The sequence below is a fragment of the Agelaius tricolor genome, unplaced genomic scaffold (genome assembly GCF_023055355.1).
Source record: "Agelaius tricolor isolate 1412-34295 unplaced genomic scaffold, bAgeTri1.0.p SCAF_6, whole genome shotgun sequence".
NCBI lineage: Eukaryota > Metazoa > Chordata > Aves > Passeriformes > Icteridae > Agelaius > Agelaius tricolor.
In genome coordinates, this window is record NW_027269266.1 from 53,214,109 (window position 1) to 53,502,466 (window position 288,358).

The following is a 288,358-nucleotide window of genomic DNA, read 5'->3' on the forward strand; positions in this document are numbered from 1 at the left end:
TTTTATCCATATTGATTGCACAGTTATTAAATCCCTGTGAAAATCTTTCTATTAAATGTTATAAATCTTCCTGCTAATATGACATAAATGCCCTGCTGTTTTCACATGATGCACCAATAAACAAATAAATTCTTGCAGTTTGATCATACACTTAAGGCTGAATTTGCTGATAAAGTGACTTTCCCTTTTTATTTGATAGTGAGCATTGTGCCACTCAGACTTGACTGAAAAATTTTCACTTCTTCATAACCCTGGTCATAGTTAGATGAAGGAAGACTCACACTATTCCAACCTTTTCACAAGCCACCTTGAACAAGGACACTAAATAATTATACCACTAAGCTTCACATGGCCAATGTAAAACACCTTGGTGACTGGAAACATCCGTTCTTTTTTTTTTTTCACCACCAAATTCTGTAATTTTTACTTCTCTATTTAACCTGTCCCTGAAATTTTCTATGTTAATGTTTGCTTTTGTGGCATCACAGTCAACATCAAAAATGGCAATTTCTAAACAGCAACATGTACATGTGGCACAGAACACTTGCTCTGAGGGTGATGCTCAAAAGGAATGATTGCGATCAATCTTCTTCCTGGTGAGGATGTTCCCTTGCAGAAACAGGCTATGTATTTGAAAGAGCCACATGGATACTATGAAACAGCTAACCCCAGAATTCCCTCCTCACTGAAAAAAAAAATCCTGGTGCAAACCGTTTGCAGAAAAAGAATTACTCTTTCACCAAGAACTTCCTTCACTGAAAGAAGATTTGACTTGCAAGAGTGTTTTTCCATGACAGCTTTCCAAGAGCCTCAACATGCAGCACTCTTCCCTGGAGATCACTGGTGTCATCAGAAGCAAATTACACATTAACTCTTGTGTGCATATGCAAGAAGTACTGGATCTGGCTGCAAATCTCCAGTGACCTGCCACAAGTAGCAGTTCCTGTAGTATCAGAGTTCCTGGCATCTCTATTCTTGTGTTTCCCAGGACTTACTCTGCTTCTCCTGGTGCACCTTCTTATGTATGAGGGATGTACATGGAATTAAATGGTAAAAGCCAAGGCTAACAGAAACATATGAACGTCACAATTATCTGTGAGAAACTATTTATCCTCTGAGTTTCTGGGCTTGGTCCTCGGAAGGATCTAAACACATGAATTTTGAGTATAAAATATACTGCTTTTCACTTTAATAAAAGGATGGGCTTTGTGAGCCCAAGAGTTTTATAGCACCTAACTCCCCTCCCCTTTTCCCACAGAGTGATGATCACCCTTGTATTATCCTCTGGAGTAGACTTCCTGCCTTTGCTCTTGCTCATCTATTAGTGCATGTTTCACTGATTCTTTTTGCTCTCAGATTGTCAAACTTTTCAAGTATTAGAACAATTATTTTCAGCTTTTACTTAGCCACGAAGGTTGCTGCTTCTTTTTCAGACTTGAAGTACTTTTGCCAGAAAACACCGGCCTGATTTTTTTACCCGAAGTATTTTCATTTCTTCTGCCCTGAAAAAAGACACTGCCTCTCATCATGGCTTTCCTTTTCCCAAGAAAATCTCCCGTGCGTTTCGGCGTGATGCAAATCAGATCTTTCATCTGTCACTCACGAAGCATTCTTCTCCGCGTGCCAGATTCAAGCAGAGCTGATAGCCTCAAACTACTGGAAGTCAGGACTGATTCCTCCATGTCTTTCTGCCCTAGACTTTGTGATTTCCCTCTTCCCCCTCCAGGCGCCGACCGGGGGACGGGCTGTGTGAGAAGGGGAGTAGGTGGAAAAATGAAAGAAAGTCATAGCTGACAGGCAGTTTCGTGGAAGAGAGGGACACCGATGGGGAGGCTGTGGGGCCGCGCGGGACACGCGCGGGTGCCGTGGCGGGAGGAGCTGCGCGACAGAGCCAAGCACGGCGCGTTTCGGGGCCGACGGGCAGCGAGGTCGGGCGCGGCACGGCGCGGCACGGAGCGGCAGGGCACGGCACGGAGCGGCACGGCACGGTACGGCACGGCAGGGCACGGCACGGAGCGGCACGGCACGGTACGGCACGGCACGGTACGGCACGGCACGGCACGGCAGGGCACGGCACGGCAGGGCACGGCACGGCACGGCACGGCACGGCACGGCACGGCACGGAGCGGAGCGGCGCGGCACGGCACGGCGCGTCACGGCACGGCACGGCACGGCACGGAGCGGCAGGGCACGGCACGGCGCGGCATGGAGCGGCGCGGCACGGCACGGCACGGCGCGGCACGGAGCGGAGCGGAGCGGCAGGTACCGCCCAGGGCCGCCAGGGGGTGCCGGCGCCACGGCCGGCCAAGGCGGAGGGGCGCGCGGTGCCCGCGCGGCGCGGGGCGCGGCGGGGCCGGGCCGAGACGCGACGCGGGGCGGGCACAAAAGCGCCGCGCCCGGACACGCCACCTTGGAGTCGGCGCCGGGAGCAGGGTGGGGTCGGTGGGCCGGAGTTCAACACTTAGCGGCCCCGCTACGGGCGGCTGTCTCAGGACTCGCACGATGCCGGAGGCGCGGCAGCGCGGAGCGCGGGTTCTGTGGACGCTCCTGTGGGTGGCCCTGGTGCGCTCCTACAACGTAGATGTGGGTCGCCCCGTGATTTTCCGGGGTCCCAACGGCTCCTTCTTTGGGTACTCGGTGCTCCAGCACTACCATGATAGCACACGGTGGTGAGTAGCACGGCCCCTGCGTGCCCGGGATAGGCGAGGGCGCGGGTGGCGGAGGGGATGCGGCCCGGCGGTCGCTGCCGGGATATCCATCCCTCCTGGCAGCCGCATCTCCCGCAGCGGCGCGGCAGGACCCGAGGCCCCTCGCATGGGCCGCGAAGGGGCGCCTCCGCCCTGGACTGCGGGGTCTCTCCCCGCGCTCGGTCCGCCTCTTCGTGTGGGTACATTGGAGGCAGAGTTGTGGGCTCCGCGCCAGTTGTACACGAAGGATTTCTCTAATGTGAGCAGGGGGCCCCGCGCTGGGAGGCGTTTTAACACGGGGATGTCCTTTCTGGGCTGGCAGCCGGCGCTTGGCATTGTGACCTAATTGTCCTGAAGCGCCAGCCGGCCCGCGGCCGATGTCTCGACGCTGTACTCGATCCCCCTTCCTCGCGGGAAATATTTAGCAGCTCATCGTCCGGACTGCGTACGAAAAAGCTCACGGGGTACGAATGATGGTGGGTTTTGCCGTGTTAATGGGAAATGTTTCTAATACCGGTAACTTCCACCGAGAGCAGCACACTCAGCGTCCACGGAGCTAAACTACCCGCACTCTGCCTGGCGAGGGACAAAATTCCTTCGGAGGCTGAAGAGACGCTTCCAAATCGTAGAGGAAATGTCTGTGTAACTTAAAAAAAAACCAAAAAAAGGCCGAAGGAAGAAAGTTTATCCACATCCAAAAATTTGTGAAACTGGCGAGCTTCTTGTTTTCCTGTTGATTGAAAAGAGCATTGGAACAAAGTCTGTTTGTTGTCTAGGTTAGAGGCTCTTTGTTAGAATTAAAAGTGATTTCTCATAATTGGACCTAGCTAGTGTCATCTGGTGCCCTTCTAATGTGACTAGCAGCCACTGCTGCCAGTAAGCATCCACAAAGCATGTCTTTATCTTTTTATACTTAGATATTCAGCTATTGATGTTGGAACTTTGGTGCACTGTGGTTTAAATAAATTATTCATTCTGGCATACAGTTCTTTAAAAATGAATTTCTTTCACACCCTTTAGTTCACAATTAGTTCTATGCTCTGCCTTTCTCCATAGTGGCTTTCATGGAACATTCATTTTTAAGGACTTACAAGAAGATTTCATAGAGGAAAAGCACCCTGAGAGAAGAAAAGATCTCAGTTTAAGGCAGTGCTTAACTTAGGTCAGGAGTCAATGAAGGGTGCAAAGGCTGAAAGGAACTTCTATTCAACACAAATTGCTGGGGATTCACAAGGGTGTGAATGAAATGCTGATCTACTGCAGTGTGGTGGGGAAAAAGTGGTCGAATTTGTTGCTTCTTATGTAAGTATCTGTCATTCTGATTGATAAGATGAATTATCTTCATATAGCACCCGCTGGTGTAGTATTTTTGGAAGGGAAGGTGGACTAGGGAGGAGTCTTTGAGATAGCCCCTCTTTTAGAAACATGCTGGACTTTGTTGGTCATCTCTGTGAAGGCAGGGATCTGTTAGAAGTCTGGTGCTCAAATTAAAATCTCCAGTTATGTAAATTTCATTTTTTTTGGAAAATGGAGCTGATTCATGGTGCCTTTGCTGTGGCACCAGAAGAAAAAATACCAAACCAACCAGACATCTAAGATCATTAACTGTTTTAAAATAAAAAAGTTGTTACGCCTAACACCCAAAAGGGTTAAGGGCAGCTTAATATTCTAAGCATCAGCACAGTCAGAAATCATCAGGGTGGGATTGTCACCCCTTTTGGAATGCTCCTCTTTTCATTGTGAGACCAGGAAGTTTGTTTTCATGGATACTTCACAATCCTGCTCCCAAATGACACTGGGATAACAAGTTGGGAGATGAGTATTTTTATACTTCCCTTGATTCTAGTGTGCTATGTGCAGTTGTGCTTGCAATCTGTGTGTGCATCCTAAAGGTCATTAATGAATCTCTTAAAAGTATATGCAGCCTTCTTCCAGTTTTCTGAAGAAGCTCCTCTTAAGAGTCAGGGTTATTGTTTGTTTTTGTGTGTCAAGTTTTTTTCTTTCTTCTTGTGACTTTTATATACCCAAGGAAGAGCTATGATTTCAGTTTTTTCATGTCGGTTGAGTCTGTACACTGCAATGGGAAGTAGTTAAAATAATTTAACTGTAGACAATGATATTTTAGACAATGAAGACTTGCCCAGTGTGTTTAGCACTATATGAGTCTGCAAAAATGGGACTGATCAACTCTGAGGCTGATAAGGCTCCTGCCCATCTAAAATTGTTTAATATGTTAATATGCTCTCAAGAATTTGAAGGTATTCAGGGAACTCTTGCTCCTCATTGCTTGTGGGCCTGGTACTCACCTAATGTACTTCTGACTTGGGAGCTGTCTTGTTTTTCGTAGCCTTGTCTGTGTGCTGGAGTGTATGAACATATTTGTCTGTGTGTATGTATATATATCATGTTTCAACTCTTTGTTTTCCAAGACCACAAAGGCACCTGTCTGTATGTCCTACCTTATGCCTATAGGTTTCCAGTAAACTGGTTCAGAAAAAAAGGGAGGGGGGATATTTGATATGAAATCTTACATCAAATAAACGTGAATAGTCAGGCTGCTGCACACAGGAATTACAACTGGGAACTGGGTGTTCAGCTGCCACTACAGTAGTGGAGCCAGTCAGTGCCTTTGACATTTTTTGCAGTAGTTGATTGCAATGATGGTTCCATTGAGCTGTTTTTGCACATTTTCTTGTCTCAAGAAATGTTTCTCAACAGAGATGTGCTGAGATTATTGTATTTCTGAAAATGTCTGCTTTTCCTTCCTTAAGTGGGTTTTATGACTGTAAATCTTCACAGGTTTACTCAATGATGGGTACATCATTGCCATTTTCAGCAAGAAACCAAGTGGCTGGTTACATTTAGAGCAGGGACAAGCTGAAGTGCTTTTGCTCTCTGGATGCAATGATGAAACTTGGAGTAAGGACTCAAAAAACAACCAAGAAACGGCCCCAGACAGTTAAAAAAAAACAAACCAAAACCCCACATTTTTTCCCAAATAAAACGTGGTAATAATTTGAAATCTCTGATTCTTCTTTTTGAAAATGAATAAGATGTTACTTTAGTCTCTCCCCCTTTCCCTCCTTATGATCTCTTCTTGCTGACACCCTCAAATCTGTCAGCAAGTCCAGGATGACCATTTCATCTTCTCTGGCAAAATAATCTGGCATGGAAAAGTCAGTTTAGTTGCATGGTGTCTTGCTGTGAGTTTTACAATAAAGAAAGAGTCTGGTTTCTGTGTTGTTGCATCATTCCTTCAGCCCTGCTCTTCACCAGTTTGTACTGCTGCTGAAATAATGAAGGTTGATCTGCATCTTGGGCTGCTTGATATGTGTTGTAATGCATGTCATGTAAACTCATGGTCAACCAGAAGGAAGGCAGTCCAAAATTGGATGGAATAAACTTTCTAATACAATTTGAAACAATAGAAAGCAGGCATTCTTTATCTGCACAGGACATGCTGCTGATCTCTCCTTGTTCTGCATATGTTGTGAGACTTTACAACAAGGTGCTTATCATAATCATATAGATTTATTAAAACATGTTTCTTATCTAATAAATAAGCATCACTTTCCTAGAAATATTTTACATGCATCTGCCTCCTGAAAGTCCTTTTATGGTTCTGGAGGTTTATTGAGAGGGGTCTCTGTTGGTTGTATGCACTGAATACTTCAATATTAAAGGTGACCTTTCCTTGAACTTTTTCTTTGGGCATGTGCTATTGCTTCTTCTCACATAACTTGCCTGAACAAACACTGTAGGTCTCTTTATCTGTTTTTCCACTGGTTCCAGTCACGTTTATCATCCTATGTGTATACCTTTATATCCTTTCTTGGTTTTTTTGCCAGCTTAGTCTTTAAGCTCTATTCAGCAACTTCTGGGGAGCTGAAAATTTTTATTCTCTGTGTTATTTATCAAAGGTGTGGGAACAGATTGACCCAGTGGAGACTGGGTGTTGTGTGTATAATCTAAGCAGTGATGATGTAGATTCTGCCATGGAATTTTGAGGAACCCGAGCTTGCTGTCATTGGTCATGGATCATCCAGCCCTCCTGCTTCTTGCTCTGTGTGTCATGGATGAAACACAGGGTTTTATTTCAAGTAACTGGTTTGTGGTTTCTTTTTTTTTTGGAAGTAACAGAGACCTTTCTAAAGGGGAGAAACTTAACTGGGATATGATGGTAGGGTACCCTCCTTTGGTATGCTTTTGAAATGAACTGTAGTATGTGAGGATATTTAAAGATTTTTTTTCCCAACACGTACCATTGCAGTGAGGTGAGGTGCCTACAGTCCTCAGTCTTTAAATTGTGATTGTCTAATCACTGCTGATGTGCTGTAGGCTGATGCTTAATGTGTTTGGCATCTCTCCAGCCATTGATCAGCTCTGCACTTCTGTTCACTGTTCCTTTTGTTAAATGCAACACCTAATTTCCAAATCTGTACGTCCTGAGGGTCAGTCACCAGGGAAGTGATCATTACTGTTCTTCAGGAAGTAATTTTAAAGAGATGTGAATTTCTCTGTGGCAAAGAAAGATTCTTGTCCTCCAATAAAATTGGCTGCTGCAACTCCTTCAGTGGCATGGTTTCCAGCCATGCAGCTGCATAGTTTTCTCAATACAGATGAAAATGTTTGTCATTGATTGTGTGAGTATGAGTGCAAGAAGAGAAAGTTAAGTGTCCTTTCTGCTCCCTATTTTGGTTTAAACCCTAATACTTTTTTCACAGAGCCAGTGGGATGAGGCTGTTGCTCACAGATTTCTGTACACCTCAAGGAAAATGGCTGAAATGGCTCCAAACTCCCCTCCTCCTGTTCTTGGTTCTCTACTTTCTCCATAGAAAGTAACCTCTTTCTCTTAATGAGGTTTCCCCTTTAAGGTATCTTCATGCAGCTACTCATTAATATTCTAGGGGCTTCCCATAGAATAGTATGGTTGTGAGAACCTGCACTCATCAATAATCTCTGCAGACAGTATCACTCCCATAGTAAGCCTTTTGACAAAAGGCTGGAGAATTTGGTACCTGGTACCTCCTTGCTGACTGCCCAAGTAGTCATATAGTAGGATTGGAAATCTGTACGGCAAAAATCAGTCATTTTAAACAAATGCTGGTTAAAGTATTTGGAATCTATTGGAAAGTTGTACTTCTTCTATTTATATCTTCTGTGTTCATGCCAGGCAAGACTCCACAGCACTGAAATAAGAGAAGACTTTATTAGACTCTAAGACTTTATTTTGAAATGTATTTCTTATTTGATATGGTAGCAGAAAAAAACACTTGCTCTGATTGCAGTGCTGTTTCATAAACATTGCACAAGATTTCAAAGGTGATTTAAATAAGTAGAAGAGATACAAACAGGTGGTTTTTTTGCTCCAGGAGTCCCAAAGTATTTAGATGGAAATGAGTTGTCTATCCAGGTCTGCTGAAAAGTCTCATGGTAGTTAAATGGGTGACTTCCTTACAACACTTAAGGCATTACATACAGAAGCTAGTGAAAGAGTAAGGAAGTCTTTTTGTTGACAAAGGAAATATTCCAGTCTTGAACCTTTGAATAAAATTAAAGTAATTATTATGTAACAAATACTAACAAAAACCCATGTGAACAAACAGAAAACCTCCTGTTTCCCATCTTAGGGCATAAGTGAGCATGGATCATGCTAGATGAAGCAGTGGCTCTGCAAAGGCTTCAACTGCTGGGTTTTAGGTGCAAGAGTGAGAGAATGAGACAAAATCCTAAGATGACTTAGTATGTGCTGTTTGTGAAATATCAAATTTGAATGCATGGACATTCAAGACAATCCAAAATAAATTTGCCATTGGCACACATCACTGACTGCGTAATTTAGGCTGTTGTCTCTGTCTTTCATGTTGCAACCCAAGGTATCTTGTGCACTAGTTAGTAAATCATATTTATTTTTCTTAGGTTAGAACAGAACTTGTTTTAAACTGGAGTTCGGTGTGACCTGTGTTATCTTACTGTTATAACAGGTCATAGAAACATGGTGTTTCTTTTTGCACTTTGAACCTGTAAGTCTTTAAGATCATGTTAGATCTCATGACTCTCAATAAGTGAATGTTATGCATTCATTGCCTGTGTAAATGAAATAACTGGCACTTGATTTAATATCTGCTGCCTGCCTAGTAGGATTTCCATTTAGAGCTATTTTTCAAGCTTCTTTGCACTTGCTCCCCAAGTATGCAGCCTTTGCAGTTTTTAGCAATTTAAGTATTTTGGACATTAATTCTTCTCACTTGTGAAAGCATGGTATGTGTAACAGAGTGCAAGAGTGCAATTCCATTAGAATTCTCCAAATGAAACAGTTTAGCCTATAAAATCTCAGAGAAAGTGGTCACTTAACACAGGTGTTTCTCATATTTTTGTAAATGTATCAGTTTTTTTTACCACAGGACAGTTTTATTGCATCCAAGATCCAAAAAGTGTGTCAGGACTGGAGATAGGCCTCTGTTGTGTACAGATGAGGCTCTGATGCAGGAGAAGCTCTTTTGCATGACTCAGGTTGGCCCTGGACAAGTGCACACCTTGTGCCTTGGGTCTCCTTGTGTGTACTGGGATGGTGATGATGAGTGGTGATTGGTATGGAGCTTTAGGTTGGAGGGTGAGGGAAAAGTTATTAAGAACAGGGAAAGCATCAGTTTGGGGGTTGGTGCTGGGCTGTCCATCTGAGAGAGTTGTGTATGCAGGCTGACTTTGCACCAACAGCTCTTTAGTGGCTAAACCAAGAGCAGCGTCTCCTCGATTAGCTGCTGCTGCCTCCCAGGTAGCAGCCTGGGTCTGCACAGGGGACTTCTGGAGCCCTAGCCCTTTAGAGATCTTTGCTCTTAGTTCCAGCCCCAGGCTTAACTTTAGTGAGGATTTTTTTACATTCAGGAGATCTGTCATGCATGACAGTACAAGAGAATTGCAGAACTGTTACTTAGCTACTTGGTGCTCCCCACTGCTCTCCTTGGAGCTGCCCTCCACCTGCTTAACCTCCTTCTTCCTCCTCACCTGCCCAGGTCTGGGGTCACAACTGCTTGAGAAAAATTGTCCTTTTAATGAGGAGACAGTGAAATACTTGTGCATCAATACTTGTGCTTCCCCTGCAATCCTCCTCAAAAAGCATCCCTTAGGGCGTAAGAAGATAGAAGCCTGGTTGTTAAATAAGTTTAACTAGATCCTAGCACAAGTGATTAAAAAATGCTGACCATCTTTCTTTTGAGGGTAACCCTATGGTCAGAGCAGGCCATTGGTGCTTCCCAGAAACACTAGATCTCACTTGAGGTCCAGGTAAAGTCTTCACAGCCTTAATGATAAATGTTGGTTAATAGCAATATATTGTGGAAGAGATATGCTTGTATTGTTGGTTTGATTTCTTGCTGTTGTTTATTCAAGATGTAATTATATAAAATGTTCTGAGAATGGGGTGCCTCCACTTTCTGAACAAGCTTACAAATTTTGTGCTGCCTGGCAAGACTGCAGCCAGCAGGAGATTCAGATTTTATCTGCTGTGTGTGTATCAGTTCTGGGTTGATGTAGCTAAAACTGAGGAAAAATGGATGCAGATGCTGTTGTGCTCTTAATGCTATCTTAAAAGCTTTTGGAAGGTGTGTGGTGAGGGTGTGTCACTTTAAATGTGGTACAATCCGAATGGAAATTTTATTTGTTAAAAATATTTGAGCATTCACTGTGGAGAAGCACAGTGGTGTGAAGAAGCACAGCACTGCCTTTATTGTGTGTGGTGTTTTCAGTTCGTGAATCATTGTCATTGTTTTACAAGGTTGCTGAGAAAAGTGTTTTTGCTAGTGAAGCTCTAGCAATGTGAGCCTTGGTGGTGTTTGTGGATTTTTTTCCTTTCCTCCTGAAATTAATCACTTGTTGCTTTGTTTCTGGTTTCCAGGGTCTTGGTTGGTGCTCCCAAGGCAGAATCTAAATACAGCACCTCTGTTCAGTCCCCAGGAGCAGTGTTTAAATGTCGAGTTCATACCAACCCTGACAGAAGATGCACAGAACTGGATATGGGGAGAGGTGGGTAGTTATGATGTTGGGACAGTAGGAGGCAACCAAAAAAATCCAAACCACATGGCCAGCAGTCCTTCTTCCAACTTGAAATTGGCCCCAAAATATTGAGAGGCAGCCATCAGCCTTTCCTGATGGATTTTGAACACTTTAGCAAAAGTGTCGTATTCTCTTCAGCATTACAAAATAAGATCCCACTGGTGCTGATGTCCTCTCAATGACCTTGCTTGCTCAGGTAAATGTGGACTTTTCCCTGCTAAACCTGAGCTTCTGTCTTTTTTTCACCTGCTTCAGTGTGGCTTTTCAGCATGTTGGTGACTATGTACGTGTTTTAGAGTGCTACTGCCTGCTCCAGGCAGTGCTGAAGTCAGAGTGCATGAAGTGACCCCAGGCAATGCTGTGACAGGCTCACGATATGTGATGTTATTGGTAATGTGGTGATCTATGGGTTCCCTCATAATACAGCAAATAATTTCTTAAGTTTACTTTTTGTACTAAAGTGGTCTCAGTGAGACTGCTTGTATGCCATTGCATGGGATCAGGGTTGACTTCAGTTACTCTGATGAACTGTCTGAGGCAGGGGAAAGTGGAGGCCTAAAGTAAAATTATGATCTAAAACTTCCTGCTGGATAATGATGGTAAAGAATGAAGCATTTTAATATTTTGGTTTTCTTGGTGACATGTTGCTTTTTCTGCCTTTATACAATAAGGCATTGTTCATCTTGTACTTACACTAAGTAGAATTTCTGTTTATGAAGTTTAGATGTGTTAAGACAGCGTTTTGGCTAAGTGGTTTGTCCTCTACCAGATTGTAAGTTGTCATGGATTCATGAGTGCTGCCTGACAGGACTATAGATCTCAGCCTCATTTTTTTTTTTAAGTGCCCCTGATCTCATTTTCAAGATTGCATTCAGGAGGCAATCTGATACCTCTCCCATTGACTTAATGGTTTGATGGTTCATTTAAGTAGAGCTGTGAACATAGTGTGATAGCTGCTGGCTGCTGGGGACAGGGTCTGTCCTCAGCTGTTTATGTGTATGGTGCCACTTAGGAGTGAGAACATTGCCCCAGTTAATGCATTCAAGAACTAATAAAATAATCAGGATGCAGGAGGAAAGAAAAGCATTGTCAAATGTTTGATGGGAAATCTCATTTTTTGTCAGGATTCTTTGGTAGGCATTTAAAACTCATGTTCCTTGCCTTGCTGCCTTTCCCTTTTTTTCTATAGGCAATTCTCGGGGCATGCTCTGTGGAAAGACTTGTAAGGAAGACAGAGATGATGAATGGATGGGTGTGAGCCTAGCTAGACAGCCGAAGGCTGGTGGAAGTGTGCTGGTAAGTCCATACTATTCTTTGATCTCATTAAAAATGTAGCTGCTGCCTGACTAAGCACATCAGGATTGTGTTGGCAGTGACTGACAGAGTCCAGGCAGCAGATTTTGTAGTCCCTTTCTTCAAGCAGAAGTGAACCCCAGCCAGAGGACATGATTTATAGAGGGAGGATTCCAAGCCATCGCACCTGACTTGTGTCAGCCAAGGACTTCCTCCTAATCTGAGGATTTATATCTTTGAACTGAATAAATACAATTTGTCTGGGAGGTATTCTACTAATTTGTTCCTTTTTGTAGTTTTCCTGTGTTTATGTAGGAAATATGAAAGCATACATTTTCCTTGAGCATATCAGTTGCGTCTGAAAATTTACAAGGAAAAATGTAAATTGCTCTTTGTGGCCATATTTTTTATTTATCTATAATAATTTCTTATTGAGAAGGTAGAAGAGTTGCAGATAGAGATGTCTTAACTGTGTGTGGATTGACTTACTGTTTTCAGTGCGGTCACTATGCACAATAGACAGGACAAGGAGAGCAGATATGATCCTTAGGATGTGCAATATTTCTTTGTGAAACTTTTCCTGTGATAATGTAAAGAGTCCTGGGCAAAACCCTTTCTAGAATGCGTGGGTATTTTACATTGTGATTCTGCATTTATTGTCTGTACATACATCCATGGTTGGGTTCTGACTGTCTACCTGAGTGAGTGTGTCTGTAGGGAAGTTAACAGAAATAAAAAGAATTTTGCAGCAAAGTGTTGTGCATATTATATGTGGAAGGCAAATATCAAGGTTGTATCAGGGTAATCTTGACAGCAGTCTAATTCTAAACAGCACTGTTTGTGAATAGGAAACTTTCAGTTGGCCCCATCTTTCCAATGATATAGAGGACTGCCCTTGTATGGAACATCAAACTGTCAAAAAACTGCTAGTGAGAAAGATCTTGTGCAGTGATTACTGTACCAATCACCTGTAAAAGGCAAGAGGACAAACCTGCTTCCCTCAAAGACTTTTTTTAAAATATGTGCTTAGGGTACAGGTGCTTATGCCCGAAATCCTTGTGCACCAACTTCCCTGTGGGCAAACAGGTAGGTTTGATACCTTTCTGTCACAGTATTGTGATATTTTTTGCCTCATTTCTCTTGGTATATACCTTGTAAGTGTGATAGGGGCTACCTTTACTTTTCTTAGATGTTTTAAACATGTTCAGGACTAGAGGAGGAAGGGAGAAAGAGGGGCATAAATAAAATACACTGTAAATGTATACAACAGAGGATAAAATTAATTCAAGGCATTCATGCTAGTGTATGCAATTCATATTTTCAGGGTGTATCCTGTGCTGTATGTGCTCACTTCTGTGTGACAATTGAGGAGTAACTTGCATTTATCAGGATAACACTACCCTTGAGAGACTTCCTTTTCATTGTCCAGTTGTCAGGCTGACATTCATCCTAATTAATTTTTAGAAGGTTGTTAATACATTTTTAGGCAGCTCTTAATTTCTTGTCCAAACTATATTTTAAGAATAGCGGATTTTGTGTATTTTGGTTCAAAGGGAAACAAGTTGCAGCTGATCTTAGGGGTCGTCTCCCTGGAGAGAAGCAGTAATTGAAGGGAATGCTGGTGGGGCAAAAGGCCAAGCAACTGCCAAGGTGGGTGCTGCCTGGCTGAATGGAGGCTACAAGGGTGAGAGACATGGGCGGTCTTGCATTAGTCTGAGGGGGTAGAAATTTCACACATAAAGCAGGTTAAAAGTGAAATGTAGGTAAAGTAAAATACACAGCTGGTAGTATGCTTGTTTCAGTGCAGGTTAGGGTGGTAAAATGTCTCCACAAGTGACACTGATTTAAAAAAATCTTGATCCAGGGCTCTGACAAGATTATGCTGCCCCTCACCCCTCACCATGTCCAGATGCCGGAGAATATTTAATGATATAATTCTCATTATTATTTATCACCAAAGTCTTAAACTACTAATTATACATCTGTGCGCATCTGTGTGTAAACAGAGCCTGAATTGAATGCATACAGATTCCTTTGTGGAAGGAAATTACCTGGATGTTTCAGGCCACTGTTGCTCTCTGTTTTGAGAATTTTTACTGAAAAAGATTTGTGATTTTTCCACAGATGGTTTTCCATACATGTGCTCTTCTAATTTTAAGGATTAGCATTTCTTTAAAATGTAGCTTTTCTTTGAGGCCCATTTGAAAAACTGGTTTTCTGAGAAGATGTGTCTGAATATGTGTTCATAGCTGTATTTGCCAATTTTTTTTTTTTTTTAAATTGCTAGATAACATGAGTGTGTTTCTTTAGTTAGGAATGTGTAGAGTTTATATTGTCAGACATTGCAGCTATATTTACTGCATCCCCTCCAGGAATTCCTTTAAGCAGAGTAATATCTTTCTGGTCAGTAGCCCTGGGTGGATTGTTGGTTTTTTTTTCCATAAACAAATATAATTGCCTGTGTGAAATATTCATGCTCTTGGGATTCTGTGTTAAACTAGTCACACAGTTTAATTGTGGGTTGTATAAAGAAGTTGATGCTTTTTTTTTGTAGCTGCTTAGTGGCCTAAATGTTTTCTGATCAGCCTTCCCCAGTTGCCTGATAAGAGTACAAGCTACGATGGCAACAGGGCAGTAGGGAAGGTGAGGAGCATGCCAGAGGGCTTTAGTTGGTGTTTGGTAAAAGGTAGATTGTGTTTGAGCCCATATTGTGCCAGGATGTTTCTAAACCAGAATTTGGTGTTTGTGTGATGGATTAAATAGTAAAGCATCAAACAGCGAGGTTATAAACAAATGTAGGAGTAAGATTGAATGAGAGTTTCTTGTTCTTGGATACACTATCAGTCAGTCTGCATTAATCTCAGTACTGCAATAATACATCTGAGATTGCCTGCTCTTTCCAAACTGAAACAGCAAAATTCCTCCTTTTATGTCTGTTGGGAGAGGAACCAGGGGTGTTGCATTGTGACTGGGAGATAAGCCACATCCTTCAGTCTTGCTCTTCCTAAATACCTGCCAATTCTGTCATTCTGTTGCTCTTCCTGTGGAGCAAAGCTGGTGGCTGCAACAATATGCAAAAGAGCCAAGTGTCAGCAGTTCTGAAATGGCCTATTCATTATATTGCAGTACTGCAGTGTCGGCCATCAATAGATACCTCATCTTGCTTTGCTCAGAAGCATTTTATTTTGCTTCAAGCGTTTGCATCATTTCTCCCCTGTTCTGTGGTAGAGCTGGAACCTGTACCCAGCAGCAGCTGCTGAGCACCAAAGTATGCTGATGATTTCCTTATTGCACAGGGACTTACCTATAACTTGCATCAACTTACCTATAACTTGCATCTAAAAACAGGGTGCAGAGGTTGTCAGTTGTTTGCAATTGCCTCAAATTCAGGTGACTCACTTCTGTTCCAAAGACCTCTTGAGACATGTGCTGTTGCTGCCAGAGAAGGAAGCATGTAGCCACATCACCTTGCCTTGTCAACATTGAATGATACAGTGACAGTTGTTGTAATCAACTCTAAATGCTTTTGAGAAGACAGAAAAAAACAAAATCAGATATGTTGTGGTAGGGAGACAAATGTGCTGGTTGTCTGGCTACAGAGAAATGAGTTTTGAGGAGGAAGAGGAGCTGCTGGACTCCTGTCCATTGTAAAAATGTAAAATTCTGTAGCAGTGGCACAAGGAAGTCTGGGGAAGCACTAACTCAGGTAACCTAGGAAAGTTCATGCCTTGAAGGTTTGAAGATTAAGGCAGTCAGGGGTGAACTATAGTGTACCTGAATACACATCGTGATGAAGGTACAGAAAAGTGGTCATTAACTCAAGACTTAACAGATTGGTTTGTGTCCAGAATTGCTAGACTGAGCCCGTAGCCTCTAGTTGATTTTGAACATACCTCTTACCCAGCAGCAGCTTTTCCTCTCCTTATATTGTTTTATATTTCTTGGCTTCTGCACCTCAGTCCTGAGCAAAGCCACCTGCTTGTGATGAAATGCTGCTGTTCTCCCTGACTCCATTGTTTGTACTCTTCTGAGAGAGATTAATTAGTAGGTTAATTTATGTGAGTGTCTTGCAGTTTCTGAAATATAAAATATCAAGGAATTTATAATACTACAATCCTTTATATTTCCAAAATTTTAAAAAATACTTTTGGCCCGTTTCCATTTGAGTTTATATCCAGAGTTAGGATTGACGATTCTGTTGTGTAATGGTATGTGTATTTATGGCATTGTCTTTGCAAGGGTTGTGCCTGTTTGTGCTCACAGATCCATCAGGAGAGAAGCTATTTCCTGGTTTGCTGAAAATGAGTGTTTCACATGTTGGTTATCTGTTGCTGTTGAATTTTGAATGAGTAGTGTGTGGGGATGGAAATCATAACTGAGCCTCCTCAAAGTGCATCCAAGAGTCTCCAAAGCTGCTCCTTATTGTGCTTCTCACATGCATTTGTGAGCTGAGTCCCCTCAGAAGGATTCTTTGCATCACAGATGGCAGCCTGCAGCGTGCAGTGTGGTGCAAAACTTTCTGTAGCCCCCAGAGCCCCTCACTGTCCCTAGTGATAGCCATGTGTGGAAATATGTGCCTCTCTTTGGGTACAGGAAATTAGGAAAACAATAAATATCAAATGTAACACTGCTAACAGTAGAGCAGGCTTTGCACAATGGATTTTGCTCTTTGAGAGTAGTATTACCTATTTATATCTTTCTGGACATAAGTATATTGAAATCTGTTGGTGGCTGGATTGAATTTTGAGCTTCTCAGTGGCTGATACACTTCCCATGTCCTTTAGCGGAGAGGTGACACAGCTGTGCCTGCTTTGTGAGTGGATATAATTTTTAACAATGTTGAGATGCTCCTATGGGCAGCTCTGAGGTGCTGAAGCAGAAAAGTGGGATAGCACACAGAAATGAAAGACAGAGGGTATCTCATCTGGGGAGGATGGAGTCAAATATGGGATTTGTGAAGGGGATTGATGCAAAGTGTCCAAGAAAAGACAAAGGCATGTGGAGTAGATGATTTGTAGCATAGAGGCTTGGTCTGTTGGCATGGAGTTAAGCCTTAAATGATATAAATTGACACATCTACAGTGACTTAAGTGTAGACTCAGACCAGCTGGAGATATGGTCTGGCATGTGCTAAGTTCAAAGCCATTGTTGTTTCACATTTCCTTTTCTTTTATTCCAAATAAATCCTGAGCAGAAGCCAACTTGTGGTTTGGCTGGCAGCAATGCAGTGTTAGTTTTTGGAGCAAATGGGTTCTGAGAAGTTGTGAACCAGGCTCTACATTGCTTGCATGTGTGCCTGTGTGTGGCAGTTGTACTGAGCAAGTGTCTGGTGAGTCCTGTTTTTCAGGATGATCTCATTCTTCACGATAAAGCTCTGCAGCTTGTCTGCACCTTGGCTAAAGTTGCCACTCTTGTTGCTACAAAGTCCTTGGTATTTTCAATTAAATTCACTACCAGTAAGCAAGGCTCAGCACATCTGTCACCAGAGCACAGAGCTGCCTTTCCCAGTAGAAACCAACCTTTGACTCACAAATGCGTTATTTGGTGGTTTAACCTTCTGAGTATTCTCAGTGTCTTTATTCCTGTTTTTCATCTTTTGCTGGGTTCTGTTCATGCATCTTTAGTTAGAAAAGCTTTGCTGTCTGCAAGGATTCATGCACAGTCAGAGATTTTGAAATTTCCAGCATAGGCTCGGAGACTTCTTGTTTTCCTAGTTATACACATGTGAAGGCTGAGATCTGAGCTGCCAGGTCAGACAATGTCCTGAGCTGCAGAAGGTAACAATGAAAAGATACTTCAGAAACAGTGGAATGTAAGGAGAGTACAGTGGATTTCTGGGGTGAAGGTGATGCTGAGTGGTCCTATTCATGCATGCTTTGCCTTGGTCAGAGTGATCTCCTCTGACTCTGGGCCAGTAACCCATGTTATATGATCTGTTTAGGCATGTGCACACCGTTGGAAAAACATCTACTATGAGACAGAGTACATCTTGCCCCATGGCTTCTGCAACATCATTCCTCCTGACCTGCAGTCCAAAGGGAGGAAGCTCTTGCCCTGCTATGAAGGTAAGGAGTCAGGCCAGAAGTGGAGCTTATAATGTCCCTTGCTATGCTTCTAAGAATACAGTAACTTTCAGTACTGATTTTTTTTTCTTTTAAACCTGTGACTGCCTCGTGGCCCAGCTGTGGTGGTGGTTGGGTTTTGGATGAACTTGGCAGAATAGCACAATGACTGGATTCTGTGGCTGGTAAAGTGCATGGTTGCACTTTACTGGAGGAATAGAAAGTTTCTGAATTGTGTTTTGAGGCAGCAGCTCTCCCCTTAGGTAAATAATAAGAAGATACTGCTATGAGTTTGGCCTTTTGTGCTTCACTGTGACATGAAATAAAAATCCTCAATTATGTTGCAATCATGAACCAATTTGCCTATCTTATGGAAACACTTCCATTTTTATATTGTCATTTATCAGAAGATTGGGATGTGGGACAGGGAGGAGGGTTGCTTTCCTCACTTTGGGGTACTTTGCAACAATTTATATTAAATTGCTGCTGTGTTAAGGTCTGGGTTTGAGGTGGATACAGAGGGATGGCTTCAGCTCTGAGCCATGGATGGCTGTACCTTTTGGTTCTGCACCAAATCCCAAGTGCCATCATTTTAATTTCTCCTTCTCTAGTGCATGTGAAACTTTTACATCATGTTTCCATTTTTAAAAGACTTCAGAAGATAGAATCTCCTTGGCCAAAAGCAATTAACTGAATAAGAGGCACAAATGTACTGTTAGGTAGAAGATATGGTATCCTAAGATTCTTGGCCTTGAGAGGAATGTTTTGGGGAAAGCACCCTTGCTTCCTCCTTTCTTTCATTTCTTCATTCTAGGAGCCTGAGGAAGTGGGCGAGTTTGGAGGACAAAATACAGCAGGGTTTGTTGTGGGCAAGACCTCTGATTTTACTTCTTTGCTTTTAAGCGTTTGCCCTCCTGTCTGTAGCTGGCAGCAGCCAGCAGCAGGCTTGCTGCCGGCATTAGTAAATTGGAGAGGGATAAGGCAGTGAATGTCCTGGCAAGTTTCTCTGTTGCTATTGAGCGGCCAGGTCTGAGCTCGGTGGCCTGTAAAGCCAGGGCTGTGACAGAGGTGTGCCCATTTCATGCTCACTGTTCTGAGGTGGCTCCTCACCTTCCTCTGGGCTTTGCTTTGGAATCTGCCATTGCAAACCTACACACCTTTTGGAGATGGCATATACTTGTGCATTGATGTTTTCCTGCCCTGAAATTGGTCATTATTTGATATGTGAGAAGTTTTGAGGGACTTGTACCAGCCATGCTAGCTGTTGTGCAGCAGAGTACATAAAAGCTATGTAAGCCTTCCTGTAGTGGGTACTGTTCTACTATATTTGTCCTTCCTTGCCTTTCTGCCCTCCTTGTTAGTGTCAGCAAAATCAGGATAAGGCCTCTCACTGATGTTATACACTGCAAATCATCTGATATTAACTTTATGGACATTGTGCACATGCAGGAATGCCAATGGGGCTCCCTCTGAGCCTTTGTTACTGCTCCTGCACTGCCTGAAGCCATGGTGGGGATGTGGTTTCTGGAAGAGAAGAATCACTTGTGTTTATCTATGCGTCATGTTTTTGGAGTAAAACTGCTGTTAATCTGACAGGATATTTGCCAGGAATTGCTAAAAAATAGAAATGTGTGGGCCTAGTACACGTAGAGCAGCCAGTGGAAAGTTGGCAGGGTTGATGCAGTACTATGCTGGCTTAATTTCACTGCATAGTAAGGTGAAAATTGAAAGTTTGGGACTGATTTCCACAGCCCCCTGCCACATCAGACATGAAATCACAGTGTCACAAGGAATGGCTGCATTTGTTTACTCCCGATTCTTTAAATTTCAATAAAACAAGCTCCAAGAGAGATAGCTGTGGTATATCACACGGAGGAAGGAGTTCATTGTTTAAGGTTTGCTGTGAAATAAGTTTGCAGTCATCCTTGTAACTTTTTTTCCTTCACTTTCTGGAAGGAGCAGAATAATTTTCCTCCACTGACACTGATAAATGGCTACTGCAAGGCATCGAGTCTGAAGTGCTTTTGCACTGACAGCCTTTGTGGCCATTGCTGGGAGGCTGCCAGACCTGTGGCTGCAAACCCTGCCCTAGGACAGATGCCTTTGCCCGCCAAGATTCCAGTGTCTCAACCTTCTCTGGATCTCGCCATGTGCAAATAGGGGTAGACAGTAGTGTGCCTGCTTCCAGAAGCCTTGTTTTTAGTGCAGATAAGATGATAAGCCTCAACAGGTGAAGAGTGCAGGCCAGCTGAGTGCACATCAGTGTCCATCCACGGAGAAAATGGAAATTTCCTGACTAGATGGCACTGGTGCAACAGCATAGTAGTCTCAATCCATTTTATTCTTGCCTGTCTTCCCTGAAAGGGCTGACAGAAGTCTGGAATTGAGAGATAATTAGAACACAGCAACAAACTTAATAGTGAAATGCAATCTCTCTGAGTAGGAACTAATCTGGTTTAGATGGGCTGGATGTGGTATAGCTGCTTTATGGGGCCACAGTCTTTCAGGTAATACTTTCAGTTGATTATTTTTCCCATAGTTTAAATGGCTTTCCAAAGAAGGGAGCTGCCTCTTCATTCCCCCAATGCATTCAGTTTACAAAAAAGGATGGTTGTGTGTACTGTGAGAGGCAGTCCAGCTGATGAGGAGAGCTGGAATGGTTTCCTACTCCTCTGTGGTAGGAATTGATGGTGGAAGTGGGGAAGACTGATGATCCCTTTGGTTAGTAAGTAAGGGGAACAGCACATGCTCATATTCCTTGCATCCAAAACAAAAAGTAATTTTTCCCACGGGTCCAAACCACATTTGGTTTTCTGGGAGCCATCAAAACATTCCTGCTTTGTGGTGGCAACTCAGTATCACAATGCTAGGTCAGAAAGATTACTACTGTTTCTTCCTAGAGTAGTGAAACACTGTAATATAGGAAACAAAAAGCTTTCAGCGCATGTGATATTTTACATCTTTGAGGATGATAGATTATTTTATTGTACTCTGTAGCTTAGTTTATGTTATGGCATTCAATTTTGCTTAGAGACTGGCAGAGAGTTTTGTTCAAAGAAAAAGTTTGGGGGAATTTACCTTCAGAATTGTTGCACATCAAAGCTTATTCTTTTTCCTTATGTGTTGTTGTATGCAATTACTCCATCCTCCATCTCACTTTTCTTGTAACCTGAGATCATCCTGGCTGCAAACCAATGCCATCTTCTTCTCTTTTTCCCTGTATGTATTATTCATGGCACATCTTCGAAGTTGCACAGGTTGCAACCTCCTCCAGACTCAACCTTATCATGCTGCTTTGCTGTCAGCTGTTGCTGCAGCAGTTTCATGGCTTGCAGTCTCTGTAATCAGGAATGCACAGCAGTCGGCAGGGAGACAAGAAAGAATAAAGAAGTGTAGAAATAACAAATTTGCCCTTGATTGCAGTTATTGCCTGGAGCTATGTGAAAACAAATAAATTTAATGTCCTGCAAAGGTTGTTATTCAGGCATACAAAAACTGTGAGCTGATACAATAACTGCACAATTTCCATCTAGTTGGTTGCTTTACTTCATGGCTGGCTGGCTGGCTATGTTGTATGAGTGACATGTGTCGCTACCACGCACTGAAGTGGAGGTGAGGTAGAAGCAATCTTGGTTTCTTCTTGGTTTCATCCCTTTTTGAGCTCATCTATTGTTTGGGAGAGGCAGAGTGGCTCTAGGGAGCAGACAGAGGTCTATGATGCTGGGATGTGACCATCTAGGATGACTGGCACCCCTTGGCCATGGATACATGGATGGAAAGGATATTGCTTGGATGTGGAGTCAGGTGTACATCACTGCAGATGGGAGTTAGGGGAGCAGATAAGAAGGGGTAGTTTTGTGCTGAAAGGGTTAGGCAGAAATCCAGGAGCCCAGTGTCTGTCTGTACTGGGCTGCTGGCTTGTTGGGGAGGACTATATCTCTCTTGATTCTTCCCAAAATCGGTGTGCTGATCTCTTCTCTGTGTCACTAGAGCTTTAAATTCTCAAACAGCTCTGATGTCTGAGGTGTTTGGGCCTCCATGCTTACATTTGCACTTGTGAAATATCATGGCCTTGGCATTGAAGACTGAAGCAAATAGAGCCTGAAGACAGGAAGAAAGCAAATGTCACCCCAGACTTTTGGGTTGCCATTATGGGCAACCAAAGAAGCCATTCAATATTTCAGCCTTCTCTGCAATTTCTCTTGCAAGGGGTCCCTGTTTCCACTCAGCAGTGGAACCTACATTTTCTTTAGTACCCTTTTGTTGTTGATGTATCTGAAGAAGCCCTTCTTGTTACCTTTAATATCTTTCACCAGATTTAATTCTGAATGGGCTTTGACCTTCCTCATTGCATCATGCAAGGGTGGGGATCTTGCTGTAGTGAATGCATGGCTTTTAGGACATGCACAGAATTATTTTTCAGGAAATGCTGGTGGGAGAAATCTCTTCTCCTTGTCTCTTTTAATGAAAAAAATGTTCACATTGATAAAAAAATATTTTTCCCCAGGCAAGTACTGGAGAATCTGTATGTGGAGAGGTAGCAGTTCAGAACCCCAACACTCGCTGAATAGTTATGGGCTAATATGGGCTTCAGTTCTCAGTGAAATTGTCATTTCACATGGGTTATCATTAGGAGACCCAGCTGTGCTTCTGGTCTGCTGGGATGCACATCACATTGGCAGGACCCTACCTTGGCCAAGAGTGTTGGGCATTTGGACTGTAATTTGTGGATCAAGTCTCTATTCTGCATGGTGTCTCCAGCTGAACTTCTCCCTGTGCAACTGGTATGACCTCAGCAAATGTCTGAAATTCTGAAAATCTTTATGATGTTAGGAAGAGGCTCTCTGTAGTACAAAAGGGAGGATGGTGTGTGTGTGTGTGTACATATGTCTACATAAAATATTTTGCAAGAAGGCAGCATTTTTTATAATTAATTCCTTCTGATCTTCAATAAGACAAAATGCAACTCCAAAGGAACTTGCTTGGTTCCAGAGGCAGTTTGCTCATCAATTTCATTATAATTAATGAAGCTTAAAATAAAAAAAAAGTATAAAAAAGTTTCACAGTTATCAGGTTATGTGTTAAATTGTTTCTGAACATGAATTACTGCAATATACAGGAAGTAGTGATAGTATGGTAGATATTTGAAAATAATGCTCTGGAAAAAAACTGGAAAGGCTCTGGTCCAGCTGTAAGTTTCAAATACTTCCAAGATGAAAATATTTGAATTAGGGTGGGGTGGAAAGTGATTTTCTTTTTTTTCTCTTTTTCCTGCTCCTCACCGTGAACTTAATGTATTCCTAGAAATATTTATTTTCTCATCATCAAAAAGATAAAGTAAAAATGCCTCAGGTTTGAGACGGCAAATGATTGCTATGTAAAATCCATAAACAAAAGCTGTAGGGTGCTGGTTGGGTTCCCTGTGAACTGGGAGCTCTAAGCACATGGCCATGAAAAGCAGTATCCTGCAAAAGAGACTCTTGTCTGATCCAGTAGAAACACATGTCTTTTCCTCAGTCACTGTTTTCTTCCTGGAACTTGTGTCCTGAAGCATCCTCACCAGAAATGCTTCTGGGCACTTTGATGACTGTCATTTTAGGGGAATATCACTTTATTTCTCTGAGGTAATGGGCCTGAGAGTTAAACCTCCTAGAGCACAGTCTGTGGCACACAGGGATGTGCATCACTTTTTGCTCCTCCCTTCTGAGCTGTGGGGATCTGCTACAGATGGCCTCCTCTAATGCATCTTTACTGGAGTGATGCTGCTGGTCTTTTCATGCTGCTGTGGCACTGCTTGTTTAGCATCTCTGTAGGGGCATGCTGGCCTCCCTCCCCAGCTGGCTCCTTGCGATACTCCCTGATGTGGGTGGGTATGCTGCATGCTGCATCTTGGTGGCTGTTCCACTGAAAACCCAGGAGCCCTGCATGCTGGTGTCTCTCCAGGCTGTGTGAGTAGAAACATAGGTGGCTCAGCTGAAGAGTGTGTGCTGTGCCAGGGATGACCACAGTTTGTTTTCTTCCCTTCTTCCATCCAGAGTACAAGAAGAAGTATGGGGAGGAGCATGGTTCATGCCAGGCAGGGATCGCAGGCTTCTTCACCAAGGTGAGCCGTGCATGGAAAGCTTGGGGTGGGTAAGTGGCTCTCCTGTTGCATGTCCCAGGAGGAGATTCCCAAGTATGGCTTGGACAATGGGTTGAGTGCTGAGAATGGTCCCTTCCTGCCAGCAAACACTCCTTTGCCTTGTTTAGTTTCTCAGGTGTCTGTTTCTTGCACAGTGACTGTACAGTGGTTCATACATATGTGCATGTGTCTCTCAAGGTCTGTGGACAAGTATAAATGAATTGACTCTGGAAATGTCTTCAGGGAATATTCTTATTATGTATATCCCAAAACTTGCATAGAGGTATTTCTCTGTCTGTCATTAGCTCTTTACTGTAAGTGATGATGTAAAAGTCTTTTTTTAATAATTTTGTTTATGTATGTGTACATGTGCATGAATATGATGCACATACTTACAGAAGATAAACAGTTTTATTCAGTTCTGGTACAGTTCTTTGTAGCAGCAAGATGGAGAAAAAAATTGTGGTAGAATATACACACCACAGTTGTTCTAAATACTTGACAACGTTCTTTTCTGGACAGAAGTCTATCAGCCATGTTCCAGTTTTGTCAAGAATTAATTTGTTCCCTTATGCTTGGATTTTTTTCTTTTGTTAATGTTTCAGGGTTGTGCCTTTTTCACTTGTGTGTTTTGGTTTTATTTTAAATTTTTTAAGAACACATACCCTCTCCTAATTATATATAGGCACTGATCTACAGAATGTATTGTCCAGACTGATACGAACAGAATAAAGGTTTTCTCTTTCAGAAATTGCCTTTTGCCATTTTAGTAAACTGGGATGGCAGTCACTGTTGCCACAAGGGCACTGTCTGGTAACTGGATGTTAAGCCAGCAACAGCTGTTTCCTGACTTTTCTGCTCTCCCCAGCCTGATTCTGTTCCCAGGCTTAAATTTTCCTTTGCTACCCTAGTTCAAAAGATACCTTTGAACTTTTATCACATCAGTGTGATGGCAGCAGGAAATGCAGATAAATGGCCTTTTGGGTCAAACAGGAGATCCTCTATCCTGTATTCAGTGCTGTGGATGGTAGTTTTTCCTGTCAGTAAGTGATCTGACAGGTATGGCCCATTACAAGGAAAAAGCTATTTCTAAGCACATGCTGCTCTTTGGTTGGTTTTGTATTCCTGTTCCTGTAGTCGTATTAGGAGAATCCCTTGTTTTACATCTCCCCCTAGCTGGAACTGGTCACCTGAAGGGGACTCAGATATGATAGCAATTTCCTACAAGGATGGAGTCCACCCATGGCTTTGCATTGAATGGAGATGTGAGGAAAGCAGCTGTTCACATGTCTTCTTGGGGGATGGAGAACTTCCTGGGGTTAATGCTCTGCAGGCTTAATTTGGTCCCTTGCTGGAGGTATTTAAAACTACATCCAGGAGCAAGGTTTTTCTGCAAGGATGCTGGACGTTTTGGGACAACATTTTGTGAATTTCTCTTGAATGTAAATGTACTGTGGATTTTGACTCAAAAATACTATTCATGACCATCTACCTTTGAATGCTGGATGAAACTGTGCCTGATTTCTATGGTCTTTCAAAATGTTAAATCAGTCTGGTTGTCTAATGCTCCCAAGCCATTTTATGATGCTCTGATGACTCTTATATTCAGGTTGTCTCCCTGGGCAAAATGTTCCACCTAGGATATAACACACATCCTGCTTGTTTAGTGCATGGCAGCTGTTTAGCTTCACAGTTGTAAAATCAAAATCCTTTGAGCTGTTTCCATCATGTTTGGTTAGTATAGCATGTCAGCCAGTATCAGGGCATGATCTGTAGCTGAGTGATGGGCTCTGGGTGGGCTGAAGTACTTCTGGCTCTGGGTCTTCTGAAGGATGTTTGGGAAAGGCAGCAAGTAGAGAGATTTTTCAGAGAATTATCAGGGAGCAGGGATAAACTTGATGGTTAGTAAGGGATAAGCTTGATGGTTAGTAAGGTTGAGGAAAGTCTTCTGTTGCAGCAGAAGCGCTGAGCAGAAGTGGACTATAAAAAGGCAGTCTGTCACTAGGGTATATGCAGTGACCACCAGATTTGGGAAGAAGGAAGGATACTGTCCAAATGCACACAGAATGGAGGTTGTTACAGATAGACTTATTATTGGTGTTTTAAGTAAATATCCTGTCCCTTCTCTATTAATGTGTAAAGTTTTGATTGTTATTTTTTCCTCCTACCCTTTTCCTCACACACCTCCGTTTTTCCTGTTGTAGGAGCTGGTTATCATGGGGGCACCAGGATCTTATTATTGGACAGGAACTGTCAAAGTACTGAATCTCACTGACAACACATACTACAAGCTGAATGATGATGCTGTGATAGCCAGGAGGTACACATACCTTGGTAAGCAGCTCTCTAGTGCTCACTGTGAATAGGAAATTGTCCAACAATGTGTTTCAAGGCTTTGATGCTATAAAGTTGGTAGTGTTTGTTTCTATGCTGATGTATTTTTATAAAAAGTGTGAAAAGAAGAATATTTGAATTAAAATGATACTTGTCTGGAAGCAAAGAAACATTCAAAATACTCAGTTTTTCTCTCCTTGTTCTAGCACCCTCCTCCCACATTTTGTTGTAATTGTTTGGACTAATATAGAAAAGGCATTTTAACAGCACATTGGATTGTGGTGGGCTTCTTAACATTCTTGCCTTTGCCCTGTAACAGGCAAATTATTTGTTACTAGTTGAACTGCATGTCTGCTTACATGTGCCTTTAAAATGAGTGCAACAACTAATTACAGAATTTGTATTGCAGATGTATTTATTTCAACAAAAATAACACAATCTAAATGTGTTATTGGCAACTGAAGGAAGTTGAGAAAGGTTTGGATATAGGTACATCTTTAACTCAATTGGTTTTACTTGCTCTAAAACCAACTAATGTCCCTGAAATGCTTAATTTAAAGGCTTCCGCTTAATCTGAAGTGCCTATGACTGTTGAGACCTAGAAGGCATTTCAGCAGGTTAATACTGTTTGACTAAAGTCTTGCACTGACCTCTCATTGTCCCCTTAACCGTTAATATTTAAGAAACCATAATTTTGTAGATACTGCTTGGTGATAGCTAAATGAAGAGTTAATGTTTACCTGTTTGCAGACATAAATAGGTTTTGCCACTGATAGGCTTGAACTATAGGGTTTACTATGTTGATGAGAGCCTCATAATTTGTAGCAAAAGAGCAAGGCAAATACAAAAGAGCCTTAGAAGGAAAGCTACTCTACTCATTTTTATTTAATATATATTATATTAATATATGAAATAAAGCTGAATCTTTCATCCTTTTCTTTCAAATACACTTTTTTTTCTTTGAATAATGGTCCCATTTTTCTTCTTTCCTTGAAAAAATCTTTTTGAGCTATTGACTTCTCTTTGCCTAATGTCCTTTTCTGTTTCCCCCAACGAAAAAGGAACATGATTTTCTAAGCCTTCCTGGGCAGTGATTTTAGCCAAAGGAGGACACTCCTGTCTGATCCAAGTGGGACTGTTGCTCTTTGACATGATACTTTCTCCATGGTCATATGATTGCTTTTCTCTTTTTGTGTATGCCTTTCCCTGTTTTACTGCTTCCCTCTCTTGACTTGCAGTTGGAAAACTGCTCCCAATATGAGCTCCTTGTGTCCCTTGGTCATCTCCACACACATGGTTTTCTTGTCTCAGCTTTTGGAAGGGTACTGGAGGGTGCACTCTCATTTCCCTTCCCTTCCCCATGAACTTTTGAACAGAATATTGGTCCATCCTGAGCAGAAAGGTTGTTGAACTCTTAAGTACAGCCCTGGAGCAAGGAAGCTTGTAAGCCTGATCTGTGTGGTTGATGTGTTTTCCTGTCACAGTTATTTATTTATTTCATTTACTACTCAGGATATGCGGTGACAGCAGGTCATTTCTCTCAGCCGACTACGACTGACATTGTAGGAGGAGCTCCCCAGGATGGAGGCATCGGAAAGGTGTGGCTCTTTATCAAACAGTAATGTGGGTTGGATGCAACACTGCATGAAATGTAGTAATACTGATTCAGTAATGTAATACTGATTCAGTTCTAACGTGTATGAGAAGACAAGAATTTTTTGTCTGCAGGGTAGTTTTGAGCACTGAGCAAGGGAGAGATGAGGTAGTTTGGTGAAGCTGTCAGATTTTCTCAACCCGTCCTTCCTGATACATCGCATCCTTTGCCCTTCTTCCCTCTCTTTCCCACCCAGTCCTTACAATACTCATTTTAATGAGACACAGACAAGATCTCTTTCACACTGCTTTTGTTTAGGTTTAGGTATCACTTAAAACTTTCCTAGAAATGAAAATACTTTTAAAAGAGAATTTGTCTTCTGCTTCTTTTATTCACACATTTGACTATTTCAGTATTTACTTCAAGATAACATCTCTAGTAGAATGAGATTAGGTGATTTGTTGCCATTTTTAAGCTTCATAATACTTTGATGTTTAGTGCATTAAGTCTGGGTTTTTGCCAGCTATACTTAGAAATCTTGGTGATGGTCTCTTAAGAAGGAAGGAAACAAAAAAGATCTTCCTATGGGCATATATGGGTTCAATGTCTCAAAGATGTAAAGAAGTGAATGGCTAGATGGAAATGGCTAGTGAGTTAGGCAAGCCTGGTTCTCCTGTGCTGAGTATCCACGTGCTGTTGGAGAAGCTGGTTGAGGGTGAGCACTGTGGCCTCTTATACTCTTCTAAACGAAAGGTGGAAAAAGTGGGAGTGGGGAGAGGTAGACAAGGAATGTAAAGGATCTGCTTTTGTCTCTCTTTCTTCAAAATGCAATCCTTTTGGGGCATTCCTGTCACTACTTGCTTGAGCAGAAGATATCCTGCAGCCCCTTTCCATCTTCCTACCTTTGACTCTCATGCTCTTTAGTGACATGAGTCGTAGCTGAATCATGCTGTGAGAAGTCTTCACTACCAGGAACACTATCCTGTTCAGGCAGATTATTTTTGATAGTGACCATGTCCTGGGGGAGCAGTGCAAGGGGAGGAAATGGGATAAAAGTAGAAGGTTAACTTGGTACTTATGCCTGATCTGGCATGACTAGGGTGTACAGTATCACAGCAGCATCACAGTTGCTACTAAGAAGACATCTGCATGAGAAAGACATAGCTTCCTTATCCCAGGTGTTCTGTTATGGCTGCGACAGTGCACCTTCCTTCCAAGCTGCTTTTCTGTGGAACAAATTTAATTTCTCTACAAGGAGGAGGGTGTGGAAACACACCTGCTAACAAGAGAGCCACAAGAAAGAAGCTGGCCCTGTAGTTTAACGACTACTGCTCCAGTCTCTAAAGCTTACATTATTGTCCCTTGGCATGGGGTGTGGGTAGCAGGAACACATGGCAAAGTGTCGGTAAGAAGTGCTGATTACAGAACATTACAATGAGCAGTCCTGTTGTGCTTTCCAAGTACTCTAATAAGCTGATCTTTTCCACTTCTCTGATAGAAAGTGATTAGCATTGTCACACCTCTTCACTTAAATTAAAGCCAAGATTCTTAAAGAGACTGGGTAATTTCTCCAAAGTCACAAAGATTGTCATTATTTAAGATTGGGTTTGGAGTTGAGACACCTGGCAACATGCTGTTGGTGCTAAACATGCCACTGCATAAGCCAGGAAGTCCTGTTTGCCCAGTATAGAGCAATTGTCCACAGTAAACCTGTGCTGTGTTCTTGACTGAAAACAGCTTTGAACTCTGTCTCACCACCTGTTAATAACTCACCACATTCCAGTGTTTGGCTCTTCCACATGGCCTCAGAAGTAAGAGATCTTCTGTCCCACAAAGTGTGTGAGCACCTTCTAGGAGGGAGTCTGTCAAACGCCACAGGAGTCAAAGACTGACTGAACCAGCCTTTCTGTTGAAGGGAATCCCTTTCTACAAGCCATGTACTTCCCATCTGAAATTTTGGTACAAGACATGTTCTTGAACTTGAATCATCAATACTTTTATCCCTGAGGATTCCAGATCAACAGTTTCTCCTGTGGAAATGAGCAATGAATAGGCTGTATTTGAATAGTTTTCTGATTTAAAAATTGCTTCAGACAGAAACAGTGGAAATTTTTGTGGGTGGTCTGATTGGGATTTCTACACTCACTGTTGAAAGCATCATGCAGTTTGCAATGCAGTATGTGCAGGCACATTTTCTTGATAAGGGAACACTAGATAAGGGAAGGGGAGGAGCGTTATGCATTCTCAGTCTTTTGCCCTACTTATTTCCAGACAGTCTCCAGATGCCACTCATTTGAGAGTTGTAAAGTTGCCTGGCTAGGTGCTTTTAGGTGCACACATGTGCATATACATAAGTGAATCAAAAAAAGTAGGCAACAAGATAATATTCCAGTGTTTCTTATGACAAGCCTATGATTTTTCAGGACAGTGGAGAACTCTGTGTCATCTTTTAAAAGAAGACTGACCAGTAAAGTGGTCATGAAGTAGATCCTGGCAATAGTCATGATCATGATTTAGATATTATTTAGAAAGCACAAGTGCTTCATAGTTAGTATTGGTAAACTTTTTTTCTTTTTTCACCTTTCAGGTTTATATTTTCAGAACAGACAGACAATCAGGCTCTCTAATAAAGATTTTTCAGGCTTCAGGAAAAAAGGTGAGCATTTATATATGTGTGTTTTCTACTAGGAGGGGGGTAGAGGGGGTCAGAAATAATGGCAGAGTCATCCCGGAGCATCATTTTCATTCCACTCCTTTATAAGTTGTCCAGCAAACCCTCCCAGAAGAGCTAAACCTATTTTACAGATCAGCTGTATGCCATTTCTTCAGAAGCAGTCATGACTGCAATGTCTGCTCAATGTCCATGTGACTGAAATTGAAGGTCTTGCTGAAAATTGTAATAGTGGTTCTCTTTCATTTTATGTGACTGTAGCAGTACCTCTGAGATGTGGGAAATTTAGTGAATGTTAGTGGGATCTAGCTTCTCCACTGTGGTGCTGTGTTTGAATGGGGAACGGCTTGTGTTCTTCATTTGAGGGCTTACTGGAGCTGTATTGCAGGAAAAACAAAATGGGCAGTATGTCTAGCTATAGGTAACAACAAAAAATGCTTTATTTAGGAATAACTTATTGATTAAATGATACCTCTTATCTGGGGTCTCCTGTGTTCTTCTGGAAGGATAAGAAATACAAAAAAAAAAAATGTTTCTGGAGGCTTTTGGCTCTGGGAAGACCTGCTGCCCTCAGGAAGCGCTAAAGTGTTTACTTGTATCCTCAAGTTAGAGTGTTACTATAACTTGTTATTTTTTTCCCAGCAAGACACAGTTGCAGTATTTAAAAACGGGCCTGGAATAAGGGATGCTAATTTACTGAATTTAATTAAATAAATTTAATTAAACAAACCACAAGCATGTTTAGGTGCGTGGTGTGACTTGTATTTTAGGACCTCTCCAAAATTTTACTTTCTCTGCACTAGCAGAATTACAGACATCTTGAAAGGAAAAGACCTCCCAGTTCATCCAGGGCATCTCCTGTGTTTGATTGCTTCCTGTTAATTTCTTTCCCTGTTGAGTTTTAAATGTTTCTAAGGATGTGCTTCTGACTATTCATGAACCTAATAAACAGAGCCCTCAGAAAGCTTCCAGGTCTTAGCCAAAACTTTTTCCTTTTCAATTTATTTGCTTTACTCTTATACGTAACTTAACTAATCAAGTATTTACATCATTCGAGTACTTCTAGGGCTCTTTTTCATTAGCATCTTCTATAAATTCTCTAAAATCCAAATGAGAATTTTATTTTAAAAAGAAGGCTGTGCTAAATCACCTTTTTTGTTTGGTTGTTGTTTTTTTCTTTTGTTTTGTGGTAGAAGCAAAACCAGACCTGCTCAGCAATGAGCACTGCTTGGAGAGCTCACAGCAATGAGCTCTCATAAAATGCTACATCCTCCCCAGTGGTGTGAAAGTTCATTGCTCTGACATTCTTGGTAGGCAGATATGAACAGCAGGCCAGTTTCTTCCTTCTTTTTTTATTAATGGAGGCTGAACTAGGAAATCAAATGCAAACAAAAAAAGAAAAATCAGTACCTTGTTACAGATGTTAAGCTTGCAAACTTCAGTTTCTTACCTGAACTGTGAACACTGTGAACTCACCCATGCTGCAGACATACCATGTTACAGTTAAGTAAATAAGAGCTTTTTCCTGAAAACTGCCTGAATACATAATAAAATGCTTTTCATAACTTTTGTTCCTTACCCATGAGAAATCTACTCATGAGAAATTTCTTTTAAAACCTTTTTGGATTAAAAAAATAAATAAAAAATCCACAAGGGAACTTAAGTTACAAAATAACTGGAATGAAATAATATTTGAGGTCTGACTTTTAACCCACAGAAGCATAAAAATCTGCATTTACAAACTAAAATGCTATTCTTCAATCACCATTGCATTATATATTTAGCAACTTTTAAATCTTACAGACTTCATAGAATAGAGTTGCTGCTGCCCATCTTCTAACATGTCCAATAGTTGAGGTTCATGAATGTTAACTGAAAGGCATGGAGGTCAAGCATCTGCTATGAGGAATGCAAAAGCATTCAAGAATGTAAATAATTATTCCTTTAACCTCAGATTTTCCTACTTTGTAAAAAACAGCACTCAATTTCAAATATGAAGTGGCATCTTCCCCAGTTTCCTGCTGAAGCAGCTTTTAATTTTGGGGCTATAGTTTGTAGTTGGTTTCAAAGGGTATGGCTTATCTTACTTTAGCAGAAGTGAATGAAATAAGGGTGAAACATCATTCTTGCCTTTGGTCTCCTTCCTGTGTTTAAATGTGTTTTGAAATTTGTAATGTGGGTTCTGGCTGGGAGATAGTCATCAATGTTCACCCATATTAAAAAAAATCATGAAGTGAAATTAATGTATTTCTTTATTTTAAGCAATTAAGTTTATCAAACAATAAGTGGAAATTGAAAGTGGTTTACATTTGTTCTGTATCAACTGAAATGCTTTTATTGAAAGCCTTTGTTTCTATTTCAACTTACCTGCCTGTACATGAGAGGAAAGGCAATGATTGTGACCCACAACCAGTATGCCTTTTGACAGTGATTTATACAAATAAATACAAATAGAATAGGGAAGGATAGTCTGTAATCAAGAGGTAATTTTAGATACCAGTTTTCATGACCTCTTGCCTGTTCTTCTTTTTTTCTTTCATTATTTCTTTAAGTTATCCCCAGATCATGAGTGGTGCCCAACTTCAAGGAACTTTGGCACTAGGCATGAATAATCACTGTCCAGGTCTGGTTTGGAAAACTCATTTTACCCCTTCCTAGTTTTAAGCATTTGACAAGCAAAAGCTAGTCTAAGAAAGCTCTTTAATTGTCTCACTTAAGTATGTCCCAATGTATAACTTCTATTCTGTTGGTAAAACATCCAGGCTTGATGCACTGTTATAGGAAAGTGTTTTCATTTCTGCCAGAATTATTCCTAAAGCTTTCTCTTGGGAGTGATAAAGCTGCAAACCATCATGTGAAATTAAAAGAATAACCAAGTCAAACAAAAACCACGCCTATATGATTTCCTGCTGTGTGTGGGCAGATACTGAATGCTTTGTTGTGACTCAACTTGGTTACAGATGGGCTCTTACTTTGGCTCCTCCTTATGTGCAGTTGACCTGAATTCTGATGGTTTGTCAGACCTGCTGGTTGGAGCACCTTTGTTTTCTGAGATCAGAGATGAGGGTCAAGTCACAGTCTATATCAACAGAGGAAATGTGAGTATTTACAGGAGGTGATTTGGTAAGGGATGAGGGTGTGGGTCCCTGGCAAGGTAGCGCTTATGTCCTTCCAGCACTGCATGGTGAAACTTGATGTTTCAAATAAATGGGGCTCTGGATGTCTCTAGCAAACCATGAAGTCACAGGAAGACTCATCTGGTGTTGTAGTTTGCCAGATGCCAGCCCAAATTCATCGCAGACCTGTAAATCTTTCAAGGAGATCTGAGAAAGTCTCTGATTGTATGTTGAAACTTGGTGGCATTTGTGGCTTTATGTGGATTTGATGCCAAAGCCAAGTAAGAGTCAGCAGCTTTGACTGAGTTTCCTTTGTGTTTTGAGTGGTCACTAAAACCTGATACACAAATTGGAACACAAATATCTAGGATTGAGGAGAGAAAGCAGAGGTTGAATTCATGTTACTTTCACATTATGCCCCATATAGAGGTTTTAGGGGAGGTTCTTATCAGCTGTTATTGTTGGATTTCACATGACTTAACAACAGTCTTGGAAAAGTCTGAACTTTGTTGCATTGACTAACCAAGGCCATTCTTAAGTTTTATTTATAGGAAAACAGTGGTTGTTTACATACTATGAAATATTTAATATTCAGGTCCTAAAGCTGCTGTCTTAAAGGAAGAGTTGTTATGGACTAAAATTAAATAGGTTTATATTTAGTGAACTTTGAGTTTATTTATGCTAGACTTCAAATTCACCAGAAGTCCTAGCATTTAGGAGACTTGAGATGTGTTTTTACCATAATTTTTTTTATTACTCCTCCTTTAATTGAGTTCTTCTTTTTGAGCTTTATCCACAGGAGGTTCCACCTTTTATGTTGCAGTGTTGCTGTTGGGTTCTACTGATAGGGTCCAGAATGCCAAACAGATAGTCAACATTTCCTGCTCACAGTGAGAGTACACATGAGTTAATGTTTATCTTCTATAAAATAGTCAAGAAGCTAGTATGAGTTTCTTATACTCCTGCACCAGGTGTGTTAGAATTACTTGCACAAGCAATGGCTTGCAGGACTGTGGGCTTTATTTTAGCAGTGGACATTTTAAACTTTGTTTTGATGCCTTTTCCTTGGTCCTAAAAATTAAGAGCCAGACACAGTTAAGGGATAAAGGGTTTTTACCTTGGTATTTAATAAGGATCCTTATGGTGCCCCACTTTGCCAGGGTGGAATGTGCCAAAATGCACACACCTGATAGGTCATGTACAATTTTATAGACCTTACAAATTACCATATCTACCATATCTAACAAAGATGCCCCAATGAGAGGCTTGAATGAATTGCATGATATCTCCCCGTCTTGAAGAATTTCCCCCCTGGATGGGACTAATCTTAATTTACAGGATGTATTTTAAAGAGGACCTTGGTTTCTCAGCATAGCGTAGCATTATCTGGCCTCTGGCTGTGAGGTCTCTAGGATGTTTGGTCCTCTGGCCTAACAGAATACCAGGACTATGCTGAGTTATCTGATGTAAGGAATTACAATAGTGCATGCTAAGAGCACTGAGGTTACATAAAAGGTATATAAAAGGTATATAAAAAAAAGGCAAAAATCATAATGGCATCAGTTTCATTCTGCTAGCACCATTGCTTAAAAGGTTGATGCAGAGGATCAGAGAAAACTGTATTACAAAACAAGCACGCATAATGATGCTACATTTAAAATGCTTATATTTTGCCCTTTCCTGTGACAACTGCAAATAATTGAGTCACACATACAGGCCTGCCTGTCTTCTATCTGTTGCGTTTCAATTTCATTATCGGGGATTTTCTCAAAGTCAGCAACTCCTTATAGCTGAGTAAAAGATTTTAGTACATGTTCCAGAGAGTAGCTTATTCTCATTCACAAAGGAAGCAAAACCAAAACAACCCTGAGGTGGGTACAGACTTAGACTGTGTAACTAAATTTTTTTTTTTGTGAAAATGTTCATTTTCCCTGAAGAGAAGACAGTATGTGGAAATGTTCATTTTCCCTGAAGACAAGACAGTAAGAAAATAAATCTTACAAATCTGACCAGAAGGTGGGTGGACAGGAAATACCAGCGTCATATAAGGCTTCTTACAGCATAGTAGTAAAAAACTACCTAATTTTCAACTTTTCTCAGTCTCTTTATTTCATTAAATATATTTCCTTACTCTTAATTTAAGAAGGCTTTTGGAGGACTTTGCTTTAATCCTTCTGCCCTGTACTTATAATGTTTTCAAATCCAATTATTAAATGTTGTTTGCTTAGGAAAAAATACTCCTTAGCTTGCTAGAGTTTAGCTGAATAAACTAGGACTGGGGATTTTGGTCGTTCTATGTAATCTGTGAGAAGAACAAACTCTGGGCTGTTATGTTTTAGGCATCTGTAAGCTTTCATGATTCAGCAGTCCCTGTGACTGCATTTAGTTACACCTCTGGGTTACTGTTTAGTTAATGTAGTATTTTGATTAAGTCATGCACTCCTTTGTCTTCCCTTTCCCCTTTAAAACTAAAATTCAGAAGGTTTAAAACACAAGTAAATTTGATTTCTTGAGCCCAGGTAATCTCACTGCAAAGAGAGCAAGAGACAGGCTTCATCTTTGCCCCAGGTCATTCCCACATCATATGGGCAGCTTCCATGGGGAAGCCTTGCCTCATCCAGGGCTTTCACCATTTCCCTGACTTTTTTTTATTTCTTGCTTGCTAGGGAGTGCTGGAAGAGCAGCTCACCCTGGACGGTGACAGCGCCTATAATGCACACTTTGGGGAGAGCATGGCTGCCCTTGGCGATCTTGATGACGATGGCTTCCCAGGTCAGTGCAATTTCCTCCATGGCCGTTTCTCCATAAGTGTGAGCAACGCTGGTGACACTGTCAGTCTTGCATGGCATGCATTGCTTATCCAGACCTGACTAGCACCTGGGTTCAATCCAAAGATAAATCTGCTTGTGTAGGATTTGTGTGCTAAAGCGTTTTGTAGCTGACTGTCCTTGCTGTTGATTTAGTTTGTGTCTGTGCAGGTCACATTAACATTGCTTTGCTTTCCTTGCTGTTGTATTTTCTTATTTCCCATATGGCTTATAAAAGGCTGTAGATACCCTCACCCTGAACAAAACAGACACCTATGTCTGACTTCTCTCTTCTTGGCCATTTACTGATGTTTCCAAGTCTTTCTGGTTTTGTTGACATAATCTCATTTCTTATCAAGAAGTATAATTCAGAAGTAGCTTCTCACTCCTGATAACACCTAGTCTATTAAATTCTCTCTTTTGCTTTGTTCTCCCCCTGTTCCATTCTCAGGATGCTCAGTGTGAGACCCCATGCTGTGAGAGCAGTAGGTGAGAACAAAACGTTGGTGTTCCTTTTCTGCCCTAGTTTCTGGAAGTGCAGATTAAGGACTTCTAAACAAAGGCCAATTTAGCGTGTGCTTGGATTTATTTCTTCCAGGCCACTCAGGACACAGTATCCCATTAAGCCTAACCCAGCCTCACTGCAGGTTGCCCTCACAAATCATGAACATGCTTCTCCTCTGCATCTGGACATGTGCTTGTGTGTACTTGCTAATATTTATAGTCAGTCATGGTGATGTTGAGACTGGAGAGGGAGTTGGATCAGTCCATGGGTATGAAGCAATTGTGAAAAGCTTAATTTTAGCAGACAGCATAGTCACTAGATCCACGTAGGAGAGGAGAACGGGAGGTGGTATCATGCTCTCTGTAAGAGTTTGCAGTTAAGTTGGATCAATTGTAATTTGAAAAGTCACTCTCAGCAGTTGTTTTTAATTCTTGCCTATCCATTTAATATCCCCTGCCTCTTTGTGTAGGCTTGGATTTTCAACCAACCTTAAGGTACTGCTACAGTAAATATTTTGCTAGTCTTGTCTTGGTTCACAAAGCTGATTTTCTCATGGGTTGAAGATTTAGTTATGAAAGGATTCTAAATTCACTTTTTTGAATATGGTTGCTGGTTGATAGATACATTTTTGTAAGAGAACACGCGTCTAATTAGGCACAACATCTGATTATGTGAGACATACATATGTGTACAAATTCATATGCATTTGTGTATTTTTGAAGTTTATCTTAACATGAGCTCTTAATTAAATCAAATAAGTTCTTCTACCGAGGTTCATATAAGCTGATGATCACCTTTTCATGGGGAGCTGTTTTCCTATGGATAGCTGTATCCTAAAATTAGGGAAAAATTGGATTAATGGAATAGATTGTGAAATCTGCACTTTTTACAGATGTTGCCATTGGAGCGCCTAAGGAGGATAACTACATAGGAGCAGTGTACATTTACCACGGGGATGCCAATGGTATTATACCTCAGTACTCCATGGTATGTGACGCTATTGTTTATGATCCCAATCTGAAAGTCACTTTCCCAGGACCTGCAGAAATAAACACTACTTAAGGGTCCCTTAATACGTAACCTTGTCATAGCTCTATATCCTTTTCTCAGTCATGGTTTGAAGATAGCTTCTCCCAAAGTTTGTCTGTATCTATGCTGAAAGGTAAAATTATGTTAGTCAGGAGGTATTTTTTACTGTCTTTTGTTTCAGTTGTCAACTATATCTTCTTGAAGCAAGCAGAGTCTCGAAAGTTGAGTGTTAGTTTATAGGGATAATACTAATGCAGAGGAAAAATGAAAACCCTGGAAAGGGTTTGAGCATGCAAATTATGGAGAGGCCCGTGGGAAACTGGGAGGTTGCACTTTCTTCCTGTAGAAGCAGACTTTGTGAGAATGAAGAGTTACTAACTGTTCTTTTGTGTCTCTTTACCCACTTTATTGGCCTTCTTGCATTCTGACAATACGTCAGAAGGCCATTCTTAGGTGCCATCCCCCTTACCCACTTATGATGAAGTAAAACCTTGTTAGGGATGTGCTATGGTGTATTGTGCAGAGACAACAGAGTGCAATTTAGATGCTGTAGCCAGGAAGTAGAGAAGATAAATTTATGCTCATGCTGCCCAACATGTCTCATAGTCTCTGTCTAGCACATTTCATTGTTCTGAAAGCCTGACTCTTCCCTCTCTCTCTGTGTTTGATGTTCTGGTTGTTTTGTTTTGTTGCTGGGTGGGATCCTTCATAGTAAATCAGTTCACACAGAATTAAAGAGTTCAGTGGTTATATTGGCAACTCTTTCAACAGACTATAAAAGTTTAGTCCTTCCTTTACCATGTATATGGCATGCACTGCTTTTGAGAAAAAAGGAAGTTAAGTGACTCTTCAGTGCATTTTAGAAGTATTCATAATGTATGGCATGTGGAGGATTCTGCCTGATTTTTGCCAAGAGCCACTGGTTGGGAGGTTCTTCTCTGAAAACCCCAGAGCTTTCCAGTTCTTGCTGAAAAGGATCAGATTTTTTTTTTTGGTTTTTTTTTTTTTTGTTTTTTTTTTGTTTTTTTTTTTTGTTTTGGGTTTGTGTTTTTGTTTAGTATAGTTTAGTTTTTTGGTTTGGTTTGATTTTTAGTTGCACTTTTTTTTTTTGGTCATTCTTGGGAAAATTTCACATTTTTTAAGGACAGATCAGCAGGGTGGGAAGGAAGGCATCCTGTTTTAGATCTCTCCCTCCCCATTGGAGCAAGGCCAGCAGATACAGCATGTCTCTCTGTTTGGTCAGTGGGAAAACACTCAGCTCAAGAGTGTGGCAGGGTATGTGGTCATTGACTCTTGATAAACTGTTCCTATCATTGTCCCTTGTCCTGAGCAGCCAAGAGGGCACCACTTACAGGCATTGTCTCTCTGCCATTTCCCAGTGTCTGGTGCAGGGCACTAGACAGGTTGCTGGTTCAAGTCCTGTGTGCAACCAAAACTGTGTAACAGTTTCATCTTTTTACCCATCTGGCCTGGATTTTAACCTGGAGGTGGAAGACATTTTGTATCTTATTACTATATTCCTGATCCATTTTACTGCTGTGGAGTTCCTCTTTAAAATAAGCTGTGAGAGGTGGGGAGGGCGGGGGGAGGTGTCCAGCAGGATATATATTTTCACCCTTTTCAATTTGTTAGTTCCTCCTCCTCCTTCCTCCTGTTTCCATCATTTAAAGTGCTGCTAAGTGTCATTCTTTGATGTCTCTTCAGCGGCTTCAGTGGCAGCTATTAGCAGAAGCAGCTGACTTGGCTTTGTGTCCTGCTATTTTCATTTATGGTACTTAAAATCAGCATTATTCTTCTGTCTTGTAGGCTGAAAAAACCCACAGATGTCTTTTAGGTGTTTGCAGGTGGGATTTACCACCCTAACTGGGATCCCCAAAAATGGAATGTGAATGTAATGTGGGGATGAAGTTACTTCCAGTTGTCTTAAGCTCACCTGCCCACAAGTAGAAGTGACCTGTACTCAGAGGAGCACTGTTTTCCTGTAAACTAACTGTCAGGATATCTTTTCTACCTTCAACTAGTCTTTTTTTCCATTAATTTCCTGCCTGATCTTTTGTCCAATATTGCATTCTTTTATGGGAGGGCCAGGAAAAGTTGGTCACATGTCACAAACAGGGAAGCACCTCCAACAGACTTAAAATTACTTCATGGTTTCCTCAGTCTGTAACTTCTGCAGTCAGAAGTTGAGTTCAGGTCTTGCATTGGTAGCCCAGCAGAATGATTAAAAGCTGGCTGATTGCCTTCTCAGAAAAAGAGATTTTGATATGTTAATTTGCTTCAGACATTTTCATTTACAATGTAAATCATTTAGAGAAAGTTTTGTGTTAGTAATTAAAGGAAGAAAGAAACTATTTTAGAAGTCAATTAATCTTTGTGTGGGGGAGGCAAAAATGAAATACAACATCCAAACTGGCAGAAAATGCTCTGTAATAGATGATGGAAACCAAAATTTCCAAATGGGATGAGAATTAATCATTTTGACTTTGAGTATGCTGGCAGACTTGGTGAAAAGAAATGGTTATGCGTGATTTTCTGTTTTAACTAATCATTAATATTGTTAAGATTCTTCTTAAAACTTTTATTCACAGAAATTAGGTAATAAAAGAAAAAATCTCTTAGGCGCAATTATATTTTTTCCTCATGCAGAAATCTGTTTGATGTGTTCCTTATTTTGCTTAGGTCTACATGAGTATTGTAATGCAGGTGTGGGTTTTTAGTTCAAGTCAACACTGGTCTCCTACTAGCCGGGAGCAGAAGGGCAGTTGACAGCCTTCCTGTTAGGGCTGCAGGGGTGCAGTGCAAGACAGCAGATGTGTAGCATTTCCAGCCCACAGAAGGGAGACCCAGTGGCCATGGAAATCATGCTTAAATGTTTTGGGATTTTTTGTTTTGGTAATGGGTTTTTTTGGAGGATTTTTTGTGTTAATTACTAATTTCACTTGTGTGTTTTCTATGCAGAAGCTGTCTGGACAAACAATAAACCCAAAGCTGCGTATGTTTGGCCAGTCCATATCAGGGGGAGTTGATATGGATAGCAATGGTTACCCAGGTGTGTCAATTACTCTGGCAGTGAGAGCATCAGGAAAATACATCAGCAGGCTGAGAAAACAGCAGAGTTGGTTGTTTTCAGGCTTCTAGTTCCTGCCATTGCAGGTGGTCAGTGAAACTGAGCTGCTTTTTCCATTTCCCTTCTGCCACTCAAAACTCCTGATAAAAATTTTCAGTTAATTGCTTAATTAAAGTATTTGGACAGTTACAATGATTCAGTATCTGGCCAAGGTTTTAAGTTATTGGGAAGCTGCTCTGTCAGGAAGGCAATCTTAAAATAACCAAAAAAGTAGAAAATAATATAACTGTAGTAATAAAAATCAAACAACGAAGCAGAAGTGAACATCACAGAACTAATCCTTTAGTTACAAGCCTTATGACATAATGATATTTTATGGGACAAACTGGCGAAGTCAGAAAATGCTTTTTTTAGATTTATGCTCTGTGATTTAGCAACAGATTTGAGGGAACTGAATTTTATGCCTCCTTTGTAACTGCTCAATGTTAAAACTTTTCAGATATGACTGTTGGAGCCTTCCTGTCAGACAATGTAGTACTTCTGAGGTGAGATATCTTTTTCATTCACTGTTGTCTTCTTCTGTTTTCTGTTTATATCTTATGTGGTCTCAGTCCAGTTTACCCCCTAGTTTATTGTGGCCAGAGGAAGCTAGCTGGGTTACTTTTTAAGCAAAACCTTAGACATGAATGGTGTCAAAGAATGCAGTCTAAATTAAATAGAATAGTGGGGGGGTGATAATACCAGGATAATACCTGGTCTATAAAGAAAAAGGGTTAGAGCTGAAAGGAGATGTGTTGCATCTTAGTGCCTCTTTAGAAAGGTTGCTCCTGACTTGTGACAAGGCTTTTTTATTATTCTGATGTTTACCTAAAGTAAATCAATGGTGATTAAAGGGAATGCAGTTGAGCAAAAAAATGAGCTGTGTAGGATGTAGTTTTGCAGATATAGATGAATAGATAGATAGATAGACAGAAAGATAGATAGATAGATAGATAGATAGATAGATACACACTTTTGCATATATATAATTTTATAATGGGATGCAGAATGAAATAAGAGTGTTTAGGGAAATGAAATACGAATATGCTTTCAGTGCACACAGGAGCTGGGCTGCTGTTTTGAGTTTGTGAGTTAAGTGTAATTTCTTGTTCCATCTTACAGAGGTGGGACAGCTTGGTTCACCAAATTATGCAGGTGGAGAGTTAAAGTGACCTGGATAACAGAATGGAAAACTGAATTTTTGTCAGTAGCTCCTTTGTTAAACTTGTTAATATTAAATAAAAAAAAATCCTTTCAATACTTAGATATCTTTAGGAACACCTGTGTCTTAATGGAAGATATAGGGATGGTGTGACCCAGGTAAAAAAATGCTGGAGCTGCAGAACAGACGTGCCAACCTTCTTCCTGTTCAAGTCAGGAGAAACTTAGCTCTGTTTCCATTTGAATCAGTTACACTGAAGAAAAAGAAAAAGGAGAGGGAGGGAAGAAATACTCTTGATGATCAGCATGGCAAATGGTCAAGGCTTTTGAAGAGTTTTCTGTTTCTTCATCATATATACAGAGAACGCTAATAAACTGCTTCTGTGAAAAGGTATGCCATGCCCCAGATGGGAATTCACAGTCTCACATCTCTGAAGCTGCTAGAAAGAAAACTGCATTTTTCACCTACATTGATGTTACTTGCAGAGAGGGGAAGACAAACTGAAAGGCTTATTGTGATTAAAACCACATACATCACAACAGCATGATGACCTCTGTTCATGTGTTCAGTTATGCTTGTGCATTTCAGGGAAGATTAGTGCATTACTGACTAACTTTGTGAACAGCTTGATTAATTGCTGTTACTGCCAATTTACAGTGCGTCCCTCTTGCAGTTAGGATAAAGAGATAAACTTTTTCTCTCCTGTGCATCCCCTCACCCTTCCTGCTTTTGTGAAGTTCTTTAACCAAAACCAACAAATGTTTTGTTTTAAGTGATATTTAACGCCTTTGGTGGAAGCCTTTCTTGACTTGGGGCAGACGCATTCTGTTGATCATGTGTGTGTATGGCTCTTTGACAGATGCATTGGGTTGTTTTTCCCCAGTGAATGACCAAGTGACATAGCATTAAGGAAAAAATCACAGAGAAATACTTTTTTGAAGGAGAAATATTTTTCTAGATCAGTTATAGCATTTACTCTTTTATGTCTCTCTAACCATTCGGAAAGAGCAGGGTGTTTTGAAGGTGTGAAATGATCATAGGATGCTGACTTTTTTTCCTCCCTTTCCCCTGCTGTATATATTTCTAAGGCTAGAATTTCTTTTTATCCTCCATCTCAAAATGTGAACTTGCACTGTTACTTCAGGCTGTGGTAAAACAGTCTGAGCAGCTGTATTGCAGATTGATGTGAATCTTGTTCCAGTTCATATAAATTAGGTAACCACAATCCCTGCTCTCTTCTCCCTGTCCCCTAACTCTAAATGTAAGTGTCTTGTGGAGTGAGAGTCCTGAAGTGGTTTACAAGATCTGACCTTGCATGGCTGCTGGAACTACCTTAGAACTGAATCTACTGGTTGCTGCATGTTTTTTTTATTACTGTAGTTGATTTTGGAAGAACATGTTCATCTTGAATGTATACAGAATTGAAAACAGGAAGAATAACACCCATAGTTTTTGGGCTGAAGTCCTGCACTGGAGGTGGCTCAGGAGGGCCTGAGTTTCTGGGTTGCTTTTCCCAGTCAAGCTGCTGGAACTTCTGTGTTGTGTGAAGAAGGAAGCTGTTGAGGAATACATTCAGGGCAGGTGGCTTGGTGTGTGAACTGCAGATTGAGCTCTGGGTGGTGGGAGCCCAAAGCAAGGGGACACTTGGGGACACTGAGACAAAGCAGGAGCTGAGGACTCAGGAAGCATAGCAGAGGCTTTAATGTGCTTGGACTGTGATGCTATAAAAGCCCATGGGGTCCTTTATTTGGGGTTCCTCCTTGGAGGCACCACCTCCAGCTGTTTCCGTGTTACTGCGTTGCAAATAAAAGGCTTTATGAAACTATGGGAAACTTGGTCTGACTGTGTGGGTGTGGTGTGTGTAGGGAGTCAAAGTGGGCACCTGTCAGCTTACTGGAGCCACACACTGTAATGAGCTTTGGTCCCAGCAGTTAAAGTCTCTGTTGGTGGGAGTTTGACTGCCTGAGTACCTCCGGGATGGTCAGACAGAGAAATTTCCTTAGCAAGACACCTGTCCCTTAAGGCAGTCAGCTTGCTCTGTGATTCTGGCTGAGGTCTCCCTCAGCCAGGAGTACTGGTAGCAATAACCTGGTGCTGGAGTTGCAAGAGTAGAAAGCTTTTGTTCACAGTGCACTGGATAATTCCTGAAACACAGTTCAGCAGTGTGGTAAGAGTATTCAATCCTTATCACTTGCCAGGAGGGAATTAGCCAAACCTTTCCTCCATTCCACCATGGATGTGGTGTTTGTTGTCCCTCTTATGCTGTCAGAAAAATTATGTATGAATCCAGCTCCTGTGGAGGACCTCTGTGCTCTCTCCTTGACTTTGAGGTCACAAATTTTCCTATAGACCATTCTGTGGAAACCCACAGTCTCTCCCTACCTGTCCCTGTTCATCCAAGATGGTTAGCAACCAGTCTCATTTGCATGAATTTGTTCTTGTTTGCTGTTCTGGTAATTTTGTTATCCTCTTCAGTCATCAGGAAAGGTTATGCAATGTTTGCTGGAGATGATTATTCTTACTACATTTTATCAGTTTCCTCAGCTGCCTGCCTGCAGTCTGTATCTGAGCACTAAACTTCAAGCTGACATTACCACTTTTTTTTAAATTCTAGTAGCTCTTGCCAGCTAGATAAAATGCTAGTTTATCTTACAATTCAAATGTACTCTCTTATTTTTCCTGTCTGCTTGAAATTGGGCAGTTTACCAAATTTGCTGTTTTTTCCTTTTGTGGAGAATTTCCCTCTGAATGGTCACTCAGTTCTACTTCTCTGTTGATCTCCAGATCCAGGCCTGTCATTACCATGGATGTCGCCATTTTCCTGCCCATATCTATCAATATCACAGCTCCTCAGTGCCATGATGGTTTGCAGCCGGTGAACTGCCTCAATGTCACAGCATGCTTTCGTTTCAGTGGCAAGCATGTTCCTGGAGAAATAGGTAAGGTACTTGTGCCAGCCCTAGACAGGAGCACAGTAACTGGTTGACCCAGAGTCAAGGTCTCTCTTTGTACTTAGTAACAGAGCTTTTGTGTGAAATTAGTTTCAAGATTAACATGGGCCATACAATCCAGAAAGCTGGACGCTTGAGAACTTTCTTGGACGCGTTTTCACCTTCTGATGAGACTGACATAATAATGAGGCAGATTCTTCCTGTGTGAAATGAGGAAAATGTCTGCTTGGGCTTACTGCAAGGATAGAGAACACAGCCTTCTGAGTTCATATTCCTGTTTACCTCTTAATGATACATACCTGTATCCATATCCTCTATCAGTGTTATTAGAAGACAGGTATGATTTGCCCTGGATTAATAGTGTTGAAAGTCTGCAAGGAGCTCTTGAAACAGACATGAGAAAATCCTTTTCTGTGCATCAGTTTACCTGTTTGTAAATTGATTATAAATAGCCTAGTATTTTACTAATTGCAAGAATATCTTCCAGATTAAGTGAAACACTTAGATTTTCTCAGGTGAATGGAATTGTGTAACGTGCAATTGCCCTAGCCTTTACATCTTGGCTCTGTTGTAATACTACTTATGTCTTTTACATCTCAATGCTTACAAATCTTAGGTGTTTTATGGAGTGGTATTGGACAGATACAGCATTTCTAAATATTTAAGGCCTGGGTTAATTTTTTTCATGATATTTCACCTTTGTCATGCTTTAAGAATGGCAGAGGGCTTGTACTGTACAGTTCAGCAAAGATGCCTCAGCCTCACAGCATGCTGTGTCTTGACAGTGAGTCTGGTGAGGAGCTGGGGGAAGCACTGCCTCCTCTTGCTCTGTGCCCTAACCTTTTTGAGCAGCTAGTTGAGAAGGGTGAGTTCTGTGTATCCTCCCCTGAGCCTGCTGCAGTATTCTGTTTTTAATTAAATCAGAAAAGGAAAAGGCTTCTTGCTACTTTTTGCATTCACATGAAGTGAGAACTACAAGCAACTTGTCACTGTCACCTGAACAGCTCAAAACAATGGAGTTACTATATTTAAGATTCCTCTGTATTCTAACATATTGGTGCAACTGAAACTTCAGTTTCGGTTTTTACTTCCTCTAGATGTTGACTTTTTCCTTCCCTGTAGATGATGACTCTAAGTAGACAAATACATGCCTTGGTAAAGTACTTTTTTTACTACCTACTACTCTGTCATTAAGGAAATACATTTCTGAGCGTTCCTGAGGTGTTAATTCCTCTCTGAAAAATTACAAGTAGGTTTTTTGAATATCTAGGGGTTCTTACATTCCTGGGGTATTATTTAAAATGTTTCCTCTGCTTTAATTTAATCTCTTTGGATCTGTGGCTAAGAAGTAAACTGCCTTTTTTCTAATCTAAATATCACTTTCCCTTGTTTACAAAAGACCTGTCTTCCTGTTCATTCTGAATTCGCCTGTGTTGTCATACAAACTGTACTGCTCGTGATTTACTGGGTAAAAGCACATATGCATCTTTTTCCATGACTAACATCCATTGCATTACAAGGAACTTTTTTATTATTAGGTAAGTTATAAACTTCAACCATTGCTCTTTCATAGAATGCTTCTAACAAAGTGATTTTTCCTGAAAATATTACAGCCAGAGCTATCTGATTGTATAAAACCCATTCAGGATGTGATTTGGATAAAATATCTCAAATAATCTTTCAGCTAGTATTCTAGCAGTCAGGGCATTTAAATTATATTGTGGTTGAAGAATATTAATTTACAAAAGATGGAACAATTAATGGAAATATTGTAGTGGTTCCTTTCCTGCATGGTTAAATGTACGGGGGGAAAAAACCCTGTTAATGCATTGGTATGCAGTTCAGACTTTGAAAGGCTTACAGAGGTGTTAAAATGCTATGCCAGAATTTTGTGGCTGAAAGTGTTGGGATTTGTCTCACCCTCAGATGTCTGGGTGCATTTTGTTAAATCAGACTGCGAGAATGGAGTGCTCATCTAGAGTGGCACTTCCCTACGGCTTGTCAGCATGGATTCTCAAGATTGCTTCTTACTGGTGTAAACCTGAGCATTTCTCCTGCTTTTGTACAGCTGAGATTTGCCATTTACTACTACATAGTGTTCAGAAAATCAAGCTGAACATGCATGCAGCGTTCTCCTGTGGCAAATGTGTGTCTTCAATACTTATTTGAATGTGTGGTTATTTTGTTAGCAAGAATGTGAAGAAAACTCATCTTCATTTGCCTCACACTTGCATGTAAACATTACCTACCTTTTTTTTTTCCTTCTCCTTCTGTTGCAATTCTGAAATACAGCTATCTGAGGATCTGTGTTTATGGATACTTCTTAACACTGCAAATGACAGTACAATATCCATTAAGTTGTTTCTTGCAGACTATAGTTTTCAGAAGTATGAATTTATCGCTGAAATGTTTTTGTCTAAGCAAAGAGCACATTTTCATGTGCCATGGCAAAGTGAAAATGTGCTCTGCACTTTGTGCCACCCTCTGTCTGACTCTTCACTCTGCCTCGGTGTCAGGAGGCATAGAACTAGTGAACATCTAGTTGTATGCCTCCTGACAGAGACAGCTGCCAGTATGTGGACATATGAGAAGTACAGCATTTTAAGTTTTCACTCTGTAATCTCAGAATCTCTCTTAGACTGTTTCTCCCTTGCTTGAGGGGTCATTGCTCTGTGTCCTCTGGGGCCTCTGTATTGCCAGGAAAGCCAGAGATTAGAGAAAGGCCTTTCCTATCTTGGATGAAAAGGTTTCAGCCTGTTCAGACCGTTTAATTCTGTGTGACCAGGACAAGAAGGAGACTGCTGGCATCTCTGTGCATCAAGTGCTGCTTCTGCATTCATCCCTGAAGGAAAATGGAAGTAAACTTATGTAGTAAAATTGCTGGAATCTGGTTATTAAAGTTATTAGAAATGCCTCTGCCCAAATTAAGGTGCAAACAAGACCATATGCAAAAGTCAATAGTATGGATTTTATTTGATAGTAAATATGAGAGAGAGAGAAAGAATGAGAGAGAGAAAGAAAGAAAGAAAAGGAAGGAAGGAAGGAAGGAAGGAAGGAAGGAAGGAAGGAAGGAAGGAAGGAAGAAAGAAAGAAAGAAAGAAAGAAAGAAAGAAAGAAAGAAAGAAAGAAAGAAAGAAAGAAAGAAAGAAAGAAAGAAAGAAAGAAAGAAAGAAAGAAAGAAAGAAAGAAAGAAAGAAAGAAAGAAAGAAAGAAAGAAAAGGTGAGGGGATCAGAAAGAGAGTGACAGGGACAGAATAAAGAAAACACCACCATCTATGGATCCCACAATGTTCCATTGATCTTCTCCAGCTGATCTTCTTGGTAGCAATGGTCCCCCCGAATAGCATCTTTATGGAGGGGTGGGCTTTGATGACTCCTTTATACAGTTCTGCTATAATGAGCAAAATTTTATATCAATAGGCATGAAATATTTCAGTGTCTAACATCCACCCCTTGACTCAAAAATATAATAAATGTCTCTTTCCTTGCAATCTTCTTTAGTTTATGGGTTGTCCATGGAGGTGATAATAGAAAGATAATAGGAGTAAAGATAGAAGCAACAGAAACAATAACATGAGTAATCATACAGCATACAATAATCATCAACCCAATTCTCATTAGTCAGTGCTCCCACTCTGTGAAGCCCAGGAATCAGTGTTTTTTAATGGGTAGTGGGTATGAGGGATATCACAATATTGTATCTCTTAGGTGTTGGTTCAATATGTTTTGAAATTAGTTATAGAATTATACAGTGGGTCTTCATTTTCAAATTCTATAGAGGAGTATCCTCAACAGATACATGTATTAAAATGTGTCAATCAGCCAAGTTTCGAGAGGATTCCCGGCTCTTGTAGTATAATTGATTAACTTTGCATCCTGGAATAAAAGTAAATAGATTTTTTGAGGATGTGTATTTTCTTCTTGACTGCATTCATGTATAGTTGGAAGAATATTATACGTAATATTCTTAGTCCACTGGATAATTCTATATATTATGAAAACCGGTTTTTATAATACAAAATTACTACACAAAACATATTAATGCAAAAAATGTTCTCATGCAAACATGTTTTTACATCAGAGCAATGCTCTGTTTTCCAGAATATAGTTGTAATTTAATTGACACAGAATAGGAACTGTGGATTTATTATTGGTGGGATTAGAAATGAAATTAATTCTCTTTCAAATTTATTTGTATTATCCCAAGTGCTTTTTTCTTTTGAATTTCAGTGAGTAAATTGCCCTCATCACATTCTGCACCCACAACTGAGAAGCATGTGTATTGCAGAATGTGCCCTAGTCAGTACACTGATTAGCATGAATAGAAGTGAGGCAAAGTTAAAATACCTTCTTTGGACATATGGCAGGAAATATAACATACACTGGCTTGAGAGCTTGTAGAAGGCTTTTTTGTATTTTATTGACATCCTTTTTGCAGTCCATAGCTACCCCTCCAGGTTTAGGAAGTGGGATTCAATAATTTCTCAAGTGACATTTTTTTGTGTTTTAAGATTTTTTAAAATTCTCTACTTAGTAAATCAGAAAAATTTAGCCAAATCATAATAATTTTAAAGCCCTCTGAGGCATAACTGGGGTAGTTAATACATATTTGTGTGATTTCAAATATGTATAAGTTTTTATACCAACTCTCAGGATAAAATTGGTTGAGACAAATTATACATTCATAAGACCTTTTCCCATTCCATTTTTCAGCAAAAAGAAAACTAGTTAGACAAAAATCAAACTTATGTAGAATACTTTAACTAATATTTGATCTCCCAGCAAGCCACTTGCAATAAAAATATGAACAAAGTACAAACATTAACAAACTGAAAATGCAAACAATTATGGTGACACTTTAAATTTCATTGATTTTCATGCAGCTCCATTTCATGTGTTCGTAGGTTCCTATAAAAAGAAAGTGAATATGCTTGTTTGGAGTTTCTCTGCTCCCAGACTGTTTTTCTTATTTTCAATGTGGGGATGTTTGACCTTCCTAGTAAAAAAGAAAAGAAATAAACTTCCCTGGCAAAATATGCCAGGATTAAACAAGTTGCTGATTGCATTAACTTTTTTAGGTGAAGTTTTAGCTTTTATTCTATGAAGTGCTTGTTGCACCACTTCTGTTGTTTCCCACAGTTTTTCAGTGAGGTCTCCTCCAACTGATTTCATGGTCAGTGGAGGAGGTGAGACTGCTTTAATTGCAATCTGTGAATTGGGGAGTGGTTTTGGTGTCTGAGTTGCCTTTTTTTTTTCAGGGTATTAATAGGCTTCTGCTTTTTGCCTGGGAGCAGTCATCCTTATGAGTTAGCTGCTTTTATTCCAGTGATTTTCCTTTTGGTCATGATTGAATTTGGTGGTAAGCAATGCCACCACTGAAAGTCTTTTTTAATAACACATCATCTTTTTAGTAACCAATTGCTCCCTATCTCAATTTTTTTTTTGTTTTTTTTTTTTTTTTCCTCACTACGTCCACCCCAGGGCTGGAGAAGTGGCTAACAGATTAAATAAGGAAAGACAACAAAACATTTTCCCACAAAGTTTTCCTACCACCCCCACAGAGGAAGCTGCATGATAAATACCTAAACCTGCAAAGGGACTAAACCATCCTCCCAAGGCAGTAGCTGCAGGACTGGCCTCAGGATTAAAACCTGCCTGCTTCTAGTTCTCCATGACAAACCACAGACTTATGGGGGAGCGTTCTACACAAGATAGGAGCTGCAGAATTGGCTTCAAGGACTAGAACCTGTCAATTCTGGCTTTTCACAACAAAACACACAAAAAGTACAGGGGCATTAGTCCTCACCAAACAGCAACTTTCGGCTCCGCACAAAACACCATGCAGACAAGTCAGTTTACCGTAATTTCCACAATTCCTTCAGAGAAAGATACATTCAAATTTCTAAGCCTCCAGAAGAAACCACAGTCTCCACAAACCCTCAAAGGAAGTTGGTCCAAGTGCTAAGAATTCCTACGGATGGAATCCTAACAATCCTCACAGCTCCTTAAAAGAAGTAGTGTTTAGATTTCTAAGATTAACTACAGAAGGAAGTATATGAAATAATTTTGTGAGAGGAGACAATACTATTGTGAAAGACACTTTGGGTCGGAGAACATTAATCCTGCTGACTACGCTGACTAAATGTCAAGATCCAGTTATTAAAGTTATTAGAAATGCTCCTGCCCAAATTAAGGTACAAACAAGACTGTATGTCAAAGTCAATAGTATGGATTTTATTTGATAGTAAGTATGAGAGAGAGAGGGAAGGAAAGAAAGAAATGGAAAATAGGTGGGGGGAACAGAAAGAGAGCGACAGAGACAAAATAAAGAAAATATCACCATCTGTGGATCACAATTGTGAGAAATGATACTCACTTTCAAAAATTTAAAAAGGTTTTTTAAAACCTTGTCAAAAAAATACAACAGAAAACTGAACAGAGAAAATGATACAGTGCAGGGAGCAAAGGATTTTTTCCCCTTGTGTGCTTATCCACACAATGGATATTCCGCCTTTTAACCCTTTAGCCCCCTGTCCATCAACTCCTTCTTTGCTGTCCAGTGGTGGAGATCACTTTCTTAGATCTTAATTGGAGGGCAGGTGTTGCCATAGTAATAAGCTGACCCTCCCAAATGCTCCAACTACCCAGGCGATCCGGTGATAAGAATGCAAGGGGTGGGGGTGAAACTTAACTATAAATCTATAAAACTTCTCTTAATGTAAACATAGTATTTGCCCTTTAATTGTGAGACTCGAACATCACATTACTCATCTATCACACAACGATATTTCATTGATCCTCTCCAGCTGGTTTTGTTGGTGATGGTCCCCCTGAAAAGCATCTTTAGAGAAGGATGGGCTTGAATGGCTTCTCTATACAGTATTGCTATTATGAGCAAAATTTTATATCAGTGTTTGAGGCATGAACTATTTCAGTCTCTGACAACAGTCTAGATAATTTCCTCTACAATAATAACAACAGTAGTAATAGTCCCAGTCTGACCATTAGATGAATTTTAGTGGCTATGAAAATGAATGGTTTTGGTCATTTGACTAGAGTTAGGCAAATAGGTATTTTAGAAATTGCTCCAAATTTTCTCCTGTACTGTTCATTTCAGATGTACGTTGCTTGTGTGTTGATCCATATCTAGGGTAGTCCTCATGTCCCTAATACTATTGCCTGAAAGACTGACAAGATTTAGTGTAGGATAATAGGCTGTTCGGTATTTTCACTGTTTAAACATGTTCCTAGGACTGAAGAAACATCCCTTATTAAAAAGTTTTAAAAAGTAGACTCTCATCTTCTAACCTGTGTGCAGCTATAGTTTGATGCAGGGGTATTATTTCTGTCTGTCTCTCATTTTTCCAGTCTATTTGGAGGCAGGCATGAGTCAGTGCTACCCTCAGAATGCCTCAGAAGCAGATGTGCTGCAGGAATGTGTTGTTCAGTGTATGGAGCAGTGTGGATTGCTCCCTACTTAGACCCAGTGAAAACACTATGAGAGAGGATTCAAAACAAAGTGGGAAGTACTAGGAAGAAGAAAGCTTTTTGGAAGGGAATGGAGAGAATGTCCTGTATGTTCTCATTTGCTAGGGCTTTTTTTAATGCTTCAATTACATAAGAATTTTCTTTGCAAGCAAAGTTCATGAACCATTTTCTTCTCATAATTACTGTCGGAGACATCAAAGAAACACATTCATTTTCCAATGATTTTGTGTAATTATTTAGTTAGTTCTTCCTTGTTTTCCTGTGCTTCCTCCCACTTACCCCCTGGCAAATCAGTGCTATAGCTAGTAGTTTAGCAAGCATTTACAGATGTGCTTATTCCTGAGGAGCATTTGCCTCCTGCTGTTTGTGTGCTTTGTCATTATCTTAGTGGGGGAGGAAGGGATATTCCAAGTGGTTCAGAGTGTGCCACCCGTCCATTAACACAGCCAGCTGTGTTTCACGTTTTTTAGCTTGTGGCCATGGCCTGATCTCTTCTCACTCCTCACTGCTTCTGGGGTGCTTTCAGTCCTATGGGATGACTCTTGCATCATAACTATATATATGCTGTTTAGGATGAAAATCCATTATAAAATACCTGCTGCCATTTACTTGGTGCATCTCTTACTGGCTGGAATAGTTCACCTGGTCTGCTGGGTAGCAGCCATCTTGAAGATACAAGCAAAAATTTCTCAGAGGGAGCCATTATCAAAGCTCTTAGGCATTTAACTTAAGTTATGGAAAATAAATAGTCAGTAGAAGAATTGAGCCCTTCTTCTGAGCTCATCAAATTCATGCCAGAGTTTTATTTTCATTGTGTGAAGTTGGGCGGGTAGATCCTCAGTAGAAAGAGAGAAAACTCAGAGCTGCTAGGCAAATGTTTGAAGGCATTACTTGGAAGATTTAATTTGCTAGTGAAAACTTGTCTTACGATCTCCTACTGGAGTGAGCAGGAAGAACTTACGCAACCAGCATGATATCGCCCTAACCACCCACTGCTCCAGGTTGCTTTTTGGAAGCAACAAAGTTGTGGGGGGCTAAGTATATGGTATGAATGCTAAGATTCATTGCTAAGATGACTGCAAATAAAGAAAATAATTGTCAGGAAGTGCCACATCCTGGTTGACATTTGCATGATTTGTGCTGTTTCAGAAGGTTTGAGGTTGCTGCTGCTGTTTATGTTGGGTTTTTTTTGCTTTTTCTGTCAGAAACACAGTTTAAACATCTGGGGGTTTGTAGGGATCTTGTCTTTTGTTTGTTTGGTTTTTGGGGTTTCTTTTCTGTTAGGTATATGTTTCTAGATGCATTATTACACATAATTTCCTACGGAAAAGGATGGGCTGGGAATAATAGCTATATTGTTATAAATGATCAATCGAAAAGCCAAATTATCAAAATGCGAAAAGTTTTTATTTTTCCGCTACCAAAATACGGTCCTCAAAAACCCACAGCCAAAGAGACAACGTCAAGCCCGGGATCAGCGCTGGGTGAACCTGGATCTGACCTCTATCGCATCAGATATCCCTCTGTTCACCAGCGCTGCTTCTTGTGGGGCTGTTTTATACAGTTTTTTATGCCTGAGGCAGAGGTGCCCCAATTTCTTTTGTAACTCTGCATATGCATGGAAGTTTCTTTCACTGTGCAGAGCTGGATAATCACTGTTTCCTGAGCAGTGGCTGGTGTTGATCGTGTGGGGAAGTTGAGTACTTAGATGTATCTTTTTTGGCGACTTCGGCTATCTCGATCCATGGGATCAGTTGGGCGATGATTGTCCTTGGGCATCTTCGATCACTCAGGATAGTGGTAATCATCGCGCTGGGCACATCTAGTCATAAGTAAATGGTGTACTGTTCTCCTGCCTTCAGGAATTTTGAGATTCCAAAGAAGATATCTGCCTCTGGGCTGCTTGTGGTCAGAGACTCGTTTGGATTTTACAATCATATAAAATACATTCTCTCTTTAAGCATGAATTGTTTCATAACATATATTACAAATTAAACATGGGAGTATGTTTGTAATTGGATCTGATTTTCTGTAGCTGCAGTGAACTTAGTGATTGATTGAGGGCCCTCAAGGGTTGCACAGATGCCCTGGAGGCAACATGTTCCATTGATAGGTGGCTGGAAAATTACTATTGGTCACTGTCATCCTTTGTTTTCTTCTTCCTTTTTAAAACAGGTTTGAATTATAACTTGACTGCTGATGTGGCAAAGAAGGAAAAGAGCCAGCAACCCAGAGTTTATTTTGTGACTTCTGGAGAGACAACAGGACAGATAACAGAGAAGTTACAACTGTCATTCATGCAGGAAAAGTGCGAGCATTACCTAGCATATGTCAAGGTCAGTTTATTCATGTCCTTCCTTACTTCGGCTTTACTACATTCCACTCTTTTAAAAAAGTTATTCAACCAATCTAAGTGGTGCTGCTTTGGTTTCAGATGTTTGATTTCCTGATAGGTAGAAGTTCAGATCTTCTTGATTGGCATGATTCGTGTGTCTGAGTACCTTCAAGACCTGCTGCCAGGAAAATACATTTTTTTATGTTTGGTCAGGCAGGTCTTTCTCTCTTTCTCTCTTTTTCTCTTTCGCTCTCTCTCTCTCTATTTCTTTCTTTTCCTTCCTTCCTTCCTTCCTTCCTTCCTTCCTTCCTTCCTTCCTTCCTTCCTTCCTTCCTTCCTTCCTTCCTTCCTCTTTCTCTCTCTCTCTCTCTCTCTTTCTGTTTGTTGCTATAGGTATTATTCCCAAGGAGACCACATATTGTTTTATTAGGAACAGCAGGTTTAGTGTTTTGTTTTGTTTAAGGCCTGACTGCACAAAAGACTAGTAATACAATCTGCATGGGGATGGCAGGATAGCGATAGGCCTGCAATGAAATAATTGGGCTCTTGGATTTGAAGAATCCTGTGAATTTCATCTGGGCTTGAAAGCAGCAGTGGGATAGTTTAATTCCACATGCATCATAGTCCTAGGGATACAAAGAGTGCTTTCCAGGCTAAGACTTAGAAAGGGTCTGTTTTTCCTGTGACAAACTCTTTATCTAGAGCTTGCTAGGACTGTAGTTATCCTAATTTGGCAGGTGTTAAAGAAATGCCACCCAGGTGCTAATGTTTTCAGAATCAGCACAATTTTCTTCTACACTAAAAATGTATAGAATGGATTTTAAGATTACATAGGAAGGACATTTATCTTTTAAACCACATATGTCTTACAAACACTAATCTTTATCACCAGTCCTTACAGAAGGACTTCTTCCCATAGATGAGTTTGACCTAAATTTGATGGATAACACTTGGTACTCTCTTGTTTTAAGAATACAGCACATCCAGCTTTTTCTAAATGTATAAACTTTTCCAGGAAGCTTTTTTGTACCTAAAAACTCTGAGAATAGGAGATAAAATTCATCCTTTAACTCTATAAACATTTTGTGCATGACTGTTGAGAGAAAATAAAATAAATAAAGGCACCAAAAAGGAAATGCTGTGCTGTTAAATTGTGTGGATCTCTGTGAAGAAACTACATATCTTCCATATTTTTTTTTTTTTGTTTCTGGAACAACCATTGCTGTCTGCTGTAGAAAACCTATTAAAGAAAATGTAGGCCTATAAGATTACCTTTACTTACAAAATGTATCACTGAATTTAGTAATCCTGGTCTTTCTCCAATGAACACATCTGATTAGATTTCAATTTGTTGAGTTTGGATCAAAAGGAGCCATGTGCCTATCTTAACCCAATAATTATTTTTTTCATAATAGCTCTTGTAGTTTTTGGATACTACACGGAATTCATTAAAGAGCTACGTATGCCTAAGAAATTATTTAAATTATTGTGACATTTCTAGCTAATTTTGGAAATTCAAAGGTAAAAACTGTTCTTCTGAAAAATTCTTGGGAAATTGGATTTTTATAGTCAGGAGAAACATTTAAACATGTCTAAAAAATACCATCAACTTAGAGTAAAATTGCTGGTTAACAAACAAGGCTCCTGGTTTTCTATGTGATATAAGCAGCCATTTTTCACTGTTAGAAGAATAACAGGAAATCTTGTAAAGGAGAATGAAAAGTAGTGGAGGAAGATAATCCCTGTGCTTTTCTGAAAAATATGGTGTAATCCACAAGACTACATGATGTTAGAAGCCTCAAAGAGAGCCCTGCAAACTCTGAAGGAGTGAAAATGGGGTAATGATCACTGCTATCCTTAAGTAATAGCTAAGAAAATGTACCCCCTGAAAAACCAAACAAAAAAAAACCTCCACAAACTCCAACCAGAGCTCTCCTTAATTGCATATATTTGTGATGGAATGGGTGATTAAAAATATGTGGGCTTAAAATATACAAATATTTAATTTAGGCTTCCTGTTTTCCTTTTATTTACTGTATGTCTGATGAATTTTCTGGCGTGGCAAATTGAGATGTTTGTAGTTGCATCCTTAATACATTCCCTTTATTATTGTTTATTTGTGTCACTGGTCACAAAAGGATCTATGTAGCTTAACAATGTCAATTCTGAACTGCCTATAATGAAGGATAGAAAAGGTGTTTGGACTTGTGTGTCACCTCGTGCTAACTTGACTAACTCTGCTAGGTACACCGGGTCTCCAGTCCAAATGGAAATCTGTGGGTTAAGTTAGTTAAATGAAAGCCTGTTCCAGGCCTTGCTGGATGATACTGTTTTATCAACATGTAATTCTAGTATGCTGAAGGCACAAAATAGAAGGACTGAGAAAAGCCACTGAAAAAAACAGATCTCTACCAACTGCCTGCATTTTTTGATAGATTTGATCTCAAGAAACCCCAGCAAAACTGAGTGCTAAAAGAGTTGCACTTTGCAAATAAACTAACATTTAATTTTTTTACAATTGATAAGTGTTCATGTTTTGAGCATGACTCATTTCCTGTTTGTGATTCCCTTTCAGGCCAGTAGCTACTTTTCTTATTGCTGCTACTGAATTTGACTATTAAAGTCTGTATTTCCTCTTATCCGTGTGACTAAGTGGATTTCAGAATGTTTGTAGGATACATGTAGCTGGGATCTTCATCTTGTACAGGGCAGGGTATCAAATTACAGGTCAAGTTGCTAGAGCTGTGGTAGTTGATGAAAAAACACGGTTTCTGGTTGAGAACAGAGAATTAAATTGAAACACTTTAGGACTTCAAAATGCATTACATATGGTTTTGTAGTGGGCATAGAGTTGTTGAGGAGTGATATGGTTTTATGACTCTTTATACTTTTCTTTTATACTTTTTCCATCCTCAGTGGAACCTATTGATGATTACTAGTTAAGAAACTTTCTTTAGTATACATTGGTAATAAAACCAATACTGACAGAAACTCAGGTGTCATCTCCAAAAGCTGTATTGTTTAAATTTAAACAACTTTTGAAGGTTTGACTGATACATTGAGTAGAACATGGCTGTTAGTTGAGAAGTTCGGGAGCACCCCAAGCTTTCTTATGTCAATATATAACTGATCCCTTGTGGCTATTAGAAGGTGCCTCACTGCTGGACCATTCTTCTTTCAGCTCTCTGGGGATGATGGTGCTGCTGCTAAAGATCATCTCTCCTTCAATGGTGATAAAGAGCAGATGAGTGCCTCTTGTGAAAACTGTCTGTCAGTTTTGCTGGAGTACAGGGATGCAAAGTTTAAATCTGATTAGCTTTTTCCCCCTTTCTTTTGTAAAAGGATTTGAATTTTTTTGGTATAAGGAATGGTGGGAAAACGGAATGTGATACCAAGAGGAAAAGAAGCAGAGTTTGCAAAAGGGAATGGAATCAGAGAAGACTAAGAAAACAAATGGATTTGGAGGCTTTAGAAGTTTCTCCTTAATATCTGGGCGTGCAGCTGAAATGTAGAATTTTCTCATGGCAACTGCACTTATTTGATGGTGTTCAGAAGATTAGGGCAATGGGCTTAAGAGGTGCTGTGATTAAGGTAGTGACTCTGAGGAAACATTGTTTCCCTTTTCCAATAACTGCCTTGATTGTCTCCTGGTTATGTGGGCTCTCCTAATATTTAGGATAGCTGTATTAGTGTATAGGATGAGAATTTTACAGAGATACCAAAGGACATGGTGCCTGCAGATTTATGCAGGATCAAAACACATCTTCCTTGATTTATCACAAAGGTGTAATGGTGATCATGTTGAAAGCCCCTTCAAGAATTCCTGCGTTTATAAAGAAGTACCATCTGGTTTCTTACCCCACTGTAGGGAAGCCAGCTGGGCTGCTTATTGCTCCCAGTCACTGTTGTCTGTGTACAGAGTGTATGCTTTAATAGCTGCAGACACCATCAGCAGTACTGGCACACGATTAAACTAGACACAGCATTTATATTTCTCAGGGATCTTGTTCTTGGTTGCTTTAAGCAGTTTCATGTAAGTCATAATATTAATTCTCAATGGATCCAGACGTAGCTTATGGGAAGGGTGGGGCTGAGAAGTAACAGCCTTTGCATAATATTTGTGTAAGTGAAGAACTAATGTTTGTACGGACAGGTTTGGGAAAAAACACTTTTCAACAGAAATCACACAGTTGTGCTTTATTCATTGCTGAGTCCTGTAGCCAAAAATTTGCATTTTTATGGGTATGTTTCTGGTCTTTGTTTGCCATGCATCACTTGCTTTTAAAGATATTCTAGGCTGCTGACGTCACACAAACAATCTAGTGCTGCTCGTCTATTTCAGTCAAGGTCTGTGGCCATGTTTGATTCTCCCTCTACAGCTGTTTGATCTCATATGAGGGGGTTGCATGTATTGAAGTCTTTTCTTTTTGAATCATAGTACCCGAGCTTTTTTCTAGAGATTGGTGTAACAAAGCATTTTATCTCAGTAACATCGGATGTAGAGATTGACCTTGATGACCTTGATCATATGCTTTCTTCTGAGAGTTGTCTGCCTGTGAATTAATATCTCTATGTAAAGGTTTGGTTGGTAGCATTACAGGATAGAGATAACACTTGAAGCAGAGGCTGCTTTTCCAGCAACAACAACAATGAAAACTTGGTCATGATTATCTAGAATTTTACAGAGTTTGGACCACTTGGTAGACAAAGACAATACTGAACTGTTCCAGCTTGTAATAAAAAGTTTATCATCACTACAAGATAAAGCTGCTGTGTAGTTTTACTAGGAATGATGTGTGGTGAGATTCAGTACTAAGACTGAGACAGTACTCTACTGAGAGCAGAGTTGATGCCTTTGGGTTTGTTCATTTTGCTTGTTTTATGTAACTTTTGCAGAGCTAACTGGAGAAACTGCTAGGCCCAGCCAGATGCAATCATAACATGTGTGTAGCCTTAAAAGGCTGTGGGATAGGTGGGGTGATCATGAAACATGGACAGGGGTTTATTTACAAGAAGCATGCTTTCCAGAAGAGTTCTGTTTTCCAGAACTGTGCAAAGTCCACTGATAATCTATAAGGATAGCCTGCCTCCCCTCCAGCAGAGCAAAATAAATGTGAAATACAAATTAAAAAAAATTAAGTAGTGTTATTTTGTTGCCTTATTCTGTAAAGTGATCAGTCATCTCTTTTTGGATAAATTCTGTCTGGCACTGAGTAGAGCTGATGTCTCACCTTGAAAAATAAGCCAGGGAGAAGAGAAGCTGCATTTTTTCCTGCATAGCTTGTATGGACAAGAGAAGAACAGTGGTCAGCTGCATAACTGTTTTTATCACCTCTTAGTTAAATGGATTTAGGAGTACCAGAAGGAGTAAGTGACATCTTTGAGCTGAGCATTAACTGTATAAAGATTTAAATACTGTTAATGATCATGGAGTTATCTTCGGCTTTTTCAAAGATTTTTACAAGGCTCACCAAGAACAAGGAAGATTATCTTTCAGGGATCAGTTTATAGTCCAGTTAAAAACTGTCCTGCACAATAAGACCAAAATCAAGCTGCCAGATACGCTTCCCTTCCTTTCAGAAGGGGACCCATGCTGCAAGTAGTTAAGTGCTTTGAGATCTGTAAGGGCTAGTAGTGCAGCTAAGTGGGAAAATAAGTTGTATCAGATACTGTACTGTTAACTCTTTAGGAGCTTTTTAGTGGACAGTGTAGCTAGAGAGCTGTGTGGTAGCCCAAAAGTGCTTGTGTCTTGAGGCCATTGGGAGGTTTTCAGCTGTGAGCTGAAGGCAGAGGTTTTGTCTAGAAATCCTCCTCTGCCCATCCTCACAGGTTTTTAAATAAATTACTCTTTTCCCCCTCTTCTCACATTGTTAGGTGATATAATTGGGTGACTATCTTCTTCTTTATAGTTGGAGAGTTGTCTATGAATGCTTTCTGCTCTGTACAGAGCTTATCTGTCATAAAATCTATGAAAAAAATCCAATTTAAAGTCTTAACAAGGTAATTGATTTTATTGAAATTCACTGTGCCTCTTTGACTTTTACCCTTATGTATGAAAAAGGCCAAATATGTTGTTTATGGCCCAGGGAGAAATTTGGTTGCTGTGGTGAAGTAGCTGTCAAAGTGCCTGGCTAATCATATTTATGAATTCAAGCAGAGATTGTGGTCCCCAAATGAAATAAATGGCATTTTGAATGAGGCTCAGTTGGTAGACTTGTAGCACAGTAACTGATGAAATTCTGCCTTGCCTCCCTTTTTTAAAATGTAGTGTACCCTGCTGAACCCTAAAAGGGTGCAAATCTTTAATCTTGAGCCCTTTGATGTACTTGTCCCTTTGATATGTTTTGTAATGGCAAAGAAATATGATTTATTTATTTTTCAAGCAGAGTATCTCAAAAAATATTTCCCAAGTTTTGGCAGAGTTGAGAATTATTTTTACTGCATGCAGACTCTTAGTGGAGCATGACACTTCACTGCTGCTTTTAGATATTCAGTTGCAGACATATGCCTGGCTTTGCCGTCTGCCCACTGACATATTTCTGTCTTATACTGTAGTTTCTCAAAAAGAGATTTCATTTGCAGATAAAAGCTTTTGGAGATTGGGAGGCAGATTTAGGCCTCAACAGAGCATAGCACTTTTAGGGTGGAGGCTGGTCAGAGGGCTGGAGATCCTCTCCTGCAATGACAGGCTGAAAGGTTTGTGGTTTTTCACCCTGGAGAAGAGATGGCTTCAGGGAGACCTCATTGCAGCCTTCCAGGACTTGAAGGGGACTTATAAAAAAGAGTGACTTTTTTAAACTAACAGACAGTAGGTTTAGATTAGAGATTAGGAAGGTCTTTATTCAGAAGTTGGTGATGCACTGGAACAGGTTGGCCAAAAAAATTGTGGATGCCCTGTCCCTGGAAGTGTTCAAGGCCAGGCTGGATGGGGCCCTGAGCAACCTGGTCTAGTGAAAGGTGTCCCTGTCTGTGAGGTATGTGGGATTGGAATTAGATGATTTTTAATGTCCCTTCCATCCCAAGCCTTTCCATGATTCTTTGTTACCAGAGTCCACAGATTTGTGAGGCAGTCCATGGGACTTATATCTGAAAGAAGTGATGGCATTTCCCAGTCATGGCACTTTAGGAAGTGAATGAACAGAGATGAAAGCTTGCTTTGTGCTAGGAAAAAATAATTTTAAAAGGCAGGTAATGATGGATAGGAATATTTTTGCTTTCTCTGGAGCTCCTGGTTAGCTGAAGAGTTCTTCTCAGGTGGAAAGAAGTAGCAGAGAAGGCAACAGTACTGTTTTCGAAACTTTCTAACATGTTTTTTGTAGAGTTATATAAACTAAATACATGATGGCAAATTGTGCTGTGAAAGTTTATTATTTGCTTCTTTAGAACAAATTGACATTTAAGGGCAATACACTTAAGGGTAGAGTTTTGCTGCAGAAAACTGCAATAGAGAACAGCTTGTTTATCTTAGTGGTTTTCCTGTTTAGAATACATGGAAGAATATCAGAATGTGCGCTAATCTCAAACACACACACACACACATATACCAACAACACACACACATGCACATGGTCACCTTCTCCTGTCCAAATTGGGGAGTGCCTTAAATTATTACCCTTTTGTTTTGCTACCCTTAGAAAGGAATGACCAGGGCATCAGGAAACACTGAAAGCAAATTCCAATAGAAAACTCTAGGCTAAAGAGAAAAGAATAAATTTTGCTGGCTGTGGCTTCTGGGTATGTTCCAAACCTGTAACATCCCCTTAGTCAGACTAGAGTCTTCCTAGAAGACTCTTACTTGTGCTGTGTTTAGTTTGGGTGGCAACAACATAATGCTAATCCAGTGCCCTAGTTCATACCAGAAGTGCATGTCAATGTGTTTAAAGAAATGTGGGAATAATAGGTTGCGGCATAGAGCTTCTTTCGCACAAAATGCCTTTTCTCCCTTTCTCTCATAAGGAGATACTTACTACGTAACTTCATGTGTGGAATTCATTTAGTCTTGACCTCCTAGGGTCCAGAAACTGAGAAAAGGTGCATACTCTGTCAAGTTACCTTCACCCTCACATACCCACAGTACTTGCATAAGCAACAGGGTAGTTACAGTTGGTATGATTGTGCTGGTGATCAGAAGTTAAATCCCTAGTGATACACTTCTAGTTTGTTTTTTCTATTTGCCAATTCACCTTAGAGCTCTGTGGCTTCTCCTGGAATCCTAGTTACTTTAGGGAATGTTTAGTATTTTGTATTAATATTACAATAATGTGTAGTATTTTTTTCTGTATTAGCTGTTCTCCAGAGATTTGAAATGGATATTTATTCAGGAATTTAAATTATTTTCCCCTTGCCCACAATATCTTTGCCCTGATGGCATATGCTTAAGCTTGTTTCCTGACTTCATACTAGATGCTCTTATGCATTTGATGCATTAGACAAATTAGATTGTTTTGATTTTACAACAGCCTTTTCTACGTTATGTCACCAACTGACCACTATGCTCGCTTTCAGTAGTCACTTTTGCTTGGAAAAAATGGTCATAGTTGTACAAAGTGTACTTATGAAAGCTATCCTCAAAGCAGTGAGGTAGTCAAATGTTAGGAATATGTGCAATCTTAATTTGAGGGTTTATTGTCAAGTTATTAACCACATTTTCTGCCTAAGTTGCATGTGTTGGTGTTTGTGATTTCTCATGTGTAACATGGGACGTTTCTTGTAAAAAAGTCTTCCTTGAAAATATTTGTGAACATTAATCTCCTTTGTGAAAACCTAAAAAATACTTAACAATGAGTGACTTTTGCATGCTTTTTATAGAAGTTGGTTTATTTCCATCTTGCTGTTCTAGTTAGTTTTAATCTCCATTTATGAATGGACTTTAAGGCCCTGAATATGTCTTACTTTGAGTTATATGAACATGAGTAATACCATAAGGGTAGGACTGGGTGATAGCCTGACTGTAACAACAAAATACAACAACAAAAAGGGAGATAATCCTGTAGTAGTTTAGTAGTTTATATTGCCCCCCTTTTAATTTTTTTATTTTTTGGCCTGGGACAAGGCCCAGGTGTAGTGTTAAATTCTAGACTGAAATGTGAAAAGTTAGTGGAAAGTCTAAGGGAATCTAAATTGAGAGTAAATTAAATTTACTACTTCCTTCTTAGATAACAAAAGAAGTTGAAAATACAATGGGTTAAACTTGTCATGACTTGGTAACTTTCATCCTATGAGCAGACTTACAGCTGTTCATTTGGGAAGATTGACCAAAAGAGAGCAGACATTAATAACTTCAGTGAGAAGAAAAGAGTGTAAAAATTGAAACAAGTAACAAAGAATGTATGTAACAAAACAGGTTGGCATAAATTTATACCTTCTTTTGCATATTTTTGACCTACTAGAATATAGATAGTAGCAAGTGAAATGTACCATTAGCCATAAAAAGCAGTTTTAGTAAAGGCAAAGTGTATAGGGAAATGGTCTGAAAAAAAGGCTTTAAAATTCCTTTCTTTTAAGAAACTAAGCTCTATCGCTTGGCTTGCAAATCTGGCTTGTGTGCTCTTACTCAATGGGCTAGAAAGGATGCCAAAATTGAAAAGCCAAGGTTATTGTCATGTTAGGGAAAGTTTCCTCTGACCATCCAGGAGCCACTGGCAGTTACATTCCCACCACTCCAGACTTCTGCTGCAACCAAACCCCCCTCGTAGTGGGATGGCCTTGCTTGACTCCCCACACACACACCCCACTCTCATGCAATCAGACAGGTTTCCCTCACAGTCTTGACAGAAGGTATCCCACAGCCAAGTCTCAGATGTCGGGCTCCTTTAAGTAATTTAATCATGGTGCAGCAACATGATTACAGCTCATTTGGACTTCATCCAAAAAATCAGTGGGATTATTGAAGTGCAACAACTCATCTGGTTTTCATGTTGATATTTCCAAAGATCCTAATTGTCTCTTTAGTGAGTGATTGCATCAGTCCAGGATTTTGTGAGCTGTTGTGATCAGGAACCACCGCTGGTACGGTCCTTTGTATAAAGGAGTGCTTTATATAAACCACGGAAGTGCTCATGGCTTATAAAATGCCAGGGAAACACTCACCATGGTGGATGAGAAAATTGTAAGGTTTGAATGTTTGAAGGGTTGTTTTCTTATAATAGACATCCCCAGTATAATCCCCAGTATAATCTAAATCTAAATCGAAATCTTTTGAGAAAGCAAAGTTTAGACAGGACATCTTAAGAGAGGTTTTCCTCTCTTGTACCTCAGATTTCTGGCTTGTCTGCAGCTGCATTGTAGGAGCATTTCTGAGACTGTAGGCAGGTCCTATTAGTTCTAATCAGAACCAGGAAAAAAAAAAAGGTGAGAAATAATTCATATCTTATTAAGAAAAAGAGAAAAAGAAAAGTCCAATGCTTGAAAAGGCTTATGTAAATGTATATGCGCTAGAGTTTGGTACAGCTGCAGTGTTTGCCATCGGAGCAATGCCATGTTCTCAGCTGAGAAGCAGGAAATTAAATAAGTAGGTGTGAAGAAGAAATGAAGACCATCAATTTTGTGTATATATATGTGTCATATGCTTCTAACGTCAAGTTGCAAGGACTGTTTAAATGAATTTAGGATCTAATGATGTCTTTTTAATTGTCATATATGTCTCATCTTCCTTTATTTTCCTTTCCAGCTTGATTTTTTCCTACTTAGAGATGTGTTACATGTGTGCTATAGGGAAATGCAGTCAGCCAGATGTTTATGCTTTGTGATGTATTTTGGAAAGGACAAAATATGAAAGAATGATACCTGGGAGTCTTCACAGCAAAAGAGATGTAGTTTAGCATGTTGGTTTTTCTACTACTAAGTTGCTTCTTGTTCTGCTGCATTCCTTCCTCCAGTGTCAGGCTGGACAATCAGTGTAGGCCCTGGGACAAGTGTTGCCTAGCAGTTTGCCAACAGCTCAGCATTATCCAAAATGAGCTCAATTTGTGATCCTTGGAGAGGTTACCTTAGATTTCCAAGATCTGGCAAGCATACTGACAAACTTAAACTCTGCCTAGGAGCTCATTGGTTGATGCTGGACCTTCAGCTCACTCTAGGCTTTGGCATATGAATTTACCATACCTCTGTTGCAAAACACTTTTCTTTTAAAACCTGGACAAGTATCAAAACTCTGTCTGTAACTATAGGCGGCAGTGTTTTAAGTGAGTGTGCTAATTTCTCTCATAGGTACTTGGTAATAACATAGTTAAGGAGCAGTATGATCAGGTTTTGCTTGTTTGTGTACCACTTGCAATTTTTAACAGATGGAATATTCTTATTCAGTTTTGTCCTCACCATTGATCTATTCTCCACCCTCAGAAAAATTTTTCCTTTTGAGGTGTTGCAGGAGCTTACTTTTGTGGATGCATGTGGGTATGCAATACAAGACTACATCAAGCTGTGGGCAACAAATAATTACTTTATGTACACCATAAACAGAAATTATGGAAGTTTTGACTCATAAGACTGAAGCATTGGACAGATGTATGAAACTAACTCAAAATATGCAAGTTAGTTTCATGCTCGTGGGAAAGGACTTTTGGTCATTAAGTGTCTGTACAAACAAATCTTTACTTTTACTTTAGGATTATTTCCACTAATATACTTATATTTTTACTAATATTTACAAATTTTTAGTATGCATTTTCAGCTTATCCTTCATTTTATACAGACCACAGATTTCTAAGTAATGAGGGGGAATAAACTCAGTCACTTGTATAACTAAGCATTCTGCTTTCTCTTTTTCTCTCACTTTGGAGCAGATTTGTTCATACAAAGAGAGAGGGAATGATGCTGGGGCTCATGTTATTTTTCTATGTATATTAATGTACATGTACATTTAATCTGTAAATTTAAATAAATCATCCCTAATCAAAATTGCTTTGAAAAACAAAGCCTGTTTAAAAGGAATTTTTTAAGACATCATCTTTAGGAAAGGAGAAACAATACTGGTATAGTAGCATCTAAAAATGCCTAAGAAGACATGAACTTTTATGAATTTTTACTGTGCTCATCATGAACAAAAGGACATTTAGGAACAGGTCTTTACCCCTTGCATATGATAATCTCTCTGAACTGCTCTTGCTCTGCTTGCTTGAGAATAGCTGTTGGATAATCCAAGGAAGGAGAAGTCACTGAGGGAAATGAGGGATGGCTGCAGCTCTTGCATGCATCTTTCCTACTTATCTCAAATAGATCTCTTTCAAGCCTAGCTTTTAAAAACACAATTGAAATGGGTAATGGGATCCTTACTTATCCATGATTTTTGCCAATGTGATGGTTTTGGTCAGTTTGTCACCGGAAGTTTTCTACTGCTGCTTGGTTCAGGGAGGCAAGTCATTCCCCTGCTATGCTGTAGGGTCCCTTCCCACAGGAGACAGTTCCCCTTGATCTTCTCCAACCTGGTTCCAATCTCATGAGCAGCAGTCCTGCCAAAACTGCTGCAAGGTGAGTGCCTCCCTCAGGGAACAGTCCCCCCAAAACTGCTGCAGAATAGGTTGCTCTTCCACGGGGTACAGTCCTCCAAGGACAGGCTGCTCCAGCCTGGAAGCAGGGCCCCCTCTCTCCACAGTGTCTCCCACTGGATCACAGCCTCCTCCAGGCACCTGCTCCAGCATGAGCGCCTCCCCCATGGGCTGTGGGCGGATCTCTGCATCCCCCATGGACCCCCATGGGCTGCACGGCTGCTTCACCGTGGTCTTCACCATGGCCTGTAGAGGCATCTCAGCTATAGCGCCTGGACCACCTTTCTGCCCCTCCTTCTCCACTGACCTTGGTGTCTCCATGTTGTTTCCCTCACATGTTCTCACCTCTTCTCTGGCTAGAAAAAACAGTGCCCCACTTTGTTTTGATTTTCTTTTTAAATGTGTTATCACAGAAGCATTACCATCATCTGTCATTGGCCCAGCTTTGGCCAGCAGCATGTCCATCCTCAGAGCCACCAGGGATTGGCTCTGCTGGACATGGTGGAAGCTTCCAGTAGCTTCTCACAGAAGCCACCTCTGTTGCCCCCTGGTACCAGAAAGGGCTGAGCAAAACCAACACAACCAGCCAGTGGCTGTGTACTGTGGCACTAAACCAAACCCCCGGAAGTGTTTGCCACCATATACAAAAATATACCAGGCTCTTTCTTATGCAGGCAGTGGTGACCAAGAACATGCATTGGGGGGCGGGGGGGGGGCATTGGGACTCATCTCTGCCCATCAGTTAAAGGGCAAATGCAGTGTTTACCACACCACCTCTGCAGATAGATAATGGGTGGATGGATTTTGTGAGTTGTCTACACTAAAGGTAACTGAAACATTGGTATCTTGTCTATGTTTTTAGTTGTGACTTTTTTTATAAAAGGTGTATTGGTGTTTTAATGTTGTATTTGCAAATGGATCTTTTTAGTTGGCAGCCCTCAGGCTTTTGTCAAGCAGGTAGAATTTTCCATTTTAGCCTACAAGAAAGTGGTGTTTTTCCATGTAATCTCTTTCTCAAGTAGTGCAAAGAGAATAAGCTATGATGCTGAGCATGTTTCATTCCAGCTCAGTCAAGGAATGAGGCTCCAAGGCCTCATTCTACTTTAGGCCTTGGAAGAAACTCTTGATTCTACTTTCAAGGGGACATAGCATGACTTACTTAAGACATTAAGACATTTTCTGAGATTGTCAGGAATAAGATGCCAGCACTGGTCATCTGGGAGAAAAAGTGTCAGCTGTACTGTCATTAGGCTGATATGCATAATGGGTGATACTCATCTCATCATACATCTGTTACTTTTCACTTTGGTTGCCTTGAATTCGTGGCAAGAAATAAACATTTTTAGGGCATGACTCTCTTGGGCCACTCCATATGTGTGTTTTAGGGCAAGACAAGTAAGACTCCATTTGCTAGGTCTTTACTGACGCACAAAAAAGCCAAAAGCAACCTATTGGAGGTTGACATTGTATTACAGATGTATTGTATTGTATTACCATTGTATTACCTCCAACATGTAGCCAAAGCAATCCCACTCAATCCAGTCCATTGTTGTCTGATATTATTTACAAGTTAAGAAGGAAAAAATGCCCAGTTGGTAATAATACACTGATCTGTTTCCAATATTCTGTTTATTAAGTGAATCAGATTGAATATTAGCCAAAGGACTGGAATAGAGAATTGGTACAGTCAAAAAGCTGTTTTTCACTCGACCCCTATCCCTTGCAGCCAAATAACATGAAAGAAAATCCCATACTTTTTAGCTGTAAATCTGAACTCAGCTTGGGGACATATACAAGGTCTCATTGAGTGAAAAGAAATTAAAGTGAGCAGAGTGCAATTTTGTTACCATATGATAAATTTGTCTACACCTGGTGAGTTAACACAATGCTTCTTCTTAAAAAACCACTGGCCTATGGAACTGCACAATGCCCATGGTGTAAGAAATACAACTGGAAGTTCACCAGTCCCATTGCCCTGCTAATTTAGTAGATTGTCTGTAACACTGGGGTCCCTGATAACTAGGGACCGGACCATCAAAGAGACCCCCAGGACAGAAGAACTCATGCATAAAGGGGAGGGAAAATATGTTAATGATTTTGGGGAAAATATTATAATATATATGTTTAATCTGGGACATCAATGAATATGTATGTAAAATACAGTATATAAACAGAAACTTTCCTGTGCTCAGCATGTATGACTTTAGGAGGACCTATCCCCCTTGGGTATCTGGCCAAATAAAGAATGCTTGCTTTTCAATGTTACATTAGTATTAAGGAGTTTCTTTTTTACTGGATTTTTTGGTAACAGCTCTGTCCAGTGTTCCTGCTTTTTTTCTGTCTGCTAGTCATGGGATAAAAGATAGAAGAGTCTTTTATACATCTACATCCTAATTCTCTCCAGCTTTACTGAAATATGATCTGATGGATAGCCATAATTATCAAACTTCTGTTCGTTCCTGTGTTACAGCTGGGTATTCCACCCTGCTTTTTTAAGATGGCAACCAATCCACATGAGAGGTCATCATAGCCTTTCTATTGAGAGTTGTAGTAGTAACTGGATCAGAGTCCCAGCAAACAACTCAACAGCTGTGAAAGATGTTAGTTAAATGGTTTAAAATATTTATTTTACTTTCACTGAAGAGCTTAGTGGTAGCATTATTATGGTCTACTTCTTTTTCATGTTGAAACAACCATAAAATTTACCTTGTGTTTGGAGCCTATCATATTTTACACCTTATCTTTTGAAAATTGAGTGGGCATAGAGGTAAAACCTGTTTTATTGAAAATTATATGAACATGAATTCAAAAGTATAACTCCCTTGCCATTTTTGTCATTGTTTAACAATTTGGAGAGCAGTCAGTGGAGTGTAGAAGGCAAATGGCTGGGCATGGGAATGCTAGTGCAAGGGGATATCTGAGGTTTGTGTTTGGACTCTGTCAGAATTAAGTGCCATCACCTTTTTCTTCTTAGCAATGACCACAGCTATATTAAATACTTCAGTTTTGTTGAATTGTCATATATTTTGTTGAGCTGAAAGAACTAGCTGGTAAACATCTGCATAAGAGTAAAGCAGTAGTGGTTGTACATGTGAATGCTTGTCTCTTAGAAGCTTCTGTGGGGAGGTTGATTCAAAGTGTCAATGGAAAGAATTGTGCTAATCTGAAATGGCTTTTGCTGAGTACTGTGACAAAGTGGTTGGTGGGTAGGAATGTGTCATGAACAGTAAGGAAAAATAATTGCTGTTCCATAGCAAACAACATTTTTGATGCGAAATTGCATTCTTGCTGCAGCACATGTATTTCAGTCTCAGTGTTGTTTTCCTTTGTGAAAGACCAGGTTGCCTTTGCCATGGAAAGAGGAGAGTGCTGGACAATTTTTGTCTTGCTGTCAACAGACAAGCAAAATAATACATAAGCTGCAGCAGTGACTTCTGGTGTAGGCATATTTATTGCTACAGAGCTGCAGCAGCCTGGATTTCAGTGATCAGGAATACAAAGAGGGACCAATTTGTTGCCTTAGTGGTTACCAACCTGCCAGCACCATCTCTGCCCACCATCTCTAAGACCCACACACTTGCAGCACTGCATGGCTTGTGCACTCTCAAGCTCCTCTCCTCTTCCCAGGAGAGAGCATCCTCTACTGTTGGGGCCCATGTCAGAGGAGTCATGCAGTGCTCATGGATCATGGACCTGGCATTTCAAAGACAGGGTAGCAGATATAAAAATGACTACTGGAAAGGTAGGCCTTATTCCAGGGTTTCAATTCACACCTTGGAGATGTTTTGGGGATTTTCTTCCCTTTTTGAGATGTACCCATGAAAATATTTTGTTAGGTTGGTGTAATGGTTTTGGTTTGTCAATTTGAAATTTCACTAATTTTGAGATTTCTTGGCCTATGCACCAATGAGTATGGTGGGTTTTAGTGATGGTTAAACACCAATGTACTTACTTCTTGCTGTGAGATAGGATTAGGAGAAAGGTGAAGCAGGCTCAAAACCTTAGAAGGGTATAAAGAAATTTTTATTAACAGTAACTAAAAGAAAAAAGTAGTAAGAATCAAAATAAACCCTTTAGAACACTTCTCTTTCCCCCACAACCTTTTCTTTTCCACTGACAATGTAAAGAAACAAAACTTAAAATTTCCAGTCAGTTTACTACCTCTAAAATAGTCTTTCTTCACTTAAGGGAGAGAAGTCCTTCTTGTTAATGTTATGGAGACTTCTCCACAAGAGGAAAAGACCAGTTCTCTAGTAGTTCTTAATTTCCTCATGGATAACAGACGCCCCAGGGAATCCTGCCATGTGAAGTCCCTCCCATTTTCTCCAAGTCTCCCAGAGCTTGTTGATGGGCCATGTCAATTTATGGGGTATTGTTTTAAAGATGAGCTGTTAAAAGGCAGAAGTTCTCATTATCTATTTCTAAAATCATCTTCATCCCTGGGAACAGAGATCTCCTCCTGGGGGCACAGGATTACTCTTCTCTCTTCCTCTGTTCAAACTTTTTATGGGATCACAGCTATTTTAACATCTTATTTTAACATGGAGGCTTTTGCTCAATATAAATTTGAACCTTTTATCTCCTCATAGTTTCATGCGTTATAGGGAAAGAGGTTTTTTCCATAGTTTATAGGAGGATTTCAGTCCCAAGATCAAGGCATCTCCTCATCCCTCCTATCTGGGACTTGACTTCTACTTTACTAACCTCGATGTTTTCATGTTGTTTCTTTACATGCTTGCATCTTGTTCCTTTTTCTCACGCGGGGGTGGATTGAAGCACTGAAATGGTTAACATGTTGCCTGGGCTTCACAGGTGGTTACCTGACCCTGGTAAGTTGTGGCAGGAGCTGCTGCTCGGAAGTGTGGTAAGAATCTAGTCAGCCAGGCCAGAACTCAGCAGCAGCACACCGGGGGTGGGGCGTGGCTTCTCCTTCCCCCTGCACAGTGATTGTGGCAGCTTCCACGGGTAAAATTCCCGCGCCGACCTGGTGCTGCTCCCGGGCCCCAGAGGGCTCAGCAGGGCCCCCGGGTTGGGGGAGGGGTGTAGTAAGCAGCTAGATGTCCGCAAGGTCAGCTCCACCCAGCCCGCGGCACCCCCCTCTCCCTGCCCGGCCGTCGATGGGGGGGTGGTGCCGGCAGGCGGCCCAGGGAAGGGGCCCCCCCGCAGGCCCGCCCGGCCCAGCCCGGCCGAGACCGAGGCCGAGGCCGGGCCAGCTGATTTTACCTCGTTCCCGACTGGAAAAAACAGAGGAAGTTCCGGGATTTCTTTCTTTTTTATTTACATGTGTGTTTCACAGAAGCATGTGCGATTTTCACTGGTTGGAAGTTTTGCATCACTTCCCTAGATTTCCTCCTACTGAGGATGTGTACTGTAGTTTTGCAAGTTCTGAGTCAATATAGTCATACCTGGTAGCCATATTGTTGTATGGATTTATTTTTATCAGGGTTTCCAGTGCTTTTCTTGGCTGATGTGATTCACAGCCCTAAAAATTTATCCTTCTCTGACAAAGACTGTGTATCTAAGGATTATTGGCAAATTTAAAAGCTCTTGCATATGTATTTTGCCAAGTAGTACAGAAATTTGTAAGAATTGCATGAAATTAAGTGTGAACCTAAACTTCCCCTTGCACAGACGATTGAGGCAGGACTACTCTCTCTCTGTCCCAGAGCCAGATCCATTGCACACTCTTCACCAGTGAAGCCTTGGCTAACCCTTCAGCTAGAAGACTGTATTAACCAGATTTTAGAATAAAAATGTGGATTCATAGAGAGATCCATTACACGCTGAAGACCAGATTGGCTCACAAAAGATAAAAGAACCCGTTCTTTTAATATCTAACAGAATCTCAACATTTAATTCAAGTGTCTTTGTTTCAGGTTACTGCCTTACATACTGTGAGAGGTGGGTCTGCCTGAATTGTCCATAGTGCTGCCCTGTTCTTTGTCTTTCTTGAGTGGTACGCAATATAAATTAAATTATTTCTCTGAAGTATTATTATCCTAGCTTTATCAAAATTAAACTTCATGTGTCCCAACTATCTTTTCCTTTTTTATGTGTCTTTTCTAGTTTGGTCTAAACTTAATAAATTGACATCATTTGCCACTTCGGTGGCTTGTTCATTTTACTCAGTCATTTAAAATTGTATTAAATGGTGGTCTTCGCTCTTTGAATGCTAGACTGCACTCTTAACCTCTTGCAATGTCTCTACTGTAAATGGTTTAAGGTGATAAATATTCTGATGTGAATCATCTAGGGAAGGAGAACATTAATGTGAAAGACAATGACTGGAGTGTGATCTTGAGGTTCATAGAAATTAAAGCTTTTTGAAATAGTATCACTACAATACTGCCCTCATTAACCTCCCCACCCTGAAAGAAAACACAACCCCTTTCCCCCCTTACCCCCAAAAGGAAGTCAATAAAAACACAAGAGATGCAGGTAAATGCTCAGGTTTTAATATTGATTTATAATTTTTATTTTTTACACAATGAAGTTACCTTCTTACCAGGAAATGGTGAAATAATCATAATTTTCTCCTCTTAAACAGTTTCTATGTTGTATAGATTTTGGAAGCACTGAAATCTCATCATTGAATGTTTAAAGATAGGAAGTTACTGCTTAGGGTGAATTTAGGTCTGGTCTGATTCTTTGCTTGGTCTTCCTCACTATAAAAATAAACTCCAGAGTGTTCAGTGGTTCCTTCATGGGCCCACCATGAAAAAGAGTAATGTTCCAAGCAACCCCTGTTTAACAAATGCAGTACTAAACATGCCTGGGTAGTTACCATCTCCAGCAAAGAAATCCCAGTGTTTGATCTCCAAGGCAACCATACCGTCTGAACTGAAGGGATTGCTTTATTAGCTGCTACCATTAGCAGTCACCATCTCCTTTGTGAAGCAGCAAGCAACTAACCAGTTGTCCTGGTTTAGGGCAAATCTGGGAGAAAACCTCCAAAGGGGACCCCTCCAGAAAGCAAATCCACATGGCCCCTCTCCCTAATGGGTTCAGGAAGGATTCCTTGGAGAGAAGTGGAAAGAACCTGTTTATTTAACAGGCAAAAGCACACCCCAGCACACAAAATGAACAATACCAGATGACAACACTCTTTCACCTTTCTGAAAAGGATGACAAATTCAGAAAGTCTCTCCTGGGAGTGGTCACTCTGTTATCGGTCCCTCCAGCACTGGGAATGGCTGCTGCAGGCCACAAAGTGCAAACTCTTGGTGTTTCCCAGGTCCCAGTCTGGAGCATGCTCGAGTGGTTCCAAGAAAGAGAAATAGTCCAGGGAAAAATCGGACTGCTTAGTAAACTAACTAATGGGCAGAAGCAAAAGCAAGAGCAAAGCAGGAGCAGAGGAGAAGCAAGAGGAAGAGCAAAGTGAAAGCAAAGCAAAAAGCAAAAGCCGCACTATGTACTGCCCTGTCTCTGTGTCCCGCCAGCCGTGGGAGAGCAGGCTGATGACAAAATAGAACAAAATTTTGCTCTTCAGAGCCAGTCTTGAAGTTACAGAACATAATATCCAGCATAAACAGAACAACAACGGCGGATACAAGCATCATAATGTCACCCTAGGACACCAGTGTATGGCAGGCACTCCTGACCACCCAGTTTGTTGTTTAAATAATCCAGAGAATTGAAAAAACCTGTCCCATACACCACCACCAGCAAATTTGGCATGTCCTAGAGAGTTTTGCTTGAAATTGTTGTTGTTTCCCTAAGAGGATATGTATGTCTGAAGCCCTGGCCTGGGAGTTCAAAAATCTGAGCTGAATACTCAGCTGAAAAGCAGTAATCTGGTGTGAAGCTGGGATGGTACTTAACAATTTTTCTTCTGGTTTCTAATCTTTGTGTTTCTCTCCTGTCTTGCCTTTGGGTCATCACACCTGTTTGCTCCATAGGCTCTTTGCAGGACAGTCCGGACTTAGGGTTATAATTTGTTTTAGGTAGTTTTGTATTACTGTAACGTCAATCCTCTGAATCTGGCTCAAGAGTTTAGAGTCATTCTGCTGCAAATTCATTTGCAGTTTGGTTTTTTCTTTTTCCCCTTGCACTCTCTTTTTTCCTTTCTTTGGGTATTTGGGCAAAGGCAGAAACTGCCAAATCTTTCCACCACACATTATGGTATGGAAAGCTTGGGTGAAAATGTACAGATTGGTTACTCACAACTACAAATGGTGTAAGAGAGAGAGCACTCCAGAATCAAAGCCCAATGCACTTCATCACAGAAGTTGAATGTCGTAATTTTTAAGTTTGAAGCATTAATTTGTTTTCACATTTGAGTTGGCTTTAAAATTCTTCTCGTCTTCCACACATTTCACATATGTGCTGCTCTCTTCCAGCTGGGCTACATCAGCCTCATGCTGTAAATTTATTTTTCATTATGCTTTCAATCATGTTCTTTATTTAGAGCCTTCTGTTAGGCTTTTCCACTCAAATCTGAGTGCTTCGTACAGACACAGCTTAAACCTTGTAAGCCCCATTACAAATATCTAACAATGTAGATTTTTTTTCCTAAAAAAATCAGGATTAGCTGTTATTTGGCCACTTGATAGCAAAGAATTGAACTGAGGGGCTCAAAACTCCTAATACCTCAAGCTGTGACCTTGCTATATCTCATAATAAAAACAAGGCTTGGCAAGCTGGGGAAGTTTGAAGACCAAGAAGGTGTAGCAAAATGGGGCTTTGGGTTTTGGCCTTCATTCCTCCAACTTAGCAATGAACCAATTGTGTAACATACTGCCCTGCTATTGTAGGGGCTTTTATTTCAAATGGACTGAAAAATTTTAGGCTTAGGTTATCCTTTATTACTTAAGGCAGTTAACTGTTGTAAAGTGAGGGCTGCATTGCTGCAGACTAGCAGCTAAGCAAGACTGATAACTCCAGGAGTCAGGTGTCTTAGGTATTGGTTACCAGAGAAAGTGTGAAGGAGAAACACCTAAGCATCCAGTAATGAGTCTCAGATGAAGTGTTGATCTTGGGATATCTCAAACCTTCTCAGAAGATACCAACATCACAGATATTGGTTCAGCCAATATTTCATTTGCTTTTCCTTGCTTCCAGCAGCTGGTGCTAATTTAGCTTCAGAGAACAACCAAAGGAGGCAGAGATGAGGCTTCGGTTAAAAGATGAGCTGGGGAAGCGGGTGTCTCACAGCTTTTCCTCTGAATGACTCTAGGTAACCTGAGACTGTGTTTTGGGAAAATCTTAACTGAGTGTGGCAGGAGGCAGAAATTGAGTTCCTTTTGGATACTTAAAATGTACCTGGGTTTAAAAAGTGGTCACATGAATCCATGGCATACTTCAAAGATAAATGCAGAGATACAGCCCTGGACTCAGACAGCCTTTCCATATTGCTAGAAGCTGAGACAATGTGTGAGAGGGATATCGCTGTGTGATACCACTGTCACTTTGCTTATTCTTCATTGATAGGATTTGTCATTGGCTATGGTTAGGAATGGACACACACTGAGACAGCTCCCTGTTCTTAGCCGCTATTCTTACTCCATATTCTCACACTTCCGACTATTTTAAGTTAATTGTAGTTTAAACACCAAGGTCATAGGAGATCCTTAAAGAGAATTTTAATGAATTTAACATGTCTATTGGTGCTTCAGTTGACTAACAGACATTTTTCAGTAACTGGTTGCATGCAATGTATTTTACAGTAACAGGTAGAAAGATACAGAAGTGCTGTGCCTGTAGGTACATTGCAGGCAGGATGACCTGCAAGCAAGTAAACTGTGGCATCAGAAGGGACATGGTTCTTTCTTTTTCTGAGCTAAGAGGAGAGACTGATTCTTTGCTGTAACCTGAGGAACAAGATGTTTTAGAGCCAGAAAAGTAATCGTCAGTGGGATGTAAGACTCTTAAGATGAGTGAGTTAAAGCCAGAGGGTTCTTGGAAAGGACATTTCCTCTTACTGTAGTAGGTTGTCTCTCCCGGGTTTCCAAAACTTCTCATTTCATAAAAAGAAGACAGTGGCAAGCAATTCTGCTGTGTTCATTTGGAGGTGTATATTTGTTTCCAGAGACCACAAGGAAGGAGGGAAAGGTTCTAAATTAACCATACTGTTATTGAACAATCTTTTTTTTCCCACTGTTTACTTTCAAGAAACTAGCTCTGCACTGTTTCCATAACCAGCTGGAAATGTTCTTATTAACCAAGCAGGAAACAAGTTTTGTTGCAAGTGACATGAAAGTGAAGCTGTCTTGAAAACTCTGCTGCTTCTGCCACCTCTTGGAAAAGAAAGAAAATCATTTCAATGTCCCAGGATTAATATCTTGGCAACTGTCAAAAGAATGAAAAATATGTAAGCTGTACTCTTATTTTACTTTTGATTTTAAAAATAGTGGTTGTGGTTGTGTTTGTGTCTAGTCAACAGGTTCCTTGACAAGCCAAACAAAATCCTTTATGTTATTGGATCTAAAAGCAGTCCTGTGATTTAATAAAAGTGGTAAGGAATGGTTGCAAAGAGAAGTTGGAGCAATGTTGAAAACCTTTTCTGGGTTAGTATTTTGCTTTTTTTAAATAAGAGGAAAACTTGAACTCCAGAAGGGATGACTGGGCTGGGGAAGATTTTGTGATTTCAGATTATATCATTAAGCCCTGGCAGACGTCTTGTGTGATGTGTTGTATGATGGGTCAGGTGGCTGAGTAGTGCTCTAGAAAAAATTATTTTATAGGAGATAGCAAAGAGTAACTACAGCTTATGGCTATATTCACCTGATTCTCAGAAGGAAAAGAAACACAGTGACAGCTGGCAGGGCTGAAACAGCTGAGAATGTTTGGTTCCCTCTCCGATAATGCTTAGATTGTAATGTCCTTTCCTGGGTTACACAGAAGCACTGATGACTGTATCTTATGGATTCAGATTACTTTGATTGTTTTCACCTGTGGAACCCAAGAGCTTTTGTACAGGCTCATTGGCTTGTATAACTCGCAGCCCCATTCATATGAAATTCCGCAGGTCACTTTGACATAAGTCAAGGTGGACATATCTCTTCAACTCAGGGACAAGTGTGCCTCACAAGCAGATGAAGAACCCTGTTTTCATTCTGCTTAAATCTGTTTGAGGAGTAGGGCAAAGAGGAGCGATGAGTCTTACTGAGATTGTTTCAAGAAGTACAGTGCTGGAGGAGAGAAAGATCATGGGGTCGTAGTAGTTTTGCATCTTGGAGTTGTCATTGTTATATCCTTCCATGGTCCTGGAACTGCACATTCCGAAAAAAAAAGATGTCCTTGACGCATTGATGGTATCTACCAGTTCTGGGGTTTTACCTCCAATGGGACTGTAAACTGTTTATTTGTAACTGTGTAAAAAGTGTATGTACTGAAACAAGGGGCTACTCTGAAAAGAATCATCTAACATTTAGCGGCTGGAAGAGCAATGGCTGGGAGCAGAAAAGACACCAGAACAACACTGCAGAGAGGAAGACTTGCTGTATTTGTACAGCCCATGAGGGCCGATTCAGGAACAGAGAGAAGCATACTGTGGTGTCCTGAGTTGGCTATATGATGCTTGTATCCCCATTCATCTGTTTAATCCAGAAATAAGTTTTGCACCTTTAAGACTAGTTCCAAGAGTGAAGGGTGGGAGAGAAGAAGCGCGGAGTTTATTATCAGAAACCGCACTTCCTCCCCCGCATCCTACTCCTTGACTGTGTTGTCTGCAGCACGGACAGACAGCGAGACAGACCTCTCATTTTCTTTTTAGTTAGTTTTTAGCTAGCTGAGGCAGAGAAGTTCCCTGGACTGTAGTTTCTCTTTTTCTTAGAACTATTTAAACCTGCTCTAGATTAAAAACCCAGAAGTGCACCAGCAGCTCACAATTGTGGCCCACCGGGCCTCACCTGAGTTGTGACATTTCCAGCACTGGAAAGACTGATAACAAACTGAGTGAGCTAAGCTACAACCCACCAAGGGGACTTTCTGAGTTTGCCGTCAGTTCAGATTAGCAAGAGGTTTTACTGTTTAGTGTTATTAATTTTTTTATGCTAATAAATTATTTACTTATTAAATAAACAGTTTTTTTCCACTTTTCTTCCAAGGAAATCTTTTCCTGAACCAGTTGATGGAGGGACCACTTGAATTTGCTTTCTAAAAGAATCCCTTTAGAAGTTTTCTCCCAAATTTGCCCTAAACCAAGACATATGGCATTAATGAAGACTTTGGTTTTCTGATTCATTTGCAAAATAATGCTTACAGCATGATGTCATTTCCTTATCTCATGAGTATTAGTTAATTAGAGGTTATGTGGATGCTAAATGTGCTTTGGCTCAGGCCTACACTGGAAAAAGTGGGAGGTAAAGGAGAAAGAAAACAGAAGGGGAAATCAAAGGCTGGATTAAACAGAAGCATTTTTGACAAAACTGCCCATGAGAAAAAAAAAAAACCCACCAAAGAAACCCAGACATTTTCAAGTTAAGTATTTCATTCTGGTGAAAACAATGGTTCTTTCTTTTTCATTTTAGAAAAGGTTTTTACAAGAGAAGTACTAGAAACAAAGACTTCAAAAACATTTATAAATCCAGTGGAAACAGAGGCATGTTGGGCTGGATGTAACAGCTGCTAAGCAAGAGAGTGAATAGTTTCATATTAATCCTGGATATGAAAGGAATATTAGCTTCCCTCTGCATGAGGAGAGGAAGAAGCCTAGATTAGAACCCAAAAGATCTTTAGAATATCAGGTCCTGAAATGACGATTCACAGATAGCAAAATCATGACAGAAAAATCTCAGTTAATTCTTTTAATTGACATTTCTTCTCCAGATGTTTAGAAGGCTTACTGCATGGTGGGAGACAGATCAGGTGAGTTGTCTCCAGGCAAGTGGCAGCAAAGAGCTTTTGTGACTGGCTGATGCAATGAATAATTGTATATGCATTTTTCAGAACCAGCTGGTTTTCACCCAAAAGTTCTGAGGTAACTCAAATAGTAAATACTGAACTAACAATTCCAGTTCATAAGCTGCCTAATTTACTATTTGGTACCAAAGCAATGGCAAATGTCATACAAATGTAACAGAGGGTAAATACTGTTTGTTTTCCTTACATACCAAGGAAACTGATAGAAAGAATATAATTACTATGCCCATAAATCATATGATAGAATGAGGAAAAATCAATGTGATGATCTTAGGGGAAAATCTCTTTTTCACAAATCTATTTTCATTCATTAGAAAGAGTCAATAAAGATACTATTGTGGATTTTGTGTAAATGAATTTCTAGAAAGGTTTTTCAATCTCTTTCATTAAGTAACTGTGTTGAAATGAAGCCTTAAAGATGAAAGGTACTGTTAGGAAGTAGGAGCTGATTGAATAGTGGAAATATGTGCTGGTTTTGCATCGGTTGTTCTTTGGTGAGGAGGAAAAGAGCCACCTATGGAAGTGATTTTCTAAGAGAAGCTACTAAGAGCTTCCTCTGTGCCTAGCAAAACCAATCAGTGACTACTTTGAGGATTGTCACCCGGTTAAACCACTTAAAAATAGTTAAATAGGCCTCCTTTTCACACATTTTAAAGATGGGCAAGCCTGAGAAAAGCTCTCTTGCTCCCAGCCTCTGAAGAAAGATGTTCTCCACCCCCTCCTGCCATGGTAGCTGGACAGGGCAGGGGAGGCTGTGAATTCCTGGCTGAGGCCTGGCTGGACGACAGCTGCTGACATCTTGCCACTATAAAGCTTTGCCCTGCTGCTGGCCCAGGCTCAGCCGGGGTCTGCTGGGCTCTGGGAGCAGCCCTGGGCTGGGCTGTCTCAGTCAAGGTTCAGCCACCGTTGAGGTTCATCCACAACCACTGGGCAGGGGGAGAGGAAGCCATTGGCCCCTGGCATGTTGCTGCTGTGTTCTAGCCTGGCTACCGAGATCCTAGCCTCCCTCCCCACCTTCCCAGCATGGCTGCCAAAGAAATCCTCTACTGTAAACAGCTCCGCTGCCACCCAGCAGAAATCACATGATCATCTGCAGGCCTGGGTGAGATATTAACTCTTTTAATGCACAGATGAGCCTTGCAAACATCAATTCTCTTTTGAATGTAAGAAAAGGAAAGAGTGAAAATACATAGAAGAAACATTCCCCTCCAGATGGGAGGGGAATGAGGAAATGCCTTAGTCTTGGGCTGAAATTCTTTTTGTGAGGCCATGGTGGTGGACTGTGATACACTAGAATATCCTGGTGATTGATGAAAAAGCATGGGGGATGGAGCATTCAAACTGTAGACATGAGCAAAGTCATCCATGCTGAAGCAAGCAGATGTTGATATAGCTGTGATCCAAATGAGAAAGTTGAATACAGAGAGACAAAAGTGATGAAGACACTTTGCACCCAGGAAAGGAGAAGAAAACCTCTGTTCCCAGAGATGAAGATGATCTCAGAGGTAAATGAAGAGAATCTTTGCTTTTGAACAGCTCATCCTTAAAATGTATCCCATTAGCTAAAGACTGAGCCTTCAAAAACAGTTGTGAGGAAAGCTGTAAGTCAAGGGGAGGGACTTTTTACACAGTGATCAGATTTTCCTTTCCCAGGCAGCTGATTTGCTGTGATATTGAAGCCACAAGAGAACTGTTTCTTGTGGAGAAGTCTTCATGGCAGGTCAAGAGAGATTCCTCTCCCTTAGTGATTTCAAGAAACACTATTTTAGAGGTGGAAAACTGACTGAAAACCCCAGGTTTTGTCTCTGTACATTATCAATGAGAAAGACAAGAAAGTTGTGGGTGGAGGAGAAGTGTTATGAAGGTTTTATTCTGATTCTTACTATTTTTCTTGTAGTTCTGTTAATAAAGTTTTCTTTATACCCTTTTTAAATTTGAGCATGCTTTGCTCTTCTCCTAATCCTATCTCACAGCAGAAAATGTGTAAATAATTTTAGTGGGTGCATGGGCATTTGACAAGCCCTAAACCCAATACATAATTGGTGCATTGGCCAGGAAACTTAGATTGTCAAATCAAAACCACTACAAAATAATAGTCTGTTTTTGTAATTGATGATAACTGGGGTGTCACTGAGAACTCTGTTAGCCTGTTCTTCCCAAGCGGTACAGAAAAGGGATAAATGATGAAATGGCAAAGTGTGCTGATGATGCAGTAGAATTCACGGTAGGAAAAAAAAGTGCCATTGATATGGTAGTATTTAGGGTAGAAAAAACCAAAATATGTTATTCCAGCTTTACAGAAAGATTTTTCAGTGAATAGGTATTAAAATGGTGGATTAAATTCCACCATTGCCAGAAATATTCATGGCATAAGCCAACAGTATAGCTAAAATTATAAGGTTTAAACTGGTTAATAAAATTCAATATAGAAATGTTGAAATTATTATAGCTAGGTTTTTGAAAACATCAATTCAACCAAAATGTCAATTCTTAATCAGAATTAGGAGAGAAGTGCAGAACCAAGCTGAAAATTCATTTATGTTCAGGATATCTCTGTGGTATATGCGTATCCTGGGTACTGTCATCTTTCTTTGCTTTCAAAAAAGAGTATGACAAAGCTAGAAAAGTTATACAAAAATAAGGATAGTTAGATGAGATGACTTCAAAAGATGAGTAGGATGAATCAAGGAAGAAAAGCTATGAAGGATTATTAACAAACATTTTAGGTAAAACATCAAGTGTATGAACTTGAGAGTATGTAGCAGAAAAAGGGCTGTTCTCTTCTCTTGGCTCATGTAATTGCTCCCTCAAAGAATGTCCTTTATTGACCCATGTTGTATGTCATACTTAGTAGTCTGTTTAATGCCATATAGTCTGGGGTCCTAGTTGAAGCTGTATTTCTCACTGGCACTAGAATAACCCTCATCACTAGCTGTGTGTTTTGTTCTTGGCTTTCAGGTCTGCTGTGCTATTTCACTTCCCTGTCAAGTGTTGTAAACATGGGGAAGAAAAGTAAGATTTTGACTAAAACTTTTTTGTTAAATCATATCCTTGGTGATGTGTCCTGCATCAGGGTTAGAGTGGGTGTAAACTTTATTTGCTCAAGTCACTCTTGTCCTGCTTTAGAATTGTGAGTACTTTGTGGAAGAGAAGGATGGGGAAGCAGTTTTAAGATTTCCCTTAGCAGTTTTGACTGGAAAAGGTATTCTTGTTGTATTCATAGCAAGATGCTGTGAGTCCCTTTCATCTTTTTTTTACGGTAGAGTTTGTTCATTCTTCGGCAAATCCCAGCCTGAGGCAGAGGGCTTGTAGGCATTATCAGACTCCCTCATAGACAGTTATAAGGGACTGTGTATTTTGTGCAGGCAGAGCACTGTCACAGGAAAGGTTTAAGAAATAATGTCTCAGGACTAGCTGATCTCCAGGAGGCTACAGAGCACTGTGATGATGATTGTTTGGACAGGAACAAAGAATCTATGTAAATACTTGTGAGTCTTATGTGTTAGAGGGTAAGTAGCTATCACTTTTGATTGCAGGAAAGAAGTTCCATGTTGTAACTAAGAGTTCCTTGATTTTCAGAAGTTTTCATTCTTATTTGTTCATCAGGACTTCTCTGGTCATGCCTTTGAAAATCCTGACAAAAAATGCTAAGAAATTCAGGTATGTTTAGTCTTTTAAAGAAGAAAGGGGAAACAGAAAAAAAAAAAAAAAGAGAAAAGAAAAGCAAAAATCTGAACTTGTTCTTAAAGGTTTTAATTATGGATTCAAGATGAAACAATTAGCAAATTAAACTAAGATGTTTAGTTTTGATTAAAAATGACCCAACCAAGTGTTCATGTGAAAGGGAAAAATTAATATGAGTAAAGACCCCAAGACCTATTCCAATAGTCTCTTAAAATTGCAAGAAACATGGTTGTTTACTGTATTTGACAGGGGATTTTGGAGTAGATTTTTTGCTTTTTTCTGCAGGGGGTAGGAGGTGCTCAGGCACTTGCTTGAAGTAGTTCTAAATATTAACTTTGTTCTGCTTTGACTCAGGCTTCTTGTGTTAGGGTTACACTGCTACATCTGATTATGTCAGGAAAAGGCAATCTTAAGATTGAATTAAACCTATATATGTGGGCTTTCTCTGCTGGGTGTCTGAGAGGGACCAATTTAATTTTTATTTATGCCTCAACATACGTTATACAGCTGTGAGCCCTGTCCTCAGGGACGCTTTGCCTGACAGCAGATCAGGGCAGAGAAAGCTTCCACATCAGGCTGCAAGTGAGCTCCTACATGCTGGTGGGGCAGATGCCCAGGAAAAAATGCTGAGCTGATGGCAGCAGGGTGCCTGGGATACAGTGGTAATGATCTATCCCAGTATTCTCTTTCTATCTCTGTCTCTCTTTTCTTCTCTTTGCTCTCTTTTCTATACCACCCCCACCCCCCCCAACTTTGGTAGGAACACTTACCTTTCTTTATCAATAAAATGTTCTCAGATATAATATGGCCCCATTTGCACCTTATTTTCATCCAAGATATCTATCAAAAAGAATCCTCCTTGAATCCCCTTTTACAGCGGTATGGGACAATATCAAAATAGCTGATTTCATATTTGCTAATCTCCAGAGGCATAGAAATCAGGAGACTACTATGAAAGAGTGAGAATGCAGTGTGGTGATGGCTGCATTGCAAACAGACTTTGTGCTCCACTTCATACAGAGATGAACTGCAGAAGACAAGTGTCGGGGTAAAGAGAATCAGATATTTGCATTGTTATGAGATAACGTAATGGCTATGTACTGGAAGGAACAAAGTGGTAGTGGCTGAGCAAGTCCTCTGGCAGCAGCTTCATTTTCCATTCCAAACACTTTTCTCCCCTTCAGACTGTGAGGAAATCTTGCAACTCTACTTGTAAAAAGTAACACGGATGAGTTGACATTACTTTGGGGACTGGATGTCATGCCAGCTGCTTCTCAGCCAGTGCAACAGATGTTCCTTCCTAAAAAGGGTATGCTGTATTGTTTCTTGAGCATTTTGAGTGTCTCCAAAATACTGTATATTGTGTGTTGCAGCTTTTGTGCAGCGGACTTGGCATTAGATATTTATAGTTGCTCCTACATGGGATGACTCAGCCGCTCTTTTACACAAAAGAACATGGATGGTTAAAGCCTTCCAAAAAGCAGGGAAACTTTGCAATTGAAATAGGTTAGATGTCTGGAGTTTCTCCACTGTATAGTTTGATTTGCTAGTGAGGTTCTGTGGTGGTCTTGGTGCTTTGATTCTTTTCAATGGAAACAAACTAACTGGACAATTGTATATTCCCTTAATGTTTCTCCTAAAAAAAGCCACAGTTTGACCTGAGGATGCGCTAGGTTGATTTAGGCTGCTATTGATTAGTATTCACTGCTTTTTATGAAACACACTAAGTCCACTGCGAAAGGAAGTGTTGTAACTGTCGTCAAGAAAATGTGCTCCATTTAATTTGTTTTACATTCAAACTGACATTGTAGGCGTCCAGTCTCTTTTGTAGTGATTCCTGCTGTGTTACATGATGTGTTTTTGTCCAGTTGTTTTGATAACTAAGTGTCAACAAGTTGTTTAGACAAAAGTCCATTAGTTTGGTGTTCAGTACTGATTTGCCCAGCTACCAAGCAAGGTGGTGCTGGGAAACCACAAGGCTACTGAGCAGCTGTGAAAGTCTCATCTATATTGCTACTCCTACTCTTCCTCTGACACTTGGGATAGAACTTGCTGTTTACAATCCCAAGGGAATAACATCTAGCTATTAATACTTCAATTTACTGGAAGTTGGAGATAATAGAGAGCTAGTGTCTTCTTTTTGCCAGGAATCTAAAAATGTCACCTTTTTGGTTAAAAGACCCAGTCTTCAGATGGGGAGTTGATGGAGCAACTTCTGGATGCATTCTAAAATAAAACAAGTTATTTTCCACCTGCTAGTTCTGGAGTTAATATAATTACCTTTTTTCATCTCTCTCCTTTGTGTTTGTTTATTTTGTTTTGTTTCATTTATATTTTTAATTTACATAGTACTGCAAGGACTATGCAGTCCAGTCACAGCAGTCAGTCACTAATCTTATATCTTTCTCCATTTGTTTTTCTGAAACTATGCTCAGATGATAACTCTACAGAATGCAGATGTAACATGAGGCCCCTTTCTCTCCTGAGGTTCAGCTCAAGCACAGATTTTGTAACTCAAAAGACACTGTGAAATTAGCAAATTTAAGAGCTGCAGCAAGAGTGAAATGCTAAAAACGGAATAGTCCGTAGTCCCCAGTCATGTCAAGCAGGCTTCGCAACGTTCAGTCATTTTCTCTTTACTATAGGAAGTTCATAGAGCTCACTGGAGCTCCTTGATTTTCACATGGCTTAATGTTACACTGGGACAAATACAACTTCTGCTACTGTGCCTGTAACCATTCAGCTTTGTTCTTATTTAGGTGAAATAAACTGGAGAGGCAGGAGGAGAAGAATGACTTGTAGAATGACAAATATTGAATACAATAAAAAGAATAATTTTAGGGGCTTTTTGGACACACACACACACAAACAATGATGATAGCTACTGTACTACTTTAAAATGTCTGTTGACTGGATTGGCGGGACAAAGAGGTAACAGGAGAAAAGGTGTCAGAGATGGGTTTCTCATGAAACCTGTAATCTTTCCCGACTGTGTCTTTTTAATTTGAAATGTTTCTGGGGGTTTTTGGTATTAAAAAAAATCTCCCAAGAACAGGAGAAACCCCACAAGCCATTTAGTAACTATGCTGTTTCCATTCATGTTAGCAACAGTGCTGAACATCTGGTATAAGTCCTGTATTTCTTTCTGATCTAATGTCCCATTGCAACTCTAATTTTAAAATTGTTTGCCTTATTTAGTAACCACTCTAGTTTTCTTGCTGCTTATTATCTCAGTGATTTTTCTTGTGCTCTATGTTAGTGTTTATATCTTGTGCCAATTGCATCACCCATTATGCAGCTGAATCTGAAAGCAGCATCATCACACTTCTTGGTTTCTTTGTAATGGGAGCTGCAGTGGTTCTAAAAACTCTTGGTCAGGGAAATCTTGCAAGATTAAATTCTCCAGTACAGCACAAGCTGTGTAAATAGCTGTAAATCATGAATGCGCTTGAATTAACTTCCTCCCCTTCTTCATAGGGTTTATGTGAAATGACAACATACTGCACAGGGGGAGAAAAAACTCTGTATCATATTCCCCACTTCCAGAAACAGCCTGCACCTGGGTTTCAGTAAGTCAGTTGCACTGATGTCCATGCTGCTGGTACACAGGGATTTGGCTTCAGTCCAAGAATAGGACTATCTTTCTACTGGTCAGATGTAGCATGTGGGTTATTACAGCAGGGTTATGGATTATTCACCCAAATGCCTTGTTTCTGTTAGTGCAGTTTGTTCTGTGGTTTTATAGGTCTTTTTGGTGAAATATGATTTAAGTGATGTGCAATTATCCTGGAGACAATTTAGTATTTCTGTGAGCCTCGTGGGAAACAATAGCCTAGTGCCTTGGTTTTAGCTCAGAGATTTTCCTCTTGTTAATAAACAGGATAGCAACAGGAGCTTTATTTGAAAAATACTGTGCTTTACATTTTAAAATGTTTTGCTTCAGGGTGTATTTGAGACAATTATCAATCTCAAGAAGTTATTTTAAGATAGCTCAATAGCATTATCTCTGTTTTACAGATCAGAAAGTGAGGTAGTAAAACAAAACAGTTTGCTCAAAACTACAAAGGAAGTAAGCATCAAAATCCTGTGTAGCTTTCGCTCCTTTTCAGGTAGAATCCAAAGGAAGAAGTAGGGCCAGGTCAAGCAGTGCATATGGGGAACTTGGCCACATTGCACCTTATGCAAGCTGTACCTAAGCATTAGTATTGGGTTCATTGGAAGTAATTTGTGTGAGAATCTGTTATATTAATTTAGTTGAAAAGTTTGTGAATTGAATGTACTGGAATTTTTTGTTGTGGGAGTTTTCTGTTTAGCAGTTTAGATGTGATCAAGAGGTCACATCTGTATAACCCTCAGGAATCACTTAAGAAGTAATTTTTGACCTTTTTGACCTTTCTTCTCAGTTTTTTATGTTCTTCAATAGAATTCAGAAGATACTGGGTTTGAAAGAAAAACCAGTTGTGGAAAGAACGCAGCAAAATGTTTCACCCAGACTTGAAATCTTCCTATACCTGTGTTTCTCCTTGGTGTAGGCTGCCTTCCATCAGTAGATTTTTGTAGTTCTGATAGAGATATTTCTATTTCATGTGCATACCTTTGATATTTTGAAACTTGAATTTGTTTCAGATCTTCTTCTGTTATTGATTTTTCTTTAAAATATCTTTCAGACATCCAGCGTCATTCTCATGTGGCTTCTTTTAATCGAACATCATGTTAAAAAAAAAGCCATTATACTAATTTCTGCTGGTGTCTTAGTCCCAGAGGAGTCACCGTTGCAGTCTGTGGCACATTTCACCATGGGAACAGTTTTAGTAAGCACTCTGCCATGTTCATTTTTCTGTCAAACTCCCCTAAAATCAAATCTGCAGCTGTCTAGACTAGAGGGACATCTAGTCCCTCTAGAATCATGACATCATGATTCCCCAGTGGCAATTCAAAGATCTGCAGAAGTCCTGGGGAATGAACATTCTTAGTGCACCCTTGCAGTTAAACGGAGTGAGGAGAGTGAAACAGCAGAAACTGTGTGCATTGCCTGCAGCCAAATCCTGATGCCACAGTGGCACTGCAGCTTGTCCCACCTGGCCCCAAACCACATGCAGCCATGGTGTATGGAAAATTTGTAGATGGGTGCTTATCAGTGGAGGGTTTTGGATTAGCTTTGGCAGGTCTATAAAAGCACATATCCTGGCCAGGGTGGTTTGTGAGAGTGCCCATCTGAATCCATGGGGGGACCTGAAGACCCATGGCATCCCACACTGATTTTCCCTCCATGGTCTCTTCCACCAGTGTTGAGAAACCCTCTACCCCTTTCAGAGGAATTAATTTTCTGTGTCCAGCTGTGTTTGAGTCCTTTGTTTATAATATGGAGGATGATTGCTTAAGAAGCAGCATTATGCAAGGTGCGTCTCTCCATCCAGGGGAGGCTCTGTGGAACTACTTCACATCTCATGTGAAAGCCTTTTTTCTGTTTTAGTGAACCCATTTGCACAAGCAGTTGCACCCGGCCCTTGTCCTGGTGTATAAAGCTGCACTCAGAAGGGAGACACTGCATTGTCCAAGACAGAGCCCTGGTGGCGTTGAGCAACAGGGTCCTCTACATGTTGTTGTGGCACATGACAGCTCTCTGCTACACAGTTTCTGATAGCCACCCCTGAAGGTGGGGCTGCCTTTGGAGTTAATTCAAACCCCCAGTCAATTCATCAGGGTACATATATAGGTAGTGGCCACTTCCCACAGACTTGGCAGAGATTTGAGGTTAATGAAGTATAGATACCACCATTTATCCTTGGACAGGAAATGTGTCCGTGGGAATGGGTCTGGGCATTTGGAGGATTTCAGGATGGAAGAGTGCAATTTTATAGGGGAAAGACAGTTGTGGAAAGAGTGCTGTTACAAGCATGTCCCTGTAGCACAGTGTGTCTTTGATGAGGTGGGTTTAATGAGATAATATATGATACTTTCAGTCAATAAATCAAGATTTTTGCATCCCTTCCAGAAGCTGGAAGTGGCCAAGACTATATGCAAGATTGTGCTTAAAAAAAAAAAGAATGTAAACACATGAATTTCTTCTCTAGCTTCGCAGGCAGCTCTTTTCCACTCAAAAATATCCAGGGGTCCCTCAAATTGAAACACTTCAGCTACATAGTTATCAGCACCTCAGTCTAAAGCTAGTTTAGCTAACACTACATGATTATACTCTTGAGATGTAATACAGATAATTAGAAAATGATCTTTTCTAAATTCTGCAGATTATTCCCATTTATTTTATTCTAGATATTCTTTCCTTTATCTGCACATTTAAGGAACTCTACTTTTCTTACTTTAAAAGTGTGCCTTTCCCTGTCCACATTTTTTTATTATTTGTCTGCCCATTCAATTTGCAAATAATCTGTTTTTCTTAAAGTAATTTAAGAACCAATCAAGAAGTTTAAATCTCTCAGAATTATTTTTCATCTCCTGTGGTTTTCCTCATATGAATGTGATTCTTCTGAAATGCATTACTTGGAATAATTTAAAGACTTGTGTTTTCTTTAAAGTATAAAGGGAGCACTTCTTATGAATACCATGCCAAGGAAGGAGAAGATTCTTCATTATGATGATGCTCTTCATGGTTTCATATTAATAGGTTAAAGGGAACTTGACATGATGTAGCAACGTCTGACCCTGCCCGATTAAACCCTCAATACCCAAAACTGAAGCAATCTTTCCATAATGGCCCTGGAGGAATACTGAAACTATCTCAAACCCAAGCTGCTTTTGCCATTTGAACCAATCAACATTTGATGTTTAAGTGTCTTTTCAGTGGGATAAGATTGTGTTTTTAACAGAAGCTTTCATGGCAAATGTTATGACTTAGAAAAAAATAAAAGTGGTCTGCCATCATGGCCAGCTTGGCACAAACAGAAAAAAAACATGTTTTTTCTTACTCTGCTGTGTAAGATGCATTGCATGGCACTTGCTGCTTTTGGGACAAGAACAGTCAAATGTGTGTTGCAGACATTCACATGGCTTAAAATAAGAGGAATTTTTATAGTAATACTGGGATTTTTCTATGTAAGTGGATTTGCATGATAAAGAGATGTAAAGACACTCTGACTTACTTTGGGGAAAAATGGGCTTGGTTTGATATGAGAACAAATTGCAGTAATTGAAATATGCATTTTCTCTTGATTCAGACCCCTGGAAGGAGGAATCTTTTATGAAAAATACTTTCCTTAGGATTTTTCCTCCTGAGAAGCTGAGAGGCCTCAGGAACAAAATGTAAACATTGATTATCTGCTGCTGTGGAATGCAACAGGTGGATCTTTGATTGGTCCATGTTGGTTGTTTCTAATTAATGGCCAATCACAGCCCAGCTGGCTCGGACAAAGAGTCCAAGACAAAGCCTTTGTTATCATTCTCTCCTATTCTATTCTTAGCTAGCCTTCTGATGAAATCCTTTCTTCTATTCTTTTAGTATAGTTTTAATGTAATATATATCACAAAATAATAAATCAAGCCTTCTGAAACATGGAGTCAAATCCTCGTCTCTTCCCTCAACCTGAGACCCCTATGAACACCGTCACACTTTCCTATATCAATTCCTCTGTGAATTTGTAGAACTCTTGAAATACACTTTAAAAATGTACTTATTAATTATAACATTATCTTTAGGTTAGAATTTTTTCTGTGCTTATCAGAAATGGAATTTAGGTTGCCATACTGCCTGTGATGAGTGATGCTTTCAAGTGAGAGGAAAAGGGTAATGTGGGAAGGTTGAGGCATTATGCCTAAAAGGTACAGAGAATAAGGAGTGAGTGGGGTTTCCAGTAAAGAACAAATTATATGCAAACAATGACGTGGCCTTGAGAAAGTACAGTATGTACAAATGGAAAAGGTAGGCTTTTTATAAAGTGATGTAAATATCCAGAAGTTTGAAGATTAGAAGAAAACCAGTTTTTCAAACTTTGGACATTGTATACTACAACATTAGAAAGTATATATTTTTTCTGATGTATGCTTATGTGGGAAGAGGCAGTCTAGAACAAAAAGGCATCTTCCAGATGTGGTTTGTGTTTTTCTTCCATCACTTATGCTCAAATTTTTTTTCTCTTTGGGATAGTAGTTTCTATAGGAAATTATTGTGAATCATTCCCTCATTTTTATTTCCATGTTTTTTCTCTTCAAATTCATAATTAATTATTTCTAAACCTAATTTTAAAAAATTGTGAATACTTTCAGTCTTTCCCTTACAGTGTCACAGAGTTGTGAGAGGCCTTTTTGTCACTGAATGAAGTTGCAATTTTTCTCCTTCCGTTTTGCAGAAAATTTTCTGAACTTTGAATATAACACTGTTTACCTTTCTGTCACAGGAGAAGCAGTCTTGAGTCCTGCTTATCTGTAGTTACAAGCATAGTCAGTAGCCTTTTATCTCAAAGAAAGTAGGTTTATCTAGGTAAATGAGAAGCTATGAAAGAAAGGAATATAAATACTGCATTTAAGAAACTGGCTTCAGTAGTTTGGAAGAGGTCAACCATTTTTTTTCAGTAATACCGCAAAGATCAAGTAACCAAAAGTAGCATTGATTATTCCCTTGTAAATGGGGACAAAATAATTGCAGGTACTTTGCTGCTTTTTTAAAATGGATTCTTGACCATGGTACAGAGTGATTTATGGATATTTTTACAAAGGTTTGCTTGTTGGCTAAACTAGCAATTTATCTCAAATCCGGGAAAAATAAAACACATTCTCTTTTTATAGAATTTTTACAGTTTGCAAAAAAATCTAAACCTCATACCCTTTAACCAGCTGCAGAAGATACATGGAGAACAAATAAGGTAGTATATTCAAAATCTGTGTTTAGTTAAGTATGATTATGTTTAATATTTCCATATAATTGCCATTTTGAAAACTTCAGAGGTCATAAATTGAGCCAATGCTGTTAAAATTAAAAATGCTGCTTGATCAAGCAGGGGTGCTGAATTCTGCGCAAATAGTCAATCCCGCTTGCTTTAGCTGCAAACATTAACATGAGACTCTGAATTGTCTCCTTATGCTTCAGCTGAGCATATCCCATACCCTCAGCAAATAGTATGGGAGCTGAGATATCCCTTTTGAAACTGGGAAGTACAGATGTGGATTAAATATTCAAAGCAGAGATTCTTGCATTGATAGTGTATCCCCTCACCCTAAGGACTGGAACATCATCATCATCACTTCAGTTATCCTCAGAAAATTTTTGTCTCTATTTATTGTGTTGAAAAGCAAAAATAAAATCTTGACCAAAAAAAGCAGATCAATGTAAATTCTGGAGCCAAACAAAACCAAACCTGTTCTCCAATCCAAAGATTTGAGTTCTAGCTGCATTCCTGGTTTTCTCTAGACCATGGTGAGGTCTGAGAAGTTGAGGTTGGTTGTGTTTGTGCCTGCCTTTTTCATTGAGGACACCCCCTTACAACTTTGCTTTGCCTGACTGACTTGGATGGAGTTCTTGCTCCTGCTTCTTCTCTTCTTTTTCAACACTCTTTTCAACTACTATATGTAAATTATTAGTTACTCTGTGGCCATAGGAATTTAAGCCATTATGGAACCTATTGCAGGACTGCGACTTGAATTTCTTTTCCCCCCTTTTTTGGGTAATGTTCCAGATTATTTATGAATATAATTTGTGCTATGTTGCAAAAATATGGAGAAGCCTGGATCCCAGCAGAAAACAGTTGTACAGCTTTCATGACTCTTCATTACCCCAATCTTCACTACTTTGATTAAACACCAGGAAAGGTAAGAAGACCTCCCTCATAGCTTTCAAAAATTTGTAGTATTTTTGTTCCTTTCACTTTAGTTTAGCTTGCAAAAACTACAGCTTTGGCTTTACAGCAACTGAAGTAATTATGGCTGCAAAAGGATTTAAATTACAGCACCCTTTTTTCACACTATCGTACCTTTTTGGTAGGCTGCTGTTTGGGGAATGAAATTTTCTACGTGGTGTGGCTGTCAGATGTAGAGGAAATAAGACTTGTCTTTGGATTTGGGCAAGGTTGGAAAAGTATATTTTTGAACTGCTTTATTTTTTCATCTTTTTAACATCTACACAGACAGTTTGCATTCAACATAATGTGTAAATGCAACTAGTGAAGACAAAATTAGTTTTTCACAAGGAGTATATTTTAAAAGGAAAGACAAGCAGAACAAAAAGACTGAAAATATTGAAAAAAAAATACTTATTAGGTATCACAGCATACATATGGCTGTCTTGGTTTGAAAAGACAGGTGTCTGCTAAGGAAGGCAAGAGCCCCTCCTGAAATGGGAAATGTAAACCCACTCCCTCTGAATTGTTATAAATTTGAAATTAAGGGGGGCTCTTAGGCAAAGATGATGGAGCAGGAATAACAGTTTTTTATTAGGGAAGAGAATACAAATGAAATAAACAATGCAAAACAACACTGATAGAGTCAGAATATGACCTGGCACCCTGTGGGTCAGGGTATTGGTAGCAGTCCAATTGAAATGGTGGCTGCAGTCCTCCTGGAGTGACAGATGTGGTTCTGTTGAAGCAGTGATCCTGTAGAAGAGTGTAGTCTTCCTCTGAACATCCAGTGGAAGTGGGAGCTGCACCTCTGAGAATCCAGTGGAAAGGCTGTGCTGGTATCCCAAAAGTCTCAGCTTATATCCAGTTAGGAATGCTTGGCTCCTCCCTCTGGGCGGAGCATCTCACAATGGGATGATGTAATTTTTTTCAGTCATGTAGTGGCATTCAATAAGCCATTAACAACAGATGTCTCCCAAGGGAGGATTGGTTTGTGGAAGAGTTAAAGAAAACTGCCCAGTTAACAGACAATAACTGCCACACCTCTAACAGATGGCAAATAGAATACACATTATTGTCTTGCAATCTAGGACATTATCCACCCCTTATTCTATTTCTATGGTGCACACACTGAATGCAAAGATGATGGTTTCCTTTAAGTCCTACCTGGTGAACTTGTCCTGTTCAATTGTTTGCATCTTGGAAAGCCTACCAAAATGTCAATCTGAGGTTTTTTTGGCTTGAGTTGGAGTCTTTGGGTATTACAAGGGAAGGATGGTAGAGCAGATACACTCTATAACCACAACAAAAGTGAAACAAGATGGTTATCAAGAGTGCTTCTTAGAGAAGCAGAATCCCATTTGTGTATTTCCTTTTCCCCCCACATGAGGAAAAGGTCGGGGGAAAATTAAGGTAACCTATGTGTAGATAAAAAGGATTTCATTCATTGCTCATGTATCTGGAATTAGTTCTTATGATCTGTGTTCCATTCACAGACCAGGTCCCTGGGCTGTAGCCCTGTTTCTGATCTGCATGGTGCCTGGATGGTCTGCAGAAGGATTCCACACAGATGGCTCTGAGGCTGCTCTTCAAGTTTGTTGAAAAAAATTTGCTTTTCATGCTGAGTTTTCATATGCACTGTCTCCACTCATACTCTCTTCAAAAACATTTCCTTCCTCCATTGCACTTCGTTTGCTTTGTGTCCAGATATTTGTATTGTATTAACAGAAAGAAGTGAACTTAAGAAAGCAAGGGTATACTTTATACTTATTCTAGTTCATAGACTGCTTATCTTGTTTTAGATTGCTGCCTGTTTTCTGGGAGGAAAAAAATGCTGAACATATAAATTTTTCAGCTAGCAGATGGGTAGAAAGTAAGGAGAGTTAAAAAAACCACCATGATTCAAAATCAAGAACACATAGTGTCTTCCTTTTTTCGTTTACAGGATATGCAGTCTATGTCTGACTGCTTTGTATATAAATGACTCCTGACAGTGTTCTTGTAAATGGCTGTGGAAGTGTTCTTCAGGCTGACCAAAAGTCTAGCATTTCCGTTAATAAGAAGTACCACAGAAGTTTTATAAAGTAAAAATGCCATTTGTCTGCCTTTCCCACAGCTGTCTCCATGCCTCTTTCCCTTCCACAGCATACTTGTTAAGGCCTTCTAAAACTCAGTTCCTTCTGGTGAGGTTTGCAAGCTCTGAGCTGATGAACACAGAGTGAGTTGAGGAGCTATGGGATTGACTGGTCTAGGCCTTGCTCTGCTCTTAGAAGTATACATATATTCTTACCCCCAACAGTATATGAAGGTAGCGATATCATTTTGCCATCTTAAAATTATTGGATATTGTTGCTGCATTTTATTTAAGTGGCAGTAATGGACATAGAGATTGGTCTACAGATCTGGGTTATACAGAAACCTGAGCTCAGAGGAGATGGCAGCAGCAGTGGCTGCAAAGAAGGACTGCTGGAAGGACAGAAGTTCATTTTAAGAATAGGCTAAAGGAGCTTGAGGACAAGCAGTGCTGTACAGAGGACCTTGAAAATAGCTTTTTGATCTTTGTTACTGCCATTTTCAGAGAACTGGGACTTTGCGTGTACTCTTCATGGGACAACAAGTGCTCCTGATTGCAATTTTAGTCCTGCCTCATGGCAGATGTGAAACGTAGTTTGGTTTTGGGAGTATTAGTTAGAAAGATGTCCAGCCTTCATTTTCATTGACTAGGAATATTCTCTCTTCCCATGTAATGCTTTTGAATTGGTCTGTAAGTGTATGTTGTCATGCATTTGGGCGGCCTGTTTGTTAATGTACCATTTTACTCTCTGTGGGGATTGACCAAATCAGTTCCTAAGTAATACCTTACATTCAGATCATGTGTTATGTTTGTCTAGAGACAAAAGCATAATTTTTGTTGTATGTGGGATTTGTGTGTGTATGTTTAAGAAACAATTTTAAAGGAGGCCTAGTGGGGCTAAATGTGAAGTTTTAAAATTATTGCTAATTGAGTAGAGGTCTTTCAGTAATTTTCTGGTCTCATTTTTCTGTAATAAAGGGTTAGTGTATTACAGTACCATGTAAAACACAGGAGAGAAGCAGAATTTGTTACAGTTCTAGTAAATGGAAAGAAAAATTGGCCTTTTTTAACTGTTGTGCTTTTTATAGGTTTTTCTTGTCCCTCAAGGCTGGGGTGGAACTCAAGACACAGCACAGGATTTTTCAGTGTGTAGAAATAATCAGACCAGGGACAGATTTTTGAAAACTATGCATGCAAACTGCATCTGCATTCATGTGAAAACAAAATAATCATAAAAACACAGAATACGCTGAGCTGGAAGGAACCCACAAGGATCATTGAGTCCAGCTCCTGGCCTTGCACAGGACATCCCCAAGAGTGACACCATGTGGCCAAGAATGTTGTCTAAACACTTCTTGAACTCTGTCAGGCTTGGCGCTGTGACCACTTCCTTGAGAAGCCTGTTCCAGTGCCCAGTCACCCTCTGGGGGAAGAACCTTTTTCTAATATCCAACCCAAACCTCCCCTGACACAACTTCAAGCCATTCTCTTGGGTCCTGTCACTGGTCACCATAGAGAGGAGATCAATGTCTGCCCCTTCTCTTCCACTCATGAGGAAGTTGTAGACTTTGATAGCTATGTGCAGGGTCAGTTGTAAGGATAATAATTTGATTTGCATGTCAAAGATGTACCTCTACATACACAGTGAATGAAATGGGCAGGTGCTATTTAGGTAGGGATTTTCAGAGAAAACTGGTTTTGACTAGTTTTTTAGCTCACTGTTTCAACGTGACAGTATTGAGGTTGAAGGTTGTCATCTGAGATACCAATGTGAGGACTCATGATGGCAGGAGTCTTTATTTGAAGAGTTCCATAAATTTCTACCCATCAAGATAGAGAGTTATAAAAATGTTTTCTTTGACCAAGTGCTTTAAAAACAAATTTTAAAGATGAAAGGAAGTGAAGGATGTCTAAAAAATGACTTTCAAAAGGTGTAACCCTTTTTTGGTTGTGTAACGTCACAAATGTTTTTCAGGACTGCATGGCTGCAGTGATGTTCACCTGTGCTTCACCTCCAAGGCAATGATTTCATCAATTGGATGTGCAGGTTTTTCTTTCTTTCAAAGAAAGATTTTACTTTGTTTCAGGAGAAATGACTTCTGGACTTCTTGAGTAATCCTGATTATCTTTGAAAAAGAGACAATTTTCCTCTCTTTGGGTTTCCAGAGAAGCAGATTAACAAACCTTCATGAATGTTATTCTGAGTCTTACGGTAGTCATGGCTTCTTCTGGGTAGCCAATTTTCATTTACACTAGCCAAGAAAGCAAACTGTCAAACCTTCATTCATTACATAATTTTGTCTTTGCAAAGCAGGTAACATTGGGTTTATGTAGTGTACCACAAATATCTCAGTTACAGTTTCCTAAAGCATTAAGGTTAAGCAACATTAAATGTAACAGTCTTATGCAAAGATTTGAAGTTTTAGGAAAATACTTAATTTATCTACCACAAGCTTGGACTTGCTACCAGCGAACAATTGTTATTTTAGGATCCACTGAATGATTTGTAATATATTTTTATGTTGTTTTCATTGTTTAGGGTTTTTTTTTAATGCCATTTCCAAGGAAAATATGTGGTCAGTTTGTAAAAGGTAGTTGTGATGGTAGGTCTTTGAGATGATATGTGCTACAAACTGGCAGTTACAGGAATGGAAAAGTCAACTGAGGCTATTTCTACATAATGAAAAGGGTTTTCCTCTCAGAGGCCTTGGAAAAACTTGCCGGAGGTGGATACTGACAACTGTAACATGAGCTGTATTTTTTCCTTTTTGAGTGCTTTTTAAATGTCATATGCCGAGAGAAGTCTCTTCTTTACAGATGAGTAGTGCTAAAACCAGGTTTCTGCGGAAAGAGAATTCCAATCACTTTAAATAAAAAGAAAACATAAAAATCCTTCCACATGTTTAACAAAACTGAGCTAAGTAAGCCTTTTCTTTTCTTCCTGTTGCTTAATAATAACTCATTTTATTCTTCCTTGCCTGACTGAGGTATTTTTTAAAAGAATCAGGTTACATGTGGGCAGAGGTAAATAATTTCTGCCACCTAGATTTAAATATCTACTGTGTTGTATGGAGCTTTTAACAGGACATTTTTCCATTCTTAGTAAAATGTTCTGTGTCTAGTGTGTCTTGAGTCTTGTGTCTAGTAAGTCTAGCATATACATTTGCCTTCACGCTCTCATTTGTAGCTGTTTTCATGATTTCAGGTTATGGAGAATTCCAGCTGTCATGCTTGAAATCAGTCTGGATTGTGAGGAAGTTGAGAATAGTTGTCTGGACACATACATTTATCTTGGGAAAGGAAAGAAAGAAGTGCAGTGCATTTTTAGAAAGCTTTCTCAACTCACATCCTTCCCTGTGTTGTTCTCTAAGATGATAAAACATTACTGACTGTCTTGGTTTGAAAAGACAGGTGTCTGCTAAGGAAGGCAGGAGCCTTCCTTGAAACGGAAAATGCTAACCCCCTCCCTCCAACTTATTATAATTTTGAAATTAAGGGACCGTCAGGCAAAGATATGGGAGTAGGAATAACAGTTCTTTATTAGGAAAATATAAAAACAACAAAAAATTCAGTAATACAAAGCAACATGGACAGAATCAGAATACGACCTGACACCCTGTTGATCAGGATGTTGGTAGTAGTCCAATTAAATGGTGGCTGAAGTCCTCCTGGAGGTTCAGGTGTGGTTCTGTAGAAGGGTATCGTTTTCCTTTGAAGGTTCAGTGGTGGTATAGATGGGCCTGGTCTTCCTCTGAGAATCCAGTGGTAAAGAAAGCTGCTCTGGCAATCCAGTGGGAAAAGACTGCCTGTGGTGTTCCAAATCTCAGATTACATCCATATAGGAATGCTTGGCTCCTCCCCCTGGGCAGAGTATCTCACAGTGGGATGGTGTAATTTTATCAGTCATGGAGTGAGACTCAATGGCCCATTAACAGCAGATATTTCCTGGAGGGAGGATTGGTTACTGGAAGAGGTAAAGAAAACTGCCCCACCTGGTTTTAACAAGTGGCCCCATTAACAGAAGATAACTTCTCCACCTCTAACAGATGACAATAGAATGCACACCCCCAGCCACATCTTGCAATTCCAGCCTAAGGCACTGACCTGTTGCCTGGCTACTCCATGATTACTATAACAAGACCATTAGAACTTGTGGTACAGCAGGTGTACTTTGTCCCCTCAGAGTGTGTGTGAGTCTTTCCTTTGAGATTATAGCCTCTTCAGAAAAAAATCGTGATGCATTAATGAAATAAATCCTAGCAATAATATTACCCCATGATTTGATTATGATAAGAAAATAATTTGTACAGGGATTCAAAAGTGCTTCATTAAATACTTACACATTTTGTTAAGGAGAATAAGAATGTATTCATATGTCATGAAGTTTATGCTGTGATTTTAATGCATTTGTAAATATGGACAATGTCAAATACCGTTTACCAGAAATAAACAGACTAAAATGGTCTGGAAACTCAAGAGTCCCAAAAACTTGCTGAAGAGTTCTCTGGCTCCATATTGTAAACTTTTTCTAAATCTTGTAATGCATGGGAAATTTCAGGAAGCATTGAGAGCTTTAAAGTGTCAATATATGAAAAAGGGTAGGAAAGCTGATCTAAAGGGCTGTGGATTGACATCAATCATATAAACAATATAATGGAAATGCAATTATGTCATGCTCAAGAAATTAAAGGAACAAACCCAGCTTGATTTAAAAAACAAAAAAGCCCAAACCCTGAGTAATGATTTAATGAGTTTGATAGAATTTTAAGGGCTTGTAATTTCACTTAACATTTTAGGCACTATGATTTAAGAAAAGATTTTAAAAAGAGATTGCACAAAATTTGTATATATAAAAGTTAATATTTTTCAGACTGATGTAGAAACGAGATGTCAGTGTAGGGTTATTAAGTGGGTTATTTCTAATTATGTTCTAGAGAGATCCGTAGAAAGCTTAAAATTAGTTATTAAAGATCTGAAAACAAATACAAAATTACTTCCACATTTTGCAGATAACATAAAAATACTTGGTTAAAAGGGGAGGATAGGGTTTTTTATAAAGTGCTTTGAAGCATCTACTATGCTGAGCCACTTAAGTAAAGTTTATTTTAATCTATTTAAGTGTGAGATCACTCATCCAGGAACAAAGATTGCAACCTGCCTACAAAGGAGGAGAAGGGGCTTTGTGTTGGTTTGAGACAATTCAAAGGAAAACATTCTAGAATGAGCTGTCTACTTTAAGGTTCCAACAATCCCATTCCACCAATAAGAAATTAATACTAATAGATGAAAGTGGAAAAACCCCTGGTTTATTAACAAACAGAATGCGCATAGGGAGGGGAAAAAAAAAGTAAATAACTGCAAGATATCAAATCGTTCCAGATACCAACCCACTGGAACAAAGAGAAACCCAAAGTCCTGGAAATACTCATTCCCCACATGGGATACAAGACTGCACCAGCTCTGTCTTGGGAAGGCAGGAGCTTCTTGGAGCAGTTCCAGCAGCAGACAAAGACCTGATGGCTTGTCCAGCACTGACCTCCTCCCTGCTTTGAGGCACAACACAGCGGGTGTGGCAGGTGAAGCAGCTGGCCTGGAGCCACTCAGTGTCTTCCTCTCCCCAGCTCGATGCGTTTAACAACAGCTTGAGGTGGAGCAGGGCAGCTCTGCTCCACTTCTGCCAGGGCAATGCCTCCATTTTTTTTTCAGGCAGGCAGCTGTGGAATTCGTCCTCAAGGCAGCTCAGAAATTGCTACTGCAGCTTCTCAAACCAAGGGGAAAAAAACTAAAAAGAAAGCTTAAGCAAAGGTTATGTAGTCACTGGCATAAATACCACACAAATGCCTGTGCACAAGCAGCCTCCACACACACAGGTACATGAGGTCCCTGGATGCAGGGTCTTAAGGATACAGTAACAATTTTTGGGCACAGATTATATGGGATACAATATCATGATGAATCACCTTAAGACAGGCTTGTCTTCTGCAAAGCATGGACCTTGAGAAAGATTTCACGATCATAGCAGACCAACAATTGAACATGACTTCTCAGCATGACAGTTGGCAAAAAGAAGCAGTGAGGTTTTTGGGCATACATACAGAGAGAATAGTTCTTTGGAGTGGATCTTCTTCTGTATAGATTGTTACTATGACTGGGGGTAGAATTGTGTGTTCACTGATGAAATGCTTCCTGTTTAGATGATGTAAAAAACTATAAAACCTCATCAAGTGTTGCAAGGGAAGGGCTCACTTAGAAATTTGGACTAATCACAGTGTTTTTATTTTAATGAAGGCCAAGAGGCACCTAAGTAGCTATTTGTAATCTAGTAGAGAAAGGTGTGACAGAAACCTGCGACTGAAATATGATGTCAATTATATTTAAAGAAGCCAGACCCAGGACCTTTTAAATCCAAGAGAGATTACTGTAGGACCTAACTATATGTGTTCCTGGAAAATATCTGTAGCTAAACAAATTACTTCATGTGGTGGAAGATTAACAAATGAATTGTAATGTCTGGGACATACAAGAAGGTAGACTAAATGATAAAGTCTATTACTGCCTCCTAGGATAAGTTATTTTTAAGAGGGGGTAATTTAAAGTATTATTAGTACCACAATATTTGTTTTCTATGACTTTTCTGTTGATAGAGACAAATTATAGGAAAGCAGTTTCTCTGTATAGGAGTTTTGAAACAGTACTAAAGCAGAGATATGACAAAATCCCACAGCCAGTGGGATAAAAATGGCAGACTGTGGTTCATGTCTGGGAATGAAGATACAATTTTTGAACAAACAATACAAGAATTGAGATAAAGTTCAAAATATCGCAACTTGTTCATGTCCATTTGTATTCATTATCCTCACAGCACAGTTTGGTGAATAAAACACACTCCAAGCCAAGGCAAAACTCAGTTTGTGCTTGAGCAAGCTGTGCAGGGAATCTGATACACACTTCTGATCTGTGATTCTTTTGTTTGATTGTGTCTACTACTGAAGCTCCCTACACAGCTATTTTTCTTAAGTATGGCAAAGAATTTAGATGTTGCTGGTGGTGATTTTTAGGATTTGGTGTGTGCTGCTTGTAGCTTTGTCATCCTGGCCTGTAGCCTTGATATCCTTGTCTTGTCCATCCCCCCTTCACTTTGTCTTTCCTAAGCTCTGAGTACCATGCTTCTGATGCACTTTACAGGCTTTGCAGTTGCTCCTTGCACTATCTGGTATTTTTTCTCCCATGCACTTACAGTTCTCTCATCTGCTCTTACTTCAGCACTGCATTCCAGTCAATTGGAAAAAGAACAGACCCTGGAAAAATATATTCCAAAGTTCATTCAGAAGGAAAATTAAGGAAATAAAGGAAATTAAGGAAAGACTTCACTCCTGAAAAGGAAATAACATCAGTTTTGACCTAGTTTGGTAGCTAGAGTGAGTATATTTATTGTGGTTGATGCTGTTACCAAAACTGCTTCCAATCCTAGTGCTGCTGAGCCCTTAGCCTTTGAGAACTTAGTTACCCAAGGGCAGTGTTACTATGCTACATAGACTCAAACTGAAGGGCAGCAAAGGGCTCTTTTCCCTTTGCACCTCTGCCACGGTCAGTGTCAGAGGTGTTTTTGGCACAATGCAACTGGTTCCAGTCACCTTATGCCTTAGACCTGAGAAGATGTCTTTCTCCACAGAATTGTCTCTTGGTTTTTTATGGGTTGCTGTATACAGAGGAGGTAATTTTGTATCACAGCCCTTCACAAAATGTCTATATTGTGCTCAGAGTACCATGGAAACGATTATAATCAGGAGGAAAGAAGTGGTTATTTCTAAGATGCCCAAAGACCCAAGGAGAGCAGTCTGGACAGATGAAGATCATTTTACACCTCTACAATGCAGGATAATATCTAGTGCAGATAAACATGTATTTTAATGACTTTTTGTTATATTTTCCTGAAAACCGAATTATAAAACAATAAGCCAATCCCCAATGCCCCTTGCCCCCATTGTTCCCTCACCCCTCACTTCTTCTGATACTTTCTCCTTATGACTGCCACTGGTTAGAATCTCTTTCAGACCTCTCCCCAAGGATTTGTGTTTTTAGCTGTCGGGGCCTGTGGTTGGGAAGAGGCTATTTCTGCCCTCTCCCAGCTTTGCTGAATGTCCCAATATGTCACAAGATATCCTGTTTATCCATTTAGAGTTACTATATATAATCTAGAGTAGTCTTCCATGAAGGCCTCAAATTTGTGTTGTTACCAAAATTTTACATGTTGTGGAACAGAGAGATGGGGATTTAAGAAAGTACTGCTGTTAGGATAAACACATTTGACCGATTGCATAATGTATAAAATAATCAAAAGTACTCAAAGGAGAACATGTAATCAAAGGAGATGTGTAAAGTGGTAATACCTGCACCTAATCATATTAGGTTAAAACCTTATTGCAATTCATGCAATGTTGCTGTTGTAAAATGCCATTTTTTCTATTCCCTGTGAATGCATCTCCAACTTCAGAGAAGAGCTCTCAACTTCGATCTGAGGAACTGGTTTCCATTTATTTGTGGAAATATTTGCCTTGTTTGTTTTTCAAGCCCATGGGACTTGAAGGGAAAGTTTTGATTTTCCTTGGTTCCCCTGAGAAACACTTGTTCATTCTGCTCTTGTCTGTGGGTATAAACAGTCTCCCTTTGTCTCGGTCCCTCTGTGAACCTCTCAGGAACCCTCGGCCAGTCCCGAGTCTGCAGACACTGGGGGGCAGCCCTGACACAGCCGACAGCGGGGAGACACTCTCTGTGCCCTGAGGGTACTGAGGGCACCTGGGCTGGCAGGGAGACACTCTCTGTGTGTGCCCCGAGGGTGCTGAGGGCACCTGGGCTGGCGGGGAGACACTCTCTGTGCCCCGAGGGTGCTGAGGGCACCTGGGCTGGCGGGGAGACACTCTCTGTGCCCCGAGGGTGCTGAGGGCACCTGGGCTGGCAGGGAGACACTCTCTGTGTGTGCCCCGAGGGTGCTGAGGGCACCTGGGCTGGCAGGGAGACACTCTCTGTGCCCCGAGGGTGCTGAGGGCACCTGGGCTGGCGGGGAGACACTCTCTGTGCCCTGAGGGTGCTGAGGGCACCTGGGCTGGCAGAGAGACACTCTCTGTGCCCCGAGGGTGCTGAGGGCACCTGGGCTGGTCGCCTTTGCAGCAGAAGAGACACCAGAGACATCAGTAGAAGAGAAAGGGCCGACTCTTAGCAGGGGTTAATCCAAGGTTTTATTAGGAGTCCCAAAGGAGCTCCTGCACCTCACGCGGCCTCCTGCCGAGAGCCCCGGGAGATGTGCCAAGGTTACATTTAAAGGGAGGTGGAAACCAAAAGTAGATAACATTTTACCAACCAATGAGTGACCCTAAGGGATGGATGCTGGGGGATAAACATATAGGACAGCATATGGGGCAAGGCTTGGGGGCTGAATCCTAGCCTCTGGCTAATCACTCGATGACCTGGATCAAAACTTCTGGATGGAGGGGATGGGATGCTGAGTGATTGACAGAGAGCCAGGGTGGGGGTTTGGGGATGATCTCATCCCGGGAGAGGGATAACACAGGTAAAGGGAGGGGGGTACAGTTTGGGATAAACCATTTGGGAAAAATATGGGGATACAAAGCAAAACTACTTCAAAGTATTACAAAGTAGAAAAACACACTTCAACATCCCTTTGTCATTGTATAATATCCTCTGAGAGATGGGCAGCTGTATTTGCTGATGTGGCTTCTAAGCAGGAGGCTCCTGCCTCTTCTTGAATGATCTATGAAACAAGGAGAAAAGCCTTATCATTGTCAAAAGGAATTGCAAGCTTTCTATTCATTTGTGATGTCAGCTGTAAATGGACTAAAATGACCATAAGGTTCTGAAGTACTGATGTACTGATTCTTTCCTGTTCTTCCTTTTGCTTTTGTGTAAGCCGTGAGCAGAGACTCAGAGACTGAAGAGGGGAGAGTGTTAGCAAAATGCTGTCTGGCTGATCAGAGGAGAATGAAAGAAGAGGAGAAAAGTGGTGGAGCGGAAGAGGACATGGAGATAGGGTGTTTCTGAGATGATTGTTAGCATACTGATATGTAGGTATGTGCAGAACAGGAGAACTGGAGGCTAGGAAAATGTCCCTGGCACCCTGTGCAATGCTTCTGCTATGTAATGGATAAGTTTCCTTTAACTCTTCTCAATATTTCTTGGTTAATAATATTAATTCTATTAGTTAGAGTGTTACAAATAGTGAATGGGAACTTGTCATCTTCAGAGACAAATATTGCTTCCAGAATAATACCTTGGATTAACCCCTGCTAAGAGTCGGCCCTTTCTCTTCTACCGATGTCTCTGGTGTCTCTTCTGCTGCAAAGGCGCCCAGCCCAGGTGCCCTCAGCACCCTCGGGGCACAGAGAGTGTCTCCCTGCCAACCCAGGTGCCCTCAGCACCCTCGGGGCACACACAGAGAGTGTCTCCCTGCCAGCCCAGGTGCCCTCAGCACCCTCGGGGCACAGAGAGTGTCTCCCCGCTGTCGGCCGTGTCGGGGCTGCCCCCGGTGTCTGCAGACTCGGGACTGGCCCAGGGTTCTTGAGAGGCTCGCAGAGGGACCAAGACAAAGGGAGACTGTTTATACCCACAGACAAGAGCAGAATGAACAAGTGTTTCTCAGGGGAACCAAGGAAAATCAAAACTTTCCCTTCAAGTTCTGTGGGCTTGAAAAACAAACAAGGCAAATATTTCCACAAATAAATGGAAACCAGTTCCTCAGATCAAAGTTGAGAGCTCTTCTCTGAAGCTGGAGATGCATTCACAGGGAATAGAAAAAATGGCATTTTACAACAGCAACATTGCATGAATTGCAATAAGGTTTTAACCTAATATGATTAGGTGCAGGTATTACCACTTTACACATCTCCTTTGATTACATGTTCTCCTTTGAGTACTTTTGATTATTTTATACATACATACTAGGATATGAAACATTAATTGATATTAAACATAAAAGCTGACATCACAGATGAGCTCTGTTCACATTTTTAAATTCATATAACAAAGCAGACAATTGTAACACTCTTTCCTTTTACTTGACTTGATTTTAAATTCTGCTTTGAAGAGGATTAGACTAATAAATCCTCTGTTTAATAGTGCGAGAACAGACTTGGGTCATGTTATTACAACTGTATTGAGTTTGCATGGCCAGGTTTTGGTGGCATGGGGACTGCAGGGGTTCTTCTGTGAGGAGCTACTGAAAGCTTCCCCCACGTCCAACAGAGCTAATATCAATTGGTTCCAAGATGGAACCAGCTTCTGGCCAAGGCCAAACCAATGAGAGATGATGGTAGCACCTCTGTGATAACATATTTAAGAAGAAAAAAACAGTTACTGAGCAGATGTAATTGTGCTTAGAGAAGAGAGGAGTGAGAGTATGAGATGACAACAACTATGCAGATACTGAGTTGAGTGGAGAAGGAGGGGTAAGAGGTGCTTCAGGCACCTCTGCAGCTGAGATTCCCCTGCAGCCCCTGGTGAAGATCATGGTGCAGCTTGTGCAGCTTGTGCAGCTGCAGCTCATGAAGGACCGCAGGGATGCAGAGATCATCCTGCAGCCCATGGAGTAGACCTATGCTGAAGCAGGAGATGCCCAAAAGAAGGTTGTGATGCTGTGGGCCGCCTGTACTACAGCAGGCTCATGGCAGGGACCTACAGATCATAGAGGGAAAAGCAGGTTTCTTGGTATGACTTGTGACTCCATGGGCTACCCATGCTGGTGCAGCCTGTTATTGCAGGACTGCACCCCATGGAAGGAAAACATCTTGGAGCAGTTAATGAAGAACCGTAGCCTGTGGGAAGGACTCATGCTGCAGAGGTTCGTAGAGAGCTGTCTCCCATGGGCGGGACCCTATACTGGAGCAAGGGAAGGACTCCTCTACCTGAGCAGCAGCAGAAACAACACGTAATGAGCTGACCATAACCCCTCTCCCCCATCTCCCTGTGTCACTGGTGGAGGAGGTAGAGCTCAGAAGGAGGGATGGGAAAAATGTGTTTTTAAAATTTGTTTAATTTCTCATTATCTTACTCTGAATTTGGTTGGAAATAAATTCACTTTATTTCCCCAATTCTAGTCTGTTTTGCCCATGATGGTAATCTGTGACTCCTTTTTCTTGCAAGTCACTGGATGTCCTTTTATCATCCCACTCCCCTGTCCAGCTGAGGAGGGTAGTGATAGAATGGCTTTGGTGGGCACCTGGTATTCAGCCTGGTCAAACCACTACAGCAACACTCCTCCCAGACTCTCATTGTGTTCTACCTAATTTCCTGTTACCAAAAGAAGGATTTATATTTTTGTGTGTAAATACCTCTAGATTTCATAAGTAGTCTGTTCTCATTTCAATAGTTTGTAAATGAAACTATAGGAACATCATTCTTCTCATGTACTTTGCCTCTCTCTTTCAGACGCATGCAGATAGGAAGGCGTGCTGAATAGTATGTTGTTTTCTTTGCAAGAGTTCCAAGGACCATTTCTATCACTCCTACTTTACTAAATTAACTGTCAGTAAAAACACTGATGTTAACCTTCTTTCATATCTAGCTATCCTCTTCTACTCAGGATGATTCTCCTTTGAATCCTGGCACAATGCTGCTATTTTTTCCTGTACATTTTTACAGGAAACTGGGCTTAACTAGAATGTTTCCTTGTTTCATACATACATACATGTGTTTCTTATAAAGCTGTATTGATGAAATGCTTTTTTGTAACAACAGCTTTGAAAGAATCATAAGAATCATATTGTCAGGCCTTTAATTGAGGAAAAAAAATTGTTAAAAAGAAGTATCTATCAAAATATATTTTCCACTGCTACTGTGATGTTTCAGAGACATCCAGTCTTTCTGTCCACTGCCTCTTGACTCTTCTAGCTGATTTTCAGCCACCTGTTCTCCAGACATCTTTTCACTTTTTGGTGTGTGTGCCAAGAGGAGTTGCTGACCTAATGGAAGCAGTTGTGTGCTGGAGTAAAGCATTTAGGAAAAGGATAAAGAAAGCACTCCCATTCTTTTGAATGATAACCCTAAATAACATTAGGACATGTAACACCTTGCAAATACTTTGCTTTTTTTTTTTTCCCTGTTTGAAACTTTGAAATTCTTCAGAAGTCTTGTAATAGTCAAGTTTAGCAACAAAGGCTATTCACCTGCTTGTTGAATTGTAGCTGTCACAAGATCTTAAAACAGTAGCATGTTTGATTGAAACATCAGGCCTCTGACTGCCTCCATATACTATTAATTTGACAAAAAATTCACCTGTAACATTGTAAATGAGCTTTTACTAATCAAGTAAACTTTTAGTTCTGTCTCTTCTCTCGAAAAGAGGTTGCAGTTGGGTTTTTTCTCCTTTTAACTACAGTAATATCTTGAAACCTTAAAAAATATATGTATTAAAGAATCCCCAACTTCTACGTAATGGAAAGTAGATATTTTCTAACTGATTTTGTCATGATCATGTTATGTATGCCTTTGCAGTGAGGAGACATCAACTCTAAAATTATGCTGGTCTGAAATAATTTATTACAAGTCCTAGAATATCTTTATCAAAGTAAGTAGAGAACAGAGGAAAGCTCTTGAGAGGACAAAGGTTGTTATTCTTTTGCATAGTAGGAGGCTGAAGGTATTAACTTGCACTGGGACTTAACACCAAGGTATCTAATCTTGGAATTGGTAAGTGTTGCAAGGAACAGGGCAAGGAAGTTAAGTTGCTCCTTATTCATTTTCAGGTACTAGAATGACATGTATGCATTCATTCATTTGAAATGAATGAAAATCTGTCTTGAAGTTAAAAGCCAGTTTGTCTAATTAATAGTCTTATTGAATTGCACAGCTTTTAAACCTTGCACCTTGGATGATTCACAGTTTAGAGAGGGAGACTGAGATAACAGGAGAAGACAGTTAATTTTAAAGTCAAGCATTGTCATCTTATTGGTTCATAAGCTAAGATGTATGTTTATTAAGACCTACAGCAGTGATTTCATTTGATAGATTGTGGCAGTAGTGGCTTTTGTTTCTGAAGGCTGGTGGGAATTTGAGTAATTTGTGAGATCATGGGTCAGGGAACTGTTTATCTCTTGATACTGAGTTGAGTATTTATGTGGTAGTGACCTGTGAGCTGATTAAAGTTGTATGCTGGATTAGCATTAGCATAGTGTCTTACATTTTGCAGCATAAATATGTTGTCTGTTAAATTGGGATTGTCAAATTTATTCTGTGTATTTGAGCCTGTAAACTTCCTAGTCTAATTTTAGTGTTTGTTATTTAGCACCTGAAATAAATACATTTAGACTAAAAGTTTCAATCTGTGTGTTTTAAAAAATGGGTTCTGGAATTCATTCTCTGTCATTTAGTTAAACAGAACTTTATTCTCAGAAGTACTGAAAAGCTATGCTGAATTCAGTTAAAGTTCTGGAATTCATGGGTTAAAATCCTGAGGATCAAGTCAGAGAGAGTAGAAAAAGGCTGGACAGGTCAGAGAACTTTCCCACAGAGAAAGAAAAGAGAAACTTCAGGAAGACATGAACAAAAGTACCAAGCAACAGTAGAAGTCATGCTGATGATTATGTGTATTTCTTCAGATGATGCTGCTGAAAATTAGTTAATAATATTCATTCTTTTAATGGGCCATGTTTCATCCTTTATTCCTGCTGTAGATTGTGGGCAATATTTACATCTCAATTTATTTCTCAGCCCATTGGCCATAATTAAAAATGGAATTTTGCACTCTCTAGAGTCCTTGTTGGAGGCTTTCACCTTGTTGAAGAAAGGCGATTAAATGTGATGATTTATTGAGCTCATGTACAGTCCCCTGAGTCTACTGTGGCACTGAGCCAAAAGAAAGCTGAAATGATATCCAATCTGGCAACCACTTGCACCATGAGTAGAATAAATCCTATCTCTTGACTAAAATTCTGTCTTGTTCCAGCCAAATTTGCTTGAATTCCTGATGTGTGTGGGCTCTTGGAGCCTAAAGTTAAAGCTGTAAAAGGCAGTGGCTGCCTGCCAAGGCAGTGTGCCTTTAGGATGTTGGACTCTATATTTGTGTGTTGTCATGATGTGCCTTAGTCCATGTCTCCTAAAAGTGACAAAAATTATTTCCTACAGTTATCATACTCCATCATCAGTTGAAAATTATGTTCAGAATCATGGATGTGATGTTTGATGATTGCTCTTTCCTTACTTTTCAGATTTTTAAGACTTTTTGGTACTAAAGTCAAGTAGAAATACAGTCATGAATCTGGCAGAGGCTTTGCTTTCTTGCTTTCTTCTGCTCTGCTAAATCAGAGAAAAAAAAAGAAGGAATATGTGGCCATGTACAGTTACTGCCACAACATTCAAACATTTCTTTGAGATGATTGTTCTGTGAGAGGAGATAGCAAGCCCTTGTTACAATATTTGCTAGGGTAAGCTTTCCAGTTCAGGCACAGTGAAAACTTGCACCAGTTCAGTGACTCCAGTCTGTACAGATTAAGTATTTATTGCTGTTATGTACTAAACCCTAGTTGTATATTGTTTCTGTTCATAATTGGAACTCCTAGTATATTACACTCATTGTAGTGTCCTTCAAGACTTCTTTTCAATTACTGAAGCTGTGCTCTCCATATGCTATGATTTGCCAGGTTTGGCTTTTCAGAGCTCAGAAATGTCTTTAGCCTATATTACTTCCATAGCATAACGTCCTCGTGGTGTCAAGCAGTTATTACATGTAAAATCTGCTTGTGGAAATCATATCCCTTGACAAATCCAGTTCATTAGGGCATGCAACTTATACAAAAAATGTACCATTTCCTTGCTTGAAGGACTTTTCAGTCTATTTCAAACCTTATTTGCATTGAATTTTTTGACTTCTTCTTGGACATCAGGAATACCTAAAAGCTATCTGCAGGCTGTGTCATCAATATATGATTCAACACAGAAAAATTGAGTAGACTGAAAATGAAAGAAATTGATTCTCTGTATATGTTCATATCCCCGGCAGTCTGTTGTGTACCTGTGAGACAGAACTGTCTTGTCTCTGTCTTACTGAGATGCCACAGACTGTTGCCTTTGTTTTTGAAGGATTGTGAGCAGAAGGGAACATGTGGCATAATTAATAACTAGGCAGCATTCATAATTTTATCCTTACTTAAAGATAAATGGGTCTGTGAAATGTATTTCCCAGGGTTGTGGTGGTGGAGAAGTCACAATTTCACCACTAAAATCAAGTAGAACACCAGCAAACAATAAAGATGCACTCCAACATTCACCAAAGTCAATAGAAAACACCTTTTGACTTTAAAGGGCATTGGACTGAACCCTGTAAGACCATATTAAAACACGTAGAAGTGATTAAGTACTTATTCTTACTATACTGCAGTAATAAAGTTACAAAAATAGTAGGTGGATTTCAATTTAACCCACTGCATACATTTTATTGTTCTGTGTTTACATGGTTGATTGCATACAGTTGGATTAGGTGGCAATTTGCCTGATGGTTTGTGTTTGACTGTTGCTGTATGGCATGCTCTTTTATAGTCTTGTTTCTCTGTATACAAAGTCTTCACATAGGCTAATAACAATCCTTACTTAATACTCTTGATTTTCTGTGAGAGCAAAGCTATCAGCTTCTGTGAAGTTGTAGTGTTGTTATTTAGTAGTCTCAGTATGGCAAAATGCCTACCCTAGGAATACAGCTGAGAAAGGGGCTGCAGCCATGAGTGTCTCTTCTGCTGAGAGGATTAATAGTGCTGCAGATCATGCATAGTCCTTTTTATGGGACTGGAAAGAGGTCAAGATATCACCAGTGCTGTCTGTTGTTGATAAGTGCTCTTTACCAAGAAAGCAAAAATCACTCCAAGCAATGTGCAGTCTAAACTTCAGAGTACTGGCAGACATTCGTATTAGGGTAGGGAATTTAAGGGCTAGCTGAGGGTGCAGGAGGGTAAATGTCATCCAGCCTGATATTTGCTATTATTTATCCAACTTACCAATGATCTGGAAATTTGGTTAGCCACTAATATTTGGCTTCAGAGATCTGTCAACATACTGGAGAGGGCAAATGGTTGTCTTGAAACAGATCAAACAGGGTGGTCTGAAAGGCATTTAGTACCCAGGTTTCCCACATCTGGAAGATGTAATTTTAACGACATTGCATCTCAATTGCTTCTTGTGGTTGGCGGGCTGTGTTCAGAGAAACCCACTAACCAGTGCAAGGCAAAGTTGAGAGCTGGCCTATGTGAAGGTTTGATGTGCTTAATTACGGGATTTATTTATTGCCTCAATTTAATCTGTGCTGAATTAATGCCATGTTTTTAAGTAACTGAAATTTAAGAGGAATGTTTGCCTATGAAAAAGTAGAGCATTTGCACTTAGGTTTTCTGGTAAATTGGATTTTGGAATTCAGGACTGAACAGAACACAATGACCACTTTGTCCTGGCACAGCAGTCTGGATTTAGGCATTGCATGTTATGACAAATTTTATGGCTTGGGTTCCAGCAACAAGAAAAGGTGATCCTTTTGTCTCATCAGCCAGGTAATACGGCACCATTCTAAATACCTGGTATGAAGCCTACAATATGCAAGTAAAGAAACTGAAAAACTTTCTTCTTTTACAAACTGAAAGTGTTGCTGTGCTGAAGATGGGGGAAACTGTAAAGTTTGCTTTGAAAAACATACTGGAAGATGGATTTTCTTGCCCCTGTATGTCTGTAACCCTATTTTATCGCCACATTAGTACCTTTATTAATCCATTCATTTCAGTGATATTGCAAAACAACAAGGGAAGATGGAGTTTTCTGTTCTTTTAATGAATGGAGCTCACTGAAAGTGATCTCAGTCAAAGTCTAGGATTTTGAAACCCCAGAGATGAAGATTATTTGATCTTTGCTTTTGCAGGAATAATTTAATTGCTTTCCATTTTTTAAATAAAATATTTTAATTGAAAAACACTTGATTTATAGGTGGGCAAAATATTCCACTGCTTTTGTATATTGAAGAGTAGATCCCAAAAGAATAACTTAAAAAAAAAAAAATTAAGCTTCTGACTTTTTCATTGTAATGTGCTTATTCCTGTTTGACCTGGAGAAAGATAAAGGAAGTAGAGAAACCTGTCTGCAGTGTTGAATCTGGTTTAATTGCATGTTTAATTAAATGATTTTGTTAAATTGAATGTATAATTGTTGTAGATAGAAACTTGTTTGGCTATATGCATAGGTGAAATACGTGTTTGTCTTCTTGTACAGAAAAGAGTCAAGGACGTCATCTCTCCAATTGTATTTGAAGCATCATACAGCCTTGGAGAACATACAATAGAAAGAGGAAAAGAGGACAAGGAACTAACTGCTCTGAAGCCCATTCTTCGCTGGAAGAAAGGACAAAAGATAGCACAAAGGAATCAGGTCAGATTTGGACTACATTATTTCTCAAGAAGGCCTGTGGCTGAACTTACAGCAGAGATGGCTCTAAAAGTGGATTTCCAAGCTCTGGGTCATTTGCACACAGTAGCCTTTTTGTACAATCTTTACTATTGCTAACTTCAGTGCTGCTCTGTGATGTAGTAAAGGCTTGTGCCTCCAAGGCTGGGCAGCACAAAGTGAGGTCACTTTCTTGTTTCAGGGTGTTTGTGCTGGGAAGAGAAAGATGAGAAAGGTCCTACTCCTTCTGGTTCTTCCCTTAATGTAGGAGGTTCTTGTGAAAGGCTTGGTCCTGGCCTTCTTTCCAGGTTAAGCCTTTGTTAGTGCAGAAGGGGACATGAGAACTCTCTGAGGGGAGAACAGTGGGCAGAAGAACAAAAAATTTGCCAGACTGAACTATCCTCTTTTCTTGAGGACTTCATACATCCAGTCATGTATCAAGAGAAACCTGCTCCTGCTGTTATTGTAGAACATGCCATGCTAAAATAGGATGGTTACATTTCCCCTTCACTCCCCTCCCTTCCCCTGCCCTCCCCCCCTCTTTTTTTAGCTATGAGAAGTCTGTCTGGAGTAGATGATTAGATCTGGTTTTTAACCTTAACAAATTAATTTTCTTTTGATACGATAGCATCATCATCTGTAGCATTACTTTCTGATTCTGCTCACAAGGCCCCTGAATGCTACTTAAAAAATAGTAACTAAAACATTTTATTTGTTTCACTATATTATCAAGTGCTTTGAACTGTATTTGGTTATAATCCTTGCCCTTTAGAGGCATGAATTTTTATTCAAGTATGCTTTATTTTTATAAATTGATGCATGAAAGATGCATTCAAGAATTACTTGTTTTTATGAAGAGGGATTGTGGGGCTGTTGTGTATATGAATTTTGTGTTGTTGCAACAATATGATGGGAATTTATGGCGAACTTTGGAACTTTAACACTGCTGTAAACCTGACTGTTACATGAACAAAGCTTCTTGTATTTTTTATTAGTGAGCTTAAACTCGAAAGATCACATATTGCCCTGCAGGTGAGTCTCAGATTGATGTTAAAATACCTAAATGCTGAGATTATAGAACAGGAACAAAAATACTTTGGAAATTTCTCTGACTTGTTTTCTTTTGCAATTTGGATGGGAGGGAACCAGTTTAACAATCCCTATTCATTTGTTTTCCAGATGTTGTTCCATTAGATTAGTAAGAAAAGTATTTTTACACTGGGTATGCTGGCAAGTGTCCTTTCAGCCAAGGATGTGACAAGATCTTCAGAGTTAGTGTGGCAGTCATAGTAACAAAGCCCTTATAAAGTAGCCTCAAAGCATGGTGCTGGGGTCCTCAAAGACTAAGTTCATGGGAAAACTGGAATGTAGTGTTCTCTCTCATAGAAGTCTTGTTATCGTGTAAGTCAAAATAGTTTTAGAAGGCCAAAAGGGACAGTAGGAACCAGAATTATTATAATAAAGGGTTTACATTTTCAAAGAATCTAATGATTATGAAGGAACCTTACATTTTGGAAGTCCAGTTCAAGACTCTAGTGTTTTCTGTTTTCAGAAGATATGGTATAGGTGAGGTCAGGTAAACAAAATTAATGTTAATGTAAATACTAATGTCTTTAAATATAGCTAGTTTTGTGTTGTTTTCAAAAGCCCTAGATCTTGCTGATCCAGAAGTGACTTTCCATTAGCAACAAAGAGGCTACACATTTATTTTCGTATACTCACTGTATAAATTACATGTTAACCAAGAAGGAGAAAGCTATCCTGCCAAATACAGTGGGGATTTGTTCTTAGTAGTATCCAGTAATGGATCTTAGAATTCGAAATGTGATAGGATAGAATTCTGCCTGTTCTAAATACTGTAATAAAATCACCAGCTACTATGTGTGTGGAGATACCACTTTGTTTTAAGAAAATATTCTCAGTAGATTTAGTTGTGTCACTGTCTCCAGGACTTTGTGAGTGTCAAAACTGTTTGTTAGTTAAAAGAAGAGATGGAAAATGTCCACAATCTTCTCTTCCTACTATGCCACTGACTTGCAGTGAAAATTTGTGCCCAGTGTTGCACTTCAAGGGTGAATGAGACTGCATGTTTCTTGGATGAACTTCACCTTTTTAAAGCAGGAGTCTGTTTTTTGAAATACTTGTGTTTGAAAAGCTGGTTAAATAAATTAATTAGCTTGGTTGGCAGGCACGAGAGAGTATAGAAGGATTTTCATGGAGTTGATTTATGTGATCTTTGGTTTGCTGCACAAATAATGCCATTCTGCATTTTAAAACATACACATGCACCTCAATCTCAAACTGAGAACAAAGAAATGACAGATCTGGACAGGGTGAAATGCAGTGTGCATACACACAGCATGGTCCAGGTTTGTCAGTGGTGTCTTCTCCAGAGCAGAAATCCCTGTGTTTCTTCTTGAGTCAGGTCATGTCATGGTCTGCAAGCTGAGCTGTGCCCATAACATTTCTTGGCATTGGAATGACATCTTTATTCTGGCAAGCTGTTGAAATGGCTCTTGGCATGATTTTAATCTATGCCAACTACTGCATTCCTAGGCATTGGTCAGGAGTTAGGATGTCCTGTCTTGGAGGCAAGGGCAATTCAGTTTACTGGTGCAGCTGAGTAACTTAGTACATCTGTCAGTAGTTGGGTAGGTGGTACATTTGAAGATTAATTGACTTATACCTAGGCATGCAGTCCTTGGAAGACTGCAGGGATCAGTCTAATTTCCATGTTCCATATGAAATAGCTTGCCACAAAACTCCTTCCTCCTTGGCAGGGCAAGCTCCCAAATTATCTTTTGCATTTATTCTTGCAGAGATTATGGGCCACCCTTCCTGCCTAATGGCAATTGTTTTCTCTTTGGTTGGAGTGGGATTGCTGAAAGCAATTTATATTCTTCCCCCTGTTATCCCTTCAGTGGCATCTCTTCTGCTCTCAATGAGTTGGTCAGCTGAAATAATGGACAAATGACTGTATTTGGCTTAGATGGCTTGACAAGTGGCAATGTGTTACTCAGAGTCTTCCACTCAGCGAAATGAATGAATTCCCCTGTAGTTCTCCTCAGCTGGAAAAGTTTGGTTTACAATCTTCCTCAGCCTATAGCACTGCATGGGGTTGTTGTGACCAAGATGCAGAACCCAGAATTGGTCTTGTTAAACCTCAAACCATTAGCCTCAACCCATTGATCCAGATCTAGATGCAGAGCTCTCCTACCCTCTAGCAGATCAACACTCACACCCAACTTGGTGCTGTCCACAAACTTACTGAGAGTGCATTTTATCCCCTTATCCAGATGATCAATAACTATATTTAACACGACTGGTCCCAATAGTGGAGACCTGGAGAACCCCACTAGTGTCTGGCCATTGATTGCTTACAAAACCATTCACCACCACTCTCTGGGCCCAGCCACCCACCCAGTTCTTAACACAGCAAAGAGTGCATCTGTTCAAGCCACAGTCTGCCAGCTTCTCCAGGAGAATGTTGTGGGAGATGGTGCCAGAGGCTTTGCTGAAGTCCAGGTAGACAACATCCACAGCCTTTCCCACATCCACCAAATGGGTCACTTGATCATAAAAGGAGATCAGGCTGGTTAGGCAGGGCCTGCCCCTCCTAAACCTATGCTGGCTGGGCCTAATCCCCTGGTTGTCCGGTAAGTGCCATGTGATAGTTGCCATTTTCCTAACTTGCTGGAAATGAAACTTGAGATGATTTCACTAAAGAGGTAATATAAGAGCAGATCTTTATTTGAAGGTTTTCAGAGGCAGTTATGGAAAGATGTCCATAAAAGCCCACCCCACAGAAATGAGTACATATTTATAGGTTTTAGGAAATTAGAATAATTGATAAAAAGCACCCATTAGGAGGACAAGTGGCGATTCAATTTCCTCCCAGGTCAAGCCCCTTCTCTGGAGCCCCACCTTGTTACTAGCTGAACTTAGTTTATGAAATGTATCTCAGAGTTGTTCTCGGCCTTGGTTTCCAGGAAAAACCAAGATAGCACAGGGGCTTTGCACCTCGCAGGGCTTGGAGCTCTGGAATTTGTTTTGTCTTCCTGCCTAGTGGAAGGCCATGGAAAATTACTGGGAAAACTAACTACTAGTACAGTAGGCTACAGAGGTACAAATACATGAGCGAAGAATACAGAGAACATATAAAAGAAAAACCCTAACTGGCATCATGATCACACTCAAGATGATCAGTTCCATAATTGTGTCAGGTATCGAGATCAGACTAGTAGGCCTGTAGTTTCCTGGATCCTCCTTTTGGCCCTTGATGGGCATCACATTGTCCAGCTTCCAGTCACCTGGGGCCTCCCCAGTTAGCCAGGACTGATGGTAAGTGATGGAGAGCAGCTCTTCTGACAGCTTCCTCATCAGCCTAGGATGAATCCTATCTGGTCCCATAGACTTGTGAGTATCAAAGTGGCTCAGCACATCCCTGATTGCTTCCTTTTGGATTACAGGGGATCAATTCTGCTTCCTGTCTCTGTCTACCACCTTTGGGATCTGGTTGCCATGAGGATAACTGGCCTTACTGTTAAAGAATGATGAAAAGAAGGCATTAGGTACCTCAGCTTTTTCCTCATCCTTGGTGACTACGATCCCCTCACATCCAATAAAGAATGATTTTCATTGGCCCTCCTATTGTTGTTCATGTATTTATAAAAACATTTCTATTATCTTTTACAGCAGTGGCCAGATTAAGTTCTAGCTGAGCTTTCACCTGTCTAATTTTCTTTCTACATGGTGTAACAACATTCAAATACCCTGCCTGACTGCCACTTCTTCCAAAGGTCATAAACCCAAGTTCCAGTGAAAGCTCCATGTTCAGCCAGGCTGTTCTTCTTCCCCACTTCATCTTTGGGCACATAGGGAGGGTGTTTTCCTAAACCTTTAAGACTTCCTTCTTAAAGTATGTCCAGCTTTTCTGAACTCCCTTCTTATTAAGGATTGTTTTCTAGGGGGCTCTCTGAACTACTGTCCTGAACAGGCCAAAGTCCAGCCTCCTGAAATCCAGGGTGGAGGTTTTGTTGACCCCTTCCTTACTTCACCAAGAATTGAATACTCCATTATGTCATGGTCACTGTGCCAAAGATGTCATCTGACCACCACATTTCCCACCAGCCCTTCTGTTTGTAAAAAGCAGGTCTAGCAGAGTCCACCCCTTGCTAAGCTCGCTTACCAGTTGTGTCAGGAAGTTGTCTTCCACACACTCGAGAAACCTTCTAGACTGCCTCCTCTCCACTGTGTTGAGTTTCTAGCAGACATCCCACAAGTTAGTCTCCCACAAAAAGAAGGGCTAGCAATTGTGAAACATCAGCCAGAGGCTTACAGAATAATTCATCCATCCTTTCATCCCAGCTGGGTTGTCTATAATAGACTCCTATCAGGATGTCTGTGTTGTTGGCCTTCCCCCTGCTTCTTACCTACAGGTACTCAATCTTGTCATCATTATCCTTGATAGACAGTTGAAAGACTGCTTAACATACAGAGCCACACCATCAACTCTTTTTCCCTGCCTCTCATAGAATCATAAAATCATCAAGGTTGGAAGAGACCTTTAAGATCAAGTCTAGCAATCAACCCAGTACTATCACTGCAACCCCTAAACCACTAAACAACATCAGTTTACTAAACAACACCAGTGCCAGATCCAGATCCAGAGGTGTTCTTAAACACCTCCAGGGATGGTGACTCCATCAGAGCCCTGGGCAACCTTTTCCAATGCCTGACCACCCTTTTTTTAATATCTAATCTGAATTTCATCTCTCTCAGCTTAAGGACATTTCCACTGCAGGCACAGTAGAAGAGACTGGCCCCCACCTCACTACAGCCTCCTTTCACGTAGCTGTAGAGACCAGTGAGGTCCCTCCTGAGGCCCTCTTCTCAACAAACCCAGCCCCTCAGACATTCCTCATAAGACACTTTTTCCAGACCTTTCACAAGCCTTGTTGCCCTTCCTTGAAGATGCTCTAGCATTTCAACGTCCTTTTTAAAGTGACACACCCAGAACTGAACACAGTACTTGAGGTGTGGCCTCACCAGTGCCAAGTACAGGAGGGTGATCTCTGCCCTGGTCCTGCTGGCCACACTGTTCTTCATACAGGCCAGGATGCCATTGATTTTCTTGGCCACTTGGGCACACTGCTGGCTCATATTGAGCATCCTCTGGTCCCTTTCTGCTGAGCAGTTCTTGAGCCACTCTTCCCCAATCATGTAGTGCTGAATGGGCTTGCTGGAACACAAATGCAGGATCCAGCACTTCCCCTTACTGAACCTCATACTGTTTTCCTCAGCCCATTGATTGAGTCTGTCCCTGTCTATCTGCAGAGAGCAGATCAACCCTCCCACCCAATTTGATGTGTCCTGCAAATTTACTGAGGGTACACTCTATGCCCTCATCCAGATCACCAATAACTATTTTTAAAAGGACCAGCCCTAAAACTGAGCCCCAGGGAACACCACTAGTGACTGGCCACCAACTGGATTTAGCTTCATTCATCGTAAGTCTCTGGGTCCAGCTGTACAGACAGGTTTTTACCTATTGAAGATTCCACCTTCTGAAGTACTTGTAGCCGTGAATTGCAGCACTCCAGTTTTGTGAGTCATCCCACTTCACTTCCATGATGGCAACTACATCATAGCTTTCCCACTGCACAGTGGCCTCCAGCTTCTCTTGTTTGATATGATACTGTGTGCATTGGTGTTGGTGCACTTCAGCTGGGCTACTGATTTCACCCTCAATAGTGGTATGCTGTCCCTAGGTTCATCCCTAATGAGCCTGGTCTTATTCCCTTCCACCTTCAAACCTAGTGCTTTGATGATGTCCGTGTGGAGCTCAGGGAGCTTGATAGCTGACCTTTATCCCCTGCCCATGCAGTACCAGAACATTGGTTTCACTCCCCTACGATTCCTGCCTTTGTCATGTGTGTTCACTCTACCACTCAGTTAGGGGTATTGTGGAAATCACGTATTCTCATTTCAGCCAGCACATCTGATGAAATCCTGGAATGTTTTTCACATAATTATAATTTTTCACATAATAATAATTTCACATAATAATAATTGCTCTTCTAGTGGGAATTTAAATCAGCGACTTTGGCTCAGCAGCATATATAAATGGATGGTTTCCGTGAGTAGTATAGTAAAGCATGGGATACCTCAAAAAACTCAGTTTATATTTCTTTTTCTATGGTCAGTAGACATGTAGGTAATAGCTTTATTTTTCAGGCAACTTGAAGGTTTAAAATCAAAATAAATTCAGATCTAAAATTAAGCTCCTGTATCGATACTTAGGCACATTGATGTAATTGGTTTGTAAAGCTATAAACAGAAAATACTTCCTAGAAAAGTTAGTGAGAGTTGCTTACAGCTCAGCATTTGAAAACTGGATCATATATCCTGGTTTCTAAATAAGAGCCAGGATATATGGCTCAACTTCACCAGATAACATGTTTATAATCAGATCGCATCAATATCTAAAAACTAAAGAATTATTAGAATGACAAGCCCCCTTATTGAATTGGTTTTGTGTTGCTAGCATGATCTAACTGCTAAGTCATCTCTTCGCATACTGCAGGGTTGGTGACAATTTACTGGAAATCAGTGCAGAGATTGAAGTACTGTATTCTTATTCCTGATTATTTTGCATAGCGTAGGTATTCCTGCAGAAGCCCATGGCACAGTTTATGAAATTAAAGGAATAGATCCTCAAATACCAAAGGCCAGCTCTGCCATTTTTTAAGGGATGTCATTTCAACCTTTTGTAGACTGATGTGTGAGGAAGTTGCTAAATGTCTGATCTAGAGTGAATCACTGTTCTCTTACCCAGTCCATAAAATGACATGTTTTCAAGGGTACTTTTGAGAATTCTGTTTCTCTCCCTTCTCTTCAAATACTGATCTTCAGCTGTTGCTTTTCCTTTCTGTGAAAGCATAGGCAGAACTCTTATAAGAATAGTGCTGGAAACCTCTGTAACTCTGTAAACTCTTGATAGCTCAGTTTGGCTACAACCTGAAATTTCCATGTGCTTTCCTGAATTTTGGTAGGTTGGATATTTTTAAAAGCTTTCCACCCCCCCCCCCCCCCCCCCCCCCCCCCCCTAATTTATTGAAAGATGTCCAGTATTTTCTGTGGACTGGAGTGGCACAGAGAATACTTTATTTTTTATGTTTTCTGTTCTCTTCTCTACTTTCAGAAACGTAGGTTTGTTTAATTTTAGATAGCCATTGAAAGAAAGTGAAGCAGTTTAGTAAGCCTGGTATGAAATCATAGATCACCTTCCTCAGAGCACAGAACTCTGATCAGTAGGCTGAAGCCAGGTTCCTTCTTATTTCTTTTACCTCCTGTCAGCTTTCAGTAGAATCCACTACCAGCAAGAAGGAAAAGGAGAATATCTACATGCCCAGTACCCAGCAGCTTTATGCTTAGGATGGCTTAGGGTGCAGGAACTAGAGATTTATCCCTCTCCTACTTTCTCCTACATTTACCCCTGGCCTTTACCACAAAATGTGGAATTTGGTCCTTATGCTTCTCTTCAAGAGGCATAAAGGAAAAAAGATACTTGCTCTGAGGCCCTGATCTACCTATGTAGACATATTCCCTTCCTGATCAGCTCTAGATCTCTCCTTACTGTAGGTTTGATTGTGTACAGATGTGTATATTCACTTTTTATAATGAGTGTACTTTAATGTAGGCTTTTTGGCTTACCCTCTGGAGGACGTGGGTGCCATCCATCTTTCCTAACCCCTCAGGGAGATAGCTGTCACATTACTGGACCCAAGGAGCATAATCTTTTTTACTTAGAAAAGTTGCCATGCAGACTTTGAGAAAACTGTGTTTGTCAGGAAGGTCTGGTGACTTGGTGGGAACTGCTCTGGAACAATTTCCCAAAGCTGCTGGGTTCTGTGCAGCAGTGGAGAAAGTGCAGAGAGGAATTGTGAACCCTGGAAATGCTGGGTTTTGTCTCTGGTTTGCTGAGCATCTGGTGATAGCAGGAAGTTGGAGAGACTCACTGAGAATGAACTTTACACTAATTTTGTGTTTATACAGTGATGATGTGTCCTAGAAGCTTTGAGGTTATCCTGTTACTGGGCACACATACACCTATTTTTCTCGTGAAAATGCTAGACAACTATGTGGTGGCCTTGAGATAAGAGATGCAGCTGTGTTTCTCATGGCAATTTTTGCCCTGATCTCCACCCCTCACCTCGTACTCCTCATTTTTTCATGTATGTATTTCTTATGTAAGAAAGCTTCCTGGCCATCTCTATATATATTCAAATCTGTTAGGCACTTGGTACAATGTTAGTGGAATACCTCTTCACTTTGGGTAACAGTAACGGCAAAAATTATGAGCTGTTTCCACAGTTAGTTTCATCCTACTTCCTTTTTTCAATTGTGAATAACACATACAACCCACAAATTACCATCTTCAACAATTTTAATATTTAAAGAACTCTATAAATCCTCAAAGCTGGTATTGTAAAGATGCAATCACTTTAAAGATTGCTTGGTGTTAAAATTAGTGGTAATGCTGTAGTAGGCTCTGCACCATATCCCAGGAATGGACTCCTGCTCTAACAACATGCAGTTAGGTACAGTTTCTGGCCCAAAGAAATTGCAGCTCAAGTAGACCATGTAAGGGCACAGTAACAATATACAAGTATTTTCACAAATGCTATGATGCCTTAAACTGTGTTTACTTCTTAATTGTTTGGGAGGAATTTAAACAACCAGGAATTAGTCAACCGGAAAGGTAGGAGTATCAAAAGGGTAGGGAAGAAAAGGCTCATGTTAGCAGAGAAGAAAATGGAGGAAATAGACTATGAGGAGCTGGAGGCTCGAGACTCTAGAAGACATATAAAAAGGGAAGGTGGAGTAGAGTCCAGGTAGACCAGGGAAATAGTGGAAAATAGCAAAACAGTTCACAGATGTTATTAACCTGGAACTGAGCTGCTGAATCAGTTGTGCCTGCATCCGTGCGTCCTAGAAGCCTGTTGGACTGGAAATCCTGACCAGCCAGCTGCTTTGAGGTGAGAGAGCTCCCCCAAACCTGAACACGTTTAAGATTCTCCACAGAAGCAAATGATTCACTCCTACACAGCTACAGATCTTGGAACTCAACATCCTTAATTTCTTTCTCCCAACCCAGTGTTGTGTAGAAACCTGAGTATCTATGACAAGGAAACACTCCCAACATATTTCAAAGTAGATCGCTCTCTAGTACATGATATGCTGGAAGAGATACATTCTCAGCGATTTTAGAAAATGAAGTATTTGTTCATTCTTTCTGAGTAATGGTAACTACGGATTTAGTAAGAAAATTCCAGGATTATTAAATAGTTGCTTAAATGTACTTACAGTATTTTATACTTTGAAAAGTACAGATAATTTTTTTGATTGATGTGTTCACTTTGCCAAGATTTCTGCGATTCAAACAGAGAAACTGACAGGCTAGAATTTTTTTACAGTTTACTATTCTTTCTCCTCTGAGGGTTACCAGCAGTCTTTCCTATGTGAAACTACTACAGTGATTTGAGGATCAATTCTGAGGACTTTTGAAACTATACCTCTGAAATGTGCCATGTTTGAGAGGGAAGCCTAGTGCCAGTTCCTGTCTCATGATTTATTCTTGTCCTTTGATTGTGGCAGTCTTAATTAAGGACGAAGGGTAAGTTCAGTTTTGTTTCTAAATGCCCAAAAAATTTCACTTCTGAGATTCTGATAAAGCAAAAGGTAGGGAAGAAAAATGAAAGACCAAAGTAAATAGCCCGGATCAGGTGGCCACCTTCCACCTTTCTTCTTTTGAAACACCGTACAACCTACAGCATAGTTTGATATCTGTTATCAAACTGATACCTTAAAGAACTTAGAAATAAAACAATACACTTTCAAGACAATATTAATAAAGGAGGTAATATAAAGGCTGATCTTCATTGGAGGCCTCCAGGAACAGATATAGAAAATGCCCACCCCCACACAGGGTAAAAACAGTTTTATAAGTTTAGCAAATTAGCATAACTAACAAAAATCTCCAGTTAGAGACAGAAGTGGTAAGGTAGTTACCACTTAGTTCAACTCTTTTCTAAATCCCCCCCACCCTTAGATAGGAACTAAACTTTTTTATGAAAATGTGTCTTGAAGAGCTGGTTTCAAACTTGGCTCCTAGGAAGAACCAAGACAGGCTAGGGGCCCTGGACACCCCAGCTTGGAGCATCTGGAATGTATTTTGTCCTTCTGCCTGTCAGGGAAAAAGGTAGGGAAAAGTACTGGAGCTAGCTAGGAACTATATAACTATACAACAATAGTTATATATTAAACTATTAATATATTTTAAGGAAATATAAAAGCAAAAAGGCAAAATTCATTTGGGCATCACAACAATTAACTTCATAAACATCCACTCCTTTTTGGTGAGCTCACACAGCATAGAAAAAGGAGAACAAACTGCCTGCTTAGTCAAGAACCTTCCTGGAAAGCAAAGGACTAGAAGTGTCTATTCCCTCCGGGCTTAAGATTCAAGTCTTTTTCCAGTCCTGATATAGTTGGGGCAGAGCTCTTAAAAATGTACTAACTCAGTATGGTTGGCATTTTTTTGCCTTCTCAGTCTCTCCAACCCAATCTGACCATTACGTCTATCCTGCACAGATTTTCCCTGTCCTTGTGTTTATGATTGAAATATATTTGCTTTGGTAATAACAGTCATGAAGCCTGTAGAAATGAACATTCATTTTAAAGGAAGAGATAAGTGGATTGTCAGGTTTCCTAGCTGAACAGTGTTGGCAACATTCATATTGGGTATTTGAATATTTGGTAGGCTGAAGAGCATTATACCTCTGTAAGAATGAGTCTTCCAGCCTGAAAAGCCGAGCCCTATGTTTAGAAAGGTATTGGTCTGTGGTCTAAACGGCAGGGGAAAGTAATAATGAAAGTAACAATGATCTAAATGTCATATTGGTTTCTTCGATGCAAGGAGCATGTTCCTGTTCTCTTCTTTCACTTTCTGTTGGCTGTCTCATTTAGCCATGGTAAACTACTGCTGCTTAAATAGTATGCCCATATGTTGTCCTTTCATAGTTCCTAGCTTTATCAATTTGCTATATTACCTCAGTATTACCAGAGTTCACAAGGTTGACAATGGTTCCATTATTTGAGACTATCGCTGATACATAACAGTCTTTGTAATTTTCTACTGCTTGCATGATGGCAGAAATGTTTTCTGCCATATATTGAATCTAGGGAAAATGTTTTCTGTATGAGTTCCTTACTTGCAATCCTTAGGACTGAAAATAGTTTCATAAATACTTCATATTCTGTTTCATTTTTTATCTACATAGCTGGGGAATACAAGAATGCCAGAAATATAATATTAGCAGTTACTTCTGTAAGATGAGAAGAGAGAATGGATTGAGGAAAACCTCTGAGAGAGAGTCTGGATTTGATGAAACTTCTTGTTCAGTTAGAAGATAATAAAACCAGTTCTGACAAAGATAAGATTTGCCTCAAGTTGAATTTCTTTAACACTCACACCATATATCCCTATATCCCAGATTTGTGTCTTGTTTTTATTTCGCCAAAGCATGTTCCTTCTTTGAATTTTGATCTTACTCTTTTCATGTTTTAACAGTTCTTTCCTCTGTTTTTCACAGACTGTTTTTGAGAGGAACTGTCAATCTGATGACTGTGCTGCTGATTTGAAACTTCAGGGTAAATTATTGCTATCTAGGTGAGTAGGTGAACTTTTATTTTCTTTCTTGAACAGTAGTATGCCATTCATTTTATGTGGAATGCCATTGGAAAGTCAAAACACAAACAGAGATGTTTTAGATCCAGACTAGAAAGATGGTGACAGTGATGTCCCCTTTAGTGCAGAAGGTCTTGAGATGTTCACAGAATCTGAATTCTTGTGGTGGTAGGCTCTGGTCACATAAATTGCAAGACACCTTCACTTTAACAGTCACAATGGACAAAAATAAAGAAAATAAATAGATAGCAGAGAGAGACAAAGAAAGTAAAGATGCATGCTCAAATCAAATACCAATGTGGAACACGTAATTTTTCAAAAACAATAAAATACTGTTCATGACATGGTAGGAGTAAAACTGCCTGCAGAAAAGTTCTGTCACACATAAGGTTTCAAAAAACCCCTCTGAACATGGCAAATTATCTTCAAACTACTGTTTTTGTTTCTCAGCTTGCAGTTTTGCAAACTCTTCTAAATACTCCTCCTTTCAAATTCTTCTTGTTACAACTTGGGGATGAGTGTCTGATTTCAGTTTCTTCTGGGATAATAAAACTTATCAAATAGAGCAGAGTTGAAGTTCATGTTCTGTCTCTTGTGACTGGTGTTATGATTAAGGTGTGGTCATTGGCTCACGCAAATGAGGAGTTGTTGAGTGTGGTGGGGAGAGGTTCTGTTGGGGTTGGCGGTTCTTTCAACATATACGTTTGTTGTTCCAGTGTGGTATTGAACTCTTTTCTGTTCTCCCTTGAATCCTCCTTGCCCTGTGAGGTGGCTGCCGGGCAGCTCTGGCTGACAGGACTGCAGGGGCACGTGGGGGAGGGCGCGTGCTTGCCCCTGGTGGGAGATGGCAGGGAGCGGGGGACACTTGCTGATGGAAGGCCTGGCAGGGTAGCATTGCACCACCAATCAAGATGCAAGAAGAGCTCCACCAATGAAAGGCATGGGAGGACATATAAGGACTGCTCATAAATATTAATGAAGCTGATGCAATCTTGAGCATATAAAAGGCAGAGACACTGCTTTGTAAGCTGAGCCTCGGGTGAGCAGGAGAAGTCCTGCTATATTCCCAGCACTGTTTTCTCCCTTTGCTCTTTAATTTGAAGAGGTCCTAATTAAATTTTCTTTACTCATTCCTGCCTGAGGTGTGAGTCATTTATAATACTGGTGATCCTAGGAAAAAGCCAATTGTTTTGCCTGGACTCAATTTGGGGATAAATCAGACTAAAAGTGAGCATCACATGACTTCTGTTTCCTTTTTTTTTTCCCCCAGTATTTTTAAAGATAGAAATATTGATGAGAGTTATTCAGTTGTGTGCTAGAGATTTTGCTATTTGATGGAGAATCTGTGAAGTGCTTTGCTTTCAGGTCAGGAGAGTGAAAGACAAAAAAGAAACAACCCAAACAAAACAACAAAAATAGAAGAAATACTAGTTACATACGTGTTTAATATAGATCTACAGCATGCTGTAGCAGCACTTGGCGACAAAACTGAACCAGAGTCAAGTCTGAGAAGTTCTGGACTTTTCCAGACAGGATTGAAATCCACATGAATGTTTTGGGGGGTTGGCTAGGAGCAGGTTAGGTTACAGGCTACAAAGTCCAAGGTTTGGCTGCAGTTAGTCTGGATATTTGACTTGATTTTTGTGTTGAGCAAAATCTGTTGAGAGCTAGATAGGTGTCTGTGTGGATTAGAGAACCTAGTGAAGGATTTTGTGCCAGATTTGAGGAATAAATGGCAAGGGACAAATCCTAAAACTTGTCAGTCAGTGTATAGTAATCATTGCACTAAGAGCTGCAGTTGGGATTGGACCATTAGGCTGTTTATTTTTACAGCTGTTATTTGTGTTATCTTGGCAATTTATAAGTCCCACCTGTCATAAGAGCTTAGGATATTCAAAAACAGTTTCTACATTTGTATAGCAGAATATTCAACAAATGCTCTCAAATTTGCTCTATTCAGTTACAACCTGAAGTCCTTTTTGAAATTAACAGGATGTTGTCAAATCTTTGCACAGTAGGGGCTTTCTTTAGCCCTTTAGCTAAAGGGCTCTGTAAGCTTCAGTTATTAAGAAATAGCACAATAAATGTCTCTTACAAAAATATATTCTTGTTATTATTGCATATAAAATTACCAAGAAACATGCTATGGATTCTGATTTTAAACAAGTGCTGTCTTGAATTTTTCCAGCCCCATGTGTTTCATGCAAAATAATCCCATTACAATTTTTCCACATTATTCTTGATTATGGTGTGTGCAGAAAGCAAATTTCTTTTAGGAGCAAAAAACATGACTCATTTATTACTATCTGCACAAAACATTTGACTTCACTGTTAGCAAGGTTATGTTAATACTTTTGTCTAAATAATCACCTAAATTTGGTGGACTTATTCTCAGAAAGGATGCAATTAATGCTGCACAGATACACTGAATTGAAATAAACAGGATGTTTATAGGAAGGCAGTGGTAAGTTTTATCTCTCAGGTCTGCTGCAGCTTTTTGAAAATGTCTCTGGACCTGTGGATAGGGTGGTTTGGTTAAGACCGTCTACTTTGGCTGGCAAAAGACTTTCTCACCAAGAAAGTAAGTTGCCCAGATCTGAGAGGAATGGTGCCCTGAGTGCCTACCTAATTAAAAGATAGTCAACAGAGAAAAAGTATAAAGAGTTGGTTTTGGTGGTGGAGAAAGCTGTGCAAGTGCTAGTGGTATTCAGCATATTCACAAATTATATGGGAAATAATCTGCAAGAATTGAAGAGCAAGATGATAACATTTGCTAATCCTATTAAACTATTCAGAGCAATGAAAGTAACAAGCAAGGAGGTATGCTTTCATGAAGTGTGTGATCAATCTATGGATTTTACTGTTTAGGATACTGTAAATGCTGAGACTGTATATAGTAGTGAAATGGCAAATATAAATTCTGAAAGCTGCAGAAATATATCAGCAAAATGCCACTCTGTACTTGTCTTGTTCTTCCATCGTGATCTTGCTTTTAGACATAGTTGGACACAGGGCTCTCTGCTACATAAACTGGCTGTCCTTACATACTTTTCTTAAAATTGTAGCATGTTAGAGCCAAAAGCTGTTAAGAGTTCAAACTATACCTTGCTGTATATGGCAAGGTATCATTTTGTTCATCACTATATATCCTTCAAATGTGTGCTGGTTACAGCATATATGTGCACAGGAAGTTAGCTCAGATTACATTATCATCAAGAGAATTGTTTGCATTCTTACGAGCTCAGGAACTGCACAAGCTACTGATACAGAGTGCACCCATGATGCATTTGAATCATTAGAATTACCCAGTTAAAAGATGGCATCCAGCTCTGAAGATATGAAACCCCAGCCTGTAACCAAGCACAGCCACTCCCTCACTCTTCCTCCAGAGGGACTGGGGTAGAAAATCATAAGGGTAGAAGCTAGAAAACCTCTGGGTTGAGATAAAGACAGTTTCTTACAGGAAGCAAAATGTGTACACACAAACAAAGAAAACTAAGGAATTAAGTCACCACTTCCCATGGGCAAGCAGGTGTTCAGCCATCTCCAGTGGAGCAGGGCCATCACACATAATGTTGACTTGGGAAGACAAATGCTGTCACTCCAAGTATCTCCCCTCCCCCCTTCTTCCCCTCACTTTATATACTGAGCATAATGTTATATGGCATCATCAGCTGGGGTCACCTACCCTACCTGTGTCTCCTCGCAACCTCCCATGTCACCCCTTGATTCCTTGCCAGAGTGGCAGTATGAAAAGCAGAAAAGGCCTTGGCTCTGTATAAGTCTGGCTCAGTAATAACAAAAAGATCTCTGTATTATCAACTCTGTATTCTGCACAAATAAAAAACATATATAAATATAAATAAATATAAATAGTGCTGCTGGGCAAACTGAAACCCTTCACTGTGAATTCATACAAGAGGACAGGATAGGACTGTTTGGAAGCAAGGGATGATAAAAAATGTTAAAGCCTTCTAATTTTATCTGGAAGTTTTTGCAAAGATGTAGGAAGCTAGAGATGGGATGTATTCTTCTTTTGAATGTTTCTGTTACAGTGAAAGGAGTCCTTGGTGACTTGAGTTGAAGACCAGGGTTACATGCTGTATTGGATTGAAGAAGAGTTAAGATGCATTTATTCTGGAAAGAAAAAAGGTTTGTTTTCAGTTAACAGATAAATCTCTTTAAGGCATGTGCACCTTCATTAGCATCAGTTTGCATGCAAATCCATCCCAGCTTCCTGAAGGGATTGCTGGACTAAGAAGCCAGCAATCTTGTTGCTTGTGACAGATGGTAAGCAGGGTAAAGGTCATGAACTGTGGCTTGGTTGGTTGAGACCAGAGATTTGGAGAAACCTTCTTGTATAGGCAGTTCATGCTGCTCAGGAATAAGATGTGCTGAGATGGTGTGCTTTGTCATCCTGGGTTTTGGGACTAGTTTGGATAAGGTCCCTGCTGACCTCATTTGTTGCTGTGTTGAGTTGTGTGTTGAGGAGGATCAGAATGGATTTTCTGACCTTTAGAAATCCCAACCATCTTTTCTGTAGTGTTCTGACTTATCTTGAGATAAATCCTCTCTGTAACGTAAGCAAAACTGCTTCAACAAAATCAGCCTTTCTTCAATGTGGAAACATCTGAGTAGAGAGGGTTATGTGCATGCTCCAGCATAGTGGCTGGAAACTTGCTGGTGGAACTCCATGCCTCTCACTGATGCCATGTCTGCCAGCAAGAGCAAGCAGCTTCACAAAAGGGGAAGACTGGACCTGGCAAAGCAAACTGTGAGGATTGAACTCCCTATGGTGGATGTTATGAGCTAGTCTGTAGGAACAGCTACAGTGGTATGTGCTAGTATTGCTACAAATGTTCTTTTTAGTGGTTGGCCTGGATTTTCTCATAGGAGTATGAGTGTTGCTAGCCTGAAACTACAGATGGCAATTAAGAATAAGGAAAAAGTAGCCATGGAGTGTGCTGGGGACTTGATGAAGGCAGTGTTAGGAGAAACTGAAGGAGCAGAAGAGAGACATTTCATCTTTCCAGTCATGACTGTTCTCAAATCAATTTTTCTTAAAGAATAAATATATGAAATTTTGGCAGCATGGCTTAGAAGCATGATTCATTGCTTCCCCTTCAACAATTCTCCAGTGTTAAGTCTTGCAGCTGCCATAGGAAATGGCAAAATCTGGTGTTATCCATGCAGTTATACCCTGTGGATAGTGGTATTAGTGATTTCTAAAGGAAGATACTTAAAAGTGTTTTAGTGTAAAGAATATATGTATTTATTGTGTATGGGTGACTTTATTGACACAACCTGAAACCGTAAGAGAAATAGGAATAGAATATTTTGCAGTAAACTTTGGTTTTTTTGACCATAACTTGGTCCAGGTTTCCTCTCTAGCAATTCACAGAAAAACAAAATGTTATGTTAGTTATTATTGTCAAATATTTTTTAGTCTTAAAAACATATTTATTACCTATCATTTGACTTTAATGCCTCTTTCTGTTCTCTCGGCACAATAAATGTCTTTTCTATCATGTTTCTGCAGCAACTAGCACATTTTTATTGACCCTCTTGTAGATGCTTATTTAGATGCTGAGCTGTGTCTGTTTCCTCAAGATGTGCTGAGGCGAACTCTGAAGTAGGTGTTTCCCAGAGGTTTATATCTCCCTAGCCTTTAAAATCTTGTATCCATTAATTTGGTACTTTATGTGGGAGAAAAGCTCTCTGGTCTTTTAAGAAGAACCTGAAATTGCTGAGGAAGGTGTTGTCTGACATACCAATGCAGTTTCAGCTCCTGATCTGATGCATGTCCATCTGACTGGCTCTGCAAAGGCCAGTTATCTAGTCTTTTTAGGATGTAATAGGAATCAGGTGAAAAGTGCTAAGACATTTGAGGAACAGTGAGGGTGTTTGTTTGAAAAAATGGACTTTCCTCCACTGTAAGAAACAAGCTAGCTAAAAAGACCAGAGCAGAATGTGTGGTTGCTTGCATGTGACATACAGCTAAGGAGAAAATCCTGTATGGCTGTGTATATACACTGACAACCTGTGTGTTGCAATGAATAGAGCAGCTTTACCAAAAACAAACAGCACAAGAAGAAAGAAAGATAATGTGAATGTTGTGTAGCTGCTGTCTTCCAGCACAAGCTGTGTGTATGATAGGTAAATCAGATTGTAAGCATAGGACTATGAGCCCCCATGGATAGAAAACACTGCAATAAATATTGCTATTCCTAAGAGGGTTCCAAGAGGAAGTTGCTCTTTCATACATTTATTTGACATGAGGTTACCTTTAATCCATCATTAGAACAAAACTGCTTATCCATCCGAGTGCTTCTGACTGATGTTTGGCTATTAGGAAGTAGCAGCTTGGTTTCATGTTGGTTTAGAGCTTCTTCAAAGGCCACCATTCATTAGGCTTAAATTTATGTTCCTCTCCTACAGACTGGCTTGGGTGGGTTCTGTGTATACTGCTTAAAATTGGGGATTTTTTTGGAAATGTGTAATTGGAAGCAAAAGTCATAGGAAGCCAAAGGAGTGACAGGTGCATTTTGAAGAAATTTCCAAGTTTTTCCTAGTTATGACTTTAATTGAGTTGAAGTGAACACTTTTAAAAGTTCTCTTATAAAATGGGATTTTTGAGAAATGTCCTTTTCCAATTAAAAGGTCAAGTTTGTGGATTGGGCTGTTTTTCCTTCCATTTGTTCCTCTGAAATTAGCCAGAGAACGGACAAAATTCCAGTCTGTCAAAAACTTCCTCAATTAAAATGTTTCCATTTTAATGAAATAATTATTTATGAAGAAAAAGTATTTTCCAGTATTATCTAGTCAGTTCCTCAGAAGACTGGTTTTGCTTTTTTTCCATATATATTCCTACTCTGATTTATTAGAGGATTGACATTTTTTATGCTAATGCTTCTTTTATTTCTGTGACCTCTTTTGTCTTATGCATGGCTCTGTATATGATAAGCAGGTAAATGATTTAATGTGATGTTTTAGGATGTAATATTGAAGTACTTAACCCAAGCTTTTCTGAAAAGACAAAGGAGTGTGTGCATGACTTCCAGACTTTGAGCTTACAACTCTATTGAAGTTTATAAGCATATTATTTGTATTATTGAAGAGTGAGTAATTTCATGTGAGAGCTACAGCTGGTCTATAGCTGCAGAGATAATTTGGCATAACAGACACCAGCTCAACCAGCCTAGTTCATTAGATAATGGAAGTAAACAAGTCCCCGGGTGTGTTACTGATAGGCCGGATTCAAGTTCAAACAGAGGGCCTCAGCCAATCCCTTTGAACCATGAATGCACCCATATAATTGGCCAGTGAGCTGGGCAGAGTTAAGACCTTTAATCAATCATAGATGTAAGAGTAGGAAATTCAAAGCCCCTATAAAAGAGGATGCTCTTCAATAAATGTTGGCTCTTGCTGCATAAACCCGGTGTGTCTTGTCACTTGTCTGTCTCCGAAACTGCAACGATTTCACATAGGAACTATCCATGCAACTGCAAAACTGATTGTTTGCAAGTTCTGTGTATAGATCCAGGGATGAATATGCTCATGGACCTATTAAAATCAGCAGAAGGACTCCCTCTGGTTCAGTAGGCACATTATCAGACATTAGGTACGTGATTTGAAAAATGTGCTACAGAAGTTTCGTATCAACTTGTCAAATTATTACAGAACCTGAATGGAAAGAATCCAGAAATCATAGATAAAAAATGTGTTATTTGGTTTATATTTGTGTATGGGGCTGCTACCTCTCAGTTTTGCACTGAGATATCAAATGAATCCCCAGATCAACTGAGGATTTCAGCTTTTCAATGGCCCTTGAAGTTTAAGTACTTGCAAAAACTCCTCCTGAAGTTCAACTAACCCTGAAGACTGCAATTAAAAAAAAAACCAACCGAACAGAAGAAAGGTATGATGTAAAAAGAGTCTGTGGAGACAAAATTAATATTTAATTATCCTAGTAACTACAAAAACCAAGTGCAGTGCTGGTTGGTGAAGGTAGAAATCTGTTTGGATGTGTCACAGCAACACTGTTGATTTACACCTTTTATTGATTTAAAAGCAAAAGGTGGGGTTCTTTATTTTCATCTGATGGAGTTGGAGGACAGATTGGACTTCAGTTGTTTGAAGTCTTGTTTTACCCATTTGCAGTCTAATTGACTATAGTTGTACCTTCCACTGTCTATTGAGCAGTAATGATGATTTATCTGTGTAGGTGCTAATTTGCTATAAGGAAAGAAAGGTTCCCAATACAAAAGGCAAAGTCAGTGACCCAGATAATAGGGTAAGTGTGACCTTGCCACATTCTTTGCCCTATGTATGATCTGCACAGACTGAGAGTAAGTGCTGAATGCCTTCTCACTTTTAAAAAAAAAATCACCCTGTTGAAATAGAGAAATTAAATATGAAATAGAGAAAATGTCCCTGCACACCATTTGGAATGCAGATTATGCATCCACTGACCCATGTTAATAAAAAGCAACATCTTGAGGGGTAGAGAAATGAAGATTGCAGATCTTTTCAGTTTGTCTTCTCAGATGGTCTTTCTTCCCTCACTGACCATAATGCAATGATATGGTGTGGACATTGACAATTAGAGCATTAAAGCATGCAGAAAAGGTACTTGTTTTATCCTGGAATTTGCTTTCTTTTTCTTAATGACTTTAGACATAAATTAAATATCTATTTACATTTGATGTGTACTACAATTGTCAGTGAATTTAAAGTTATGGCAGAAATTTGGAGCCTGATTTTTAGAATTGCTTGTTAGTTGCAAGTTTCGATCATGTGAATGAAAGCTGGAAGTACTTAGTACTTCTGAATTTAAAACTTTTTTTTTCTTTCCATGCAGACATCAATAACTTGACATCTTCAGGCATCTGTATGTATGTGTATACAAATATGTTTGCATATATATAATAAATACATACATCTACAGTCTGCCCAGAACTTTTTCAGTTAATTTTTTGGGTGTAGTACCTAATTTAACAAGGTGGTGATATTCTATCCAATTAAGTGTTTATTTCTTGATATTTTCTGACTTACTTTCTTTCTTTACTTTTCTGTTTTTTGTTTGGTTGGTTGGTTTTGTTTTGATTTTTGTTCTGGTTTTTGTGGGGTTTTTTTGTTTGGGTTTTTTTTTGTTTGTTTTTGTTTTTGGGTTTTTTTGTTTGTTTTTGTTTGGGGTTGTTTGTTTGTTTGGTTGTTTTAGCCTTTCTTCCTTTATGTGAGTGAGGTTACAAGGATCATGTTGAGAATGTTGGCAGTTTTGTAGTTCTCATATATGAAAATATGAACAAAAAGTTATTCCTTGATTGGGTTTCCTAAGTTGTTTGACAAACCTTGTTGAGATGAAAGGGTAACTAGTTTGTTTTCTTGTTTCTGAAGGGTGACAACAAATTCTTTAGTTGACATATTTTGACTTGGCAGCTAGGGTGCTTAATGTGTGGCAGGTGCTGGAGGAGGATGGCACCAGGCTGGCAATAGAGCTGTTCCAGCACCCCAGCAGGCTTCTGCACTTGTGACATTACTCTCAAGCAGACAACAGGGCTTGGAAGCTCCCCTGTAAATGGGAGTTCACTGCAAGTGAACTGATGCAAGTGGAACTGATGCATTCCAGATGTACACAAATTCAATGACTCAGAAAGTTGATCTTTTAAAATCGGACTTACAGCATCATCTTATGGGACTTACAGGCTTTCAGAGTGTGAACTGAACTCACCTGCCAGCCTAAAATCAGTGAGATTTTTTTGAGTTTATTAGTGTGTGAATTTTGTATAGGAGCATTTACAGAGTGCTTTTAAAAGTGGGTTTTTTCTTTGTTGAGATAAATGTCTCTGCTGAGATAATTTTTATATGATAGACTTGGAACAACAAAGTGGTAGCTTTAGAAAGGAGTCACAAAACCCACTGGTATTAATTTTTGAATTATTTTTTGTGGGGTCAGTTTTAAGTATGATTTTGTTATGAGAATTTTTAATTATTCTTTAGGAAGGAGAGTATTCTCAATTGCCTTCACTTTATGTTAAATCTCAAAGTTCTGCTACTACCAATTCAGAGAACATTCTGTAGCGTACATTGCATTTAATACTAACTCTACATAAGATAAAGAGCTTGTAATGTTCCTTTGCTTACTGGAGCAATACTTCCAGATTCTACTAATGAGTATAACAGATGCTGATTAAGTTTTGAAGTGATTGCAAGAAGTGAGATTATAAAGTTCACGAGAAATAATTCACAGTATTAAATGCTTGGGCTTTTTTTTTTGCTTACAAGCATGCACTTTTGATTATTAGAAAATCCCAGCAGATTGCTTAGCATCTTCATAATTTGTTTGTTTGTCAACAGTAATTGTTGAAATTGGTGCCGAAAGGTTAAATGCTTTCAAGTATTCCCATATACATGAGCCGTTAATTTGGTACATTGAGCAACAACTCAAATTAGTTTTGCAGTCAATCCTGTACTACATACCCTTTTGCAAATCCTTATTTGCACTGATAATTGATTATGAGAATAAACAAATCTTTTGAAAGCAAAATGCCAATTTATCAATAGGATTGGTCAGTGTTTGCAGTTAATTTTAAGTGTGAGAAAGCAGACACATTTCCTGGATACTTCTATCTTCCTCATAATAAGCTGTCATTGAACTGTAAGCCATAATTTTGGACTTAATAAATGAAGATGATCATAAATGAAATAAATAAAGGAAACAAATATGCTACAAATATTACATGGTGAAAGTTACACTCACAGTCCATAGCCATCAGCTTAAAACCGGAGTCTAGATAATATTCTTCCAAACTTCTCATTCACTAGATTTGGTATGTATAATCAGAAACCCACATTTTGAAACTTCTTGATAAACACAGGCAAATGGAGTCCAGCAAGCTCTGCCTTTGGACGTCTGGTACAGCTTTGATTGGCAGAAGATGCTGAACAGTTTATAAGCAATGCATTTCCAGAAACTCCACTTTTATGCAAATGCCCTGGCTGCAGTAACATGAAGAAGGCTGTCAGAGAACTGCTAGCAATGGAGGGTCAGGCTGCCTTTAAACAAAGCTCTTGGCCTGCACACCAAGCATCTTCAGACAACTGCTGATAAGCAGAAGTGTGGTGTGTGCCAACGCGTATGTCACTGGAACAGCTTTATAGAAATTGGGTGAATGAAAAGTGGTTCCTTCTTACTTTTGGGCTAGCTGTACTCTAGGGGAAATAGTTGTGAGCATCTCCCTGCCTTGTTCCCTGGAGTTCTTTGTCCATTTCTGACTAGCTACTCTGTGTTTTCTCTGTGGCACTTCCTCTGTTTCTTTAGGATGTACGAATGGTCTAGAGTCCAGTTATGACAAGCATCAAATTTAATATTTGTCTGTTTTTGCTAATTTTTAAATGAACACCTGGTATATTTCATATTATCTTTTACTGTTACTTTTAAGACCTGCAGATCTGTGCATTGATATTGTATATTCTTGTGATTTATTTTTAGCCTTTGTTCCTACTTAGAATAGGAATTAGCTCATTTTCTGAACAGCCTAGAAGGATTAAATACCAAATAATAAATGTGCGTGCATGAATACCTTTATTTCTTTCTATGTGTGCATGTCTGTGTTTGTACATAATCTGTGATGCCATATTGCAACAGTGTATTGATTCATGATATATAGCTGTTACCCTTGATATTCCACTTACAGAAGATGACTCCACCATGTTAGGTCCAGCATAAACATCTAAAGAAAGATTAGTCACATTCAGTGGTAATTTGTTGCTATTTCCACACATTTTTTTTTCATTTACATTGGTTTCTGGATTTTATTTGAGCCTGGTTTTGATTTTTTTCTATCCATAGCATAACTCTAAGAAGGCTTTTCAGAGAGTTGCTGGAATAAGTCTGAATTATTGAGAGACAAACGGTAGTAGCTTGTGTATTTGAATGTAGGCATAATATCTTGCAGTTGTTCCATTTTTCCTGCACAATTATTTTACAGTTTTCAACTAATTTATTATCACACAAAGTAGGGTGTGTGAAATAGTTTTATGTGGGAATCATAGGGTTTTCCTACAGTCCCAAAATACAGTGTCAGAACCCTGAGTCCGGAGCTGTTCATTCCTAGTGTGGCCCTCTGCACTATGCAGTGCATCACATTCCTGAACTTCTCACTGCTGAGCTTTTAAACAGTTGAGTCGTGACACTTCTGTAGCAGAAGAAAGCAAGATCAGAGGGTGAAAGTTTACCAGAGTTATGCCAATGTAACTATTTCTGCCTACAGTGTTGATGACAGAACTGCCTACCTGGCCCTGGGAGCAGTGAGGAACATCTCACTTAATATTTTCATCTCCAACACTGGTGATGATGCCTATGACACCAATGTTTTCTTCAATTTTTCTGGAGAGCTCTTCTTCATCAAAATGTGGCAAAAGGTAAGAAAGGCTAATCTCACTGCAAGCAAGTCTCTTAACTTTAAGCCAATTTAATTACAAATTAAGGATGGACTAGAGGATGGCCTAGTCCACACTGCTGAGACATTTGGAAGTTGGTTTTGGTTATGCTAGACTTTAATTCCTTTCGGGCTCTTTAATGAGATTTTTTTTCTTTATGGATTGGGAGTGTATAGATTACACCTTCTGTATTTCTGTAGAAGACACATGACTGTTATTTGTGGTGCACTAATGAAAAAGGAAAACAGTTTGTTTGAGGTATTAAGAGGTAGAAGGAGACTGATTGGAGACTGATAAGGTACCAAATGGTACTGAAATACAAAGTGTAACTTTTGTTTAAGTGCCACACTACACCCAGCAGTCCTGGTTATCTCTTGATCTGGGCTTCTAGACTTTCTCCTTGTTGAAATCAAGATACAAGGCTTGTTCTTTGCTCATATCCTGCTGTAACTTTGGTTGTGCCCAGGGCACATCACTAGATCCAAGAGATCAAGAGTGCTTTTAATTTCATCCACATGGAGTCAGGTGAATATTTTGAGTTTTAGTCTCTTTTCCTTTAGATAGAAATACTTGGATGTTTTCATTATCAGGAGTTCATTTAGAAATAAGGGTGTTGTAATGAATCAAGCTTTTTGCAAACTGATGGCTGTGAAAGCTTTTTGGGTGTGAGTGATGTGACAATAATGGGAGCTATATGATTGTGACATTCTCTGTTCCTGCTTTTCACCGTTGTTTGTCTCTCCTCTAGAGCTTTGCTTTGCAAGCCATAAGAGTAATATTAATAACAGTAATACAATTACTGCAAGTTCAAGATTAACTTGGTCCACTGAACCAATGAAATTTTGCCATTGTTTGTCATGTTTTATGATAGGTTTAAATTATTATAAACCTCTTAAATTAACTCACTACATAATAAAAAACCATAATTTTTAATGCATGTTAATTCTCGTAGTGTTCAGGTTTGACTGAACAGTTGCAAGCATCAGTGAGTTGTCTTTTTATTATAAACTTTGTTTTCAGCCATTATGTGCTGCAAGTGTGCAATTTATTAGGAGGGAAAAGGCAGGGGATAAATTAGAATTGCCTATGCCAATGTACAACTTCTCCATGGTGAAAGTTTTATGGGAAGACTTTCAGGGTCTGGCCCAGTTCTCATTGACGTCAGTGAGAGGGTTTCCATTCCTTTCCACTAGAAAAGAAACAAAGCTTGATGCCTGTTCTTTTAAAAGATTGTTGTCATCCTTTTTCTTTTTTGCATATTTTGCACATACCAAGTAACTGGAATACCAATTACCTTCATCATTTTCCTTGGCCAACATTGTGAGGAAAGAAGCTATGTTGTGATATTTTGCCTTCAGCTTCGGTTTATAGAAGACTTGAAAACATCTGTGCTGAGTGCTGCACAGAAGGAGCAGTTTCTGGAAGCAGCTAACATTCTAGTATTATCTCACTACTCAGTGTATTTTCTTCTAAGAGAAGCTAGTATTTCTTTAAAAAAAGTACTGCATACATCTTCCTCAGGTCTTGCAAACAGCATCAAAGTATAGTCTGCTATTATTCTTGCTGTTCCGTTGTCCAATGTTCTTATGATTAATTTCATAGGGTTTGAGTTTTTTTAAAAGTATTTATTTCATTATTTCAGTAACAATTTTGGAAAACCAAGTTAAAGGATTATGTTAGGCTATTTTCCTTTGTCTCATTCAGCTTTTGCTTTTGGTCAAAATAATATATCACTGGCCTCATAATTTTTTCAGGTGAGAAACTGGATAATGACCTCATAGTATCAATTATAGTGTTATATTTTCCCTAAGCTCTTTGTGAGGTTTTTTTGGGTAAAATATCAGTTTCCATGTCTCACAGCCTACTCCCATCCTTTGACATCTATGCAGATTTTGTTCCTTGTTGAATATTGTCCAAGCAAAAATCCAGAACATTAAGCCAGAATAAAAAAAAGACAGCACCTAGAGTTTTTCCTTAGTGGAGCAATTTTGGAATCAAAGAGCTTTGTGTGGTAGGAAGCATTGAGTATCATCTGCCTTTTAATAAATAGTGCTGAAGTGAAATTGAATGAGATCTTTCATGTGGTTGCTTGATTGTTTCTCTGCAAGGTGACTCTGAGAATGATGATCATGTAGTAGGCTTTTTTAACCTATCTTTGGAGTCTGTTCAAGATGTTGTAAGTTCCCTGTGTGTTTTTTCTATCACTCCACTGGGGACACTTGTAGTGGATCCAGTGCATTTTTGTTTCTTTCTGTGGATTGGTTACAATGAGACCTGACAGTGCAAAAGTTTAATGCTGCTATTTTTCAACAGAGTTCCTGAGACAAAATACCACATCTTGTGTTTGAAAAGCAATGGGGTGGTCTAGTTCAGGGATGATGATGGTACTGTTCCCTGAAGAGTCTGAGTATGCTAGCCCCTCTTCCCTTCCTGAAGATTGAGATTTCATACTTTGTAAATAGAGACACCACCCAAAGATCAGTTGTCCACTAGAATAATTTCACCAGGGAAATGGTGGATTCTCCAGTGGTGGACGCTTTTAAGATTCAGCTGGACAGGGTGCTGGGCCATCTTGTTTAGACTGTGCTTTTCCCTAGAAAGGTTGGACCAGATGGTCTTTGAGGTCCCTTCCAACCTGATATTCCAGGCTTTGCTGTTTCTCTGCAAGTTGAAAAAGCATTTGCTGATTGATATTTGGGAGACTCCACCTATTCCACTATCTGATTTTTTCCTATTATGCTGTAGTCAGTCCTCTCCATTTCATGGATGAAACCCAGCCTTTTCTTTACATTACTCTTGTCAGATAGTTCTTCTCAGAAGAGGCACAGTATGTGGCATGGGCTGACTTCTCATTCCTCTGTGGTCCTATGGGTACAATTCCTGTGCAACATTTCAAGACCTCACTCTATGAGATAGTGGTTATTTTACAGGTGCATAGAGTACAGCACTGCAGTAAATTTCAAAATGTGTCCACTGAGAAAAGTGTTACTTTTGAAATATGTGTTCTTTAGAAAAAATAGAAAGCAAGAAACACTTCACCTGCGTGCTTAGACTTTTTCTTTACTGTGTTGGCAAAGAAATCTTAGTCCCCTCTTGTGTGTGGAGTAGATTTTAAAATACTTTTTTTCATCTGAAAATTTATTCTTCCTTAAATTTAATTCAGCTTTAGGAAAGCATTCTATTTCAGAGTCTGAAAAGTCCACCTAACAGAGCTGATACGACTTTCCTATCAGAGAATGCAGTGTTGCGGTGTGCTGAGTCTGGAAAAATAATACAAAGCTATTGCTACTAATTTCTGCACCATTTTACTTCTGCTGGAATTACCTCCTGGCTTGTGTTGTTTTGCTGAAGATGTATGTCAGCAATAGGCACTTTGCTAACCATTATTAGCTGCTGCTCAGTGCAGGGGGATATTTCCAGTACAGTTGCAGAAATAGCATGGTAAGCTTGCTGGCAGTGACAGTAAATGTGTATGGCAGAGCCATGTCTCTATTAAATGAGCTCAGCTATGGCATGAGATTTTATAGCAATAGTATAAACCAAGCGTATTTACTATAGTAACAGTAAAAGAGTGTATAGCATTAATGTCTCCCTTTTCTGCAAGAGCTGATAGGAATCTCTCAGCTAACCCAGCATTGGTTTTGGAGAGAGTAGGTCAGGAGATTCCATTGCTGAAGGTCATTCCCTGATGTAGATTGTTCCTACATTTCAGACATCCTTCCAGTATCCAAAACCAGCTGTGTGTAACATACCTGCTGCTTCTCACAACAGCTTTTGCTAAGCAACAGGTGAGTGAAGTTAGCAGGGCCAGACCAGGGCAGGGTTAACAGTGAGGTTATGGTTTCTTTGGATGTGGTAGTTGCCCACAATTCCTTTGTAAGCATGTACCTGGAACACTGTTGTGGAGTATGAGTATTGCTGATAACCATAGTCATGCTGCTTATGGGCTCTGGGGTTTTACTTCTGATGAATAATGCGATACTCTCTATGTTACTAGGGAGGTCATGCAGTTTGGATAAGAACTCACTCTTCTTCCTCATTCCCAGAACTCTTGCTGGCACCTCTTGACTAGGATTGCCCAGGAGGACTGCAGATGAAGGCAGAGTTTAACTTTTTCCAAATTGGAATTCTTTTGCTCCAGATTCCCACACTGATCAAACTTAGTCCCAGAGTCTTAAGTCTGGCATGGAGAAGACAGGATACAAAAAACAAAGATACATTCTCCCTTTTAGGCCGCTGGAAGAAAATTTAGGTCCTGGGTATTCATTATACCTGTTTTTCTAGCAGTTCCTGCCCCTTTGGGTTGATGCTTTTTTCTGAGCCCTAAAATCATGGTTAGGTGATAAAATGCACCTAACTTTTTAAAGGATCCCCTCAAGTGCACAAGATACTGAAGTGTGCTGAAGATACACCCATGACATAAAGTGAGTACGGTTTTATAAGTTTAGCAAATTAGCATAATTGACAAGAATTCCCAATTAGAGACACAAGTGATAACGTAATTCCCCCTTTTGGTTCAATGCACTTTTAAAGCCCCCCTTCCTCATTAGTTGTTTATGGGAAAGTGACGCTCGACCTTGGTTCTCAGGAGAAGCAAAAATAGGATTGGGACCTAGGAATGTGTTTTGTCTTTCCATCTAGCAGAGCAGTTAAAATACTAGCTAGGAATCTATTTAGTTATACAAGAATAGGCTACAGAGCTACAAATACATGTGAAGAATATATAAAAGCAAAAATCAATTTTGCATCGGGATCCTCTGGCAAATGAGTTAACATGATCTGTCTCAATTCACATCTAACTTGTTAGCAGAAACCTTTTAAAGCTTGCTAGCAGAAATCTTTATTTTAATAAGTAAGTGCTCTGATTTAATGCTGCTGGTTTTGCATGTAATGTGTTCGACTAGCTCCTGTAAACCACTCCGACAGAGGATCAGTGTTGCCAAGTAGTATGGAAGCTCTGACCCCTTGAACAAGTGCATCTGAAAGATTGCCCAAGTCATATATCACTTACATTAAGAGATTTGAACCGTTTGCCCAGAAAGCAAAAGCTTTTATTGCCCAGTCTTGGGCATATGAGTAGTGTGACAGTAGCCATGCCCTATGTTGCCTCTCTGGTTTTGCAAATCTAATGGTCAACTATTGCTCCAGAGTGGACCAAAATGTTTTGTATCCCTGGTGTAGAATTGTCCACTTTCTTAACTATGAAGAAAAAAATGTGTGCTGCTCAAGTTATTAGACTTCATTGTTTATTTTAATTTTCTTTTTCTGTGAATGCTCAATGAAACCCACAACTTTTCTAGTTCCCTAGGGATAAGTAAAAAGCAGTGCTTTTTCAGGTCAGGGGCTGTAAGTGTTATGTAATATACCCCTACTCACAGCAGGCAGGAATTGAAGGCTAGACTGTTGATCCAAACTTTCCACTCGGGATTCTTGTATCATTCCTATAATCAGGGAATGAGCATTGCAGATTTGGTTTATTCATGTAGTTAGTAGCAATTTGAGCCTTTTAAATTTTTCTCTTATACTATGATTTATCATGTAGATCTGAGAGATATTGATATTTGGGGCATATGTGGGGTTTGCATATCTAGATAGATAAATATAGATATATAAATAATTTTTATTGCTTTATTTTTTTCTCAAAAAAAACCACTTTCATTAATAGAATGAAAAATCCTCAAGTCTTTTGGAGTAATTTTGATTGGAAGGTGTTTAGTGATTTTACAGGACATTAAATCTTGCTCAGAGTTGGAAGAACCTGTGTGAGTTTGATTTTACATACATTGAGAAGTTTTATGCTGATAATGTGGGGCTGTGCTTTGGGTTTCACAGTGTAGAAAGTGTTTGTCCTGGAAGTAACTCATAATGATTTTTAATTTGACTGTTTATCTTGGACATCTTTTCCAACTTTGATAAATCTATGATCATATATATATATATATATATATATATATATATACATAGTGGTTTTGAGGAAGATCCTGGGATGCTTTGTGTGGCTCAGATTATTAAGGGAGGTTTGATGTGATTGCCTGGTTCTGCCCTTCTCACAGGTCTGCCAGGGGAATGATATTCTAAAGGAAGAACAGCTGTGTGGATGAATACAGTCATGTGAGATGTACTTTTTGTGAGGGTTTAGAAGGCAGTCTGTGCTATAGCAAAGACCATTTACAGTGAATCCTGACCCATATGCTGGTGTAGATCATCATACTGAAAAGGTGTACCATGCAATGTGGCATTTCTCCATGTCTGGACATCAGCAGAGGTCCTGGTTTCCATTCAGGTGAGGTAGGGAAAATGAGAGTCAAAGCAGTTTACTTAGGAGACTTCTTCAATGAGGTGGAGAAGGGCTTCATGAGCCACAGGCAGGAGCTGTTCATTGTGTTTCAGGCTCTGAGTGGCCCATAGTTCACCAGCCAAGCTGCTTCTCCCTGCACATTTTCTGGAGCTTCACAGAGCTGGGAACCAGCAGTACCAAGTCATGGGAGAAGGCTTTGGCAAAGCAATTTAGCTGCCTCTGTTGTTCAGATCCAGCCACCCCTATCTAGACTATTATTTTGATAAACTGCATTACTAGGAGAAAGGTAAAAACCCTTCACAGAAGATAGAGCCCAGTATATAGTGAACTCAATATGCTTATCTTGTTATGGATATGCTTATTTAAAGGTTATGCTGTCCCCAGTGTCTCATTTCATTATCATGTTTTGCTCTTAAACTCAATGGACAAAGACTTGCCAATGTTTGAGGTGAAAAATCTGTGCGGCAGGGTTCATCTCCTATGTTCTTAGGGTGAGGCTTAAAATTGTCTGGAATATGGCATCCTGTGCAAAAGGCCTAAATAAGAACTAATTTGCACAGCTTTACATGGCTTTCATTATAGCAAGAAATAGGGGGTTATTTTTGTTGTTATTTGAAGCTTTAAGTTTGTTGAGTTTCTGGTGTGAAAGGTCAATTCCGTTTAGGCAGGAATTTCTGTTGGTCACTTTTTTAATAGGCATCTGTGATGCTGTCAGAAGATAAATGACATCCCTGGTGTAAAATCCAATAGAATTGTAAACAAATATATATATCTATCTTTGCAGTATATATGAACATGTATATTACACAGATAATATATATGTGTATATATATTTATACTTATGTGCATTGCTTAGTCCTTTAGAATGTTGTAGTCATGGTCTTCTGTAGTGGCTGGAAGTAGTGTCAGTTGCTCTCTTTCACCTAGTAGTTTAGTTTTCTCCTGTGAAGCTGATAAGATAAAACCCAAACCCTCTTTAATCTTATTAAACACAAGACATGATCATGTGTCATACTTCAGGTATAGCCTCTCTGAAGTCAATGACAGTGTTGCTGTAGAAAGACTAAAAAAAGCAGCTACACAGTCAAAAACATGAGTAAGGTTGTGAAAAGTTTTTAGCTAAAAATCAAAGTGCTGCTTACAAAATCACAAACTTTCCTGTCAGTGGGTTTTATATCTGTCTTTGTGTTAGCAGAAGTAGGCATGTTAAACCCCATCTGAAGGAGGCCCGAAATCCAGTTTTGGTTTGTGGTTTTTGGTTTTTTTGAGAGGGAGCTTCCTGTGGCATTTTGTCAAAACCAGAGACATTGAGCACAGCAGGAAGGAAGAGTGAGAAGTATTTCAGCTGGCTTCGTTGCAGGTTCTGGGGGTGAGCAGGAGACCACCTCTTCACTGTGGACCCCCCACCCAGGCAAGCTGCCGGGGATGCTGAGCCAGGCACATTCCTAGATGGCAGTGCTTTTGCAGCCTACCTTTGGGAGGAGGCCAGAAATCCTGCACATGACTTCTGGCCATAACAATCTGCAGACATGGTGAATTTCAGTAAGCAAGGGAAAAGGAGAAGTGCATTAAAAAACTGCTCTATAAAGTAGTGTGGTACTTCATAGAGGTAGTATCATAAAGCCTTACAAAGGTATCATAAAGCTTTACAAATGATCTGCTAAAATTTTATTTTAAAGAAAGAAAAATATATTTTAAATAAGTCTGTTTCAATATCCAAGTGCAGTAGATAATGGGTTATACTTTTCCATTTCAGCATTGTCCCTAGTTTTCAAGGTACTCGTGATGTTACAAGGGATTTTGGGGAAGATATCTTGATGCGCACTGTCTCTGAGTTTCTGAAAGAGGAAGACCTAAATCCCCGAACATATGTGTGTTTTAAGGAGGCATTTCCTGCGATTTCAGATTTGGCTTTGGTTGCTGGGGAATTTTATGTTGAGCTAAGATTTACAAATTCCAGGAAAATGTCCAGTGCCAAACTCATTATCATTGTTATTACCTTAATGTTATTCTTTACACTTGAAAATTACTACCAGTGAAGGATGGAAAGGACAGAAGGGTAGGGTAAGGCTTGATTTTATTGATTGTATTCCTCATTATGTATTTGGGTTTAGTGTATTTGAGTTTGGGGGGATGTGTTAAATTATTTGTAAGGGTTTTAGTTTACTTTTTCAAACTTTGTGTAATTGATGATACTTGAATTTATTTCCTGAACTCATTGTGAATTTAGGCATTTCATTGTAACACTAAGAGTCAATAGCTGTGTTGCAGTTGAATACACCAATATTCATTATAACTGAAGCCTTATACACAGAAGTTCGTCTTACAGTATATCTGGGCATATATTATGCATGCTTTCACAAGTACCACTAGAAAAAAAAATTGGTTAATTTGTTTGATTTCTGCCTTTTGTTTCCTGTTTTTAATTTTTGGAACAGTATGTTTTAAAAATACGTTTTTGTTGTCGAATAGAAATGTGTATAACTATTGGATTTGCATGGTAGCAGGGCGGGCTATAGGAGTGGTTTCTCAAAGAAGCTGCTGGATGTAAGTCGACTCCATGACAGACCCGCTGCTGGTCAAGGCCAAGGCAGTCTGAGATGGTGGGAACACATCTGCGATAAGATATTTAAGCAGGAAAAAAGTCATCATGCAGAAGTAATTGTGGCCAGAGAAGAGTGAGAACATGTGAGAGGAGCAACTCTGCAGACACCAAAGTGCGTGGAGAAGGAGGGACAAGAAGTGCACTAGGTGCCAGAGCTGAGATTTCTGTGCAGCCCATGGTGAAGCAGCTGTGCCCCACACTGGAGCAAGTGGATGCCCAAATGGCTGTGACCTCATAGGAAACCTATGCTTGGGCAGTCTCCTGCCAGGGATCTGCAGACCCATGGAGAAAGGAGCCCACACTAGAGCAGGACTTGTGACCCTGTGGGGGACCCACAATTGTAGCAGACATTTTGAAGGACTGCACACAGTGGAAGGGACCCATGCTGGAGCAGTTGGTGAAGAACTGTAGCCCATGAGAAGGACTCATGTTGGAGAACTTCATAGAGAACATTCTCCTGTAGAAGGAATCCCATCCTGAAGCAGGGGAAGGACTTCTTTCCCTGAGCATGATGCCTTGAGAGGCTACCTAGACAAGAGGCTAGACAGTGTTAAAGGATTAAAGTAGGTATTTATTATGAAGGCCTTCAAAGGATACACCTTGGGCAGTACAAGAGCTTGGCCATGGCTACACCCAAGATGGACGACAGGTCACACGTTTTCACACTTTTATAAGTTCCGGTCCATTTATATATTGGGGTTAATTGTCCATTTACAGCTTCATATTATGAAGTCCCATCCTCCCAGATTGCTCTCCTCAATTCACTGTTTATAGTTTTTGGGCCTGAAGCTGCAATGGTGTCCTTGGTTCTCGGGCTGGAAAAGGATTGTTTAGTCTAACTAAACTGTGAAGAAAATTTGCTAACACTTTTTATGAAGTTCAGAGTTATATACTAATGCAGTCCAGAATCTGGGAAATATGAAAGCTAAAACTTACGGCATGAAACAGAACACAACAGCAGAAACAGCATGTGATGAGCTGACCATAACTCCCATTCCCCATCTCCCTGTGCTGCTCAGAGAGCAGGAGCTTGAGCCCAGCAAGGAGGGAAGGGTAGAGAGAAGGTTTTTTTAAGATTTGTTTTACTTCTCATTATCCTTCTCCAATTTTGATTGGTAGTAAATTCAACTGACTTCCCCACTCGATAATTTCCCTACAATTGAGTCTGTTTTGCTGGTGATGGTTATCAATGAGTGATCTTTCCCAGTCCTTATTCAAGACATCAACCATATGTTGTATTTTCTCTCCCTTGCCCTGTTGAGGAGGGTAGTGATATAGTGTCTTTGGTGAGCACCTGGCATCCAGACAGTATCAAACCACTAGAGTATATCTCTGTAATAATTAAAAAACAATATCTGTGTTAATAGTGCATGCAGCCACAATTTAATAGTGTGAAATACATATGTGTGATATACGTATAGATGTATACATATATCTACATGTGAAGTGAGATGAAGGAAAGCTTACCCCAGAGCCCTTTCTTGTCCCAATGATTTCCTTGTCTGATTCTTCCCTGGGTTTTTGGAGAGCATGGACTCATACAGACAAGAATGCACTCTTGTTATTAAACTTATCATAATAATCCTATGCACAGATAATGAGGGAATAATGAAGATTAAAAAAATACACGTTCATCCAGAATTCCTTCAAATAAAGATGTAATCAAATGCAATACATTTGACAGATTTCAACAGCATATATATTTTGGATATACATGTCAGGGTATGAAGAATACAGGAACAGTGTATAATTCTGCACATTCTTATTCTTGAGTCTTAAGTTTTCTAGATAATTAGATTATGTCTGAACAGGCATTTAATCAAACAAATTTTCTGCAGTTTTATAGAGAAAAGCCTTTTTGTGGGAATAGTACAATCTCAATTACTTCAGAATTCAGCCTAATGTGTGTCAGAGATACTTTGTGTACTAGTTCATATGATTGCTTTTTAAATATGTCACTGTGGAGTCAAACTGATTTTTCCCTTAGTTTTCATTTTACTATGTTTTTATATATGGAACTTGGAGGACATGGTTTAGCACATAGAAGTTGCCTTATGCTTGGTACTATATTGGTGTATTTGCTAGCCAGTGCAATGCTTTTAAAAGGCATGTCTTCAAAGTTTTATGAACAAAGGTTTTGTCTTGATTGGGAAACTGATAGTACATTACTAAGTGACGATAAGATACTACCTTTTTGTCGTGCTTTGGTTTATGTGGGTCATGGATTTTTCCCATTCTGTTCATAAGTATCCATTTTCTTGGTGGTCAGTGGTGGCACATCTGTTTGGTGGCCAGTCATTAGTGGTCCCCAGATCTCAATACTGGGACCTGTCCTGATCAGTGTGATGATCTGCATGAGGGGATTTGAGTGCTATTCTGGTTTGAAAGCAAAACCAGCGAGAGACTCCAAGTCAGAAATACAATTTATTAGGAAAAGGGAAAAAAAATTACAGGCAATAATACAAAAGAAAAACCACTGACAGAGTCAGAATACAACCTGACACCCTGCTAGTTAGGGTGGTGGTAGCAGTCCAGATGAAATGGTCTTGTTGAAGTGGTGATCCTGTAGAAAAGATCTGGTAGCTCTTGTCCTCTGGAAACCAGTGGGTAAGGGCTGCTAGTTGTGTCCCAAAACCCAGGTTCTATCCAGGTGGGGATGCTTAGCTCCTCCGCCCTGGGCAGAGCATCTCACAATGGGCTGAAATCATTCTGAATCATGCTGTGGGTCCTTGATTTCCCCTTGAACAGAAATGGAGTTATCTCTGAGTCATGAGGCAAGACATTGATGGGTTCATTAACAGGAGATAAGGAAAAACGATGCCCCTCCTGGCTTCTTCAGCAGCTCTTGAAGATGAGAATAGAATACATCTTTATATTGTAACCTAGGACAAGTGCACCCTCAGTAAATTTGTGGATGACACCAGATTAGGAGGGAGTTTTGATGTGCTGGAGAGTAGGAAGGATTTTCATAGGGTTCTGGACAGGCTGGATTGATGGGCTGACATCAAGATCCAAGTCCTGTCCTTGGGTCACAACAACCCCATGCATCACTACAGGCTGGGGGAAGAGTGGCTGGAAAACTGCCCAGAGGAAAATGGGCAGTGGGTGCTGGTTTGACAGCATCTGAACATGAGCCAGTGTGTCCTCAGGTGACCAAAAAAGCCAATGGCATCCTGAGCTATCCTGGGAAAATTTGGCCAGCAGGACCAGGAAAGTGATTGTCCTCCTGTACTCAGCATTGCTGAGGCCACATCTCAAATTGTGTCGATTTCTGGGCCCCTTATTACAAGAAAGGGCATGTCCAGGGAAGGGTAACAAAGCTGTTTGAAGGGTCTGGAGCACATTTTATGAGAGGTGGCTGAGCGAGCTGTGGTTGTTTAGTCTGGAGAGAAGGAGTCTCAGGGGTGACCCTATTACGCTGTACAACTACCTGGAAGAAGGTGAGGGTTGGACTCTTCTCTCAGGAGATCAGCAACAGGATGGGAGGAAATGCCTCAAGCTGTGCCAGAGAAGGTTCAGGCTGGACATCAGGAAGAATTTCTTCACAGCTGTTAAACATTAGAATGGACTGTCTAGGGAGGTGGTAGAATGACCATCCCTGCAGATGTTCAAGAAACAGCTGGATGTGGCACTTATTAATATGTCTAGTCAACCAGGTGGCTTTTTGACCAAAGGTTGGACTTGATTATATCAGAGGTCTTTTTCAAACTTAATGGTTCTATGATTCTATGATTCTAAGTACTTTCCATAGTGGAGAAATGTGTAGCTGTACATTAACACATATGGGAATGGGTCATAGAGTCAATCCTGGCCAAACAGCATAGTTGAAATGTGGCCATCCTCACAGTAAATGAGAGTCAGCTGACCTAACAGCTCTATGGGGACAATGTATCTTGGTGATGTTTCCTGTATTGTTTTCTTCAAAAAATTAAGTTCAGCAGTTCTCAGCAAGCAAAAAAAAGAAATATTTAGCTGCGTAGTACAGTGAAAGTCAATGTATGTCTAATTGGTCTGTTAAAATGAGAGTGTGGCAGCAAAGGAGGTGGAACTTCTCACTGTGGCACCAGATCCCCATTTCTCCTTACAGTTCCACCACATGCACCACATGCACCACATCCACCACATGTGCAGTTCCGGCACATCCCTTGAAAGATAGGAGGAACAAAAACATGATTGGTTTTGTTGACTGTTTCTGAAAATTGTTTTGGGGCTTAATCACTTGAGCTGAATGAACAATTTATGCTGTCTCTTCAGCTTCTGAGGTGCTATGCTTTAAAAATTTGCTGCAATAGCTTTTCAAAAGTTAAGATAAAAGTTTGTGAGTGAGAGACAGTTGGAAGTATCTAGTAAATAGAAAAGTTTTTGTCTTTCCCTTTTTACTCAAATATTTGCTGTGTTGGCCAGGATCAGTAAGATATCTATAAAATAGGTTCCATCCAGGGATGAGAAGGAGAGGTAAGAGGCTTTAATTAATCATACAGAAATAGCCATTTTCTCAAAATAAGGAGCAAATCCAAGATGTTTCAAGTCAGGGTTGCTGGGTTTCAGAGTGGGATGTGCCTACAGCATTTACTACTGAGATCATGGAATAGGACAGGAAATTTCTCCCTAATGCCAAAGGAAACTTCATTCTCCTCTCCAGTTCTTTTTATGAAACAACTGTTGAGGTTCCCCAGCCTCCTTTCAAGTTTATTTTCGGGTGATGAATCAAAGGATCAATTTATTATTAGTATACAGATCCAGATGCCCCACTGCCCCATATCTTCATATGAAGATTTGGTTATGTGAATGTCAGCATATTCAGGTATGTAGTTTTGCTTGCTCATTAAGCATTCAGATGGCGAGGGTCAATTGGTGAAACAGCAGTTCACAGAATTTATGGAATAGACATTCATATTTCTTGATGTGGCTTGTTAGGAGAATATCTATGTGTTAAAAATAAAGGAAGACCTTCAGTCCCCGTGACATCTTTAAAACAGACCTTTATGGTACACACAAAATATACTTTTATTCCATTGTATAATTTGATGTGATATCCAATATTCTTTAATCATTGCATTCAAGAGGTTAGATAAATGCTAGTTTCATTACAAGGTCTTGATAAGCAAGTCTGTATTGAGTCTATAACTCCCTCTCTGTAATATTTTTTCTATCAGGTAACGTTTAACTATATTAAATTATAGTTGCTATTGATGCTGATTTATCATTGACTTGGCCTTCATATGATTCACATTGTTACTTGTATTCCACCTGTGTTTGGAAATTACTTACAAGGGAATAAATGTTTGAAGCTTGAGATCCAGAGCTGTTATGTTAAAATAGTAAAGCCATCTTAATTTCTTTCCATCATGAACATATTTTTCCTCCTTTTGAATGATTCTGTCATCCACTTTGCTTTGGCAAGTGGAGAGTTATACACAGAAGAGCTTCTAACCACAAAGTGCTTGCTTGAAGTTGCCAAGTAAACGATATTTCCATGACGTGGAACAGAACTCATGGGATTTTCACTCTGAGAGAAACTCCTTGAAATTCATATGAAAATATTTCCTAGACCCCTGACTGCTTTGTCAGCTACAGCCACCTGTGCTAACTACTGCAGTCTATCTTCAGAGTTACTATCAGTAACAGGATGATTTTTTTCCCCAGCTTGCAATATATACTCACTGCTTACGAGAGACACTGTGGCTTTTCCAGGTGGCCTGATGCCACCACTGAGTGCTATCTCCACTGCCTAAGAAGCTGGCCTCAGAGAAGCAGTGCATCCTGACACTGTGCACAGCTCTCCCTGTGCTTCCCCCCTGTCCAATCCATGGGTTGTGAAGTGCTGAGAGAGTCGGGTACTGATGGCAGTTGTTTTTTGAAGGCTTAGTGCATTTGAAACTCGTGAAACAGATGAGCAAAAGAAGAAAAACCAAACCCCAAAGCTGCAGGCTCAGTTTGTGAGATACTGAGATTTCCAAGCAAAAGTGAATTTCTGTTGCCTTTGGCGTTGGCTGTGGATTGGAGTTGGGGAAGGACTGTGCTGGCAAGGTCCAGCCCAGAAACATGGAGGAAATACTGTCTGCTCAGTTACCAGAGAATACTGCTGACAAAAACACAAAGGAGACATCAGACTGCTAGTTATCTGAAGAAAAGAGAGGCTTAAAGGGCTTTCGAGGATGATAATCAGAGCAAATTCTATGAAGTATCTGAGGTAGATTGGACACACCATTTCAGTGATTTCAGATGATCTTGAATTCTTGCATAGTGCCAGTGGGATCCCAATAGGTAATACCACTAATCCTCTTTGCGTTCTTGCAGTTTTAAAATATCCTACAAAGCACTATTTTAGAGGAAAGTGTGGTATCTGTGGAATTTTGTATTAGAACAACTAAGCTGTATGTGCATGAGGGGCCCTCCACGATTAAATTACTCTGAGCTGTACTTGTTGTCAATCATAAGGAAACAGTCAGAGCCAGACCTTTTATTTGAAAAAAAATCCCCAGTCTTTTATGAGCTCAGACATCCCTAATTGGACTACATATGTGGATAACTCTCACCACATTCTTTTTTACCTCAATTGCTGTGGAAAGAAAGTGCATTAGTATGTTCAGGAGGTGGCTGTTAAGTTAATTGGTACATCTTTATATCCTTAATGCCTCAGTGGAGGCAGGGAGAGGTAAGTAGGAGCAAAATAAAAATTTTGCTTTCCAAACCGTAGAGAAACCCATGAGCTGTTGATAGCACAACTGAAGGGCTTAGACCAAGATCATGAAGAGTGATTTGAAGGAATAATTTCAAACATTATCAAAGAGATGAGTCTTTATTTTAGGGTCCTGATATGTTTGTTCTACCCAGCTTTGCAAGCCAGGTATGTAGAAAGCAGATTACCAGCTGTGAGCAGACATATGTTTTGTGATATCTCCCAAAAGTAAGAAGGTCTTAAAATGCAGGTCTATATAATTTTCCTGTTGTGTGGAACAAAACATCCAGATGTACATCTAAATTCTCATTTGGGAAAGTATCCCTTCTCACAAAAAGTTCACATTGAAATTACTGAGGAATAAGTATGCCTTTTAGTCAGGGTCCGTGATGAGAATAAAACATGGTACAAATTTAGCAAATTTTCCCAGTGCCTTTACCTTTGGTGCAGGTCAGAGAATTTCCAAATAGCTAGTGGGGATAGTTATAAAGTCTATATAGTTATAAAGTCTATCCAGAGAGGATATAGTAGGTAGATGCATAGTACCTAATATTTGAGACTTAGCATAGCATGAGGTGGACAGTGCAAGTAGTCCTCTCTTGTGATATTTTCTCAGGAAATTTATCTTAAGACCTCTTGGATGAAGATACTGTTCATGATCCTCTGTAATGTTAAGTGCACTGGTTCACAAACAGGCACCATAGAACAAGAAAACTACTAACAACAAGGAAAGCAGTTACAAGAGTGTGGTATCTGACAACAGATGCAGGGTTCCTCGGAATTCACTCTTGTTATTCTGATTTTGTATCCCTTGGAAAACAAGCAGCATCACAAGAAAAAATCTGAACAAGTTAAGTAAATTTTCAACATCTTCAAAACAGGAGTGTTCTGCCAACAACACAAGACTTCCAGGACATTTTCTCATCAGTTCTGGAATGTATGCGCTAGTACCCAAGATTTGTGAGGAGGATTTTTTCAGTTTATACAACAATATAAAAAGACCTTTAATTTGAGTATAGCTAAGGAAAGAGAAATATAAACTGCTGGCAAATGTATTTTCTAGCAACTTGAGGTTTTTTCCCTTTTAAAAATATACAGATTATTTTAATAATTCCTTAATGAAGGTTCAATGCCTTTCATTGGTGGTTTTAATCAAAAGTTCCTTAAGAAATAACAGGTAATCAGAACAGTTTTTAGAAGTATGATGTGAACTCTAGCACAGATAGTCAGCAGTATTCAACACAATACATAAATTACCTTAAGTTCACAAATTAATATCACTTTCTATTGAGAGCCACATCTGGAATATCCTTTTCACATTTCGTATTGTTCTGTTGCATCTCCTTAGTGACGTTGCAGATGCAGTATCTACTCATAGGTTGTGCGCCTAGAGAAGCAATGAGCTAACAGGTCATAAATGAATGTTAGAATAGTTGAATTCACACCTTCTCTGTGAGAACATGGTGAATGCAAAATGACACAAATTACCTGTACTTATATGAATGTTTGCTTTTGCTGATAGTCATAATATGGTAGAAGAGTTGTCAGATAGATAAAAACCTGGTATTGGAGTAGCAGTGTTGAAGGGCAGATAATGGGCTGGGGAAGATTACATAAGGAGATGTTTTAGGCAAGGAACTTGCAACCAGTCATGGGTGGAGATGAGTGGGGAGAAAGTTGAGGAAGTGAAGTGATGACTCTGGATTGGTGCCAAGGCCAACATCAGTTCAGAGGAGTTGTTCTACCTTTGGGGAAGAAATGAATGATGTTGGGAGAAATAAACCCCAAATATAATTATATGAACTTCCAGATCAGGCTCAGGAAGATTGGAGGGTTTTGGTTGGATATAAGTGAGAGAGAGAATTGTCAGGTTGTACTGGCTAGCCAGTAAGTCATCCCATACCAGGTATGCAAAACTCACTTGGGGAAAAAACCCATACAGGGTCTAATTTGAAGATGGTAAGTCAAGATGTGGCTGAGGAAGTTTCAATGTCTTGAACTTGAGTGTTTCATTGCTCATGTTATAATGATGAAGAACCTATCTTTTCTGTGGTAAAGAACTTTGAGACACAGACTGTGAGCCAGCCTGAGCTTCATATTTCTCATAACCAGATCAACATTTGCGATGAAGTCATAATATAGTTATTTGACTAATTATCTGACTATTTATCTGATTGACTAAGAGTATGTAACACTCTGAAATGTTTTAGAAAGAAAGTTTTTGAGATAAAGCTTCACACTGTCTTGTTGGAAGTGAAACAGCCAACCCTTTTGGTGATATTTTCTATGCAAACTAGGAACTGCTATGAAACTCATGCAGTAAGCTGAGTTTTTCAAATGGGCTGTATAATCATAGAGAAGCATTCCTCATCAAAAGCATGACCTAACTTCCATCAGCAAGAAGTGGTATCTGCAGTTTCTGTAAGCCTTGAGTTGCACTGCTGTTCCCTATTTGTAAGATAAGACAGCACCAACCATTCAGCCTCCTGGAACACTGAGAAAATTGAGTTTAGAGAGCTGACCACCATAGGAAAACACATAAAGAAACAATTTTCTCTCCTTCCAGAACAGCACACTGAAATTGAAGCCTGAAGCTAAACAGTGAGCAGTGAAGGAAAACCAAATATTTACTCATTAGCTGAGCTTCTCCACCTTAATCACAGAGCAAGGCAACTAGTCCATTGGAAAAGTTTTCTGGGTAGCCTTTTATTTATAAATTTTTGGGAGGCTGAACCAGTATGATGAAGCCAAACTCATTTCTGCTATTTTCTAGCATTGAAAAGTTTTATTGTATGCCATGGCTAGAATCACTCAAGTTGGCAGGGACCCATAGGGATCACTAAATCCAACTCCCTGCTCCTCATGGGACTCCCTAATAAAACCATATAACCTAGAGCATTGTCCACATACTTTCTGACCTCTGATAGGTTTGGTGCCCTGACCACTTTCCTGGAGAGCCTGTTGCTGATTGACCACCCTCTCAGAGAATAACCTTTTCATACTCTCCACTCTGAACTTCAGTAATGTAGTATTAATATTAATCATTAAACTGGACAGTATGCTAATGAAGCCAGAAAGTCATTCAAGTAGATTTTCCTGCATTCATTAAACTTTTCCAAGCAACAATAATCAAAACCAGTGAATTCAACATTATCTTGTAATTTCCTTTTACAGGCAATAAAACCATGGGCATCTGCCTGCCAGCTGTCTGGTCTGTAAAGGCATCAATGTGCAAAATGAAGGAGTGCTCTTCTTCTGTTAATAGTATGAAGGTTCTCTCAATTATCCTGGTCTTTGACATCTCTGAAGGGATATGGCCTTGAGGAGAGGAGACAGTTTCTTGGGTCTGTCTGGTCACTGTCACCATACTGGACAGCTATGTAATTAGAAACACTTCTTGACAGACCACAGGCTAGGCATTGATGGAAGAGAGTTCATCGTTTGCCCCAGTTAGCAAGGGACATTTGAATGACCCAGAACTGAGAATGTTTTTGGTTGAAACAGGTGTGAAATTTTTCATTTGTTTATGCAGCTGCCCAGACTTTGTGTTCTCTCGATCGCTCTCATAAAACTGGAGAACCTTCCAGATTCCTGAGAGGAAAAGGCTAGTGAAAGGGATGTTTTGCCATGAGGCACTTGTTTTACTATTTTGTCTTTATTTTAGAGCTGAAAATCTAACACATATGTGGATGGTAGCTCCGTACTACTGAAGCTAGATATTTGATTTGCTAAGCAGTGCCATCTTTCATATTTCCAGAAATGGAAGTCTAATAAAGATTGCAAGGAAACAAATCCATAGAGAAACTGAATGGGAAGGCCACTCCTCTGGCATTATAGTAGTATTGCAGTAATGTCACTCCATTAGATATCTCAAGGTGTGCACTGATTTTCTCCTTACATTATTTTTGCTTCTCATGAAACCAGTGAAATACTGTCCGAGTCAGGTAAGAAAGATAGCATTTGATCTGTCATTTTCTAGAAATATGTGCCCTGATTTGAACCATGGTTTTGAAGCTAAATATCTGTAGAACACTAATGTTGTGCTTAGGTCAGAATGTGAAAGACAGAAAGGCATTTCCTGGAGATGCCTATAACCCAAGTGCATGGTTCAAGAAGCTCCTTCCACTCGTTCTTGTTCCAGCTGAGAATGTAACTTTTAAGTGCATATTTGAAGTAACTCAGGAAATGTACATGAGCATGAGCTTTGCAAACTGCAGTAAATAGAGAAAATAGGTCAAAGAAATTTTATGTTCTGTAGCAAAGAGATTGTCAGCTGCATGTCTGGAATAAAATTAATTTATAGAATGAGATCTCTAAAATTTAGGTATTTGTGTTATAGCACACATTGTGTTATAGCTATAGTTCGGGTGATGCTATAATCAACAGTAGGGCCTAGAGAGGTATCCAGCCCAGTCTAAATTAAACATCTGCATTTGGTCTGCTGAACTGTTTTCTACATCTTTTACTACCATGGGAACAGTGACATGTAAAACACATAGCAGTCACTTGTTGTGTAAGCTTTTGAAAGCAAGATTCCAGAGCTGAATCACACTCCTAAAGTTTAGTGAGATGAACTTGTCCACAGTGGCAGAGTATTAAACTGTTCCCTGATAATCTTGTAATGGGAATGTGCTCATCTGGAGCTAGGCACTTATTTTATGGAGCAATGAAACACTCCCTTCACCAGAAGAATTTCTGTTGTGGTGGAGTCACCACTCAAGCAGGATAGGGCTGTTCTAACATTTTGCATTTGAATTATTGACTGTCCACAGTCAATGTTTAGCATGAGGACATGCTCATTCCTCTACTTTATCTATGCCATTGTCTCACTAAAGGTTAGTATCCATACCAGCATGACTCGTCTTGTGGACCAGGGCAGGAGATCAGGGCACTGAATGTCACCAGAACCAGATTAACTTTCTCTTCTGCATCTGTGTATCGCATGGTTTGGTCACTGTCTCCCAACACTGTTGTCTCCTCGTGGTACAGGTACCTGGAAAAACTACTTTAGAAAATCTACATTCTTGATCATTTGAAAGCTTTCTTTTAATACAAGGAGGGAATAACTGAGTTATCCAAGAATTTGGGCTGACTCCCTGACTCGAATGTGTTTAGTCACACAGTATTTCCATATGATCTATCTCTTAGAGCAAGGTTCTTATCGCTGTCTTCTTCCCAATGCTGGTCTGACTAATGGGAAATAAGGAAGTACAACACAGTGCTATGATGAGAAATATTTAATTTTCATAGTGTTTTATCATGTTGGTGTTTCTTAGCAATCTTCTTTTTCCCCCAAATATGTAATCTCATGGTCTTTTTTGTTTTCTTGCAGGAGGAGCTGGGCATTGCTTGTGAGTTACTGGAGTCAGATTTCCTCAAGTGCAGTGTGGGATTTCCTTTCATGAGATCCAAATCTAGGGTAACTTTGTGGTATTTGCATTTGCAGAATATTGGTCCATTTACCTGTGTCTCGAGGAGTGGCTGGAAAGCCAACTGCTCTGTTAAATGTCTGTGATTGATACTTTCTCTAGCTTGCTAAGCCAGATATCCAAGTCTTTCACAGTTACAGAGACTAGCTATCCTTTTTCCCACCAGACAGGGCCAATGACAGTGCTCTGGGCACTGCAGTAAAATGGCTTTGAAAAATGGTGCAAAAGTTGCAGCTTTAGAAAACCTACATATTTCCTCTGCAAAAAATTAGAAAAGGACTCTCTGTCTTACTTATGTTGCCTCTGTTTTTTGTCTTCTATCACATTAAAAAATCCAGATGGGTTCTTTCTGCCACTAAAATGATCTATATAAATGACCAACTCAGAAAGGTGAGAAAATGAGGAATAAATTAAGGATGACTTGAAAAAAATGAGTCTGAAATTTTTCAGAAAGTTTCCACTTCAAAAGCAAATCCTTTCCATTTGAATTGATGTATCCTTTGACCCAATATAGAAGTTTTTGTTTTTTGTTTTTATAATTGACTCTTTTGTGCTATTTTGAAAAAGTAAAAAATATTTTAAATGGAATTGAAAAAACACATGCAGTAGCAAAATATTATCTAGAATATAAGAATGTCATTGAAATTACAATGGATTTGGACACTGTTTCACTTGGCCAAAGTCTGTTTTGGAGTTAGGTAGAAAAATTACATGGAGAAGTAATCCACCAAAGTAAAATTCTTATTTCAAAATTAGCACCTGTTTTCACCCATTATGATGTGTGTCCTGAATGCTGCTTTAGCTTGAGCCACTTGCTCCAAGACTCCAAGTGCAGGCCTGTGGCGTGGCCTTTATTCCCCCAAAAGATCTCTTAATCAACAAATAACATAAAGACATAGTTTCAGGTAGTGATCCTCCTGTTCCGCAAGACTCATTCCCAGGCAGATGATCTCCTCAAGAAATATCTTTGAATGGCAATTCTAGTAAAGGTCTTCTCTTATTGAAGGAAAACCCAAACTCTATAGTATTTGAAGACAAACACAATTACTAAGACTTAAAAGGTTATTTGCAGAAGTGCTCTTACACATATCAAAATATGCCACTTTTGTAAAATTAGGCCAGTAAAATATAAATAAAGTTTCAGAATAAATACATTTTGAAACAATATTCTGAGTCTCTAAATATGGCTTTTTCTTTGCGCAGTATGAGTTCAATGTGATCTTTGACACAAGCCATTTGACTGGGCAGGAAGAAACGCTTACCTTCCTTGTCACTGCCCAAAGGTAAGGGGACCCTTGTATGTCTAGATGACTTGGATATGCTTTGTTCCATGTGCATTACGTGTGTTTGACAATTACATGATATTAGCTGTAGATACGTAAATTAGGTTAAATTACTGGGGCTAAATGCATGTATAATGGTGATGCAGAGGAACTATGTATTAAAGCTTCCTGAAAAATGAGGTAGGATCATACATAGGTTTTCTTTGCCAGGCAGTTGCCATTCTGAAGGATCATTCTGTATTCTCTCAGTTGAAAGGCTCTTGTGTTTCAGTGGCTATCTCTTGGACCATGTATCAACCTCAGCTGCGGTTGATGATCAACACAAGATAGCCCAACCCATTTGTTCCAGCATTTGACTGAAATAAACATGCTGGGATGCAAACCAAAAAAGATAAATGCTTTAATCAGATGGTCAAGGATCCCAGTGTTAGGTTCTAAAATCACCTATCTATTTTTCCCCACTCTGGATCTTCAGTGAGCCATGATAGACTGTGGAAAACATCTAGATAGTGTACTTCCCAAAGAGCACTTCAGGTAGGCATTGAAGTAGGGTGTTGTAAAGTATGCATGCATAGGCATTTTGTCTTGGGCAGGATAAAAGGTGTGACACATGCTTTGTGCCTTCTAAGATGATGTACCATGAAGAAGCATACTGCATGGGTGATTCAGTAACAAGCACTTCAATGTCTGTATGGGAACCAATGTGCATCTGCGTTAACATTGGCCATGAACTGCTGCTTTGATGTGTTGGGTGTTTGACTAGTTTCTCCTTCCGTTTACTGTGTAGATGATCCAAATTCATATTCTTATATATCCAAATCAGGATCTTCAGTCTGAATTCTCCTCCCAAATGGGATGACACCTCTACAAAAAGATAGAGATGAGAGATAAGATGTAGCAGTTGCTGAGTGACTGCTCTTACAAGGTATAGTCCTCCCCTGCAGTAGCAGCTGTAGGTGGAAACAAGATCCTGCAGCACATAGGACTGGTGTGAGATAATGAAAGTGAGACACGTCACCATGTCTTGCATGTTAGCGAAGTTTTATTCTCCATCAGATGTTCATCACATGTTCAGATGACCCTGTGATGCTTCTCAGTCAGAGACATCACTATCTGCTAGGTGAATGCCAGTTAGTGCAGAGATGGGTCAGCAGTGCTTTAAATGTGCACAACCAGTGTTTTCCAACCTTGGATAGCACAGAACTTGCCTCTGTAATCTTACTGATATTTCTGTTCCCTACCAATGAGAAGTACTAGTCTGTGCCTTTAGATGAGCAAAGAAAAAAACAGTAATTGTTACACATTGAGTGCATGCTTAGAGATGTTATGAGAAAGTTTCTCATTGTAGAAGGTTGAGAGAGAATAGTTATGTTTTGAAGGATTGAGCTGAACCTCCAAAGAGAGTAGTGCAGTTTTCAGTGCTGATTATCCTCATTTCCCCTATGACTTTAGGCAAATTGCTTAATTCCCTTGCTGTCAAATGAGTGTAACAAAATCTTTCTACCACAAGAGTTGCAGGGAGCCCTGAGGTAAAGTCAGTTACAAGGAAATTGAGAGAAAGTACCTGTGCTGCAGTCAGACTGCCATAGATGAAGGCATTGTTTCCACACAGAACTGGAGTTAGTCTGACAGAAATAGCTGGTCAGGGAAGCTATGTCATGCTGTCATGGGAAAACAAGTGTTGCCTTTCAAGTGTCTACCTGAGCCTGTCCTGTGTAGCTGCAAATTCAGCAGTAGAATCTGTGACAAGAGACTGGTTCAGTATTGGAACAACTGGAGAAAGAATTAAACATCACATTATATTTCTTTTACACTATTTGGCTATTTTTTTTTAAAAAACAAAGCTTTTTCTTTGCTTCCAGGTGTGAACTGTTTTTCTAGAGCTAGATTCACTGAGTTGTGTTCTCCTTTTCTGACAGTACCTTTACTCCATTTGAAACAGATAAGAACATATCCATGAACCCTGTCTAGAATTCTACGTGCTTATTCTGTGTGCCACCATAGTATCTCGGTACTGTGTTGGATGAGAAATGTCTCAATTTTGGACTCTTGTGTGAGGGTATTCAGGGGAAAAGCTTTTATTAAGTGGGGTTCTTTCCCAGGGGTGAAATTTGTGCAGTTTTCTATCTGAGCCATATTTTATCAGCAGACATAGGCAATGTGTCAGTTGCAGAAAGCTGAGCTGTAGGTAAGCATGTATGTAGCCAGCAGGGTCTATTTTTGTAATCTGAGCAACTCATAATCTGCATGGTATCACTTGTTATTGCCTGCTGTTGCCTCAGTGATACCATCCTCAAATAAATATGATCATATATTTTGTTTTGCCAGTTTGATTTGTGAGTAAATCCAATGAACTGCAAGGCAAAAGTGATTCCAGAATACTACTGAAGAAATTGGAAATACATGTAACATATCTTTCAAGATTGTTGTTTTGAGCTGTCACCCAATGAGCAGACTCATCATCAGAATTAGAATAGTTGCAGGTTTGTGTGCTAGACATGCATTACAGGAACCTTTCCCAGACTTCATAAAGTATTCACACTGAAACAAACTGACTTAAATGAGAGCTAATTACTCATGTTTTTCCTTTCTTCAATTTGGTTGTGACTGGCCAAGGCAACTGCCTTTCACAATGTAAAGTAGAAGTGCTTTCATTTTGGCAGCAAAGTATAGGAATAGGGGGAAAGAGAGGGTGGAATTGCTGAGAGGTTATGGCCAGTTCACTACAAGAGTCTTGCCCAAAAAACTGCTTGCAGTGGCAGCAAATTGGTGCTATAGTACAGTGCAGGTACACTGAAAACATTTATTCATTTGGTGAGTCAAAACCCTGTGTGAGGTGTGTCACTCACAATCTGACATGCGGTCAAACTGGGAGAAAATGAGCCCTTGCATGGAAGTCTAAATGTTCTTGTTTCTCTCCACTTTGTATGATGGCTGCTGTAGTTTCCCACAGACATTTGAATTCACACCTTGTTCCAATATATTTTTTTTTTTTATGAGCCTGTTCATGTCACACCCACAAAGCTCATGCTTTTTGTGTGTGCCCTCTCCAAGGTTGGGTGAACTTTCTTAAGGAGCTCATATCACTCAAACAGAGAGGCTCAGAGTACAAGGCAGAGAGATGGTGACTTTGAAACTGTGATATATTACAAAGGCTGTCGATTTGCAGTATGTTTATTTTTCCTTTCTGACATAGTGGAAACCTAGAACGCACTGAATGTCTGCATGATAATACTTTAATCCTGTCTGTGCCCCTGATGCATGAGGTGGACTCATCCATCAATGGGTAAGTATCAATCACCAAATGAAAACAAAAACAACAACAATAATAATCATCAGCAGCATCATCCTAAGAATAACATCTGAATGTCTTCTTTTCTTTGTTTACATGTAGCCAGACTATTGCTTTTTCCTTGTTTCCCAGACTCTGGTCATTAAGACAATCTCATTCAGTATCTGTAAATTTTATTAATTTCAAGACTGTACCTCATTTTCACTACTTCCTAAATAATGCTAATTAGTTACCATCACATTTATAGTAGGTATTTTAGTGATTGTGTTTAAATTCAAGTGATGATGTAGATATGATGGGACCTTAAAATTAAATTTAAAAAGAACAAGTAAACTACATCTTGTTCCTTAGGACATGTCTTTAAGGAAATTGTTGAGAGTCACCAGGCCAAAGGTTGCAGTCAAATGTTCGGTGAAGTCTAGCTGTTTGTCTTTCTGTTTAATTACACAAACAGAATTTGCTTCTGCTTCTGTTTATTTTCTTATTTCCTCTATTCCCTAGTCTGTGATGCATCTGACTACCAACTGTGGAGCATCTCTCACCCTTTGACTGGAATACTTGTATAACATATAACCATTGTGTCCTCTCCCTAAGGCTGCACGTGTATGAGTTCCTGCCTTTGAACTTGGGGCTCTTCCCTTCCACTTGGCGTCACAGTCTTAAGCCTAGAATGAAAGATTTGTGGTCAGTCTCAACAGTCAGTCATTCTTTAGCATAAACAGTGCTTTGAGTTGAAATTGGAGGACCTGGTCACTGAAAGATGAATTAGTATTCATGTAGACTGAGAAAGCTGACATTAATTTCTAAACTGGGGAAGCAAAAATTCATCAATAGTGTCCCCAGAGGGTCAGTGTCTCATCTATGGCAAACTCCAGACGACAGGTATCGTCTAAATGACCAGTGCAGTTGGCATCATTAGAAGTCAAATATTCCCTTGACCACTGTGCTATATGTGTAGAAAAAAAGTTAACCTGCACTGACATGTGATTTGATTGAAAAGCTGAATAAATGCAGATTTAAGGCCTGGACTGGGTTTTGCCTCATAGAGCTCATCCTGTTGGATAGAAATAAAATCCTTAATTACTACCACAGCAGTCAGAATGGATAAAAGGTTTGTTTGAGCCTGCTCAGAGAAAGGAAGTGCACTGTCAAACCTCATAAGATGACTAGCAAGGACAAAAATCTCTGTATTGAGAGTACAATCTCAGCAGCATGCTCTGGAAGTTTTTTGATGCTTTCATTGTTACAAATTCTTTAGAAATTGAACTCTTGTTTCTTGATGCTTTGATACAGATTTTTATTCAGCTTTACAGATATGAATGCATTCATCTGTGTCTTTAGATCTCTGTTCATTACCTAGAGAATACTGCGTGCCAAAACATAATTAAAAATTCGTTTCTCTTCTTCAGAATGACTTTTTTAAAGCACAAGGCCTCTGAATTTATAAGCCCCACCTAAGTGCTTGTGTGGATTATATTTTTCTTTCTTATAGACAAACCTTAGTTAGTTGAAGTTCACAGAAAAATCAAGCAGCCAGAGAAAAGTTGGGTTTATTGGAGGGCACATTCCTAGGCATAGTAATATTAGTAATATTCTTCTTTTTGGACAGTATATTTTTGAAGCTTGTTTTATTAGTTTAATTGTCCTATATTTGAATCTAGAGGAGCAAACTTCATTCCTGGTTATAAATAGCCCAGAATGGCTTGTACCATATTTGGGAGAAGCCTTCTGGCATAACGCTGTAAATGGGAGGAGAAAATCTGTCTTTCACTGTTTCCCCTAGCAATCACTGGCACAAGATGCAGGCAGGAAAAAAGGAAATGTACCTAAACAGGGTTAAAATCCTGTCTCAAAGTGCTCTGATTCCAAAGGAAAACCTGGGAAGGAAGCAGAGTTTTAGGCAGTAGGGAGGACTAAGGTTTGTCTGAAATTACACCAGGACCCTTTCCAGATAGTGGAGAAGCCCGAGATTGAAAGAAGACATAAAGGATGCTTAAAGCACTCCTAGTCCTCTTCTGCGGTATTTTTAGGTACTGTGTTGTGCTTCCAAGTAATTTCTGATAAAATCCAAGTAATTTTACTGTGTGATTGGATGATCAGAATGGTTAAAGAAACTTGAACTGCTCTACTCTAGTTGAAAACAGGTTATCCCCCTCTAATCTTTCCTTTAATAATCTGCTTAATAATAAAGGTAGTAAAACTTAGGTAATTAACTGTTTATTCCTGAAATGCTATGTAAATGTTAAATAAAATTGAAATGTTACTTTAGTGAATATGCAACTTAAAGTATTCCTCTTAGATACTATTTCTTCAGAATAACTTGGTAGTGCAATGATTTCCCATGTTAATCCAAGCTACGGGACTTGAGCAAATCAGCCATGCCAGGGGACTCCAAAAAGGAGGATTTGTGATAGGAAAGGAGAAAAAAGGATGAATAATTAAAAGACATCTGATTCATTGGTGGGATTTTAGCCCATGTCAGTTGAGATGCTGCTTGTGTAGTCTAACTATGTTGCCAAAAGCAAATCAAATCACAAAAAATAGATTAACGTAAAATGGTCCCATAGAATTTCACATGACTAGAAAGGAAGGGGTGCAATTCAGCTAGACACAAATATATTTCATTTTGGTCACAAATTCAGCTTACTAAATTTGTATCTTGGTCTTACAGAGAAGTCTTCCCTACTTCATTTTTCTACGGTGATTCTGTGGCAGCTTCCAACTTTGTTCAGTTGGAAAACCATGAATGCCTTTTCCAGTCTCTCAACTTCACACTGCAGGTAAAACTCATCCTTATTTTGACTGCTTTCCTGATTGACAGCACATTCTTGTTTTGTATCTATTTTATTCTGAGTATGGTACGGGCTTTTGTGCATGATTTTCCTTCACAGTCATGGACAGAATGGAAGCTTTGGACAAGGTTTATAAAGAAGACCCTCTTGTTGAGTTATGAGGTTCAGAAAGGACTCCCTTGCTTTCTAAACTTCTTCTCAGAGACGAATCTAGGTGCAACTGGATCCAGTCCTGGCCTGAACTGGGTCAGTTTTTATCTGAAGGTTATATAGGTGTACTCGCTCATACCAACAACTGTGGGGAAATCTCTTTTGCTCAAGGAGAAACCTTGAGAGACATCGCCACTCAAGGGAAGAATCTCCAGACTCTCTTCTGGAAGTGGTGTGTTAGAAATCCATGCTGATAAAAAATGGGACTGAGCTTTTATAGTATAAACTGATCAACTGTCACTCATGTGTTTCTAGGCTAGCTGTGCCAGCTCAGCAGCTTTAGACTAGTTATCTGTACTATCACTTGTTGATTCCTTTATCAGGAACATTGCCTGTCACATCCTCACTGGTACCAGTTTTTGTCAGGAAATGCTTTCTGAATGCTTAAATTTGGGATTGATGAGTCAATGTCTGTTGGTAGTCCCTGCTTTTCAGAGACAGGGCAACTGAGAGGCATTTTAAAAGATTTTATTCCCTTATCAGTCTTATTGAAGGGTGAGACATAAGAGATGTAAAACTCAACGTCATTATATCAGAAGCCAACCTATTTCCTGGTTAGAATACCTTATAAATGTTCTTCAGCCTATTAGCTTTTGCCACACAATGCTGCTAATACTTCTAACACCAATCACCTATATTTTCACCCCATGTGGTCCTGCTACAATGCATCTTTCATAGTTCCAGTTCTCTAAAATATCTGATCTTTTTGCAAGGCCATATTTTGAAACTTGTTGAAACTTCTGTCTAGTTCAATCTCTCTCTCAACAATCTCATCTCTATTCCATGGCCTGCCTAAGTCAGCACACCTTATCTCAATGTTTGCATACAGAGGTACAAGACTGTGTGAGCTTTCGGTCAGGTTTTGAGATTCCCTTACAAATCCATTTCTCACAAGCCTCAGCAGTCTTTAACACTAAAGTCAGCATGACTACCCTTCTCCATCCATCATGGGTAACTTTCACAAATAGGATTTAGTTGGAGCTGTTTTACCCCCATTCAGGTAGAGCATCCCGCTACAATGCTGTACAATGCATTCTTGACTAGATACCGTATTTACAGCCTGCAGGGATGGCATATGTCCTTTATCTGAATATATTATGACAGGAATTGCAAACATGGCATCTCACTTCCATAGGGAAAAAAGCTCCTACTGTTTGTTTCTCTTTCACCTTTTTTCACATGCTGGGTAAAGAGCCCTAGTTGTTCAAGTGCCACATCTTGGATGAAGCCACAGGTTAAAAGTGGAGGAGTAATTCTTTTAGTGGCATGGTCATTGAACAAAGGAGTGAGCAGCCTTTATCCAAGAGAACAAATACACATCTGTGCTAGGGATTCAGGCTTGCTAAATGCCCCAACATGAAAATATTTATAACACTACTGATTACACTATAGGGAAGAGATAAGGACACTAAATGTGGTAATTACATATCCTCTGAACACAGAGAGACATGGTTCTCCCAAGAAAATCCTGGGAAGCTGTGTAGAAGCTGTGGGAAACTTAGACAAAAGAATTAAAACAATTATTATCTCTCTTTCTGTAACCATTGTTTATAGATATGGTAGTCCAAAATGTGCTATTCATAGTTCACCAATGGTGTGAGGTGTTTCTACTTTGAGACCAATCAAGTATCACCTTAGCAAGTCACATTATAAAAAGACCCACTATTTTCCTTAAATGCTTTTGCCTTCTGATCTACCTGAAGACTGGAGCCTTCTTTCCATCCCTGACTCAACAGTGTCATCACAAAGACACGTATGAGAAGCTTTCAATAAATACCTCATAGCATCTTAGCATTATTCAAGTGTTACTTATATATTATACTTCACAAGGCAGTTAGATGGGTTCCTGATGTGGCAAAATATATGAATGGATTATTATAAGAAACTCTTGTGATGTGGCCAACATTAACTGGCGTTGTGTTTCACTGGTGTAACTGCATCTATTACAAGCCCTACAAATCCTTTTTGACCGCTAGATGGGACTAGGGAATGATAAGCCATGCAGAGGTAGGTTCATTTATTGTGAAAAATAGTGTTTTGTCTTTTTTCTTTCTGTTTTCCTAGGCTGAAAACTCAGCTTACAACAAATAACGTCTGCCTCCATGGACAGATTGCGATCCATAGCAATTAAGCCCCCACTGCATACAGTGCCCTTAGCTATTTATTGAAGGACTGAAAGGAGTATTTCAGGACATAAAAGCTTTTGTGAACCAGGCTATTAATTCTTGTGATTCTGGTTTCCTTCTTGGGGGTTTGTAGGTCTTCTTCCTTTCCTCCTCCTCATACGTAGTGATTGGTTAATGCAGATGAAGAATGGATGCACTGATGCTTTAACTTGATAAATATTTTCAGTAAAGCAAAGTGATAACAGGGAAGGGAGAGAGAATCTATGTGTTGGCAGTGCCACCATTTGTCCTACCAAATGCTCTTGTCTCTCATGCACACACTTAGCAGTTGCAATAGTAATATTTTTTCCATACAGAAGTTGAAAATTATACCATAACAAGTCACACATCTGCTCTCCAATAATGGGGTAAATGTTATAACTGTGTGTATCAGAGAGAAATGTAGTTCACAATAGGCAAAGGATTGTTTGTATCACTCTTTGCTTAATTATTTCCTGCCAAATATTTAACTCTTCCAGATGGAGAAAAATAATAGTTCCTTAACCAAGAGATGAGTTACAAAAATATGGGTCTTTATAGCAGTTTATATGTGTGAAAATCTCTAATAGATCAAATATGAACAAGGAAACAGAAAATGCCTTTTCTGCAATAAATCATATCTGATCTTAGTGAGATAAAGTTTTTAAAATGTCTAACACGAAACACTATATTTGTATTTCATGCAGCATTTATCATACTGCATTCTAATGGGATTTCTCCCCCTGCCTGGAGCCTCAGGGCCTTTGTGAGGAGGATTTGGCATTGCAAACCAGTTCTGTTTATCAGTCAGGCATTTCTTCAAATATAAACAGTGTTTGAAGAATGAAAACCTATTGGTTTTAATATTTGTACTTTTCACAATTAACCACTGCATGATACATCTTTTCACAGTAGTATCTCATTGTGGATAAATATTTTAATGGGTTTCATGTTTTTACTTTAATGTTTTTTAATGCATTTATATTTGTGTTGTTAGAAAGAACCAGAAAATATTTTTCCTAATTAAAAAAACATAGATACAAATGAAAACTTACTTTAATTGAATTTTTTCCATGGATTATTTCCATTCAGTAAAACTCCATAAATTTTAGAATTTTCACTGGATACATTTCAGTGAAGGATGGGAAACTCTTTGAGCTTTTGTTGAAATTTTGGGGGCCAGGGAGTGATAGAAAGTTAATATTTTCCACTAAAAGTGTAATTTATTGAAAATGCCAGAACTTGAATGGAAGTTGTTCACATGCATTTCCTGGCAACTCATTCAGAAAACCCACAGTCCAGTAGTCACAGTAATTGTTTGGCTTCTGCTCTGTAAGGAAAACACATGCAGAATATCGTGCAGTGGTTAACAGATGGAAATGAGAATGTTAACTGAGACAGTAATATTTCTTATAGCCTTCAAGATTTTATTACCAAAACATTCAGTGTACTAGCAGTGTCTCTGTATATAAAATATACTGTTTGTATTGATGGCTAATAATTATCCTGCAAAACTGCTTCTCCTTTGATATGTGAGCTGTGCCTGAAGACTGTTAGGTAAGCTAATCCTTTGACTTCATTCTGACACTTGAAAAAGAAGTCTTAGTCTGAAGACATTGAAAAACCTGCAAAGTGCTTGTATTTCTTCAAATTTACCTGTACTCCCAGCTCTGAATCTACAGTAGTTTCCCATTTATGAGAAGTCAAGTATGTAATTTTATTTGTATTAATTTTTTCTCTTACAGATTTATAATGCTGGACCAAGCACTCTTCCTGGAGCTTTTCTTGATATTTCAATTCCAAACCGCCTCTCTGCCACTGGAGCCGAAATATTTCACATTCAACAGATGATGGTATGTTACAATGTACTCTGAGCCCAGAGAGGCACTGAGAACTACTGATGACTAAAACAAAAGAAGTCCACCAAAACTCAGTGAATCAGTTGCTTTTTAAGACAATCAAATGTTCTTTGCATCTGTGGCCAGATTGTAAGTAGCTGAACCCCTCCAGCTACTGGCTGTTCTCCCCCAGCTAGGGCAAAGACAGCTAGTTGTATGTTCCTGGTTTCCTACAATGCCGTGTAAAACTAGGTCAGGCTGATGCTGAAGGAAATATAGAGAACACTTCCACAAGTCACACCTACAAAGAAGATTGTCTCTTAATCAGTTCTCTCTGACTGAGGTAGGATTAAATGGTGTATGTAATATCGGTAGGATGCTTTATCAAGCTGACTCAGATTCCCTGGGGTTTTTTCTGTGGTTATCAGCTAGGTCTGAATACGTTATATGTACCTATTTTGCTATAGTCCGTGTTATAATTTGCTCTTTTTGAGTGTTCTTTTAACAAATGTAAATAATAGAGAAAGATCTTGCAACACAATGCTTTTCAAAAGATAATTTTGTGTCAATTTCAAAGAAATTCAACATAAACTGTGGTAGACAAATTCTTAGATTTCATTTCTAATATTTATTTATTTATTTCAAAACCTTTGTTAGACCACTAAAATACCATCATTTGCACTGTGGTGGCCAAAAGATGGATACCTTTTTACTGAGGTAAATTTATTACTGAAATTCAGAGTAATCTGCCTTTGTGAAATGAAACCAGCATTTGGGGATTATTGAAAGGAAGTATTATACTTTCATGTTGTTGGTTACTTTTCTAGCCTTTTAGCTGAAAAGTATTACCTATTATGTAGGAAACTGTGTCACTGAGGATGTGTAAATATAGATCTGAAAGATCTTTCTAAGCAGGTTTCCAAGATTTTTGCTGTTGGAAGGTATGAGATAAATATAGATATGGCTTACAGATGGGCAGTAAAGACAGAATGACTGAGAAACATGTGGGAATATTGTATGAAACAGTAGTAGTGCATAGATGGAGTCAATTTGCCAACCACACTTAATTAGTTCTCCAGCATATGTATCATTTTCTGCAGCATTGCTTTTTAATGTTTATTTAGTCCAGCTTTGTATACAGAAGATCACCTTTCCTTTGACACATTGCCTGTCAAAGTATCATGACCTGTTTCCTTGTTTGTTCCCTGGTCTCTGTGTGCTGTAGGAGAGGTTATGTTCACAGCAGACACAGAGAGGTGGAAGTCTTCCTAATGGATTTTATCTCCCCAAATGTCGGTATCTTCTCTAAAATCAGTCACTCTATAAAGGAGGTCCCAGCTGAGTGGTGTGGTCTTGAGCACTGTGGTAATAAATGCTAGCAGGGTTTGTATTGCTTTTCCCCAACAACAGGTTGCATTGCTCTGCACATTATTTTACTGAATTGTACTTTGAAATTTGTTTTTGTAGAAATGTTAAACTGCTGTTAAAGGACCTCTTTGCAGGTAGTAGGCAAGTATGTTTTTATGAGAGATGTCTGCCTCACACACTGGCATTCCAGTAATTTTGAGTATTGATTTGGGGTACATGGTCAGTAGAATTCTCCTATGTGACTTTCTAAATACCTCTAGCAGGTTAATAAATGTGAGCCAAGAAAATCCTGTCTGGGACAGTGGTTATCCTTGCCTTACAGATACATAATTGGAACACCAAAAGGTTTGCTTGACTTCACACAGGAAATTTGTGTCGGAGCCAGGCACTGAACCAATGTATCCCAAATCTTACTAGAACCAATGTATCCCAAGTCTTATTGTTGTAACAGAGAAGGCATCCCACTCTCTTTCCTACTGCTCTCTCCCAGTGAGTTTTTATTGACTGGAAAGGGAACTAAAATAATGGAGTTTTTCAACTTTTCATAGAATAGATCTAATTAAACAAGGAAACCTAAAAGGAAATGAACTTTAGAAAATAGTTTACAACAGCTGTTTCTCCAAGACAGTTTTTGTAAGCATAATCATTAAATATTTCAAGGCTTTGCTTATTTTGCTTATTCCCAGAATCTAGACTTCAATAAAGATATTAAGGTAATAGAATCCTTTCAGACAGTGCAGATGTTTTTGTCATTATTTTCTCTATACCTATAATCTAGCCGTTCTAGCTGTCAGTGTTGACAAAACTTTGAGAATAGCTGTCATTAATACAGAGGATTAGGAATTGTCATTTATCTGTAAAATACACTGTTGATACAGAACTGGGGATTTGATGACATAATGGTTTTTATCTTAAAGCTTTTTTTTTTTCTATTGTCATTCTCTGATACACAATAAGGCAGTGAAATTTTTGAGTCAAAATGCATAGTTAAAGCACTAGAGTTTGTCTCACACATAAACTACACAAGATAGTTTCAGGAGTAAACTCTCTCATATTGTGTTGATTGAACTAGTCTTTCAGGCACAAAAATTAATAGCAAGAAGACAGTCACATATGGCTCACTGGAACAGTCTGTATCTCTGGGAGGTGTTAATAGGAAGTATTATCTGCTGGTCTTAGAGGAAATGACAGCCCTCATGCTTCCTATGTTCCTGCCATTCTGAGCTTTTGGCTTTATTCCAGAAACTGTTTTAACATTTTGTTCGAGACAAATTCAGATCATGGAGATGTTTTGACACTTGTAGTTCTGCCTTAGAGATGTTCAGATGCAATTCAAGGGCTATTGGGAGTAGCACTTCAGTTTTTGCAGCACTTCCCCCAACAGAGCCCCCAATATACAAAGGGAATGAATCAACAATAAAAGCCAGAAATAAACAAAAAAATGGATAATTGTAAGAAAACTAGGGGAAAAAAAACCCTAAAACAATTGAACTTCCTCCCTATTAATTTTTAATGAATAGAAGATACTAGAAATTTTCAAATTTAGCTAGGAAATTTCACCTCTGGCATTGGTTTTACATAGTAAATACATTCTGCAGTGGTAAATGATATTTCAGAAACACTTAAGTCAAATTAGCACCTGTTTGTTTGTTTTTATGAATTTTTGTATTTGCTTTCTTGCAAAGGTTAAAAACATAATAAATTAAATACCTCAGCTTGTTAGTAAAAGTGTTGTGATAGTGTAGATGATGACATAGAAGAGCTTCACACAAGAAGAGAAGGTAGTCCTAACATAAAGGTGTATTCTCCACTCTTCAAGCCATTGGTTATCTATTCTTCCAGGAAGAAAACCAGTGCTCATTATATTTGTGTATGTTTTTGGTTTTGAACTGAAAGATCAGTAATTTCCTTTGTGTATCCAGCTAGGGATACACAAGGGCAAGGGAAGCACTACCAGACCTTGGCTGGCAGCCAAGGAGCTGCTTTCTAGGATTGTCAAGAAGATTTTCACAATGGGAGTTCCTACTAAATTAACCACGGTATTTCCTGAAGCTGTTCATAACTTAATGATGTGTCCAAGATTATTCTTGTGCTGGCTTTATGGAACTGGATCAGATTCTTGCCTTCTGGTTTATTTTCTGTTCATTGAAGGTAAATACAATTATGAGGAATTAACAGCTGCAAACCAAATTTGTCTATTTGAACTGGATGGTCCTCTTCCCTCCTCTGGAGGGACTAAGTAGAGCCTGTTTGTCGAATCAGTATCAAGAATATAAAAAAAACATATTATCACCATCACTGAGATAAGAATCTTGTTGGAAAGTAAGATTCATATGTTGCAAGACAGTCTCTTCAGAAAGAGTTTTCAATCTAGGCAATGATGTAAAAGGAAATTTGAAAGTAAGAGGGAAAGAAATACTGTTCTCAGTTTTTTGACAATCTCCCTCCTTGCCTGTAACTCTTGATGTCTAAATCTAGTAATGATTGTTTTAGTAATTGCTAGTAATAGAATATATTTAAATTACTATGTTCTCTTACTCTAACAATTAATGAAGAGAGGCACAGAAGCAACTCTGAAGAAGCACTTGCCAGTGTCCACTGATAATACAGAAACCATCTAGTTTCCCTGATTTTCCCTAGGCTTCTAAACTGAGATCTTGAGAATTATTTACAGAGAAGGAAAAAGGGGTTGAACTTCAGTCTTGTGACTCCTGACCCCTTAAATGGACAACCTTTCAACCAATCAACCTTAAATGGGCCGGTTAGCCCAGGCCACTAGTTCCTGGTCCAACCCTTCCCATCACTTCTTGTTTAGGGAGCAAAATAAAAAGTCCTTCTTTTGCAAGGACAAAGAGGAGTCTTCCAGTTGTCCTATTATGTTTGTCATATTCACTTCACACTTCTTTCTACACAGGTGAGATCTGGATTGTGCCTTTATGATAGCTGGATATCAGTAAGATTTTTAAAAAGTAAAGAAAAACGGAATTAATTAATGGAAGAATTTAAGAGAATTCCTTTTACAGGTTTACCTTTTAAATTGATTGATCTCTTCCCATGAATGTTGAAAGAAAAAAGTAAAATAAATTGACATTTGACAGAAAGATTGTACAGGAACGTTTTGCACTTACAGCAAAAGTAAGTGTTAATCATTCTGCATGTACTCTCTTCATTTCAATGACTTACACACACACTGGCATACACATATTTTGGCACCATATTTAAAAACATAGCTAGATTACTGGAGGAAATTACTCATTCCAGGGAATATACTCTACAGAAATTTGTACAGAAAATTGTACAGGTACTTTCTGACCTTCCTGCCTCTTTCACTTTAATTGCTTTTTAAATGACTGTTCGAAAACATTTTTGCTTAGGCAGTTGGAGGTGTTCCCTGCCCCACCCCCAGTGTAGAGTACCTTAGTGATATCAGCTGAATCTGGCTTTGCCTAGGAGGCCTGTTTCTTGCAGGAGAAACTAGTGCATCTTCCACATCCAGGATGGCTGTGAGGAGGGGCAGAAGCACACACTGTGGTCCAGTATGGCACAGTTGCCTTTAGACAGGAGCAGGGAGGAGGACCGTGAAGCAGCTCAGAAAGAGTTCCTAATGTCAGTATAATGAACTGAAGAGGAACTTCGCTGTCTTTTAAGTTTCCATTGTTATACAGAAAAGGCTGCCCAGGTGTCCTGATCTAGGAAAAATTTAGGAGAAAACCTCAAAAGGGGTTCCTCTAGAAAGCAAATTCAAGTGGCCCCTCCCCCAAAATATTTCCTTGGAGAGAAGTTTATTTAACAGGCAAAGCACTCACCAGCACAAAAAATGAACAATATTAAACAATAAAACCTCTTGCCAATCTGAAGAGATGACAAACTCAGAAAGTCCTTTTCATGGGTTGCAGCTCAGCTCACTCAGTCTGTTATCAGTTCCTCCGGCACTAGGAAATGCCGTGGCCCAGGCCACCACCCTGTGGTGGGCCACAGGTGTGAGCTGCTGGTGCTCTTCTGGGTTTTCAATCAGAAGGTTTAAACAGTTCCAAGAAAAAGAAAACCCACAGTCCAGGAAACTTCTCTGCCTCAGCCAGCTAAAAACTAACTAAAGAGCAAGGAGAGCTCTCTCCCACTGTCTGTCTGCAGATAACAAAGTTCAGGAGAAGGATGTGGGGGAACAAGTGCAGTTTCTGATAACAAACTCCATGCTTCTTCTCACCCCTCCTTCATTCTCAGAACCAGTCCTAAAGGTGCAAAACCTATTTCTGGCTGACAGACTAATGGGGATACAAGCATCATAAAGTCACCTCAGGACACCAGCCATAAAACTAAGATTTTTTCTGAATTATGACCTTAAAATAAATCTAAAAAATCCCAGCATTTTTGCCATCTGCATCATAATACAAGAGCTGTGCCTTGGTCAGAGCTCACAGCATTTCCAGTGGTTCAAAATAATCTTTTCGTGCATTGCTGAATGCATCCTTGAAGATGGAGCAAAACTTCTTAATGTCGAAGAAAGATTGCTGTGACTTCCTAGTTGGGATCTTTAGGTGAAACCAGATTTGAACAAATTCTCAGCCATTTCCCAGTTGTTTTGACCAAATCTTCTGTATATGAAAGTGCTATGGTATTTGTATAAGCAGTGGATTTCTTTTGAAAATTCTTAAGAGGATGTTCTTGGGAAGGCACTTTGAATGTAAAAAAATAATTGTCTTTCAGTAAAGTCTAATAATATAGAAATCAAGGCCATTTAAACATGGGAAAAAAACGCTGTCATCCATATATTAAATCAGGCCACAGCAACACAATATTGTTGTCCAATTGTGGCCTGCTCATTATTAGCTTCTAAACTATAGTAAAATTTGTCAAATAAGCTAGGTATTGAAATTTTACAACACTGTCCCCCCACAAAAAATCATGGCCTTTCAAATGAGTGGCAGTTTGATTGATGTTTTTGGTCAGCCGAAACTGTTGCTACTTTGTGAATAGCCCATAGCTCCTATTTTTTTTGCTGAATATGTGAATTCCAATTTTGAAAAAGATGGTTTATTTGCGTTTTGATAAAAAGAAATTTCAGACAAAGAACGATGTGAAATAGAATGGATATATAAATAATCTGTTATGAGAATGATGAAGGAAGCAGGAAGTTTGGCAGATTATCGTGAGTAATCATGTAGTAATCAGGAGTTTTGCTGTGGTGTGGAAAAATATATATATAGTTGGTTTTTTTGTAAGCTTCCTAGCTAGAGAAGGAAGCTCCTCCTGTTGAATGAAAAGAAAGTCTACAATTTTTAATTTTTTTTTTCTTATTTTGAAGGAGTTAGTGTAAGAATTCACCATTTTTCCATTGGTAAAGCTGGAAGGAAAGAAGAAGGAAATTCAGATAGTAACTGCTTGGTAAATTCTTTTAAAACACAGTCCTGTTTTAAATTCTGACTCTTAGACTAGCTTTTCTCTTCTCTAACTAATGTGCAAGATTTGTGGTGTAAATGAAGGAAGCAAAAGAACAAGGAAGTATTTAAAACAATGGTATCTATGTAAATGTGGTGACAGAAGGGTTTTCCTCCCTGTTCACGTATCAGAGTGAAAATAAGCATCTTGTATTGGATTCCTCTCCTGGCTTTGAAAGTACATCATTCCAGTCTTCTGCAAGGTATCAGATGGTATCAAAAGTATCAATAAACCATTTCTTGGAGGAAATTCTGAGGATGTCTTAGAAACAAATGACAGTTGCTGCTTAACTTAATATATCTCCTCCACCCCTCAAGAGGGTTTTTTGAATGAAAATTACCCATTTAATCTTCAGTTGTCTACAACAGATAAGGAAAATCATCCCCTTGAAAGTCCTACCTTTTCTCCACTGCTTCTAAAGAGAGTTTAGGTCTTAGACACCTTTCTGACACATTCAAACATCTGCTTTAGTGAAACAAAACACACGAGTTGTTTGAACCCTACAGGGAATGTACTTACCTGCACAGTCTTCAGAGCTCCTCATCCTAACATCAACACAGCCCATAGGGAAAGTCCAATGATCAGGTAAAGAACAAACATGGCCTTATTTGTGTCTAATACAGAAAAGGATGTACTATATAGACAGATAGAACCTAGCTGAAGGAACATCAAATGCCAAGTCATCTCAGGGGCTTTTAAAATACAGACATACCCTGAGAATTATATATTGCCTCATATGTTGGTAAAGCATTTCACAGTTCGTCATAGGGAGAGGAAAAGCACTTCTGAGTGACCCTTTCTTGGGTTTCATCTGCTAGAGGCCAATATATAGGGAGCACATGAATGTTAGTGGTAAGCTGATTTTTGTGTAAGGTGGTGGTCATTCATTCCTAGGCCTGAATCTTCTGAGGACCTCAGGGTTAAATCATACCAAGTGGTCAGTTTTTCTTCTTACTGTGTACATGTGGCATGTACAGCTCTGTCTAGGAAGGAATCTACTGTCTTGTAAGTCAGGAACTTTATATGAGAAGATCTTTGCTTCTGTCACAAAACTGGGTAGGAATCACTAGTTCTTGAGAGCAGTACTTCTGGGAATTTTTGCTAAGTATGTGCAAATTGGCTACAGGGACAAGACCAGGCCAATGTTGCAAGAATCATGCTTATCAAATCTGATTATTTATTTAAGCCATATATTAAGTGCATCAGAAAAACATCTAAAGGTGTTCCAATCAGCATGATTTATGCCAAATATGCATCTGGTGCATTCTCCTGTTGTCTAGAGGAGCAGAAGCGAGAGCTATGGTTTCCTCCCCCTCTAAGCTGATTTAATGCTTTAGCATCTCCACTTTGTTTCCACTTGCCTCTTCTCATGGCCTTGTAAGGCTGCTTATTGGATCTGTGGACTAATGGTTTTCTGTGCCATCATTGCTATTTTTAGTTGAAATCTTTCAAGAGTTGGGTAAACTGGGTTAATTTTTTAAATTATTTACTGGTTTTTCAGTGGTTCTTTAAATTTATTACCAGAATCAACAAGACTGCTCTGATTCAAACGTATTTCATTATCTGTGAATATTAAACATTCTTGGCATATGGTGCAAGTACTCAGATAACATATTTACATAACTTATTTGTCTACTGTTGAGTCTGACCTTGTCTGGAATTTCTTGTCAGTTCCCTTTTTTTCTCAGTGTGACATGTTAGATTAACCCTGTTTATCAATTATTTGTTCACTTAATAAAGGGTGAATCAGTATCTTTGAATCAGAATACTTGCATACATTTTTCCCATAATACTAGGATGAATGTGCTATGGTTAGCAACAAAGACAGACAAACACATCTGTTATTTATTTTTCAAGTTTGAAAACTTGAACCATTGCTTAGTTATTAATACATAAATAAATCAGTTTTAAAAAAATACAGAAAAAAATATGTAAAAACTCTCTGCCAGACCACAGCCAAACTCTTAGTCCTTTGGAGTCGGTATAGCCCAGGGATGATGAGAAAGGCATCCATTACAGAGTTGAACAATGCTAAAAATTTTGTGAAATGACTGGCCTATGTTCTGACCTTGACCATGTCTTCTGGAAGTAAAATTGCTGTTCAAAATATCTTGTGTCTCATGATGTTTTCCCTAAACTTGCCCACACACTTTTTCTGAGGCTGGATGTGGGTTTTGTTTTATCACATGCACTCACGTCTGGATTCCACCTTCCACCTTGCTTTGTATCAGCTTAGTTCTACGGACTTCCAGGCTCTCCTCCACAACTATTGATGATTTAGCTGAAGAGGGGAATTCCAGACTTACTGGAAGAGCTTGGAAACCTTAAGTTTTAATATCATAATGAATTCTTTTGCATTAGTGGAAATCTAGTGTTGCTAGTATTAGGAATGAGCTGAAGATATATATTTGCTCGCACATTTATTTTGTAAAATGTCAGTCAATAAATACAGGAATAGCCCTTGGCATCATATATACAGCAGTGCAACAGGGAGATTGTACATAATGCTTTGTTGGAAGCAACAGCCAGTTTTCCTCCTGTTTTTCTGTCTCATTCTTCCAAGAGACTCCTATCACTTGCACATACTTTACCCCACATCAGCTGATAATATCCACTTGGTCCTCAACATTTGGTGCTTGGTCCTCAGCTGTCCTGTTCAGCCCATTTTGAAATTGTATTTGATTTCCTTCTCCCAGGCTGACACCATGTGCTGGATACAAGGCCCTGAAAAAATGGGAGGTCTTGCCTTTGATGCACGTTAATGGGTTGAGGATAAATCTAGAAGGGGCCACTGGCTTTCAGTTTACCTGTGAAGTTTATGCTACAGGTACTGTGGCCTAAACTCTTAAACTGTTTGCTAAAAGTTTGCTAAACTGCAGCAATTTCTGAAAGGCCCCGAATGCTTGCTAGAAATTGCCATGTTCTGAGAGTAGCTGCAGATGGGCAGAGATGATGCTGCAAGTACCCTGAAGGTGGGAAACAGAGATGATAGTAGAACAGGAATGTGCTGAGGCAGCAGCTATATTATTTCTCCTAGAAACTCCAACCACTCCCAGGTGACTTGGCTTCATGGGCAGCTCTTGGTTATTCTCTGTGTTTCCGGGAAAATGTGTGGTGTTTTTCCCCCTTGCACTAGTACTTCCTTCTTGGAGCTGCAAACCAGGCCCAAGTATTCTCATAAATCTCTACACCATGCAGTGAAAGTCAGAGATGATGATCCCTATGTATGCAATAAATTCAACATGCTATTCTCATACAGCCCTATTAAAAAACCTGCAGGCTTTTTAGGCTGTGATGTGTGTGGAGTGTACATGATATGTTTTACATCAGCTGTTACACTCTGAAATGTCCTCCTGCCACTTTTTCTCAAGAGTGATGTAATCTTACACGATGAAAAACCACTTCTACTTTATGGGTTTGCCTCTGCTCAACCTATAAAGTAGCACGAAAAAAGTAATTCAGATTCAAATATTCAGAATACATTAAAGTCATCCTGCAGTAATTTCTTTCCTGTTGTAGATAGAGCATTTTAAATGCATGAAATAATGTGCATGCTTTCCTGGTGGTTGTATCTTTGCTCTGAGAAATTTAGTGGTTTGTGCTGACAACAAAAAGTTGACAGAGTAACCCATTGTACAGGTGGTCCTATTTAAATGTCTCTCAAGCATGTTCATAGGATTTTCACGGGGAGGGCAATTTACAGTAAATTAACAAAGCTAGAGACTAACTTATCTCTGAATGAGTGTGTGATCATTTATAGAATCATAACATGACAGAATGGTGTGGGTAGAGGCAGTATAAGGGATTTTCTGCTGTTCTGCATAATGACAGATTAATAATATTATTAGCCTTTGCAGAGTTATGGTGACATGTAGTGGCCTGTTCTGCAAGGTGCCATGACAAGTCTGTGTAGTAAAAATGTTCTGGCTTGTATCTTCTTACATTTATGCATGTTACATGTATATGCACACATGTTGAATACAATAGGAGACTACACATATATATACACACACATATGCATATACATATACACACACACACATACACATACACACACACACACACATTACACATACACACACACACACACATACATACACACACACACATATACACATATACACACACACATATACACATACACACACACACACACACACACACACACACACACATATACACATATACACACACACATACACATACACACACACACACACACACATATACACATACACACGCACACACACACACACACACATATATATTCTGGAATGAGTAATGATTTTCAGTCCCTCAGATTTTGGATAGCCACTAAAAACTGTCTGAAAGATCATGATTTTCAAGCGCCACAGATGTCTAAGTGAGGCACCTGACAATAATGTGTTGTTATTGAGAAATGTTGAAGGCTATTCTGACATCCAGTGGTGTCCAAGAATGCACGTGATATCTGAGTACGGGCTGTGCTACTGCATTAATCACTCTGATATTCCGCAGTGAGAATATCAGAATAATATTTTTAACATTTCTTTACACTGGGGCTGAGCAGTTTGACAAAAGTTCCTTTGAAATTGAGGTAAAAACTAGAAAAAACATGATGTGTGTATTGATGTTAAGTATTTTTCAGCCTAAGACAAGACATTGCTAGAGAATGGGAACATCCCAACCATAGTAAAAAGAAATGACTGTCGGTAAAAACTTCTGTGGGAAGATTTTACTTTTGCTCTTGATGTTGGTTTGCCTCATGTGAAGGTTGAAGACATTCAAGATAGTGAAAGCATGCTTCATTCAAGTAATGAAAATGACAAATAAATAATATATATATCAAATCTGTGGGAAAATATTTTATAAAATGTTTGGATTTTCATGAGACAACCAGCCCCTTACAAATTTTTCTGTTTAGAATTGGAATTCTGAAAATGTAATTTCTTTGCAAAAAATTTTTTAAAATTAGAAATGTTTTCCAGGAGTTGAAGGCTAGGATCAGTAATTAGTAATACTTCTGTGTTACAAAAATTTTACACTGTTACCACAAAAAAACTCATGATATGTGTGGTAGTCTAGACTGTATGTGATGACATAGACCACTGAATATAGAGAAGAAGAAAGAGTATAAAATAATTTAAGGTCTTTTAAGTTAGACTTTTTTTCCTGCAATGTAAAACTGTTCAGTGAAATCTGCTAGGTCAGCCATTAATTTGTGGCTGCAGCACATTCAGACCACAGGACCAGACTCAGAGCAGGTTAGAAAAATGTGTAATATGAGCATAGGTGCTGAAGATGCTATGCAGTTAGCCTGGTTTACCTTTTTTTTGGCCTGCTTTATGTGCTAACATGTACTTTGTCTACCTCTTCTGGGTACAGATTTTAGGTACACTTGCAATACAGATTTATCTGCAGGCACCAGACCAGTGCACCAGACTGCAAATTATTTTATTCAGGACTTAATAAGTAGTTTCTGGAAAACAGAATGAAACAACCTTCAGCAGAGACAGCTCCAACAAAGCTCCTTGGAAATCCCTTCTTGGAAGGCTGCAGGGCTACTTCTACTTGGTACCTCTCTTGGGAAAGGTTTTTATTTCCCGATCTGTAGTCGTAATGTAGGATTTAAGAGAGCCTGCCTTTTGTGCCTCTTGTTCCCTGCCCCAGTTTTTTGAGCAGTGCACATGTCTTTCAACATTCTATGCACCGCTCAAAAAAAATCTCTTCTGCTGTTTCTGTAAGATGTTGGATACCAGATCCTGGGAAGAGCACTCTGGTGGTAGTCTTTTTCTGTTTGTAGGCTGCTGAGAAATGGAGAAATGGAAATTTTCGAAAAGCTTTGGAATGCCAGGTACCCTGAAACTCCAAGTCTGATGAAGAGCCTGGCTTCCTTCCTACTGCATTTCAAAGACTTGTACAGTTCTTGCATCTATAAATAATAAACATTTGGCCAGAAATTTCCTTGTCTGTGTACCACAAGGTGGCAGGGATAGCACCATGTTTGAACAAGAAGAAAGTCTCAATGAGGCTCACAATACAAATCATTATTTGTATTTCAGAGATGCAGTTCAGTCTCAGCATAATGCAAACAGTTTTGTGCTAAGATTTTATTTAACTAGTTGTCTTTCTACAGATGAATATGTAATTGAAAACAAAGTTTACTGAAAAGTTGCCACAAGTTTTTTCTGGCTGGTTTGTAGAACACTTATGCATTTAAAAATTGAGAATAACACATGATGTGAAATAAAAGTGTCTAACAGTCATCCTAATAAACAAACCAAAACCCCTAGAAAATATCCCACCAAATCAACTGTGGCCAGTCCTTTCAAAAGGATGGATTTGTTTCTACCTTACCATGATCCATCCACTTAGAATTTTTTATTAATTTTTTTTCCCATTTTGTGGCTCTTTGGCTTCCAAGAGTGCCAAAAAAATGGATTTCTGATCAGTTGCCTTGCATCCTTTCCTGCCTGCCAGCTTATGCTGATTGATCACAGCAGGTACACAGATGAGTGTAATCTAATTTCTGCCTGGTTGAATTCCCCCAAATTCTGCTGGCCAAATAGCAGTGTCTGCCTTCTAGGAAGTAGCTGCTGACTTTTGCTGATGAAACAGGGTATAGGTGACCTGATGGTCTGTTCCAGAGCCGTGCAGGTAACAGGAGGTGCTTAGTTCTTGCATGTTTCCCTCCTAAGATGGACTGTAACACTGAATTTATAATCCACCTCATACAGGATTGCTATGTAGTTGGCAGAGAGGAAAAGGTATTTCCAAGTTCAGAGTTGATCCTATGGAGGTGCCTTTCTCTGTTTCAGCTGGTGTTTTAAAAATTATGCCAATCTTCAGTTTAAGAAAAGATAGTAACTTCAAGTAGAAAGGACCAGGTTTAAGTTGCTTCATGCTAAACAATTCCTTTTAGTCTTGTGAGACATTTCTGCTTTGGCTCGTTTTTACACTGTACTTTTACAAGATATAAATCAGGACTATTTAGGAAGTATGCCAAAAGTTTGTGTAGTATGAAAACTTGTACTGTCCTTCTTGTATCTCTTGCATAAATCTAATGACATCTGTAATTTAAACTTTCAGGAATAAATAACAAGTACTTAATAGATGTGAGAAATAGCTACTCCCTTTCCATAATTTTAGAAAGGTTTGTTAAACCTTATCCAAAATACAATAGAAGACTGAATAGAGAACAGGTTACAATGCTGGGAGCAAAGGATTTTCCCCAGCATGTGCTCACCCACACAATGGAGCTTTCACCTTTTAACCCTTTAACCCCTCCCAAAGTTCTGTCCATCGACTCCTTCTTCACTGTCCAGTGGTGAAGTTTACTTCCTCAAATCCTGATTGGAGGTCAGGTGATGCCATAGTGACAAACTGGCCCTCCCGGATGTCCCAACCCCAGCTGTCCCTTGATAACAACTCAAGGGGGTAAAACATAACTATAAATTTATAAAACTTTTCTTAACCTACATACATGATATTTGTCTGTTAATTGTGAGAGTCAATCATCACAATACTCATCTATCACAATAGATCCTGACTTTTTAATTTAACGTAAGCCTTCTAGTTGATATGGATCAAATTTACCTGTGAAAGATCAAAGAAATAAAAGTCTGTGGGCTTTGTGAATCTCCTATCTAAAGTAAATAATGAAAACTCATTTCAGTTGATCTAAACAAATCAGTCTTTATCTTCAGTTGAGCCAAGGAGACTGTAAACTTTGGATATATTTGTTGGGAATGTAAGGACAGTTTATATTAAGTCACGTTGTGAATACATACTGCAAAGAACAGATTATGAAGAATCTGTGGGCCAGTGAAGCAGACAGGTGATCTATATCACTTTCAAAGAGACATACATATCACTTGTCTGGAAATAGGATTTAAAATCTAGACAGACCTGCAACAGCTGTAACAGCTTTTTCTTTCCCTCTTTCAAGGATTTATGAATTTAGTAAGGTACAAGTTTTCAGTCTTTTATCATGTCATAGGATGTGAGGAGGTCAACAGCAGTATGTGCAAGAATGTCAGTTGGTGATTTGTGAGCAAATCTCCCTCTCTCACTTACAAGCTTTAAGTACAGTAGCAGGAAGAATTTGCTGATACTTTATTGTCATACTTTTTCTTAAATTTTGGTCATTTTTTTTCAGTAAATATTTGTTAGTTGCAAAAAGTGAGAAGGCTTTTCTTGAGCAATATTATCTTGACTGAAGCTCATTTTATCAGTTTGGTACTTTTCAAGTATTACTTGGCTCAGTCATCCACTTTCTTGGGCAAGTGAATAAGCTAATGACACAAAAAGGTGGTTTTGTACTATTTCTGCTAAAGGTAAAAGAACAGACTTAGTGCCTAGGCTTGTGCATTTACACAAAGATTTATCTTGTTAGTTCTGATATAAACAGGGATGCACCTGAGTTGGCCAAAACATCAAAAAAGGTTGTACAAAGGGTAACAGTATTGTTTTCATTTAAGACAATTTACGGAGTGAGGTCTCTGAAATAAGTTACTTCCCCTTAGTTTTAACTTCTCCCCTTTCCACTAATGAGGAAAGACAAATACGAAGAGATACAAGTGAAGAAAATAACGGTTTACTTAACAAAAACAGCAGTAATCAACAAATACATGGTTTAAATGGTGAACTGCAAACAGTTCAATGCCCATGCACAAATGCAGAGGAGATCCCCCTGATTGTCCCGGGGAACACAGATAAAATGGTGGAGAATCCCCTCCCTGGGCCCCATAGCCAAGAGAGGAAACAACACAGCAAACAAGCTTCCGTTGTTTCAAAACTCCCTGCCTCCCCTGCTCCGCCAAACAAATAACCAACAGAGACCAGGGACAAAAAAAATCTGGAAAAGCTATTTTTGTCCAAAAGCAGTCAATGCTGCTGGGCTGCCTACTCCACACCACCCACCAAGAGCTCTCCCAAGCATGGTGCAGCTGCTGGCAGTGGCTGGAACTCGGGGAGTGCCTCTGACCTCTGGCGTGCCGGCTGCAGGCAACAGCGGGCAAGTCCGTCCCCTCCCCGGCAAATGGCCTATGGCAGTGGCTGAAGGGATTTTGAAATGCTTGAGAGCCCAGAAAGAAGGGGAGAGAGCTTCATGTTTCTGTTTCCTGTTTTTAAAGGCACAAAGCACTGCCCCAAGTTTTGTGAACTGGGGTAAAACACAGAGATTCTGCTTCTGACTCCAAGTCTTAAAGAAACGATAAACAAACTTGTGCGGGTTACTGTAGAGGAAGATTTTTGGGTCAGCCCTAGTGCTAAACTCTGCCTACTATTTCTGTAACTAGGACAACTATTGATTTAAAATGCTGTGTCATAACATATATTTTGCTGAGGTTTTTCTCCTCTGTCTTCAGACATGTAGAAGAGATACCTACACGTGAGCTAGGTTAGACATACTTGTATCCTGTCCAGTCAAAGCATTTCCAGTGCATGATTATCTGGCTTACTTCAGATACTTTCTTTAGGGTTATTTGACTCCCAAGGTGGTTATTTTTCTCTTTTGACTATTAATAGGAGTCCAGATTAGCTCAGATTGAGGTGTGTTTTTACAGACGGGCTAATTCAACTTTCTTTTGTAATTTCACTAATTCAGAATAATTATTGTGATTTATAATTGTGCATGCAGGTTGGTCAGGACAAAGGAAGCTGTTCTTTCCATAGAAGCCACAGCCCATGTGTTGTTCCTCAAGAAAATGAAAACATTTTCCACACAATATTTGCTTTTTTCACGAAGTCTGGCAGAAAAGTATTGGTAAGAAACAGCACTGCTTATGGCATCACTTGAACATACAGCATATTTTACAAAACATTTTGCATGGTTTGGCATGACGATCTGAAGCAGATAGTTTGTGCTGGGGGGAAATGTAATGATTGTAATTGTCTGTTTTTTAAAAGTAAATAGGAGGTTTCAGGAAGTGCAGTGGAAAGGGATTTAGCTGATGTGGCAGCACACACTTGGTAACCAGAGCCTTTGCTCTCTCAAAGGCATGTGGGAGCAGTGGGTCACTGCACTGTACTTGATGCCTGACCCGCACAAAGAGCTGGTGTGCAGCAGCAGTCCTGTTCCTTTCAGTTTTGAATGCTTGCCTGGCTCAGCAGCTCTGTAGAGGACTGAATTTTACCTGGCTTCCTTTCATACAGGCATCTGTAGCCAGCTATCTTCAGGTCTTGAAAGTTGCTATTTCAGTGCAAGAGTGCTGTATTATAGCAGTTATATAACTTAGTTTTCTGGTGTGTTTGCTGTTTATCATTTATCATTGAATTTTACAATTTTTCATTTATCATTTAATTTTTACCTCCTTTGCCTAACAACTTTTTCCATATTTCCTGTAGGACTGTGAAAGACCAGGCAAGTCTTGTTTAATTGTACACTGCAACATCAGCTCACTACCTAAAGCAGAGTCCTGTGATATAAATATCTACATGCTGCTGAATACCGAGATACTCAAGAAAGTATGTGGTCTCCTTGTAGGTTGTCTTCAATGCCAATTTAAGTGTGCTTAGGTGAACCAATGAACTCAAAACTTCTATTTCTTCCTCTTTACTAGTGTGTGAAAAATAATAATGTTATCAAAGAAAACAGATCTACTCATTAACAGCGTGTATGGAGGTGTTAATCTTAGTTCTTACCCATTACTCATTAGAATAGAAATAAATTTAGTTCAGGAATTTGTACATTGAAAAAATGACAAACGAGACCCCTAGTTGTGTGCATGATGTTTAGGCTAGCGATTGCTGAAAATCTCATTGATTTCTGTAAGTTTTCATTCTAAAAAAATGTAAGTGAATGTAAACTGTGACCAGCTATGTATTATCTTCCTGTGTAAAGAGACACATAGCAGTATTTTGTCATTTTTACTTCAAATTATTATTATTCAAAGAAGTTGCATCATGACCACATTAATGCTGAGCTTAACATTTGTGGCAATAAACAAATGGTTGCCATTTAATTTCTTTCTTCTCTGAAGCTGCTGAATGAGACAGTAAATCTTTTAAATTTTTTGTGATTTACTGCATTTTGACCTATGTTCCTTTACTTTAAAAAATGTACTGGCAAGATGCTATAAGTTATGAGGGAATAAGATAATTGAAGGAGAAAACTGATAACATAAACCTATTAAAATAAACCTGTCTTTCACAGTTGTTAGATTAAAAGCATCAGAGGGAGCCCTTATTCGAAAACAATTAATAGTCTTGAGGTTTTCCAATTGAAACCAATAAGTCTGTTAATGTTTGTTCATATTTGAAAACAGGAAGTACAGACATGGCCAGAAGTTTCACATATTTGTTACATACTTATAGAAATGCTGAAATATGCAAATAAGTATTGTTTACATATTTACATAGTTTACATAGTTTACAACTGAGTGCATGCAAAATATGCTTCTTGGGATATAGCCAGGATTCATCCCATTGCTGGGTCCCTTCTAAGATTACTTTTAGCAACACTCCCTTAAAAGACATAGAGTGTTTACACATGTTTGAGTATCACCAGTGCATGCTGTTTTCTACTTATTACATTCTCTTCCCAAGGCAAACCACATACAAGTGAGTAATCTGTAAGTTGAAATGGCATCTTATTGAAATGTGCATGGTAAAATGCACCGGGCATTTTATTGGAGAAATACATATTAATGAGAGGAATTGTACAGTGAATAAGATAGTTGCCATGCACAGATTCAAGTAAGAAGTTCTCCCCCGGGATATATTATAGTTTATCCCAGTTTCTGTATATCATTTTTCTGTTCACTTGAAAAACAAATTGGAACATTTTTCACAGTTAATATTGAGCCTGCCTGTGTCATTGGAAATTCTCTGTCTTGCTTTCATGGTAGATGTGGGAAATATTAACAAACCAAATACAAAATATGTGTTTAAAGTCTAACATACCTGATTTTGCTATAATCTGAAATAATGTGCTCAGGTATATCTTTTATGAGCATAAAGTATATTTTTTCAAAGCAGAGTTGTAACCAGGCTTGTACTTAACTCCAACCTAGCCTTCACTAAGCGTTGTCTGGGTGTATTTATTATACTGGCAATTGTTTGATGGTTTGTTGGGCTTTTTTTGATGGGGGTTTGGTGCTTTTGTTGTTGTTGTTGTTAAGTCCAGTTGATCCTCTTTTTTCTTCTCAGGACAGTTCATCAGTCATCCAGTTTGTCACAAGGGCAAGGCTGCAGGTGGACCATGACCTCAGAGTTGTGGAGGTGCCCAATGGGAACCCAGAAGAAAAACCAGTGAGTACACAAAGCTAAAGAGAAATGTTTCTTTAACCCAGTGGGCTAGAAATCATTGAGAGCTCTATACAAACTGGAATTTGTGCCTGGGCTAACCCACAAGAGTGCCTAGACTTTGTCTGACCAGACTAACAGTACTGTGAACTGTGTTTTTGTGGTTTGGCTCTCTGTGATAACCATGTCAACAGAGTGAATGTTGTTATGTCAAACCATAGTGTGATCTATGTTGTACTAGCTAAAATACCCTTGAGGTATTAATGCAAAAATTAGGTTTAGGTCTTGATTTACGGTTAATATTTGCTTTAATGTAATTCAAATTTCCCTTGAAAACCTAGAAGAGACTTGAAACCTCAGTAAGTCTTTTCACATGTGCCAGAATGAAATATTTAGAAGCATTAATGATATTTTGGGAGCTGTGAAAATGCAAAAAGGTGTCTAAACTTTCAGAAATTAATTTAACTCTTTTTTCTTGTGCTAAGCTGGTAAAAATCAAGTATGAGCTGATACCTTATATTGTGTTGATCTCCCTCTTCCTCCTGAGTCTTCTACCTTTTTGGTGCCATTTGTCTTCCTTCCTTCTGTTATCCAAAAATCTGCCACTTCACTGCTACTGCTGTGTCTCAGTATCCATTCACCTGGCTGGCACCACCCCGTTCACAGTTCACAGCCTCTTGTCTTGGGCACCTACGAAGGGCTCAGTCTGCATTTCAATCAGCATCTCAATCTGCAGTTTGCAAACTCAGCTATTTGCACCAGAGGTATCCCTCAACAATCATGTCTGTAACTGTAGTCTTGAATTTCTATTTCATTAGACCTGTCAGAAAAAGGAGTTATTTTATATGACACAATCTTCTTTTTTTCCGTTCTGTTTTCTTTTCTTTGTCAGGTTTCTCTACCATTCTATACAATAGGCTTGGAAGTTAAAATGAAAAACATAGCCATTGCCGTGAATGTGCCTTGTAAGTGGCCTGCAATCCTGAGTGTTAATACATCGCTTGGCCTCTTCTGAGTTCTGCAGCTTGCACAGAACTCATCTTGCAATTGTATGGCAAAATTTCATTAATGACATTAGAGAAACAACACTCACTTTTAAATTTTCAAAGTTTTATTAAACCTTAACAAAAATAAAATAAAGTACTGAATAAGGAAAAATTTTACAGCTCTGAGAGTCTATGTGACCAGCCGCCATGCACTCGTTTACAAAATGAATGCTCTGCCTTTTATACTCTTGGCCCCTCCCAAAGTCTTGTTAGTCAACTCCTTCTCTGCCATCCATTGGTGGAGATCATTTCTTACAACTTGATTGATGGTCAGGTGTTGCCATGCTGTGCCTCCTGGTAACAAGGTTGCCCTTCCCTAAATGCCCAGACTAGTGACAACAATATAAGGGAGAAGGGAAAGAAAATTATGGGGAGGACATATAAAAATAACATAACTATGTATATATAAAACTTCTCTAAACATACACATAATATTCATCTCTTAATTGTGAGAGCCAATTTGTAATATGACTGAAGTAGCGCCTGACTGTGATGCCCATGTCTCAATGGAAATGGAAGAACCCAGTATCTCTATGACAAATATTTTCAACTGTTAAAGGTTTTAGAATATCTAAGAATGATAGGCACACTGTAAAATGTGTCAGATTGCTATTTTTTAAAGTTCAAAATTTAGAAATGCTTTTTTTCTAGAAATGCTGGCTCTGCTGTATTTCATTGTTATCTAATGCTTAGAGGAAAAAAAAAAGAAAATTAGGCAAAAAAAGAAATTGTCCTTTTCTATTCTCAGAAAGCCTTTCATCAGGCCTTGAGTCGTATTGTGAAGCTCACTGTGTATGTATTGGGAAGCTATCTTAAACTTCAAACAAGAGCTTGCTTCCAATTCCTGGAAAGACCTAGCTGTAAAAGAGCATGCTTGAAATGCTGTAGCCATGTAACATTAATCTGTAGTTTCAAGTATTTTCTCATATGAGTGCCAATTCTTCTCTACTTTATGGTATTTCCATATGCCAGCTTCAGTATTTCTGTATGTTTTGCACAGGGTCATGTTCAGGCACAAATTTAGGATATGGCTTGGCTCAAGGTATTAATTTTTCTGCGTTCTCTTCTTGTGAAATGCAGAAGGGAAGAGTAGTTGTTTCTTTCTCCAGTCTCTATTTCCAGCTAAACTGTTGCAAGCCACAACTATTTAGCTGGAAATAGAGACTGGAGAAAGAAAATGTCATCGTTCAACCTCCTCTTTTCCTTTTTAAAGATCATTTTTCACTCTTCATTGAACAGAGACTGCTGTACAGTATCCATTTGGATAGCAGCTCCTTTTGTATAGTTGTGCATGGACTTCCTATGAGACTGTTTATGACAGTGTTCCCTAACATTTGTTAGACACTTTATCATGCTACGGTTGAAAAGGCTTTTTGCTTTCTAAGGCTAAATGTGGGCTTATTATAAGTCAATTTATTATCATTATTAACATCTAATTGGTTTCTAAGACCAGGTACCATTATTTCAATTGGCGCTATTACATTATAGTGTATAGTATCAGAGTGCAAATTCTCTGTAAAGACAAATTGAGACAGAAGACAAACAGAAAAGGAAGGCGGATATTTTTATGGTAGTATAAGAAATATCAGTGGACCACCCATATAAACACCAACTCTGTCAGAAACTTCAACAGTGAGTGTGAGTGAGTATTTCTAAGTTGGGTAGCAGGCTGTCTTTAAAATTAACCCATTATTTTAAAAAATATGCATTTGTGCAATTCTCAGAAATAATTTCTCTGGATTTGGATATGATTTTATGTGATTTTTTAATTATGTATTTTTGGTTCTGGTTACAATAGGCTGCTCAAGCTCTTATATTAGACAAATCACATGAAGAAGGTGATCTGAGTTTGGATTTGGCTCTGTGATGACAGTGGTATTAGCATCCATATATATTGTCTGAAACTGGTGTCATATTTTCAGGAGGCATACTTTATTTTCTTCATCATATGAGTTTCCATGAAGGTTTGGTTCTCTTCTTCTTGGTCTATGAGCAAAACCAACAATAAGCTCCAAGAGAACGCAGTAGTCAAATACCAGATTGAAGAGTCCACATTTTCTGCTCGCTGCTTGTGTGCAGGAAGAGGAGGAGTGCTCTTAAGGAGCAAAAGGACAGCCTTTGGAAGGAAGGAAAGATTAACTGGATTTTACTACAACAAAACTATCCAAATGCCTCTGAGTCTTCCTGTATTGAAAGTGAGGGAATGCAAAGCTGACTGCATGAAAAGGCAACCCCAGATAAAATGTATGCAGGTCTTGCAACACAGCGACCTGTAAAGTTTAAGGCTGCTGTCTGGTACTATCCACTAAGTACAGGTATGCTCCATCAACCCTCGAACCTTTTGTGCCTTCTGGGTAGAGTTCACTGTTCTTTTATTTCCAGTTCAGTCACTCTAGGTTTAATGCATATCCCAGGTAACCCAAAATGTTACTGTATCCCCTATCTATTTATGCTCAAAATTGTTACTGTCTCTTTAAGACCCCTGCACGAGAAAACAGAATGGGGAGGTGGTGCCCTGGGCTTTTTAAAAATTGGGACATTCGGGGGTCTCTTCCTCTCCCTGTTTGGCTTGCCTCTTGGCCTTTTCTTATCTCTACTTGCAACAGTACCAAGTGGAGAATCAGCATTTTGCAATCAGAAACTGTTTCAGAGTGTTTCAGAGTTTACTGTAATTTTGCAACACCTGTGGACAGAACTAAGCCGGAGCTGGTCTGGTGCCAGTGTACCGCTCATCAGGGCTGAAAGTCTATTCTTCCTTTCCTTTTCTGTTGGAGTAGGGACCTCAGGCAGCAACACCAAAACTGGCATAGTCCAGCAGGTGTCAGGAGGTGGCAACAATTGGGAACACTGATCCCATACACCCTGACAATTTCTATCTGCCACTAGTACTGCTTCAAAAGCTCCTACCTTCATGGGAGGGTTTGCTGCCATTTTTCCTTTGTCTTTAGAACCATACACTCAGCTATGGTGGGCGGCATCTTAGGATGGGTCACTCTGCAGATTCACGTTTCTCTTTGTCTCTGGTGGGCATCTGTGAGAAATAGCAATTTTGTATCTAGTGATTGTTTACTGTTATTTTTTTGCCTGTTACTGTTTTGCTTGCTAGTAAACTGCTGTTTTTTCACTTATATCTACTAGTGTTCGTTTTCTACTTATTGGTGGAAAGGGATTAACGCTAAGTGAAAGAACTCATTGTAGAGTGTTCCCTTTAAATTGTCTTAAACCAAGACAATGCATCACAGTCAAGTGGTTGTCCTCCATGGGTTTTTTCTGCTCAGAAGTTAGGTATGTTTATGTTTCCAATGATAATATATTTTGGAGAAAAACAACAGCGAAAATAAAACTTACAAAAAGTCAGTTTATGGTTATGAAGACTCGGAAGCTGTCTTTATATGCATATTCTGTGCAAGGAGATTTAAATGTGTATTCATGAACCTAAGCTTTAGCTGTCTGCCTGCAGCATTGAGGACTCCTGACTTTGGCCTGTTCTCCATGTCTGTGTTGAAGCAGCTTGTGGTACTGGACAGTGTCCATGATGTTCCCGTTGTTTTTTTTTAATGCATGTGGGAATACATCTTCCCCTGAGCAATCCACCAGCAACCTCTCATTTTTTAGAAACACTCAGCATTTTAAGGCATCAGATCTCCCCAGTTTACCTTTTTAATATCTTGCTGGAGCTTTCTCCAGCAGCTTTGCAGCCTCCTTGCCAGCAAATTATTTGCTGCCATATTCTTTTTGTCATGTTAAGGTATTCATTTTATTTTACCTTTCCATTTGCTGCTATAATATTCCTTTTATAGATTTTCTTGTCTTTACACTGCAGTCTCTCAGGTAGAAACATACACTTGAGTAAAGGAATAGAATACACAATAACAATCAATTACAGTTAATTTCCCAGGGATAGAGACAAGCAGGTTGCAAGAAAACTTCAGGTTTGTATTTTTTAAGAAAATACTGCTTTTCTTAGTATATGTAAATAAATAAATATGTTCTGGTTTGAAAGAAAAACCAGTGAGAGACTCCAAGTCAGAAATACAATTTATTAGGAAAGGAAAAAAAAAACCGAAATGCATGCAAAAATGCAAAAGAAAAAAACTACTGACAGAGTCAAAATACAGCCTGACACCCTGCTAGTTAGGGTGGTGGTAGCAGTCCAGATGAAATGGTCTTGTTGAAGTGGTGATCCTGTAGAAAAGATCTGGTAGCTCTTGTCCTCTGGAAACCAGTGGGTAAGGGCTGCTAGTTGTGTCCCAAAACCCAGGTTCTATCCAGGTGGGGATGCTTAGCTCCTCCGCCCTGGGCAGAGCATCTCACAATGGGCTGAAATCATTCTGAATCATGCTGTGGGTCCTTGATTTCCCCTTGAACAGAAATGGAGTTATCTCTGAGTCATGAGGCAAGACATTGATGGGCTCATTAACAGGAGACAAGGAAAAACGATGCCCCTCCTGGCTTCTTCAGCAGCTCTTGAAGATGGGGATAGAATACATCTTTATATTGTAACCTAGGACAATGTAGAAGGGATGTATATGCATATATCTACAGACATAAAGGAGAATCGTGTCTTTACTGGTGAACTCCCCCCAAGCATAACAGTACTTGAATGGAAAAGTCAAACAGCAAAGCAGTGTGGTTTGAAAAAACAAATAATCTAGGTGATAATACAGAAATAGAGTAGCACTTTTTTATAAGCACCATGCCTCCCATGGTGCTGTGGCTCATGAGGCAGGTGCCTAAATTTTATTTAATATATATGACCAAAAAGAAAATTTCTCAATTTGCATTTTAAATCAGCTTTTGCTGAAGTATGTTCCTTTTCTTTCTGAGTACCAGTGCAGAGTCTGTTCCTCTTCCAAAAAGGGCTTTGACAGAGTATGAACTTTAATTACTTTCAAAAATTCCTACTCAGTTAACTTCTTGCTTACATGCTTTACTGAAATAAGGTGTTCTAAAACTTCTTAAAAACAAAAGTTCTGTTTCTTCATAATTTGTTAACCAAGAAATAGCTATCAGGATATAGCAAGTGTTGGCACAGGTAGAAGATGAACTGGTAGGTGCTCTTGTACATCTGTGTTTGGCATTGCAAAAATCAGTGGTTGGGTGGAAATCTCAGTTATTTTCCAGAAGGGCAGTTACACTGCGTAAAACCTGATTGAGGTGTGAGCTACATAAAGCTAAATGGCAAGCTGCACTGCCTCCTGGGCTTCCCCACTTTCAAATCCTGCATGTACAGTGCAAAATGGAAAAGATAAATATGAAACTAAAAATCCTCATATGTCAAGACAGTGATGTTTTTCATGTTTTTTCCCTGGCATTTTATTGGAATCTGAAAACAAACATCTAATCCACTCTGTATTTTTTAACTGTATATGTGCTTTCTGTGAACCACCTGCTGCCCCTACTGCACCCTTTGGGATATTTTGCCAACATCACGCTCGTTATCCTCAGCATCATCACCCTACTCTTATCACTTCTGTCTTCTCTATAGGTCAGAGCTGTGGGAATTGTGCTGAGATGGAGGTTGCTTTGTGCTCCCAAACTGTTACCCACCCTGTAGAGGCTGTGCTGCTGGGATGGAAAGGACAGGGAATTCAAAGTTTGCCCAAGAACAGCTTTTAGAGACTGCGCAATGGCCAGTGGGTCCAGCAGCAGGTGGCAGATGGTGTACTTCTCTTTAGTACCAATTACCCTCTGCCTCCAACCTTCCCCCCAGGGATGGCTTGCTTCCCTGGCATCCTGTCACTGACTGTACTGTCTTCTTCCTGATACTCCAGATACACAATATACTCTGACTGCTTAGTCTGATTCAGTTTGGGTTTGGCTTGGGATTTTTGTTGTTGGTACCTTCTTCACCAGAACTCATTGCAGTTGCTGTGTATTTATGCAGGCAGATTTTGAGGACTTGAGATGGCTAGGGACATTAACATGCACAACATCCGTACTCCTCTCCAAACTACAGAGCATTGAATGGGGTTTTTTATGCATGTGTGTTGATTCCAGACTGCTAGAAGAAACCAGACAGATAAGAAGCTGCTGCTCTACCCTATTAGCTCAAGCTGTGACTGCAAAAGCTACAACCAGGGTCTTCTAGCCAGTGTGCTTCAGACCTGAAATGTGAAGCTCTCGCTATAGAGATAACATATTATTTCATCTCTGCAGCTTTTTCTGGTTCTCTCTTTTGGCAGGATGAAGTGCATATAGGTCTATTGTGCTGGAGGTTGTGATATGTTAACATTTGCTTGCTGAGTAGTGGAAAGAAGACACCAGAGACTACTTTAAAGGTCTCTTAAGTAAAGTTGGCAATACTTGAAATGTAAAGAGATTGGGTTTTTTAGAGGCAGAAAGGAAAACGAAATTAATGTCTTGTTATCTAAGAAGTAGTCATAAGACCTGTGTCTGTAAGATGGATGCTAACCTTAGCATCTGTGAAAATTGCACTGCCACATCAGATCATCTTTCCAAGCTGCTTAGAAATACAAGCGTCTTGGCTAAGGAAAGCAGGAGCCTCCCTTGGAATGGAAAATATGACCCCCTTCCCTCCAAATTATTATAACTTTAAAATTAAGGAGCTTTCAGGCAAAGATAAAAGATAAAGAATAACAGGTCTTTACTAAGGTGTGTATGCATAACAAGGCAAACATCAACAACAATGTTAACAACAACAAACGTGAACAAAAATCCCAGTAAATAATCTCTTGCCTCTCTTTAAGCCATTTCCCCTTTGGTGCAGTTACGGTCACAGCCGGCAGGGGCGCTGTTGGCTCCCGGCCAGGCAGGGCAGGTGCAATGATTCCCCTGCAGCTGCAGGGGGCGCTGTGGCGCCGCCTCTCTCCACACGGTAATGGCGGACGCAGCCGGCAGAAAGGGATGGAAAGGGGGCTTCCCTTGCAAACTCACTCAGCCGATCCCTCTGCCCCCTCTGGATAGCAAAAGGAGCTGTAGCAGGAACCTCAGAGTGGCAAGCTGGGAAGGCAGGGATGAGCAAAGTCCCAGGGTGGTAGATGAGATGTATCAGAAGCTCAACAGTTGTAGCTGGAACTGCGGGGCCTCCCTGCAGGGCAGGGGTGTGAGTTACAGTGTAGCAAATAAACCTCGGAGCAGTGGCAAAAAACAGTGGGGGCTGGGCAGTGGCCGCTGGGCTCCTGAACGGGGCTCCTGAACATGGCCAGGAGAGGCTTCCTTGGTGGAGGAGGGGGTTTAGGGATCCTGGGGTTTCCCTTGAAGGACCTGAGTGGATGGTGAAAGTCCTTTTTCAGTGAGGTAGGATGTAAATAAGGTTCCCAGTTCAGCAGGAACTCATGAGCAGAGGCTGACCCCACAGCAGAAGAAGCAGGAGTGGGCTAGGTTCCAGTGGTGGCAGTGAATTCCCTCCAGCTCAACCGTCCTTCTCTGAAGCTGAGAGAGAGAGAGAGAGAGAGAGAGCTAGCAGCTGCCTCAGCCCTTTCTTTTCCCATCCAAATTCTTGCAGTATCTCTGCCCTTCCCAGAGAAACCTCTAGGTAAAAAGGGAGAGTAGCCAGGAGGGAGAGTAGCCAGCTGGACCCCTTCCCTGAGCTGTGGCCACTTTTCTCTCTCTTAAGTACCTGGTCATTATTGTCTCCTAGTAACATATATGGGGAAAAATTCTTTGAGAGAATCTTAAACCCCAGCAACAAGGAAGGCAGAAGATCTGTGTTTGATCCCTATTTGGTATTTCCCTTACACTGGGTGTGAGGGACAGTCTGCTGCTTAAGAGGCTCTATGTTCAGCAAAATATGTTTAAAAGTCTGACAAAGGCTTTGTGCTATTATCTAAAATGAAAAATTATTTTTTCTTGGTTGAAGAACTGGTCCATGTTTGAGAACTATTTTCAATATTGTTATTGAATAATAATACTAGTTATGGGAATATGTTTGGATAATGCTAAATATGTAGCGCTTAGTTCATGTCTATTTGCTATGTTTTCAAGTCTTGTTATCATGACACCAAAGCAAGACCACTCATGGTCATCTTTGAGAGGTCATGGTGATCAGGAGAGGTGCCTGAGAAATATCACCCTAGTCTTCAAAAACACCAAGGAGGATCCAGGGAACTACCAGCCAATCAGCATAACTCAGTCTCTGGAAAGGGAAAGGTAATGCAGTGTCTCATTCTGGAGGCCATCTCTATCCACATGGAAGACAAGAAAGAGATCAGGAGTAGTCAACATGGATTCACTAAAGGCAAACCATGATTGACCAAACTGATGGCCTTCTATGATGAGACAGCTACCTGGATGGATGAGGGGAGAGCAGTGTGTATTGTCTACCTCTATTGCAACAAGGCTTTTGACACTGCTTCTCACAATATTCTCATATGCAAAGTCAGAAAGCATGGACTGGATTAATGGCTAGTCAGGTGGATTGAGAACTGGTTGAACAGCAGATACCAGAGTATTATAGTGGCACAACGTCTAGTTGGAGGCCTGTCACTAGTGGTGTCTGCCAAGGTTCAGTACTGGGCCCATGTTAGGTCATGTGTGTGAGGTGAGGGGAAAGGAGACAGAGGTACTCACCCCCGATGTTGGTGTGGCACAGAGGAAGTTTATTTCTCCAAGCCCTTCCTTATAAAGGGCATTTTGAAAGACCTGGTCTGTATGTTCTCATTGGTCTGAACTCCACACTCCCTCGGGATCTGGCCAGTGAAATGCTTGCAACTTCATAAGAGACCTGATTGGGAAGCTCACATATGCTTTTCGGTAATATCTCACCCTTCCTTGTTTAATAAAGTTCGTAACTTGTTTTCTGTTACCCCTCTGCAAAGGCCCTTTGCAAATGGGACAACAGAAGACAGCATGGGCCAAATTTGCGTGGAAACTGCAGCATTTATGTTCAGGATCTGTTGATGGAGAACTCAGGCCACAGGCACAATGCTTATATGTTACAACTTCTAAAAAATTAAAACCATTCAACCTTTAACTCATTTAACCCTTAGAGAAAAACACAGCTATTAAAAACAACCTGTAACCCATTTATCTCTTGAAGAACCCAAAACCCAGAAAACAATCTGTAAATAGAAAAACAGTTTGTAAACAGGAAAATACTTCATAAACAATTCAAGTCCTTATATTGACTGTCCATGAGGTAGGTGGTCATTTGTGCTCCATTGTTCTGTTGAAAAGACATCAGAATTCTGCCCAATGTCCTTTACCTTGTATTTCATAGGAATATTGTAGTGTTACATGACTTATTATAAAACATAAGAACGTGACACCACTTAAAACTCAAAAGGGGGGGGGTGTATCTTCATCCCAATCCTTCTTCCCTTTTTTCTTTCTATAATAAGTAGAAATAGAAATAAAGCATGCAATTTTTAACAGCATTAATAGGGTAGGGGGTTGCTGCAAGGTCTCTTTTTCACTATGAGCGAACTTGGAGGGCTACTTCCGAACGAAGCCTCTATGCCTGTCTGAAAAGAAAAAGGTTTAGCTTTTTTGCACAGAATCTTTACTAGCCAGATTCATAGTTGATTAGGCCAATGACTTGGTTGGGAGAGATTTCCTGAATTCTACATTTTAGAAACAAGTTTGTATTAATGTCCAGTACGAAATAAAACAAAAAGTTTTTAACATGAATATCTCAGTGGACATACCCTGGATCTTACCCATCCTCCTTGAAATATTGTGACAATAATTAGTAGGAGTATTTAAAAAATACATAACAATACACACACAATGCTTTCCTGATGCACAGCAGTAATAGTCTAAGACAGAAAGATAACACTTTACTGATCATGGGCTTATTAACTTTAGCTTTAGCAATTGCAAACAAAATCAACAAATACTGTATTATGAACTCTTTACCCTTTGCAAATGTTTTCAGGCTATTAGAATTTCTGGGAAATTAAAACCTTGATTTATTAAGGGGTAACATGGTTGCAATGCTTTGTAGGGAAGGAAACTTAGTGTCTGTTTGTCTCTTTATCATCCATTTGCAAGCAGCTGCTGGCTTCTCGCTTGGCTGGATGACAGTGGGTCTTGATTTCAGCTGCTGTGAGGCATTTAACCCGTGAGTCTGACTCCATCTCTTCAGGCAGACTCGACCCTCTCTGTCCCTCCGGTACCACACCCCTTCCTGTCTCCCTGCATTGCCTTTTTGCAAGCAGGACCTTTGCAAGGGTTTTTCCCTGGCTCTGCTTCTGAGTTCTGCAGCTCTTTGGAAGCAGGCTTGGTGGTAGGGCTGCTCCCCCTGGAGGTGCAGCCAGGCTCCACAGAGGCTTGGCTGTGTCCCTTAGAGGCTGGTTTAGGTGCGGGGCCCCACCCCACCCCGCTCCGCCCCACCCCACCCCACCCCACCCCACCCCATGATATTGGGTGGATGGGGTGTGCTGCTGGGTCAGTTGAGGAGGGTGTGGGGCTGATCCCATTGACCACGTGGCACATAGTAATGGTTGTTGAGTTTCTCCTGGTCCCAGAAGGGGTTGGAGCGGACGCTCCACAGTCTGGTCCCCCGGAGCAGGGCAGCGTGGTGTGCTTGCCGGGTCCCACAATATAAGGTCCTCAAGTGGCTGCATAGTGATTACAACAGGTGTTTCAGAGCTGCCGAGGCTGTGTAGCCTGCTGAGATTATGATGGTCGCCATCTCTCCACATGGCTGGATTTTGCAATCCGTCCTGCCGACTCCCTAGATAATGCCAGCATCTGCCAGTATTGCCCCACTCCCCGGGGAAACAATCCCTCTTTTTTGAAAGAAGAAAATCAGTACCTTCATCATGGAGATTTCTGGTCCCAGCATCCAAGCTCCCATGGTCTTTGTTATAGGTAATAAATGATAAAGATTTTTTAATTAATAATCAAAAAATAGGTTTTTATTTTGCGACCAAGATTCAGTCTTCAATAGCCACAATCAAAGGGACAGCATTAAGCCCAGGATCGGCGGTGGGTGAACACTGATCCAAACTCCACCACTTCAGATCCCCTTTGTTCACGAATGTTGTCTCCATTGGGTTAGTTTTATAGTTTTTTCCACCTGGGGCAGAGTTTCTCCTATTCTTCTGGTCGCTTCACATATTCATGTAGTCTCAGTTTCCCTGTGCTGGACTGGACAAAACCATTTCTGGGAAGTGATGAATAATAAATGCTGATCTCTGATATGGGAACTTGGTATTGGGATGCACGCCCTTGACAGCTCTGACTATCTTGATTGTAGATACTTATCGAGTATTCATCACTTGGGTGTCTCTGGACTGTCCTGGGAAAGGGCCCATCTCCCCCTGGAGCCACGTCTTTTTGTTTGCTAATTAGATCTTTCTCTCCGCTGACATCTGTGGTTTTGCAATCTGTGAAGCAATCTTTTCCCCGGCTGTGGCTTGTGGTTTTATATCTTTAAGGATTTTTTGTGCAAGCACTACTTATTTCATGTATATTTTACACAAGCACGAATTATTTTAGATTTTATCCACAAAACAGGTTTTTAAACCCCCATAGCACTTTCTGCTGTCTGCCGAGGGGGTTTTTTGCCACTGTCTAACCATTGAGTCCCAGTTTTACACCGGAAATCTGGTTTTTACACTATTTTGGCTTTTATGCCATGTTTCCAGCTTCCTGCTGTATTTCTCTGGTTCCAAACACCAATCCAGGCTTTGACACCCTGTAATCCAGGTCCCACCCCACTTTCCTTTTCTAGGCTGTTTGTTAATCTGGTTTTGGTTTGTAGACCAAAATCCAGCTATAACACTGTGTGTCTCCTTTGCTCTGTGTTGCTGAGTTCCTATCACTTTGGGGTTCACCACGTGTTAAGTCACATTTGGGAGGTGAGGAGCAAGGAGACAGAGACACTCACCCTCGATGTTGGTGTGGCACAGAGAAAGTTTATTTTTCCAAGCCCTTCCTTATAAAGGGCATTTTGAATGACCTGGTCTGTATGTTGTCATTGGTCTGAACTCCATGCTCCCTCGGGATCTGGCCAGTGAAATGCTTGCAGCTTCGTAAGAGACCTGATTGGGAGAAGCCCCTGTCATTCAATCCTGGGGCTTGGTAGCAAGCTCACATATGCTATTTGGTGGCAGGCCCAGTATTGTTTAACTTGTTCATCAGTGGCTTGGGGGAAGGGGCAGCAAGTTCACTGACAGCACAAAGTTGGGAGTAGTGGCTGATACCTCAGAGGGCTGTGAAGCCTTTTAAAAAGACCTCAAGAGTTTGGAGAGATGGGCAGAAAAGAAAGGTCTGAAATTCAACCACGGCAATTGCAGAGTCCTACACCTGGAGAAACATAACCAGTGCAGGCTGGGAGCCAAACTGCTGGAAAGCATCTCTGCAGAGAAGGACCTGTGGGTCCTGGGGGACAACAAGCTGTCCATGAGCCTGCAGTGAGCCTTTGTGGCCAAGGCAACCAATGGTATCATCAAGTGCATGGGGAGAACATACAAAAATAACATAACTATGGATCTATAAAATTTCTCTTAACATACACATAATATTCATCTCTTAATTGTGAGACCCAACCATCGCATTACCCATTTATAACATCTACAAAATGGTTTTGGCATTTTTAAGCAAAGATGGTGAAAGTGGTTTGTGAAGGGGGGAGGAAAACCAGCTACTTTGTCTTGCAAAACAAAGCCAGACAAAGCAAATGAATTATCTTAAAAAGCCCCCCTGCTGCCTCTCTGCATTTGCTGGATATTGCAAAATTTAACATAGAAATTTCCTTCACTGAGGAGAGCTGTTCTTGAGTTTTCTACTGAGGAACTAGTTTTCATTGAAATAAGAAGTTGAAAATTCAGATAGTATATATGAATAATGCAATTTGCTCCCATTGTCTTTTTGAGACAGATGGTGCAAAGGCTCTTTGTTGTCTGTATTTCCCTGCCATACATGCTATAGAAAAAGAGAGAAGAGAACAGCTCTCAGCATTTCCAGAAAAACCCATGACTGTATGTGTCCTTGCCTCTCACACAATGTGTCTTGTAAAGCATAACAAGGATGATTTGTATTTAGTAGTGATGTATGAGTTGTCCAGTTTTTTGGGGGGTAAAAAGTAGTTAACAAGCAGTTTTGGTTTAAAATACAAATATCTGCCAAGGAATGTGGAAATCTTCCTGGAATGCAAAAATTACCCCTCCTGTGACTTCAAAAATTTTGGAGCTTTGAGGCAAGAATATGGGAAAAGGAAGAACAGTTCATTACTCAAATATGTATATGTAACAAGACAGAACAAACAACAACAATGTAATATATGATAGGGATAATTCATGCTATTAATGTATGGTATAAAATATGTGAAATCCAAACCATGTCTTTTGACCACCCTGGCCGGGAGCAGCTGTCTTATTTAGATTCAACTAGTTCCCTGACACAAGTTAAGATAACGATTGACGCCTTAACATAAGAATAGAAGCTTCCAGAACGATGATAGCTGGTTTCCCGAGTTGTTGGGAGCCACCCAAGAGCGATTATCGCCCTGCCGATTGCATCTATCAGGATAGTCAGCAGCGCCAATAAATGATACATCTGAATACATGGCTCGTCTGAAGCTGATTGACATCGATGGCATACCTGAACTCAGCTTTTCTCCATCTCTGCACATGGAAAGAAACATCGATGCATGTGAAGAGACACAAAGGAAATTTGGTCATCTTTGCCTCGGGCAGAATAAACTGTATAAAACCTCGCCATAGGAAGCAGCGAGCATGAACAGGGGGAGACTCTGACACTCGGGAGGTCAGATCCATGTTCACCTGGCGCTGATCCCGGGCTCGACACTGTCTCTTTGGCTGTGGTGGTTTTGAAGACCGAACTTCTGTCTCGCAGACAAATTAATAAATCTTTGCTAAATTTTTGATCATTTTGGCTCACTATTCGATCATTTATAACAACAGTGATTTTTAAAAAAACTAATAACAGACTTTTTCTGCCCGTTAAGCTGTTTCCCCTTTGGTGCAGTTACAACCACAACAGGGGGTGATGGTGACTCAGGTGAGGCAGAGAAGTTTCAGTATCTCCGTCGTGGCTTCAGGGGCACTCTGATGCAAGAAGGGGACCTCCCTGGTGGTGATACTAGCAGCTCAGGTGAGAGAGAGGGAAAGGAAAAGGAAAATTACTCTGCCAGGCACACATGCGAGTGGTGATCAGTCTTTGGCGTTGCTAATTGGAGCTGGTACATGCTGGGAAGGAAGGCAAGGATTTATCATGATGTTGCACTACCATACAGAGAAGAGGTCTAGCGAGGGCAGCTCTGGCTTCAAGCATCTCACCACGCAGTGGCTTTGGGGAGGGGGTGGAAAGGAATGACTCCCCCAGGCACCCACAGGGGCTGTGCTTGTCTCTCTCGGTGCTGGTAGCTGGTGAAGTCTCAGTCAATGGGGCAGCCAGAACTCTTTCTCTCTTGCAAGCAATGGGCTTAAAAGCAGGTGGCAGGCAGAGCTCCATGGCAATGTTTAAACCACTGTGCAGGAGAAGTCCTAGGTGAAAAAAACCCCACGTGACTGTCTCTGACTGTCTCTGCTCCGAGCTGGGAAATGACTACTCTCACCCAGCTAAAAACTCCAAATCCCTGTTGCCCTCCTCAAAACCATTTCAACAGTATATCAGGGTGCTTGGCTATTCCTTTTGTTTCTTAATCACTGTCTGTTTACCTAGAAAGCCACCCTCAGCATCTCCCTGATAACAAGCGGGAAGAAATTCACTTGAGAAAATCTAACCCACAGAAGTTCATAATGAATATTTCATGTGAAGCATCTGGGGGTTTGGCAGGGCCAGAACATGATGAGTAAAACAATCCATGCAAGGTGTCATGCCAATCCCTGCCAATCCAAGGGATGGATTTTTTCATGCAAAACTATGTGCACATTTGATGGCCCAGCACCTGAACAAGCTCAGTGTTGGGGCTTGGCAGGGTGTTATGTTGGAGAGGAGACTGATATTCTTGGATCCACCACATGACTACTCTAAATCCACTTGAAAGCTTTAAATCCTTTGGGAAAAATTGATAGAAAGCACTAAATTAAGGCTGCATTCCCTGTTTGTTTGACAGATGAAATATGATCAGTGAGGCCACCATACAATATGTTTAATAAGATAAGTACAAGAGAAAACAATACAACTTCCAATTCTAAAAAGTTTTTTTTCTAATTGCTATGTAGGTGGTCTTTGAGGCCTTGCACAATCTGGAGCCTCGTGGGTATGTTGTCGGATGGATCATTGCCATCAGTTTGTTGGTGGGAATTCTCATCTTCCTGTTGCTGGCTGTGCTCTTATGGAAGGTAAGATAACAGATGCAGCATAAAACCAAACCTAGTCCCAGGGAAGAAAAGCATAAATTTATCCTTGTATTTAACATCAATTTTCTTTAGGAGCTGAATAATTGTCTACTCCATTACAGAAGCCCTTAGCAAAACCAATTTAATAAACAAGCTTTTGTGAGGGACATGCAAGGACTAATGACATAAAGAAGAAGTGAAAAAGTGGGGTTTTTTAGAGCCTGGTTATTAAAAGTTGAAACCTCCAATAACCATTTCAGGACAATGGAAGGTCTCTCATAGAAATCTGCTGTTCTATTACACTTAGATACTTTGCATTTCTATGTTTTTATGATGACTGAGGTTCACTGATTGGAACAGAATTTCCTGAAAATCAGGTCAACTTTGCCTGACCAGCAAAGAGTACATGTCTTGGAAAAACTAGCTGGTACTTTCCAAGAGATAGATGCCTTTGGGAGAGGACTATACAGCAATATATTTTTCAGATCCCTCAGACAAAGAGTTCCAGATCAGTAAAATGCCTTAACAGAGCAAGAAGCATCTGGACCTGTTAAAAGACAGCCTTCATACCGTCTTTGATAAAGTGCAGCTCTTTTACCCAAGCACTGTTACAGTATAAAACTGGGCTAATGCTAACACTTGACAGCAGCCGGGTGTGGTAAATATGAAGGGTAAGGAACTTCAAGTGTTTTCATTTTTCAGTTCCCTGTTACCAATCCATAAATTCAAAAGACCACAGTCAAGGTTAGGGACTTTCTTTGGGAGAAGTAAATATCAAATGCACACATGGGAACAAGTCCATCATTATTTTGATTCCCATGGCAGAAATCCAGGACCCTGACTTGCACTGTTTAGTAGCATATGTGCTGCAGGCTCAACTAGCCATCTGTGCTGGGACAGAAGGCCACAGCCCCAATGTGCTGGACATATTGCTGCTGGTTGTGAAGCTATAAAATGGATTTAGAAACCTAAAACTGGCCATGTGATTCTTATTTTAAATTATGCAGATGTGTGTATAGTTGGGTTACAGATAATATAATATAATATAATATAATATAATATAATATAATATATAAATTTTATATGGGTTATAGATTTAAAGTACTTTTATAATTAGTTTTGAAGATTTCTAAGTACTTACTAGGCATGTTCATTTGGAAAACAATGTCTGACCACAGTCTAGAATGTCTCATAACTTCTATTTCTCTGGCATTTGGGAAATATTTCTGTTTTCTGTGTAATAGAGAAATAGTCAAAGGAAAAAAAGCCCATGCAATTAAGATAGAAGAATAATCATGAGAATGAAAAAATGTAAGATTGGAAGAGGTCCAGGGCTTATGTCTCAATGACACACAGTTTTGATAAAGGATATATTGCTGCTGATACCTATATGACTGATTTCATATTTTCATTTCCTGTCATAAAAAGACATGAAATAAACTGTTTGAAAATGTGCAAGATAAGAGAAATATCACCCTATGAGTCTTCAGGTAAAATTTGTACAAGTTCAGTTCTTGATCTCCACTACAGTTAAATACAGTTCTTTGCTTCCTGGGTTAATCTTGATACTTCAAGCTCTTTTAAATTTTATAGGGATCATTCAGTACATGTGAAGAAACTGCCATTTTGTTGCATGAAAGCTTTGAGAGAAATGCCAAGTAACAGCAGCAAATAGCTATAACTGGGGTTACATAGCTGGTTTTGCATGCATATGTGCTGAGGCAAAGGAATTTGAGGTCCCTTGCCCAGAGTCAGAGATGACAGTTGGGCTTTGCCAGATGAGCTCCAGTACTTCATCCACAGATTTGCATGATTACTAAAGGATCCAATAATTTAAGGTTTCATTTTAGAGAAAAGTGATTAAAACTCTGAACTGGTAGTATCAGCCAGTATTTTAATTTATCTTAGTTTGATACATAAATATATATAAGTAATATTTCACACTCAGTAGTTACTGTATTTATTAAAATTATGGTAATATTAAAGTTGATATAAAACTGACATGGGAAAGTGTGTTGGGGACACAAACAGAAAGGGACTGCTGGGGTACATTCCTTGAACTTTTATTTCAGCTTTAGCCTCATTACATGGTTGAGACAATAGGAAGTATGCAAAAGTTCACATACAGCCAGAGTACAGCCAAAGATTTCTTTGTTACAGGACATTTGAAAAACTTTCTAGCCAATGGTGTATTGCTAAAGCTTACAGACAATTGTTCTAGCCAATTACTAAAAGAACATGTGCACCTGCTTCATACAATGCTTGCTTGTCTCCTTTCTATTAACAATACACAATAGACCATTATTAAGCTTAAAACCTTCTACTATCTTGCTAGCATATTTTCCTGCAGTCTTAAGGTGCATCTTAGCCAAGCCTAAAACTCAAGCTATTGTTTAATGTCCTTGCTTGCTATTGTAACTTTTTCTACTTTCAGGCTTTGCAGCTGAAGCTAGTTCTAATTTTCCTTGCTCTTTCTGTTTCTAAGGCCTACATTTCTAGCTTTCTGAAAATCTTCTTCCCTTTACTATTTCTCACATTTCCCCCCTTCAGTACAACCAAAAGAAACCTTCTTAACTTTGTCATTTATGGACTACCTTGCATTACATAGCTCTACTGCACTACATATGTCTTTTTGCTTGTTTGAGTCACTTCTCTTGCTTGAGGTGTTGCTATTTTATACTACAGTCATTTTAATGTCGTAAAATATTTGGTCGAATCTGGTAGTGGTTACTATTTACTGTTCTAATAAGTCTCATCCATTCTAAGGTCTTAATTCAAAGCATTTCATCTATGTCTATGCTTACATCCACATCTCTGTATGATCTTGGGAACTTTCTGTGATCCTGTTTCTTACATCTCTCTCTTGTATCATAAAAATTCCTTTGATAGTTTTGTCTGTCATTTGTCATATACACCAAAGTATACTAGTTTCATCAGGTACTAGTTCATCAGGTACTAGGTACTAGTTTCATCACTTAAACAGCCAACACATACAAACCTATTTTACAAAGTTCCCTTAACCAAGGTGCAAAGCTCCATCCTTTGAACAAATTGTCTAACCATGATCTACCATCTTCTTTGATTTAGGCTGTTAAAACTTTCAGCTTTTGTATGCTTTTGTGGATGGATTTAGAATGGTCAGACAAATTTATACAACACAATCTTTCAAAATCTTCACAACCATGTCTATGTGCCAGTAAAAGAAAATCAGTTGTTGCTCTATTTGGAAGGGTAGCATGTCTAACACTGATGACATGATTGCAATGGATGTGGCATTGGTTTGTTTGCTCAGCCAACATCCAACTCAATCTAACTATTTCAGTGTCACGGCAGAAGCAAGTTGAGGTAGAAGAAAACCCGCTGAAACTCTTTCCGCAGCTTTCCAGGGCCTAAAATCACTGTTACAATTTTCTTCATGTTGATGGGCAATTTTTTTTCCTCTATGTTTTTTCTTAATGACTCTATTAGCACTAGTTGCTAGCACAGTAAGTTGTCCAATACTGCTTGGAATGCCTTCAAGTTGTGATGGAATGCCTTGCCAAGCTCTATCTCCACAAATGAACCAATATCCTTTTGTAATTGTTGTGGATATTGATCAGCCCCAGAAAGTCCACCCGAACTATCTGACTAATTAGACTAAAAACTCACGTTTCCGTAAGCAGGGTAATTGGCAGTGACATTGTATTTTGGAGGATCATTCTCTCACTGATTGCTATCGGAAAATGTAAGACATAAATCTATTGTTAAGGAACTAAGAATCTCCAATTCTTGGGGCTCAGAAAGTGCTTTGGGAAGTTCTTTGGTCCAAATGTCCCAATCAGCCACAGGATTGCTCCTGTTCGCAACCTCATCTGATTTATTATTAAGTTGCTTTTTGGTCAAGGGATCATAATATATGGGTATCAGCCAATCTTTTACCGGCACACTGACTAGACAAGTTGAAAAAGGCTTTTCTGGGTTTGAATTGGACAGACACGGTGTCTGAGCCTGCCTTGGCTAAGGTCACCCAAACATTTGTTTTCGGCTGTTCCACAGGCAAATCTGCACTGCAAGAAGCAAGCAAAGCTAGCCAGCACCCGCGTAACACTCAATTTCACTCCATATCTTTTGTGAGCTATTTTTTGGCAAAAGATTTCCCCATATATTTCAACTCACAAATTCTGCTTTCATTCCTTCCCAAAGTTGCCTGGGGACTAATCAACTGTGTTAAAAATGAGGTAATTTCACCTTTAAAAATCCAATGAGGGGATTCACTTTCTCTTATTCTGTAACATAACACAATGGAAACCACACTTTCGCCAAAAGAGCTCTGTGAAACCAACAATTCACACACTTACCATTGACATAAAATCAAGGTTTGCAGGTTCCACAGATATGCCAGGCATGACCTGTAGTGTCTCTTTTTGGCTCACATCTGCATACTTGTTTCTCTGCTCTTGGACTCGTCAGCCCTTTCTCATGTGCGATATGGTTTGATATTCTTTGCCAGAACCCACTTAGGTCCTGTACCTGTAGAGACACAAGCATACCTATTACCCCAAGTTATTAGTTGGAATTCAATTTGTCCTGTCTCAGGACTCCTAATTAAAACAAGGGGATTTTCTTTCAGTTTCACCTGTGTGATTTGAAAAATGCCTAAAAATTTGTGGATCAGGTTCTGCAAAAGAGCTGTTCAAAAAGTTAAAAACATATAAAACTTTGCTTAATTTCATCTGTGGCGTTGCATCTACTGCCTCCTTCTGTTGATCTAGAATGCATTTTATTGTGTGATGTGTCTTTTCAATAATTATTTGACCTGTGGGGGAGTGAGGAATACTAAAGGTGTGACAAACACCTTAATCTATTAAAAATGTGACCCCTTTTTGGGATATATATGCAGGGCAGTAGTCTGTTTTTACTTCTTGGGGCACACTTAGTGAAGCAAATGCTTGTGAAAAATGTTGACAGGCATGATTACTTGTTTCTCTTGTGTGGACAGAAGCGAAGACTGCATCTGATGTTTTGCACCATGTGTCATCCATCCTGACATATGGGCATTTTTAAATTTCTTAAAGGAAGGGTACTTAGTGATGCCTGTTTGCCATAACTGTAGGCTTTGTAAACCTAGTCGGTTGACAGTTCCTGTAGAAACAGGGGGTGGCACAAGCTGACAATCAGGGTAAGTACTAATGATAGCTTTAGCTTGACTTTTGGAAATGTGAAATGTCTGCACAAGTTCTTGTGCATTTTGGGGAAAAAAAGGCATGACTTAGCTTTGCTTGTTTAAAAATATTTGATAAAGTGTTTGAAACAGCCATTGTCAGTTTATCTGCTCTTACATTTCTTCCTGCTATAAATCTTGGAAGCGAAGAATGAGCTCTAATGTGAGAAACAAAATATCGGTGGATTCTGTAAAATTGTAAAATTCTATAAAGACACGAAAGACAACGATATAGGGTATCATTACTAACATCCTTTAAAACTGGTCCTTCTATTCTTTTAACTACATTAGTAAGATCAGCAGAATTTGTAATCAAATTAAAAGGTTGTAGAAAGAGCTGAAAAGCCTTAACTTCTGCAGCTAGTTCAGCAATCTGAGGAGACCCTTCTACTGTTTGAATGTCTGATTCTCATGTTTTAGTTGTTTGATTTAGCTATACTATCACTGATTTATGTATCTTCTTTGACTCATCAGTGAAGAGAGTTATAGTACTTAAAGGTTCTTCACTTAGCATGGGTTTTTCTCTAAAACTCAATTTTGCTTGCAACAATTTCTGGGCTAGAAAAAATACCTGAAAAATTTAACAATGCATTTTGCAAATCATCTGAGTTTTGCAATGTAATACCAATTGTACTATACCGCTGTAACTTTTTCTACTTTCAGACTTTGCAGCTTCAGCTAGTTCTAAGTTTCTCTGCTCTTTCTGTTTCTAAGGCCTACATTTCCAGCTTTCTGAAATCTTCTTATGTTTACTATTTCCCACAGTAAAGTTGCAGTCCTACGGAGGAATCTTAATTGTCTGATTGTAAATATTTTTTAGACAAAATTCACCAAGTAGATCCTACAGTCATTCCTAAATTTTGTGTGTGAAGAAGTTAAAAAAAAAAAAATCCCAACTTTATGTTAGAATTTAGTTTTTAAATGTGGAATGAAAGAACAGATTTTAATTAAATAGCAATTTGGATATCTTAGAACTGCCAGTAAGAGTGAGAATTTAGCCAAGTTTAAGGACTAGATTATAAAATAAATTATACTTTTATTAAGTTAATTAGAGCTAAACTGTGGTGCTGGAAGGCAGCTGTTTACACAAAAAAGAGCAGGAGCTGGAGCAAACTCATTGTAACAGAACTGAACACTGGCAGCAGTACAGAGTGTGCTGGTAGTGCCCATGTCTCAGCCCTAGGTGGAAAGTACGCTCTTGCTGTCTCCACAACTACACCTCAAAAGAGGACAAACCCTCAAACATGCTGATGTTTTGCAAATGGAGTAGACAGTTCCTTAAAGCTACAGAAGAATACTAGAATACATGTAAATATTTCACATTACACACTGCTAGAATTAATAGCATTAGCAGGAGTGAGATCTCAAGGACATTCCAGCACAAAATTCTGTTTTAAACAGAATAAGTTTACTGTGCATCATACTAAGATGAAGATAGTAATTATTTCATTATTTGTAGATCTAAAATTGCATAGTTTAGGGGGTTCTTGTCAATGGAAGTGATGTTAAATGTTTGGTTATTTCACTTCAAATAAAAGCTTATTTATTTATATGCAAGATCACAGCCATGTTTATACACATATAAAAAGCTTTTTAGCATGAACTTGATCAGTTTTTGAGTTGCTTTATTTCTATATTTATTTTCATATTTCATGTAGATGTTGGGCTTTCTCTGGTTTAAAGTGCCTACAGATTCAGAGAGGGTGAGCAGCTTTTCCCTGACTTCCACAAGATGCCATGCATAAGGCAGACTGGCAAGGATTGCCCCATTTTCGCCTATTTTGTTGGACAGCCCAACTTGTGGCTTTTTCTGTCTTGTTCATCTACTGGATAACTTTGTGCAGGCATCTGTGGGGACATGCTCTCATACTTGCCAGATTCTCTGCAGCATAGCTCTCTCTCCCCACTCATGCCTCACCTGTGGTTGTCTATTTGCAGGAAGGAGCAGGAGGAGCTCTCATACTGTTGCCCACAGCAATATATTTTGCTTTTTTATGTGGAGATTGGCCCATACCTCTTTGGTGGCCTGCTGATACTTGTGGAAAGTGGAGCAGGGCAGGAAGTTGCTTTCCTTCAGGCCAGTTACGCACATGCTAAATAGGCCTGTGGTTTCACAAGCACTGGCAACAATTCAGGAGGGAAAGGCAGTGATGGCTAGTTTATTTTGGCAAGTGCTGTCCCAAACATGCTTCCCTCAGGTGTCAGGATTGAAGCAATGTGTCAGGACAAAGTCTCCTTCGGGTAAAATGTCTTTATGCACATCTAGACCAGGTATACACCATGCAAAGGCACAACTGAAGTGTGATATAACACAATAAATATTCTATTAATGACAGTAGTGCTTTACAGTGTTTTGGATTGAAATTCCTATATTTGAACTGGCTTGAGTTGTGAAGTGAATTATGTCATCCATATCATTTTAGATTAAGTGCACTGAAAACACAAAATGTTATCAAAGAGGGAATGTGTAAGTGAGCACTAGGCTAGACGTTTGGGCAGCTGAGTGATCCATGGAGCCAGCTGTGGAAGTGATATTCAAAACAAAGATTTTATATTCATTTATATTCACTGCAGCAACATTATTTTGTTTCTCTGTGGTATGTTTAACACAGGAAATAGACATTTATCAAAACTTATTTATTTGACATTAAGCATGTCTCTGAGCTGAGCCTGTCCCTATGGTATCCAAACTCTGACTTGTCTAAAATGAGGTTTCTAGCATTGCTTTCTAGATTCCTGGGTCAAAAAATTGATCTCTGGATGTCTCATGTAATAAGAACCTCTACTTTGTGGATTTTTGAGAAGATTGTGGAGAGAAGGACAAGGAGACTAACACCCACGTATTGGGGGGGGGGGGGGGGGGGGGTTTGCCTAGCCAGAGGATTCTTGCTCTTCAGTGTGTGCTACACAGTACATTTTTGCCTTTTGTCTTAAAATGAGAATTTGAAGACTTGTTTTTAGATTTTAGGAGAAATAACTTGGGACTGTGTGTCTTTGAAAGAACACTTGTATTCCCCTACACAGAGTAGTTGCCATTGCCTCACATATTGTTTCAGCATTCAGAAGATATTTGAAGCTAACCAAGACTAAAGCTAACTTTAAATTCATCTATATAGTAAAATCAAAAAGTTTTCCCCTTTTTGGAAGGAGAGCCTTTCTCTTACTTAGGGCTTCAAACATTAAGTCTTTTTAAATGGTCCAAAACATAAAGCCCATCATATTCCAGTGAAAGAAAAAAATAAATACTTCTAAATGCTGCACCTAATCTTTCCCAGTGATTGCTCTGTATTATGTTACAAGCCCCAAAACATTTTCTCTCCCTTTCATTTACAGCTCAGGTGGCAGTATCTAACTAGTGTTTCCTGAGCAGTCATCACACCAACCCCCTTTCCTAGTAGTCAGGTTTTGGAGTAGCAGCTCTGCAATGAAATAAAACTGATTAAAAAAAAAAAAAACCCACAAAAAAACCCCAACACTACAGTTTCCACCCCGAGGTGCCTAGGGAAATACCATTATGGCTCTTTGGATTTCAGTGTAGGGGAGCAGTGCGACTGTTATACATACCTACACAAACACACACACACACACTCACACAGACAAAGATATATACATAATCATAAAATCAAGGTAAAAAAGACCTCCAAAAACATTGAGTCTAAGCTTTGACCAATCACCACCTTTTCAACTAGACCAATGGCAGTAAGTGCTACATCCAGTCATTTCTTGAACACCACCAAAGATAGTAACTCTACTGCTTCCCTGGGCAGCCTATTCCAATTCTTAACCACCATTTCAGTGAAGAAATTCTTCCTCATGTCCAACTGGAATCTCCCCTGGCACAGCTTGAGGCCATTTCCTCTTGTCCTGTCACTAGCTGCCAGAGAGATGTAGTTGACTCCCCCCTTGCTATAGCCTACTTTCAGGTAGTAGTAGAGATCAGTAAGGTCTCCCCTGACCCTTCTTTTTTCCAGGCTGAAAAACCTACCTCTATCTGCTACTCATTATGTTATTTATTCCATAGACCCTTCAGTTTCATTGTCCCTGCTCATGACTTTTGCTAGCATCTCAATGTCTTTCTTGAAGTGAATGGCTAAAAACTGAACACAGTACTTGAGGCTCAGCCTCACCAATGCTGAGTACAGGGGAACAATCATTGCCCTGGTCCCGCTGACCACACTATTGCTGATACAGGCCAGGATGTCATTTGCCTTCTTGGCCACCTGGGCACACTGCTGGCTGACGTTCAGATGGCTGTTGACCAGAACTCCCAGGTCCTTTTCCGCCAGGCAGCTTTCCAGTCACTCTGTCCCCATACTGTAATGATACATGGGGTTATTGTGACCAAAGTATACATTAATATATATGTGTACATATACACATATATATGCATACACTTATATATGTGTGTAGATATATTCCTATCTTTATTTTTCTCTCTCTCCCCCCACTCTATTTATATATAATCTTTCCAGTAAGAGTACATTTCAATTGAAGAAAAGTCCCCCAGCTGGACTATATGACTTTGAAGCTATATGACTTTGAATGTTGTTTTAAGAGGTGGGGACAGAGAAACCTATTGAAACCGAGTGGCATTTCATATCTGTGGTGAAAGTTGTGTTTATTCTGAATTCACATGCTCCTTCCTTTCTGCACATATAATTCCAAGAATAAACCGTTATGTACTATGGTAAAGCCAAAAATGAAGAATCATAATTGTTCAGATAAACAAGGCAGTCAGATCAACTTGCTGTGAAAGCACTTACTAGGCACTACTGGTGGGAATGATGTATTTCACAGCTGTGCTTGTTTGAAAGCAAATCAGCAGAGGAATTAACTCCACACAAATATTCTGTGAGAGATTCCAAATCAGAATACAATTTAATAGGAAAATTACAATAAAGGCAGAAAATTACAATAAAGTACAGAAACACTGTCTTTAACTGACAGAGTCAGAATACGACCTGATACCCTGTTGGTCAGGGTGGTGGTAGCAGTCCAATTAAATGGTGTTTGCAGTACCACTGGAGTGATGGATGTTGTCTTGTTGAAACGGTGATCCTGTAGAAAAGGTCTGGTCCTTCTCTGGAGGTCCAGTGGTGGTTATTGAGAAGTCCTGTCCTCTTGGAATCCAGTGGTGGTCCTTTTGTGGTATTTCAAGCCTCAGATTATATCCAGAAATGCTTGGTTCCTCCCCCAGGCCGGGTTATCTCACAATGGATTGATGTAATTCTGTGAGTCATGCTGAGAGACCTTGATGGCCCATGAGCAGAGATGGTCCCCCAGGGTGGCTCCTGCTTCTCCTGAGGGAGTTATCAGGGCTAAGTCACGGAGAAGATAAAGAACATTGCTCCACCCATTTTAACAGCTTATATCAATGGGAGTAGAATACTTTTGGTATATTTAGTGTACATCTTACATTGTAACCCAAGAGAACAGATCACAAAGATCTTCTCTGTAGAGATGTAGAGGGATGCAACAGTTGCCTTGGAATTTAAGAAGTCTATATTTCTTCTAATTTCTTTCTTGTTTTTTTCATCTTCGTAATCTCTCCTTTATTTAAATACATGTCAACACTATCTTTTCAAACTTACTAATGTCCTGCTCACCTTTTTCCTTGAATTTTTGAGGTTGTCTCATTCACAAAAATATGATCTCTGTTTTTAGCAGCCTAATAACCCATACCTGTCCTGTCTGTCCATAAAAACTGCAAAAAGTGACTTTGTTTGGGTTCTTTGAAATTCCTCTTTCTGTAGTCCTTGAAGCATTGCATTCTCTATGGTTTTGTGATAAACTTTTTAACTTTATTGCTTTTGTTACACATTTATCTAGTCTCTTTAAGTAAGTTGTTACTTGCTATCTCACATGTAGGCTTCTCAGGGTACTACTTTTTTGATACAGACTTTAAGTTCAGTAGACCTAGAATAAGTTTTTCAATATTATCCTGTTACAAATATTAAAAATGCAATCAGGTGATAATTAACTTCTGTGATTCAACACCAAACCTGTATTACCCCCAAACATGGATAGATCTTAATTTTGTATGGTGTCTAGGAAGCCTTGAGGAGGAAATGGACAATGGAAGTAGTTGGCTGTCTGTACAAAAAATGAAGTTTTCACCAGGCAGAAGCTGAGTGGATCATTTGAAGTCTCCTTATTTTCTTAAAGAACAATCAAAACTTGTTCTATTTTTTCCTTTTCCTGAACCAAAGCAAACACCACAAAATTTTTGTAGACTCTTGGTTTGTGGAGGCCAAAAAAGTTTGTATTCTTGCAACAGTGCCTCAAACTTCGGGTTTTCTACAGCCAATTACTCCACTAAAAGCTGTGCTTTTTGAATTCTGACTGGATGTTGCAGAAAGATTGAGTTTGGTCATCTTTTTTTGTTCTTGCACAAGTAAATGGTTAATGCTGCTGTTGTAGCCAAAACACTGCCTTCACCACTGAGTTTGCTGGCTGCCATTTAATACTTGTTCTCTACCCTCAAAAGAAAGATTGGCAACATTTCAGTGGTGGCATGTGTCCAGTATTTGTCAAATGCCTTTGTTATCTTTCTTGATAAAATGAGCTATGCAAATGTGCAAGAATAGTGTTGTGACTGAGTGTTCTCTGTGGTCTCAGTGTCCTCCAAATGAGAGCTGTGCATGCCAGAGTACTTTGAGAACATCACAGTCATTGTAGCTGTGTTGCTCTTATCCTGGAACCAGGCAGACAAATGTAATCCACTGTCAAGAGAGAGGTAGAGTTGTAGTTCAGAATGTGTTTCAGAAAAGACAAAAGATAGCCATCATTTTCAGGAGTCTAAACCAGAAAAACAACAAACGTGTACGCTGAAAAATTGCAAATAAGAACCTAAGGTTCCAAGATTTCCTACTACCAGAACACAATATGTATATTTATTGGAAGTCATTAGCATCTCTCAGACCCAAATGCCAATAATAGAGCAAATGTGATTTGCCTAGTCTGAATTCTGTCTTTGGTGTTACAATGGGCAATGCTGTATTATAACTTACACCAGACAGAGCCATTTCCTTCTGGTTTGGCTAATCCATGAAGGTGACTTATTCTGATAATTGTGAACGTGGTACAACTTTTATTCAAATCTTTTTCACCGATCAAATACATCAAAGTATGATTGTAAAGCTACTTTTTATTGATTACAGTTTAGTCTCTAGTTTTCAAACAAAGCAAAAAATATGTCAATAATGTTTCTTTCTTTTCTTTGGAGAGGAAATGGAAAATATGGATTGAGATATGTCTTAAATTAATTGTGTTTACAGCAATGATATCTTTAGTTACTGTCCTATTCCCTGTTGAGATTTTAGAAGACAATTTTATCTGGACGTATCTGTAGTAGACATTGTGTTCTTTCTCAGTTTTGAGAGCGATAATCAGAGATGAACATTTGTTGACGGCTGTGTTCATTCTATCTTTAAAATAAACTATACAGTAAAAAGTTGCAATAAGTAAAAATTTTTAAACTATATGGAAATGTTTGTATGTTTAAATGTTGGCCAATTTTTTAAATTATACTTATAAGTATATTGGTAGCATCTGTCTCGCAAGATACTGTACAATAGTTACTATGCTGCAAGATGCGAGACGTTTGTATTTTCATTAAACTCAGGTTACCCTAACTCAGCACTGAAAGATTTTTATGAGTCCAGTCACTGGAATTCTCTTAATTTTTGAAGTACTGTAAATACTAAATCTTTAACAAAAGATACTATGTATGCACAAATGAAAGCCTAGATGAATAAGTCTTGTCTGAAGCAACCTGGATGGTACCTACATGGTAAAGATATTCCAAGGGTAAATAACAGACCTAACATTTCTATTCACCACATTACTGAGTAGCTGCATTGAAGCCAACTGAACAGCTCCTGGGAGAAAAGTTGCACAAGAATTGCTTAGGGGAAAAATTATTGATGAATGGGGTGACACTCTGGCATCAGTGACAATGGCAAGGCATGTTGTATTAAAGGAAACCAATGTATTAAATTAGATTGTCTGTACTGGTGTCCCTCTCTGTGTGCAGTTAACTGTTTTGCATACCTAAACACATCTTTTGCATGCATGCTGCTAGTCTGAATTATGCATCTACTTTGAGGTACTGTCCTGGATTGACTATATTGACTCAATCATCTTGTTCTCTTTATGCTGAATAATAAGTTTTGCACCTTTAAGACATGTTCCAGAGAGTGTAGGGGGGAGAGAAGAAGCGTGCAGTTTGTTTTCAGACACTGCACTCACTCCTCCACATTCCTGCTCCTGACTGTGCTGTCTGCGGATGAGCAGACAGTGGGACAGAGCTCTCCTTTGCTTTTAGTTAGTTTAGCTATCTGAGGCAAAGAAGCTCCCTGGACTGTGATTTTTTTTCTTTTCCTTTGGATCTCTTTAAACCTGCTCTGGACTGAACACCAGAAGAGCACCGGCAGCTCCCACCTGTGGCCCACCGGGCCTGGGCCACGGCATTTCCAGCACTGGGAGGAACTGATAAGAGACTGAGTGAGCTGAGCTGCAACCCGGGGAGGGACTTTCCAAGTTTTCATCTCTTTTGGAGCAGCAAGGGGTTTTAGTGATTAATATTATATAGGTTTTATTGTTTGATAAACAGGTTTTTTCCACTTTTCTCCAAGGAGGTATTTTCTCCTGGACTGGTTGGGGGGTGGGGTCATTTGGATCTGATTTCCTAGAGGAGCCCCTTTGGGGGTTCTCTCCCAAATTTGTCTTGAACTAGGACAGGTACCTAGCCTTAGTGACTGTTTTTTGATATTTGGTCTTTCAGATAGATATAGGGCATTTTGTTAAAATAGTAGTTTATTTAATAATCCCTTTGTGGTATTCACATGCCCTCTGAACAGAGAGAAGCTGTGAGAAAAGCAGAGAAAAGAATGATTAAAACAATTCTTATCTTATTTGCTGCTCCTGTGTTTGTGCTCATGTGGAATGTGGTCTAGAGATTGTTTACCCAAGGTGATTGCTTGATTGGATTCTGGTGGAATTGTTTATGTTAATTAACCTATCGGGTCCAAGCTGTGGGGACTGTCAGTTGGCAGATAGTCATGAGTTTTTAGTTAGTAGTAAATATTCTTTAGTATTCTTTGTAGTATAGATATAGTATAGTATAGTATAGTATAGTATAGTATAGTATAGTATAGTATAGTATAGTTTTAATAAAGCAAATGTTCGGCATTCCAAAGCCTTGGAGTCAGATGCCAATCATTCCCAGACATTGGGGTGGCCTGATATTGCTATATCCCTTTAGATAAGTTTATTACTTGTGAATACTCTTGTCAAAAGAAGAGTTTTATCTTATTATTTCAACATTACAAAGTAACTACCTAATAAAATGTGTGTTTAAAAACTATGCTTGTTTTAGTACCACAGTATGTGAAATAAATAAATAAATTTACTTTTAATGTCTGTGAAGAACTACAGATATTCTCTCAACATACCAGCAGTAACATCTCAAGAAATCTTATCCAGATTAGATGAAAGTAGGTTAAAAGTTAAGAGCTATTTTGCGTACGTTACTAATGCTTTGTGCTATAGCAATGTCTATCAATGTCTATCACACTGGGATCAGATACAGATAGTAGGTGTAAAATTCTTGCACAGTAGCTAAACAAAGCATTTGCAGAGGAGAACTTATCTTTGAGCAAGCAGCTGAACTTACCTTTGCCTCAGTTTCCTGGCTGTATAAGTATATATGTCATTGTGTACATGTACAAAGTGTGTATTATATGTGTGTGCAGCCACTTGTGGAATGATGATGTTTGAATCACATTATTTTCTTGTACTTGTTTCATTGAGCAAATGAGAACCGACATTATAAGAAAGTTGAGGGATTTGCCTCTCAAAAAAATCAATGAAAGACTGAATAATTGAAGCCAGACCTCCTGCATGCTCATAAGATTACTTTAGTTACACTATCATCCTTCCTCTGAAATGCACATTTTCTCCTTTAACTATAGACAAGACACATTGCTCCTCTCTGAACATGCCTCTTCCTCACATGGTGACACAGGATTGACAGTTTGACAATTCTTGGTGGAAAAGCTGATACAAATATCTGTTTGTGACTTCTTTGTACTGTGGCAAGCATTCTTTAATTGGGAGAAAGAACAATCTGCATCCTCTTGAAACTGATGGCTTGCCAGAATCATCCAGGGCTATGCAAACCCAAGTGCAAAGTGTTTTTACTTGCCTTCTTGGTGACAGTAAAATGAGATGCATTTAGAGATGCATTATGAGATGCATAATAACCAGTGATCAATCTCTACATGGTTAAATACTCCATGTTTCTAATCTCAGCAGCACTGCTTTGCATATGGTGGGAGTGTTCCTCTGCCGACTGGTGGCACCTTAATGGGGTGTAGTTCCTGGCCCTGCTTTCACTCATGATTAGCTGCATACTTTTCTAGCTGTGGTACTATTTATGTGAAGGGAGAACTACCCAAGTAGAACACACCAAAAAAAGATGAGAAGTGTAAGTTGATTGTGAATGCCTTGGGACATCCACCTAGATTAGCAATGTGGCAGTAAAAGATTAATTATGTAAATACAGACTGTTCATCAGGTATGACTGGACACTGCTTATATTAGATAAAGAAATTGTGTATGAAAGGAAAGACAGCTTGTGACTAAGGCAATAAACCTAAAGTATGTTGTCAAAGCCTTGTTCCCTGGGAGATTTCTTCAGTGGTTCTAATGTTTTATTTCTTACCCCTTTGTTAGTACTTACTTTTCTCTCTTTTCTTTTTACGTGTTGGCTTTTCTTTTTACTTGTTGGCATGTTGTGGTCGGTAACCTTGTCAATAGGGTAATATTGTTAAAAATCAGTACTTCTTGTGTGCAGTTTAAGACACAGAGTATGCACTAGAGAAACTTAATTAAAAACTAAGAAGTGCAAAACCTTCTGATACAGTTTTGAATTCTGTTTGAGTATCGTTGTTCACAAACCTCTATTCCTAATTCAGTTATAGTCTTGAAGCACTACTGTAATTAAGACACAATGTTGTTTTTACAGCAGTATGTGACTGTTATAATTTTTTTCTTATTTCCTAACTTCTTATATTAATGGGAAAAATCTTTTTAAAATGCAAAACATAACCATTCTTCTACAATCCACGTTTCAAGCTATTTCTCTTTTTATTTGATTGGGAGAATAAACCTTGTTGGGCATGATAAAAACACTTTAGAAATTTACCTAACAGTGAATAAAATAAAAGCAGATATTGCTTGCCCTCTGATCAGCTTTGTTTTTTCCCAACTGCAAATTAAATTTTATTTTGTAATCTCAACACTCTTCAAACATATTTATAATTCACATCCTAGAGAGATAGCCACAGTCCCATGCTCCAGGTTGTGTTGGGTAAGTGCTTATACTTTTGAAGTTTAGGAAAATATAAGATCTAGTAATTCAGCCTTTGGATATGCAGAAAGTAGCATGAGAAAAAAATCCCAACAAGATAATTCATTATTGTGGTACTAATTCAACAGTTTGAAATTATTTTTTATTGAAGTTTTTCATTTTTGTGGATGCTTGAAGAATGCTATTCTATGTGAGTGTTGTTAGATATGATTTACTTGGGATTGAAGGGATTTTAAATCTGGCATGGCAGTTAAAGGAAGTTGTGTATGCTAAAGACTAAGTACTTGTGTTTGAATAGAGGACTTGGCTGTCACATGGCAAGAAATAACTTCACAATAATAGGTGTAATTTCCCATCTCAGACTAACAGTTTTTGTGTTACTTTATTATTCAGTATTGCCAGAAACATGCTTTCTTCTCAACATATACTGTAAGGTTGTGCTACAAAAGGGTACATGGGCTGGAATAACTAAATTAAAGATGTGTGTAAAAACCTATGGATGGTTTCAGGTTTTGAAGTGACAAAAAATAACCAGTCCTTTCTTGTGGTGCTTCAAGTATTAGAGCTGCTATAAGTAGGTGGTTTAGATTCAAAACCTGAAACCATCCATGGGTTTTACATACATCCTTTAATTAAGTTATTCTAGCCCATCTATCCTTTTCTCATTTTCTGCATTGTCTTTAGTGGATGATGCCTCCCCTTCCCTTATAACCCTTCAGCTTTCCACAGCTTTTCATAGTGTCCTAGGGTGACATTATGATGCTTGTATCCCCAATCAGGTATTCTGTTTATGCTGGATATTATATTCTGTGCCTTCAAAACTGGCTCTGACACTGAAGGCGGGGAGAAGAAGAAGCACAGAGTTTTGTTATCAGCTGCACTCTCCCCCACAGTCTGCTGGAACACAGAACTCCACTGTTGTTGTCTGGGCAGGGACGGGGCAGAACAGAGCACTCCTTTTGCTTTTTAGTTAGTTTAGCTAGCTGAGGCAGTCCGAGTTTTCCCTGGACTGTTTTTCTTTCCCTTTTCTTGGAATTGTTCAGACCTGCTCCAGACTGGGACCCGGGAAAACACCAAGAGCTTGCACTTTGTGGCCTTCTGGGGCCTACTCTGGGCAGCAGCCTTTCCCAGTGCTGGAGGGATTGATAACAGAGCTAGCACCCACAGGAGAGACTTTCCAAATTTGTAATCTCTTCAGAGCGGTGAATGACTTTTGTCATCTGGTATTGTTCATTTCTTGTGCTGGGGAGTGCTTTGCCTGTTAAACAAACAGGTTTTCTTCCACTTCTCTCCAAATAAATTCTTCCTGAACTGGTTGGGGGAAGGGGCTGTGTGAGCCAGCTTTCTGGGGGGGCCCTTTTGGAGGTTTTCTCCCAGATTTGCCCTAAACCAGGACACACAGTCTCTCTTTGCCTCCTGTAAAAGCACTCTCCTGTTGCTCTTCTTCTCATGAGTGCCTTCCCCAGGCAGAGGTTTACTGATCAGAGCTTTCCTTGGATGGGGACTCCCTGATGGGGTCACAGTTCTGCAGCTGGGTATTTCCTTGCTCTACACATATAACTATATGTGTACATATATATGTGTGTCTATATATATATGGAAAGCAAAATTTGGGAGAAATTAACTATATTAGAGACTCATTGCCTGTGAAACAAATGTTATCAACCACTGGTCCACTGAAAACACCCATTCTACAAATGAGATCACAGCAATACTCCTCTTAAAGATGAGGATCTCTCCCTTCCTTGCTTGAAATTCAGGACTGAGTCCCAGCAGTGCTTTCCTCAATAGGTTTTTTCAGTTCTCTTAACGGCTTTGCCATGGAAAAGGGACCTGGTGTCACCTCATCCTCAGTGATAAAAGAGCCTGTCTATATTCAACCTATGTTGTATCAACTCTCCTGCTTTGGTCCAGTTGTCTGCCTCCTTATTACCCATCATTGTATGTTAAGTTCACTTGTTCTCTCCAGCTTACCAAAGGTACTTACCAGCCTTCCCCATATGGTGAATACTGCTATCCTTCTTGAATGAAATGAGTTAATTGTAAGGAGATGGATATGTGGTCTTTTGTGAGACAGTAACTATATGTTGTGATTTCTTCATGGCAATTACAAAAAAAACCCTCTTTCTGGTGGTGGTCTGATGAGGGATTTTATTACATTAAATGTAAATATATGTCACTAAAGAACAGTGTCACATAACAAAGAACGTTGTTGTCTCTGAAGGATGGGAGATGTATTTAATCCCTCACCACTATTTCTGAAAACATTAAAAAAATATATATCCTTAAGGTCCAGTTTCTCTTTTTGCTTGCACTGAAGTCCTCTACATAATTTTACAGTATCCACATCATTTACAGCAAATAAACATAATTCTTCATAGTGGAATCATTTCTAGATATAGGGTTTCATGCTTCATTAATATTTATTACAATTTTTAGCTCACTTTTTATCCCTACCAGAAAGCTATACGACAGCATTCTTTATCCAAAAAAAAAGTAGTAAAATACCAAAACCCTCCTTTCCAACTTTTAAAAACAATTCCTGAAGCAGATGTTCAGAAACAGACATTTTTATATAAAATATCAGTGGGAAATAGTTGGGGTTTGTTTGTTTGGCTCTCAAGGAAATTAAAAAGCCTTTCTATAATTTTCATTATAACTTCCAGAGGAAGTTTTACTGTACCAAGGATATGGTTGCATGAAAGATGCAAACCTTAAGGATTTAAAATCTGTTTTTAGAACTAGAAATTGTACTTCTCTTGGCAGTTTTCTTTTCTAATGCATAGAACATGTAGGTTCTGTTGCAAAAACTGATAATACCAAAAAAAGCCACCCACATTTTCATAACATCTGCTCCCTAAGCATGTGTAAGTAGTAGCAGCAGTGAATAAATAAGTACCCATGATTAATCCAGCTGGAGCAGAACAGGAAAGTAGTAGGCTCTTATAATTTTTTTTTTTTTTTGTTATCAATATAACAATTCAGTTCCATTTTAGACTGAAAATATAGAGAAACTTCTGCTATTCACTTGCAGTCTCCACTGAGCTGAATTCTGTTGGCATCACTAGTGAACTTTCACTGTGATTTTATGATGGTGCAATCTTGAGGATGTCTTCTGAAAATAAATTCTTTGCACAGTATAGCTTGTGGGTTCCAAGTACAAAAATTACTAGTAATGATATTTTTCTGCTGAAAAAAATAATTTTATCTCACTTCTAGAGTAAGTTTGAGGAGTTGGGAATTAGAGAAACTCCTCTCCAATTCTCTGTTTCTGAATCCTTTCATACAGTGTTCTGAAAGAGTCTAGGAAGTGAGAAAATTCAACAGAATCACTTCTGTGAGTTGATTTTTCAGAATAGAAACACCATTATCCATGCATTCGCACGTACATTGCAACAGATAAAGCTTTGCTTATGGTACGTGGGAAAGCTATTATGTTCACAGTCTGTGCAATAGAATGACTGAAGAAATTACTTTTAAGGTTTAATTCCAGTTATTCAGGGGGCCATCCAGGTCATGGAACCTTTGTAACATTGAGATCATGAGCATTTATATGTATGTCTACCTACTGTACATTTATGAAGTAGTTGCAGGTGTTATGGTTTAGGAATGGTATTCTCTAATTTAATTCTCTAATTCTCTAATTTAATGCTCCCACTAAAACCTTGAGCCTTTTGCTCCTCCCTGCCACTACCTTCTTCCTTATGGTGAGCTGGAGAGGAGTGAAAGCACCAAAGGTAAAGATCACTGAGATAATTTACTGGAAACAGAAATGAGGTAAGAAAACAAACAGCAACAATACTAATAACAAAAGTGTATAAAAGAAAGAGTAATTCACATGTAAAAGGCTCACTGGGCCCAACCTGGCCCAGCCACAGCCATGCTACCCCAACCATTCCCTCCAGCTCAGAACCAACAATCCCTCTCCCCCACCTACTCAACTGGAAGGAAATCCTTCTCTCCTGAAGAAACTGTCTTCCCTCTCCACCCCCACCAATGACGTGAGGTGGTATAGAATAATCTCCATATTCTAGCCATGCCTGCTCTGGCTACTACAAAAATTAACCCTGTGCTGGCTGGAACTAGAATATTATCTACCCCTTATTCTATATCTTGGATGTCATTCCCAGATCCTACACCTTCCAATTCTATACATAAATGTGTGTATATATATATATATATATATATATATATATATAGACACGCACATATATATATGGGGGGGTATGTATGTATATACAGCACTGGTATAGTTTCTATAGTCAATGGCCATCCTTCCAAGATGTCTGCTGAGTTCACTTAGTCCATGACACTGGATTCTCTCTGTTCTAGGTTGTCTTCCAGGGCAGGAGGGCTGGTGTGCTGTTGGGTGGGTGCCAGCTGCATCAGGAGTTCACAACTGGTGTATCTGAGCAGTCCATATCCATGGTGGTTATGGCATACAGTAGCAGTGCCATTCAGCAACTGATATTATACAATTCAACATTACAGACTCCTCTTACCCAAAAATCAAATCCCCTTGAAGTACGCGTTGTGTTTCTCTGTCCCTGCATTACCCACCATGTGCACCCAGGTCCTTGAGCAAAAACAAGCCCACAGATGGCTCTGCCTTTGCCTTAGAGGGCAGGACTAACCCAAAGTGTCTTCCCTAACACATATTCCTCGTATGCACCATGGGGACTTTATCCCCTTCTCTGGTATGTAGAGGCTTTCATGGAGCAGGGTGAACTCAGTTAGTAGAGCCTCTAATGTTAACCAAATAGTAGTAGCCTCTGCTAGATGTAGATCCAAATGTTTGAAGGTTCCACTACCCCTTGCTTTGAATGTGGTTTTCGAACAGTCCTTTGTATCATTTAATTTTCCCTGAGGCTGGTACATGAGAGAGAATATGATACACCCACTCCTTACCATGCTCTCTGGCCCAGGTGTCTATGAGGTGATTTTTTAAGTGAGTCCCATTGTCTGACTTAATTCTTTCTGGGGTTTCATGTCACCACAGGATTTGCTGGCCCAAGATGGTGGTCTTGTCAGTGGTCTGAGGCACAGGGTAGGTCTCCAGCCATCCAGTGATTGCTTCCCCTGTTTTAAGAATGTAGCGCTTGCCTTGGTTTGCTGGAGTGTGATGCAATCAATTTTTCAGACCTCCCCACATTCCTATTTCAACCATTGTCCCCTGTGGCGGTGTTCGCAGGGGTCCCAGGATGAGGGAAGAGATGAGAATTTTGACTCCATGTTTCAGAAGGCTTATTATTTTATGATATATATTATATTAAAATGATATATTATAACTATACTAAAAGAATAGAAGAAAGGATTTCATCAGAAGGCTAGCAAGGAATAGAACGGAATGATAACAAAAGCCCATGACTCTCAGAGGGTCCAAGCCAGCTGACTGTGATTGGCCATTAATTAGAAACAACCAACACGGACCAATCAAAGATTCACCTGTTGCATTCCACAGCAGCAGATAATTATTGGTGGTTTTTTTCCTCTGAGGCTTCTCAGCTTCTCAGGAGAAAATCCTGGCAAAGGGATTTTTCTGAAAATATCATGATGACAGTCCCCCATACCACAGGGGCTTTTCTTGCTTGGCCTGTGGCACATTTCACAGTTGTGGATAACCTGGGAGACTGTGTTCATGGTTAAGTCCATCCATTTATCATAAGCCCATCTGTATATTGAATCTCTTTACTGGTGGCCTGAGTTGTCATGATCCCACTAAGCCAGAAGAAAATCACCCTTATGTTGCCAGTCCAGATCCACATAAAACACTTTTAATCTTGGCAGCTTAATCTACCTGTCTGTTGTTGTGGTGTTCTTCAGTAGCCTGACTCTTGCGTATGACAAGACATACGTGTATGTCTACATGACATACAGTCAACTTCTCTATTTGGGTAGTGATGTCTTGCTAGAATTCAGCAGCCCAGGTGCGTTTATCTCTGTGCTGGCAATTGATCTTTTTCCATCAGCCTAGCCACTCCCACTCATGCTTCCTTTCATGAGTCAGTGTACAGGTAGAGCGCTGGCCATTTATTTCATTCACTCATACCTCTAAACCCAGCTGGACAGCTTTCAGCACTGCAGTCTGACTTGATCCAGTTTGTCCCTCAATAACTCCTGTGACTTGCCATGTAGGATTCCATCCACATACCCACTGGAAGCTGATTATATTAATCTTTCCATTTTACTCCTAAAAACTGAATTTCCTGGGCAGGTGCTGTGATTTTACTTTGCTTTATGACAGAACTTCCCATTAGGAGGACTTGGATTATCTTCTCCCCTTTCTCAAAAACTTCCTCTGCTGTGTTGCCATACACAATGATGTCATCAAAGTATTGCAACTATTCTGGAGCCTCACCCTTTTCCAATTCAGTCTGGATGAATGCATGGCAATTTGTGGGAATCTGGACTCCAGTTCATACTGAAGGTCCAGCATGGCCTTCACAGCAGCACTCAGTGGTGGATGAGGCCCACAGAGTCAGGTTGGTGTGGTGCTGTTAATGATGCATTGTTGTGGCAGTGATCGGTATGTTGTTCTTCCACCCTCAGCAGTCCCACAGCAGAAGGGTCCTTTGAGAGATCAGGCAAGGTATTCAGTTGTCTTATTTCCTCTGTCTCCACAGCACCTATCCCAAAAGCCCAACAATGCACTTTTGAGTCCTTGGAATAGCCTCTCCTGAGGTAATCTATGCCAAGGGTGCATGGGGTCTCTGGACGAATCGGAATGTGTCCGGTTCGGCTGTCTGTCTCTGCCCGGACACGGGTAGGGTGGTTCTTGGGCGGCCCGCGCTTCAAAGGACGAGTCTGGACTCTTCAGTTTTTCGATCTTCAGATTGTTTATTATTTCTTATCTACAGAATTTTCTTTCTGCCCAACAGAGGTCTGACCTGCAAGGCAGACAAGGGCACTCTGACCACCCACGGGGTGGTCGTGTCTTTTTATACTAAAATCTACGTACATCATATTTACCTTTATTTCCCAATACCTTTCACCCATATTAGCAAGTGCACCTTCACCACAAACCAATCCCCAAGTGCCAACATCATCACAGAAAATGGATGACAAGAAGAAGAAAGAAGAAGGACGAGACACGCCCTGATCCCTCCACCTTGTCTCCATAACCCCCCTTTTTTTAGAATTTACCAAAAATTCTAAAATCTATATTTCACCCTATAAATGTGTCTTTCCTGCACCACTCACTCCCAAGTGACTCTCACGTCCTCAAACAGGTGTCACTTCCTTAGAAGGATCGAAATCAAGCCACCAGACACTCCTGGCAACATTCCAGGATTTCCGAGGCCCCCAAGGGTTCTCTTGGTAACTCTGGACATCCGGAGTGATGTGCTGAGTTCCCACAGGAATGGGGTGATTTTGACATTCATTCCCAACCAGGCTCACCTCAGGCTGTCAGTTGTTGGGACCCCTCTGTCACCCCAGAAACAGAGATAGATCATGCCCCTACAGATCTTGATGGCATCAGAGTTCATTGTGTGCCAGTGTCAACTAAAGCCTTATTACTCTTGTGGGTCTGATGTGCCAGGCCATGGGATCCATCCACACAGTCCAATAGATCTGATTCTCCCTTTCTTCCACATGGCTGGAGGCAGGGCCCCAGTAGTTCTGGTCATGGCAGTCACTGCTCAGTTCTTGTAAACATGAACTAGAGGATCAGGAATAACATTCAGCCCTTCCATTCTGTCTGAAGACTTGCCCACTGGAAACTGGATTATCCTTGAAGAATTTCTGTTGGTGGTTGTTCTTCCTCTCAATTCACGTACCCCTGCGGTTAGGACAGAGGTGGGTTTTCCATCCCACTTTCTCGTATCCTCTCTGTGGTCGTGCAGGTAAAACTGCAGGTTACCTCGTGGTGTGTAGTCCTCTCTCCAGCAGAGGGATACATGCTCCCAATAGCAGAGATTGTGGTCCATACTGGCAGAGGCATGGGACATTGTCTCTCTAGGTTGTTTGAGTCTTTCAAGTCTGTTCACAGTCTTGTTCAGTCGTTTCACAGCCGAGGCACAGGTTGGTAGGGAGGAAAAAAAAACTTCATTTTGTTGAAGTCAGCTGATCACCTGAAGCAGTGTTTCTTCTTCTTTCATTAACATCAATGCCAAGGGGATGGTGTACAATGATGGCACACTCCATAGAAACTTCTGCCACATGGATTGTGTACACCGGATCCAATCTGGATCTATAGGGCACTGTTTGTTATTTGAATCCCTTATAGATTACCTCCAGCACAGCTAATTTTTTCAGGTCCTGGATACCTTTCTCTGTGGCATTCCACTTGTCTTGGTGCACTATTAGGTCATCCATGAGAGAAAACTGTTCCCTCATATTTGACAGATGTTGCCTCCGGAGGCTGAGAGTTTCTGTCCTCTTTCCAATCCCCTTGCCAATGCCTACATCCTGGAACAGGGATCCCAATTGCCTGGCTTCACTACCATCTAGTTTCATATTGCATGTTGTGATATCCCAGCATCAGAACAGGCAGGTCACAAGGGGCTCTCCTGACTGGTGGCTGATAGGATTTTGCATATCTTGCAGCTCACCTGAAGGTAGGGATCAGGTGATTCTCTCTGGCCCTGCTTCTTCCTCCTGTTGTGAGTGCCCTATTCTTCTTTATCCTTCACTAAGTGAACTAAATTTGTCTTGAATTTCTTTATAGAGGCACCTGCTACAGGCACAAGTTGTTCAACTGGTTCAGCTGCAGTGGCCACAGTGCCTGCTGGTGTGTTTTCCTTCTCTCCCCCCTGAGGGTGCTGTCTAGTACAAAGCACTGTCCAATAAATCATAGTCTGGGGCCAGCATATTGTAATAAATTGCACCTCTCTGGAATTGCCACAGCATTCTCCTTGCAAATATTCTGTCGCTTTATCAGGATCCTGTAGTGTTTCAGCAATGAACTCCCAAGTCATTGGAGTAGATTCCTCCAACAGCTGGGCATTTTTCTCTCAAATTCCATGCCACTCATGACTATCCACCATCAGAGCAGATCTCTGAAAGATCATGTTAAAAGTCTTTTAATTTTTACCATGGCGTGGACTACCTGAGGCAGACTTAGCAACAACAACATGCTTTCCTTAACATCCAAAGATAATTCAAAATTCTCCAAAGCTGTTGTACAGGCCTGAAGAAGAAAAAGGGGTAAAAAGCTGGAGAAAGTCAGCTGGTAAAAAGCTGGACATAAAGGAGTATATACAGGGTTAAGTACCTATCCTGGATTGACTATATGATGCTTTTATCCCCAATCGTCTCGTCCTGTTTATGCTGAATAATAAGTTTTGCACCTTTAAGACGTGTTCCAGAGAGTGTAGGGGGGAGAGAAGAAGCGTGCAGTTTGTTTTCAGATACCGCACTCACTCCTCCACATTCCTGCTCCTGACTGTTTTGTCTGTGGATGGACACAGTGGGACAGAGCTCTCCTTTGCTTTTAGTTAGTTTAGCTATCTGAGGCAAAGAAGTTCCCTGGACTGTGGGGTTTTTTCCCTTTTTTTGGACCTCTTGAAACCTGCTCTGGACTGAACACCCAGGAGAGCAGCGGCAGCTCACACCTGTGGCCCAGCAGGCCAGGCCTGGCCTGTGACATTTCCAGCACTGGACGGACTGATCAGAGACTGAGTGAGCTCAGCTGCAACCCGGGGACGGGGTTTTCTCAGTTTGTCATCTCTTTTGGAGCGGCAAGGGGTTTTATTGTTTATTATTGTTTAGGTTTTATTGTTTAATAAACATTTTTTTCCACTTTTCTCCAAGGAGATAGTTTCTCCCAGACCGGCTGGGGGGAGGGGCCAATTGGATCTGCTTTCCTACCGGAGCCCCTTTGGGGATTCTCTCCCAAATTTGCTCTGAACCAGGACAGTACCACAACCACATGAACAGATCAAGCAACATTGTAGCCAGGTGGCTCTGTACCTAATGCAACAAAGGCTTAGATGAAGTTTGTTTCCAGCCTACTCTGTTCAAATCTGTTTGCAGATCTGTTGTTATCATAACTTTTGTGACCCACTTGGCACCAAATTAGGCTGTCATGCTTTAGGAATTGTATTCTTGAATTTAGTGTTCTCACTGAAACACTCCAAACTCCTCTTAGGTGGGATGGAGAGGAGAATTGGTGGTACAAAATGTGAAGGTCATAGGTTGTGGTAAGAGCAATTTACTGGAAACAGCAATGAGATAAGAAAACAAATAGTAATAGCAAGAATATTAATAACAAAATAGTTGAAAAGAGTGATTCACATGCAAAATGCTACTGAGCCCGACTCAACTGCAGCCACATTACCTGGAGTGCTGCCTCTGGCTCAGAGCCAGCATTACCCCACTGTTACCCTCACGTAGCTTTCTTGACCAGAAGGAACCCCTTCCCCTGGAAGAGATTCCCTGCCATCCCTCAAATGACATGAGATGATGTAGAATAACCTAGAATAACCTAGAATCTCCAGGTTCTAGCCAGTAGAACCCCTCTGGCTACTGCAGAAATTATCCCTGTTTGGCTGGAACTATGACAGTAAGTATGTATGTAATGTATATCTATGCTCCTAGCAGAGTACACTTATCTCTAGATTAATAGCGTGTTCCATTTTACCAAAAGAGAGGGGCTTGTAAGACTGTGCTACAGCTTCTATGTCCTTTGCACAGAAGGCAAGAGGCAGAGATAAGACTGATGATAGGATGATGTGTGCATAGTCTCATGCTGCTGTGAATTCAGGATATAATTCAAAGCACAGGCAAGGACTTAGACTTTAGGAAGATGTGTTGGGGAAGCCCCCTTGACAGATTGAATATGCTACCTTTTAGATCCCTGTGAATTAAATTACACTTGAAGAAAATGAAAGTTGTTGAAAACTGAAACTAAGAAGTCTAATTTAGTGGAATTTTAGTAATGACAGCACAAAATATTCCTACACACAGGCAATTTGGGGATAAACGGTGGCAATAACTGAATAACTGGTTGATAAAAGAAGACTAAAACATCATGTTTTACACAGCAGGAGTTAAGAAAACAGGTTTAGAGTGGTGGGAATTACATAAATGTTTAATTATGTTGAACAGAATATTTATTCAGCGATCTCAACGGTGCTAAGTTTGAGGAGTTCTTGAATGCTTATCAAAGTCTGTTATTAAAATAATATTTGTTTATCTGCGTCACTTTAAGAAATAGAGATATGAGAATTTTTATGCAAACTGAGATGAAAACCAGTTGCATTTCTTTAAGTACAAGGGTTTAGGAAACAAGAAGATATGCAAAAGTGACTATCAGTGATTTTAGTTGGAACTGAGAAGTGGGAGGTGGGTGACTACTGTATTCCTCTGGTCCCTCTTGTTTTGTGGGGTTGTAGATACTGAGAGTACTGTTCATAAAATTCTGTCAGCATTTACTTAAGACTCAAGAGTTAGCCTTGAGTCTTTTAGGTTTTAGGTTTTAGGTTCAGGTGCAAATTTAGCATTAGTCTCTATTTTAAACTAATAAACCTGTATCTGTCTCTGCTGGTCTGTATTTATTAGAAATACTTCATGTTATTTTTTCTTTTAGCTCATACTTCATATAAGAGGATTCCTACCTCAGAGTAGTTCATTTATAAGGAACAGAGTTCTTGTGAAGATATGGGACCCAGTCTGATCTAATTTATATTGATGAAAATAAGGAACTAAGATTTTGGATTGGCACTTGGAGGAATTAAATGCTAATTCCTTGTCTAGTTCTTTCTGCATAATGTTATCTGTCGTCATACCAACCAAGAAGTATCAATTTAATGATTCAATAACTTACCACTGTCATCTCTTCTGATTTTCAGATGGGCTTCTTCCGACGGAGGTACAAAGAAATTATTGAGGCTGAAAAGAGCCGAAAGGAGAATGAAGATAGTTGGAACTGGGTCCAGAAAAATCAGTAAACTGCCCATGAAAACAAAACTGCCCAGTCATGTGACATGCACTTGCTAGTCTATAGGTCCTGCTCTCGTATCTTCCATATGTGGAAGAAGGAATCTTCTCCAGATGTTTTGGAGATCCCATTGATGCTGTGTCTTTATTACTCCAAAAAGCTAGGGATCATATCCTGAGGCAACCACTGCAGCCATGTCAGGTGACTGGAGCAATTCACACTTCATTTAAGAGTTGAACTTTGAACTTTGGTAATCAAGCTGCAGTGCAGAGCAATATTTATGAATCCAAGTATGTAGTATGCCCTCAGGGGAAGACTTTTACCTAAGAATATTTTTTATAAATTCAAGCTTTTTATATTGAGTATGTCTTTATATTTGTATCAATGTTTTATAATTTCTATTGAATAGCTATATAGTTCACTCAAGCACTGATATCTGGCTAAATCTTTGGAAATACATACGTGTGTATATATATACATATAAAAAAATTATATTGTACTTTTAAACATCAATGCAAGAGAGAAAAGAGAGATTTGCAGATAAAGGTAGCTGGAATCCTCATATGCTTAATTCACAATGCTTGGTAATATCTTATACAGATCATTTAATACAAATAAGCCAAAATCTTTTTACTGTCTCTTTCTTTAAGTTAAATTTGGTATTTGATTTATAAGCTACAGAACATAAAGTATTTCACAATTGTGATACTCTGTATTTTGAGTCTGTCCTTTACTAGCCAGGATGGGAGAGGATAAAAATACTTCTTCAGTGACATGTAGCAAGATGTAGCTTGCTTTGGCTCACTGAAGAAGGCAGCACAGAATGTTCTCTTTGGAAAGTTTTCTTTTGCAGTCTCTAGGACTGTACAGCTGAGATACCAGAAGGACATAATTGAGCGAACCACTATGGCATTGACAAATTCCTTTCAATAATTTTTTTTAAAGGTAATTAAGTCATATTAATATTAAGATGGATAGTTTTAAAGCTACTGTTAAAGATTATGATCTATTGCTATCAAAGCAAGTGATAAATTGCTACATGCTGTGATCATTATCTTTTTCATGTGAGTTACATACTTGAGTCATGAGTTTGTTTATATGATAATTTTAAGAAAGATAAGTAGATGCAAGGATTAAAATGTTTGGATATTTGAGTCTTGAGATTGCCTATCGGGGTGTTCCAAGTACTGAATGTATTTCCTCAAGAATTTAGAAGGAAGTTTAGTAAAGATGCAGGTGTTACTGGAGCTCAGCTTCCCAATTTTATTGCTGGTAATTCTTTAACAAATTGTTTTTGAATTAGAAGAAATCCAGTTGTAATTAATTCAAACACGTTTCTTCAAAAAGCTCTTGGATTTCTGAATAGAAATAATGAAACTTTGTAAGACTTGGGTTTAGATTCTACCTGTATTTTACACTTTAGTGAATAAGGAGCAAATATCATGTTGGTATAAAATCCATGTAAAGGGAAGAAGGGCCAGGTAGAAAGCGAAACCAGGATTGAAAGGTTGCAGGATGTTTTCTTCCTTAAGAGTGTGGTAAAAGAACAGCTGGAAGTTTGGAAACTTGAATGCAGAGAACATGCAAGAAATCTGCTTGAGAACAGGTCTTACTCTTCCTTGCCATATTCATGATAACTTCAAATTATAAAAATGGACCACATTCATATTCCTGTTTGCTTTTTACCACCATCATCAAATGTCAACTATTAATACAGTATTGACCGATATTTATTAACTATTAGCTATCTGCATGCATTAGGGAGAAAATAGTTTTAAAGTGAATTAAGTGTACTGATTCAACATCTGACAAGAAAAACTCACAAGTTGCTTGGGTTATCTGAGAAAGAAATTATGCCTGATGTAAACTCCAAGCCTGTAGACCACTTAAGCAATCTTTTCAAAGTGGTGAAGACTTTTGCAAGCATAACAGTGAAAACAGCCCTTTCTATGCCTAAATACATGAATGATAATGACTCCACATACCAAGTCAGTGAGATGCAGGAAGCCCAGTTTGCTGAAAGCAATAGATATGAAAAATGTTTCTTTGACAATATTTAGTATCAATTTTCTTTAATGTCTTCTGTTTGTGGGCACATTTTGGAGTTTTGCACGAGTTTAAAGTATAGTATCCATTTGACATGGAAATATATAATACTGCTTTCACTAAAGAATTAAGGGAGTCACAGAATTAATCCCAAGTCTGCCCACTTTCTAGGGTTTCTTGGATATAAATGAAAATAGAATATAGTTCATTGAATGTGCATTGATTAAAGTGGTGGGAAGACTAATTACTTTTGGAGCTTGGTTTGCATGCACAGTAGAATATCTGCACCATCGTCCCTTCTTTTACTTAGAATGTTATTACTTACATATTGTGAAATTGTATATTTCTTTTTGTGAACTTGTGATTGGAAGAATGTGTTCACTCTTACTAATGTCACCTGTATTTAGAAGCTTGTGTTTACCTGTATTCTGATTCACTTGCACTGTTTTGGAAATGTCAGGTTTACAAAAAATACAACTTTTTGGAATAAAAAAATGACTGCAAAATTATCCTAATAATATTTTGTCAGTTATTGGCCTTGTCTTAGCTCATGTACTTTTCCATTAAGTGGGTGAAACATTTTCACCTGTCTATTTGAATTAAGTACTGTATGTGTGTGTTTATTTGTGTGTGGCTAGTAGACATCTTGTATTGTAATTCTATGATTTATAACATCAAACTATTTGGAGACAAAGAGTACAGCTGAACTTGAGTACAGTATTTTAAACCCATGGAAATAAAATAAAGGTATGAGAGTTATTTATATTTCATCAATCTTGCTTTATCAACATCAAATTAAACCCCATGTGATTGTGATACTGACCTATCTTAAGAGTATCAATCTGTGTTGCTTGAGTTCTGTTTCAAACTATGAATTTGGATGAAAGTTTAATTTTTTAGCTTCGTGTGCTTTTCCTGGAAAGATTTATAGTCCATAGTGGCTGGAATATAGTAGCTGAATAATATATTTGAAATTATGTTTTCAACTCTATACATTCCCATGCTTACTGGTCACCTGTATAGGGAGCAGAAGCTAGATGTAAGCTTTTACTCCTATGACTCTTTAAGTGTTTCAATGTTCTCTAGTCATACTAAAGCAGTCTATTTCCTCAGTATTAAGACTATTGGCTCTATATCTAAGAACAGGCTAGGCAGAGTTAGGACCTGACCTCTGACCCAGAGCACATTTGTACTGGTGGAAGACCACGGCTTTATATACCACAATGCCAAAGACATTGGAGAGTTCCAAGTAGATGTGGGTTCTGACATTAAGGTAGCACCCTTCAAAGTAAAAATAAATGTTCTCAGTCATTGCTGGGCAAAAGTTGTAGGAGCAAGCTGCTGCCAAAAGGAATGTAATGCCCAGTTTGCTTTTGGAGATTAGTGGAAGAACTAGTGCTGCAGCAGCTAAAATAATAACCAGAGACTTTTGTATGTACTAAAATCTCTTTGTTATCATGTGAGCATGTGCATGTGTGTGTGTGCACATGTAAGCAGGCAGTGTACGTCTCCTTCTAGGGCCAGAGGATTGATGAACTAATGATGCCCTCTGTGGGGCTCACTTCTTGTCTTCTTGATAAGCAGAGAACAGCAGTTTGTACATAGCAGGATTTTGTGTGTTATGTTATTCCATACAGCTTTTAAGAACCCTGTAGTATTTCTGTGACAAAGTGGCTTTGTTTTAGAAATCAAACCCACAACCTTTAGCATATTTGTTTCTTCCAGTTTCACCAAAGTAAGAACTAGATCAAAATTCAAGAAAAATAAGATGTTTCTTAACAATGGAAAAAACCAGCTCATTTGTTAGCATTCTGCTCAGCCTGGCTCATGTGTCTGGACTGGAGCTGGTCTGACATTTTGGCTCTCTATGCCTGCCATTGGCCTGCTCTTTGGATTGGACATAATGGAAATTTCTCTGCTAAATCTTTTCCATTTAGTAGTGAAATACCCCTTGAAAAAGTTAGGACACTTCCCCCCATACTTTTTGGATCTAGTGGGGTGCATATTGACTTGAGTAGTCCTGGGTAAGATGTCTTGATTTTATTAAAATTCTGAGTGCATAATGCACTGGATAATTGAGATCCCAAAGGCCTAAGGACGGTGTCATGGGAGTCATTAAGGGTGCAAAGTATTTTAGTGTCCTCTGGCCCCAGTTTGCTTACTACTAGAATTAAAATAAAATAAAGACAGCTATTTTGTATAGATTCAAATGTACAAATGAATTTAAAGTCATATGACTATTTACTACAGCAAATCCAAAATTTAAATCCAAAATTTCAATATTTCAAATGGCTGCAAATGGAGATTTTATTTGCAAGTGGTTTTGAAAGAAATAAAGAATGAGTGGAGAAATGAGTCTTATTAGTAAAAGAGCAATGAAATTTAGTTTGTCGTGTCTTGATCATACTATAATCTCCTGTGAGTATGGGAAAGGAATAATTCACATATTTCTAGTTCATTTCTATTTGCTTTTTAGGTAGCTAGTGCCATTTTAATGCTTGAAATTCTAGATATGAAATGTTTTAGTAAATTAACCTGCAGTTAATTTACACAGAGAATCAGAAATTATTGAAGTAGTAACCTTGAGCAGAGATGCTCAAGTAACCTGCTGCAGACATGCATTCAGATATGATGTATTGACTTGCATTAAATTATTCTGGATTTATATCAACACAAGTGAGAAGGGACTCAGATGAGCTCCCCTGAAGCTGAAGAACCTGTGTAAGTGGTAATGTACAATAATTTCTGTCATTTTAGCAGTTTTCCTCTGGACTTGCAATCTGAGAGCTTTGTTATTCAATCTTAATGATGCTGGTCTGTGCTATAGTCAAAAAGATAAAAGGAATAGTAAGGGAAGTGATTGCTTTATCCAGCAGAGACCACTTCATAGAGATGATGTATTCTGTCCTACATCAGTCTCTCAATGGATATAGGGCACTTGAGAACTGGACATGATCTACCCCTTACCTTTATCTAACTTAAATGATCAGACTAATTACTAAAATTATTATTTTACTGTGTTGATTTTAGGTGAATGGTACAGAGTAGGAAACTGACAACTAAGTGATTACCTATTAAGAGGTCAGAATACTTGCTCAGTATTAAATTAATGAAATATATATAGGATTGGATACAAGATTATATATATGTAGTAAAATACTTTTGTCCATTTTAATTTTCAGGGTGAGGGATGAGAAATCAAATCTCACAGTCTATGAAAACAGATTATTTTTTTGTGTGATATTGCCAAATGCCAGAATCAAGGTAGCATGTTGCCCTGTTTCTTAGCTCAAGACTGTGTCTCTGACATGGCTTCATCAAAGGGGAGACCCATGTTTCATCTTAGCCAGGTGGCACAGATTACACCTTGTCTCATATTCTACTGCCTGCTCAGCTGTGCTTGTCCCACTCTCACTTCCATTCTGCAAACACTACCAGCTTTTTCCCCTGGCCTTTTTCTGAAGTTTTTCTTCTGCTTCGTAACTGGTATTACCCTTCTCTCTCAATTTGTCTGAATAAGAAGGCTAACTTAAATGTGATTTTTCCCAACATGCATTTAGTTTGAAATATGTCACTGTTGTTTCAGACCCAAAAAAGATTTATCCTGAAAACCTGGCAGTTTCCCCAATTACATCAGCAGTTCTGAGGCCTATGGGAGGTTAGCTCAGGAACTGTGGTCTTCTCCTTAGATTTCTTTTCATCAAACTTATTGGCCAGGCTGAAGTGTACCTTGTCAAATAACTAATAAGTGTGAAATCTGAGGGAGGTAGAGAGACATGTATAACACTGAAGCTTGTTTTGGAAGTGGACAAATCATATAAAAAAGGGACAAGCCTGCCAAAACCAGAACCATTCAAAATTATGTACACTATTTTTTTTATTCTGAAACAGGGATGTGGAACTGGAAGGTCCTCAGTTTCAGTCTCCTATTTTCATTGGCAACTATTCCATGTATTTCCTTTTATGAACCAAAGTCCAGTAGAATTAGTTAATTTTTTTTTCTTATTATTCTTGCTGAAGATAATTCTAGCATTTTGTTTTGATGGTGCTTTTAATGGTAATTTTCTTCTCAATTTGTTCTCCTGCCCTCAAGGTCTTTTAATTTAAGGAGTTCCTTTCCTTCCTTCCTGGTCTGAGTTGATCTTTCTTGAATACAGGTGACCAAACACTACTTCCTGGGTAAGATACTGTTATGAACCAATTTAAACACAGAAGATCAAAAAAACCTAGGCTGCTGTGAATAAAATTGATTGAACCCAGAAAGGTTCAAAATATACCCCAAAACTTGATTAAAACCAAACGAAGTAAGATGTTGGTGCTGAAAAATTGATGGTTTTTTCAATAGTAAAAGAGGTAGGGAAAGGAAAGGAAAGGAAAGGAAAGGAAAGGAAAGGAAAGGAAAGGAAAGGAAAGGAAAGGAAAGGAAAGGAAAGGAAAGGGAAAGGAAAGGGAAAGGGAAAGGAAAGGAAGGGAAGGAAGGAAGGAAGGAAGGAAGGAAGGAAGGAAGGAAGGAAGGAAGGAAGGAAGGAAGGAAGGAAGGAAGGAAGGAAGGAAGGAAGGAAGGAAGGAAGGAAGTGGCGGAAGGAAGTGGCGGAAGGAAGTGGCGGAAGGAAGTGGCGGAAGGAAGGAAGGAAGGAAGGAAGGAAGGAAGGAAGGAAGGAAGGAAGGAAGGAAGGAAGGAAGGAAGGAAGGAAGGAAGGAAGGAAGGAAGGAAGGAAGGAAAGAAGAAAGAAAGAAAGAAAGAAAGAAAGAAAGAAAGAAAGAAAGAAAGAAAGAAAGAAAGAAAGAAAGAAAGAAAGAAAGAAAGAAAGAAAGAAAGAAAGAAAGAAAGAAAGAAAGAAAGAAAGAAAGAAAGAAAGAAAGAAAGAAAGAAAGAAAGAAAGAAAGAAAGAAAGAAGAAAGAAAGAAAGAAAGAAAGAAAGAAAGAAAAGAAAGAAAAGAAAGAGAGAGACAGGTGGGGTGGAGTGGGGGGAAACAGGGAGAGTGACAGGGATTAGGTAGAAACATCACCCTCCCAAGGGTCCCAATGATATCTCATGGCTTCCCTCCATCTGGTCTTGGTGGTGAGCGTCTCCCACCGCCCTGCCAAATGTATAGAATTCAAAGGATTAATATACGTTTGGGCTATGTGGGAATGCCCAGGTGTCTCCCCTGAGGGGGCTAGGTTTGACACTCTTCTTTGCAACACTGCATCTGTTGCATCATGTTGTGGTGCTCTGGTGCAGGGTCTGTGGACCCCTTTGAGGGTGGCCTCTGATGGGCCATGACACCCCCTCTGCTGTCCCTCCCATGAATGTGGCCCTGCCCATGGTGAAGGGGCCCTGCAGCTGATCTCCTCTGTGTAGCAGAGGATGGACATTGTCATGTGTGACCATGTTCACAGGGGTTTTCAGACTGGGGAAGAGATGAGGATCTGACTCCATGTTTCAGAAGGCTTGATTTATTATTTTATGATATATATTACATTAAAACTATACTAAAAGAATAGAAGAAAAGGTTTCATCAGAAGGCTAGCTAAGAATAGAATAGCAAAGAATGATAACAAAGGTTTGTGGCTCAGGCTCTGTGTCCAAGCCAGCTGGACTGTGATTGGCCATTAATTCCAAACATCCAACATGGGCCAATCACAGATCAACCTGTTGCATTCCACAGCAGCAGATAACCATTGTTTACATTTTGTTCCTGAGGCCTTTCAGCTTCTCAGGAGGAAAAATCCTAAGGAAAGGATTTTTCATAAAAGTTGTCTGCGACAGTCATGGTTTGACACTGGCCCAATGCCAGGCACCCACAAGAGGCACTTGCTCACCATCCCTTGCCACAGCTGGGCAGAGGAGAGGAAAAGGAAAAAAAAAATTTATGAAGGATTCATGAGTTGAGATAAGGACCAGGAGAAAAACACTTCAAGGGCAAATCAAGATCAGCTTAAGGTTGCAAAGTGAACTTATTACTAACAAAAATCAGAGAAGGATAATGAGAAGTAAAATAAGCCCTTAAAATGCCTTTTCCACCAGCCCCTTCCTCCTTCCCATTGGCAGCTGCTTCATCATGGCCTGCAGAGGAGTCTCAGCTCTGGCGCCTGCAACACCTCCTTCTTCACTAACTTTGGTGTCACAGTGTTGTTTCCCTTACGTGTTCTCACCTCTTCCTCTTCTCTGGCTGGAATTAACACGTTCCTCACTTTGTTCTGATTTTCTTCTTAAATATGACGCCACAGAGCCTCTCTCATTGGCCCAGTTTTGGTCAGTCGCATGTCCATCAGAACCATTAGGGATTGGTTCTGTTGAACATGGTGGAAGCTTTCAGCAGCTTCTCACAAAAGCCACCTCTGTGACCCCCCCTGCTACCAAAAACTAGGCTGTGCAAAACCAATATATTCTCATACCACCTCACCACCGAGTAGGCTGGGTGTGCAGGTGTGCACAAGAAACTCAGAGAGGAACACAGCTCAGACAGCTGTCCTGGACTGAACAAAGGGATATCCCAGACAATATGGCTTCATGCTCAGTATATAAAGTGAGGGAAGGAAGGAGGAAGGGAAAGATATCTGGAGTTATGGCATTTGTCTTCCCAAGGCACCATCATGTATGATGGAACCCTGGACATGGCTGAACCCATGAGAAGTGGTGAATAAATTCCTTGTATTTGCTCTTCTTTTACATCCAACTCTTGCTTTACCTATTAAAGTGTCTTTACCTCAACACAGCAATTTTTTTCTCTTTTATTCTTCTGATTCTCTCCTATGTTCCACCAGGGAGTGAGTGAGCAAGTAACTTAATGGGTCTTGGTTGCTGGTTGGAATTAAAACATGACTGTCAGCAGTCATCTGTTCTAGACTGAATAATAGAACATAACAGAATAAGAAAGACCAAGATCAGTTTAGTTTTTTCAATCTTGTGGGGTTTTTTGTTTGAGTGCTCTTTTTAAATATTCAACTTTTGCATTTGGAACGTGAATTATTTCAATAGCTCTTTCATGAAAGACTATTTCTGAGGAAAGTCAGTATTTCAGACTAAACATATAGTATCCTCAGTATCAAATATCCCAAGCTTCCAATATCAACCACTTCAAACACCCAATTTCTCAATAATGCTTTTGAGCCATCTCAAACCTCACCAAAGTGATACCTAACATTCTGATTGTTTCCATCATTCAAAGATTTCCCTTCCTCTGGCACAGATCTTTACAGACTGTTTTACTGTCTAGCATTTTTCCATCATATAGTTGATAACAAATACCTTACCTCTGCCTCCCCAAACATATGTTACTGCAGCAAAACATTGCAGGTTTTTCACAGAGGAAAACTGTCCTTCAGATGCCAATCAACAGTATTAATAACAACAACAAAATTAATTCTACTTTGCCTGGTTCATCCTAAAAGGCTAAAGACTGGTCAGAAACATGACTGAAAGTTAAAGGTGTCCTCCTAAAGAATATTGGAGAGCCATAATCCAAAATAGCAGATGACAGATCCATCTTCTATGTCTTTGTGTTGTGGCAATTATATAAACTGATGTGCTAATAAATGTTTATGCCATATTTTTTTTTTTTTCTCTCTTTTCTTCTAAGATGAAAAGCTTTCTGTTGTGGCAGAATAAAAGCTCTGCAGGACCAGTTCTCCTTCCTGGGGGGTCAGTAGGCACTCAAAGCAACACCAGTGTTGTCATGAGTGTTGCCATGGCAAGTATTTGCATATGGAAAGAAGTGCTTTGGGAATGGGAAGTTGGATCCTAATTTTACCTGGAAGCAAAATTCTTGGTGGTAATGTGGGCATGAATGGGGTGTTTAGCAGAATCACAGTCCTTGAGCCTACTGGATATATTTAAGAGAAGTTATGACTAAAGTCAAAACCCATTTAGTGCTGAAAGTTTTTTACCAGGGACTAGACAGGCATAAAAATTCATTTCATGTAGACCATCAGCATTTTTAAGATTAAATTAACTCCTGGATAATTTGAAATATGAATTTTAAAGCTGAATAATACCTCACTTCCTCCTGAGCTGTTGTTTTGTATTTTCAATGTTAGCCTGGTGGCAAGATTCTAAGTTCTATTGTATTTCACACAACAAGTTCTAAGTTGTGTGAAATAAGAGAAAGACTCAGTTGTGTGAAATAAGATAAATGTTCCAAAGGTTATGTAGGGTTAGAAGATCTTACAGGATTTTGATATTTATACTCATAGATACTAAATTATCTCAATGATATAAAAAAATCTGTCAGCACTTGAAAACTCTATGGTCAACCCAAAGTGTGTGAAAGAGAATGAAACACAAAACTTTGGTTTTAGCAAAAGTGATATTGGACCAACTCTAATATTCGCTAATGGATGTGGCTATTAGCCTTCAGCCAACTGTACTGAATGAGACCCTGGTAACACTTTTGAATAAAGTACATTAGGGATTGAGGATTTTATTTTTTTAATTTAATGTATTGGTGTTTTTTTTTTTTTATTAGGAGCTAAAGTAGATGAGGAAAGAAAGGGTTTGGAAAAGATTTGGAAGCGAAAATGAATGAAGGTTGCCCACTGGCTCGCCTTAAATATTCCTTTCATAAGTTTCTGCAATATTCAGCAACAAAAAAGAAATTCTGAGCAAATATTTTTCTCCCCACAAAACTTAATTTGTTTACTTTACAGTCCAGTGCTAGCACTGATGAGCATGCCAAATGTAACATTGGAGATAAAACTGACACCATGTAAACTCAAGAAAGTGCTAAGTCCTTGTGTACACTTTTGTATTAGTGAGATCTTGAACAATAAGTAGGAAAAACACCATTTCTGTTGTCCTGAGTGTTTTATTGTTAAAAAGCTGAGATGACATCTTAACAGAAATAATTATTTTTACAGTCTTTGGGAGGCAAGCAACCTCTTCACAACAGCTATAAAGACATAAATGGTTTGAAAGATACCTTGATGTCTAAGCAGTGGTCCAATTTCCCTATTAAGAGCTAGTCTCACATCAAGAAACTTATTCTGTTTAATTTTTATTGTTATTGCAGAAATGACATTAAAATAAAAACTTTTTTCAGCTTTGATGTTTTCATTATTCTACCTAAATTCCTTTTATGCTATTAGCTGTCCACAGCTGCTCCCAGGATTGGTTCAGCCCTTTTTAGTTCCTTTACAAACCACTTTATTATGTCAAAGTGTAACAGGCTTCATAATATTAAGTAGCACAGCCACAGCACTGGAAGTTACATGCAAATGTCTAGACAGGATTTCTTCACTGGCAGCCACTGGGATTTTGTGTTAGTTACGCATTTTAGGCATTTCTTGCCTTTGTGTGGACCTCAAAAAGCACATTAAGAGAAACCCAGGATTATTGAAAAGCTTTCCTTTTACAGAATTTTCTGAAGCTTTAAACAGAAGTTTGTGTTATTCATGCCAGATGTCTGTGTGATTCTATGCTACCACATAATATTTTGCATCTTCCCCATAGCAGTTCTGTGCAAGTGCTCCACACAGAGAAGAGGGATCCACTGCCTCCTTGTCTGCAGCTTGCCCAGGAATGTTGCCATGTGATCATTAGCGAAGAAAGCACTTGCCATGCTGGCATGTAAAGACCAGGGTAATGGGTTGAAATGGCCTAAAACTGAAATGGCTTTAAAGCAAAAGAGGTTAGATTTAGATTAGTGTCTTGGTTTGAGCCAAATTGTGAGGAAGAATCCCGAAATAAATATGTCCTCAGGTTCGAAAAAGAATCTCTGGAGGAAGGTGAAAAAAAACCCTGTTAATTTAACAAGCAGAGTGATCACAAGAAGGGAAAGGGAAAGGGAAAGGGAAAGGGAAAGGGAAAGGGAAAGGGAAAGGGAAAGGGAAAGGGAAAGGGAAAGGGAAAGGGAAGAGAAGAGAAGAGAAGAGAAGAGAAGAGAAGAGAAGAGAAGAGAAGAGAAGAGAAGAGAAGAGAAGAGAAGAGAAGAGAAGAGAAGAGAAGAGAGAAGAGAAGAGAAAAAGAAAAGAAAAGAAAAGAAAAGAAAAGAAAAGAAAAGAAAAGAAAAGAAAAGAAAAGAAAAGAAAAGAAAAGAAAAGAAAAAGGAGAAAAGAATGATGTTAAATAATAAAACCTCTCACTGCAGAGATGAGCTGGTAGATTCGGAGTCCTTTCTGTAGTCCTTTCTGTAAGGTTCCCTCTGGGATCCAGAGCTGGCCTCTGGGCTGTGGCATGGCAGGGGCCCCAGCAGTGTTCTGGTGTTTCGGACCAGTGAAAAGCTGAACAGTTCCAGGAGAAGAAGAAGAAGCAGCCATGGTCCCAGGAAAAACTTCTTGCCTCAGCTAACAAAAAAAAAACCAACCAAACAAAAAACCCCCCCAAAAAACCCCAAAAACTAGCTAAAAAGCAAAGAAAAACTCTGTCTCTCTCTGGAGAACAAGAAAGCCAAGAGCCACTGGGAAAAAAAAAACCTGAGCAAATGTCCTGGGTTGGCTTCATCACTTCCCTAAATGTCAAGCAAAACCATGACAGCCAGTTATCTGTGTTTTGAACATAGGTGCTGAAAGAATTCCACCACCTTCCCCACCACCCCCTTTCGATCTTAAAGCCACAAGACTCATGTCTGGGCTTAGAGCAGCCGATAGGGGATACAGTCCCCCCAGGATAGTTAGCTATTAGGAAGAATAAGAGGGTGGTGAGCCACTGGAACAGGATATTCAGAGAAGCTGTGGATGGCCCATCACTGGAAGTGTTCAAGGGCAGCTTGGATGGGGTTTTGAGCAACCTGGTCTAGTGAAAGGTGTCCCTGGTCATAGTGGAAAGGTTGGAACTAGATGATCTTAAAGGCCATTCTATCATTCTTTGAAATCTGAGTTGGTCCCATTGCTTCACAGTATGCTCTTTCTAAAGATAGGCCTGGAAAATAGATTTTGGGACTATGAAGCTCAGACAGATACCCAGGGGATGATGGTATCTGTGGAGTACCTAACCTGAAGAAAGACACTTAATTCACTGGTGAGTTGAAGGCTACGTAGCTGAAGGAGGGCAGTGAGTGAGATGTACCTAAGGGCTGGGGTGAGAAAGAAAGAAGATGGTAAAGCTCAGCATTAGTTGAGGCCTGTTTAGCCAACAACCTGAATTGTTTTATTTTTAAAAGAAGTGCTAGGCATAAAACTTTTCTGAGAAAACGGAGACATCCTTCTTAAGGCTGAATGAATACTGCCTGTGATAGATGACTGTCACAATTAAAAGGCAAATATCCTGTATATATGTTAAGAGAAGTTTTAGAGACTTATGTTTTACCCCCCTTTATGTTGTTATCAGGGGGTGGCCTGGGTTCGGGACATTGGGAGGGGCTAAAGGGGCAAAAGGCAAAACCTCCATTGTGTGGATGAGCACGTGGTGGGAAAAATCCTCTGCTCCAGGTGCCGTACTACTTCCTCTATTCAGTCTTCTGTTATATTTTTAATAGGGCTTTAATAAACTTTTGAAATTTTTTGGAAGTGAATATAATTTCTCACAAATGGGGGCTCTGCCCAGGATTTACACCTCACCCCTGTGGTACTAGGAGAAAAAGACGCACCTTGACATATATTTGACAGAATCCATCAGACTCTCCCAGAGCTATCAGCGGTCACAGGTTGAAAGCCCAAAGACACCAGGAGACTGGATAAAGAAAAGAGGGAAGGGGGAGTGAGTACAATCCTCATAACTATTTTTTGGCCAGATCATATTTCTGTAATTCCAATATATGAACATGAGCTTCACATCAGTAATATATACGGACGTATCCTGGTCCACTGAAGCTTCAGGATAATGGACGGTTGGAAGCAGGGTGGGACATGTCAGTGAGAAAGGCGGGGGGTCCTTGTCAAACAGAGTGGAAATTTTCCAAGGTGGAAATCCATTTCGGATTTAGGTGAAATGTGCTGTTTTGAATTATTAAGTCTGTAGCTTGCTTGCATAGACCGAATATGTTGTTTAGTCTGAGCTCAAGACTGCCTGTTCCGGCAAAAAACTAGTGCTCGCAGAACTGCCTCAGCCAAGGGAAAAGAATGCAAAGGGGATAAGAGAGGTCCCTTGAACTTTGAAACAGATGAAACTCAAAGCTGAGGCTGCGCTGAAGCTGGGGGAGACAGGGCAGGATGAATCAGTTCTTCCTGTACTTTCTGATAAAAAACTAGCTGCAGGTGTAATGCGAAATCAGTAAAATGAATATGTATGAACCTATTGTGAAATTCTATGCATATGAATCAGTAAGGGAGACAAAAAAGGACTGTGAGTTCTCAGGGGTGCATGTCCCTTAAGGGGGAGTGATCCCCACATGTGTCCAGCACTGTAATAAACATACTGGCTTTACAACTTTTACAAAGTTGTGGAGTTTTTTTTCTTTCTTCAAATCATTTTGACGGGGACCCCGTGGCCGGCAGGATGCATAAGACTGAAGGATTTGTGGGGACTTGAGAGCATTGGAGGGGGGCACTGTGTGGGGAGTCTCCAGGATTCCAAAGGGAGCTGGTGAACTCGCGTGTGGCTCGGAGCCAGGGTCAGGTCCTGGGTGCAGCCAGCACTACAATGTCCAGAGCCAGCGGAGATTGGACCACCGAGATGTTTGTGGCAGGGGGGGTCGCCCAAGAGTAGGTGCAACACTCCGCATGCTGCAGGGGGTTCACACAGCGGAGCAGGTGAGCTCGTGCACCACTCAGAGCGGGGCCAAAGCTGCTGAGCTGAGCCACGTCAGGCCAGGGCGCGGAACTGCCGAGCCAAACCACATCGGGCCAGGGGTGGGCCTTAGCTGATCTGAGCTGTGGCGGGCCAGGGGTGGGCCTTAGCTGAGCTGAGCCAGCTGGGGCGGGGATCAGAGTGCGACCATGGGACAGAAGTCCCGTGGATCATAGCTGCTTTTGGAAGAGAGGTAAAGGGTTTTTTTCTTTCTTCTTTTTTCCTTTTCTTTCTCTCTTTCCTTTCCTTCTCCTTCCTCCTTTCCTAGTTTCTTTCTTCTCCTCCTTTCCCTCTCCCTTCTTAGGGAGGTGGGCCTTGCTGGGAGGGTGTGTAATTGTCTGATTGGGGAGGCGAGCTCTGTTGGGGAAAGACCTGTGATGGGTTGGTCAGGATGGGATTATGGGTGAGTAGCAAATCCCCAAGAGAAGAAGCAGAAATTGGGGAGGTACCAATGGGAATACCCCCAGATAGCCTACTGGGAAGTAAACTAGCCTGGTGGAAATATGACCCCAACACCAGAGATAAGGACGAGTTTAAAATGATTCAGTACTGCATGGTAGAATGGACCAGAAGGGAATGGCAAGCAATCATGTACACTAGCCAAGATATGGATCAGATGAAGGATGGATATGCTGGGCATTAAACATGTATGTAAGAGCTAAGAAATCATTAAATTAGGAAGAGAGTGACTACACTGCTTGCTGGGAAGGGGAGACTGCAACCTCGAAGGTGGGCGTGTTTAAGGTAGCAGTACATACAGAGTGGGACCTGTTAAACCACTTGCCTCCCTCACCTCCAGTAGCTCCAACTGCACTTCCCCTGCCCCCTGATAGGCCTAGCCAAAACACCAGAAACAGAGTGGCACAATGAGAGGAAAGCAGAACAGGGGATGGGAGCCAAGCTCAGGATTACACCCCCTGAGGGAAGTACCCCTGGGTGGGGTGCAGGGAGGAACTGGATTCGTAACCGTTCCTCTCAGTTCCTCTGATGTGAGAATGTTCAAGAAATAATTAAAAGGACTATTTGAAGACTCCATTGGATTAGCAGAGCAGTGAGACCAGTTTCTGGGGCCCAATATTTATACATGGGAAAAAATGCAATCAATAATGACCATGTTGCTCATACCAGAGGAAAGAGATGATCCGGGCAGCTGGGATATAGATATGGGAAAGGGAGCCTGTGCTCCCTTTCCTGAGGACCTGAAAAAGACCTCCTGGGGATCTGAAAATGCCCACAGTGTGCCCCATGTGGGACCACAACAGCCTGGGGGGGAGGCAAGACATGGAGGAGTATAGAATGTTAATTATAAGAGGTATCAAAGAAGCAGTTCCATGTAATCAAAATGCCTGGAAGGCTTTAGATGAGCAGCAAAAGAGGGAAGAAACTCCAATGGAGTGGCTAGAAAGATGAGGAAAATATGAGAGAATATGCAGGAGTTGATCCTGATACAGTGGCTGGACAGATCTTACTAAAGATAAATTTTGTCACTCATGACTGGCCAGATATACAAAGAAAGTTAGAAAAATTAGATGGTTGGCAAGAAAGGAGGTTAGAGGATCTTTTAAGGGAAGCACAGAAGGTGTATGTAAAGAGAGACAAAGAGAAGGCCAAGGCAAAAGCCAAGTAATGGTAACTGCCATTAGGGAAGGAAATCAGCACATAAAGAACTACCCAGGTAAGGGAGCGAGACCCCAAATGCGGGAAGACAGACAGAGGGGGGATACAGCCCCCTGGGACTGGACACAAACAGGAGAGTTTGAGGAATAGCGTAACCTTGGACCAATTTGCTTTTACTGTAAAAGGGAGTGGGCATATCAGAAAGAATTGCCCCCAGAGGGAAAAGGACCTGAGGGTCTATAAGACCGAGCAAAAAGGGGAAGCAGAAGATTACGAGTGTCAGGGGCTCTACCTCCTGGGGACAGAATACCATCAGGAGCCACTGATAATTTTAAAAACAAGTTCCCAGGAGGAAGAATTTGAATTCCTAGTAGATATGGGGGCTGAAAGAACTTGTGTGTGTAGAATCCCAAACAGGTGCAAAAAGGGTCAAGATACCGTACAAGTAGTAGGTGCAGAAGGGGAAGGGTTCAAAGTCTCAAAGGTTCAAAGGGTTCAAAGTTAGAAAGGAAGTAAAGTGTGAAGGGGGAAATAAAATAGGAATTGGGGATGTTTTATTAGTTCCAGAAGTAGGGTGCAATTTATTAGGAAGGGATTTGCAGGTGCAGTACATTGGAGTACATTGGAGTACTCCCAGAGGAAGGGAAAATGGTACTTAAGCTTCTCCAATTAAGGGAAAAGGATGAGGAGAAAATTCATGAGATGGTGTGGGCAAAACCCAAAAATTGAGGTAAATTGAACATGAAACCTATAGTAATAAAAATAGTTAATGAGAACCATCCAGTTCGGGAATGACAAAACCCAGTCTCCCTGGAAGGGAGATGAAGATTGCAGCCGGTGATCCAGGACCTACTTGAAGAAGGGACTATAGAACCATGTATGTCCCCCCCATAATACACCCATATTACCAGTAAAGAAGTTAGATGGGACTTACAGGCTAGTCCAAGATTTGAGAGAAGTGAACAAAAGAACAGTAAATCGATACTCAGTAGTGCCTAACCCCTATACACCACTGAGTAATATCCCCCCATCACACCAGTGGTTCAGTGTGATAGACCTAAAAGATGCTTTTTGGACTTGTCCACTGGTAGAGGAAAAGAGGGATATATTTGCCTTTGGAATCGGGAGGACCCTGATTCCAGGAGGAAGCAACAGCTTCGGTGGACTAGGTTACCCCAAGGGTTTTCCGAATCTCCAAACGTATTAGGGCAAGCCTTGGGAGAAGTACTACAGTCCTTCTCCATCAAACCTGAGATAAAGCTTATCCAATATATAGATGATTTGCTTCTCTGAGGAGGGGAAGAAAAAGAAGTTTGGGAATCAGGCATAGCATTGTTACATTTTTTAGGGGACCAAGGACTTCAGATATGATAGGGAAACTCCAATTTTTACAGTGTGAAATAAAATACCTAGGACATGTGATTTGTCAAGGCAGCTGGCAACTGAATCCTGAGAGAATTGCGGGGATAGTCTCACTCCCACGGCCAAAAACTAAGAGGGAAGTTAGAAGGTTTCTAGGTTTTTTGGGATATTGTAGACTATGGATTTAAGGATATATGCAGGCTGTCAGGTTCTTGTATGAAAAGTTAGTAGAAGAAGAGATTAGGTGGGAAGAAAACAATGAGCAAAAGTTTGAAGCTTTAAAGCAAAAATTAGTCAGTGCACCAGCACTGAGTCTTCTGGCCTTAGACAAACCCTTCTACCTGTTTGTAGATATAGAAAAAGGGGTAGCTCATGCAGTACTAGCCCAAGACTGGGGAGGATGCAGGAAACTAGTGGCCTATTTATCAAAACTGCTAGACCCTGCCAGCTGGGGGTGACCAACCTGCATTCAGGCGATGGCAGTGACCACCCTGCTCATAGAGAAAACCAAAATTTAACCTTCGGGGGAAAATTGAGAATATATACCTCATACTCAGTTAGAAGTATCCTAAGCTGAAAGGCTGAGAAGTGGCTCACTGATTCCTGAGTGCTAAAGTATGAAGCCATCTTAATAGATTATGATTTAGAGCTAATCGTGAGTAACCAACTCAACCCTGCCCAGTTTTTGTATGGAGAACAAGATGAGGAATTAATACATAATTGCCTAGAAGTTATAAACTATCAAACTAAATAAGAAAGGACCTAACAGATCAACCACTCCAAGGTGGAAAATGATTGTACATCAATGGATCTTCATGGGTAATCCAGGGGCACTGGGTATCGGGGTATGCTAGAATGGATGAAGGGTTAGTGGCCATAGAAAAGGGAAAGTTACCTTCCAACTGGTCAGCCCAAGCATGTGAGTTATATGCCCTAAAACAAGCTCTGGAAATATTAGCACAGAAAAGGGGAACAATACGTACAGACTCAAAATATGCTTTTGGAGTAGTTCAAATGTTTGGAAAAGTTTGGGAAGAGAGGGGGCTATTAAATTCAAAGGGAAAGGGACTGATTCACAAAGAACTTATTTTAGAAGTCTTAGAAACCTTACAATTACCAGAGGAAGTGGCAGTAGTATATGTTAAATGACACCAAAAAGGGGTGACTCAAGAGGTGTAGGGGAACAATTTAGCAGATTTAAAAGCTAAAAATGCAGCCGAATCAGGGACAGAAAAATTATTGATGGTATTAACCTTTTTGAGAGAAATGGAAGAAGTCCTGGTATTCAGTAGGACAGAAGAAGAAGAATTCCTTAAAATAGGAGGCAAGAAAGATAACAAAGGGAAATGGAGATTAGCAGATGGGAGGCAAATGTTGAATAAGCCCCTTGCCGAGGAAATGCTGGAAGGCATACATGGGACAACACATTGGGGTACACAAGTGCCAAGTGATCAATTTCTAAGGGACTGGGGCTGCATAGGAATTTTTGGGATAGCTAAGCAGGGGACTGAACAGTGTGTGGTATGTCAACAAGTGAATAAGAGCGTCATGAGGAAAACACCCAGGGAAGGGCAAGAACTAGGCTTAAGACCCTTTCAAAACATCCAAGTAGACTTTACTGAGCTTCCCCAGGTACAAGAAAGCTCAGTAAAGTACTTGGATGTTTTGAAAGGGTGAACTTGCTAGTTCACTTGACTCATTGGGTAGAGGCAGTACCCACTGTGAAAGCCAATGCCAATGTTGTGAATAAAACACTTCTAGAATCAATGATTCCCCGATATGGGATGGTAAAACAGGATTGAGTCAGACTAGGGAACTCATTTCATGTAGAAGACATTGCAGAAAGTTGTTCAAGCCCTGGGAGTAAAATGAGAATTACACACTCCATGACATCCACAGAGTTCTGGTTGGGTTGAGAGAATGAATCAAACTCTCAAAAGAGCTCTAGTTAACCTAATGATTGAAACTCAAACGTCCTGGATAAAATGTCTCCCTTTGGCCATATTAAGAATTAGAACCCAACCCTGGTCAGATTTGGGGGTGTCACCCCATGAGATGTTGTTTGGGTTACCCTTCTTGACCTCACCCCAGAAGGTTGCCACCTATGAGGAAGGGGAAGCCAGTGCCAAGAAATATGTCTATAGCATGAACCTTAGAAGGGTCAAGACATAAATGGACAATTCCTCAAACTACCACCCTGGATTTCAGAATCTATAATATTAATTGCGGGAATTGGTTGATGATTAAGTCATGGAGAGATCATCCTCTAACTCCTGAGTGGGAAGGTCCCTTTCAGGTACTGCTCACCACCAAATCAGCCGTGTGAACTGCAGAGCAGGGATGGACTCATGCCAATAGAGTTCAAGGCCCGGTGGGAGAACCTAAAGAATGGACTATAACATCCAGGCTGGGTGAAACGAGACTCTCAAGCAGTGACCAAGAAAAAAACAGAAAAATAACAAGATGCCCAAAAAGTAGAGTCAAGTTTCCAACAGCCAGCTCAAGAACTGTTTCCTTGTTTTAATGGGCAAGAATTACAAGTGTCTGTTGAGGGGAAGTACGCAAGGGACTGTAAGAGGTAGTGGGACAGCATCCTTAAGAACCACAAGTAAAATAAGGCAAAAGGAGGAGGGCAAGACCAGGTTGGCCCCTTTGTTCACTACCAAGAAGACTCCATAGCCCTGCTGCAGGTAGCAACCCCGTAGTCATGGTAAGGTAGGGACAAAAAGGCCATGCCAGACCTGTATAATTCCTCAATTGCCTTTTAATACAAAAGGGACTAGAGGGCAAGACCAAGTTGGCTTCTGTACTCACCACTAAGATACATCTGCTATAAAAGCCATACCGGAGTTCTGTAATGTCCTTTTGTTCATTCCGGATAAGGGTGTCTGGGGAAAACTGGTTTTTTTTTTCCTTTGGTTCCTTCTGTCCTTGTCCACATCAACAGATGCTAGTATGATCCATTGAGTTAAATTGTTCAAGCCAAATAACTTGTGGAAAAGGAAAAGGGGGGATTGTGATAGATGAGTAATGTGATGGTTGACTCTCACCAAAATTAAAAGATGAATATCATGTATATATGTTAAGAGAAGTTTTATAGAATTATAGTCATGTTTTACTCCCCCTTGTGCTGTCATCAGGGGTAGCCTGGGTTTGGGACATTTGGGAGGGTTGGCTTGTTACTATTGCAGCACCTGACGTCCAATCAAGATTGAAGGAAGTAAACTCCACCACAGGACAGCAAAGAAGGAGTTGATGGACAGAACTTTGGGACAGACTACAGGGTTAAAAGGCAAAATCTCTACTGTGTGGATGAGCACATGGTGGGAAAAATCCTCTGCACCCGGTGCCGTAATATTTTCTCTATTCAGTCTTTTGTTATATTTTTTGATAAGGTTTTAATAAACCTTTTAAATTTTTTGGGAATGAGATGGGGCAGTGTGAGCATTTCTCACACTGCCTTAATTCTTACTGAAGCAGAACATATCTGAGACACTCCCTAGCTGCATGTTATGTTTTCCTGCAGAGACATTTCCTCCTCCTTCCCATACATCTATATTCTCCTTATTTGTTACTTGAGTTCTCTTTTTCTCAAATATTATTGTAGTTCCTCTAACAACAAAATCCTGAATAAAACAACAGGAAATTGAGAGAATAAAAGGAGTGTTCAACCCTTTCCTTGAGATGTTTGCTGGAAGCCATAAATGATTGATATAATGGAGGCAAGATTCTGTCTTCCCTGACCCCATACCTCTCATAAACTGCTCAGCATTACCTAGTTATGATTGAGTTGATAGATGCCGCTTACTTTAGGGGAAAGACAATGGAGGGAAAGCAAATCTGACACTTTTGTAACAAGTGTCACTTACGTAACTTGTGTAATTTGTGTGATTTTGTGTAGCAAAAAAAGCAGTCAATACATGGGAAAGTGCAGAGAAAAAGTAATGCACTATAATTGCACATCTATATGAAAGAAAACTTCTTCCATTCAAATGTTAATGTGAATAGAAAAGGCAGGGGAGTGGTGAGGTACTGTCCTCTCTCAGTTTGGAAGTTACGCACACAAGGCCAGTGTTGTGCGGCTTTGTTCTTCACCTTTCGGAAGCTGTCGTTCTCTCAGGCTCCCAGAGGCGAAGAAGCGGCTTCTTCCCGCACAGAGCATTGTGCTGGTCGCGGTGCACTCCAGAGCGCGGCTTCTGCCGAAAGACACCCGGGACCGGCGCGTACCTTCGGAGAGCTCCGTATCTCCGTCTTCTGTGTCTCTTGTCACCTGCATCTTAGCATAAAGCTTTTCCACTATGTCTTGCAAGGAGAAACTGTGCCAGTACAGAAAACATCTACTGAAGACAGAGCAAAGACACTCAGAGAACATCAGGGGATGTTGTTAGATGCCATAAATAGATTTGGTTATTTTCCATTGATCTTCATTTATTTTTAGTAATTTGGTAAAAAAACCCACTCCCTCCCTCCCACACCTCCCTTCCAGAATCATTTGATAACTCCTGTATGTTAAGTGAAGCTGCACTATTTATCATTGGCAATAATATTTTTCCCAATAATTGAATGTAATCAATGAAGATGCAATCCTTTTCTCCTGTAAGAGTTAGTTCCACCTTGGCACATTGCTATTAGGCCAAATTTGGTTCCATCTTTTTGAGTATCAGTGGGAGAAGATAAAAAATATTGTTTAGGGCATGGATGTATCAATATTATACATTTTTAAAAAACTACATGCAGGGGAAAAGAAACTAACCCACTGTGAAATCTGGTGTAATTTTCTTGCACTTCTAGCTGTGTTTTCTTATTTTTTGTCACTCTGCAGGGTTAATGGGAACTTCCTTTAATTCTGTTCTAGAGTGCCCTTTCATGTTATGTCACTCAACATCTGTTTGAATCTGTTTATTTTACTGTTTCCAGTAGAGTTATGAAAATATCATCCATTGCTTTGGATGATGGTGTTGTATGCAGCAAGTTACACTCCCCTCCACCTCCTGCTTGTTTCTTAGTCAATGCACCAATCATCCCAACAACACTCACAAGATGATTTCCCTCTTCTTTTAAATTAATTTTCATATCTTTTCTGTTCTATCTGCAGTCTTCACCTTATTGTGAAATGACCAGATGTCTCAGAAAGCCTCAAGCTATGCTGGCATCAGGACCATTTGCCCCCATCCTGAGTGACTGCAGACTGAAATGCCAATATGTTCTGGTTTGTAACGGATGATTGATTTGCAAGGCTGTTTTGCTCTGATTGTCCCTTGCTTAAAGAAGCATTGGGCCTTTTAAAAGTTATTTTACCTTTCATTTTATACCAGGCAGTATTTTCCCTGTCTCTGGTCTTGTGTCCACTAAATCCTAACTAGCTGCTCTACAGCTCGTGATATTTCTTTTCTCTTGCAGAGAAGTTCACGTTTTTTAAAATTTTAACGGCAAAAAAATTACATTGGAGAAATAACCAGATCAGATGTGTAAATACCTTTGAAAGTAGAAGGATCAGCCATGGTGGAAGAAGGTAGAAGACCCTTCCTCAGCAGCCATCTGGACAGATCATCACACTTTTTGTCTTCTCCTTAGGATGGCTATGTGTCACCTCCTCCTCTCATCGCAAACATTGGATCCAAACATCTAACATCCACACTTCAGAAATCTTTGCAAGCTGTGTCTTCAGACACCATGCTTCAGACACCATGGGCAACCCTGTGGTGAGACCCCTCAGTTTGGCCAGGGTGTGCAGACATGTAGCTATGTTCCCCATCTGCACACATGAGGAAATCCTCCATGTTCAGTAAAAAGACCATAAAACTGTTTCTCTGTGTAACTCCTTTCCATATAAATGCTTACCTCTGAAATACCAGTACAGGCAAGGCCATCTCTGGAAAAAAGCCTGAGAACAGCCAGAAAGTCCAAGCTTGGATATTAGAGGCGGTTGGTGTTGAGGAATATGTCTAGTGCAGGTAGCTCGATATGCTGCTGCAATGCAGTGCAAGTTGCAGGTTGTGCTTTGTGTGTGGGGCAAGGACTGGAGCTTCCAGCAAGAGCAGTGATCGGGCACTGACCCTTTGCACAGCAAGGTGCATGGGAACCTGCAGCACCAGCCAGGTAGCCAGCCACTCTGAGATACAACGGGAGCCAATGGCTCAGCAAGAAGACCCCACACCCCTATGTGCATGGACTGTGGATATAAAAACCCACAGATTTCTTGGTTCAGGATCCCTCGTTGGCAGCACCCAGCTTGATCTCAAGCTAGTTTTGTGTGATTCTACCATGATTAAAGTACTTAGGGAAATCAGATATTTGAGACTCGGTTATGGGAAATCTGTGGCTGAACCTGTAAGGAAAACTTGTCTGACTTTGTGAGAGTGGTGTGTTAGGGAGTCTAGCAAGGCACCCATTGACTTACTGGAGCCATCCACTGCAAAGGGTGGTTGCCACTAGCTGGGGTGAAATTCTGGTATGGTAGCAGTGAGACTGCCAGAGGGGGTCCTGGATGGTCAGACAGGAGGGTTTCCTTAACAGCTATTCTAGGATTGGAAGTGGGATTCGTAAATTACAACCTCCAGGTTATAGCAGTGTCTTTTCCCTTAGAATTCAACTATAGCTTAATTAAACAGTAGTAAAATTACTAATTTAACCTATTCCAGTTCCCTGGAGTTTTTAATCCATGCTACAAATTGATTACAAAACTTTTACAATAATAGAAACTGAGCTTTTAATTCCTCATTCAAGGTACTTAAACATAACCTGGCAGTATACGTTTCTCTGCCTTACAGACTTTTTAAGCTGACCTGGCAAGAAAAAGGAATCCCTGAATAAATGGTAATTGGATTCTCAGTGTTTTTCATCGGGAGGGGGTTATCACAGAAGGACACTCATAAATTACCTGTTTTTAGGTGTGAAGGATTGCTGGGGTGTTTTTAGAGCAAGATTCTTTTTGCAGGACTATGTCTGCATTCTGTTTGGGCTGTAAAAAATGAATGAGAATCCATTGCATCCTTCATTTACTTAGGTAGCTGTGAATTTTGCCACTGTATTCAACAGACAGAGGTACCGACTTTATTTTCTTACACTCTGAGATCATGTTCTCAGATAATTACATTAACCTGTTTTCTGTAAAGCAACCTTTTTGTGCCATGTTCATGTTTGGAAATACTTATCATTGTTTCAAATATCTAGATACACTGCCGGGGTGCTCATGGAGGAATATTTGGATAATCCTCAATGTAAATCCTCTTAAGGCTCTTTTTGTGTAGAAGAAAAGCACACTTCCTTCAGAACCGCGGATGCAGATGTACAACTCACCCCTAGAGGTCACTGCGAACCAGGGATTTCAGCAAGCTCCAGCGAGCACCCTGCGTGGCGGGTGCCCAGAAGCTGCAGCAGTGGGGTCCTGCCGGCAGGGCTAGCGGGCGATCACCAGCCGGAGCAGAATGCTCATGAGGGCTGTTCCCACCTTCCTTTCCTTTAGCCTATCTCCCATTCCTTTTGTCTTTATGACATTTAAGGCTTACCACCAGAAATCGGCCAGTAGTCAGCTTTTTTTCAGATGACACTGTCTTCGGTGGAGATTTTTTCTTCTTCTTTTTTTTGTTGTTTTGTTTTGTTTTGGTGTTTTTTGTTTTGGGGGGGGGGTTTGCATCTTCCTTTGCACTCAGAAAAAAAAATAGAAGGACAGGTATGGCAAATTATGGTAATTATTTTAGATTCAGGAGATAATTCCCTTACCACAGGTGAAGAACTTGACATCTGGATTCTTTGGTGTTAACTCTTTATAGAAGTGGATTTTACTGTGCTGCATAATTTAGGCTGCGTCTGATTTTGCTTTCTGACATAATTTACCAGTACCTCCTATTTTTTTTTGGCATATGATTTGAGATATTTCTGAGTTGACTCTCTGGTTTCAGTGTAGATCGCCGGTAGCTCTGAGGCCCAGTGTTATGCAGATTGGTTCAAAAGCATCATGCTACATTTGCAAGGATTATAAAATTACTTCTTCACACTTTACTTTCACATTTATTTTTCCTTTTAGAACAACCAAAGATTAGTTGGAGCTATGCTGTTGGTGGCCAGAGTTTTAGTTGGGTATGGGGAGAGATACCAAAGAGTCTGACTTATCTAAGTCTATTCAGTGTTTTTTGGGGTCTGCCAAAGATTTGAAACAGCTTTGAAACATAAGCTTCTTTATCTCAAATCTAGAAAAACAGATACATCCTAAAATGTGTGGAAAAAGTCTAAGAAATTTTTTCTGATTCTTTGCAATGTTGTTACCATATTTTGCCTACAGAAATTTGCCAGAGTAAGTTCTGCAGTAAATCAAGTATATGTAGCCAGAAGAATTGAAAGAATTATTGGCCAAAGCTTTCTACGTAGAAAAGTTAAGCCTGAAAAGTAGCTTCACTACTGATTCTTGGTAAGCCCTGTGGCAAGCCATTTAAACTCTCTACCTTTTGTTTTCCTCATTTACACAAGATTGAACATAGCTACATTACTAAACATTGTGTAGGAATGATCAATTGTTAACACAGGTTGTATAATCCTGTTTGGATAGTACAGACATTACAGAAAATTACAGGCTTTCTGTTACTGAAATAACTGCTGACCAAATAGTTATGATAAAATACCACAGTGGTGTAAAGATGATATATTGTGAAATATTACATAGTTATATGGAAAAATGCAAGAAATACCATTGTTATAACTCAATAAATAAAAAGATAAATACAGAAATTGACCTTATATAGGTTCCTAAAATAAGACTACTGGGCTGGGGAGGATATATGCATAACATTAATGGGGTGGAAGAACTTAGTTGAACTGGAGTGGGGAAGAGAGGTAATGATGGTTCTGATTACATTCTATTTCTTGCAAGAAGGGGAATGATGGGGGAAAAGTTGAATTTTAGAGGTTAGTTGAGACAAATAGAATAAGGCCTCCTCTGGTAAAGCCTTTACAGGCAACTCTAGCGCAGGGAATTTAATGGTCTCAGTTGGCTGCAGTGGAAGTACTTGTGGTCTGAAAGCACTTCAGTGTCCATCCAAAGCAGAGCCATGAGACCCTTCTGTTACATGAGGCTGCAGCAGAAGGGCAACTGGAAAAGCTTAAAATGTGTCCATTAATTCAAAGTATGTGTGCATGTAATTTGCTAACATGAAATAACAAAGAATCAAAGTTCTAAGCAGAACATTAATTTAATCCTTATTTTTTTAGCATTTTCTTTTTTTATTTCAGTTTAAAAATATCTTCTTTAGTGGTGGCTGCTTAAATGCTTGGCAGTTGTGGCCCTACAGAAGATCATCACAATCCTATTGAAATACGAAATTTCGGGAAACTATCTGAAAATGTACTCAGCCTCAACAATTCAGTCTTTCCTTCAGTGTGGAAAATTTTGCTGTTTGTGAGATTCGTTCTTACTCACATAACAGACCCCTGCTCTTCCCTGTAGAGTTGATTGATCACCTGCTCTACTTTGCAATTTTTTTATTCATAACAGTTAAGACTGAGGGTGAGATAATTTTTTAATATCAGTGGCAAAAGTCCTCCTGCAGCCTACCTGGCCTTCAGCTGAGAGGTGGCACCATTCAGGAGAAAGCAATGTCCTACTTTCTGAATTTTGTCACTGTTGTTTAATGAGATAACAACATGTTTTATCATTTAGCTGTGACATATGATGGGGTTAGGAGATCCAGAGAGATTTCTCAGAGCTGCCAAATTTGATGCTGTTCTGTAAAGGATATTTCTTACCAGTGAGAAACCCTCCCATTTCTTGCTCACTTCTCATCACCAAAAATGTATCTGTTTCTCTCTCTAGGTCAGCCTACTTCCTGGCAGGCTTGCAGTACTCCAGAAGAAGTAGGACGATGAAGGGGACAAAAGCCCATGAAAGAGGATGGTTTCATCAATCCTCAACACCCATCAGAAAGACCAGCAGCATTGTCTCCTGGCCCCAAACTGTGCTTCCTTTTGTCTTATTTGGGTTCTTAGGGGTTTCTGCTGCAATTATGGATGCAAGAAAGATTCTCCTGATGAGAGAACAAGGGCAGTCCTTGGGAGCTGTGGGGGAAGATGGGCATCTGTTCCATAGGTTGTGATTTGCAAGAACCAGGAGTAAGGAATAATCTCAGAGACTGAGAATATAGGTGTTTTTGGCAGTTAGTGCAGTGAGTAGCAGAGAGGAAAGAGGTGGATCTGTTTTAAACGGGCATATTACTGTTGGGGGGCAGGGAGGAGGAGAAGAAATCATCAGGAAGGGTAGAAAGCATATAGGCAAAAAAAAAACCAGGCAAAGGGAAAGGCATGCTGTCTGGCCTAGCTTGACTTCTCACAGTGGGCAAACAGCAGTGAAGAGCCCAAAGATGAGGGGAAGGAGCAGGTGGAGGGACTGGTCCTGCCTGTAGTGCTTACAGGCTTGGCATTGCTTCCCTCTAATATTGTACCCTCTTCCCCATCCAAGATGAGGGCACCAAACTGCCAGAACAGGCAGAACCTACCAAGTGAGACTACCTTTTATGCTGGAGGGACAATCCAGGTGAGGATCGTTTTCTTCTCAGTATGTCTGCTGTGCTAGACAAACTTTTCTTGCCAAAGAGCAGACACCTGTCATTTCTTGAGAAAAAAAATCAGTCTCTGTTGTCTCTGGAGACCACAGAGACAAACAGTGCAGCAGCTTGCTGGGGCACTTGCTGTTCCAGGGATAAAACAGAGTGGCAGAGGCCTATTGACGCCCAGGAGAAACAATTGAAGCCAACTGCTGCAGTGAGAAAGAGCCCATTTGCTGTGTCTGCCGCAGCCAGGGATGGCGGAGGAAAGGGGCAGGAGGGTACACTTGGGCTGGGCTTCTGAATCATTGCTGTCCATGCTCCAGCCCCAGTGTGTCTTGCTGTGCTGCCCTTGCTGCCTTTTAGCAGTTACGAGTTAGGGAGAGAAATAAGGAAAGGAAAATAATGAATGATATTGCATGAAATCTGATTTTTCTGTCCAAATTTTACACTGTTGTGGATTTTTGGTGCTTGGAGTGAGTTGATATGGGCTCATCAGAAATCTTCTAGCCAGTAACTCTGGCTGGATCACAGCTCAGCGACACTCTGAGAGGGTCTGTGCGAGCGGCTGGTAGGGCTGTGGGCTGCCTGCCCTTGCCTCCACAATGGGCTTTGGGTATGATGCTGGATCAAGCCTCAGTTTCAGTCTCTCTAAGTGGAGCCCTCAGATCTATCAAAGCAATTCCATACATTTCATTTTGGTATGTTAGTGCCACAGATTGTGTGGAACAGGAATACATCTCTTCTGGAGAATGATGTCAAGTCCAGGGGAGAGTGTATGGCAGAACACACTTTTCAGCCAGGGCTTGCCAAGTTGCCATGCAACTTTAAACAGACCTCAGTGAAATCTGCAGATCTAGGCTTTTCCACAGACATTTAAATCATTAGACTTCAAGTCTTGCTCAGCATTTTCTAGTGCAGAGCAGTGACAGAAGTGTTTGGGCACTGCTGTTCTTTGGCTGTTTAGCCACAATAGTTAGGTATTTAAAGGGTGGAGGCTCAATAGATAGCTTTATGCATTATCCACACCACCAAACACTCCTGAGATACTGTTACAAACTTAAAATGAGTTGTAGAATAAGTTGTAGAATACTAACAACCATGAAAACAAGGGAAAATTAAAGATTTAGGTGTTCTGTCCTTTTAACAGGTATTACTGTGTAGGATTCTCAAAGGCCTAAGAACAGTTCCCGTTTTTTCAATAGAGGAAGGTTGTACAAAAGTCACACACACCATAGTACATGTCCAAAGATAGGGATATAATTATGAAAATGGAGTTTAGTCCAGTCTGTTAGGTGACCAGCTGAATCTCTTAAGTATGCAGATAATACCCTATCATCATGGAAGCTCACTAGTAGGTGATGGTTTCCTTTCAAATGCCTTTGGAGATCTCATCACATCAGAGATCTAAGAATTCAGCTAAAAGCTCAACTTCCAGTAATACCATCCCTTCCATAAAATTACAGGCAAACTAAATGAGAGGAAAGGATTTTTTTAGGTGAGAGAATGGCTTATATCAGGCATAGCTGGAGTAAATATGGTTAAAAATTTCAGACACATCAGCATTTCTCCTTCTCCTGTGCTGTGATTGACAGTCTATATAGTTGGGGGTGAACCTATAAAACCACAATACTGTAGCTGTTCTGTAAAACATATTGGTATATAAGACCATTGAGTTTGTGGATGGGAGTCCTACAGTCTACTCTTCAGAAGCATACATAGAAATGTGCGAAGGAAGTGAAGGTCTGTAGAACTGTGTGAGGAAATTGCAGCAAGCGTATCATCCTCCTAGCCTCAAGCTAGTACCTAGAAAAACAAGCAGTCAGACTGATAGGCCAGAGAAAATGACTTCTCAATTGTACCTTTGTTGGTCCATATGTAGTGTTATAGGGAGAAATGAGTAGACATCAAAATTATTTTACTGAGTATTTACATACTCATACTTGGATTTCACACAAGAGTTTATTAATAGGCATATTTATTGAAACTGTGAACTTTAAGTGAATATTAAGAGGAAAAATGAAACCTTTGAATCAATAATTTACTGTCATACTACTGAGAACCACTGTGCTAGGGTGACATGAAGCAAGTAACTTGTGCTCTAGTTGAATCTGCCCAAACTGATATATCTGATAGCAGTTCAGAATTGCCCATATTGCCCAGTAATCCCCATGTTGGGTTGGGAATAAAAATGGTAGCAAAATTCCTCTGGTTTTGCAGTAACTGACAACAGAAAAAAATAACAAAAGCAGGTATAAAATGATTTTTTAAAAACATAGCATTAATGAAAAAAAAGGATGAGGGTAACCCCCTGTGTGTCACTTTTTCCTAATATGTTAAGAAGAATTGCAGAAATAGAGAAGTCTCTCAGAAGTCAGAAGACATCTAAACTTTCTAAATAAATTAAGACCTGTGAAATACGTGCTTAGCATTATTCAGTCTTGTACTGTGTAAGAAGCAGGAGAACACCTTCTATCAGTTTACTTCTTTGACAGAGTTGTTCAGAGATAAAAACCTTCTTCTGCTGGGGGAATACAGGGAGAGATGAAGTGAGACCTCTGGTCAGTACATCATGTTTTCCATCTGATTTGTTTCCAACACATGGGAAAAGCATAGCAGATTGCATGCTGCATTTATTGAAGAACATACACATGTGTTTAAATTGCAGTTTCCTTTCTTGTGATGCAGTTGTAAATTATCTTTTTGCACTTATAGTTAGAGGGCAGACCTGATGCAGAAGCTTAGTGTAAAGTGGTATATCCATTAAAGTAACCTAGACGCTGAGAAATTATTCATTATAATGGGGGAACATGTCCATAGGAATAGTGGTTTTGTTCCAATTCAGTTTTGCAGGGACACAAGTCTTCAGCCAAAGTTGCTCAGATTGAGAAAGTTTTTGAAACAAGATGGTACTGGACTGGTGCTGAGGAAAACAAAGCCTTTCTTATGAAAGAAACAGGGACATTCTCACAAATTTAAACTATCAGTTTGATGCTTTGTTCCATGATAAGGTATGATAGTGTTGGCATCACTTTTTTTCCACAGCATGACTTCTACTGCAATGGCACATGGGCTGCAAAATATTTTAAAATATTAACTATTAGACTTTTCATTTTGAATGAGACTAAACAAGGACTCAGATTTTGATCAAAGACAGCCCATTAGTCTGTAGTTATGCTTGATTGAGATTGGCTCTGACAGCCAACATAATAATAGACAGACCATTCTTTAACATATTAACCCTTGTGACCTAATTTGCCATCAAAAAATGCAAATAGGATCCTGAGCAACCTTTTTAACCATTCATTTCTCAATGACATTTGATTTTTCTTTTGCAATGTCAGTGTACTTGTGTTATAATTTTAAAGATATTTAGCCTTTCTGCAGAACAGATGTAGACATTAGGTGCTTGCTCAGCTTTAGTTGAAAACCTTTGTCTTTAGCCACCAGTGCTCCCTGCAACATTTGCAAGTTTGAGGTTGAAGATCTTGGTTTAAGAGTGTTAACCACCCTCACTACATCGTTTAAACCTTTGATCATTATCAGTACATATAGTTGAAATTGTACAGAGGGGATGGAGGGTGGCAGGAGAGAGCAGGAAGGAAAGAAGAGAGGAAGTGGGAAAGGAAAAACTGAAAAAGGTGCCCTATTTACTTCTGCAAGGAAGTCCTTGAGTCATTCCAAAAAAGCTCAGAAGGGATAATTCACATGACACAACAAAGAATACAGAGAGAAAAAATCCCTGCCATTGAATTGGTTTCTAACTGGCATTACACTATCTGTTCATATTAACTGTATATATCTTCAGCGTCTGTCTTTTTAATTTTTTCCCATTAAAAGCAGAGTAATAAAGTCCTCTGAAAGTTAACCCTGGTCTATTCTGGGCAAGAAGATTTAGATCAACATGTGTACAGGAATGTTTAAATTCAGTTTACAGTAATCCCCATGTGGTTTACTATAACCTCTAAGTAATTCTAGCAATGTCCTAATTTGCAAATGTGATAACAATCCTTCCCATTATAATTTTTAGCAACCAGTGGCGTGCAAGTATGAATTGGTTTGTTGATTTTCTCTTTCTTAAATTTTTCATTTTTTTTCCTTTTTTTTTCTTTCTCTACCTTCACAAGTTGTCTCCTGCCAGCACTTCAGGTGTACACACAGCTTTTTGTGAGCAGAGCAGGATGCCTTCCATCCAAGTATGTGTCTTATTTTTTTTATTACATAAAGCAAATATACAGTGTGTCTGTTCCTTTGGACTGGGTAACAGAATAATATCACAATGAAGAGTTGTGGGATAAGAACCTGATGTTTGCTCAACAGAGCTTAAAATCCTCTTGTTGCTGAAAAACCCTGTTGTGTAAATTGTTGATGTAGCAGGGTTTTGGACTCTCAGAAGCACGTCTTTCCTAGAATTTTGAGTGTATGGATCAGCATACATTAGTTTATTGCAAGCACAAATCATGCCAAAACTTTCACTAGCATTTGCTGCAGAGATGAGCAGATGAAATGTTTTAAGAAGTGAAGAATAAATCAAAACATGCTAAGTAACAGCTCGTGTGTCCAGCCCTCAAAAAAATCTCAAGACATTTGTTGTTTCCTAATTTTTTTGAGAAGGGGGGTCTCTTGCTGACTTTTTTTCCTGGATAAACACTTACTTTTTTATTTTCTTTTTATAAGCAGAGGCTGAAATTGGTGATACGATTTCATGATTCAAAAGTACTTGGATTTGAGAGAAATCACAAATTCCTCTTCATTGGCAAGTAATTCACAGTAGCATCTTCAGCTGAAGACTAGGGATTTTTATGGTGAGCCTTTTATACAGTTGAATGTGTGTGGTACACCTGGGTTGGCCTTATTCATGCTAACTGGTGATGCTCAGCAGGAGCTGATCTGTCTCTTGTCATCTGTAGTGTGGCTTTGCATTCATACATCTGCTGGTTTAAAACTAGATTGGATGGTGGGCAGAACTCACTGACTTTGTTGTGACTGCAAGTCAGACACATGTTGTGTTTCTTCACCTAAAAGAACAGAAGACAAACAGGGATTTGCGACAATCTGTATTAAGAGGTTTATTCACTGTGAGTGTTAATGATAACTGGAGAAAAATAGCATGCCAGAATGTGGTGGCAGCTTTGGCTGTCAGAGTACATATCTCATCACACCTCTGACCAACACAGCTGTGCTGTCAGAACAGGATAGAGTTGGCCTTTATAGGGAAGCAGATGAAAACAGAAGGAAGCAACCATTGGACATGGGGAAAGCTCCTGCCCAATTGTGGCTCCAGGGTTGACAACCCATATCTCCCTACCCAAGTTCTTCCCCTCTTTTGGAAGGTCTGTCACAACAGCCTATCATCCTCTGGACTGCTTGGGCATTTCGAACCATGATCCCAATGAGTGCTTCAGCAGTTTGTGAGTTTCATACCATCTTTCCTGAAGAGGGAAAATCACAACGAATGCTCATTGTGAACACAATGAGAGTGAGCTATGATATTAAATTTAAACTGTGACAGGATTAGATATAGTTTTGTAGCTCTGCCCATCTCAGAAGACTCCAGATTTGCCTTGACTAATTCACTGGTAAGATTATTGCCTTTTCTTTTCCCACATTTTCTGTTTTAAAATAGGTTGTGTTAGATTTTTAAATGAAGAAAGTGAATTGGTGCAGCCATGTGCTGAGTCAACTTCCCTTATAAGTTTATTTTGCAATTGAAGACTCAAATGTAACAGTGTTTTTAAGGTTTTATAACCACTGTTGCTGCCTCCATCTCACAGCCACAACTGACAGTGGAGATATCAACAGAAAATGCAGCAGAGGAGGCAGGAACACAAGGGTTGTCTCAGTTCTCGAGGGGAAATACCCTAAAGAAAATAGTCCCTCAGGGCACATTAAGTACTTCTCTGAGGATCAGTGGAAGGAGGAACATTGCAGTGTAACTCAAAGTTTGTAAAAGTTTACTGCAACTTGACTGGTGCTTTTTGGAAAGCAGCAGGACAAGGAAGTTATGAGATGCACTGGCCTAACTTCTATGTAAAATTGCCATTGGAATAATAGTACATTATAATAGTATTGTTGTCAATGGTCATTGACATTCAGTCAGGGCAGTAAACCATTCTCCATTCAAGATTTTAGATCCTGTAAGAAACAGATAGAAGCATTCTTACTGCCCTGGTGGCTTGTTAAAAACACCAGGACTCAATGTCAGCTCTGTCTCATGGTGAAGCTACTTCTGTGGCCCATGCCCAGGAGACACAGACTTCCTTCAGGAGCTGGTAGAGAGCCCAAAGAGCTACTGCAACTCTGTGAAATGGATGTGTCCTGTGAGGTAGGCTAGACCTCTCAGATCTGGCAAGAGCATGGCTATAACTTGCAGGGGAGAGAGGAGTTTCTGATAGTCTCCCCATGATGAGTCTATGGACCCTACATGACATAGGGGATGGTGCTGCTGCCAGAAAAGGAAACGAGGTTTGGGTCGATAGTATTTGATTTACAGTAACACAAAGGGCAGCAGCACAGGAGCTGCTCCTTGCAGTAGGTAGCAAGATGCTTTTTGCCTGTCTTCACATTGGGAAAAGTGAGCTATGCTCTTCCCCTTTGCCAGTGTCCTGAGCTTGAGGACACCAGATAGCAGAGAGGTACAAAGGATCCTGTGATTTCTCCACAGAAGATGATAGTGTGGCTTGCTAGTACTGAACATCAGGCATCTCATTGACCTCTAATTCCATTGACTATGCCTATGGGGAAATATGGGATGGATTTTCCACAAACTTGTGGACCTTTTATAGTTGTGGAGGGAATTTTAATAGTTATTGACCACTAGTGTTCTGCTGTAAACTCTCCAAGTAAACAGCTACCTTTATTTCTTTCCTTTTTTTCCCTAGCTCTGAATTTTTTAATTTTCTTTAATTTACTTCTGCTTTGTTGTGGCATAAATATTTATCTTGATTTTCTGTTGATCACCAATCGCTTGTTGTTGTCCATATGGCTAAATCTTTGATGTTCTTACACTGGAGTCATAGAGTAGCAAAGAATGGAAAGTAATCCCAAAATGTTCTGATAAAGTCCAGAGAAGAAAGAAACACAAAGAAAGGGCACAGGGACCAGAGCTGCATAAAGGAAGGAGGCTCTTGGATGCTAAGAAAAAGTGCTTTATTTTTAAAACTTTACTAGCAAAGATGTATGGTTCACCCAAATTTGCTCATTTAATACAACATACAACCAAATATTTTGCCCCAAAGAGATTACCTGAAAAACTGGTACTTCTGGACTTCAGTGGTGTTTGCCAAAATTGTAGTCCATGGTCTGAAAACTTTACACTTAATCCATAATGGAGTCACTAGCCAGACACTCAGTTGTTCTCAGCAACTTTGAGCACAAGTTCAGACTCCTCTTTACCAGTGGGTTGTGAATTGGGAGGAAAGGTGTACATTCACACCTACAATGATGATTACTGGCTGCCACAAGGATATTTGTGTGGGAAGAGATGGGATGGAGTTGAGCTGCAGGCTGTGGGAAGCACCTGCAGAAGCACATGGCAGTACAAAGAAGCACATGGCAGCACAGAGAGGCTTGTCTCCACCTGACCTTGGGGGGAGAAGGTGCCATGTGACAGACCCCTGCGGGAGAGGAGCCTGCTGGAAGCTGCCAGACAGGTGAACAGCGCGTGATCACCCCATAGGATATTTAGAAAGCGTGTTGCTGATGTAGCAACATGGGATAGGTCATTTAGTGAGAATTACCATGTAAGGAAATACTGTGCCTTGAAAAAGTGTATAAACCTGGCTCATTTCTTTGAATAAACGACTCAGATTCCCTGCCGGTCTGGGTCTGTGTCTCAGTCGTTAAACATTTGGATGCAACCTTTCGGCTATGGAAAAGAAAGCAAGTTGGCTGCCTGCGTTATACAGAGAAAGAGTCAAACATCTAGGTAATCTCAGGAGCAGGAGGTGTCCTTCATCTCTGCAGCTGCTTCTGATATGATTTCATTTGAAGTCAACAGTGTAGATCTTGTATAGGGAAAAGTTTTTTCATTTCTCCTCTTAACTAGAACTACCACATTACGAAGGGCTATAGAATCAAATATACAAGAGTATGTGACTGATTTTATAAGTAAAACATTTCCTAACAGAGAACAGCTGTTGCCCTATAAAGACACAGGCATTTTATTAGTCCCCCCCCCTTTCTTTTTAACTGTGCTATATAATTGTTGTCTCCCCTTAATTTTTCCTTGCCATCATCACTGTTTGATAATTGTTTAGATAATTGTTTTTATGCAAGATATCTTCATTGACTTGACATTTCTCACAACAGCTAGAACAAAAGTGATTTGAACTGTAGGAGGTACCATGAATTAATAGCTGAATTCTATATTGTGTTCTCATTAAGGGGGAAGACAAGTCATCTTTTTTATGAGTAACAGTTTTACCTTGTATTTTTTCACAGCAAGCAAAGACAGTCCTGGACACCTACGGTGTCTCAATCAGAGGGTGACAGACAGTGCCATAGCATACACCCTGTCTTCAGTATGCTGCTGTCAGTCAACAGTGACTGAAGCTATTTGTGGTCCATAATAATGCACAGTTGTATTGCAGGAGAAATACCATCGCTAGACAAATACAATGCATTGCGAGCTATTTAATTGGTTTTGGATGATTTTAAAGTTCTAAAACCCTCATTTTTTTAAAGTAAGACATTATTCTTTCTGGTTTGTTAAAGTGATTTTATGGGTTGTTTGTATAACTCTCTTTCATGCAAATAATCCTTCTTAAGAACTTTTCTAGGACTGTTGACAGGGGAGATGATGCCAGCACAGTGGTTTTCCATGTCATGCTATTTACTGTTAGTGTTTGGAAACACATTGGACATGGTAGATTTTAGAAAGATAAGAACAGGGATATGTTGTATATAATCATCCAGTTGAGACATAGTTTTTCATTAAAGTAATCATCAGTTTATTAGGTAAGGTTTAGGAATTTAAAACAGTTAGGGCAACTGCTTCAGGACAGAGTACCTGGAATAAAAGGGCTATATCCATTGACCAGTCTTTCCTTTTGCCACCTTAAAGTCAGAAAAATAATAGAGTTCATCAACCACACTCTGCAAATGAAAACTTTGGTCATAGTCCCTGGTGATGAATTTGTATTTGATGTCAGAAGGAGCAGAATGGAGGTCTAAGTAATAAAGAAAGCAGTTATATCCCTTATAGAAAAATAGCTCAGACTAAAGGTTGTCATCTTTTGGGTTGAATTCTTGTCCCTTTAGAGTCCATGGCAATTTTGCCACTGTCTTTTTTATGATCAGGATTACACTACTAACATATTTTGACCCATCTTCCATTAAAAAAAAAAAATTAAAAGAAAAAGCGTTACCCTCGTCTTTATATACTCATGCAATATGCCCACTTGCACATTAAGTGGCTTTTGTAACTTTTATTTCTTGCCTTTGGGCTTGATTTCAAAATATTGTAATATATTTGGCTTTTGTGACTTTCACTAATTAAACCATCTAAAGCAGATGGAATTACAGAAATTACAGGGTTTAGAATACAGTCCTAATTGGTTTACGATCTATGTGACACTACAGTGCCATTCAGACTGTGTAATGTATAAGGACTGCACAAAAAAGAATGTTCACCAATTAATTTTCTTAAACTCCGTTATCTGCAATTTTTTCTTCCTTTTAATTCCTTTCTGTTAACCTTTTTCCTGGTGTCCTTGTTGCTGTGGGAAGAGAGAAAGCATACCATTGCCATACTGGGCCTTTTTCCATCTGCTAAAAAAATCCCAAACAAATTTTTTTTTTCATCTGCAATGGAATAGAACAAGAGAATAATAGAATGAAAATGAGTGAACTTAAGAGAAATAGCCCATATTAGAAATGTAAAATTGTCATTGTGTACTCTGATACATTTTAAAATAATGGGGATTTGAGAATGGATAGAAAAAGATCCCATTTTTTGAGAATGTAATCATTCAAAGTTGTAATAATGTTGTCGTTCCCTTGCACAGGAGGAAAAAAATTCCTTCTGTTTCTTTAAATTATCTCATTTTGCCATTTAGACATGATTTTTAAACTCACGATTCCTTTTGTTGCCATGGTAACAGGTTTTGGCCCTTGTGGTGACAGAAAAGTATCTCAGTTCTTGTTCCTCTTTGAACACATATGTTTCTATGTATAGCTGAACAGGCAGAGGGAAGGGAGGTGTGACAAGATCACACCTTTTGGAGCAAGGTAACACCTTGTGCCAAACCAAGGCTGTGCTGAGGAAATAGCCTGAAGCAAGGACAGATTTATCCCTCCTGATTCCTGTGTGGACTCATTCAGACTCCAGCTTTAATGATGCCAGATAGGTTTGCTCCCACTGTTCCCATCCCCCTGGCACCCCCTCTTTCCTAGGTGACATTTTAGGGATTTTTTATATACGAAGCAAGTATTTGAATGAAATCTGGTTTTAAGGGATTCCTATGGAGCTGGCTGCTAGCATCTTGCAGCATTGCAGGGGTCAATTAAGAGAAACAATTATCTGGTTTTAAAGCTTTAATAAGAAAAGCAAATCAAAACAGAAAAAGCAACAACAACAGAAACTGAATAGAACAGAAAAGCAAGAAGAAAGAGAGGGGAAAAAAAAAAGTGGACAAAAAGTAATGTTAAATAGCATGGAGCATGACTAATGGCACAAGCATGTTAAAATCATTGGGAAAATGTCCTTGGAAGACAAATGAATTTTCAGCAGAATAATTAACTTAATTAACAAATTTGCATGCATATTCATCAGGCTATTGAAGTCTTTCCAGCACAGCTTGATGAGCATTGGTGTAATAATTGTCTCATTTGCATTCTGCAATCTACTACAATTTGGGCCATGCAAAAAAAGCTGACCTCTTCCTTTTGACTTTCTTTAGGACCCTGACCCTCTCAACAAATGCATGCAAGCAACATGTAGTGTCCAATACTTAGCCTTGTGTTCCATGCTTGATAAAAACCCTGCTCCCCCTCTGCCATGCTTTCCTGCCTTTTTCTTCCCTCTTCCTTTGCTTTATTATTTTCCCTTTGGCCCACATTCTCTTTTTTGCCTCTGCTTGCTCTCCTGGGTAAATCTTGGCACCAGTTTTGACTTCAAATCTCCTGGGCTGCCAGACTGCATCATGTAAAAATTGCCATTTTCCTCTATCTCTGCAGGGCAATCTTTAAAGGCAGTAAGGTGTGACGCTCCAGACTGGCAGCTTGGCAAGAAAGAGCCCATGGATACCAACACACAGGAATCTGGAGGGTTCACTCTGACAGGCAGTCAGTGCTGGGAACAAAAGACATTTAAAAGAAAAATTTTCTTTTACATTTTGCAGGCATATGGTCACAAAACCAGCAGAAATATATTTAATTACTGATATTGTCTGTTAAGCAGAAATAATGTACTAACAGCAGTACCTTATTTTTTTTTTCTCTTTAGATTATAATAAAGTGAATTAAAAGAGGTGTCTAGAACATGGTTGGTTCATAGTGTTGCATTTCAGATCCATTTACATTTTTACCCCAATCATTTACAAATAGAATCCAATCACTTGATTTTAGCATGATTTTCTTTTTAAATGGGAATAAATATTTTTAAATGCAATTAGGCCATTTACCAGCATTTTTGTTACCCTGTTTTAAATCAAACTCTTCAACCATGCAGGATTGAGTCCCAACAGTGTTTACAAATAATATAAGTATGCAAACTGTGCTATAAGTGAATTGACTTGTAAGACACCAGCCTGAATGTTTTGTACCAAATGTACATTTGTACCAAATGTAACTCACTGTGTTACTTTTCAGGCTGCATAACAACACTGTACAAGCTGTTTTCCTCAGAACATAAAATCATAGTAAAATTATGTTCCCTGATTTCTGGTTAAAAGGTTCACTGGTAAAAGAAACGCAGGACCTAAATCAGGATGGATATGGAAGGTAAAAACAGTGATCAAGGGCTGCAATATAGAATTTCTAAGCCTAATAACTTCTGTTTCCATCTCCATCACTCCTGTGATGCCCATGTGTCTAGAACTATGCTCACACCCTGCACCACATTGAGCAAGGCAGTACTGATTTCCAGCTTGTTTAAATAAAATGAGTATCCAGAAACCTCCATATTCCATTATTTCTGTCCCTTCAGTAGCTTCAGCCAGAAAGTATGTTCCCCATGAAAATCAACAGAATTGGACCTCTCAGGAAACGTTATGCTCATTTCCTTCTGAAATATTGCTGCTGCTGGGATTTATACAGCAAACTGTAGCCCAACCTGAAGCAACCAAATATAATCCTCTTCTCAGTCTGATGGAATTCAAACCTATCATTAACCAAGCAGGTACTCTAATCAACTAGTTGTAGTTTGTTTAGCAGGAGAGGAGAGCATTTCTGCACCTCTTCATTGGAGTGGTTCTGTAGTTATACTTAAATACCAAAAGTATATCTATGTAAAAGCAATGAAGTTGTTACGGTAAGATCTCCTTCAAGAATGTAAGCTGCACTGACTTGCTTGATGTAGGTGAATTTTTTCATCAAAGTGTAACAAGAAAATGTTAGAAAATATTTAAAATTAAAATTTCTCAATTTGCAAGGATATTTACAGCCCATTCAAATCTGTAAAACAGATAATGCTTCACACCGCAGAGACATTATCCAAAAGTTACAACTTGGTGCTGTTTAGCTTATAGAAAAGATATTAAAATATATATATAAAACCTTTGGACATGCAGCATGTCTTCACCAAATGGTGAGTTCTTCCTTTACAAGTATTGGATGAATTTCAAAGACTTTCACATAATGTGATTTTCCTGGTTTCAGCCACAATAGGGTTAATTTTTGGCCTGGAGGGAGCATGGATGGGACTTGGAGGATATTCTATATCTGCCGGGGTGGAAGCTCAGGGGGGTTGAGGGTGAGGGGTGGGAGGGGGGCAGAAGAGGGGGCAGGTAGGAAGACAGTCTCTTCCAGGGAGAAGGAATCCTTTTTGGGTAATAAACCATAGAATACCATTCCTAAACCACAACAGACACTAATTAGTTTGCCAGTTGAAGTAGTTTAAAACTGGGTCATTTACAGACTTTAGCACCTCTGTAAGTTCAAAAGTACCAAATGGTCCTAGCAGCATAATAACTGTCATTTAAGACCTTTCATATAAAGCTAATTCAGACCTCAGGTTGAGGCCATGTTTGAAGAACATAGGCTGTAATTAAGCAGTTATTAATATTTATTTTTTCCAGTTGTATTTATTATTACAGGCTAGAATAAATGTGCCATGATCAACAGATTTTATAACTCTTAAATAGAGCCTATATAATACAGGTAATTCTGCCAAGAACCATATTTCCACCCAATGTTAATACGTTTGCAACAATTCCACTGATTTCAGTGGCTCTGAGGAAATTGCACTCTCTCTCATGTCAAGAGAGAGTTGCTTGTTCCATTTTTCACTGCACTTCACAATTACACTGCATCATAAAGATAGGCAGTTTAAAGGCTCTCACAAAATGTCTGCTTTCACATTCCTGCAGATTGAGTCAGTAGCACCAACAAGACCTGAGGAAGGAATCAGTCCTGTGGTCATAAACAGAAAAATGCATTTTTTTTTTTAAATTGAAGGAATAACCTCATCTGAATTATAGCAAGAATATTCTGAGAGCATCATATTGGGGCGTGGTGGAGATTTTCTTGGTTTGAGTGCTCTAACTTGAATTCTTATTTTACTAAATTAATCATTTGTACTTCAGACATTGGGTAGTTTAAGTGAAACCCATTAAAATATTTTATTTTTTAGCAATTTTACATACTTATATTAATTTGAAGTTTCAATGACTGAAGAGAAATAAAAACAGTGGCCAAATTTTGATTTTTATACAAAATTTACCAAATTTTGTTTTGTGAGTCTGTAATGCTGCTCAAAATATGCACATGTATTTAAACATTGTTACTTTAAAATTGAAATCCCAATGGAAAGAACAATGAAAACATTTTACACTGAAGTTTTAAAGCAAGCATTTAACCTCTCAGAAAAAAGCCCCAACATTTGTCAGCTGAGATTGTTGACCGGCTTCAACATGTCTGTGGATAGATTCTGTGGCGTTTTATGCTGGTTCCCAAGCTGCATTTTTGATGTAGCTGCATTTTCTATTCAGAGAAATAAAATTTCCTAATTTCCTTTGAAACTGAGACTGATAGACCTGTACAACACGAGAGAGGGAGGAAGCCTGGGGACTGAGTTGGAGCTCAGGATTTTTCCACTTTTTATTTCACCCATCTTGCTACAAACCCTAGGCTCTTCCACCCCTACAATCCATGAGTCAGTGTAGAGTGTTGGCCATTTCTCTCATTCAGTGATATCTAAAGCCAGCTATACAGTTTTCAGCTCTGCAACCTTACTTGATCTACCTTATCCCTCAATAGCTTCTGCAGCTCACCTCATAGGACTCCATACAGCAGCTTTCCATTTTCAGTGTATCCCTACAATACAGCAGAATCCATCATTAAAGAGAAGGTACTGCTTTTCATTTTCTGGTAGTTGGTTATGTGGTAGGGCCTCCTCAGAACATGATACATTCTCATCCTCCTCTTCTGATGATGGTCTGACACTTTTACCTTTTGTCCAGTTTATGATGACTTCCAAGATCCCTGGGCAATTGGGATTACCTATTCAAGCTTGCTATGTAATAATCAGAGTGATCCAGTTAGTCTATGTAGCATCAGTGGCATGATGTGTGGAAGGGACTTTCCCTTTGAACATGCAGCACAGCAGTGGCTGTCAGGGTGCCAGGAGGAGCTGTGCTATCACAATGACAATCACTTCTGAAGCAGCTTGAACCCTTTTGTAAGCTGCCACTATCTCTTTTTCAATTGGATTTTTACAGGCCTCAGATACTTTGTGTTTCTGACTCTAGAACCCCAAGGTTCATCCTCAAGTCTCCCAAGATACCTTTTTGCCAGAGACTGCAGGATGGACCATTCTCTCCATCTGCGATGTAGAGGACGTTTTTCACATTTTGTCCTGTCTTGACTGGCCCAAGGGCTGCTGCATGAACAATCTCCTGTTTAATTTGCTCAAAAGCTTCTTGTTGTTAAGGACCCCACTTGAAATGATTCTTCTACTGGGTCACTTGATGGAAAGGGTTTACAATCTGACTGTAATTTAGAATATGCATCCTTCAAGAATCCACAGTACCAAGGAAAGCATATGTTTCCTTCTTGTTGCTTGGTGGGGACATAACTTCTCTTTTATTGGCCACATCCATGGGAATCTTGATGACGTCCATCTTGCCATTTTACTCCTGAAAACTGAATTTCCTGGGCAAGTTCCTTGACCTCGCTTTCCTTTATGACAGAAATTGCCAAAAGGAGGATTCTCCCCCTTCCTCTGCTGTGTTGCCACACACAATGATGTCATCAAAGTATTGCAACTATTCTGGAGCCTCACCCTTTTCCAATTCAGTCTGGATGAGTGCATGGCAAATTGTGGGAATCGGGACTCCAGTTCATACTGAAGATCCAGCATGGCCTTCACAGCAGCACTCAGTGGTGGTGTGACTTTGTCCAGGCCCTGATAGTACACTGTCAGTCTCCCCTCGCCATTGGACTTACACAATTGCCATATGGGGCTATTGAAGGCTGAGCAAGTCCTGCTCTACTGACCACTACCTGGCTCTCCAGTTCACAAATCATCTGATGGATGAGGCCCACAGAGTCAGGTTGGTGTGGTGCTACTGATGATGCACTGTGGTGTCAGTGATCGGTATGTTGCTTTTCCACCCTCAGCTGTCCCACAGAAGAAGAGTCCTTTGAGAGATCAGGCAAGGTATTCAGTTGTCTAATTTCCTCTGTCTCCACATCACCTATCCCAAAAGCCCAACGATGCACTTTTGAGTCCTTTGAATAGCCTCTCCTGAGGTAATCTATGCCAAGGGTGCATGGGGTCTCTGGGTGTTTCAGAATGGGGTGATTTTGCCATTCATTCCCAACCAGGCTCACCTCAGGTCCCAGTACTGTCAGTTGTTGGGACCCCTCTGTCACCCCAGAAACAGAGATAGATCATGCCCCTACAGATCTTGATGGCATCAGAGTTCATTGTGTGCCAGTGTCAACTAAAGCCTTATTACTCTTGTGGGTCTGATGTGCCAGGCCATGGGATCCATCCACACAGTCCAATAGATCTGATTCTCCCTTTCTTCCACATGGCTGGAGGCAGGGCCCCAGTAGTTCTGATCATGGCAGTCGCTGCTCAGTTCTTGTAAACATGAACTAGAGATCTCTTCAAGAGGATCAGGAATAACATTCAGCCCTTCCATTCTGTCTGAAGACTTGCCCACTGGAAACTGGATTATCCTTGAAGAATTTCTGTTGGTGGTTGTTCTTCCTCTCAATTCACGTACCCCTGCGGTTAGGGCAGAGGTGGGTTTTCCATCCCACTTTCTCGTATCCTCTCTGTGGTCGTGCAGGTAAAACTGCAGGTTACCTCGTGGTGTGTAGTCCTCTCTCCAGCAGAGGGATACATGCTCCCAATAGCAGAGATTGTGGTCCATACTGGCAGAGGCATGGGACATTTTCTCTCTAGGTTGTTTGAGTCTTTCAAGTCTGTCCACAGTCTTGTTCAGTTGTTTCACAGCCGAGGCACAGGTTGGTGGGGAGGAAAAAAAAAACCTTCGTTTTGTTGAAGTCAGCTGATCACCTGAAGCAGTGTTTCTTCTTTCATTGACATCAATGCCAAGGAGATGGTGTACAATGATGGCACACTCCATAGAAACTTCTGCCACATGGATTGTGTACACTGGATCCAATCTGGATCTACAGGGCACTTTTTGTTATTTGAATCCCTTATAGATTACCTCCAGCACAGCTAATTTTTTCAGGTCCCGGATACCTTTCTCTGTGGCATTCCACTTGTCTTGGTGCACTATTAGGTCATCCATGAGAGAAAACTGTTCCCTCATATTTGACAAATGTTGCCTCCAGAGGCTGAGAGTTTCTGTCCTCTTTCCAATTCCCTTGCCAATGCCTACATCCTGGAACAGGGATCCCAATTGCCTGGCTTCACTACCATCTAGTTTCATATTGCATGTTGTGATATCCCAGCATCAGAACAGGCAGGTCACAAGGGGCTCTCCTGACTGGTGGCTGAAATGATTTTGCATATCTTGCAGCTCACCTGAAGGTAGGGATCAGGTGATTCTCTCTGGCCCTGCTTCTTCCTCCTGTTGTGAGTGCCCTATTCCTCTTTATCCTTCACTAAGTGAACTAAATTTGTCTTGAATTTCTTTATAGAGGCACCTGCTACAGGCACAAGTTGTTCAACTGGTTCAGCTGCAGTGGCCACAGTGCCTGCTGGTGTGTTTTCCTTCTCTTCCCCCTGCGGGTGCTGTCTAGTACAGAGCACTGTCCAGTAAATAGTAGCCAGGGCCCAGCAATAAATTGCTCCTATCTGGAACTGCCACAGCATTCTCCTTGTAAAGATTTTATGATTTTATCAGTGTCCTGTAGTTGTTCAGAGATGAATTCCCAAGTAATTGGAGCAGATAATATCTCCAGCAACTCAGCCTTTTTCTCCCACATTCCATGCCACTCAGACTATCCACCATCAGGGCAGATCTCTGAATCACCTTCCTATAAATCTGTGTGCTGACTCTAACCATGGCGTGGACTGCCCTGAGAAGACCTAGTGGACTTAGCAGCAACATGCTTTCCTTAGCATCCAAATGGAATTCAAAATTCTCCAAAGCTGTTGTAACAGGCCTGAAGAAGGAAAGGGAGTAAAAAGCTGGGGAAAATCATGTTCCCCTCACTGGCTGGGTGTAGTAGTTAATGAATTCCCAGTGGTAGAAGACAAGTCCAGCGCAGGAGAAGAACTCTGAATACACATCCCAAATGACTCTTTTTGCCCTTGATGTTATCATGCCATAAATTGATATCATAAAGCATATCTACAAAGTAATTCTGATCCCTCTCTCCACTCTGAAAGAGAGCACCATGGTGGGGACATATTTTGTGTAGTGAAACATATACAGGGTTAGATACCCCAACCACATTAAAAGACTGAGCAACATTGTAACCCAAGGGCTCCACAGCTAATATATAAATACTTAGATAAAAATTGTTTCCAACCTATTCTGATCAGATCTGTTGTTATCTCAACATTTCATACCCCACACTGAGTGCAAATTAAAAACTGTCATCATTTAAGCCAATACGGAATTTAAACTCCACACAGCTCCTCCCCTTTTCCACCCTGTCCAGTGAGAGAGAGAGAGAGAGAGGGAGAAAAGGCAGAGAATATGGGTGTCTTTCTTGAATTGTGGAGACCAGAATTGAACACAATACTTCTAACTAGAGCCCAGTAGAGGGGCAGGATCACCTCCCTTGACCACACTCTTCCTGATGCATGCCAGGATATCATTGGCACTTCTGGCTGCAAGGGCACTGCTGTCTGATGGTCATTCACCACTACCCCAAGGTGCTTATTCACAGAGCTGCTCTGAAGCAGGTCAGCTTCCAACCTGTGCTGGTACTTGGGGTTATTCCTCTCCAGGTGCAGGACCCTACACTTGCCTTTGTTGAACTTAATTAGGTTTCTCCCCACCCAATCCTATCAAGACCCCACTGAATGGCAGCACAGCCCTCAGGTGTATCAGCCACTCTTAGTTTCATATGATTGGAAAACTTGTTAAGGATGCATTCTATCCCTTCATCCAAGTCATTGATAAACAAGTTGAATAAGACTAAACGCAATACTAGTCCTTGGGGAACGCCACTGACTACAAGCCTCCAGCTGGAATCTACTCCACTGATTGTGACTCTCTGATCTGTGCCATTCATCCAGTTCTTGATCCACCTCAAAGTCCATTCCTTTGACCTGCATTTTGCAAGCTTACCTATAAGGACTGGAGACAGTGAAAAAAACCCTTGTAGAAATCAAGGTAGACAAGATCCACTGCTTTCTCCTTGTCAACCCAGATGGTCTATACTCTCTACTGGGATAAACCAGCTGACAATTGAACCTGTATCTATTGTCAGCAAGAGACCAGAATTTCAAGTCCCTTCCAGAGCTGCATGCTTCTATTTAGCATGAAAAGAAAAGCCTCTGGCGAGTGTAGAGGGAATCTTCAGCTTACGAGAAAATCGGTACTTTAGAAGATGCCTGACTTACTTGACAGAACAGAGTAATAGGCAGATTCTCAAACTTCTTGGTAGGATATTTTTTAACACCATACTTCGTGCATTTTTGTCATGCATTGCCAACATGCCATATGCTTATAACACATGGTAAAAGCATGGGTTAGAAAATGTAATTGTGACATGTAAAGCCAGATCCAGATCCATAATACTTCTGAGCTAAAATACACTTGTGCATTTGTTATGTAAGTTCAGAGGCCTTTTTTATCAAGCTCTTTGTATGCATATAACTAAAAGAGATAACATTCCTAAAAACTTAACAGATTCCATAGAAAGAGAACAAGGACTCAGCCAGGGTTTCAAGTCTGTGGTCCATAGTTTGCTACTGATTTTCAGAAGCTAAAAGCTTTTCACTTGAGTATCCTGTTGTCAATTTACTACACTGGAAAAGCAGATTTAACTGATTGTTTCTAAAGTGTTTAAAAATTATGTGCAGTGCTGAGTTACTTCAGAACTGAATTGCTGAATTTATAATTTAATTGCGTAATGGCCAGCTTAGGTCTTCTGTTTTTCTATATGTAAAGATAGCAGCTCTTATCTCAAAGAGTTTATATTGTAAAGAGGTAATAAAGAATATTATTGGTGGAGAAAAAAGCTAATAAGCAATAAAGAAGATTTACCTAAGGTGAGTCACAAAACACAGAGTGACAGATTTGGAATAAAGTCCAGGCTTCCTGCATTCCAGATCAGTTTCAGACATACTAGATCTTGCTGTCTTCAGCTACCACTATTACTCATCTCCCTGGAGAGATGAGGAGACTAGCAGCTGTCCTCACATACTGGCATATGGGGAAGACTCCTCTTCAGAAGTTGCTGCAGGAGTTTGTCTTTCCAATCATACCACCGATAAAACCAACTGCATTTGAGGAAAGTAGACAATAGAAGAAAATGCATGAGAAATTGCAGTTAGGGACCTTAACACACTGAGTCATGTAGGAACATAGACTCCATCCGTGACTGAGCAGAGAGAGGGGGTCTTTCATGGAAATATTCAGAACATAGCTAAGATGCTGTAGTCAGACCAGTCTTACAGGCATACATGTTTATAAATGGACATTAAGGCTTGGAAATTATTGCAATAGTTGATTGAAGAACATTTTATTACTTGTTCCCACAAAAAACACTATTATAATTGCAAGATTACCTGCCACCAAACAATATTTAGACTTCTCTGAGATTATGTGTATGATACAGTTTTATCAGTGCACCCAAGCACAAGACACTGTAAACCCAGGGTTACTCTGTTCCTTGTCTTTTTCTTTGCTTCCTATCTCTCAGCAGGCCATTGAGCTAATCACAAACTACGAGAAGAGAGAAGGAAAGGCTATCGTTCATTTATCATCACTTCAAACTTATAACCCAAGTGGTCACTCAGTTCAGACAGATTTAATTCATTCATCTAACAACAGAAAGCAAAGCCAAGGCCAACATACAATTTTTTTCATTTATCATGCCCTGTAACACATGGGAACCAAAATGGTTCCCTGAAAGTGACAGTGAGCCTGGCAGTCCTCTAGGAGATCAGTGGGAACCTGCACCTGGCTGTGATGCAATTTTCTAGGATTAAATCCCCCTGAACACCATGGAAGAGTGTATAATGAGAATGTTGCTCTTTTCATTTTGCTGTCAAATTCAAATCTGGATCCCTTCTGTTGTCAAGGTTTTTGAACCTTGAATTTTAATTTTGATAGATTTATCACCAACCACCCTTTGCACAGAGTTGTTTCCATCTATTTCTGGACCTACTGGCTGTGCTGGGATAGCAAACGGTAGGAGAAGGTATTATCTTAAATGAGCTACATGAAACAGATTTCTGTCCGTGTCCCCTCGGCATTTCTTGATAACAACACTGTCAACAGATCTAAACATTGTCAAGATGTGTGAAAGAAGCTAAGTTTATGTCTGTGACTAGAACTTTTCAGAGAACGGGTTTCAAAAACTTTTCATGTTTTTATTTTTTCAACAAGCAGGAAAAATTTCCATAGAAAGCAGATACTTTTTGTAAAAATTTTTTTTAGTCAGGACACCAGTTTGCTGTTGGAAGAGTTTTGTTGAGAAAATGTTAACAGGCTCTTCTTGGTGATTTAGTGGTTTGAACATTTCAATAGATAACTTTGCATGTCTGCTAATGGAAGACAGTTCAGCTTAAACCTTTAAGACTTCTAGTGGATGGTTGTGACCCAGTTTTCACCAATCCACTGAATTTTTTACAGTACTGATGACTCAGCCCTCAGCACATGCTCTGTGCAGTAAATATTTAGGTCAATGAGAGAACAACTTTTTATATATAAGGCTAAAAGGTGGTTTTACTCAAAGGACATTTTTCACTGTATGGCCTTGTAATGCTTTTGCACAAAGCTGAAGTAGCACCATAGAATTTAACATGTTTGACACTAACACAAGTTGTTCACCCTAGCTTCCCCAGCACAAATTTTCCCCAGCAGTCTATGTGTGCAAGAAATGAAGCAAAAAACCACACACAATTGTCCTCTTGAGGAGAGGAAGAAAGAACAAATGTGTGACTCACATCAATTCCTGCTCTAATGGAAGGCCCTCTGATGCTGTAATGGTGAACACAATATGAAAGACTGAACAGAAGTATTTTTGCTTAATTGTCAAGTTTTTACTGCTCCTTTTCTGGGATGATGTCAAAAAGAGATACATGGACCACTGAATATTGTTTTCCAAGAAAAGCCTAGATGTAAATAAGCAATAGACGACAATGTGCAAATGCATATCACTGAAATTCTTAGCTTGTCCTTGTAGATAAAATATTACCGCTAACATATGAAAAGCAATTATTTATGTGTTTTTATGTACATTCTTTTTTACAGTAAACTCATTCCATCTTATTGTATACATTCTTTATTCATTTGTTAGGTACATATGTTTCTGTGTGTCTGGGGCTCAAAGAATTTTGGAACTTTTCTGCTTGTTGATTAATTCCAAATTGTGGCTTGATCTCATACTTAAGCAATGAATGTCAAATTTCAGAGAACAAGTGGTTTCTCTTTGAACAATTACTTTCATACATGGAAACTTTCCTTCCTGCAAGTGCATTAAGGCTAACTTTGCCTGTTCCTCTGCTCTTGTGTTCTAGATTTGCTGCTGGAGCAAGGGCTTTCTGAGCAGCCCTGGAAATGGGACGGGAAACTGGAGTTGCTCTTGCCTGTAGGCAAAAGAAAAGAAAGTAATTAAGTACTTTGTAGTGACCATAACATATTTGATAAGAATAGTGTTGAATTTTAGGCTTCTGAATTCAGTTGTAGTAAACTTTTTTAAATTTACCTCTGACTCCGGAAAGGTCTCCTGAGCACTTCTCAGTAAAAGAACTCAATAGTTCATTTTCAAGAGGAAAGGTGAGTTATAGATCCATTAAACACAGCAAAATTCCATAATGTATCACAATTACAAAACTACCTGGGCTAGGCAGAGAAACATTTTGTTGAGTCACTGGATTAGACTCTTTAAGTCGATGTGCTTATGTTCATTTATAAATCACTTTAATAAATAAGCAGCATTCCAAACTGCAATTTACTGTCTTTAGATAATTGCATAATTGCAGAATTCTTTACAGTATTTATATGAGGAAATTGGCAATTCATAAATGTTAAATTATACTGTTTCTGCCTGTTTGCCAATTGCATAAAATTACTGAACTAAATCTTACAGTCATCACAGTAGCATAGCTTAAGCTACAGTAAATTCTAAAATACAGCTAATCTGTGCAGTGCAGCTTCACACAAATTTATGTCAAATACTGTTGTGCTAGAAGAGATACTATTACCTGTTATATAGAATAAATACAGCCATGTCACAACTGCAGTGTACCAGAGTAATTTGCTCTGCTTCTAAACATTGCTAAAGATTTACTAACTTATTGTTTTCAGATGCGTTCATATTTTTAGGAAAACTGCCTTTTGTGCTTGGTTTTGGCCAACTACCTTATCTCAGTTGTTTTATATAATATATTCCTGTACTTACTTATTCTCTGTGACTATCTTTTTATTTTTACATAATTTCTTTAATTATCCAGGCTGGTTTCAAAATATCTGATTTTTAAACATAAATTATTTCCTTTTTTTAAGTTGTTGTCATTGCTTTGGTTTGTGGGCTTGGTTTTGTGTTTGGTTTTTTTTTTCTGAATGTTGAATCAGGGAATTCATAAAAGCCCAGAACTGTGATTTTGCAGCAATTCTGAGTTTGGGGTTTTTTATGCAAAAGTAAAACAAATATATCTTTATAATATCAAAATAAATCCATTAGGATTTATAACAAATCCTAATGATCAAAGACCTGGATAGGCTGCTTTGGTATTCTTTGTTGATGTTACTTGTGAGGCCACATTAATTTCAAAACAGAACATATATATTGTGTATCTTGGGAATCCAAACTATATTCCTTCTTCCCTGAAAAACAGAGGTGATATCTTTCCGTCTTGTGTATTCCTTTCTGCAGAATTTTCTCATGGTTCTTTTCACACCTTAGAAGCTCTGAGTTTCTTTGACAATAAAAGGAGACAGAGCAGAACTTTTTTTATTTTTCAATCTGGCTTTTTTTCTTGCTTGAATGTGGTATCCAGATACACCAGTAATGAGCAGTGAAGCCCAGGCTGAGACAACTGAGTCAGAATGTCGGCATATGGATTCCTCAAGCAATCTGGTGTGCAACTCTATTATTAAGCTAGGAAACAGTACAGGGAACTTGACCCATCAATGTTACATCACACAGAGATTGCTCTCTGGAACTGATGATCATGATCATCTTGAATTTCCTGCAATGGTTACAGGCTGAGTTGGTAATCGCAGAAGCATTTTGTCCCATCCTGTTAGCA

General features: G+C 39.8%; 1 protein-coding gene across 2 annotated transcripts; it reads left to right on the forward strand.

The window, feature by feature from the left end:
* The first annotated feature begins 1,549 nt into the window (after nt 1-1,549).
* ITGA9 (integrin subunit alpha 9) lies at nt 1,550-238,687 on the forward strand. Of its 2 annotated transcripts, XM_071429848.1 has the most exons (28): nt 1,552-2,669; nt 10,582-10,709; nt 11,929-12,035; nt 17,974-18,097; nt 24,130-24,197; nt 26,420-26,549; nt 28,062-28,147; nt 30,731-30,799; nt 33,775-33,912; nt 36,597-36,702; nt 38,135-38,229; nt 41,230-41,320; nt 41,838-41,883; nt 45,324-45,478; nt 55,154-55,314; nt 114,452-114,607; nt 127,279-127,355; nt 139,646-139,796; nt 160,732-160,818; nt 162,032-162,111; nt 165,308-165,397; nt 168,075-168,183; nt 172,295-172,402; nt 188,811-188,936; nt 189,518-189,637; nt 191,321-191,422; nt 207,561-207,680; nt 236,044-238,687. In XM_071429848.1, exons 1-28 carry the CDS (start codon nt 1,825-1,827, stop codon nt 236,140-236,142), a joined length of 3,774 nt encoding a protein of 1,257 aa, XP_071285949.1. In that variant the 5' UTR covers nt 1,552-1,824; the 3' UTR covers nt 236,143-238,687. The 2 variants fall into 2 exon arrangements, with proteins under 2 accessions (XP_071285950.1, XP_071285949.1); XM_071429849.1 differs by lacking the exon at nt 207,561-207,680 and having other exon boundaries at nt 1,550-2,669.
* The last annotated feature ends 49,671 nt before the right edge of the window (nt 238,688-288,358 follow it).

Excerpts from the sequence above, each read along its gene's own strand:
- ITGA9 (XM_071429848.1), top strand. The coding sequence starts at position 1,825 with ATGGGGAGGCTGTGGGGCCGCGCGGGACACGCGCGGGTGCCGTGGCGG. Across the intron at positions 24,198-26,419 it reads TCGCAGGCTTCTTCACCAAG|GAGCTGGTTATCATGGGGGC; the intron begins GTGAGCCGTGCA and ends TTCCTGTTGTAG. Across the intron at positions 207,681-236,043 it reads TGGCTGTGCTCTTATGGAAG|ATGGGCTTCTTCCGACGGAG; the intron begins GTAAGATAACAG and ends TCTGATTTTCAG.